The sequence below is a fragment of the Tyto alba genome, unplaced genomic scaffold (genome assembly GCF_018691265.1).
Source record: "Tyto alba isolate M040663 unplaced genomic scaffold, T.alba_DEE_v4.0 Super-Scaffold_30, whole genome shotgun sequence".
In the NCBI taxonomy this organism is placed as follows: domain Eukaryota; kingdom Metazoa; phylum Chordata; class Aves; order Strigiformes; family Tytonidae; genus Tyto; species Tyto alba.
Window position 1 is genome coordinate 981,843 of NW_024881305.1, and position 277,695 is coordinate 1,259,537.

Genomic DNA, 277,695 nt, shown 5'->3' on the forward strand with positions numbered 1-277,695 from the left:
CGGAGCATCCTTTTGAGACAGTGGGCTGGGGGGGGCCTTCATGGTTAGCAGCTTCCTGGGGTTGGTGTGGCCTTGGGGCAGTTTTGTCCTGGAATTTTGGGGAGTGCACTCACATTCCCGCATTTGGTAAGGAATAAATAACAGCATGGCTGTCTAGCTTTGTCTTATTCTTACAGTCTCTGCCATACATAAGCCAGGCTGGCTCTTCAAAGCCCTCCAGTCGTGCTTTACTTGCACCATCGTCCCCGCTCTGGGATTTATCCCAGCAAAGAGCAGGTCCCAGGAAGCGCACGGTACCGCGTTCGGGCTTGGGGTGTTTGCTGTCAGGGCCTGGCTGCCCGCCGGCATGGGGGGCGAGTCCCTGACTGAAGAGGCCCGGCTAAAAGCCCGTCAGGCTGCGCAGGGGGCAGAGGCCCCGCCATCCCTTACGGTGCTGTTCAGAAATCTGCTCTCGTCACCCCCTGGGTGTTAGGCCCGGGGTTTACAAGGTGGTCTCAGCCCATCTGAAGCCCAGAGGTCCCCGTTTTGCCACTCCCTGCCCAGAGCCTGCAGGGTCGGGTCCCCACTGTGCAGACATCACCAGCTCTCCCCTCCCCTCTGCCCCCCAGGACAGGACTCGACAGGAGCCCAGTAAGGACGGGTGCAGCTCAGGGGCACGGCTGCCCTCACCTGCTCCAGCCCTGAGGACGCTGACACCAGCCCCATCCCTGTGACCTTGCACATCCCGGACCAGAGCCGGTGGCTTTCCCTCCTGGGGCACCAGCCTGGATCCTGGGTGAGAGGAGCGGGGAGTCACGCTAAGGTTGCTCATGGGTCACTGGGACCAGGAAAGGCGTGAAAAAAAAATCCTCATTTTAATGAGGAAACGTGCAGTGAGGGGGAGAGCACTGAGGTCTTGCCAGAGAAAGAGACCATGGAGGGAGCAGAGCCCAGGCTGCATTAGTCCTCCACCACCTCCAAGCCCAGGATTTTCTTGACGTAGTTCTGGAGGCTGATGCGGAGCTGGGGGGCTGTAGCAGAGAAGGTCTCCATGGCCAGGGCCCGGGTTGTCTCCGACCCGCCCCACACGTCGCGGTAGAGGGGCAGGGTGTGCTTCTGCTTCCCCTGCAGGGACAGAGCTGGGGTTACACCCCGACCTCCTCCCCGGCTCCAGTGGGGTGAAGCCCCAGGAGCCCCATATCCCCCTGACTCCCACCCAGGGCACAACACCTACAGCATCGCCCTGCTCATGGCCAGGGAGAGAGCACAGAGCGATGTGACAGGGTCAGAAATGCTGCTGTGGGCAGCCCTTGGCCCTGTAGCACCTGGAGAGGGGAGAAGACCTTGACCTTGAAGAAGGAATGGAGCCATGAGAAACTCCTGAAATTCAACAAGGCCAAGTGCAAGGTCCTGCATCTGGGTCAGGGCAATCCCCACTGTCGGTACAGGCTGGGGTATGGGTGGATGGAGAGCAGCCCTGTGAAGGACTTGAGGGTGTTTGCGGGTGGAAAACTGCCCGTGAGGCAGCCCCGTACACTCGCAGCCCAGAACCCACCCGTGCCCTGGGCTGCACCCAGAGCAGGGTGGGCAGCAGGGCCAGGGAGGGGATTCTCCCCCTCTGCTCCGCTCTGGGGAGACCCCCCTGCAGTGCTGGGGCCAGCTCGGGGGCCCCCAACAGCAGAAGGACACGGAGCTGCTCGAGCGGGGCCAGAGGAGGCCACGAAGATGCTGGGGGGGCTGGAGCAGCTCCCCTGGGGGGCCGGGCTGAGAGAGTTGGGGGGGTTCAGCCTGGAGAAGAGAAGGCTCCGGGGAGCCCTTCGAGCGGCCTCCCAGGGCTTAAAGGGGGGGACAGGAGAGGTGGGGGGGGACTCTGGGTCAGGGGGTGGGGGTAGGACGAGGGGTGACAGTTTCAAACTGTCAGAGGGCAGATTTAGATGAGATGTAAGGCAGAAATTCTTCCCTGTTCAGGTGGTGAGACACTGGCCCAGGGTGCCCAGAGCAGCTGTGGCTGCCCCCTCCCTGGAAGGGTTCCAGGCCAAGTTGGACGGGGCTGGGAGCCCCCTGGGCTGGGGGAAGGGTTCCCTGCCCGGGCAGGGGGTGGAACTGGATGATCTTTAAGTCCTTTCCAACCCAAACCATTCTATCAAGTCCATCAAGTGCAAGAGCCAACCTCTGGCACAGAGGGTCCTGTGCCCCTGCTCATCTCTGCCCCGACGGCACGCCGCCGGGCACAGCCCCCGCTGCCCAGGGAGGAACCTGGCTGTGGAGGAGGTCCTTGCCCTTGCTGTACTCGGCCTCAAGGTTGTTCTTGAGGACGGTCTGGCACCAGTGCAGTAGCAGCTCAACATTCTGGGGCCTTGGAGATCTTCGGGTACGTCTTGCTCAGCCTTCCCACACCGCCTGTGAGCCCAGCCCAGCTGTGCTGCAAAGCCTCTGGGATCCTCCCCGCCTTGGGCCAGCCCTGGACCCTGCTGGCACCCCCAGCTCCGGGAGCACCCTAGGCACTGCCTGGCTCTGGGCAGGAGGGTGCCCATGTTGGGCCTCCTGGGGCCTGGCAGCCCTGCAGAGCCCTGTGCCCAGCGCCTTGGGACGCCAGCATGAAGGGTGGGGAGGTCCCTCAGCAAAGAGTGCAAGGAGAGGTGAGGCGGCATGGGGAGGCGACAGCCCAGCTGAGCCAGCCTGGGGATAGCAGGGCTCCTCCATGCCACTGCACGTGTCCCCGTATGTCTGGGGACACACTCGCCCTGGCCCTCCGCCCCCCACCAGCACTGAGGGCTCCCAGACACCAGGAACTGCAACGCTGGACTGCAGTGATGGGCTGGTGGCCGTGCACCCATGCGTCCCTGCTGATGTGTCCTCGCATCTCCGGCCAACTGGCTGGGCCGGGGCACGTCACTTTGTGTCTCCCCAGGGCACCAGAGCCCCGGGAGGTGACCTGGACCTCACCTTCTGGCAGAGGGGATTTCTGCAGGACCTGATCCAGCAAGTAGACCAGCTGGTACATCCTCCAGGCCATGATGTCCACGGCTTCAATCGCTTCCATGTTCAAGCTGTTGGCTACCCAGAGCTCTGCCAGCTCGTCGGCCAGCTTCATCAGCTGCTCCCCAGGTGAGGTAGGGCGGCCAGCCCGGTGTGTTCAGCCAGTGGTTGAACTCAAAGCCTGCAGCAAGGAAGGGAGGGACAGCCAAGACCAGTTTTCTGAATCCCACAGCGGGTGCTGCCACCCAGAGATCCCACTGCCATCTCTGAGAGTGTCCCCGGCACCAGGAAACCTGCCCAGGGATGGCAATGAGCAGAGACTAACGGGGTGAAGCTGTTAAGCCACCCCGGGCTTGGTGTGAGCTTGGGCAGTAACGGTCCCAGCGCCACCAGTGATGAGCCAGGTCGAGCACGGAGAGCTCCTGCCCAGCCTGGATCTCCACAGCAGGGCTGAGCTGAGCCTGAGCCCAGCACTTGCCAGCGGCTCCACCGGCAAACGCTCACATCCAGGTGCTACTCACCAGGCTCAGCTGTCTGTGGGGAAACCCCATGAAACAGCACCTGAGTGCAGAGCACGGACTGGAAAAACCAGGGAGGCTGAGCAGGCGCGTGCCCGAGCTCCGGTTAGAGCCTGATCCCAGGCCTGCCAGCGCTGTGCCTCCTCCGTCGGAGCCGAGGCCAGTAACAGGAGCAGCAGAGTCCCCAGTAAAACACACACAGCAGCGTGTGCAGGGTCTGCAGGGGACACGGGACGGCACCAATTTGCTGGTTTGCAAAGCAGCACCCCAGTCCCCTGCCCAGAAAGGCACCGTGCTGACCTGGGATGGAGTCCATGCCTTTTTCCTTCGGCTCCAGGAAGTAAGTACTCCACGTGCTCTGCCGTGATGCTCTGGAACTTGAACTGGTTCACATGGCCTGCCGTGACGGACGGGGTGTGATGCCACAGGCGCTCACTCCTAGCAGTGCTGCCCCAGCCCTTGCCGTGCTCCATCTCATGGGGACTCTGCATTGCTGAGCCCAGGGGCTGCCCACCCCCCCTGCACCCCTCGGGGACACCCCCGAGCATTGCCCCCACCTGCTGCCAGCATGGGGCCAAGCTCTGCCCACATCTCATTCCCCCAGGAACATCTCTATTTCCCACCTCCTCTTCCTCTCCCCAGCCCCCCTGTTCAGCCCATCCTTCCCAGGGTCCCAATCAGGCTCTGGCCTCCTGCCACAGGGTTTTGTATGACTTGGCACCTCTAGCTGGTACCTCCTCGTACCCTCGCGGAGGAAGGCATCGAATTTGTTCTGGTCCCCCACAAGATGGGCCAAGTAGCTCACGAAGCAGTACCCCTTCTCGTAGGGCGTTTCATTGTATGTGTCGTCAAGATTAACACCTAGAAAAATGGAAAACCCTCAGAAATCTGCCCATCTGCAAAACAAAACGGCCATCGCATGCACCAAGATTTCTGCTGTGCTGGGTGCAAGCCTGTCACATCCCTCCTGGAGCCATCACCTCACTCAGGTCCCACCACCAGCACTGGTTTTATTGCAAGCCATGAAAGACCCCAGCAGCAGAGCTTCCCCCCACGCCACTACACCTCACTTTCCCCCGCTCCCCACAGCTGGTTGTGGGAGGACGGGGGTTGCCCCACAGACCTGGCTCGATGACCACCCGCAGCTTGTTGAGCGGATGGTGCTCCCCATGCTGTCCATGTGCTGGCACAGGAGGGCCCTTCCTGTCGCAGGTGTACGCCAAACCTGGGCAGAGACAAGCAGCAGGCATTCTGAGACCCCAAACAGACCCCTGTGCACTTTCTGTGCTGCTACAGGTGGGAAAAGGTGTTAGCTTATGAGCTGGGAAAGGAGGAAACTGATAAACAAGGCATTGGGATGGCAGAGTTTCAGGGAGGTGCAGCATCCCAGCCCTCAGTTAGCAAGAGGCTTTTAGAACCATTTAAATTTGTCTGGATGCAGCAAATGGCACCAGGAGCCATGGCTGTGACCGTGTTTCCCGGGGGGGGAGCTCGGGGTGGCTGGTGTCAGCCCCCCAAGGAAGCTGCGGGAGCAAGAGAAGGTGAGGCTGGGCCAAGACGGCAGCACCCGCCTCCGTGCACAGGGCTGCAGGGGCTCCAGCCACCTCCAAGAGCGAGGGTGGTTCTGTTGCTAACACAAACCCCCCCAGGGAACTACAGGCTGCTGCTCTTCACCTCTTCCAAGATGCGGCGCAGGCTCCGGCCCCGCACGCAGCGCTCACGGGGATGTGCTGAGCCGCAGTGCACGGACCCCCGACCCACACGGGGACTCGGCGCTCCGCAGCCAGGCCCGGCCACGCACCACAGGCCTCGGTGGAAACGCGGCTCCGGGCGTACACGGTGAAGCCCTCGCTCAGCCGAAACTCGCCCCACGCGGCGTGGGTGACCAGGTTGCCAAACCAGCTGTGGGAGATCCCAATGACGTCCACGAGGGAACGGTCCCCGGCCAGCAGGCAGGGCGTCAGGAAGGCGAGGCGGGGGGTCTCCATCCCGCCGGAGGGGCAGGAGGGCGGCGTGAAGAGGATGTCGTGCCTGCCAGGGAAGAGCAGACGGCTGGGGTCAGACCCACCTCCTCCTGCAGATGTGGCTGGGGACAGAGGGATGCTCCCTCCCCAGCCCTGGGCAACAAGGTCCTTCAGAAACAGGGGGCCATTCCTGCCCCAGACATAAGGTCCAAAGAGCTTCTCTCCAACTGCCAGAACTCCTCAGTCACCCCGTCGTACTCCTTCTTTGCAGCCTCGATCAGGCAGGGCTCGGCCCAGACACGGCTCCTGGCCAGGTACACGGAAGAGGAGGTTTTAACCATTAGCAGACTTTTACCCTAATGCTTCATCAGACAAACACAGCAAGTGTTTATTCCACAGCAAAATAAAAGCCCGCTGATAAAGGAAGCTAATGAGACTGATAGTGCATATTGCTGTATTTCTTTCCTTGTCAGAATGTCAAAGGGCTTTTACGTGGCCACATGACAGCTGGGAACCCGAACAAAGCACCAGCCTTGGGAAGAGACGCGAGACCCTCGAGAACGGGGACCCACTGCTCCCATTCACATCCCAGGGACACTCTCGAAGGGGAGGGGACCCGGCACCGCAGCTCCTCCTCGCTCTTGAAGCACCCTCACCCGGCAGTCTGTGGGCTGATGACGCAGCACCACGTGCACAGCAGACGCAGGACGGTCCGGGTCCCGCTCACGGCTGGTGTCTCTGTGCCTGCCTGCTCCCCGGGGCCCAGTGGTGCAGGGACAGGCAGCTCCCACAGCCAGGGCTTAACCCTCGGCCTCCGCCAGAGCCACTTACCCTGGGCCAACATCAGCAGACACAGTGTCCCCGACAGCCAGAGCGATCAGGCAGGAGGGGATCAGATGGGACATCTCGAAGACAAAGGTGTTATCCCTCTGCTTCTCCCAGCTCGTGGCACTCATGACAGACGTGAAACCCTCGGGGACCTGGACACGTAGATGAAAATGTCTATTAGATGCGTTAACGTACAGAGTGGGCTAACCCAGCCGGGGACATCGTGGTGTCTGACAGCAAGCACGTCCCAGCACGCTGAAGGGGGCCAGGTCCGTGGGCTCTGCAGGTTTTGGGGCGCAGAGCAGAGCAGTGATGCCCTGAGCTCCAGCTCCAGCTCAGGATCACAGCTGCATCCCCACAGCAGCATCGCTCAGCACCTGGGCACAAACACTGGCTGGGTGCAACCCTGCGAGGTGCCAGTGAGATAAAGAAATGCTGGAGCTGCGAGTGCTGAAAAGGCAGAGGGTGCAACTCCTTCAGGCGCTGGCTCACTTCCCGTTTCTTACACAACTCCTCATTTTTCCCATTCTCAAGTGAAAGTAGAACCTGTGGCTCATGTGCTGGCCCGGACAGACCCCTGGGAGACTGATCTGGTCTCTCCTCTTCCGAATGTGGGGCAAGACCCCGCATTGCTGTGGGGTTTTCTTGGTACAGCCAAGCCTCACACTCACCTACTGGAGCTGAAGCTTTAAGGGCAGAAATTAGAGCAAAGGCGAAGAAACCTAAATTCCCACGTCATCAGCTGATGCCACCACATGCCACCAGCCTTGGTTTGGGGTCACAGCACTAAGTGGCAGCCCAGCACGCCGAAGCAGCCCGGTGCCACCGTGTCACCACCCACATGCAAGGAGGGAATTTGAACTGTTCACTCCTGGTTTTGTACTAAACGTGGGGAGCAGAGGGTAATCCTTGCAGCCCGGCAGCCCCGGCACTGCCACCCAGTGCCGCCCGGCACCACGCCTTCCTCGAGCTGCACCCCCCCAGACTCAGCTCCTCCCTGCTGCCCTCCCAAGAGCAAGCAGCCCACCACCCTCGGACCGCTCTGGGGCAAAAACAGGGTTTTCTGTGATAATTAGAGGAATTACTTAAGACAAATGCAGCAGCATGAGGAGAGCAGAGAGGTTCAAACACTGAGCTGACCCCAACGGTTAGCTGATGCTTTGTCATCAAGCACCGAGTACTTCAGCCAGGTCCCCCTGGGAGAGAAGAGCTTTCAGCAGCACAGCCGGCGCGTGCACCCGCTGGCAAACGGGCACCAAGCAGCGCCCAGCGCGCACGGCTGGGGACGAGCAAGACGACCACTGGTGTCTGCTTGCATTCGCCTAACGGGGAATGTAGGAGAAAAACAGGAGTGTAAATGAATGATTTCTCAGTGCCTTCCCCGCTGGAGGCCGGTGGCAGGGGATTCGAAGCGAGCGTGACAAGCATCGCCCCCGCAAGGCCCTGGGTGGTGTCGCTGATGGGACACCCCAACACTCCGGTGAACCCCACAGCGGGGCCGGCAACTCCCCCACGAGCCAACTGCGTGAGCTCGCAGGGCGCTTTGTGCTCCCAGTGTGAGGGGGACCCGCCGGGCCAGGCTGTCCCTGGGGGGCCCCGCTTACCTTCACGGTGCCTGGAGGGGTGAATTTCACCGGCGGGGTGTCCAAGCAGGGGAAGGACCCGCGGCGGGCGGCCCGGCCTCGCGTGTCCGTGCAGGGCTCCTGCCCCCGCGCCGCCCGCTCGGCAGCGAGCCGGCATGCCGGGGGGTCAGGCCGCGGGGTGCGGGGTGCCCGGCTGCTCACCCACGGGCGCTCCGTGGGCGGGGAGGGTCCGTGACCCCCACCCCGCAACCCCCGGCCCCGCTCGAGGGGCTGCGCTGGGGCGATGGGCGGGGCAGCTGCGGGGGGCGGGGCCGCTGCTGGGGGCGGGGCAGCTGCGGGGGGCGGGGCAGCTGCGGGGGGCGGGGCAGCTGCGGGGGGCGGGGCAGCTGCGGGGGGCGGGGCAGCTGCGGGGGGCGGGGCCGCGGCGGAAGGGGGCGGGGCGAGAGGGGCGGGATCCATGGGGGAAGGGATAATGGGGGGAACGCACGGCGGATGGGGGGCGATCCGTGGGTCAAGGGAATCTCTGGGGGAGTGTCCGTGGGTCAGGGGGAATCTATGGCCCCCCCCCCATAGATTCCGTGGTCAGGAATCCGTGGGCGAAGGGAATCTATGGGGGAGCGGTCCATGAGGCAGAGAGGCCCATGGGGAATCCGGGAGGGGCTCCACGGAGGGGTCTGTATCGGGATCCATGAGGAGGGGATCCGGGGGGGGAAAGGGGGGGAATCCGTGGGTCAAGGGAATCTTTGCCCCCCCCCCCCCCTAGATTCCGTGCGTCAAGGGAATCTATGGGGGGTTGTCCACGGGTCAGGGCAATCTAGGGGGGGGGGGCGTCCGTGGGTCAAGGGAATCTATGCCCCCCCCCATAGATTCCGTGGTCAAGAATCCGTGGGTGAAGGGAATCTATGGGGGGGAACCCGTGGGTCAAGGGAATCTTTGCTCCCCCCCATAGATTCCTTGGGTGAAGGGAATCTATGGGGGGCGTCCATGGGGCAGAAGGGCCCGTGGGGAATCCGGGAGGGGCTCCACGGGAGGGTCCGTGTGGGCATCTACGGGGAGAGGATCCGGGGAGGGGGAGTGGGGGGGCGGGTGAGGGTCCTTGGGGTGGGTCGGGGAGGGATATCGGGAGGCATCCGTGGGGGGATCCGTGGGGCTGGCGGGGTCCGCGGGGGATCCCTGGCTCTGGCTTCGCCACCGGCTCCAGGCGAGCCGAGCCCCGGAGGGACCGAGCGGGGCGGGGGCGGCCCCGCAGCCGCCTCTCCGGGCCGGGGGCGGGCACGGCCCTGCGCCACCCCTCCCCCGGCCCGGAGCCCGGTCCCGCGGCCGCTCCGCCGCTCCCAGCCCGGCGGCGGCACCGGGCGCTGCCCGCGGTGAGTGCCGAGCCGGCGGGGACACCGGGGAGCGGGGGCAGTGGGGGACAGCCCGGGGGGGGGGGGACACCCCGCCGGGGACCGCGAGTGATGGGGAGCAGCCTGCGGGGACCTGGAAGGCACAGGGTACACCTCGGTGAGAACAGCGAATGGCGGGGGACACCACGCCGGGGACCGCGGGTGGACATGGGGGACGCCCCGGTGGAGCCGGGGTGATGGGGGACAATCCTGCGGGGAGCGGTGGTGAGAAGGGGACATGCTGGTGGGGACTGGCAGTGGCGGGGGACACGCCGTCGGGATCGGAGAGACACGGGGGGGCACCCTGATGGAGACGGCAGATGATGGGGGGGGCACCCCGGTGGGGACTGAGGTGAGGGGGTCATGCTGCGGGGACCAGCAGTGACACGGGGGGACATCCTGGCAGGGACTGTGGGTGACAAGCAATGGCTGTGGGGGCTGGCACCCCTGACACTCAGGACAGCCCCCCCGTGTCCCCTCCCCTCTGCCCCAATGTCCCCACTTCTCCACGGGACCTTGTTTCAGCAGCGGCAGCCTCAGCATGAGTGGCCCCAGGAGTGGTGTGGCAAGTCCCTGTGTCCCAGTGCCCCCCCCGGGGTCCCCTGGACACCCCCCATCCCCGGCCGTGGCAGAGGAGGGGCTGCAGGAAGCTGCCGCGGTGCTGCCTGCTCCTGCCTTCCCTCCCCAAACCAGCCCCAGGGAGGACGTCAGTGCCAGCACAGGGCGAGAGGGGGAAACTGAGGCACGGGGGCTGCTGAAATGGGTGACGCTTCTCCAGAGAGCTGGCCTGGAGCGGGAAAACATGTGTCGTGCTGCCCCACATCTCCTCTCCGCAGGCAGAGCAGCTCGTGGTGTCTGCCCTCATTTTGGTCACAGGAAGGTGCTGCGGGGCCATGGGCACCCATGGGTGCTCCCTAGATGGGTGCCCAGGGCTGTGCGGCTCCGGATGCTCTGTGTCCCTGTACACAGCAGAGAGGGCAGTGGGGACTTTGACTTTTTTTATAGTGCTGTTTTCACCACCAGCAAAGTGGCCTGGGGCCCGATGGCTTCTCCCTGTTGGGTGTTTGGCCACCCCGGGGATGCTCCAGCACCTTGGGGATGCTCCAGCACCCCGGGGATGCTTGGCCACCTGGGCCACCCCACCCAGGGGCTCACTGGCCGGGCTGGTGGAGCACCCCAGGCCCTGTGTGGGATGGCTCCTGTGGAGATGGCAGTGTCGCAGCCAGGCTCTGCTCAGCGCGGCGGCCAGACCAGGATGGCAAGGCGCAGGGGGAAAGCAGAGGTGACTTCGGCATGGGCCAGGTCCCCCCTGGGACATTAACGTGCCATCACCCTCCGGGAGGGAAACGATGCAGACCTGCAGCGTACATGTGCTGGGACTCCTGTTTTCCTGGATTTCACCTAGGAAAAAAACAACTGGGAGGAAAGCCAGGGAGCCTGGGTGTGCCGGGCTGCTGGTCCCACAGCCGTCCCTGCCGGATGCCCCAGCCAGCCTGGAGCCGGCGGGTGTGTGCCCCCCACGCAGGCAGAGTTTGCCCACGGTTGCTGGGGTGCTGCCTGCACCCCCCCAGGGCTTTGCAGGAGCTGCTCATGCTGCCACCCCCGGTGCCAGAGAGCATCTGGGTGCTCCCAGAGCAGGTCACAGGGTTAGGGGGAGTGCCCTGCACCCCCTGGCACTCTGTGTCAGTGTCTGTGTTATTGAAAGGTGGGGTTGGACACTCCCCCCCCCCCCCCCCCCCCCTTAGATTTGCAGCTGGGGGAGCTGAGTCAGGAAATCCCAGCTGGCCTGGCCGGATCCTGGCTGAGTCATTTTGCAGGCGCTGAGTAACTGCCCATGCCGTGCCGTGGGGGTGCAGGGCTGCCCGCAGCCTCTGCGAGTGGGCAAGAGCTGCCTGCTCTGCCTGCTCTGCCTGCACATGCCCCCGTCAGCTCCCCACGGCCTTGGCCTCATCCAGTTCACAGCCTGCACACGCCCTGGTGCCCTCCTCGCCCTGCCAGCCCCATGCCTCAGTTTACCCCCAATGTTTTTCCCGGGATGGGATGGGGCAAAAGGCTCCTGGGACATGGACATGGGCTGGATCCGGCCCTGCCACGTGTCCCCAGCACAGGGAACCAGTTCCCAAGGGGCTGGGGGGGTCTGAATGGGGGGAGACAGGGTGAGATGGGGAGCGTGGTGCTAGGTGAGCTCTGGTGTTGGTTAGGAGGGGAATGATGTCCCCGAGGCAGGATTTGGGTCTCCTCCTTCTGCTAAGGGGGGTCTCCAGGCTGAATCTTGGTGTGCAGGGAGAGGGATGGGGTCAGGGAGAGGGATGGGGATGGGGGGGAGGATGGGAATGGAGACAGGGATGGGGATGTGTTCAGGGACAGAGACAGGGATGGGGTCAGGTATGGGTCTGGCAAGGCCTGGGGCAGGGGTGGGGTGCAAGTGGGGGTGCTGCAGGGTGATCCAGCCAGCCCCACCGGCAGCAGGTTATAAATAACCCACCGAGGAGGTTTTTTCCTGCCGACCCCCCACCCTCTACGCCGCAGCCCCACGGACAGGAAAAAGGTGTTTCCGGCTGCAGACGGCAGCAGGGCCCCGGCCGGGGGGGGGGGATGCAGGGCCTAAGCCACAGGCAGAGGGGCCAGGCGACCCCCACTGACCCTGGGGCTGGCTGCACCCCTGACCCCGGTGGGGCCACTGCAGCCCCCGGGGCCCCCCAGGCTGAGCCACCAACTGTTGCTGGGCCCAGCTGGGGCTGTCGTGGGGACGGGACGTGGTGCCACCGCGCTCAGGCACCCTGTCCTCTCCCCGGTGCCACCGGGTTCAGCACCCAGCAAGCAAACACCCTGGGGCCTTTCCTGGCTGGACCAGGATCCGTGTGGGGCTGCGAGGGCTGGAGTGGGTGCTGTGGGGAGGCTGTGATCCTCCCAGAGCCACTTTTGCTCACTGGCCTAGTGAGACATCCCCTCACCTGCACTCGCTCACTGGGGAGGTCTGACAAGCTCCAACACCAACAAAATGACAGGGGGACATCAGCCTGGGACGGAGACGTGGTCCTGGGATGGGGATGTCAGCCTGGGATGAGGACACCAGCATGGGATGGGGACACCAACATAAGATGGGGACATCAGCCTGAGATGGGAACACCAGCCTGGGATGGGAGTCCTCAGCATCTGTTCCCACCACCATGGTGACCCCTCTCCACCATGCTGCTGGCAGATGGGTGACAGTCCCCGGTCACCTGGCTGGAATGTCCTTTGGGTGACAGCTGGGGACAGCACCCTCTGTGCTGCATGCAGGGGGAACACCAGGCAGTGACAGGGCTGGGTCCCTAGGGATGAGGTAGCTGGGACCACTCTGGCTCTGCCTGCCATCCCGTGTGTCCCCAGGGAAGCCCCCCAGCTCATGTCACCAGCCTGTCCCCACTGTGCAGGGTTAGCCCCCAAGCCCTAACCAAGCCCAGAGGAGTGCCAGCCCCCAGAAACACACTCTGGGGAGCTGGGACTCGCTGGCTGCAGGTGGTGATGAGGCTGATGGCAGTCCATGGGGAAACTGAGGCACAGGATGCAGGCAGGTGGCAAATTGCCAACACACGTGGGTCCTCCTCAAATCCTTCCGGGTGACAGATCAGCCACCAACCTGTCCCAGTGGGCTCCAGTGACTTCCCCAGTGCCTTTGCTGGCACGGCCCGAGCCCTGCTCCTTAACAAGTGACCTCTAACGAGCTTTGTGCCGGCCATGCTGCAGGGTCTGGGCAGCATCATGGATATCAGGCACTGCTGCTGGGTTAACTGCCTGGATTAGGGGGATGCTTGGGGGAGGAGGGGCTGGAGGAGCCCCTGGCACTCAGCACCCACCGCCACCATCACAGGAAGTGATGATAATTGGAGAAAGCAGGGGTTTTGTTAACTGGGAGGAGAGGCCCCGGATGAGCAGCACAAGGGGCGGTTTAGAGCTTCGCTCTGTCCCAAGGGGTTGGTGGATATGTAGGGGCAGGAGCTGGGGTGAAGCTGCCTCTGGCTGTGGGACTTGGTCCCCCCCACAGTGCTCCGAGCTTGTGCGATCAATGCCCCATCCTAGCACAGCCCCTGAATCACCTGCAACATCATCGCTGTCCCCTGGCACAGTTTTGAGGGGGGCTCTGGGTCACCCCATCTCAGTGCGGGGGTCCTGTGAGCACCTGCAATGTCAGCATATTGCTCCATCGCAGGGTTGCATCCTGCAAACCCCCGTCCCTGAAAGGCTCAGCAGAATGTCCTGGTCCCACCCTGGCTCCTGCTCTTACCTGCAGTCACCGCCTCCCCGTGTAAACGTGGGAACATCCTCCAGCACCCACCGGAGCTTTGACCTGCTGTGATTTACGCTGTGGCTCCTGTGGTTGGGGCTGGACTCAGCCAGGCTCCTGCTGCGGGAGCTGCCTTTCACCCCAGCTGTGCACCGGGGCAGGATTTGGCCATGGAGGGGACGAAGCCAGGAGCCCTGGTGCTCTCCTGAGGGCACCAGGGGCTGGGGTGCCCCAAGGCATTGCATGGGGAGGGGACAGGTGGGGACAAGCCACCCAGGGCTGGCTGGGGTGGTGGGACTGGTGACCTGGCATCCTCTCACTGCTGGGACGTGGGAATTGGGCTCCAAAGGTCTTGACTGTGCTGCAGGGAGTGGGTTTGGGGTGGGAGCCAGGGCTCAAGTTAATGCCTCCGAGTATCTGCCTGGTTTCCCTGGGTTCTCCCACTCCCATGGAGGAGCAGAGGTGGGAGGTGGAGGAGCAGGGTTTGTGCTCATCCCCCATCCTCATCCTCAGCTCCCACCGGACATGACCGTGGGGCCTGAGCGGATGCGGCCAAGCAGCGTCACCTCCGGCAGCGGAAACTCCCCCTGCTCAGGGCTGGGTGATAAATCACGGTTTCTCCTCCACCTCTTCCCTCTCCCCCCCTGACCCTCGTCCTGCTGGCCTCTGTGCCCTCCCTCACTGCTGGCCCCTGGGGACTTGGCTCCTGCTGGGGTGTCTGTCCCAGGGCGTAAGGTGGGCGAGGGGGAAGGCAGGAGTGCTGCCATCCTGGCGTGGGCTGCTCGCTGTGGGCAGGTGGGATGCTCAAGTGATACTCGAGGGATGCTCGAGGCATGCTTGGGCTCCCCTCCAGGAAAGCCAGGCACCCTCCAGGTGTGATGGACCCACGGTGGCTCCATTAGCTATATCCCTTGGAGGCGGGAGGTTTAATTTCAGGTGTAAGAGGGTGGTGGGACCGGAGCTGCCACCCACTCTGGCGCTGATGGGAGGGTCCTGGGGTCATTGCCAGCCCCTGCCTGCCTCTTCCAGCCACACGTGTAAGTGGCAGTCCTCAGCTTTTTGGGGACATTGGCATCAGGGACACTGGTAGGGTTGTTCTGATAAGCCCCAGGGGATGTGGCTCCCTCCGGGCCGTGTGACACTTGAGTGTGGCAGTGGTGGTGGGCGGGAAGCTCACCGCCTCACACTTGGAGTGGGTACTGCTGCACCTCCGCAAGTCCTGAGCAGGGAAGTGTTTGCCAGCAGCCACAGCTCGCTGCAAAATCCACTCATCTCACTACGGGCTCCCCATGGCTTTTGCTTTCCATTGCAAATACCCAGTTGTCCCAAAGGAAACCCCCTTGGGGTGCAACTGGGCGTGCGGGGCTCTCGGGGTGAACGCTGCTGGGAAGGCTCCTGGCTGCAAGAGCAAAGGATTTATTTATTACATGAGGGATTATTGGGCTGAGGGAGATTTGTCCCACTTGCCCAGGTAAGACCAGACAGGGGAGTTTTGCTCATTAGTGGGTATGGTCCATACCAGGGGGGCCTGGGTGGGGGTTCACTTGAGATTGGAACCATGAGTTGACTTTCCCTCACCTGGTCCGTTGCCCAAAGCAGATTTGGCATCTAAAAATGCCCCAGTTTGGAGCTCAGCTGCTTTGCAGGGAGGGACACAGTGATGGCACATCCCCAACCCAGGTTCTGTGTCTCTGCTCTCGAGGTTAAAGCTCTGTCTTTGGACCAGGTTATAGCCAACCCTTCGCTGTGTCCCCTGTGTTACCCACCTCACGCTTCCTGCAGTGTTTTTTAAATCCTTATCCTGCTTTGAGGGGAAAAAAATGACTTTTTTGTGTAGCCTCAAGACCCCACTTTGCCCGCTGCAGTCTTGGAAAGCTGAACGTTGGAAGGAGTGGACAGGCAGTGAGGGTCTCATCAGTGAGCGCTGGGGATGCCGGGGTTGCACTGCCCATGCTGGGAGGGGAGAAGACAAGCTCAGCTGCCCCCCCCGACCATCACACCGCACACGTACGCGTGTGAACACGACAGTGTCTGCTGAGTTAATGCATTTTTCAGCCCCGCTGCGCAGCTGCCTCTCTTCACCACCCCCCTCAGCAAAGCCAAAATGCGTGGGGGCTTCCAAGTTTCAAGCATTGAGGACTGGGGAGGGGGCTGTTTCTGCATAGTGGAGGCAAACGCAGACACTGTGACATCTGCTCTTGCTCAAAAATCCCAGGAGCAAAGGGCCAGGTCCGTGATGCGGCAGGAACATGGGGCTAAATAAATGATGCGTTTGGCTTTGGAGAGTTTTGGCCCAGACAGAACTTAATCCGAATGTCACCCGTCTGAGCACCTGCACCTGGGCTGTGGGACGGCTCCTGGCCGAGGGCTTGACCCAGCCAGGGTGCTGTGCTGGGGGGTCCTTGACCCCACGGCAGCGCTGAGGGCCTGGGGAGGTTTGGGGGAGGTTTTGAAACCCTTGGGAGGTGCAGTGGGAGATGTTGCTTTTTGGCCACAGTGCTGGGTGCCAAAGCAACCCCGGGCTCTGTGGTACTCAGCAGCTCGTGTACCAGGAGGAGCCAACCCTGGGCGGCACGGGGGCAGCGGGGAGGCCAGGCAGAGCGTGAGACCCCTCCGAGCACAGCCCAAACCCCCCTCCCCAGGCAGATCTTTTCCTCGGGGACATCTGGAGGAGGTTCAGTGGGGGGGTCACCCCATGGCAGGGCAGCCTGATCTTGGTCCCCAAGGGTGCTGAGGACACAGAGATGCCAGGCAGCGCTGTGTGGGGGGGGGACAGATGGCACCAGGCTCTGGACAGATGGTCCCAGCCCCAGACAGGCCGCCGCAGGATGGGGGGGGCCGGTGTGACCCTGGGGACAAGCTGAACTGGTCCCTGGGGACTTGCTCTGCTGGCCCCGGGTGGGCAGCGGTGGCCCAAAAGGAACAGCCACCAGTGGCCATGGGCAGGGTGCGGGCAGTGCCGGCCCGGGGGGGTGACACCGGCTTGGGGGGGGGGGGGGGGAAGACGACGGACACCGGCTCCAGGAGGAGGGACCGGCCCAGTTTGGGGGGCAGTGGGTGGGGGAGGCGGTACCGGTCATACTGGCCCGGGAAGGCGGCAGCGGTCTCGGGAGGCGGCACCGGCCAGGGGAGGCGGTACCGGGGGGGGGGGGGGACACGGGGACACCGGCGGGGGGGGGGGAACAGGCCCGGGGGGGCGGGGCCGGGGCCGCGGGGCGGAGCTGTCCAGCACCGGCACCTCCTGAACGTCCCCGGCGCGGCGGGGCCGGGGCTGTCCCCCGAGCCCCCCCGAGCCCCCCCGAGCCCCCCCGAGCCCCCGCTGCCCCCCGCTGCCCGCCGCACCCCCAGCCCTGCCAGCTGCCCCAGCGGGTTGGGGCCGGGGGTCGGGGCTGGATCCCCCATCCCGAGCCGGCACCGGGCAGCCCCGATGTCCCCCGGCGGAGGGGACGTCCCTGCCCCGAGCCGCCTCCGCCGCTGGGTCCCCCGTTGCCCCGGCTCGGGGGATGTCACAGGCAGTAACAGCCTCGGGGAAAGACCCGCGAGGTGGGGACGGGATGGTGGGACATGAAAGGGCCATGGGAAAACCAGACAACATGTGGCCCCTGGCATCAGGAACAGGGATGTCCCCAGATGCTGTGGCTGGGGAGAGGCGTTCAGCATCAGGGCTTCTTGCACAAAGTCTTGCACAGACTCTTGCATGGCTCCCGGGGTCCGTCCCAGCCCCAGAGTGTCCATCCTCACAGCAGGATTAGTGCCAGGCAAAGCTCAGGCTGGGCAGAGCTCAATTTCGCTGCTGCATACGGGGCTTTTGGTGGCAGAGGCTGCTGTGGTTGGTCTAGCTGAGAGCTAAACTTTTCTCAGAGCGAGGTTTTATTAAAGTGGGCTAAATGCTTAATGGGATTACCATGGAGTGGCTAAAGCAGAGATTAGTGCTGTGGCTATGGGGCTGAGCATCTCTGCTCTGACAACAGGCGGTTTCTGTCCTTCTCTGCCTGCCCCAGCCCACAGCTCATCCCTCAGCAGCTCCCAGAGCCCCCGTCATTGTGCTGTGGGGAAACAGCCAGCCAGGGCAGGCAGCTCTGGGGCTGCCCCGGCCTCCTCTCCCACCCGCTTGATGATCTACTGCCTGTACCCAGGAGAACCACCTGCCTGCACCCAGCCGGGGCCGTCGAACCAGCCACCCCCGGAATTGCCTCTCTGGAGGGGCAGGGAGAGGGAAGCAGAGAGACCTCCCAGGGGAAGGACCCAGCCTGAGGCCCCGGCAATGAGGGTGGTGGCAATGTCCCAGGCGGTGACACCAGCTGGCAGGCAGGCCAGGTCCTGACCAGGGTGTGGGAGACTGAGGGACGGGGCTGGCGGCTGAATCGGCAGCTTGTTGTCCTCTGAAGGCTCCTTTCTGCCCCTGCTCCTTCTGTTTCTCTTAGGAAAGTTTTATGTCCCTTGTGCCACAAGGAGCCTTTTCTTTGTCATCCTTTCCGAGTGTGCCGAGGAGGAGGAGGCTGGAGCACAGCCATCCCTGAAGGCAGTTCGGGGCCGGATCCTGTGCAGGGCTGTGAGGTGCACATGGCAGCTTCGAGGGGCAGCCGGCACAGCACCAGGATCTGTCCCTTGACATGGTCTCTTTCTCAGGCCGTTCACACCCCGAGGTTCATGCCTGGGCTGCCCCCTTCTATCCTCACCCTTAAACACTGAGGATGCTTTGCAGCCCCCAAGCATTTTCCCAGGGACATCCGGCATGGCCAGCTCTGCCACAGCCCTCCCCATGCTGCTGAACCCTTGGGTGTCTCCAGGATGGCTCCCAATTTACAGAGCTGCTCTGCAGGCCCACACACCCAGGGAAGTGTCTGTCTTCCTTGATTCCTGTTTACCAGCCTGGTTTCAGCTCCCTCACCCCTAGCAGAGGCCATGTCAGGGTGGGGAAACCGAGGCATGGAGCTGCAGCAAGACGCCAACAGAGGCTGAAGGGTTTAATACCTTTTTGCATCACTAAGTGTTCATGCTCAGACTCCTGCCATAATTATCCTAGGGGTGCGGGGCAGACTTTCATCCCCAGCAGGGATCTGTCAGCTATGAGAGATAAGAGAAAAGCGAGTATTATCTGGTTTATAAAAGACACCCCAAAACATTTCAGGAGCAGAATGAAATGCTTGCAGAGGCATTAGCTGTTCTCTCGAAACCATGGGAGAGCCAGAGGCTGGATCCTTCCAAGGCATCGTGGAGGAGCTGGGAGGTTGTGTCGCTCAGTGTAGCCCCAGCGCGGGGTTGGGAGCGGCGCAGCCCTGTGGAGCCGGGAGGGCCCAAAGCCATGGGAGCGGCTGTTCCCTACTCTGCTCAGGTGATGGATGTCTCCAAAGTGGGTCTGATTTGATGCTCCAGTGACCCCTCACATGCAAAACAGGGGCATGAAATGAGGCTTGGGCCCCAGGTCCCTGTATTAATTTCTGACTGCCAAAATCGCACATGTGAGATGCATTTGGACACCAGGCTGAAGAAGTAGCTTGAGCTCTGAGCACAACAGATGCCACTTTGAAGGAGATGCCTTCAGGGATGTGTTGGGTTGTGTTTGTCCTGGGATGAAGGACATGCCTCGGCCAAGGCTGTTTCATTTTCCTTCGATGTGAACACTCATGTCTCTGTGTTTGGCATCACCCAAAGTGATCAGAAACCACCTCATCTCTGGGATTAAAGGTCTTTAAGTCAGGGAAAACTCAAGCTCAGCTCTGGAGTCAGTAGATACCGGCCCAGTGCTCCAGACCTGAGCTCTGGAGGTAGCTGGGATGAGCATCCTCCCTCCAGCCAGGAGATGAGCGTCTTCGGCTGCCCAGGGAGGCTCAGCCCCAGTGCCCAGGCAGGGCTCTGCTGCCTGCAGCACTGCTGTGACTTTTCCAAAATAGCCCCTCGTGCTAAAATACCTTGTGTGTATTTGCTGCTCTCCACCACCACGGGACCCACTGATCCCAGGCTGGTACGTGGGGAGGGCACAGGGCCAAAAACCCATCTGACAGCTGGAAGTCCCAAAATGAAAGCATCAGATGCAAATTTCTGGTACTCATGTTACCCAGAGGGTGAGCAGAAGCCTGTATCCGAGAGCTGTTCCGGGGACACAGAGGTCCTGTGGCTGGGTTGCATTAAGGGAGAAAGTCGTTTCCCTTTTGAGCTAATTGCAGAATTGCCACCTGTGTCTATCTAGGTCAAGCTGTAACCTGCTTTAGCCCAGCAAAGCGGCGGCAGGATGCCAGCGTGACACAGTGTGACATGGTGCTTGCCCACTCCCCTGTCACCGCAGCACGTGGGGCACACGCCGGGGGGACCTGATCCCTGGGGGCAGAGTTTGAATGGGGTAGAAATCAATCTGGAGGCAAATGAAGAATTTGTCTGGAAGAAGAATGGGCCAAATTTCTCCTGGGAATGGTTTTAGTTTGTGTGCATTAATGAAACGATGGGATGACTGGTGTTACAGCCTGGGCGAGCAGAGCTGCGTACGCATCTCCCTTTGCCCAGCCCTGGGGAAGCTCTGGTGCCTCTAAAGCAGAGTGAAGCCTGAGGAGGGGTCACCCATGCTTAGCTGGGTGCAGCGAAGTGATGGGTGTCCTCAGACACCCCTGAAGTGTGTGCTGCAGAGAGGGGATAGCTCTGGAGCCTTGGTCCCAGTAGGTGTTGGCATGTCCTGGAAAACCTCAACCCTGAAAGCACAAGAGGAGGATTGATTCTTTTGTGGTTAACATGGCAGCTTTGGCTTCTGCTGGAGCTGCAGCATTGCAGAAAAGTGGCTGCTGGTGGGATCAGAGAGGAGAAGTGGAAGTTGTGTCTGTGAGAGAGAAATCCAAAGTGAATAGACTGGGAAAAAAAAAAATGCCCCGTAATCAGGCAAGGCTGGAGGGGTGTTGCATGCTGATGATGCTCAGAGGGTACTGACTTTTTTTTTTTTTTTTTTTTTGGCCTCTGAGATGGTTGAAGAGGAGTTCAAGACTGCCTTTATGAATGCAGTGGCAGATGATCTCCCTCTGCATTAGGAGAAAGCCCACCAGCAGCAGCCCCTGGAGCTGGAGACGTTTGTGCAAGGGACCTCAAGGGTGAAGTAGGTGAGTAGTGGCCGGTGGTTTAACCACTCGTGTCTGCGAGGCTGGAGCTTCGCTGGCTCTCAGCCCCATCCTGGGCATCCTCCAGCTTATGGGGAGGAAGGGTGACCCCTTCAGCATTTGCACAAGGTTTTTTGCAGCTCAAGGCTGCGAACTGCTCTGCCCCCAGGCACAGCACTCCTGGCGCAAGAGGTTGGGTTAAAGAGGGTGAAAAAGGGTGCAGAATTAGGGTTTGTAAGTGTGGGTTGTGGGGCACAAACTGGGAAAGGAATGAAGGGTTGGGGGGAGCTGGTTGCTGCTGATATTTGCTGCAGGTTGGACTGCAAAGTGGGGTTGGGAGCACTGCACCCCCAGGGGTGTGCTGGTCTCCAGCTCCTGGCTGCTGCTGGGTGCTGAGCCCTGGCCACCGTGCTCCCAGGAGTGACACCTGTGGGTGCAAGGAAATCCCACGGGGGCAGGGAAAGCTTTACACGGGCCCTGCCTGGCGCCTGCCACTTGCCCCACAGCACCCTTGGGTGCAGGCTGGTGCCAGCACAGGGCCCCCCCACTGGGGCTGGGGTTGCCCCCTGGGCCCAGTTCCAGACCTGTTTGCCAGCACAGGGGTAGCAGATCCCCAGTGCCCGTCTCCATCTCGCCCCACACAGCAGCTCAGGGACAGGTGAATCCCAGACACCCCCAAGCACCTTGTCCCAGGGCTTTCTCCATCCACCAGTGCTGTGACTCGGGGCCATGACCATGGTGAGACATCTCACCTGGGATGTGGGGAGAGAGAAAACCTCCCTGGCCATTCCAAAGGCTTCAGCGAGACCAAGCCCAGAGCTGTGTGTCTCAATTCCCTTCTCTCCTTCATTAAAATTGCCTTGAAAAGACCTTTGTAGCTCCTGGCTGGCACTGGAGTCAGTGCTGTGATTCTTAGGTCTTGTCTGCTGCATCAGTCCTTCTCCCTGTGACCCACAGATCTGTTGATCAAATGATACAGCTCATGTGGGTCTGGCAAAAGGGAATTTGGTTCTGTTTATTCAAGCTCTACCCATGGCAGGGACACGGCCACCCTGGGGGACTCGCTGTGGGGGGATGTCAGGCAAAGCTTGGTCCTTGCAGCCCCTCGAAGGCCTGGGGGGAGCAGGACTCAGGGAAGCTGTAGGTTGGGGAAGAGGCAAAATGGGGCGGTTTGGGGCATTTTTGGACCTTGCTTATTCAACACCCTCCACCAGGAGATGCAACGGGTGATGGGAGCCGTCTGCCCTGCACCTCATGGCTTGCCAAAAAACCTTCTCCAGCTCTGGAGAAGTTCTGTCTCAGCTGGGTGGTTTGAAAGGCAGCCAGGCTGCTGGCCCCGGGCTGCAAACAGAGCGGCTTGTGTGTGGCCCCATACCTGGGCAGCAGCATCCCCCCAGCCCGCTGGGAATGGCTTCATTTGGCTCCGACACAGCCCCAAACTTGCTCGCTGGAGCGGCTGCACAAAGAACCCCTTGTGCTCGTGGCACCCACCCATCCTGAATCCAGCGCCAGGGGAAAAACCCCTCCGGGGGTGATGGGGACTGTGGGTGGCTGACCTGGAGCTGATGGTCCCCCATAGGATGTTCAGGGTCCCCAAAAAGCTTCTGCTCCACTCCCCAGAGGTTTTCCTTCAAGGCGACTGAGTGGAGCTGCGCTGGAGCGACCCGCAAAATGTGTATCTTGGGAGATTTGTGGCACCTGGTGTCTGTTTTTCTTTCAGTTTGCTGAGGCTGTAGCAGAGCAAGGGGGGCAGAGGTTGGCATAGGCAGCCATGGAGCTACATCTCCTCATCTTTCTAGAGACCACTCCACCCCCTGGAGAAAACCTTTTTTTTTGTGAGTTTTGAGGTTTTTTTCCCAGAGGGCTGCAGCCAGGAGGTGGTTAGAGATGGTGCTTTGCTCCATGGCTGATTTGCTGAGCTCTGCTCTGCCTGCCCAGGCAAAGCCTGTGGGAGAGATGAACTTCTCCACTCACTGCGACTGTGCTGATGTCCCTGTCACCGGGGTGGCAAAGATGGCCCTGCCTGCCTCTGAGTGCTTTGGGTGGCATGGGGTGGTGCGCTGAGCCCCCATCCTCATCTGCACAGAGCAAAATGCCACGGCAAGGGGATGCAGGGCACTATCTGGGTGGTGGGGCCAAGGAGAGTCACTGTGAGGCAAGATGAGAGCAGGAACGTGGAGAGATGGGGTTGTTGGCACCATGTAGGGCAATGCTGGGGACGAGGAGGGCAGAGATGGGACTCAGACATCAGTAATGGCCTGAAGAATGAGGTGACAGAGCTGGTCCTTCTGCCACCGGAAGGTGGTCCTAGGTGGCCAGGAGATGGCCTCGGGTATCTGAGAGATGGTCTTGGATGTCGAGAAGATGGTCTTGGTTGACCAGAAGGTGGTTTTGGGGACCACGATAAGCTTTTGGGTGGCCAAGAGGGGCTCATCCTGCTGGTGGTGCAGTCCTACCTGGTGAGGGTCTGTGCCCACGTAGCCTTGCTGCAGGAACCTGCCGTAGGGACTGGGGTGGGACGGGGCTGCACAGGGTCCCTGGGGGAGGATGTCACACGTGCCCTGGCCCTGTGGATCACTCAGGGGACATCACGTGCATCCTTACCCTGGGGCGTGGGTGCAGTGGCCTCCTCCTGGGATGGGGACACTGAGTACCTATGGTCAGTGGGGGCCAAGACCACAGTCCGGTGTGGCTGAGGGGATGTGGGTGCCCCCCATGCCCACCCCCTCACCGTGCCAGGCCCTGTCCAACCCTCCTCTCCCCCCACAGTCTTGCTGGCAGCTGCCTCATCAGGATGAACGGGACAGCCAACGTCAACCCCGCTGGCCGCAGCCACTACGCCTCTGCCATCCCGGTGCCCCGTGCTGTGGCCCACAGCAAGCTGCATGCCGTGGCCCCCCCGAGCACCCTGGGGCCCCCTGCCCCCCATGGAGCTACATCCCCCCGGCCAGGGAAAGCTCTGGCCCCCAGCCCCAAGACCCTCAAGCCCAAAGATGCTGGCAGAGCCACTGGCAACGAGCTGGCCAAGGGCAGGGAGGGCAGCCATGGCGTCCCCTTCCGTGGGGGGCAGAAAGCCCTGGCAAGACCCCTTGTGTCCCCTGGGAAGTGGCCAGAGGCAGCGGGCAGCAGGAGGATAGGGGCAGGCAGGGTGGGGGAGCCCAATGAGCTGCCCAAAGCCCCCCCCACGCGAAGCAGGGGTGGGGTACGACCAGGGGCATCCCTTGGGAAGGGCAGTGGGGTGGCCACAGCAGGGATGGGGGATGAGTCCCATGGTGGCTTGCAGGGCAGGGGGTCTCTGTTTGGGTCGGGGGCCATCACCTTCTCCTCAGGTCCCCCACACAGCCATCCCATCACTGCCACCGTGGCGCCCTTCCAGTACCGGTGAGTCCCTGGGGACATGGGGTTACCGGGAGGCATGGGGATAGGTAGACACGGTGACCAGGGGATGCAGGTGGGCATGGCGGGGGTGGCCATGGGGAATGGTGGGGTTCGGTCCGCATGCTCTGTCCCCAAAGGAAGGCTCCCACTCCACTGGGTTTGAGGTGCTGTGGGCTCCTGGGGTACCCATGGGAGACGGTATGGGGCAAGGGGTGGTCTCAGTGGGGAGTGGAGTGCCCTTAGACCTTCCTGCCATGGGAGCATTGTCCCCAAGCCCTGGCAGAGCCCAAGGCACCATGTCTCCATCTCCTGGGGGTCCTCAGTTGGCGATGCACCCCCTGTTCCCCCACCCTCACCCCGCTCTGCCCCCAGGCTGCAGGAGGACCAGGTGGAGGAGAAGGCCACATCTCCAGGTGACAAGTGCTCTGGTCCTGAGGAGGGACCTGAACCCGACCCCAAACCCAAAACTGGAGGCCTGAGTGAGTCTGGGGGCGTTTGCTGGGGGCGTCTGGCTGGAGGGCTGCTGGGATGGTGCTGGGGGGCAGAGGATCATGCTGGAGCTCAGACCCCCATGGCCCCGTGCCAGAATAGGAGCTCTGGCTGGGGGTCAGTGGGGTGGAGGTGGGGAACCCCCACGCAGGAGGTACCCCAGCTCCCCTGGGAATGGCATGGCTACAGCTGCCGCATCTGCTAACCCCCACGGCCAAAAAACTACCGGTGGCACAGCCTCACCTGGGCACAGAAGCCACATCGGCGTCCCCCCCAGTGGCTCCGTCCCCTCTGGGGACGCTGCCGGGACATCACCCGCTTGGCTCCTTCCCAGTTTCCCAGGGAGCTCCGGGAATGACCCACTTCCAAGAAGTCATCAGAGAGCCGGCATGGAGGTGCATGCCACGGCACCACTGTCTCCCCACACCCACTGCGGGGACACCCCCTTTCTTGGGGGGCCAAATGAGCCCAAATACAAGCTCTCTGCTGCGATGTTGGGGAGCCCCCAGTCCCCTCTGGAGCTTGCTTTGGGGGGGCAGCTGCTGGAGGGGATGCTGGGATGGCGGTTGCCAGGGCAGCAGCAGCAGAGGATGGCGGGATACTCCAGGGATGTGCAGGGAATGGGAAAAAAAAAAAAAAAAAAAAAAAGAGCCCGGAGCTTCATCGTGTGATTCAAAGGGACAGAAGTCGGTCAGAGCCGCGGTGGCTCACGGCACAGCCTGGCTTTGCAGTGGGGCTCCAGCACTGCCGCCATGCAGCTAGAGGGGTGACAGGGTTCAGCGCTGAGCCTCAGTTTGGGAAGCATCGAAACCAACAGTGAGCAGGAGGATTTTCTGGGAGACAGCAGGAGGGGAGCGAGCTGGGCTGGCGCGCTCCCAGTGCAGCTGCCCCGCTTGCCTCAGGGGAGGTTTTGGGATGAGGCTGAGCCGATTTGGTGCTGGGGAAAGGGCTGGACCCTCTCCCTTGCCCCACGCCTCCACCCCAGCCTGTGGCACCTTCCAGGGCTCTGTTGGGCCCAGCCAGAGAGGACAGGGGACATTGGGAGGCCCCAAGAGTCACCTTGCCAGCCCCAAAATGACATGACACCCCTAGATTTTCCCCCCACAGCAGGACCTACATCCAGGCAATAGCCTCATTGCTCAAGGAGGACTGTAACAGCCCCCCAAACCCAGAGCGGCTTCGGGTTGCAGTGGGGCAGCTTGTGCACCCATCCCACCCCAGCAGCACCTCTGGGTGGAAAACACTGCTTTTTTGGCCACCGTCTGCTGTCCCATCTAGGCTGAGTTATTCTGGGGCTTCTCAGCATCACCAGGGGATGAACCCTGAATCACCCAGGGCGGCCACACTGCTGTATGGGGGGGCTCACACCGTCCTCCCGGCTCCTTATCTAGGCAGCATAGTGATGGGCTCTAATGCAATATTTTCTGGCGGTTGCCATGGCAGCCCGCGTGAGGTCACCAAATAGACTTAATTCACCCCTCCCGAGGGACGAGTAATTAATGAAAAATGATGATAACCAGATCCCACTCCCCCTCTTCTTCCCCCTTCCCCCCCCCTTTATTTCCCCCGGACCCCTGGAGAGGCTCCGCTGGGTTTGGGGGCCGCAGTGTCCCTCGCGGGGGGGGGGGGGGGGGGGGGGGAGTTTCTTGCGGCCGCCCCTGCGCTCTTTGGGCTGAAACAAGGAAGTTTTGGACCGCGGGTGCGTGCGGCGCCGGGCTGGGCGCGGGGCCGGCGGCAGGCAGGACCCCGGGAAGGGGGGGGCTGCACACGCAGGGTGCCGTGGGGTGTGGGGGGGTGTGGGGGCTGTGTGTCGGGGGGGGGGGTCCCACGGGGGGCGACACTGCTCCCGCCCCGCCGCGCGCCCCCGCCGCTGCGCGTGCCCCCGCCCCGCCCCGCCCCGCCGTGCGCGCGAGCCGCGCCCCGCCCCCCTCTCTGCCCACGCCAGCCGGGCGCGGAGGAGGGCGGGCCCTTTTTGTTTGCCCCTGACATTCCGCTGGTTCGCAGTGTCCCGCCGGCGGCGGAGCAGCGAGGTGGGGCTGTGCCGTTCCTCTCCCCCCGTCCTCGTCCTCGTCGCGCTCCGCCCCGCGCCGGTGGGGCGGGCGCTGACGGCGCTTCTCTCTCTGTCTCGCTCGGTGTGTCCTCGGTGCCGCCGCAGCAGCAGCAGCAGCAGCAGCGCTCGGCGGGTTAAATGGTTGCAGCGCGGGGATGCTGGGGAGCAACCTCAAGAGCCTTCCCGACGTGGAGCTGGGCGAGGAGGAGCGCGGCTACCGGCGGGGCCCCGACGGCGGCGCGGTGATGCCGAAGCGGGCGAAGGCGGCGGCGGCGGCGGCGGGGCCGCGGGGCGCGGAGCTGCGCGTCTTCAAGGCGAGCAGCGCGGAGGGGCGGCTGCCGGCCGGCTCCAACCTGCGCAAGCAGAAGTCGCTCACCAACCTGGCCTTCCTCACCGACGCCGAGAAGAAGCGGCAGCTCTACGAGCCCCGCTGGAGCGACGACATGGCCAAGGCGGCGGCGGCGGGGGCGGCGGCGGGGGGGGGGGGGCGGCCGGGGCGGCGGCGGCCCCCGCGGCCGGGAGGCGCCCGCCATGTCGCGGAGCCTGTCCCGCTCCGAGCACTCGCTGCTGCCGCCGCGCCCCGCCGGCCCCGCCAAGCCGCCGCCCGCCGGCAAGCCCAGCCGCATCCCCCGCGGGCCCTACGCGGAGGTGAAGCCCCTCAGCAAGGGCCCCGAGGCAGGCGGGGGCGGCGGAGGCGGCAAGTGCGACGACGAGCTGCTGGGCGGGAAGGGGCCGGCGGTGGCGGCGGGCGCTGAGGAGAAGCCCTACCTGAAGGTGGACCCCGAGCTGGTGGTGACGGTGCTGGGCGACCTGGAGCAGCTCCTCTTCAGCCAGATGCTGGGTGAGTGCAGCCAGGGGACGGGGAAATGGCAGGCGCCGGGCCGCTGGAGGTGTCGGGGGGGGTCCCGCTGCCCCGGGAGGGGACCCGCTGGAGGCTGCAGCCGCGTCCCTGGTGCTGAGGAGAAGGAGGAGGGATGCTGAGGGCGAAGGCACCGTCAGCCCTGCTGAGGGGAGAGGTGCTGTGGGGCAGCCCAAGGGCCGGCCCACAGCCTCCTCGCGAGGAGGAATGGCAGGGGGTGGTCAAGCCCGACCTCCGCCATGTGTGTTTTCGGTCACCCCGTGTCTCTTCACCCCACCAAAGGCAACGGAGCTCACCCAGCTGCACGGTGCAGCCGCTCCCCGCCATTGGGGAGGCTCGCCCCGGGGGTTGACCTTGGCCGCTGCCTGGGTCTGCACTGCTGCCTGCACCGTGTGGCAGGAGCCTTCGGATCCAGAGCTCCTCTGAGCTCTTGGGCTCTGGCAGAGGAGGGTCCTCCAGCGATGATCCTCCAGGGTTCCTGCGAGCCAGTTTCTGCCTGTGGCTCCCTGCGCCTTGCTATCCCGATGGGTTTGATCCCCAAGCCGGCGCGGTCGACAGCTCGTTGTGTGCACGGTGGGTTTTCGTCAGAGCGATGGGCGCTGGCCCCCAGCACTGGCCGTGCCTCTGGTCTCAGGACCCACGTGCCCCATCATGGGCCATGGCACTGGGTCTCAGTACAGGCAGTCCCAGCCCTCGTGTTTCCCTCTTGGCCGCGTGCTGATCTCTAGGAAATTGCAGCAGCCTCGGGAGCCCTCTGCTTCCTGCTGAATCCCCCTCTCCCCTGCGTCCTGCCCTGCAGTGTCCATTGGCTCAGTGGGCTCGGCTGGGCAGTGACGGCGATGGGTTTGCTGCTCCAAAGAGTTCTGGTCTGGCAGACTGGCATGAGAAGGTGGCAATCGAGCTCTGCCCAGTGCTGGTGCTCCCAGTGCTTGAGCTAGCCAGGTTTATAGCTGTGGTGGTTGGTGGTGGGGGTGAGCAGTGGTACAGGCAGGGCTGGGAGCCCTGGTGTGTCCAGCCCCTGCAAGTTCCCTGCCTGGGACCCACTTTTAGGGGCCCAGGAGCTTCTCTGGTACATGGAGAGCAGGCTTGAGATGCATTCTCCTAGCTGCACTGCAAGCAGAACTCTGCCATGGGGAGAAAGTGGAGACATTTGCCCTGTCTGGGTGCTGGGGGTGGGGGTTTGCAGAGGTAGTGAGTTGGAGTACATGCCAAAGTCAGGCACCCATAAAGCTGTGCTTGCTGTGTCCCGTTCCTTGCTGCACACCCTGCTCCTCCAGGAGCCAGCGGGGTGTCACAGCCCCTGCTTCAGTGCAGGGCTCCGGCACAGCATGCGCTGGTATGAGCTGGCACACAGGCATGGAGCTTCCCAGGCCATTGCCGTCAGCTCCCTGGCTGTGCACGGCCACGGGAGCAGCAACGGGGGTGTGCGCCCTGCCCAATCCTCTCCTCACCATGGGTCTGCCCCAGCTGCTGGAGCATACTGGGGCTGCGCGAGCAGCTCGTGGAAAACCACAGAGTGAGCTCAAGGCGTGGGCAGGCAGACCGTGAGGATAAGCAGGCTGGACATGTGAGGCTGGCCTCGCAGCAGGGGCTGCGGGAGCTCAGCTGGCCTCGCTGGTCAGCAGCTGGTCTGATGGACATCCGTCCTCAGCCTTCACGCCGGGGTAATGCCACATGCCATGGGAGCAGGGCAGGAGTGCGGGAGGATTTGTCACTTATGGGACTAACAGATGTCCACGCACTGGTGTTGGCGTGCCTGGGGGGTTCTCAGTGCCCCTCTGTGACACTCTGCTCTTAAATAGGGGTTTCCTCAGCACCTCAAAGAGAAATTCTTGCAGCTTCCCCAAGGGTGCAGGACTGGCTCATGTGGGAGTGACTCCTGGTTACTGGAGTACCAGAGATCCTGCCTGCAGGACAGGGATTTTATGCACATGCTGAGGAAGACCATGGGTTACGAAGTGTCCCCAGCACATGCTTTGGTTTCTGGCATGGTTGCATAGCCCCAGCCTGTGTCAAGTCCTGCTTCAGGGCCACAGGGCTGACCTTGACCTTGGGAGCTGTTGAGCATCCCTTTGGACTGTGTGCAGCATCTGAAGGCTTGGTCAGCTGGCCCATGAGGGGCCAAACTGCTGAATCTGTCCTCTGAACCCCCTTGATCTGTGTATTTGATGAAATAGATACTTTTCCAAGATGTACAGACTGCTGGGCTTCCTGCGGTGGGGACTGAGGGCTGGTTGTCCAACGTCGGGTGGGGACAACACCTGGAGGGGACAAGGCAGGAGCTTAGCCCTGTTGAAACATTGCTTTTCTTCCATGGGTCTGTACTTCTCATGTTCATGGGAGTTGTGCTGTCGAGTCATACCTACTTAACCAAGCCAACCATGACCCGGCACGTCCTTGCCAGCCTGTGTGGTAGGGGTCCTGGCAGGAGCTTGGGGATGTGCAGAGGAGGGAGCAGCATGACAGTGGTGGTGGCTGCTCTGTCACTTCATATGTGACAGCGGCAGAACAGTGGCTAGGGGTGCACGAGCCTGGACACACTCTGAACTTCTGGTCCTGACCTCTTTGCTTGTCATCTGGTGTGATCCAGGCAGATGAAATTTTCTCCAGGGGTAGCAGTACCTTCCACAACCTGGATCCTCAAGGGAGAGGCTCTTGCAGTGGGGATGGACCCAGAAGGGACAGGGTCCTACTTGCTCAGGATAGTAGACTTCACACCCTGCTAGGGCTGGTGGGTAGGGCTGGGAGAGGGGCTTTTTTCTGGTTGTTACAGGAGGTGCTTGGGAGGGAAGAAAGGTTTCTCTGCTGTTTTCATGGATCCCTTTGGTGAGAGAAACATCAACCTGAGCTGTTTGGCCACCTCAGCTGGACACGGCCTATACAAAATGGCATGAGAAGATCCACAAGCTTGGTTTGTGCTGGGAAGAAAGATGCGGGAGTTGCAGGGACTTTCAGCCTCTGCAGATCTTGTTGTCTTTGAACTGCTGACCTGTGTGGAGAAGCCTGTGCCGTCTCTGCCTAACCCGAGCTCCCTGCTCCACCAGGCACGATGGCTTACAGAGACCTTGTGTGTCTTTGGTCTCCACACCTGAGTTCTCATCTCCACCTCGTGCTTCCTCTGCCATAGCACTCCCAAGCCTCTGCTGGACAAAACTACAGTTTATTTAGTAGTGGCCAAATGTTAGTTCTCATTTGGTTGCTGCTGCTGTGTCATCTGTTTGATGGCACCAAAGCCTTTGTAGAGCTGCTGGAGAAGTAACCGTGTTGAAAGCAGAGCAGCCTGTGCAAGACGGGAGGGGTCACTGGGACACAGCAACCACATGTGCTTTGTAGAGGCTATTTCCATCATCCAAATTATACATTTCACATCAACCAAAAACCGAGGCTTCTCATCAAAGCTGGCTGGCAGCTGGGGTTGCTAATTACACCAGCGCCCGGCCACAGGATGAAGGGTACGGAGGGCGCGTGGCCAGCATGGAGGAAGAGCTTGCTGTACAAACCTCGCCGTGCCCACCTCCACGTGCAGCGGACAAGAGCGTGCAGGTGCAGAGGTGCACAGTGTGTGTGAGTTTGGTAGCACTGGGCTGCGGTGCACAGCACGATTGCTGCACTAACCTAGAGCTCCCCAGAGCACCTCCAAGATACGGCAGCTACTTTCTGCAGCCATTTCCTTGGCCTTCTCTTGCTGTATAGGGTGCCTCTTAAGTGGCTGCTAATTCGCATAAGCGAATAAGTGGCGGCTGTTGCATGGGCCAGAGCCCAGGTGGATACATGTGTGATCCCAGGGGAGATGGTGTTCCCTGAAATGCTCGCTGCAGGAGTCTTTGCAGCCCTGCCAAACTCTGCAGGTGCAGTTATAACCCATCTCGGTCCTGCAGTCCTCGGCTGGCAGCGAGTGGGCAATGCCACCCTTCCCTGAGTGGCCCAGCAGGGATGTCCTCGCTGGGCAGCGTGTGCTCGCGGGGAGCTGGTACCTTTGTGGTGCCGACACGCAGGCAGGGCAGTCCCCAGCTGTGCTGGGGGTGGTGGCTGCAGAGCCCAGGGGCTGATACGGGCAGAGGGACTCCTTGAAGGGCAGGAGCTTCACGTTGCATCTGACTGTGGTCAGTTTAAAAAAGAAACCACAGTGCAGGAAAGACGCTTGGCTGGTGTCTGACACATGCTGTGTGAGCACATTCCTGGCTCTGGTGGAGATGGTCTCACCAAGGTATCCCTTCCCAAGGAGATCCCCTCCTGATGACTGTCCTTGCTGGCCAGGCACGTGATACGGGATTAAAAGGAGCACCTCAGACCCACGGTGTTCCTGACTGTTTAATTAAGTGCTAATGGGCCTGTGGCAGCACTGTGCAGCAATAGCCAGGCTCCCTGGCAGGAGACCATAAGGAGGTCAGAGACCAAGTAGCTCTTCACAGTGATGGGAGCGAGTTACTGCCTCGTAAAGCCGTGTGGCTGTCCTGATATCACTGTCACGCTAACATTATTCTTCTTTTAAGGCCCCTGTGTGACGAGGTTGTTGGGGTGGGGATTTATTTCCTTCTGGCTGCAGCACTCGACTTCTATGCTTGGGGTGGGGTTGGGAAAGGGGAGAGGTACATGGCCATGTTGCTGCTTCCAGCCTGCTCCGAGGAGCTGACAGCGAGTAGTAGATATCTCGTCTCAGGCTGAGACAGCTGCTGTGAGTGGGGGAAAAGGTCAGCAAACATGACCTGAGGGTCCCAGAACTTTCTGCTGAAGCTGTTTGGGATGTGCCACATTCACAGTGATAATGGCAGTGCTGAAAAAAAAAAATAAAATCCAGATGTGTCTTTCAAAATTACCCCTGGAAAAGTAGCAGAGCGAACAGTTGAAGACAAAAATATTTGGGGTTGCACTGCTGAAACAAATTCCTCCCCCAAAGAGCCTGAAAATCAGTGTTCAAATGGGGCTTTCCCAATGACTGCCTGTATCTTGTCCCCATATCCAGCATTTGTCCACTGAGAAAATATGTAAATCAATGCAAAATTGTATGCAATTCTGGAAGTGCTGTTTGGTATCTGGTGGTGGGATGTGACCACGGGAGCACCTGTGCAATGTCCCCTGAAGGCCTTGCTGTGCCCTGAGAGCAACTGCTGAGGGTTCCTGGGGTGGTTTGCTCTTGCCGAAGTGCACCCATGGGTCCTGCCTGGTCCACGTGCCTCGTGAGCAATGTGCTTCCAGCTTGGGTGGCACTTGGGGAACTGGTGGCAGTTCTGGGTCCTTCTGGAGAGTCCCTCCCTGATGACCCCCCCATCCCCAGATTTGCGTCTTTGGCTTCTCGTGCTGCAGCATGTGAATCTGCCCACAGCCCTTCCCCAGCACGAGTCCCCTCTGCCATTGCCCTCTTATGCCCGTTTAGGTTACCAGCTCATTGCCTTCCTATGCAGCTTCTCGTGGTGCCAGACAACAATCTCCCTGGTCCTGCCCGTGGTCTTCTCTGTCCACTCTCACTCAAGGATCTGAGGATAGCATTTGGCTGATGCTTGTGCCTGCTACACAGGGGAGGATTCATTCCAGCTCAGCAGGGAGCCAGAGCGTGCACCCTCTGACGTGACGCCAACCTCTCGTGCCAGCCCGTCTGCCGCGGCCAGCGTCTGCCTCCCAGTTTACCTGGCTGAGCCACAGTTCTGCCTGGGGGTGACCAGGTGGTTTTCTGTAGGGCTGTGGTCTCAGGGTCAGCCCATGCCTCTCTCCTGGCTCTGCGGTGTTGGGTGGACCTGCTGACACGTCTCCCAGATTGGTCACTTGTGCAGTCCGGAGCATCCTTTGTGCCACCACGCGTGTGGCATTTGGTGTCCCGGGGTCGTGCATGTGTGCAGCGTTTCTGGTACTGATGGCAGCTGCGGTTAGAGCCCAGCAGTGAGGCTGCTGGGTCTGGATCTGCTCGCTGGGTGGAGTGGGGATAGCTTAGTCCTTGTCCTCTCCAGGCTTCGCACTTTGAGGGTGTCTTGTATGGAGCTGTGGGGACGCAGGGTGTGGGAGATCAGATCCGGTGCGATTCAGCTGTATCCCCTACCCGGCAAAGTCATGTCCTCCTCTGGGCGTATGAAGCAGCTTTCCCGGGGCAGCCAGGGGAGGGGTTGCTGGTTCTCCAGCTGGGAAGCAGTGAGCTCGGGAGGGCAGTATGTGCGAGGTGAGGAGCCCAGCTGGGGAGGCTCGGAGCTGCCTTGTGGTGGCGTGGAGGGGCATGGGGTGAAGGGGGAGCAGGGCTTTCCCACGCTGCTGCATTGCAGCTCGGAGCTGGGGAGCCGAGCGCGGCGGGGAGCTGTGAAGGCAGGGGATGCTGCATTGCAGGGCTGAGATTAGAAGCTGTGCAAACGGAGATGTGCCTGTGTCAAGGCGGGTGTGACACTGAAGAGCAGTGCCCAGCACACCCATTGATCTGCTTGTCTTTCCTCTAATCCATCTCTGCTACGTTTTGTTTTGTTCGAGCATTTCTTTCATTCCTTACGCTGTTATTTGTCTTGTCCAATTGAGGCAGTAATGTATTTTTTATTAATTCAGAAGGGCTGAGATTCATCTCCTGCTGGAAGGAGCTGCTGGAATCTGTGTAGGGGAGCTCAGCACAAGCACAGCGCATCAGGGCAGGACGTTTTCCTCTCTCCTGGGAGCAGCCTTGCAGCAGGGAGGTGGCTCGAGAGCCTCGTGGCCCTGGCGCAGGGGCCAGTGTGGTGCCTGAGCTCCCTGGAGGTGTTGCATGGGCAGGCACACGCCCCTGTGCTGCTCAGCAAAATGCAGGCACGTCCTGCAGCAGGGACACAAGCCTCCACCTTCGTGAACATGTGAGTGCACCAGTGTTGTAGGGAGCACAGGGTTTTCCACGACTACCTGATGTAGGCATTGGTGATGCTTACTCACTCCACGCATGTCTTTGTTTTGTGCCAGCCTTGTTATTTCTATGTCCTAGAGCCCTCCTGCTCATTAGGAGGTGAGCGCTTTGCAGCTCTCGCCTGGCCAACATACCTGCAGAGGTCTGGCCTGAAGCATCCCCCTGAAATTACAGAACGAATTTATGGCAAATCCAGAAATTAGTTTCTGAAGATGTAAAGGCAGGCTTGCTTTGTCCTTATGTTTCCCCCAGGCTGGGTCTTGCCCAGTGGCAGCGCGGGTGAGAAGGGGATGGTGAGCTGGCCAGGAGGGACCTTCTAAAGGGGACCCAGGAGGTGACTTTCAGTCAGGAACTGCAATTGAGGGTTTTGTGCCATGGTCACGAAGCCGTGGTTCCCTTGGCAGGTTGGGGGCCAGACTCTCAGCCACAGGTGATGTGGCAGGAGGGCTGGGCTCCATACCACCTCCGTTGGTGGGATGGGAACCCCTCCTGCTCGGTGAGCAGGAAGGATGGCTTGTGTCTGAGGGTCTCTGCAGCTTCTTGAAGCTGCTGGAGGTTGCGGTCGTTCTCATGCAACCCAGGAAAATGGGAAGAGCTGTGCGGTGGGTACTGGAGCCTGCAGTGTGTGAGCTGGAGGGGGAAATGCCACAACTGCATCATGGCAGAGTGGCAGGACCACGCCTTTAGCACCAGGGAAGGGCTGAACTGCTTTTATTTCTAGTGCCAGCCCTGCTGGGTGCCAGTGTGGTTGGGATCTGCAATTGCTATATGTTCCACCTCTGCACATCTTGTGCAAGGTTGTGTCACCAAGTGTGACAAAGCTGGCAATGAGACCCTGCAACCAGACAAGCTTCTTCAGTAGTGCCCTTATGAAGTGTACAGTCTGGTCCTTACTGGCTCTACTGGGAGCCCAGACTGGCTAAAGCTGAGCTTTTGTGAAGCTTACACCTCTGTGCATTTTTGGTGGGACTGAAAGGTCTCCAATGCTGGCACTGCCCCAGTCCCTGCACTGAACAGCCTGGCTCTCCCGATTCGGCGAGCAGCCGTGAAGCACATTCAAAGCTGCGACTCAGGTACGGCTCTGTTGCTGGCTATTTATAGCCATGTGAGCTTTCAGCATATCTGTGGGCTGAGAATAACTCACTGATGAGACACTTCTCAAAATCATGCATCCATTGCCCATGCGCAGCATCATCGTCTCAGGCTTCCCACATGTCGACGTAGGGTATGTCTTAGTTCTGTGCCAGCCCAAATCAACATGAGGAGAGGAGTTTACCCCAGTGTTTTTTCTAGCCTGGGGGCTCAGCTGGTTTGTCGTGGCATGGCTGTGTGGCCCCATCCTCGGCAGGACACGATCAGCATTTTGCAGGGAGCATGGTGGGGAGCCCTTCATGTGTGGGCACAGTTTGCACTCCGTAAAACCCATCCCATGGAGAGCAGCCCTTCCCTTTCGTAGCCTGGTGTGTGGGGAGATATGGGCACTGGCAGGGAGGGATGCGCTTGGGGAGCAAGGCAAAGGAACCTGCTATTCGGGCTGGGATCTGTAATGTTGAAACTCATCTATTTAATGAACCCCTCGGGCTTGAAGCGTTAGATGCTGTCGGGGTGTTTCCAGTTCACTTTATCTCTGACTTGGCATTATATTTCCAAGCTGATGCAAACAAGTGGAAGAATAGATAGTGGCTAATTCACATCGATTGCTGTGGCTCCCTGAGGTAAATCAGCGTTGGCAGAAAACACGCCGCGGGCCATTCGACGGGGCGAGCACGTCCCTCCCCAGCCGGTTCCCAGTGTGGTGCTGCAGGGGGGACACCGTCAGCCTCGCAGGTGCCTGTGCCCACATCCCGAGGCTTCTGTCAGCCTTAGTGGCTCAGAAGCTGGAGGAGACTTTGCTGGGGCACGTACAGCGTCGTAAACAAACCTGGCAGCAGTGGAGCCAGGCAAAGCAGGGGCATTTCGACAGGCTCTGAGGTGAGAGCACTGCCTTGCAGGAGTGGGGACAGCTGAGTCACCCCTATGTTAAAGTCAGGAGGAAAGGCATTTGCCAGATTGTGGCTGGGACCTGGGACTGTCCAGCTCTGCCAGGGCAGGACCAACATGGGGCCGTGTGTGCTGCGGCCACCATGAGCACAGGGCCCCCAGCCAGGGCCTTTTGTAGCCACCTTGCCTTTAGCATCCTGACTTTCATTGCACCAAGGGAGTGATGAGGACCAGCTCCAAACTCCCAGTGTTCAGACTGAAAGCAGGGGAAATATGAAGTTGAACTTCATCCCCATCCCTGCAGGGAAGATGGGCAGACAGTGTCCTGGAAATGTCACTGCTGTGAGCCTGCAGAATTGTGTGCCGATTCCCAAAGAGTCGGCCTCAGGACGCAGCCAGGCTTAACTGGGCTTGCTGTGGCTGCAGACCGAAAGGTGGGAGTGAATTGAGTCTCGCTCTGTTGGGGCTTGGTGTGTTGCTTTCCTTTCTTACTGGGCTGAGGAAGAAGAAGAGGCTGCTGAAGGCAAGTAGCAGCAGGGAGTCAATAGGGACAGCCCATGGTGCTGTTCCAGCCACCAGCAGGCACCATAGAAGGTGGCTTTCCTGCACTCCTGTGCCTCTCACAGATTCATTTAAAAATGTAACAAAAACCCTTCCAGGGAATTGGAGTCACCCTGGACAGGCTGTGCGTGGCCCCTTTGGGTGGGCAACAGTGAGGGGACCTGGGAGCAGAGATGCCAGTGTGCAAGGGGCCTGTTGGCTCCTGGTAGTGGTGGTTTCTCTCTAAATAACATGCACGTAGACTTGGCATGGGGTTAAAATCCTACTCAGCCTGGAGAACACGTTATGTGATCACTGGCTGAGGGGAAGCGCCAACATTTGCCTGACTCCCAACAGCAGTCCTGAGTCTTTTGTGCCTCTGGCTGTACATAGCTGGGAGCTTACAGATCATCATCGTGTTGTCTTTTGGCAAATTCCATTTTGATGGCTCACCCCAGGTTGATTTGAGGCTGGATATATCACTGTCTGGGCCTCCTGTCTCCCACTGTTGAGTGGTTAAATGCACCCGAAAGCTGTCTCTGTCCTGACCCCATGGGGAGCAACAGCAGCCAGAACAAACCCCAGGCCTCCTGCTCCTCAGTCCTGCGCCAGCGGTGCTGCAGGCCTGGCTGTGATGGGGCAGCAAGGGTTCCTGCCCTACGTGATGTCTCAGCCTTTCTCCCCAGGACTTTGCCCTGTGTCAGAGGACAAGAGGCATGGCCTGTCGCACCGCTGTCCCCAGCCAGCACAGCCGCAAGGAAGCTGTTACAGCCTGACAGAGCTACAGCAGCCCTGCGACTGTTCAGTTCTACCTTGGAGACCAGAATGATCCCCCAGTGGTTCCAGGGACGTGGGAAGGACAGAGCTGATGTCCTTCAATACTCTAGGCTGAGCACAGCAACAGTTTGGGGACTGATTTACCAGCAACTGAGACCCTCCCTCCTTCCTTACAGGCAAGAACATCTGGAAGAGGGCAGACGCGCAGGCAGCAGCACCTTCAGCCATCTCATTTTCATTTCCCTGAACCCTTTTAGCTGTGCTTTTGCTGCACTGTGCCAAACAGCATCCCGGTGCTGCTGGAGCACTAATATCCATCATCCGGCCGCGGTCTGTAGAGCGCTCAGAAATACTGTGCTATTTTCAGTTAGTTTTCCAAGTTGAGCTTATTGGCTCATGGGCATCTGCTCCCAGATGGAGAACATGTGGCCGATTCCTGCAAGGGGAGGGGAACAGCCCCGCTCATAAAGCAGCATGGGGGATGAGCAAGGGAATCTCTTCCTGGAGCCTGCAAGATGCTTTTAGGGCTGTGCAGAGCGGGGCCTGAAGGTTGAGTTTTTAAAGCTGCTCTGGAAACCCTCTGCAAGCAGAATTTGCGTGGCAGCATTGCTTGCAGTGGGAGGTCGCATCTCGTCAGGTAGCTTATTAGTTGTGGGGAAAGTACAGTAACCTGGGGGCAGGACTAAATCTCAGCCCAGCTGCTGTTTGCACTGCTGTGCGCTTCCCAGCCCTGCTTACTTTTGAAAGCGAATAGCAAGTAATAAATTTTCCAGGGTGATTTCCTCAGCAAATAGTCATTGTGCTAAAACTGGTGAAACTCTTGGGGTTCCTGAAAATTTCCCTGCCTTGAACAGGCTGCATGAGCACTTGCAAAATGTAAGAGCACTCAAGGAGGAGAAAAACCCAGAGCTCAGAATCAAAAGTAAATTTGCAAAGCAGCTTTTCCAGCCTTGCATCCCCAAGTGGAGCATGTTAACGTGTACAATGCTGCCGTGCTGCTTTCCAAAACCAGCTGCTCCGTGCTGCAGCAGTGACCAGCGGGGCGAAGCCTTTGCTCTGCTCTCGGTTTGCTCATCGTTGCGTTCAGGGGGCAGAGGTGCTGATTTGTTTTGTTGCTAAGATTCTTGTTCCCTTTGTGGCAATAAAGCAAATTTTGTTTGGTTGAGATTCTCTATAGCTTCAAAGACAAATCAAATCTGGGTTGCCAGCTTCTTTTTGTATTGCAAGAGATGCCTGTTTTCCATCCCAAACCATCCATGTTTTGCAGCTCAATAGCACATCCTAGACAATGGCTTTAGAAATCAGACGCCTGCATTTTGGACCCACAGTGCTGAGGCAACGCCAAGAGATGCACAGGGTGCCAGAATTCGTGCACATGGGGAGAGAGAAGAAGGAGGGAGGAAAACTTGCTCTGATGGGATGTTTCCAAGGAGATCATGGTAATGATCTTCCATTTCCATATAGCTTTTCATCCCCTTGCGGAGCGTTCTTGCTCATAAGCAGACGTTACATGCGTCCTGCGTGGAGAGTGCAGCAGCTCTCCTTAAAATATCCTTAAAATTTTGTAGTGGGGAAGCTCTGGCTCTGTGGAGTGGGATCAGCCTGGGCTGGGAGTGACCCATGGAACTGTGGGGACGCTCAGGGACGCAGGATGCCCCTGCCCCTTCGGCAGCACCCCACGTTTCGTATCTGTGGCCGCTGGGTACGGCACACTGGTGTAAGTGCTGAGTAACAGCATCTGGATACGTCTCAATCCTTCCCCAAATCAGTGTCGTGTGTGGAACGTGATTCACATCAGCCAGTGTCCAGCTCAGAGCCGCACCATGGCCAGATACACTCTGGCACTTGACTTGTCAGAGTGAGAGCCCTGTTACGAGCTGTTCAGGTCTCTGCAAGCTCAGCTGGCAGCAGCAGCCAGGGTTTACAGTCAGTGCCGGAGCAGGCTGCATCCCACACTGATACGCAGGTTGGTTTTCCTGGCTCATCCATCCCTTTTTCCCTGGTTGAGGTTGGCTGCCTTGCTGGGGGAGCCGTGTTAGCCCAAGGAGGATTGCAGGGCTCTGCGGAGGGTCAGTGAGGCTGCATCTGCCGTGGGGGCTGTGCGGGAGGTTGATTAATATATGATATTCCCTCGTTCTTCTGAGCGCCTCTCGTCTTCCAAGAGGAGGAAGGCAAGTCTGGAGCACTGCTTCTCCCCTGTGTGGAGATGGGTTTGCAAAAGCCACAATTTCTTCCGCTTTTTTTTTTTTTTCTTTCTTCCCTCTTTTCCTGCCCCGGATTTTTTCCCTGGCTTGATGAATTTTTAAACAAAAACATGGTGAGGAGAGAACAGGATAGAGGGGGGAAAACCCAGGAGAGGACATGGGGAAAAGGTCTGTTTTCAAAACGAGAGTGATTTCAAGTGGAAGTGAAAGTTTAGGGTGTGTTTTTAATTTTAAAATTCCAACTAATTTTAAGTCACTTTATTGACAGGAGAAAATACATATCCTAATGCCTTTTTTAATAAACCCCAGTTTTACAAGTAGAAGCTGTTGGTTGAAAAATTCCATGGAGATATGGAAGTAAAAGGCAACTGCTGTGCCCTTTAATTCCTTCCTCACCATGATGGGTTTTGGTGCTCCCTGGAGGTGGGGGACTGGCTCACACAGCTGAGCGTCACCAGGGAGTCCAAAATCTCATCATCTGGAGGGCTTGTGGTGCTCCATAAGCCAGGTTTATGCTTGGCACTGCTGCCGACACTTCTATTTCTGACCTGCAAAAGTCATCCAGAGAGTTTGAATCAGTGATGTAGCCATGCAATACCGTGGGCACATTTCTGTGCCGTGCTTCTTCCCCTGCAGAAATCTTCCCCTGCCACGTCCCACCAATGCTGAGGCAAGAGCTGAGCACCCGCGTTGGAGATGGGCTGCTCTTGCTGCTCTCACGGGTTGGGCTGGTTTCTCACGGCTGTGAGCTTGGCAGGTAGATAGAGTGGTAGAAAAAAAGCTTAAATACATCGACTTTAAGTTTTGGAGAGCATAGAGATCTTCTAGCAGAGCTCATTGTATTTCATACTGGAGCAAAAAGAGAAACATTTTATGGTAATTTTTTCAATGACTTTCCAATTTTTTTTCTTCGTAAACTGTCTGCAATCACTTACAGTGTTCCTGAAGGGATTAATTACTCGCTGGAGCTCATTGTGTGTATTTCGTATTCAGAACTGTTGGATGCGGTGCCTGGCTTGGATCGAGCGAGGGGTCACATGGCGTTCCTTTTTTCATCCTTTTTCCCCTGTTCTGTTTTATCTGTCAGGCTCCTGGTGTGAGTGCTCCCAGTCACCGATTTGGTGGTCGCTTGGTCGCTATGCCACACGTGATCACGGCTGACTTCCCTGCTCTGCTCCTTTGTCAGGGGGAAGTGTAGCCAGAAGACAAATCACTTCCTTGTTTGAGTGACTTTTGGCTGATGCTTTCCCCCAAGCTGTAGTATTGGCTTGGCTTTTCCTGCAGCGGTCGTGGCTCTGGGCTGTGCATCGTCAGTGCTTGGACAGGCCCCCGGAGCAAATCTGGGGAGAAAAGCTCAAAGCATATTGTAACGCTGCTTCCCACAGCAGAGAGGGCTTGTCCAGTGCAGGCAGACGTTGTGTGGAGGTGGGACATCTTAGAGGGGGTAAATCCCAGTTGTGGTGCTGCTGGAGATCCCACTGCGCCATCCTCGGAGGGTCGTGTCCCCGGGAGGGCACTGCCCATGGGACAGCCGTGCGCTTGGCGCTTTGGCGGTGCGAGGAACTGCATTGTCTCCAGCTCAGCGGGGGGGATCCCAAACTGTCCAGGCCGGGACATGTAACTTGGCATGCTCTCGGCACGCTTAAATGGTTCCTGCAGCATGCAGGGGATGGAGGCTTGTCGCTGCGCGAGGCTCCGGAGGCGAGCAGCCACTCCCCTGTTTAACGTTGGAGCGAGCCGATGCGCCTGGGGGCCGGCGGCTGCTGTCACTGCATGTCACTCAGCCCTTGGTGTCGGCGGGTGCGTGGCAAGGGTGGCCACGGGAGCTGGCACACGGTGGAGAGTCCGGAGGCTCCCCTGAAATCCCTCCTGTTGGTGCCAATGCCTTTTTTGGAGCGTTTTCTGCCCTGCCCATCCCTGGCACTGCCAAACCCACAGTAAAATTTGGACTCACAGAGTGGAACAGTAGTTTCTCGCGTTGAATCCTAAAGTGTGTCAGAGTCCCTCCCCTCGCTCTAATGCAGGTGATGGATTTGAGGTGAAGAGCACTCTTCCTCCGTGCTGTCCCCCAGCCTCCCTGGGTGCCCAGGCAGGGGTGCTGTGGGCTTTGGGGTCCTGGGATGGAGAGCAGGGACCAAGTGGTGGCTCCCACAGTCGTGGCACAGAGCTTTCTGGTCCCAAGCATCCCCTTCCCCTCCTGCAGCACACACAGTTTTCCTGAAGGAGACAGGATCTTCTTTGCAAATCACCTTTAGTGGAAAAACCACAACTGCTGCTCAAGAAAACCTTTTTCCAATGGTGGGGTCCCGCGGAGGGCACTGTGAGAGGTGGAGCAGGTCTGGAAGCAGCTGGAGGATGGCGCAGGTCCTGCCGCTGAGCGCACCGAGCCCTCGCCCCTGCATTCCCCATGGGGAACCATCAGCACTAAGAATAGACAATTTATTCATATGCATCCCTCTCCTTGTGAAGGGTGCTTGAGGCGCTGAGCAGCAATTAAAACAAGTTTGTAATAATAGTGCTGGCAGATCAGCAGTGTGGATTCTTGAGCTGGTGGAGGATTTGGCGGTGCTGAGGATGGTTGGGGTGAGACCAGAGCTGCTGACCTCTCTGGTGGAGATGCAGTATCTCTGAAGCACAGGGATGCGGGGCAGCGCTGCAAGGGGACAGGATGAAACCCTGGTGTCATTGCAGCTGTTGTGCTGGGTCTGTGGCTGCAGGAGGAGCGGGGTGGGGAGAGGCACGTGGGGCTGGCACTGCTCCTGGTTCCAGTGGGGAGAAGGCCCCTTCCCATGCCAGGTTCAGAGGATCGGGCAACAAGGTTGACAGAGGTAATGGCAGTGTTCACGGGGTGGGGAGCATGCTGCTGGGTGAGGTAGGGGCATGATGCTCTGCCCTCCCTTACTGCAGCAGAGGTGGCCCTGGGGGAGCTGGCATAGTGGGCAGGGGAGTTCACCTACACTGATTTGGGTCATCCCAGGCTCTCGGCTGAGTTACCAGGACGCCTCATCCCACTTCTAGGCAGGGAACCCACAGCTGCTGGTTCCTGTTGGCTGCACAGGGGGCCCGGGGAATGAATGTAGGGTACCAGTGTGTCACTGTCAGAGCCACGGTGCCCTCTTCAAGCAAACCTCGTGGTGCTTGCTGCCCACCACTTTGTGTTTGGGAGAGCATAGAGGGTTTGCTTTGGGGGGAACATCACCCGAGCAGCTGATGGGATGGACTGAAGGGACCCCAAAATCTGTGACGTTCATGTAAGACCTCAGCCCTGCTTGGGTTGCTATTGCAGGTGCTGCCATGATTTTCAGGAGGTGAATCTTGCCCCGGTGCCTGGTAGGAGCCAGCACCCCCAGGCACCCCAACAGGGCTTGTCCACCCCACTGCTGGGGGACTGCAGGTGGAGGCAGACCCTAAACCTTGCAGGATTCCCGTGATCGTATGTGCAGTGGACTTGTTTCCGGCTCTCTGCAGGCTGCTGTGCCCCGTGCCAGAGTGAATTTGGCACCTGGCCCTCCTGCGAGGCTGGGGCGGTGGGGAGAAGAAAGGCTGAGCCTTCCCCGCTGCCCTTGCTGCAGGCAGGAGATTCAATTACCCCCGCACTTGCACAATGGCCATTTATCTCTGGGAGCAAAACCCTGGTAACCATCAGGGCAGAGCGTGAAGGGCTGATTAGAGGGTGTGTGGGGAAGGGCGCTGGGGTCACGTGCAGGCACTTCCCTTCCCATTTCCAGGGCTTTCCATGGTAATGGCTCCTATTTTCCTCCGTTGTTAGGACATCACTCACGTGCAGCTTGAATGACATCTGTCAAAACATGTCCCCCCCCTGTCCTTGGCGCTCCTGGGTAAGAGGGATCTGTTGGCCCCATAATGAGCCTGACATCAATTAATCATCAGCTTTAAAAATTAGCATTGTGGCAGTACACGTTGGAGGGAAACAATTCCCCAGATGGAAGCAAAAATAGCCTTAGTTATCTCCCTCTTCCCACAGGAGGTGGCAACAATAGATCCACTAACGAGTCTGGAACTCATTTAAGCTGGGTTTGCTCCCCGATGCTGGGGGAGCCCGAGGTGCTCTTAGGGGATCACCTTGTGCAACAGCTGATGACCTTCCTCGGGGTCTGATCCTGCCCACAGCTAGACCCTCATGGGCTGACATTCCCTGGGCTTTACAGAAAGCCCAGGGTGAGCTTGCAAGCGCCAAACCCATTCCCAAAGCTGAGGGTTTGGAGGGGAACAGCACTGCAGGGGGCTCATTCTTCCAGAGTGAAGGATGCTCATCCCTGGGTGGTGCTGCTGGGCCTGGATGGGGGTTCAGCCAGTGCTTCAAGGATATGTCCTGCTTTGGGCAGGCTGTCCCTTGCCCCTCTTCAGGGTGACAGCTCTCAGCACCGCCAGTGCTCACGGCAGCTTGCTGAGTGCCCTGCCAGCAGTGGTGTTCAGGAGCTTGGCAATGGACTGGAGGTCTCCAGAGACCCCACCCTGTCCGGGAGGTGACTTGGACACCTCCCCTGGAGGTTCGCCATGACCTGGTCTTTTTTGCCCATGCCATGCTGGGGTTTTCCATGCTCAGAGCTGCTCTCCCTTGCTCCCAGGCAAGCTGTAACCCAAGTGAGCAGATCTGCCTGTAGCCTCCTGCAACTTTGGTTTCCCACCCCCGTTACTCGGCAAGATGAAGAGCCGCCAGTGCCAGCTGCATTTTGGGTCCATCTTAGTGGTTCTGATAAACAACTCAGCACAGAGCAGCTCTGCAGGCTGTGGCTGGCAGGGGAGCCAGGGAGGACATTTTGCATTCTTGCTGGAGACGCACGAGGGCTCTTTGGCTGATCTGGTGATGGACAGACAGACCAAGTGTCTACTAGAGCCCAGCTGAGGCCGGGGAGAATTGTGTTTGCAACGCATTGCTCTGCACAAAGCTCGCAGTCACAAGGCGAGAGGGACAAAAGGCTCCCTGTTCGCTCCGTCCCAGTGGGTGCAATTCCAACAGTTAAAAAGCAAATGTGAGTTGTTTGTCTATGTGAATATAAAGCTTCCCCAAGCATGGCTGTATTCTGGCTGGGAATGGGGAGTTTGGCTCCGCTAATGACTCTGTTCTCCCTGCGAAATGGAGCCAACTCGAGCCAAGAGCTGCCCGGCTGGACCCTTCCCCGCCAGCCCCGCTACGGGGACGTGGGCTGGGGAGGGGACAGGCTCTTGGGTCTGATAAATGCCCTTTCAGCCAGGCCTGGGCACCGGGTGGAGAGCAGTGGGGAAGGATGAGCATGGGGACCTCTGCCTGTTGCACCCAGGGGTGATTGCCACCGTGAGCATCCTGCCAGCACCTGGGATCTTCTCCTGTGCCCAAGGGGTTCAGTGTCCTCAGCAAAAGGGAGCCCCAGGCAGGGTGGGCTGGCTCCCTTGAGTCATCAGATCTGCTGTTTTGGGGCATTTGACAGAGTCCAAGGGCTGCTGCCACAGACTGGGAAGCTCTTGAGTCATATCTCCTCCATACCTGAGTTTGGGTGGCTGCACTGCTTGTGGGAAGGCCTGCAAATCCCCACAGTGCTCAGTTTTCACCCAGGTTTTTATTCCCAGATCAAGTGGAGAAGGAAGGGAAGAGGTGTATGTGGCTGGAGGTGCAACTGTGCAGAGCAGTGTGCTGGTGATGTGCCCTGTCCTGGGCAGCCCGGTTGTGCTGGGGAGGTGGGCAAGCAGTTGTGAAGCTGCTGCAGGACCCCAGGGATGAGTGTAGGTCTGGGTGGAACGACTGTGAACCACTCGCTGCAGCCCGGCTCGGGGCATAGACACATCCACACCGTCTGCATGGGGGATCTGCAGCAGTAACAGGGCCGTTGGGACGGTTCCAGTGCCCGATGTGGAACAAGCGCTGGCTGTGACCAGCTGCGTGTGGCTTCCCTGGGGGGCATGTGGTGCTTACCCCTCCTTTTTTTTGGCAGCTAAGGCATGCTGAGCCCAGCCCACGGGCATCTCCACCCTTGCCCAAGGGCCTCCCTCCTCCTCTCTGGCTGCTTGCTCAGCCTCTGGACCGAGGGGGCTTTGGAGAAGGGTTGTGCACAGCGAGGGAGGGTAGTTACTGGAGGAAGGATGTGGCTGTGACCAGCCATCGTCCTTGTGCCCACTGTCATGCAATGGGATCCCTGCAGGGTATCCAGCTTGGTCCTCAAGATGCAGTCAGAAGTGGGTGCAGGATTCTCCCCGCACCCACATTCCCCTCCTCCACCAGGCAAAGCCTGGAGTGGGGGTTGGCAATGTCCCCAGATGTAGGGCACATCTGGAGGGCACTGAAGCAGTTAAGTGAAGGGATGATTTGTGCTATAGAAACCCGCAGTTCCTTCCTTTGATCCTCTGAATCAGCCCATTGCCTCGACGTATAAAGCCCCATTTATCTCTGCTCTTCCCAGTAAGTTTGAAGGCAGTCGTGGCTCGTAGCTCCTCGGCAGCAGTGAGCTCGCCCAGCTTTCTCTTCCGCTGAAGCAGAATCAGGTGAAATCTCTATGGCAACTAGCAGATGACAGCGAGTCTTGTTGCCTTGGAAATGAGGCAAGGAAAAAAAAAAAAAAAACACACCCAAAAAGAGCCATCTGGAATTTTGAATTTCCACAATGTCCGACCCGCATCTGGTGACGCATGGGGAGCATGAACCTGCTGCCGCCGGCTGCTCTGGGGCCTCCGAGCTGGGGCCCATCTGCACCTTCTGCTTTGCCATGGGTTGTTTTTTTTATTTGCTTTCTCCCTCTTTCTTGCCTTTTTTTTTTTTTTTTGTGAGGGGTCTGCAGCATTGCCTGCTGGTGGCTGCGTTAAAGGTGTTGTGTGTGGAGGATTTGGGGCACCTGAAATCTGCGAGCTGGGTGCAACTGTGCCACCTTGCTGGCCAGGACAGTGCTGGCACACCCCAATAACTCTAACCCGGGGGGGGGATAGAAAACTCCAGGGAGGGAAACTGAGGCACAGTGTGCTGTGTGACTGGCCTGACCCTCTGCAAGGGCCCCAGCTTAGGTCAGGCCTCAGGTGTGGTGACTGCTAGTGACACGTCTCCCTGTGCCTGAGGCCATGGGGCTCTTAACCGGGGAGTTTGTGTCGCTGTGTTTCTGCAGCTGTGTGCACCAGTCTCTGGAGGCTCAGTGCACCCCTTGGTGCACGGATCTGGCCCATTCGCCTGCTGTCTGCAACCCCCTCCTTTCCGAGCTGTGCAGGCGTTTCCTCTGGGTTATTCTGGACACCTGTGGTGCTGGAGATGTGGGTGTTGAGATGCTCCCAGCTCCTTGGACACTTTGCAGGCCCTTGTGTTGCAGGGGTCCGCAGTGCCTCATGCAGGAGCAGGATCTGCCCTGACACACGGGATTTTGGGCACTTCTGGCTCATCAGCACGGGGAAGCAGAGGGTGGCACAGAGGTGGGGTGCATGGGATGTTGAGCAGCTAGAGGCTCTTGCTGATGAAAACGAAGATGTAATTTGGATGTGCAGGTGGGGTGGTCTGGGGCCAAGCACAGCATCCATTGAAAGAATAACCCACAAATGGGCTGGAGGCCCGGTCTGGATCTCTCCAGCGGGTTCACTTGGAAACTTGTGTATGGGAGAGACCCAATTAATTAGATTTATGGCTGCTTTAGCCTGAGAAAGTCTGAATCCCTTTTAAAAGCTTGGCTTGCTGGAGCCAGACAGGGTCCAGGCTCCAGGTCTCTCAGCCCTGCCCTCATTACAAGCAGTGATTCGCAAGGCTTAGCAGCAGTGATCACCCCAGAAGTGCTGATTCGGCTGAAGTCCCAGCCTGTCACTGCTGCGTTGCTGCTAATTTTTTGCTCTTGCCTGCTAGTGGGGAGGTGACAGCCCCCATGCACGGTGCGGGGCTGCCCCAGCCTATGCTGGCTGCGGTGATGAGGACAGTGAGTGCAGGCAGGGGAAGGCGCTTCCTTCCCTGCTGCAGCTGCTTTTGGAGCCTCCTGCAGAGCTGTGTTGTTTTGCAGAAGGGTCCAGCAAGGTGTGAGACGGGGGGGGGGGCCATGCCAAATCGGGGTCCTGCCACCAGTTCTCCTCTTGCTGTGTCCCTGCAGGCACTGCCCACTGTAACCCCGTTGCCTGCCTTGCTTTTGCTGCTTGGGCTGTCCTTCCTCTGCGAAGGGTTGGGTGCTGGACACGCTGGGCTGTATCCAGTCTCCCTAGCAGCCTGCATCCCACTGGGGCTGCGTGCAGGGCGGCAGCAAGCAGGGAGCCCGGCCTGCCCTGACTGAAGGCGGGGATGGGGACCCATCCTCAGGTATCTGCACCATCCCCTGCACATCCCCCCTTCCCCGCTGACAAGAGGCTGTGCCTCCGCATCCCCAGGGAAGAGCACCTCCAGCTCTGTCAGACAAGGGGCTGCTGCCTTCATCCCCAGCACAGTGGCCATGCTTCTCCCTGTTGGGTCTGCTTGGAGTGTTTCAGAGGTGCTGGTCAGCTGTCCGGGTACCCAGGTACTGCATTACCAGGGTACTGGATGGCACAAGGGTCCCTGCCCCCCAGGGAGCAGAATCCACTCCTGACACTGCTTCAGGAGATAACAGGGTTTGGCAGACAATCCCCAGCTCACACCAAGAAGCCCCTGGCAATTAAATGATGGCGAGTGCTAACGAACTTTCAGCCTTCTGATGGGGTGGGGCAACAGGTTTGCAGGAAAGGGCAAGATGCCCTCCTGGGGTACTGGGTGGAGGGGACCTCCCAGAGAGAGAGGGGTGGTTTTGGGGGGTCCCAGTACATCAGTGGGCGGAGCACGCGGGGATTGCAGAGATGGGGCTGGGCTGGGAAATGAAGCTGATGGTGGAAGCAAGCACTGCAGACCTGGAAGTCACCCCACAGAGGCCCTGTTAACCATCTCTGCTGAACACTTAGCCTGTTTGGTAGCTGTTGCGGAGGGAGAAAGAGAATAAATTAAACCACAGGGAGAAGGATTGCAGATTGTGACCATCCCCCTGCCCAGTCATCCAGGAGTGTGAATCAGAGCTGGATGTAAGAAATGCAAGATAAAGCCATTTTACTCCATTTGGAAAGACTCCGCTGTCAGTGTGCCAAGACACCGATAACTGAATCGCATGCTGAGGGGTGTAAGCTGGGAACCCCCAGGGCTCGGGGAGGTTTGCACTGGACTCAGGGTCTTGGGTCTCCCTTTGGGCCAGCAGCCTGACTGCAGCAGGCTCTGGGTGCCGGAGTGGAGGGTTTGCAAGGAAAATATCAGCAAAATGATGCCTGGGCTGATTCATTCATAAACGCAGCTGGGAGCAGGGGCTGAGGCAGCGTGATGGGAGAAGCATGTATCTGTGTGAGGGTTTGTGGGGCTGGGGAGTTCGGCTGGGATGGAGGAGTCTCACGGCCCCGGGAGAATGGTTTTTTATTGCAGAGTTTATTAGTGTATTTTTCAATGCTCTGGAAGGAATTGAGCAACTGGTTAAAAATGTTTCATGGCCTGGGGAAATTCATTACAGCTACTGTGTAATAGGGACCCACCGTAATGACTCAGAAACACCACAGGGCCTTTTACAGTAAATTCCCGCTTGCCATTAAAATGTTTACTGAGTCGCCAGGAGTCCTTTCTGAGTCTGATCTTCTGAAATGAGACCAGTTGGGTCGGGGCGGGGGCAAGAAAACATATGTGTGTGTGCCATGCTCATGCTGAGCATATGAACACAGTCGCAGACGGTGCATCCGTGCAAGCTCAGCACACTCGTGCCAGCGTTGGCATCGGCTGCTGCTGTCCTCGTGCCTGCACACGTACACGAGGGCATGCGTGCAAGGCCACAGGCACAGGCGTGCACATACACACACGCACCTTTCTGCAGGCGGAGAGGGTTTTGCTACCATGTGGCCTGCACATGAACATATGCATGATGCAAACAAGCGCTTGGGCGGCACACACACACACACACACACATGCAGGTTTCTGTGCCAAGGCACATGGGGCACACGTGTCCCACGGACGCAGCTCTGCCTGGCCCCAGCGGGAGCTGTTGGCCACATGCTCCTTTGAAATGAGCTGTCATGAGCCATTTGGAGTTGATGATTTCCTCATTCCTTGACGTACTTGGCCACGTCGGCAGCGCCTGGCTGTGGGGATGCGGCTGCGCCCCGTCGTTCAGGCAGAGGAGCTGCCACCGCTCGCTCTTGGAGGTGATGGAAGGGCTGGACGTGGGCACAGCCTGGAGCTGCCCGGTCTCCTCTCGCCCTGGCTCTGCAGTGTCTGGCAGTCAGACCCACAGCGTGCAGCACCTTGCCCTGAGCCAGCCCTTTGCAGAACAGCTCTCTCCTTCCTCCTCCTTCCCTCCCTCCTCACATCCCATCTCGGCGACACTCCTTCTCTTGGCAGTAGAACCTGCTGCTTCACCAGTTGTGCAGGGTCGGAGACAGGGGTGATGGGCAGTGCGTGGGTTGGGGTATCAGGCAGCACTGCCCAGTGTTTAACACAGAGGCAGGCGTTGGAGGCTCTGCAGGAGAACGCTTGTAGACAATGGGGTGGTCAGGGGTGAGCTAGGAGTTCCTGTCTCAGTTTCCCTGTGTGCAAAGGGAAACCATATTGTGTTTGCTAACACTGGAGAGAGCACTAAGAGCACTCAGTTGAGAAAGGAGCAGCGATAGGGGCCGGGGAGAGCCAGGAGAGCTGCCCAAGCATGACTGCAGGCAAGGGCAGGTTATACCCAGCCTGGCACAGGGGAGAGTGACTTGGGCAGTGGGGCTTGGTGGCCTCCCTGCACAGGGCTTGGGGAGAGTGGCTGTGTCTCAGGGCTGCCCTCCTCTGCGTGGCTGGGCTGGGGGAGCACAGGGATGGAGACAGCACCCACTTCCCTCTGTGACAGCAGGATGGAGCCTGCAAGAGTGGTGGGGAGCTGTGAATGGGGCTGCAAGCCAGCCTGAAGCCGGGGTGGAGAGGACAGCTGGTGCCCAAGCCTGCAGCCCCGGCAGAGCGGGGGACACTGGGGGACACATCCTGGCTGTTGCTGCTGGGGAAATGAGCCTGGCCAAGGCAGCGTATCCGACTGACCCTGCCACAGCACAGGCTGAGCCATCCCTGCTGCTCCCTGCTCCAGCAGCTGGAAACATCTGGCTGTGGCAAGCTTGCAAAATCGATGCGGGGAGGAATCCAGCACACTCCTGCTGTTCCCACACTCCAGTCTCTCCCAGCGGCTCTGGTTTCGGCTCAGCTCCGGCATGCGGCGACTCAGCCAGCCCCGAGACAGCCCCTGGCCCCTTGCTGCACCTGGAAAACCGACTGTGGGAGGCCCAGTGTCACTGCCCCAGCCCAGGACAGTGGGAACAGGCAGTGGCACTTCAGCGCTGGCAGCAATTCAGCCAGCAGGACATGTGGCAGAGGTGAGCAAGCAGCTCCTTGAGTCCCAGTTTGGCCCTTTCCCAGTTGAGAGCTACTGCTTTTCCCGGGTGACTCTGGATGCTAGTGACGTGGACTGTCACCCCAAAACTGAGGGCTAGGCATGGATGGCTGACTGTGCTGCAGGTGAAGCTGGGGATGTGGGTTATTGCCACTGCCCTGAAACGGTGGGCCCTGAGCCCTTGGATGCTGCTTCTTACTTCGGGTGTCCTGGGGGTCCTCTCTGCGAGGGGTCCCCAGCAGCAGTGGGGGTGCAGGGGAGGTGACAGCTGCATGCCAGCCCCTTGCTCGGGGTGGCTGGGGATGCAGCGAGTGCTCAGCCCGGCCCCACTGCTCCTTGGGCTGGGGGTGGCTGTAGCAGTCCCGCTGGCAGCAGTGCCTGGGGAGGAGGCAGCACCAGTCCCAAGTGCTGGCTTTGTGCCCAGGGGAATGGCTGCGGGTGGCCATGGGGGAGGCAGCAGGGGTGTTTTGGGGAGGGAGCCGTGCCCAGGAGGAGCATACTGCTGAGCTGGCAGGGGCGTGGGAGCCGCTGGCGGTGCCAAGGGACAACAGTGGCTCTTCCACCCCATCCTGCTGCATCCCGTCCCATCTCGCAGGGACACAGCGCTGCCAGGGTGTGTGTGTGCTGCTGTCTCCAGCTGCAGGAGCTGGGCTCAGCATGGACTGCAACCACCAAATGTGGCCAGGGTAGAGGAGCTGAGGGTGCTGAGTCCCTCCCTGTGTGGATGTGCCTGGGAACACTGCTGGGTGTTTTATTGCACTTTCCTAAGGTTTGAATGTGCTTCCCTTCCAAAATCTTCCATTGCACTGCAGACTGAATGTGTGGCAGCAGTGGAGATTTCTGCCCTGCCTTTTCAAGCATGAAAATCTTTTGTCCCAGGGAACACAAGGGCAGGACCTGGAAGTTCTTAGATGCCCCTGATCTGCCAAGATGGCCCTTTCTGCCTGCCCCACCGGAGGGGCACAGAGTCCCTTTGTCCCCAGCTGCAGAGCAGGGTGGTTGCTGGCCTCCAGCAACAAGGGCCCCCTGAGCCTTCTCTGTGCTCTGGCTCCATGTGTGCAGCCCCCTCTGCTCAACCCCTCCGTCCCTCTGCCCTTGCTGCCTGCACACCCCTGTCCTCAGCCTCGCGCCCCAGCCCACTCATGATCCTGCTGCAGCTCTCGAGCACTGGTTGGAGGCTCTGGGGCAGACCCTCCTTCATGGCACTTTGATTAACTCTTCCGCTGTGTGTGGGCCATGACAAAAATTTAATAGTGAGTTCATGACTTGCCTCCTGCTAAGCCTTGTTCTGGGAACTGGACCAGCACAGTTGGACACATGGCGTGACTGGGTGTCCTCCTTACACAAGAGTGTGTGCCGGCCACGCTGGGTGCCCCGGGGGCTCACCAGCTCCGCTTACCCTCATCTACAACTGGCTTTAACCTGCTTGAGTTAACCTGTCTCATCAAGGCTCTTACCGCTCATCACCACCTTTCAGGGTCACGCATCAATCGGAGCCGCTTCGCTGGTTTGAGGTGCTCCTGCCCAGGCCAGTGAGTGAGCCCAGGGACAGGGCAGTGTCACCCATGGGTGCTGCCTGCGGTCTGTCAGCCAGCGCGGTTGGTGTGTGATGGGGACAAGGGGACACAAGCCCTGCTCGTGCACTGGGTGCGTGGCTGTGCTTTTGTGGGGAGCCTGCCAGGGTGTGTGCCGAGGGTGTCCCCCCCGGTCCCTGCGTCACTGCAGCTTATGCGGTGCCATTGCAAATCCCGAAGCGCTGGTTGCCACGTTACGTTAGGAGGAGCCACGTCCAGCGTCCCTGGCGCCTGCTGTCACTGCGGTTCAGTAGCAAGCTGTGGCTGAAAGGCTTGAAATCGGGGATCAAAGCCGCGGTGGCCTGGCTGTTAGCTGCCAGGGATGCACACACACGAGTGGGCCAGGGGTGCGAGGGCTGGAGCCGAGCTCAGCAACGCTGCCAGGGTGCCAGGAGCGACCCCCCTCCTCTGTGCTCGTGTGTGTGTGCGCACGTGTGTGTGCATGCATGTCTGTGTGTTTCTCTGGTGGTGTGTGTGCACACGGTTGTGTGTGCGTGTGTGTTTCTACAGGTGTGGATGCACGTGTGTCTGGATGTGTGTGTGTGCACAAGTGGCTGTGGTGCAGGTACGTGTGTGCATACCTCTGTGTGTGCGTGCACACCTGGAGAAGCCCCAGGGCAGCTGAAGCGTGGGGTTTTCCAGGCCCGGCCTGTGCCTGTGGGGGGCTCAGTTCTGCCGGCTGCTCCCGCCTGCAGCAGCAGCAGCCACCTCTCCCTGGGCACGAGGCAGGAGTGGGGCTCGGCTTGCACTGCTCCGCGACATCTCTGCTCCTGCTGGCTGTGCACTGGGTGCTGCTGCTGCAGTGACCGTGTCCCCAGGCTGGAGCACCCCCAGGGCCTGGGGGAATGCAGGGGCAGGTCTGGGGACATTCTTCCAGGGCAAGTGTTCCTGTGTGGCCCCACAGAGCAGAGTCACAGTGCTTTGGGGTCGCCAGACTGTAGCTGGCCTCCTGTGACCTGCGTGGGTCCTAGGGCTCCACTTGGGCCTCCCAGCCCTGCTGGCTACTGCCAAGCTCATCCTTCCTGCAGCAAACATCTCCGTCCTGGCTGTAGCACCCTTGTGGGTGGCATTTTGTGGTGGTGCAGCTCCAGCTCAGTGCCAGCCCTGCCCTGTCCCTTCCCAGAGGGCAGAGCAAGAGCTGGGGGGCACAGCCATGGGCAGAGAGGTGTGAGAAAGGGCTGGGGGACACAGCCATGGGCAGAGGGATGTGAGAAGGGGCTGTGGGGCACAGCCATGGGCAGAGGGGTGTGAGAAGGGGCTGGGGGGCACAGCTGTGGGCAGAGGGGCGCAGGAGCTGTTCATCCCTTTAAAGCTGCTGCCTTGTCTCTCTGCAGACCCCGAGTCCCAGAGGAAGAGGACAGTACAGAATGTGCTGGACCTTCGGCAGAACCTGGAGGAGACCATGTCCAGCCTGAGGGGCTCTCAGGTGTCTCACAGGTGAAGCCCCAACACCAGACCCCGACCACCCCTTCCCCACAACCAGCGTCCTTCTGGGGCAGTGAGGGAGGCTGGGGTGGCTGAGAAGCAGCGGCTCTGCTCTGAGTGGGGGTCATATGGGTGGGAGAAAGCCAGCTGTACCCCATGGCCTGGGGACCCTGCACATGGGGGCTTGGAGGGATGTCCCCAAATCCATGGGATGTTGTGCGTGGGGCTGTAGCAGAGCCCCATCCCTGGCAGTGCTCTGGGCCTAATGCTGCCTTGCGTGCTCTGGGGCAGTAGGGGTGGGTGGGGGTGGCACTGAGGGGAGCCAGTTGCCCCCAGACCCCAGGCAGGAGTTGAGCTCTGTTCCCTGCCCCCTTATGAACAACCGGAGGTGAAGGTATCCCCTGTGCCTGCCCAGGTTTGGACCACAGGCTCCATCCCCATCTGTGACTCAGTTTCTCTGTGTAGAGTTGGTGATGGAGAAACCCTCAAACAGAGCTGACTAAATGCCTGGCAACCCACAGGCAGAGTTGGGGTACCCTGCCCAGGCTGCGGCTGGTAGCACCCCAGGGTTGCTGGAGGGGGTGGTGGAGGTGAGGACAGGGTGAATTCTGGGTGGTGAACCAGAGCAGAATGTCTACCTGTGTTCAGGGGTGTCTCTTACACATGCCTGGGACTACCTGTGTCCCCGCTGCCCCTGCTCTCTCACTTGAGACCACTTCAGGGTTACTGCTCAGCTCTGGACCTAATGGGGCTCTGCACAGCAGCTCCAGCCTCCTGCCTGGCTCCCCCCTCGGGGCTGAAGGGCCCGGGCCCTGCCAGCGGTGGGACAGGGCAGTGGGTGAGGAGGGGGCATATCCCCAGGGCGCCCTCCCGGCCCCCACACTGCTGGTGCAGCCGCATTATGAAGCCTGGGATTTGCAGAGAGGCTGTGTCTGGTGTCAGCGAGTCGGGAAAGCCGAGGATGCAGCGAACATCCTTCTCCTGGCGTTTGTTGCCACCTTGTGGCCTCCCTCGATCCTCATTTTTGTGTTGGAAGGGGCAAAAAGCAGCAGCTTCCTCCCCTGCCTTCATCCACCGCTCATCATCACAGACCTTCCCAGTGTGGCCCCTCTGTCAGCTTCGTCCAGGATGAAGCAGCCCCCTTGGTTTAGCTCTTCTTAAACCAGAAGCTCGTCTAGACTTTGCTCATCCTTGCTGCACTTTCTGGATCTTTTTGAAGCCGGAGGCAGCAGAGTGAAGGGGCAGTGGGATTTGCACAGGGCCACAGCGATACTCCCCGAGCTGGCTATTTGCTGGAATTACCCATCACAGCTCTGCCATCCCTTTGCTCAGCGTAGGAGCTGGTTTTCTGCCTGGCGCTGCTCATGCCAAGTCAGGGCTGCTTTGTGTTCACTCTGCGTTTGCTTTGCATTTGCTCTGCATTCGCTTTGCATTCATCTGTGTCAGACTTAACCTGCTGCCTTCTCGCCCCAGTGCTCAGCTCCTTTGCAAATCCTCTGTCAGCCCCAGTCTTAGGAAAATAGGGTGAGGATAATAAGGGTGATTAAATTAGCATTGCTGGTGGGTTTTGACTCTTCGCGATCATTTACTTTTGTTGATGAGTTGAGTACATTGTGTGGCAGAGACCTCAGCTGTATCCTTACCACAGAGAAAAACAACTATCGATAGCTCAGGGATGCCTACCCCTGCGTTCCGTCCTGTAAGTGGTTCTTAAGTATGTGAGGATCTTCCCTCTTAGCCCATGGCAGCTGAATTTATTTGAAAACTTAGTCTGCCTTTGGTGAAGGTGCTTATCCACCACCTTCTGGTAGCCGGCAGCAGGCTCAGCAGCACACTTCCTGCATCCCTCCAGGATCTCCACCGCAGTTGCGAGCCGGATTTTCCTTTACCAAAGCTGTGTCAGCTCTTTCCCTGTATGCTGTAATTAGACACATGCCCACTAATTCTGCTCTCAGGAATGCTTCCTACGAGGGTGTCCGATATGGATGTCATCTGTGGTCTTCTGGATGTGTCCCACATCACCAGTGTCTCTGCAGCTGCTTTGGACTCTCTCTTTATTCCTTCCACAAACTATCAGTCAAATTTCTCTTGTTCCTCTTTCTGTATTCTTCCATCCAGTGGCTGGGGGCTCTCAGTCTTTGCTGTTTCCTCGCTAGGACACAACTTTGTTCCTGAGAGACGTCATCGTACTTCTGGCAGCCTTTGCACCCGGCTGCAGGGCTGTGTGAGTTTCCTCGGGGGCTTGATTTAGTCCTGTTTGGAGACGTGGTTTGCATCTGCTCCGAGCCGCTAGCAAAACATCCTTAAATAGCCTTTGTGCTGCCGACAAAAAACAAACCCTTTATAGCTGCCCCTTTTAGTTCTGCTTTAACAAACTTCCTAGTTTTTTATGTAGATCCCTGTTTTAAATTCAATACTGCAGCCGGGGTTTGGCTTTTGGTGCTCCCGCAGAAACGTTTAATCCAAGCTAGGGAATAGCTTGCTGATAGTAACGTTTGGAGCCAAGCTGAGGGCTGTGGGTTCCCAAGTAGCTGCTCCAAGACATAATCATTTTTGGTGTCTAAATTTAGTCTCAGCATCACTCCCGGACATGCTGTTTGCCCAAAATACACCCTGAGGGGTGCGGGGAGTAACTGAACTCCCTGTTTCTGATGTACTCGTGGGCTCTGGGATGGCTGGAGAGCAGCGGCTTGCAGGCAGCCCCTTGGGGCGGGCAACCCTGTCTCGGGGCATCCCCTCCTGCCCAGACATGGAGGTTCACTCTGCAGGGGTTTGGTGTGGGATGCTGATGCAGGGACCTGGTCATCCTTTCAGGGATCCCCTTGGCATCCTTTCACTCATAGCCTCTGCTCCCTGTCATGACCCACTGCCATGTCCCCTGGGATCAGTGTGCCACTACCCCAGTTTGTCCTATCCAGGGTCTGGGGTGATACTGGGATGCAGATGTTGAAATGCTGGGAGGAGTGAATGGCTGAGAGACAGCAGCCTGGGCATGGGGGAGTACATCTGGGCATTCCACTAAAGGCTCCCTGTTAGTGGGGTTCAGCACAACTCATGCTGGGGCTGGGGCTGGTCTCCAGCGTGGTGCTGGCCGTGCTGCCACTGGGTGTTTGCAGCCAGCCCTGGTGACACCTCCAGCCCCTGCACTGAGGTGGGTGGATGTGGCCCTGCAGGGAGTATTGCCTCTGTGGGGTGGTTGGGACTATAGGGAGGCACAGACCTCCCCATCATACCCCGTGTCCTGCTCCACAGACCCTGGGGAGAAAGAGGCACCACCAGACACTGGTGGGTGCTGGTGATGCGGGTGTCCCAGTGGGTCCTGGAGTGTGGGACGCTGTGCTGGTACCAGGAAGGGAAGGAAGGGACTGTCCCCTGACACCTGAAAGGGAAGGGGTCCAGGACAGACAGTGTCCCTGTGTCCACACTCCTGAGAGCCTCTGGCCTTGCCTGGCTACCTCAAAACGGGCAGTTTTATTTTCTGAGCGCTTGCAGCCCCGGTTCGGGGCAGGGGTGATGCAGGGCACAGATCTCTGCTGCCCACCCTGCCCTGCCCTAACCCCCCCCCTCACGCCATCCTCGCAGCTCTCTGGAGATGACCTGCTATGACAGCGATGAAGCCAACCCCCGGAGCGTCTCCAGCCTGTCCAACCGCTCCTCCCCGCTGTCCTGGCGCTACGGACAGTCCAGCCCACGCCTGCAGGCAGGGGATGCGCCGTCAGTCGGGGGGACCTGCCGCTCCGAGGGGACCCCCAGCTGGTACATGCACGGCGAGCGGGCGCACTACTCGCACACCATGCCCATGCGCAGCCCCAGCAAGCTGAGCCACATCTCCCGCCTGGAGCTGGTCGAGGCACTGGACACCGATGATGTGGAGCTGAAGTCAGGCTACATGAGTGACAGCGATCTGATGGGGAAGACGCTAACAGAGGATGACGACATCACCACGGGGTAAGTGCCCGCGCCGGGGCTCGTGCTCGGACCGGGGCTCTCCTGGAGGTTTCACCATCTCCTGTTCAGCTAGCGGTGGAGGGGCACCAGGCATGGCAGGGACAGATGGAGGAGCACATAGATCACCGCCAGGCTGGCTGGGTGGATCGCGTCCCCGCATCTCAGGAGTTGCTTTCCCACCACTGAGGCAGTGTAGCCCTTGCAGTGCTGGGCTGGGCCAGCCGGGACTTCTCAGGGCCAGCGCAAGCCCCTCAGCTGGGGCATGCTGCTCTCAGCGTGTGGGAAGTGTCCCGCTGGATCTGGGTGTTCCCAGAGCAGGTGGCTGAGAAAAGCGCGTGGTACCTGGCTGCGGGAGTCCCGAGCCAGAGCCCTGCTGGGGTAAATACTGCTGCTTTCAGAAGCACTCTCCCAGTTTACACCAGTGGGTCTGAGCTGCCGCCTCTGACCCTAGCTCTGCGGGAATGTCCTGTGTCCAGCCAGGAGTGCTGGTGGCCTGTGGTAGGACAGGATGGGTCAGGTCTCAACACCCCAGCGAGAACTGGGCACCAAGGTGTCGTTGCCGATGAGTGGCACTGTGGTGGAGCAGGGTGTGCTGCTGAGCGCGGTCCCCTCCTTCTGGGACACCCGTCAGCCTCTGTCCCTCCACCTGCAGGGCCAGGGGCATCTCCTGCCAGGTGGCCACAACCCAGCATGCCCAGGGCACACATATTCTTTCCAGATGCGTCCAGCTCCTGCTGCACTGTTGAGGTGCCCCTGGCTCTGGCAAGGCTCCAGGGTTTCAGCATGTTGGCGGTTTCCTGTTTCAGCACAGGAGAAAATAAATAACTCCAGCGTTTGAGTTGTCTCAGAGCACGAGGAGGTATTTGGCCTCCTGACAGTGCTGCTTCGGCCCTCCCAGGGTGGCCATAGGCACGTCAGCTGATTGCAGGATAGAGCACAGCCCGTGGTTTCACACTCATCCTGGGGGCCAGTGCTCCCCAGACGTGGCCCAGAGGCACGTGTTACAGTTGAAAGGGACACAGACCGAGGGGTGCCTGTTCTGGCCTCTGCCCCTGTGATGCTACAGCTCAGGGGCAAGAGTGTCTGCGGCACCACAGGCATCAGACCTGTCCTCCCCGTGGGCATGTGCAGTGACCTTGGGGGTTGCCCTGTTCGTGTGAATGGGGGTGCCTTGTGCTGGCTCAGCGTGGACCCCTCCTGGGGACCGTAACCCATCACTTGGCAGCCAGAGCTGGCAAGTCACCACCTTCTACCACTGGCCACTGGACTGTGGGGTGTGATGGGCAATGGGGTGGCTTTGGGCTGCCCTGGATGGCTGGGGCCACAGCGGGTCTGGCTGTGGGGACGAAGGGTTCCACTGCTCCCTGTCCCCCTCCTTGTTTCATCTCAGAGCTGCTCATGCAGGCGAATAACCTTGGGGTGCCCTTGAGTGTGGAGGCAGTGCCGGGAGGGGTGAGCCGGAGCATCGCTTCGTCTCCATCAGGCACTGAGCAGGCAGAGTGCGGGCAGGGGCAGCCCCGGCAGAACCCTCCCTGGGCTCAGCCCTGTGTACTGCCCTGGGCGAGGTCTGCTCCTCCTGGGAAGGGCCAAGCTTTGGGGATGGAGCCCTGTGCAGCTGAGCCTCCCACAAGGCCCTGGCAGCACCACAGTCCCCTGGTGTGGGTGAGGTTTTCAGCACCACGGTGAGCTGGGCCGTCACTGCCACAGCCGGGTGCCGCAGTCCCTGTTCCTGTGCGGGGTCCCCAGTGTGACACCCTGGATGTGCCCCGAGGGAAATCCCTAATGCCCTCCCGATGGGTTCAGAGACAGACTGGGTGCTCTGTGATGGGTACCCCTCCCCAGGATGGGTGCAGGAGGGCTGCCAGGGCAGCACAGGACCCTCTTATCTGCAGGGACGTGTCCTGGGGATCAGCCACATGGGGCTGTGTGGTGACCTAGTCACAGCTCCAGCTCCATCCCCCCATGGCCACACAGCAGGACTTGGCTGAGGCGGGGGGTCCCTCAGAGCGGGCAGCATGACAGGGCTTCTGTCCCCAGGGGACATCCCTGGCTGGGGGACACTAGGGTGACCTGTCCAGAAGCCTGAGCACTGGGTGCAGAGCCAGGACAGGGGAGCAGGGACATCCCCTCCACCCCAGAGCCGGCCAGGGCGAGGAGCTGCCTTGTTGGCCAGGAGCACTCATCCAGCACAGCCCCTCATCCACCCTCCTCGGCTGGCTCTGACCTAGAAAGCAAATACCACCCCAGGCCCCATCTCCCCATGCTGCTAATGCACCAGGCAGGAGGCGAGTGCTGCAGATGGGACCATCAGCCCCCGAGCTGGGGCCGCCGGGCCAGCGTCCCCCTGCACCACGCTGGCGCACACCCAGGTTTGTAGGGCAGTAGGTCAGAGCCAGCTCAGAGGACACAGGGGCACGTCCGCCTTTGGAGACGTGTGGGGCTGTGGGATGGGACCAAGCATCTCCATGGCTCACCGGGGAAGCAGCCTAGAAGGAGAGAGGGCTGAGGTAGGTGAGGCACGGCCGGGGCGTGGGGACTGTCAGTGCGGGTATCGGGGCAGAGTGGTGGTTGGGGTGAGCCCAGCTGAGAAGGCAGTGGGTGTCCCGGCGCCCAGCTCAGAGGTGGGGTGGGATGATGGTGAGAGCAGGGATCGGCTGGGGACACCCCAGCCCCAAGAAGTGTTTCTGTACCAGCCAAATGTGCCGGCATCCTGTCCCCTTGCTCATCCTGCCTGCGTCCGTTGGGCTGGCACTCATGGCTCCCCTCTACCAGCAATCAACTGCTGGTTTGGGGGGGTGAAAAGCTCTGGCTTTGCCCTCCCTGTTTGGCAGCGAGGCTTTTCTTTTGTTCCTGGTGTCACCGTATCCTCCTCATGCTCTGCAGCAGGGCAGCTCTCAGCTGGCGGGGACCCGGCACAGCCTGGGCTGGGAGCAGATCCACTGGGATGTGCCCACGCTGCCGCTGGCACTGAGGTGTCTGAAGGGCCTGGTGCAGGCAGCGAGCTCTGCTTAACGCAGCAGCGTTTGCTGGGATGGTGCTGCTCCCCTGTCCTGTCCTGCCTGTCCTTGGGGCCTGGGCAGAGCGCAGGCAGGGACAGCACCAACCTCTGGGCTGTTTCCCTGGCACTGAAAAATCTTTGCTCCCTTCCTTGGCTGCTGTCAACTCTGGTTTCCACCTGCCACTGCTCAATGTGCCGCTTGCAGTTCCCTCCCCCTGATGCCAGACACTGGAGGGGTGCGGTGCCACCGGTGACACTTTCCCACCCCAGCTAGGCTGGGGATGTTTCCCGGACCCTGGAGGTCACCCCACCGATGTCACCCCACCAAGGTCACCCCACTGGGAGGTCTGCCAACACGTGGCCACCCACTGCCGAGGGACCTGTGTGGCTGTACGGCCACAGCACAGCGCTGGGGCCGCGGTGCAGCAGCGTGGGCGCATTCGTGTGCAGACCTGTGTGTGAATCAGGCAGCAGCAGAGGAGGCAGAGAGCACCCGAGTGGGGATGTTCAAGCCAGGTTTTGCCTGGTTTTGTCCCAGCCGTGTGCCACACCTCCTCCACATGAAGCTGCCATTCCCCCAGCAGCGAAGTGCGGCTGCATGTTGGTGCAGCTCCCCCCTCCCCCCCGTGTTGTGTGTGCTCAGGGACCTGATGTGAGCAGCTCTGGCGGGTCCTGGGTGCTGGTGCAGGAGTGGGTGAGCGTGCATCACCCCCGGGTGTTCCCTGGGGCCACCTGGGACATGGTGAGGAGCAAGTGGAGTGCTGCAAAGCTTTGCTTCAATCAGGAGCTGGTGGGGCGCGCTGGCTCCCACACCCCAGCTCTGCCTGCCTGGGGCCATGGGGCTTCCCCCTTCCCATGCAGTGCAGGATCCCGGTCTGAGGGCATGACAACAGTGTCGGCTCGTCCCTGCTTTGCCCTGCTCCTCCACGTCTCCTGGGCTTGGAGAGCACCCTGTGTGATGTTGTCCTTTCTGCCACCCTCCTTTTGGCAGACCCTTCATCAGCCAGCCCATTCCCCAGCCGCTTCCCCACAAACGCTGATGCTGCCGCAAGGGTGCTGGGGTGCTCTGGGTGTCCCCGGAGGGGTCTGTCAGGCCACCCCACCCAGTGCCAAAGGCTCAGCAGGGTCCGAGCACCTCCCTGAGGTGCACCCCGTGCTTCAGGGCAGCACAGGGCACCAGGTGGGGGCTGAGAGGACCTGCTCTGTGGCCTTGGCCGTGCCTCAGTTTCCTTTGGCCCACCCTGCTGGCTGTGAGTGGGTCAAGGCAGGGCGAACCCAGGTTGTGGCAGGTCAGAGCTGCTCTCAGTGTGGTTTGCAGAGTGCAGAGAAGGAGGAGCACTTCTCCCTGGCTCTGGTACGCAAGGTGACCTGTGGGGACCTGAAACAGCTCAGTTGTGTGCCCCAAGACGGTGCTTGTGCGATGGGCAGTTCCCCAGGTGAGGTCCCCAGGGAAAAACTGGGACAAGCTGGCTCCATCCTTGGAGCTGATCAGATACCCGCGGTGGCAGAATCCCATGGGGATGCCCAGACCGGACTCATCTTGTCCCTCTGGCAGAGCATGGGTGCTGCTGGGCCCAATCCTGCCATCCCCGTGCACAGGGCCAGGAGAGCAGAGTGGGAGCAAAGCAGGAATGAATGGAGCTGGCTGCTGAGTCAGCTCCTTCTCCCTGCAGTGGCTGCAGGAGCACTGATAATCCATGTGTGCTGCAGGGCCTTGGGCGTGCAGCCATCGCTCTGGAGCCAATCCTGAGGCTGGGCATGTCCCCCGGGGCTTTCAACACCCTGAGGAAGTCCTTGGGCGACCCCAGGACCACTGTGGTTTGGGGATGTTCTTTTGGGCCTCGTTTTTTGTTGGGGGTGGAAAGGGAGACAGCACTGCATCCCATCACAATGGTGGCAGCATCTGCACCCCCGTGAGCCAGGTACTGCCCTGACTTGTTCATGGGCGTGAAAGGGAGCCGTGGCAGCAGCCTTTGGCATCGGGACCGTGGGGCGCCACGTGGCTCAGGGATGGGCACGTGTGTCCAGCACACGGTACGCCCCAGGCACCATTCCGTGCCACTGCGATGGTGCTGCTGGACCCGTGGTCCCCTTTGGCGGGGCTGGGGGCTGCCAGCAGCATGCCCCCAGGAGGGATGCTCTCAAGCTGGCACCCGCTGCACTCTGACTGGCCTGGCTCCGGCTTCCTCGCAGCTACCTGAGCTCGGCACAGGCCGGAGGCGGGAGCAGATGTTTGGCTCCGCTCCCCGAGAGCAACGGGGGAGCGGCCGCCCTCCTCTCGTGCTCTGAGCAGGATTGGTGCTGGCGCTCTGCTCCCTTCCCTCAAACACCCCTCGCTCAGCTTTGGCCGGTCCAGCCTGACCCCTCGCCACTGTCCCGGCGAGCCCGTGAAGTCATTTCTTGTTGGGGATGTCCCGTGGGGCATGGCCATGGCCCTGCACGTGGCCCGGCGTGTGTGTGGGGCCCCAGCCCAGCTGGCTGGGGGGGCGGCGAGGGAGCGGCCGGGGAAGTGGTGTTGGATAAATATTTGCTGCACTGTGCCGCGTGCCGGGGCTTGGTGGGGTTTCTCTCTCCAGCTGGGGACAGGGGATGGTCTCAGAAAGCGGCCCCAAAACACTGCTGGGCGCCGCCACCATCGAAGCGCCCTTCCGCTGCGCAGCGTTCCAGCTGGCTCCTTATTTTGGGGTTTGGCTCGAGGCGCCCGGTGCTGAGCCCTGACCTCTGGAGCTGCCCAGGCCAGGCTGCTGTGGCAGCGGCTGCACGGTCGTGTTTTGAGAAGTGAATCCCAAGGGTTGCAGAGCTTGGGGGCTGCAAGGCACCCAGGGGTCAGTGCACACCCAGGATTTGGGAAGCTGCTGGCCTCCACGGCTCATTGCTGGGGCTGGGCGCGGACATGGAGTAGAGCTGAGCCCAGGGCTGGACCTCGCACGCCCACGCTCCCCCGGGGAGAGCTGCTCAGGGGGATCTGCCCCCCAAACCCAGCTGCCCACCCGCTTGCCACCTGGGGAGCTCAAGACCTGGCTTTACCACCGGCCACATGCCACCCTGCTGCCTGCAAAGAGGCCCAGATGCTGTGGGTGAAGGTGTCCGAGCCCACCAGCTTGTCCAGAAAACGGGAAAAATAGGAATTTCGCAAGCAGGCTGAGTCACAACGCTCCCCCACCCTGGTGCTGCCCTGGGACTCTCTGACCGCCGCACACGGCCGCTGCAGCCCGCTGTGCTGCCGCGGTGGCCCTGAGCGCGGCTTCGTGTCACCCTTCTCAAAACAGCTGGAGATCCCCGCGTGGGGATGCACTTCCTCCGGGGTTTCCGCTGCTCAGGGAGGGTCAGAGGGGTGACCCCACGTTGTTGTCCCCCCCGGCAGTGGGGCCGGCTGAGCTCAGTATGACAGCCAGGCTTGCGGTTGGGGTTCGTGGCTGATCTCATTGCCGCAGGCAGGCGAGCACTGGTTGACACCCCCACAGCATTGGCCTCGCTGCCTCGGGGAAATCGGACCCTGCTATTACTGCAGTCAGCAGCACGGAGCTGGGGCGGAGGCGCAGCCTGGCCACGGTCCCCCCTCGCAGGGGCCACGCGTGCCCCAGGGACCCACATTGGGGGGAGTCCCCGGCACCCCTGGGGGGGACAGGGAACCAGGGGCAGTGCTGCCTGGAGGACAGGGAACTAAACCAGCTGTGATGCTCTTCTGCTGGGTGAGCTCAGGCGAGTCAGACCACCTTCCCTGCCTCAGTTTCCCCATCTGCAAGGTCTCTGCACCCTCCTGATTCTCTGAGCATGGCTTCAGTGAAGGGTGCCACATTCCAGTACCCAAAACACGAGTGGGAAGTGCCCAGGGTGAGTGGCAGGGGGTGATGCTATCTGGGGGAGTATGTGGGAGTTTGGGGGGGTAGGTCTTGGAGGGTACACAGGGGTTTAGGGGTATGGGAGAGAACTCAGAGCAAATTTGGGGGGTCCTAAGTGAATCTGTGGGGTTCTCAAGGAGTATTAGGAGGGCTTGGGGCTGTTAAAGGGGCATGGGGTGTGTGCATGGGGCCGTGGGGATCCTCAGGGAGTCTGGGCAGGGGTTATGGGTGTCATGATGCCCTGAGGCAGATGTGAGGGGGAAGTAGAGCCACCCCTGCCCACTCCCTGTGCCTGTGGGGAATCCCCAACACCCCCCCCTCCCCCATCATGATTTATGAAGCTAATTGATTTTTCTGCCCCATTAATTGGAGGAGAAGGAGAGGGAGGGAAGAGCCCAGGCTGTGCCTGTGTTTTCCTCACTGGTACTGCCAGAGCAGGACGAGGCTGTGACAAGAACAGGACAAGAACTGTCACTGGTGACACATCCACAGTGCCAGCGACCTACTGATGTGGGGTGCGGAGACCTCCGGGTGCAAGCCCCATGTTTCCTCCTCTGCAGTGATCATGGCAGAGCAGGAGGGAAGGGCCAAGGCACACCAAGAGGGGCTTGCTTTAACCCAGGGTGGACTTGGGGTGGGCAGTGGGGATTTGGCAGCACCCACCTGGTACGGACATGAGTGCCAGGGGCCCCAACCGGTGCCAGCGGGTCTCACTGGTGCACGGTCTGTGGGTGAGGCAGGGAGACATCAAACCCTCTGGCTCCAGCAGCACCAGCTGCGGAGAAATGGTCTGGGGATGCTCCTCTGCAAAGGGGTCTGCGCCAGTGCTTGGTGCCAGTACCAGTGTTGCTGGAGCTGCTGTGGCCAACTGTAAGTCCCTGCCATCATCTCACACCAGACTCCTGGTTCTGGTGGGGTCAAAGCTGCCTTTCCTGGTGGCTGTCGCGCTGGGCTGTGCCAGGCTGGGTTCCCCCCCATTACGGGTGTCCCAAGGCCAGATTTGGGCCCCGCGGAGTCCAGGGTTGCTACTCCAAGCGCTGCCGTGGTGAGGCCAAGGCAGCCGGCTGGGAGAAGGGGAGGAAAGGGAGAGCAGTCCAGCTGCGTCGGCGCACACCGACACGGGGTTGTCACCCCCCGGCAGGGCTGGCTGTGGCGGGGGGTACCACGCTGGGTGGTGTCACCACTGTGAGCTCCAGCCAAGGGCTGGCCGAGAGCCGCCGTGGGGGTGGTGGGTGCGGGACTGGGTCTGGTCTGGGGGTGGTTGGGCCCCCAAGTCGTGCATCCCTGGCCCTCCCCGGGGTGCCGCAGCACTTTGCCTCGCCGGGGCAAGCACCGTGCAGCCGAGCGCTGGGGCTGGGCGGCCAGGAGGGAGCCAAGAGGCGTTGCCGTTGCTTCGAGGAAGGCGAGAGGAAGGAATTACTTATTTCCCAGCCCGCAGGGACCGAATCTGTTTTGCCAAGGTTGCAGTTAACCCTCTCTGCCCGCCGCGGCCGGGCTGGCGAAGGTGTCCCCGCTGTCACCGTCCCAGCGAGGACCCAGCCCTGGCGTGCAGCTCCTGCTCTGCTGCAAGAGGGAGAGAGAAAAAAAAGCCCAGCAGTAGGCTTTTTGATCGACGAAGCACCGAACGGTGCAGGCGCGGGTGCCCTCGCAGGAGCTGCTGTCCCGACACCCGGGGCTAGGCAGGGACAGAGACCCCCGCGGGAGGTGCTGCCTTCGGGGAGGAGGGGCTTGGGGGGCACTGGTGCCATGCTGTGGATTGCACGGGGGGTCGCTGGTGGGGACGTGTGGGCTGGGGGGCCGCCGAGCTGAGACTGGGGAGGGATGTGGGGACGATTGGGGCGGGGGGGGGGGAACCGGAGCTGGCTGTGGGGACGCGTCCGCGGGGCTGTGGGAGGGGGCGGGGGGCGGGGGTGCTGGGCAGGGGCCGCTGCCGCTTTAAGGCGCGGGCAGCGCGGGGCGGTCCCGCCGCCGCCCCTCCCGCCCGCCCCGGCGGGGCCGCGCCGCCGCGGGCAGCACCATGCTGCGGGCGGGGGGGGCCGCGCCGCGCCCCGCGCTTGGCCGGCAGGTACCGGGCGGGGACGGGCGGGCACCGGCACCGGCACCGAGCGGGGGGGGGGTCGGGCGCGGCGCGGCCGGAGCGTGGCCCCGGTAGACAAAGCCCCGCGCCCCGGGGCCGTCACCACGGGCGGTGCTTTGTCTCGGCCGCGCTGCGGGGAGGGGGGGGGAGCGGAAAGGGGGACCCGGGTAGCGCGGCACCACCCGCGACCGCAGCATCGGGGCGGCTCCCCCCCGAGACCGGGAGCGGGATGAGCCCCCCCGCACCTGCGGGGTTCCGGTACCCCCGGCCGGCGGAGCTGACCCCGCCGGGGCGGCCGGGCTGCGCGTCCCGCCGCGGGGCTGCGGAGCGGGGTGCGGCTGCGCCAGGGAGGGAGCGGAGCATCCCCGCGCAGCGGGGCAGCGCCGGTCCCTGCTCCCGCCGAGGTGCAGCCACCTCCCGGGGTCGGGGTGTGCATCACCGGGGCCCTCACGCCCGGCCGGTGCCGAGGAGCCCGGCGGGACGGTCGCGCTGCCGCAGCCCCGGCCTGGCTGCCGCTGCTGTCCTGGAGCGCCCGGTCCCTGGGAGCTGTCACGGGCAGAGGGGTGCAGGCTCCTGCGTGTCCCGGCGCATCGCCGCCTTCGGGGTGGGTTTGGTGCGGCGCCGGCTGAAGGGCGGTGGGGAGTTGCTCTGTGTAAGATGGAGGGGCTGGAGCACAAAGCAGGAACGGAGTTTTGCCCCCACCAGCGTGGCTGCCCCCCGTTTGGGGTCTGCGGGGGGCACTCGGGTGGCCTCAGCGGACGAGGATTGGGGTGCCAGGGCTCGGCCACGCTCTGAGTTTGTGTTTGTTGAGGGGCTGTCGGTGCTGCAGTGCAGCCTGACTCAAGGCTTGCCTTGCTGTGCCCGCTACAGCATAGGCATGCCAGTTTTGGGGACCCCTCAGTGTGCCAGCCATGTGCCTCATAAGAGAGCCAGAGACAGCACACGGTGGGCAGCTGGCGCCCAAGCCTCACCCCGTGGCTCGAGTGCTTTTGGGATGTCACCTGTGACCTTCCATGTCACCATTCCTTGGCATGGGGTTGCTAAGGAGAATCGGGGGACACCTCCTGCCCCAGTTCAGCCCCTGTGCCTGTGTCACCAGGGCTCTCCAGCTGCCTGGGGCCAGAGCAGCAGGGGCTTCCCATGCAAGGCTGGGAGAGCATTTGGGGTTTGCCCTCCCAGGCCATGAAAGCCAAGCTGAAGGGACCCAGCACTGCATTTGGTCGCAGCCGTGTGCCCACAGGATGCAGCTCACCGAAGCCCTGCCTCGCTCCCAGCGCTGCCGGCTGCAGGGGTGATGCTAGCCTGGGGGAGGAGCTTTGCTTAGTTGCTGTGGGGTGGGGATTTCTGTCCCGGTGAGAAGTCACACGCAGCACAGGAGCTGGTGGTGGGAGATGATTGGAGCAGGGTAGCCCAGCAGTACGTCCTGGGCATGTGGTTGTAATTAAGTTCCTTCCTGGGCAGCGGTGCCTGTGGGGCTCTGTCCCAAAAGCTGGGATGGGGACGTAGGGGACTGTGTCCATCATGGCTCTGGCCAGTCCCCAGTGTCTGGGAAGAGCAGCATACGTGGGGCTGGTTGGAGAGTGCTGGAGCTGCCTGTGTTGCTCCATCCTGGCATTTGCCCATCCTGGAGGGGATGGTGGTGGCTGTTGCTTGTGCCCTGGCACCCTGGTTGATAGAGGCCCGGTTGGCCTGTCCTCTGCCAGGCCACACTGTTCAGTGTCACTTGGGTGATGCTAAGTGGCTTCACCTCCTGCACCTCTGTGGCCCCAGTGTCGGGGAACGGGCATCTCCAGCAAGGACTGGGGCTGGCCAGTGCTCCCCAGCTCCGTTCCCCTTCTAGGCTGCTGCTTGTTGCTCCCAGCCTCTTGTAGCCCCCTGAGAGCCTGCAGGGCCTCGCTGACCTCCTCAGCTGCTGACCTGAAAGGGGCCGTGCTCATCCTGCTGGAAAATGCTCCGTGTCCGTCTGTGCTGGATCGCTGCAGGCACAGCCTCCTGCTGCAGAGCCAGCCGGGCCCACGGGGTGCACAGGCAGCTGCTGCCCCAGCACCCTGGAGATGGGCTTGTGCACAGTCCGCTGAGCCACTGGCGTGGAGCAGCCGCCGTGGCGTGGCAGCAGTACCCGTACCCACTGCCTGTGCCCGCTGTGGGTGGTGGCTGCTGGAGATGGGGGAGCAGGGTGTGGCAAGGCGGTGGGTTGGGGGTGGATGCTGCGGGGTGTCTGGTTTGTTTACTCTGGCTGGTCCCTGCCCTTTCCGGCAATCCTCCCGACCCTCTCGGCGGGGCATGTCACAGGGGGTTGGTGCCAACTGTGGTGCTGCTGGCCCTGCCCGCGTGGGTGCTGGCCTCCCCGCGCTGTGCAGGTACCCTCCATCCCCAAAAAACCCCTAAAGAGGCCTTAATGGGGACATGCGGGGTCACTGTGCCAGGTGGGGTTGGAGCCAGCCCAGCTCCCTGCCATGGCCCTGCAGCGGGTGCTACCGGGAGCTGAGGTTTGTGCCCTGGCAGCCCCTGGAGCGGGGAAATCCCACAGGTTGCAGGACCCACCAGGCAGTGCTGGGGCTGGGCAGGGGGGTCTGATGTTGTCTCTGCCCTTGCAGCTGGGATGAGAGCAGCTCCATCAGCAGCGGCCTCAGTGATGCCTCTGACAACCTCAGCTCGGAGGAGTTCAACGCCAGCTCCTCGCTCAACTCCCTGCCCTCCACCCCCACTGCTTCGCGGAGGAACTCGGCCATAGCGGTAGGTGCCTGTGGCACCCAGACCCTTCCTAACACTGATTCTGGCTTGGTGCCACTGCCTCTGTGGGAAAGAGGGAATGGAGGATACTGGCTTGGGGAAACTGAGGCATGGCCCAGGGTGTCCACCCCTCTCCCGGCTGGCTGGTGCTCCCTGTGGATGGGTTTGGGGCGGGTGCCAGGAGCGCCCCTGACTCTGCTCCACCCACAGCTGCGCACGGACTCTGAGAAGCGCTCTCTAGCAGAGAGCGGGCTGAGCTGGTACTGTGAGGGCGAGGAGAAGGCGTCCAAGAAGCTGGACTACGACAGCAGCAGCCTCAAGATGGAGCATGGCTCCTCCAAGTGGCGGCGGGAGCCCTCGGAGGGCGGCGAGGAGGGGCCCAAGGGCGGTGAGCTGAAGAAGCCGGTCAGCCTGGGCACCCCGGGCTCCCTCAAGAAGGGCAAGACCCCTCCAGTGGCCGTGACCTCCCCCATCACTCACACGGCCCAGAGCACCCTCAAAGTGGCAGGTGAGACCCAGTTCAGGCAGGGTTACGCTCCTCTGGTGGGCAGAGGGTTGGGTAGTGTCTTTGTGGGCCTTCCCTGAGCACATCAGCCACGGGGTGTCCTGTGGCTGTGCTTGGACCTAGCAGCTGGCCGTGGGCAGGGCTGTGCATCCCTGCAGGCAGGCTGTGGGTCCAGCCCCACGCTGAGCCCTGCTTGCCCAGGGCTGTGCCTGCCCCACGGCCTCGTGGCCACGCGTCGGGCTGGAGGCTAACTGGATGCACCGGGGGCCTGGCCGTGGCTCTGCCCCAACTCCTGGGATGGTGGCACATCCCTTCTGCATCACATCCCTGCATCTCTGATGCCACTGTCCTGTCTGGGCTGTCCTGTCACACCCAAATGTCATACCCAAAGCCACCTGGGAGACTAACCCATCCTCCCCTGCCCACTAGGCAAGCCGGAGACCAAAGCCACCGACAAGAACAAGCTGTCTGTGAAGAGCACAGGCCTGCAGCGTTCCTCCTCCGATGCCAGCCGTGACCGCATTGCTGATGCCAAGAAGCCACCCTCAGGTCTCACACGCCCCTCGGCCTCCAGCTCCTTCGGCTATAAGAAACCAGCTCCTGCCACTGGCACGGCCACTGTCATGCAGGCTGGAGGCTCAGCCACGCTTGGCAAGATCCAGAAGAGCTCCGGCATCCCCGTCAAGCCAGTCAGTGGGAGGAAAACGAGCCTGGATGTCTCCAACGCAGCCGAGCCTGGCTTCCTGGCCCCAGGGGCTCGTTCCAATATCCAGTACCGCAGCCTGCCCCGGCCAGCCAAGTCCAGCTCCATGAGTGTGACCGGTGGCCGCGGTGCCAACCGGCCGGTCAGCAGCAGCATCGATCCCAGTCTGCTGAGCACCAAGCAGGGCAGCATCTCGGTGTCGCGGCTCAAGGAGCCGTCCAAGATTGGCGCCGGCCGTGGCACACCGGCACCTGTGAACCAGACGGACCGCGAGAAGGAGAAGGCCAAGGCCAAGGCGGTAGCACTTGACTCTGAGTGTGGGACGCTGAAGAGTGTCAGCTCGCCTGAGAGCACCCCAAAAGCCCAGGCCAACCTCCCGCCGGCGGCCAAGGTGGCCGAGCTGCCCCCCACACCTCTCAGGTACGATCCTTCCACCTCCAAGGGCAGCAGGTGCCTGGCATGGCTGTGCCCAGCACCCAAGTCTCACCTGCTTCCTAACCTGTTTTCCTCCTTCCAGAACGGCTCCCAAGAGCTATGTGAAGCCTCCCTCGCTGGCCAACTTGGATAAGGTCAACTCCAACAGCCTGGATTTGCCCTCCTGCAGCGAGCTGCACCCTCCACACGCTGCCAAGCTCCAGGACCTGCACTCGGCCGGCGGGCACCTCGCACCCTGCTTCAGCCCCAGTCCTGCCCCAATCCTCAACATCAACTCGGCCAGCTTCTCCCAGGGTCTGGAGCTCATGGGCAGCTTCAGTGTCCCCAAAGAGGGCAGGATGTACCCCAAGCTCTCAGGCCTGCACCGCAGCATGGAGTCCCTGCAGATGCCCATGAGCCTGCCCAGTGCCTTTTCGGGGGGCAGCACCACCACCCCCACCCCTGCTGCTGCACCCCCCGCCAGCACGGAGGAGGAGGAGGAGGAAGAGGCAGGGGAGCTGGGCTGGAGCGGGAGCCCCCGGCTCGCGCATTTGGACAGGTATGGCTAGAGGGAGGGATGGGGCTGCCAGGGCACCTCTGTGGGCTCAGACCCCTCCCTGCCATGACCTTTGCCTGCTTCAGAGGCTCCTCCTGCTATATTTCTCAGGAAAAGCTCCCTGTCCCCGCAGCTCAACCCCCATGGTACCTTCCCTTGTCTGTGCAGGGATGTCACTGATCTTTCCTTCTCTTCCAGTGCCAACCGTGACAGGAACACACTGCCCAAGAAAGGGTTGAGGTAAAAGAGCCCAAATCACTTTTGGACGGCGCTGGGGAGGGAGGGTGGGCACGTGGAGTTTTCCACCGGGGGCTGGTGGTGCCCTCCTTGCTGGGGCAGCTGGGCCACAGTGCAGTGGGCAGGAGCCAGGACGGTGCTGGTCCACCTCACCGTGCCTGACTCTGCTCCGCTCCCCAGGTACCAGCTCCACTCCCAGGAGGAGGCCAAGGAGCGGCGCCATTCGCATGCTGTCAGCAGCGGGCTCCCCGAGCCGGACGACCAGCAGGAGCTGCCCTCACCCCCCACCCTCCCCATGGCACTGGTTGGGAAGGGTCCACTCACCAGCATCGGTCAGTGCCCTCCGCTGCCAGCCCCCTTCTGCTTGTGGCAAGCCCTGTCCCTCCTGCTCCCCATCACCCCGTGCTCCCTGTGTGACTTGCTGATGCTGCCCTGGGTGCTGCTTTTCTCCTCGACACCCCCAGCAGCCCTAACACCCAGCCCCTGGTGCTTTTGGTCCGCTGAGGTAGATGCTGGGTTGTGTCCAGGGATGTTCCTCATCTCCACTTCAGGGTATCTCAGCCGCCTTCAGGGCTCTGCCCACAGCTCCCTGCTTCTCTGGGTGTGCCCAGCAGGACAAGGGGTGAGCCTTGCCCTGCTCTTTCCAGGACCTGTGTGTTCTGGGAGAGTTTTGGGGGGTCCAGGCAGATGGGTTGAGGCCGCTGGTGGAGGCAGCGGGTGATGAGGTGCTCCCTTCCTGCACCCACAGGTGACAGGCTCTGGCATGGTGATGCCCATTTTGCCCTGGGGCAATGAATTTGTTTCTCAGCCCTGTGGTTACCTTGGTGCTGGTGTCCAGGTCTTCCCAGCATAAATCTGTGTTTTAGCTTTTCCCCAGCCACCCTCTGCTTTGGGGCCACATTTCTTGCTTCCTCTCTGCATCCTCATCCTGATCCCAGGTCCCCGGCGTGATTCTGACCCTACCCCTCCCCTGCCTTTTCCTTGCAGTGAGCCCCACTGCCACCGCAACCCCGCGGATCACCCGCTCCAACAGCATCCCCACCCACGACTCCACCTTCGAGCTGTACAGCACGTCCCAGATGGGCAGCACCCTCTCCCTGGCTGACAAGCCCAAGGGCATGATCCGCTCAGGCTCCTTCCGGGACCCTGTGGATGATGGTGAGAGTATGCTGCGCTCCTGCCCAGGTGGAGGGGGCTCCTGGGGGGGCGGCGGGGCTCCCTGCACACTTGTCCCATTCTTCTGGGGCTGCTGCAGCGCTGTTGGATGGTTTGGTGCATCCTGTTGTTGGCATCAGAGCAGGGGACAGCAGCCCCAAGGGGTCTGGTGGACCCCTCTGTGCTGGCATCTGCCCTGGGCCACAGCCCGCCCTGATCCCCATGGGTGCCTGGTGTCCCTGGGTTGGCCCCAGGGTGTTGTGACACTGGGGAGGTGAGGACCCAAGCAGCCAGGGAGGGTGGCAGAGCCCCCCAGGCTCACCCAGAGAGGAAGGTGCAGGTGGAGGGTGCTCCCCACACCCTGCTGCACACCACATGCCTGGGGAGGTCACCAGCCACATGCTGAGAAGCTGGCAGTGCTGAGCAGCTGCCGTCCTACCCTCTGCCTCCCCCAGCCCCCCACAGAGCCCCCCTCCCCCGTGAGCTCTGTCCCCCACACCCTGCTATGCCCTGCACCTGCAGCCCCTGGGGATGCCGCTGGCCAGGGGCACCCTGACATGACAGGTTTTATTCTGTTGCAGTTCATGGATCGGTGCTGTCCCTGGCCTCAAGCGCGTCCTCCACCTACTCCTCCGTAAGAGCCACCTCTGTGCTGCGCTGCTTTGTGCATGGCTGGGGGGGCCCGGGTGGGAACGGGGGGAGCTCTGTGCATGCCTCTGCCTCGTGCTGAGCCTGTCCATGCCTCGCTGCCCTCCTGACTGCCTGCCTCTGTCTGTCTGTCTCTCTCCGCTCTTGCGCTGCCAGGCTGAGGAGAAGATGCAGTCCGAGGTGAGCCTGCACCCTCTGCTCATTGCCTGCCCCTGCCACTGTGGCGAGGGTGAGTGCCTCTCTCACCTCCTCTCACTCCCTCCACTCTCTCCCCACAGCAAATCCGCAAGCTGCGCCGTGAGCTGGAGTCCTCGCAGGAGAAGGTGGCCACCCTGACATCCCAGCTGTCTGCTAATGTGAGTCACTGTGTCCTTGCGATGTGCCGAGGCTGGTGCTGCCTTGATTCCCTCTCTCCAGCCTCTTGCCTCCCACACCTGGCAGGGGGTGCTCGCCCAGCTGAGGGTGCTCACCCATTTCTCCACTTCTCCCAGGCTAACCTGGTAGCAGCTTTTGAGCAGAGCCTGGTGAGCATGACATCCCGCCTGCGGCACTTGGCCGAGACCGCTGAGGAGAAGGTGGGTGCTGTCGGGGTGCTGACTGGGCACTGGAAGGCACTGGCAGTGCAGAAGGGTGCTCATGGGGCTGGGGGATGCTGGACTGCGGCACTGCCCACCCCAAGGGTGCTCTCGGGGTGGGCCCTGCACTATTGGGATGTGCTCCACGGTTCCCATCTCTGCTCCCCCAGGACACAGAGCTGCTGGACCTGCGAGAGACCATCGACTTCCTGAAGAAGAAGAACTCAGAGGCCCAAGCTGTGATCCAGGGTGCCCTGAACGGCACCGATGTCACCCCCAAAGGTAGGGCGTGGTGCTGCAGCCCCCCCACCACAGGCATGCAGCCCTTCTTGAGGTATTTGCCCAAACCCAGCTGGGCTGCTCCTGCCCGGGGCTGGCACAGGGCACCAGGCCACACCTCACTCGCATAAGGCATTCATGTGGGATTCAGGGTCCCCTGGGCAGCAGCTCTTCCCCACCTGGGACTCCTGAGCATCTGAAGCCAGGGTGGAACAGCTATAGCTGTCACTGCAGGAGGTCTCAGCACTGGTGTAGGAGGTGAAGGGGATGGTATTCCCCCCCGCCCCAGGACACCTCCTCACTGGACCCTTTGCAAGCACAGTTTTGGCTGCTGATCTTGGCTTTGTCCCCATGAGTGCTGTTTCTAGCCCCGAAACCCCAATGTGAGTGGAAGGTGCTAGCAGGGCAGTGGCTGGGGATAGGGGCAGAATGGTGTGTGCTCTTTGGCATCTCCCTAGAGCTTGAGGTCACTTTTCTGAATGACAGTGAGCATGTGGTATCTGAGACCCATGTCATCTTACGAGGTGGCTCCAAGAGCTTGGAAGGTGTTTGGGTGAGAGAAGGGAAGTGGCACAGGGAGGAGAGTGCAGGTGGCTCTGGCGTTGGGGCAGACACAGTTTGCTGATGCCTCTTTTCCGAATCTCTCCCGCTTCTCTTGCTGGCCCCAGAGCTGCGCATCAAGCGGCAGAACTCCTCTGACAGCATCTCAAGCCTCAACAGCATCACCAGCCACTCCAGCATCGGCAGCAGCAAGGACGCCGATGCCAAGAAGAAGAAGAAGAAGAGCTGGGTGGGTTGGACAGGGCACTGGCAGGAGGAGTGGGGCTTGGGAAGCCTCTGGCAGGGTCTGGCCGGGATCAGCCCCATGGGCCAGCTGCTCTCCATCTACCTCGGCATTGTGGTGTTGGTCCCCTCTGTCCCCTGGGAACAGTGCTGGTGAGGAACGTGTAGCCACCATGGATTCATGTCTTGACGTGTTGGTCAGGACTTCTCCAGCCCCCCCTGGGAGTTTTCCAGCCCTAGTCCTGCGCACCTGTTCCCTTGTTTTTTCCCACACATCTCCCTTCTGCCCACACAGGCTGTGGCAGTGTGGGGGCTGGACACCTTGGCCAGGCAGCCCCTTCCCCGCACCAGGCAGCTCTGAGCTGGACGCGCGATTAAGTCTTGCTTTGTTTTGTTTCTCTCCCCTTATGCTGACCTCAACCCTTTTTTTCCAGGTGTATGAGGTAAGTCCTATGCCATCTCCTCCACCCCATGCCGTGCCCAGCCAGGGCCCTCACTCCATTCTGTGGGACGGTGCTCATAACACTACCCATCCCATCCATCCCACTGGCACTAACCCTCAGCACGGGCCATCCCAGAGCCCCCAGCCAGGCTGCGTGTACCTTGGCTGCTTCCTTTGACATGAAGGCCAAAATATGCATCCGTGTGGAGGGGCTGAACTGCCCTGGGTTGCCCTGAGGCAGCAGGAAGGGCTTGGATGGGGACCTATTGCATGGATGGGCACAGGAAGGCAGGCACTCTTCTGACTCCCTGTAGCCACATCTTTTGGGACGGGGACCTCACTGCAGCCCTGCCTGTGGCCCCGGGGTGTGGTGCTGCCCATCTCTGCATTGCCAGGGCTGGCCTGATGTGGCCCCAGGTGGCTTTGTCCTTGTGGGGACCCATGTGTGTCCCAGTGCTCTCCTGCTCTCCCGCCAACAGCAGAGCCTCACACCCATCTGTTTTTTTTACACTGAAATGCAATGCTTTTGCTTTTGGGGACACACCAGACCAGCCTGCCTGGTGCCTGTGGGAGCTGGGCCGCATCCTGCTTGTTCTCCATCCTTTCTGCCTCCCACCTCCCCTCAGAGCAGGCCCTGGCCCTCCAAGGGACACGGTGTGAGCCCAGGGTGCCTGTCTTGCTGCTCTCCCTCAGGCTGGTGTGGTGCATAAGCTGGACCCAGGCCTGGTTTGGCCCCTGTGCAGTGTCCATCCACCCTCCCTGGCCTCGGCACGCTGCTTACCCACCCACTGCTCTGTGTGTGCTGTGTGCATGCTGCATGCCTGGCCGGGACCCCCGGTGACATCTCGCAGAGGGCTGGCTGGCCCTTTGCACTTCCAGGAGAGCCCCACAGGGCAGAGGGAGGTGTGGGGCTGAAATTGTCCCCTTGTACCAGGAGGCTGGCTCTGCAATGGCTGTGGTGGGGTGCCACTTGCTGGAATGGCTGTGATGGGGTGAATGTGAGGATGGAGTCAGCCCTTCCTGATGGACCAGGGTGCTGGTGCAGTTCCTGATGTGGAGCTGGTGTGGGTGCTGATGGGGAGCAGGGCTGGGGGAAGCCTGGCCAGGACATGGGTCCCACTCTGTGGGGCTGTTCGGTGCTGTGCCCGCTGGGGCTGGAGTGCTGCATGAAGGGCCATGCACCCCAATCTGTGAGCTCTGCCAGCAGAGTGGGGTCAGGCTGGTGCCTTCCCTGGGGCAGTGGTAGGGCACAGTACTGCCTCCGTGATGGATGTCGTGTTACTGGTCCCAGCTCAGACTGCCTGTGAGTCCTGGGCAGACAGGAGCCCTGGGACAGGACCGGGACAGGTCTCTGCTTGCAAGGCTGTACTGTTGGGCTGTCCCTAACAAGAGCATTTCCATCTCCTATAGCTACGCAGCTCCTTCAACAAGGCCTTCAGCATCAAGAAGGGACCCAAATCAGCCTCATCCTACTCGGACATTGAGGAGATCGCCACACCAGACTCATCGGCCCCGTCTTCCCCCAAGCTGCAGCATGGTTCCACGGAGACTGCCTCGCCCTCGATCAAATCCTCCACGTCCTCCTCCGTGGGCATCGACACAGCTGAGTACGTGGGGCCAGGGTGGGTGACACGGGGTGGGGAGAGCTGGTTGTGGGGGCTGCAGGCTTCTGCCCTAGACATGTGTAAGCTTGGCCTCTCCCTTCGCCCAGGCTCTTCCCAGCCCACAGTGAGGGGGAGCCAGAGAAGAAGGAGGTGTCAGAGCTGCGGTCAGAGCTGTGGGAGAAGGAGATGAAGCTGACAGACATCCGCCTGGAGGCCCTCAACTCGGCCCACCAGCTGGAGCAGCTGCGGGAGACCATGCACAACATGCAGGTGAGGACCACTGCCAGAAGCCCAGCTGGTTCTGAGCGTCTGGGTGGCCACAGTCCCTGTACCCCCACAGCCGTGCTGCAGCCCCAGGATGCTGCTGGTGTGCAGCTCCTCACTTTTTGCCGTAACTGGTTCTCCCCCAGCTGGAGGTGGATCTCCTGAAGGCCGAGAACGACCGGCTCAAAGTAGCTCCAGGGCCCTCGGTGGTGCCAGGCTCCGTTCCTGGTCATGTCACAAGCACATCAGCCTCCTCTTCACCACGACGCTCCCTCGGCCTCACCCTTGGCCATGCCCTCAGCCCCAGCCCGGGGGACACAGGTAGGGGTGACAGAGCTGCTGGCAGATGGGGAAGGGCTGGGGCAGAGATGTGTGCATGGTGGGAACTCACTGCTGCTCGCCTGGAGGCAGCTGTGCATGGGGTTCTGTCGTGCTGCTGGTGCCACAATCGGCTGCTGCAGGGTTTGGTTCAGGCTGGGCACGGTCAGGCTGACCCAGCCTCACTGCTCTGTCCCCAGATGTGTCCCCCATGGATGCTGTCAGCGCTGGCACCCAGAAGGACGAGCTAACGCTGCGGATTGTGGTGCGCATGCCACCCCAGCACATCATCAAGGGGGTAGGTGTGGGCTGTATGGGGAGCCTGGCCCTGGTCGTGGCCCTGGACAAGGGGCAGAGGATGCCTCTTCGGGGCTGGATGCAGTGCTCCAACTCTGCACACCTCTGCCTTGGCTCCTAGGACCTCAAGCAGCAGGAGTTTTTCCTGGGCTGGACCAAGGTGAGCGGGAAGGTGGATTGGAAGATGCTGGACGAGGCTGTCTGCCAGGTCTTCAAGGTAGGAGCATGAAGACCCCTCTTATGAGAGCCACCCTTTTGCACTGCTCCACCATGCCCGATGTTCCCTGGCCCAGGTCCTTACCAGGGTCTCCTGGAGGCTGCTGAGCACCGCTTGCTCCCTGACAGCCCTCTCCTTGTCCCGTAGGATTACATCACCAAGATGGATCCTGCTTCCACGCTGGGGCTCAGCACCGAGTCTGTCTATGGCTACAGCATCAGCCACATCAAGCGGATCCTGGACACAGAGCCACCAGAGCTGCCGCTGTGCCGCCGGGGCCTGACCAGCATCGTCGTGACGCTCAAAGGTCAGTGTGGCAGAGACGCTCCGTCACTGTCCCACCTTCCCTCTGTCTCATGGTGCCGTGGGGGGTGAGCAGAACCCTCAGCCCTCCCCTGCCTGCAGGCTTGAAGGAGAAGTGCGTGGACAGCCTGGTGTTCGAGACACTCATCCCCAAGCCCATGATGCAGCATTACATCAGCCTCCTGCTGAAGCACCGGCGGCTCATCCTCTCAGGACCCAGCGGTACTGGCAAGACCTACCTGACCAACCGCCTGGCTGAGTACCTGGTAGAGCGCTCGGGTCGGGACGTCACCGAGGGCATCGTCAGCACCTTCAACATGCACCAGCAGTCCTGCAAGGTGAGGGTGTGCAGCAGCCAGAGCCGTCCCTGTTGGCACTGGTGCTGCGTTCCCCGTTGGCAGCCATACCGTGGTCCCACATGTGACACCCGGCCCGTTTATTGCAGGACCTGCAGCTGTACCTCTCCAACCTGGCCAACCAGATCGACAGGGAGACGGGCATGGCAGATGTGCCACTGGTGATCCTCCTGGACGACCTCAGCGAGGCAGGCTCCATCAGCGAGCTCGTCAACGGTGCACTCACCTGCAAGTACCACAAATGGTGAGAGCCCCACTGCACCCTCTTCCAGCGCAGGCTCCTGCGCACACGCATGCTCCCCTCTGCTCTCTGGGCTCGTGGAGATGAGGATGCACGGCTGCGTATGTCTGCTGTGCTCAGAGCAGCTCTGCCATGGGTGGGGAATGATGCAGGGTGCTTTTTCTCATGAATCCTCTCTCTCTCTCTCACTTCCTCAGCCCCTACATCATTGGGACCACCAACCAGCCTGTGAAGATGACCCCAAACCATGGCCTCCATCTCAGCTTCAGGTGGGGATCATGCATCCCTGGGGACCATCCTCGTGGGGTTGGAGGGGGCAGGGGCCATCACTCCTGCCCCTGGGGAGTCTTGGGGGAAAACATCCTGTGATTTGAGACCGTGGTGAGGACCAAGCCCCAGGCCTGTCTCTGACATCCCAGAAGGACCTGAAGCCCCAACCTCGGGCACATGCGATGTGGTCATGCTAGGAGGTCCCCTGAGGGTGCTGGGGAGCAGGGCAGCTTGTGTGGGGACCCAGCCCTGAACACCTGAGCCTTCCCCCTAGGATGCTGACCTTCTCAAACAACGTGGAGCCAGCCAACGGCTTCCTGGTGCGCTACCTGCGGCGGAAGCTGCTGGAGTCGGACACAGATGTCAACGCCAACAAGGAAGAGCTGCTGCGTGTGCTGGACTGGGTGCCCAAACTCTGGTACCACTTGCACACCTTCCTGGAGAAACACAGCACCTCCGACTTCCTCATCGGTACGGCCTTGCCACACACCTCCCTCCTCTACCTCTTGCTGCTGTGGGCCCCCGGGGACTGGGGCAGAACCATCCCAAAGGAGTTTTGGGGGGCTGGGCTGCTGCCTCACATCCCCCAGTCCCACACAGCCAAAAGCTGCTGGGTGATGCACACAAGTGTTGCTCTTTCCTGAGTGGCATTTGTTCCTGTGCCCTGCGGGAGCTGTCACGGTGGTGCCAGCCAAGGCTGCCTGTCTTACTGGGACCCTTCCTTGGGCACAGAGGAGCTGTGCAGGTCTCCTTTTGCCCCACCATGCTTTTTTTGGGGGGTAGATTGAATTGAGCAGCCCCACTGCTTGCCTGGGAGCTTGCTTTCTGCCTATCTGTCAGGCAGACACTGCCTGGACACTGATCCCAGGAGGTGGTTGAGCCCAGGGCCCCTGCACAGCCAGGCTTGCCCGCCCTGGTGCTGTGCTGCCACAGGGCCAGTGACTGGAGCAGAGGGACCCAGCTCCCATTTTTGCTCTCTGCCTTCCCCCGCAGGTCCCTGCTTCTTCCTGTCCTGCCCCATTGGAATTGAGGATTTCCGGACCTGGTTCATCGACCTGTGGAACAACTCCATCATCCCTTACCTGCAGGAGGGGGCAAAAGATGGGCTCAAGGTACCCAGAGCTGCCTGGCACCTGGGAATGCAAACCAGCAGTGGTTGGGGACATGCTGATGCAGCAATCTGATGGGATGGGGAGAAGGGAGGCGCTGGGATTTTGGGCACAGGTGGCATTGCTGTCAGTCGCTGCCCTGTGGCCACAGTGGGACGCAGCACTGTGCTGGGGGGCTCTGGCACATGCTGAACAGATTGCTGCTGCTTGTTCCCTGCCTGCAGGTCCACGGGCAGAAAGCAGCCTGGGAGGACCCTGTGGAGTGGGTGCGGGACACCCTGCCCTGGCCGTCAGCACAGCAGGACCAGTCCAAGCTGTACCACCTGCCCCCACCCACCATCGGGCCCCACAGCACTGTTTCCCCTCCCGAGGAGCGCACCGTCAAAGACACGACGCCCAGCTCCCTGGACGCAGACCCTCTGGTACGGCCCTGCCGCGCCGGGCACTGGGAGGCGGGCTGGGTGGTGCTAGTGGAGAGCAAGGTGGAGCTTTGCTTTCTTAGTTTTTTTTTTTTTTTGGTGTAAAAAGCCCGATTTGGGGATGCAGAAACATTCTGTGCCCCTGGGAGGAGCGGTGGGTGTGGGGTGATGGCACCAGCAGGCAGGCTGCATGCCGAGGCACATTGTGATGTGCCAGTGATCGGGTGCTCCACGAGGCATCGTGCCCACACGCGCAGGCACACACAGGCTGGGGCTTACACGTGTGTGTCCCCCGGGAGGCTGTGAGCAGGCACAGGCTCCATGTGATGATGCCAGACGATGGGCCAGGGCCTGTCCCGCTGCACTGCCTTGGCATGCTCAGCCTTGAGCATCCCAGCTGTGTCCAAAGCCAGATCCCAGTGATGGGGATTTGCAGCATCTCTGGGCTTTGCTTTACCTTCTAAGGAGCTTCTTGGGGTGGCTGGTTTGTACAAGAGGGCAAGGAGGGCCTGGTGGCCTTGGCTTCCCCAGGGCACCCACGGACCTCTCGGGCTTGGTGCCATGCTCCTCTCCCCGCAGATGGCCATGCTGCTGAAGCTTCAGGAAGCCGCCAACTACATTGAGTCTCCAGACCGTGAGACCATGGTGGATCCAGACCTGCAGTCGACTCTGTGAGGCCCGGACATGCCGGCCCAGGCGGAGGGAGCCACGGCCAGCCACTGCTCCCACCGGGCTGCTCTCCTTTCCCTTTGGTATCCTGGAGCGCAGGGCTGGCGAGTGAGCAGAGAGGACTGGGGCTCCAGCGTGTCCTGGCAGAGCATGGGGAAGCTCAGCTCATCCATGGGAGAGCACGAGGTGCCATCTCCCCTCCCAACCCTGGGGGTAGGAGAATCCTGGTTTCTCTTGGGTTTTTTTTGGGTTTTTTTTTTTTTTTATTTTTTTTCTGTCTCTATTTCAAACTCTTGGGCTTTGGGGCCAGGGCGACCAATGTGGCTGAGCCCCCGCTCCCAGGAGCCGCAGGAAGGCCCCTGCCTGGGGCAGGGACCCCGTGGGAGCCACCTGGGCCAAAGCTGGGGGGTGCAGAGGTGTGTGGCCACAGGACAAGAGCGCAGGCGTAGGGTCTCCAGCCCCCTCTCCACCCAGCCAGGCGTAGCCGAGGGCAGGCGCTGAGGGAGCCGCTGCTGCAGGAAGCACTGGCTGAGGAGGAGCTCTTGCTGCTGTCTTAGTACGTTCCCTGTTTCACCTGCATGGCAGTCGCTGTGACCAGGACAGCCCAATAAACCCTGCTTTGGTTATTTTATTTTGTTCCCCCCTCCCATTTTCCTTTGGCCAAATCCAGACTTCACTTTGGTCCCTTTTTTTTTTTGTTCTGGTTCTTTGCTCTCCTGCCCTGGAGCCCACGGCCCAGTGCTCACTGCTTCCCTCTAAGCAGCTCCCTTTCCCTTTGGTTTCTTTTGCAGCTGTTAGTTCCACCACTCAAACAACCTCTGTCATGAAACTGGTGCTCACTGGACGATCTCCAGTCCCTGAACCCATCCCCTGGGGCCTCACAGCTTGACTGAGATGGGACTTGGCAGCTCGTGGCAGCGGGATGCTCCTGGAGCAGCCCCTTGCCTGGCGGCTCCCCTCTCCCCAAAAGCACAAGGCAGAGCCTGGCCCTGGGGCCGGGGTCTCTCACCAGGTCAGGCTGCCACGGGGCATCCCCTCCCCAAGGCCTGGGCAGGGAGAGGGTGCTGCTGCCCCATCCCCGTCCCCTCAGCACTGCCCCATGTGTCTTGGGGGTGCTGGTTGGGGAGCCATGCCCCTGGCTCCCCAAGGCCCTGTGCCTTCCTGCACCCTCTGGCCTGGCAGGGTGTCGCTGTGCCCCATGTCAGTGCTCGGGGGACGCCGAGGGCTGCCTCGTGTCCCCTTGGCCCTACCGTGGCAATGTCACAGGTGAGGCACCTGGCACGTGTGAAAATCACTTACATCACACGGAGGGGATGAGCTCCGGTGCTGCCACGCTGCCTTAATCCCCGGCTGTGCGGGAAGGGGGCATGGGGAGCTCGGGCTGGTGCTGTCACAGCCCGCTCTGGCTGCGGTGTCCTATGACTGTCCCCAAAGCCAGCTTGTCTGGGATGGGACAGGGGTGCTGGCGCTGGCCTGGGGCTGCTGCCTTCAGCGCTCTGCACCTGCCTGCCCCCGGGCATGGCTGCAGGGTGCTCTGCCAGGCCAGCACCTCCCTCCTTGAGCCCAGCCGGGCTCTGCACCCCCTGCTCCTCTCCCCGGCAGTCCGGCTCAGCTCCCGCGCTCAGCTGGGGCCCTGGAAAGCCTTTTGGGGAGAGGTGACCCCAGGACCAGGTCTGCCAAGCCCATCCTGTCCCCGAGCCCTGCTAGGCTGGGGCCGGGGCAGCCTCAGCCCCTTGCCGTGCCACGGCTGGCGTGGCTTTCAGGGACCCCTCACAACCCCGCAGAACAGGCACCTCCGGGGCCCGGCCCTGCTGCCGGCGCTGCTTGGAGGCAGCCGCCACCTCTGCCCTTGGTGCTCTCTTGCCTTGCTGCCCGGCACGTCCCGGCCGCGGCACCTGCGCCCCATGGTGCTCACTTCTCCGTCTGTCCGACAGCCTCCCTGCCGCCTCCCCACTGCCACCCGGGGCCGGCCAGCCCGGACCCTTTGCACAGGGATCTTCCTCCCCACGCTGGCTTGGACGCTAGGGCTTTCTCTTCGCCTTCTCTTGTGTTGCCACCATCGGCTAAGGACTCGCTGTAAATAGATCTGTAGTCAAACGCCCTGCGTGAGTTGGTGGGGCCTGGCCCTGCGCCTCTTTCCTCCTGTTTTTATTTCTTTTTTTGTTTTGTTTTGTTTTGTTTTGTTTTTTTTTTTTGTACTCTGTGATAACTGTGCTGTGCTGACTTCTTTTCTGATTGTACGAGACACTGGCTCAGCAGCCGCTCGAGGCCAGCGGTGGGGACCCGGCTCTCCCCTCCAGCCCCTCTCACCCTCCTCGGGGCTCCCGTGCCCAGGGCAGGAAAGGGCACGATGGCACCTTTGGGGGCTGCCCCGTGCCTGGGAAATGCTGTGCCCCGGTGCCTTGAGGAGTCTCAGGGGTAGAGGGGGCTTGTGCACCCTCTCGCTTTGCACAGCCTCCAGGGGCAGCCTTGGCAGGCCTGGCTTGCTTTTCTGACACTCCCAGGGAGCCACTAAAACGTCAACCAAACCATCCCCGGCACCAGCTTGCCCGGGGCTGGGCTGCTGGGTGTCCCCCCACCCTCTATCCTGCAGGTTTGCTCCATCCTTCCCCAGTGTGGGGCTGCCTGCTGCCCAGTAACCTCAGCTGGGGTGTGCTGGAGGCGAATGGCACACTGTGGTGTAAATCAGGAGGAATCCCTGTGGGGAATGGGGAGGGCGAGGGCGATGCTAGCAGGTGTGCCCTGGGGCAGTGGGGACTTTTGCTGGGCTTACTGGGCTGGAGGGGTTGGGCCCTGAGGGATTCCTCCTGGCTTACACTGGGCACCCCGTGTCCCCAAGCGTGGCAGCTCTCTGGGGCGGCCAGGGACTGAGCATCCCCCAGGGCTGCCCGTGGCTGTGGGCTGAGCCCCTCTGTCCCCAGGGGGACGGGTCCAAGGATTGCACTAACTCATCCCTTTGCCATCCCCGAAGGTGCCTGTCCCCCCCCCACGGGAGCGGGTCACCTCCAAGGGTGCCCATCACACCCAAAGGTGCCTGCTGCCCCCACGGGTGCCTGGGATCCCCAAAGAAGCCCGTCACTCCCCAGGGGTGCCTGTCACTCCCCAGGGGTGCTGGTGGCCCCCAAAGGTGCCGGCGGCCCCAGGGAGCGCCAGGAGCCCTCCCGAGGGGCTGGAGCTGGGTGACGCCAGCACCTCACCCTCCTGCCCCCTCGAGCTGCTGCTGCCCAGTGGCCTGAACCTTACAATTTTAGCTTTTTTCTATTAAAAACAAACAACCTTTTTTTAATTAAATAAAATATGAAATGGACAAATTCCTGTTTTAGATGATCTGTGTAATTGACTGGGTTTTTTGTGTTTCTTAACTGCATGGTATTCCTGCCGAGGGGTTTTATAGCACTTTTTAAATTTCTCTTTAAGATTTTGGTCCAGATTTCTACTGCTCTCGCCTGTCTGTCTTTGCTTTTTCCTTGCATCCTCCAAGTTTGTAAACTCGTTCCATTTTATACCTGATGTTGAGACCCAACCCCATGTTGTACATAGCTGCGGGAACAATCATAGGGAACAAACACCATCTGGACTTTCCACGATTAGTTGTTTTTACTTAAAAGAAATTTTAAAAGAAGTATAAAAGGAAGCCAGGAAGAGGCTTGAGGATATTATGAAAGACAGAAACAAATCCAGCCCTGCACCAAGTCAGCTCCTGCTGCCCACGCTGCCCGCACCAACCGGCATGTCTCTTCTTAGTCGTCTGTCTAACACCGTTGGATTCAATAAAGTTATGTCCTGTACCGCCTGGCTGCTGGTCCTGTGTCTGGGAGACCGCGGGCCTGTCTCTGCGTGGGAGAGGGGTAGGATGGTCGTGCTTGTACCGCCATTAATATCCCTCTAACCTTGGTGGTCACCCTCCTGCAAAATCCGGGGAGGGTGGCATTGTAGAAACACTCCTGGTTTGAAATGTTGGCTGTTTTGCAAGATGCTGGGAGCGGTTTTAGCGCTTGGGGACCCCTCTCCAAAAGTAGTGCTCCTGTTAAGTCTGGAGCAAGCGTGCAGAAATGCTCCTGGTGTGAAATCCTGGCAGTTCTGCAAGATGCTGGGAGTGGGGGACCCCTCTCCTGAGGCAGGAGGAGCAGATCGTACCCGGAGTGTGCAGGGGGAGCAGTGGGGGGCTCAGGGTGGGTGGGCATCCCCCTGGGCCCCTTTCGCTTTGCCGGGGCTGGTCCTCATCTCCCCTTGGAAAGGGACGTGGTGGTGACAGATGCCACCCCACATCTCCAGCACAGGGGCCCAGACGTGGGACAGCGTCCCTCGAGCAGTGACGGGTGCTCTGCCCTGCGGCAGGGCGTGGGAGTGAGGACAGGGCTGCAGATACCAGCTGAGGGAAGGGAAATCCCAGTCCTCGGGGTGGCTTGAAGCTATTTTTCAGTCCAGAGAGCGATGCTGGAGCGGGGACAGATGCTCCAGGAACCATTAATTAATCACAGGATGGTGATGAGTTGTAGCAGGCTGCAGTGGCGAATGCAAGGCCAGGAGAGGGCACTTCCCATCGTCTCCCTGCTCCCGTCCAGAGGGTGAGTCCAAATACATTGATTACTTGCGGGTAACAATCCTGAACCTAAAGAGTGGGACTGGTTCTGGGGGGCCGGGGCCCCTCATCTGCAGAGGTGTGCCGTGTACATGATCCCCAGTCTGTGCTCGCTCTCTGCAGGCGGGAGCAGCAGAAGGGGGCCGTGCTGGGCGATTTCCAGCCCGACAGCCACGGCGCAGGGCTGGTGGGCCAGGGGCATCGGTCCCCAGGCACAGGGGGGGACGCAGAAGGACCAGCGAATGCTGACGCTTCAATTTCAGCTGGGCACCCGCGTTCGGGAAAACTCAGCTGTATGTTTCAAGGGTGGCAGGCGGGGGGGGGGGGGGGCATCAGTTTGGGAAAGAGCACCCATGGGCTCAGCGCTGTAGTGGGCATGTGGCCCCCCCCCATGCAGGGTCCCTTCCCCTGCCTTCAGCAGCTGGTGGGAGCTCATGGGTGTCTCGGTGGTGCAGGGTGGCTGGTGCAGGGCTGAGAAAGGGAGATGCAGGGCACCCGGGCCTCGTGCAGGGCACGGCGCCTGGCACGTGCAGCAGCACCCTGGGCTACAGCACCCAGCCGAGGCACAGGAGCACCCAGCAGCTTCCCCAGGGTGACCCACAGTCTTTGTGTCAACAGCACCTTTGGCCCCAGGGAAGTGCAGCCCTTTGTCATAGACCCACAGAATGGTTTGGGTTAGAAGGAACCTTCAAAGACCACCCAGTCCCACCCCCCTGCCCCGGGCAGGGCCCCCTTCCCCCAGCCCAGGGGGCTCCCAGCCCCGTCCAACCTGGCCTTGAACCCTTCCAGGGAGGGGGCAGCCACAGCTGCTCTGGGCACCCTGGGACAGTGTCTCACCGCCCTCATTGTGCAACATTTCTTCTTGTCCAATCCAAACCCACTTTAAAACTGGTGCCCCTTGTCCTGTCAAAGTAAAAAGTCTCACTTTGTCTTTCCTATAAGCGCTCTTTATATATGGAAAGGCTACAATAAGGTCTCCCCGGAGCCTTCTCTTCTCCAGGCTGAACCCCCACAACTCTCTCAGCCCGGCCTCCCAGGGGAGCTGCTCCAGCCCCCCCAGCATCTTCGGGGCCTCCTCTGGCCCCACTCGAGCAGCTCCGTGTCCTTCTGCTGTTGGGGGCCCCCGAGCTGGCCCCAGCACTGCAGGGGGGTCTCCCCAGAGCGGAGCAGAGGGGGAGAATCCCCTCCCTGGCCCTGCTGCCCCCCCTGCTCTGGCTGCAGCCCAGGGCACGGGTGGGTTCTGGGCTGTGAGCGCACGGGGCTGGCTCCTGTCCAAATTGTCACCCACCAGTAGCCCCAAGTCCTTCTCCACAGGGCTGCTCTCCATCCACCCATCCATCCATCCATCCATCCATCCATCCATCCATCCATCCATCCATCCATCCATCCATCCATCCATCCCCCAGTTTATTCTGACAGCGGGGATTGCCCCAATCCATGTGCAGGACCTTGCACTTGGCCTTGCTGAACTTCATGAACTTTGCATGAGCCCACTGCTCCAGCCTGTCATGGTCCCTCCGGATGGCATCCCTTCCCTCAAGCATATTGGCTGCACCACTCAGCTCGGTGTCATCCACAGACTTGCTGAGGGTGCACTTGATTGCATTATGTCATTGATGAGAACATTAAATAATATTCGTCCCTGAAGGACACCACTCGTTACTGGTTTCCATTTGGACATTGAGACAGTGACTGTAACAATTTGGACATGGCCATCCAGTCAGGTCCTTAGCCACTGAACGATCCACCCGTCAAACCCTTATCTCCAATTTAGAGGCAATCCCATTTTTGGGGTTATGGGTGAGGTGTCACAGCCAGATTGCACCCAGGGGTGCTCCCAGGGTATGCAGTGGCTTCAGGTAATGCAGCTCCCAGCTGGGCCGGGACCCCGGGACCCCCCTCCCTGATCCGGGCACTATGTCTGGTGTGTGTGAACCCCCCCCCGGCCCCACCTCCCCATCCCTCCAGCGCCATGGGGCTGGCCCACGCCCACCACCTCCTCCAGCTGGAACAGCCTCTGCTTGTCTTGCCAAGCACAGAAGCTGACGAATCTCTGTTTTAATTGACCTGCTCGTTAACGCCAGGGCACTGCGGTGACCTCAGTGCCATCGTGCATGGCTCTGGCTGGAGCAGCCCCTCACCTCCCAGTGTGGCCTGGGCGTCCCGGCTGCAGCGCTGGGACGCGGGCGCCAGCGGAGTGGAAGCGGCAGACCTCCAGCTGGATTTGGGGTGAGCTTCACGGTCCCTGTCCGCGGGTCATCTGCGGGGAGCATGGGGTGCCCCAGGGTCCCCCTCCCCATTTAAGACCCTGCTGATGGGGATGGGGAACCCCCCCAGCCCCTACCGCTGCCCTGAGCTCCCCGCCTGGGCTCCTCACTTGAATCCCATCAGCTTTTTCTTGCTGTTTTGGCCCCAAAGCCAAAGCCGGGGTCCCCCTGGATCCGGGGGTGTCTGGGTGGGGGTCCCGCTGTCCTGTGGCTGCAGCCAGGACCCTGCTGGGGTGGGTGTCTCGGTGGCCGGTGCGGGAGGCTCCAGTCAAGGTCATCGGTGCGGGAGGGGGTCCCGGGGCGAGGTGACCCCCGATGTTGGGGGGGGGGGGGGGGGATGGGGGAGGCGAGGAGACCCCCCCCCCATGGGGGCGGGGCCGCGCCCGCATGAGCCGCGGGGGGCGGGGCCGGGGCCAGGTCTGTGGGCGGGGCCTCGCGGCGGTGGGCGGAGCTGCGCGGAGCCGCCGCACGCGAGCCCGGAGGGGCCGGGGCTGCCGCAGCGCCGCGCCGGTCCCGCCGCCCGCCCGCCCGGTGAGGAGGGTCCGTCCGGTGAGGAGGGTCCGCCCGGTGAGGAGGGTCCGCCCGCCCGGTGAGTGTCCGCCCGCCCGGCGAGCGTCCCCGCGCACTCCCGCCGAAGTTTCCCGCCGCTGCCGCAGCGGTGCGGGCTCTGCGGGACGGGGGTCGCCCGCGCTCCCGCCCAGCCCGTCCCGGGGGCCGCTGCCCGCGCTGCGATCGTGTCCTGGCCGGGGTGGACGCGGCGGTTGCCCCGGGCTGACCCGCTCTCTGGCGACCTCCCCGCCGTGTCCCGGGGCCGGGGCCGGTGCTTTCCGCGGGGTCCCCTCCCGGACCACGGTTCCCGGCGCCCCGGGGCTGCCCCGTGGGGTGGTGCGCCCCGAAGGCAACTGGGGACAGAGCCCGGGGGGATGGAGGTGGGTGCAGCCACTGGTGCAGGAGGCTGCGGAGCTGGCGGGGGGCACTCAGGGGCGTGGGACACCCCTACCCCCCCACCCCGGAGGTGCGGGGACACCCCGGGGTGCAGAGCCGAGCCGCCGGGTCAGAGGTGTCCTCTGGGCGCCGGGGAATGCTCCAGCTCCGCATCCGACCGCGGGTGCCCTTGGGGTTCTAGCTGTGGGGGGGTGGGGGGGGTGGCGTGGGGCGCAGGGCTGTCCCCGGTGCAGTGCGGGGGACGTGCCCCGCTGCTGGAAACCAGTGGAAGCGGCGTGGCCGTGGTCGTGGGCGGCCGCAGGCCCCGCTGCACCGGTGGCTTCTCCGTAGTGGCCTGGCCAGGAGCCAGCTCCAGCCAGTCCCTTCCCCGCTCTGAATTTCCCCGCCGTGGTTGTAGCAAGCTCTGGGACCCTCCTTCACTTCTTGCGCGCTCGCTGCATGCTGTCGGGGTGCAGCGGTGAGGAGGGGCTCACCCCAGAGCTGGGGGCGTCAGCGTCGGGGTGCTGCAGCCTTTGCACCCACGGCTGCGTCGGAGCAGCACCTCGCTGCTCCCCTGCAGCCTACTTTTAAAGAGGGGTGGGAGTGATCCTGAAAGAGCTGTGCAGGGGACAGGCAGTATGGCAAGGTGGCTGTGGCACGGGGAAGGGGACACACGCGCCGGTGTCACACGTCATTTCGTGGTCCCCAACTATGCCAGGTGCCTTCTGTGTGTCCCTCTGCACTGAGCGCTCCTCGGTGCAGTGCTCTCCTGCCTTCCAGGTGAGAGTGGCTGGGGCAGCGGGTGCTGCGGGGTGTCACCCACTGCAGGATGTCACCTGCTGCAAGGTGTCCAGCAGCAAAGTCCGTCCCCCCCCCCCCCCGTGCTGTGGCAGCCGCAGGGCGCTGAAGGACTCCCCGCCTGCTCTGCAGCAGTGAAAACTTCAGTCCTGGAGCGGAGGCTCTCATTTATTGTGCGCCGAGGTGCTGCTGCAGCTATGTCACTCCTGTGCACGCTGTACGAAAGCGCAGCCACCGGCAGGAGTCGTCTCCTGCCTGCTGCATTATCCCTCGCTAGCGCAGCGCCTTGGCTGCGCGCTGCCGGGGGCTGCCGGAGCCCCGGGGCACCCTCGGGGCAGCCGGTGCTCTGCGCCTTTGCTGCGCTCGGGTGCTTTTGGCCGTAGTGTCTTGGTAGGAAGAAGCGTGGCTTGTCTGTGTGCCACGGAAGCGGCGGGGTGCCGGGAAGGTGATGCACCCAAGGTCATTAAGGCCAGCAGTGGCAGCAGGACATCACCTGTGCTGCTTGGGAAGAGCACAAATCCAGCAAAACACCCCACTGCCCCCTCAAACCCCCAAACCCTCTCGGAACGATGCTCTGTCCCCTTCTTGCATCTAGGTGAAGCGCAGAAAACGGGTCTGACCTTGCCCAATTACCCAGCAAAAGCCCACCTCTCCCTCCCAGTGCCTCACGGCCGGCGCTAGTGCCCCGTTTGCTGGGAGCCGGCCCAAAGCCCCAGTGCCCCCATTTCGGCAGGGCAAGGACACGTCCCTCGCCGCCTGTTAGCCCGGCGGTAGCAGCAGCAGAGAGCCAGCATCGGCTGCACTGCATTGCTGCCGGCAGCCCTGGCTCTGCACCCCTCTGCCACGCGGCGCCCGGCGCAGCCTGGGGTCACGGGAGCAGGGAGGACACACGAGTATATCCTTAGATATACGTGTGTATATCCATATATCTGTGGTTGGGGAAGGGGGTTGCCTTTCTGCCGGCGCGTCGCCCGCGCAAAGCCGTGCCCGCCGGGCGCGTGGGGGTGGCGCAGCGGGAGCGTTTGCTGCCGGCTGCTCCCGGGGGAGCTGCCTCCTGCCCAGTGAGCCCTGGGCACGGCCACTGGGCTTGAGCTACCGGCCACCGAAGTGAAGCCGGGACTCCTGCTCACCCCCTGAGGAGGAGCAGGCCCTTCCTCCAGCTCAGGGTGGTTCTGGCAAAGTCCCAGCTCCGGGAGCCGGATGACTGCAGCTCCTAATTACGACTGGAGTTTCTTCTGCTCCGGGCTGCGCAGGAGAGCTGCGAGCCAGCAGCCACAATGTCCTCCAGCAGGATGGATGCCTGAAGCAAATAGGTGGGACCCAGTGCCTGCTGGTTTTCAAACCTTCTATTTTTTTCCTCCCTACCCCCGGCAGTGGAGCTCGGCGCTGTGCCTGGCTGTGCTTCTCCTCAGCCCGGCGACTGCCGGCGCTTTGCCTGTGCCAATATCCGGAGACGCCAGTAAGTGCAGTCTGGCAAAATGCTTTTGCCCTTGGCTGCAGTCGGCCTTTCTCTCCCGGGTGAGAGCCTGGCTGCTTCCTGGCTCGTTCCTGTGCCGGGCTGTGGCTGCCCTCAGCTCAGCTCCCGCCAGAGCCCGCGTTCCCCAAAGTGCTGTTTGATTATTAGCCCTAATAATTGTGTTATCGCATCGACTGAAGTGTTTCAGATGCCAAAGCTAATTTTGCTCCTCATGCCTTCCTTCATCAGTAATGGGATTTTGATAACATCACGCGTCTAAAAGTATTGGATAAACTCGGCATAATTCCCCATTTATTAATTAAACCGTAAATTAGGCAGCATGCGGCTGGAATCCGAGATGCCCCATACTGGTGTAATCCTACAGCCGGGCACAGTGCTGGCCCCGGCCCATCCCTGCCAGCCCTGGGGTGTGGGATCCCAGTGTCCCCCCCCGCGCTTGGGGGCTGCCACATCGCAGCAGGGACACCTGCCCCATTGCTCCCCGTGTGCTGGAAGTCAAGTGATGTTTAATCTGCTCCAGTGCCTGGAGGAGGACTCGTGGTGCCACTGGATTTTGCTGCTGGTCAGGGGCTGGCAGAGCTCCCTGTCACCCCGCTGTGGCTCTGCTGGTGCCACAGCCCCTGTGCCGGGGCTCTGGGAGGGAGGAACCACAGCTGGCTCTGGCAGCATGTGCAGCAGTGCTGGGCTGTGCCAAATTCCTGCTGTCTGGCCCCGCACCCCACTCCCCCAGCACAGTCAGTTGTCTGACTGCACTGGATCCATCACTGCTGACCACCAGCAGCTGGACATCTGCAGCCCCATCTGCCTGGAAGGGGCTCCTGGTGCTGTTGGGGCATCCTTCATGTCGTGCATCTTAAGGAAATCTGGCGTGTTTTATTTAATCTGGGGTGGCTTTTGCTCTCCGGCTCTTCCCAGCCCCGCAAGGGCACAGCAGATGCAGGCTTTGGGCTGGTGCATCCCCAGGGGCTGTGGGGAAGCTGGGAGCAAAGCAGGTACTTGTGGCATGAGGTGCAGGTGGGTGCTGGCGGCAGATGTGGTGCTGTGCTCGGGCATGTCCAACCCCTGAGGCCGTCTGAGCCTGCGCCGAGCTGGGGGTGGTCTGGGGGATTGTTCCCACTGCTGGGGGGCCTGGGGAGCTGCTCCAGGGCTGGGCTGAAGCCACGAGGATGGGCAGAGGGGATGCCCAAGATGTGCTGGGCTGGTTTGGGGTCATCAGAGCTGATCTGGCAGCCGATGCTATGGCAGCGCTGGCGTGGGTCAAGGTGTTCCCCACTGCCCATCGACCTGCTGTGGTGCCTCACACCGAAGTGAATCTGCCAACCCCCCCCCCCGGAGCTGGGACCAGCCTTCAAACTGCTCAGCGAGGTCGCGGCAGGCCGGGGGAGACGCTTCCTGCCCTCTCCTGCAGGACACGGGATGTCCCCAGGGCCGTGCTGTGACCCGGCTGCTGGGACTGGGGATCCCGGAGGTGGCACTGCTGCTCCTGTGGGCCTCGAGCAGAGGAAAACAACCCCGAATTTCAGAACCGTGCACGCATTTAGAAGCACGTGGATGCCCTGCAGGGCTCTGATGCTGTCTCACTCTGCTCCCAGGGGAGTTACGGGGTTTTCTGCTGGGACTGAAGCCTGGGGAGAGCGGGGTTAGTGCCTGGGGCGAAGGTGCCGGCGTGTGCCCGCTGCTGCCCGCGCGCGAGCCCTGCGTTGCTGCCAGCAGCCTGGCGCAGCCGCTGCCTTGTGCCGCAGTGAGCTGCGGTGTGGCCGTGCCAGGCTCAGCCGCCGGTTTGTGCTGCGGGAGAGCTGGATGGAGACTCTCCCGGTCTGGTGGCCCTGGCTGCGGGGACCCCTGGAAAGGATGGTGGCTGCCAGCGCCAGCCCAGCCGGACACCGGGAGCTGGGATGCTTTGCAGCTCCCCAGGCAGCTGGGCCCTCTGCATTATTCCAAGGGGGGAATAACCTTCCCCGGGGTGCGCCGGCAGTGCAGTTCCTCTGTGCGGCCCCAAAAGCGTGTGCCGTTCCGCTCGTGACCCCAAAACACCTGGAGCAACGTAGGGATGCAGCTTGGAGGGGCCAGGGAGGAGCAGAGGGACCCCCCTGTGATGTATGGGGGGGCCTTGCCCACCACCCACGCTGGGCTCCCGGCTCTCATGGTGGCTTTTCTCCATCTGCAGAAGGTTTATTTGTGGGAGTCAGTTCCTGGTGTCCTGTCCTTGGTGGTACTTCATGCCACAATTAAATCCCCCTGGGCTGGCATGGTGCCGCGTCCCCACTGATGCCATCATCGTCGTGCCTCCGCCGTCCCCTTTCTCACCCCAAATGCCACCAGGGCAGGTGGCCCCGGGATGCAGGGCCATACTCTGCCTCCAGGGCTCTCTGTGCCTTGGATCTGGGCAAGGAGCCACCAGCATCACCCCCGGAGGCAGCTGGTGTCCAGGGACTGAGCCCTGGCTGGCAGGGAGGCGGGAGCTGCTGAAGGTTGAGCATCGCTGGGGGCTCCCTGGGGGCAGGAGCCAGTTTTCTGGATTTCTAACACCATCCCATCACCACCCCGTGCTTGGCTGGGTGCTTTGGAGATCTCACTGGGCACATGGGGCCTCAACCCTGGAAATGGAACCTCGTGGCTGGCATCTGCTTGTTTAGCCTGTTGTTTGTTTATCTTGGGAGCAGCACAGGACGTGCACTCCCCTGTCTCCCATCTCCAATTGATCTGCCTCATTTCAGCCCTCTCCTGGAGCAGGTTCTGGCTCTTCCCCAGAAGCTTATCTGGCTTCTTTTTTCTCCCCCCACACTGATCAGGAGCCATTGCTGTTGCACGGGGCCATCGCCGGGGAGTGCCGGCAGCAGGGCAGTGTTGCAGGCAGAGCAGTGCTGACCCAGGTGGGCAGGATTCGGGCGCTCTCAGCCATGTGGTGCCTTCGAAGTGCCAGAATAATTCAGCCCATCACCTTCTGTTGCCCTATTTAGTTGCTCTGGTCTCACTGGCAGAGCAAGGCACAGCCCCCACAGCATCACTGGTGCAAGGGAGCAGGCTGGGCACTGGCAGCACCCGTCTCCTTTTTTTTTTGGGAGGCTTTTTTGGCCATTTGCAACTCTGTGTGCCGAGGGCGGGCTGCCTGCGCTGGCTGTGGTTGAGGTGAGCCTGGCGGTGTGCTGGGGCTCAGCTGCGGTGGCCAGTGCCGTATGGGATGCTCTGGTGTCCTCAGAGATGGCTGTGTCCCCTCGGCTCTGGGGACTCCAGATGCCTTTTCCACGGGGGTTGGGGCAGCACGTGGCACGTGCCAAAACCCTCGGGACGAAGTGCTGATGGTGAGCGGTGCCTGCAGCCCCTGCAGCCTCCCCGGGGTAGGAGGGATGCGGGTGGCCCGTCCCCTCGTCGGCACAGGATCACGCTTGTGCCACCACACCAGGGGTTGGAGGGGCCGGGGGCTGCTCCTGCTGTACTCGGTGTGAGAGGGACCTTGACCTTTGCCGGTGCTGAGTTCCACGGCTGTATAAGCAGGTACCTTGGCGCGATCTGTCGTTTGCTTCCCAGCTAATTAGCAAGGTGGCTGCCTTCTGTGGGGTCTCCAAAGCATTGCAGCAAGTGCTGCATGGAAGTGGAAAGCCGAGAGCCGTAGCTGGGAGAGGGGAGAAGGTGCTCGCCGGCCCCTTCGCTGTGGGCACCGAAACCCTGGCTGCCTCGGTGGGGAGCAGCTGCTCCTGCGGGAGCCCTGGCACCAGCCCCAGTTTCAGCTTCCTCTTGTCCTTCCTTTGCTGCCGGGGCAGCAGTGACGCTGGTGGCAAGGGGTATTTGGGGTCTGACCCCTCTGGGAAAGGTGGGCTTGGGGAGAGCAGCACCCATGGGTGCCAGGCAAGGCGCTCGATCACCCGGCTGCAGGCCCCCCCTTTCTGCTGAGGCAGGCACAGGCATCGCGTGCTGTCACTCGCCTCTCCCCCCGTTTCACCTCGGTGCTGTCCTGATTTTAGAGGCGAAGGCACAGAAGAATCCCTGAGCTGCCTGGCCTGGCACCCTGACGCTGGTGGGTGCCAGCGGCGGTCCCTGTGCAGGGAGGTGTCCCCAGGGGGGGACAAACCCGGCAGCTCCGTGAGCAGCCCCAGGTGGGTGCAGTGCTTTGGGCGGGGGGGCACCAAGGGGAACCCCGGTACCTGGCGGGGTGCCTGGCTGCCAGGCAGGCGCCGGGCTGGGGTGATGCTGCTGCAGGGGGAGATGCTGGGAAGCGCAGCGGGGAGGGCAGGGTGGGATCGCCCCCTCCCCAGCTCGTTGCACGCCCAGCCCTGTGGGTGCATTGACTTCTAGCTGTCCAGCCGGGTTGGTGGGAGCTGCAGCAGTGCTTGGCACAGCCTTCTGACAGCAGGAGCCGGTGGTTTTGCCTGGGGAGGATCAGAAGCCATTTATCTGGTACCTGAATGATGAATGAAAGCTACCTTTAAGACTGCATTTAACTGTTAGACATCTCTTGGGTTTGCTGTAAATAACACAGCCGCTGTGACATGGGAGCAGGTCCTCTATCAAAGGCAAGTGCCAGCCTCTAAAATAGCCCATCATTTGATTTATTTTTTAATTTTTTATTTTGTAAGATCACCCCCATGAGCCTGGGGCTTCGTCCTCGAGGCCGGGGGCTCCACAGTGAGGAGCCCGGATCCCAGCATGTGGGGCAGTGAGGCAGGAGCTCGTTACGGAGTCCCTGGCCCTGTTCCATATTTGCAGTGTCTATCCCCCGTGCCTCCAGCTCAGGGCGAGGGTGGGCACCCTGAGCGTGACCCTGTGGCGGAGCAGGGCTGTGAGGATGTGCAGGAGACACGCTCGCCACTGACCGGGAAGCTCATCAAATTTTTACAGGCACCAGTGTAGTGCCTCCCCCCCCCCCGAATTACTCATCTCCTGGGGGAAGGGCTTGCGGTTGGGGCTGCCATGCTCCAGCACATCATTATTTTTAATTAGACGAGCTGGGTGCTGGCTGGTGATGAGAAGCAGTGCGCGGAGCGTGGCTGGGTGGGGAGGGCGGATGCAGGCCAGCTCTGGTCCCCCCAGAGGTGCTGCCGGAGCCCAGCCGGCAGGACGGTGGGCAGCACCGTGGGGCCGGGTGGCCACTGGTGACTGTCACTAGCCCAGGCAGTGGCAGAGCAGCAGGGTCCCAGCATGGCTCTGAGCGAGGAGGAATGATGTGGCTCAGCCCTGCTTGTGGAGCTCCTCTTCGAAGGCGCTGCTGCTCTGGGCTGTGCCTTAGTTTCCCTCGGCGGGCAGGCAGCGATGCGCTGTTGGGGGCTGTGGGGGCCAGAGAGCTTGGGGGGGGTCTGTCCGATGGCTCCTGCTCGTACTCGGGCAGGGGGGCTTGTCTCTGAGTGGGCAATGTCTTGGCAGCTCATGTCCCGTGATACCACTTGCTGCTACCAGAGCATCCTCGTGCCATCACACCCCCTTCACCTTGCTGCTCTGGCTCCTGTTTCCCAGCCCAGTATAAATATCCTTCCCTGAAATGCACGGGGCTGGAGGAGCAGAAACTCCCCTTGGCCTCAGCAGTGTAAATCAGGAAGGAGGTGTGGGCTGTGGGGGTGTCCCCGGGGAAAAGCGCTCCCTGAGCCGTTTGGAGCTGCCGTGCCAGCCTGGGCTGCCGCTGAGGGAGGGTCTGATCCAGCACTGCTAATGCAGCAATTGTAGATTTGTGCTGGGGCTGAGGAAGGGGAACGGGGCCAGGGTTTGCTGCGCTGGGTTGTTGCAGAGCCCCTTCACACCGGGGTCGTGCAGTGCCCCCTCCCCAGCTCCCACTCCCCTCCCTCCTCCCTGATCCCTCTGTCTCCCCATGCCTCCCTACATCCCTTGCCAGAAATTCTCTGTTAATTAAATGACCATTAGAAGCCAAGTCATGTTTTTGCCTTAATTAGACTCTCCTATCTCACTGCTGTGAGCTGAAACTCTGGCCCAGCATGTCCCCTTTATGTCTGACTCTTAATGCGCCAGTCCCCAAATGATAGGAGTGTTGGGGGGTTTTGAGTGAAAGGCTGAAGGGTTGCAGAGGCATTGTGCCAGCGGGTCCGGCAGAGGTGGGATCTCCCCTGCCAGCCCTTGTGCTTCTGTCCCTGGGAGCAAAACAGCTGCTGGCATCAGGATCTGGCTGGGACACTGCCAGATATCTCAGCTCTGCCCCAAAATCCTGGGATGCATCACAGGAGCGTGCTGGCTCTGTGGTGCCCAGCCTTCCTGCCAACACTGTGCTGGGAGGGGGCTCCCCCTTGAAAATCCCAGTTTGGGATTCTCATTACCGGTCATCCAAGCACTGGCACGGGGTGGCGCAGGTTTTGGGGTCAGCTCCCAAAGCTGGCATTTGTGGAGGCCTGGGGGGGTCCCCACGTCTCCATCCCAGCAGGATGGCTTACAGCCCACTGGCTTAACGGGCGCCACACCCCCAGCTTTGCCAGCCCATAAAGGAGCAATAATTCATTGTTCTGGGCCCACGATGGCAGCCGCTCTTCGTTAACTAACGAGCCCCCCCACACACATTGGGGTCTTCCCAGGACAAACCAGCACCCAGCGTCCTGGGATGGGAGATCTGGGGGTTGGGCCCCCCCTTACCCACCAGCCCACAGCCCAGTCCGGCGCTCTGCCAGTGGCTGCCAGCGCTAATTGCTGCCTCAGCCTCATTAATCTTGATTTGTTGCTGCTTTCTGCCCTCCATCATCGCAGCGGGCTTCGCCTCCCCGGAGGGGTGAGGTTTCGGCTGCCAAAGCCGCCCCCGCAGAGGAGCGGGGAGGTTTCCAGCCCCTGGATCCCCCCAAATCCCCCACCCCGCCGGGGAGTGCTGAGCTTGCCTGGGTGCTGCTGTGGCCAGTGGCATCCCGGTCCTTCCGTGCATCCCCACGTTCCCTTCCAGGTCTGGTTCTTCATGCAACATCTTGGCTGAGGAGGGCAGGAGCGCGGTGGCGGAGGAGAGGGGTCCTGAGGACCCCGGATGGGCAATCATGGTGGTCAAATGCTTTTTTTTTTTTTTTTCTTTAAGATAGTGCAAACCTTGCTGTTTTCCCCATTTTTAGCAGCTTGCTTTCATAACCCAGCAGGGATGATTTGCTAGAACAAGTAATGGGTACCCCTTGTTACTTGTTCACAGACCCCACTTCTCCCTGCGTGGTCTCCCAAAGCCCCCACCCCCACGGATGAATTCTCCCCTATAATCTCCCCTCTCCATCCGTCCTGTCCTGTTGGTGGGTGTGGAGGCAGAGGAGCCTCTGCCGGGGTAGGGGGTACCTGCATTGCTCTGCCGAAGGGCCCATCACTGGGAAAACCCCAAATCCCCCTTTTTTTGGCTTGCAGATTGAGCAGCCCGGGGTGGGGGGGTATCTCTGGGATGGAGCCTTTTTCAGGAGGAAGAGGGGTGAAGGGCTTGTGCAAAGGATTTTCCAGGGTCAAAACTGCTTTTCCTGATACGGGAAATGTCCCGGGGATTGATGGAGATGGGATCACTGGCTCCAGCCTGGGATTTCCATCCTGCCAGACCTTGGGTGCTGCCAGCAAATAAAATCCAGCCCGTTTTTTAATTACTTCTAGGCCAGATGTTTGCAGCTGGAGGGCCACCACCTGGGGGGCAATGCATCGGGAGGTACAGGGTAACACACCATGGGGTGCAGGGGGGATGTGTTAGGGGGTCTGGGGGTGATGCGTTGTGCAAGAGCGTACATTGGGGGGGGTCAGGGTGGTGTGTTAGGGGGTCTGGGAAGCTGCAGAACCGGGCACAGGATAATGTCATGGGATGTGGGGGTGCTGCAGTGGTGGCTTTGGGGTACTGCACTGCAGGGTGCAGGATGAGGCAACCAGGAGTGCAGGGGGGGATGCGTTAGGAGGGGCTCTGGGGGGGAAATGCACTGTGTGGGTGATGGGTTGCGGGGGTTCAGCATCATGCACCGTGGGGTTCAGGAGGGTACAGAGCGAGGTGGTGTGGGGTGCAGGATAATGCACAGGGGTCCTGGGGGCGGCGCTCGGGGGGGCTGCAGGGACAACGTGCCTCAGGGGCAGTGTAATTTGGGTGCATGGGTGATGCGCTGTGGGGGGTCCTGCCCCCCAGCTGGCACGTGTGGTCTCCACAGCAGCTGCTTGGGGGAAGCCCACCCTGACCTGCTCTGTGGGGAGCGCCCGGCTGGTTTGGAGCATGTGGGGTTGGTCCTGCCATATCCACGAGCATCTCCTGATGGGTGCTGTTCCCTGGGAAGGGGCTGGGGGGGTCCCCAGGAGTTAGCAGGGCAGGAGGGGGCCCCAGGCAGCACACTCCTCAGCTGGTATTTATTACTGATGCCTTAACCCACACTTGTTCTTGGGCCAAGGAGTGATAGAAATGGTTATTTATAAGCCTTTTTATTTATTTATGTCCTTAAGACACTGGGGTCTTGGCAGAGGGATGGCAGAGGGCAGCAGGGGGGACAGCTCCAAACCAGTGGAGGATTAAAGAGGAAGCTTCAAGCACTGGAGGGAATCCCAGTGAATGCCCTCGGCATGGGGGGCTGAGCTGTGTTTGAGGGTGCAGTGGGGGTAGCGGGGGGCTGAGCTCCCTTTCCACTTCCACCCCGGGGGGCTCTGGCTGCCCAGCCCCTCACCAGCGGCTGCCGCAACTTGCAAAAGGGAGAGAAGGAAAAAAAAAAAAAATTGCAAAAGAAGGGAAAAAAAAAAAGCAAGCTGAGCCCGAGCAGGACTGCATTGCAGTGCTGCCAGCCGAGGCCCCCCGCACCGCACGGCCGCCCCAACGCTCTCCCAGCAGCACCAGGATGGCCCGGCCCGGCATCGGGCAGGGGCAGGGTACTGAGACGGGGACAGGGTGCTGGGACAGGCCCTTCTGCCCGGGCACCTGCCCTGGGCTGGGCTCTGCACCTGCAGCCAAGGCGTTGGGCTGCCCCACTCGTAGCTGTACCGTGTGGCTGTGGACAGGGGATGTGACCAAGGACACCCAGTGAGGCAGTGGCAGAGTGGGGACGGGGACCTGCCAGCAAGGGGACATGCCCAAGGATGCTCTGCCCCACACGCTGCACCCTGGCTGTCCCCAACCCGCCCAGGCTGCCCCCCCATGGCATTGCCCCACGGCACCTCACACACTGCCCCACACCGCCCAGTCCAACCCCCACGCAGGAGGGGGAAAAAGGTTCAAAGCTTGGCCCCCTCACTCTGGAGGCAGGATCAGGCCCCATGGCAGGGGCAGGCAGCAACAAGCAGCTCCATGAGCCTGCCTCCCCGAGCCTCTCCCGTGCCTCAGTTTCCCCCAGTCCTCAGCTCTGCCAGCACCTGCTGAGCACTGCAAGGAGGGAGAGCACAGGCTGCTGGGGTAGCTGACGGAGCAATTAGTGATGCTAATTAGCTCACCCTGTTAAAAAATAGCCACGACAGCGAGGCCTGACGCTGCCTGCAGCCCCCCCAGCCCCGCGCCCCCCCCCCCCGCCGCTGCCCGCGACTCCCACGCCTGCTGGGAGGGTTTTTCCTTGTTGCCAGAATTCAATCAGCAGCTGCTTGTGGCAGCACTGCGAGGGGGACACCCACCGCCTCGGTGCCCCCCACAGCGTGCGGGGCTCTGCACAGTAAGTGCATGTTACATGTGCTCGTGCCCGCACACAAATGCACGGGTGCGCCGCACGTTAAGCACCCGTCTCTTCCAGCAGCATGCACGCGTGTGCACACTCATGCACACACGTGCAAACGTGACCCACGAGCAGCTGTGCACAGCTGGCACGCAGAGGCTGTGCGTGCAAGCTCTTGCACAGACTGCAGGCAGTGGCAAGCACACGCGCATGTGAGTGCAAGCGCACCCATGTGCAAAGGTGCTTCCAGAGCCACAGAAGTGCTGCACGCGTGCACGAGTGCTTGCACCCCAACACAGCCGTAAGCAGATGTGCTCATACATGTGTATGGCCACGTGCACGCACGTCAGCACGTGCACACACGTGCATGCACTGCCTGTGCACAAGCACTTACACACACATTCACATCCTGCACACGACCACTTGCACACACCGGCTTGCACACTGCACCAGCACTTGCCAAAGTGGGCATACCCTCACCCATGCGTGCATATCCCACGCACAAACACTTGCACATGCGCACAGACGGGCGCACACACGCTGTGCACAAGCACATCTGCAGCCATGCACGCACACCCCGGGCACTCCTGCACACGTGCACAGGCTCATGCCCACTGCACCAGCGTTCGCCTCCCTCCCCATGCCCAAGCCCTTGCACACGCGTGTGTACCCCCACCCCCGCCGGGCCCGGCGGGGGGTGTGCAGTGGGGTGTGAGCGGCGTCGCGACCGCAGCAGCTCAGTCGCAGCGTCGCGACCGCAGGCTGTGCCTTGCCGTGCTGCAGAGCGCTGCAGCGGGGCTGCCGCAGCCCCCGGCCCGCGGCGCGGGGAGCCCCAGCACCCCGGCGGGCAGCGGGGCGCTGGGTGCCCCGGGACGGGGGGTGCTGGTGGTGGTGGTGGTGGGGGGGCTCGTCCCGGTGCTCCCCGCTGGGTGCTGGCCGCCCTGTGCCGCGTTTGGTTGCAGAGCTGGTGCCACGGGCTGTGTTGCGGCAGGGCGCTCCCTTGGGGTCCCCCCGCCCCGCTGGCACCCTTGCTTTGCACCCTCAGCCCCTGCTGCGCACCCATGGGTGCTTTCAGGGCGTCGGTGGCCAGGACACCCCCCAATTCCCCCGCCCTGTGTCTGAGCCAGGGCTCAACCTGCCCCAAACCTGGGGGGGGCCGAGCCCGGCTGCTGTAGGGCAGGAGAGGGGCACAGCCCCGCGGCTCTGGGTGCTGGGGGCGGGGGGCAGCAGCCCCCACCGTGGGTGCTCAGCCCTGCCCGGCCTCCTCCTCCTTCTTCCCCCAGCCTGCTGCCTGCAGAGCTCGCCCCGGCCCGCTCCGGCCGAGATTGCCGTTTGCACAAAAATACAGGTCAGGCCGGGGAGCCAGTGTTGCAAAAACGCTGCCTCCCCTGCAGCGAGCTGGAAAGCCTCCAGGCTGCTCCAGGCAGCAGCTGCTCGCCGGCCTGCAGCTCCTCCGCCAGCTTTGCTTTCCTCCTAGCAAACCCCAGTTTGCAGGAGGTGTGATGGGGAAAACAAAAAAAACAAACAAACCAACCCTCAATGTTGTTTTTCCTTGCAGGAAAAGCCCTGCTTGGAAATGGTCCGGCCACTGCGAGTGGGCTAAAAACCCCGTCCAAGGGGGTGGGTTTATGGGATGAAAAGCAGCTGTGAGATCGTAGCAGGGCTGTGGGCAGCTGCTGGCTGTGGCGCAGCATCCTGTCCCCATCTCCATCACCCCATAAAAAGGGGCTCCACTCCAACCTCTTCTTCCCAGCTGGCCTGCTTGCAAGGATACCTGCAGCTCCCAGTGCTGCCCAGTGCCCTCTGGCCCCTGGGGTGTCGAGCTTTTGGCACCCACGGTGACTCCAGCAAACAAAAAATGAAAGAAGGCCGGGTGTCCTCAGCCACTGGAAAGTTTTATTACATTAAATAACCCTCAGCGAAGTGGGGGGGTTAAATACAGCAGCTCCCAGTTCACCCTGGAGCAGGACGTGGTGGCTGTGGGGCACTCTCAGCATCTTGCCCCAGTCCCCCCAGTGTGATCTGCTGCCAAGTTGTGGGGAGTTGGCTGCCATGTCATGGCTGTGTGATGCTGATTCTGGTGTTTGTGGTGGTTGCAGCCACTCCATGGGGCATGAAGGTGTCTGTGTCCGAGGTCCAAGGGCAGGAGAAGGAGCTGGTAGAGCATGAAGAGCCTTTTAGATGCTCAGCATGTTTGGCAGGCTTCAATGCGGAACAGGTCCAAGCAGGCTGACCTCCACAGACATCCACAGGAGAAGCCGGTAACTGTGCTGGTCTCAGAGCTGCAGGCTGGGGAGGTGGGATGCTCCTGAAGTCCAGGACCTCAGTGGTTGTGTCTTCTGCATTATGTCTTGCACATGAGGCTTGAGGTCAGGCAGGGATCTGATGTTGCCTTGGGTGGAGGGACCCTGCAGTGGCGTCTGGGGACCTGGCGCCCACCACAGAGACAGCCATGAGCATCCCCCTTGGCTGCGCTGCAGAATGCACCCAGCCAAGGTGAGTCACCCCCGCACGAATCCCTTCTGATGCCGTCAAAGTCCTTCATCCACCATGGGCCCAGAGCAGGACTAGATCCCACCATCCGCCCAAGACCTTTGGGGCTGGGACATGGAGGTGACTGCAAGAAAAAACTGAGAGGCTTGCAAGAGCCTCTGGGAAGGTGCTGAGATGTTGGTGTCTTGGCTGGTCTCATCCAACCATCTTCATGCCCTGTGTGACAAGGACGTGTCTCCATCTGTCCCTGCTGTGCTGTGTGTGTGTGAGCACTGATCCCAGCACGGGGGGACAGGGGCTGTGGGACTCACCTGGGGGTGGCATTTTCTGGACCATTAGCACTAATGTGTCCTGACCAAGTTTCAGGTTGATACCTTCAAGCAGCAAGATTCCTGGTCCAGGTCCTCTAAAGTGCAAGCTCAACCAAAACCGTGTCTTTGGGGTTTACTTGTCTTGCCTCCTGCCTTTCATGAGACTTTTGTGGCATCAGGAAGATACCGAGCTCATTAAAAACATGGGAAAAAGGAGTCATTGGTGCATCCCGTAGCTGTTTGACTGCAGGGTCTGGCTATTTGAGCAGCTCTCGGGGATGCTCAAGGGTGGCATGGGCTCACAAGAAAACATCTGCAATGGGCACCCGGAATGTTTTCCAGCTGAGTGTTGCCTTTGCTGTTGCTATTTGGCCTCCGATTTATGGTAATTGGTGCATTTACAATAAATAGGTGTTTTGTGCCCACTGCAGGCAAACTGCACCACTGAGAGTCACTCCTTGCACTTTTAAAGTGAGTTTCTGCTATGTGTGGCTGTGGAAAAGACATGCAGGATTTCAAAATCCAGGAAAGACTGAAAAAAACCACCCAAACCAGATAAAAAATATCCCCCCAAGCTCCCAACCTGCAGAAATGTTATTTACTGCAGCTCTTTCCTCTGCTTGGCTGGGGTGGATCCCAGCAGCTCTGCCTCCAAGATGCTGATCGTAAAGGAGAACATGCTAGGTTTTGCTCCTGGTTTGGGATGTCACCCAGCTTGCTGCACACAGGGATGGGTGTGGGGAGAGGGTGAACCCACCCGTGAGCTGGAAAAGGGATTCCCCCAGCCACCCTGTCCCCTACGCAGCTGCCTGGAGGGTCCTGCTGCTCCCAGCAGCACTAGTGACGGATGCTTTTCTGTTTCCCTTGCTTATTTGCATTCCCACTGCAAATGCTGCTGTTGGAAGGGATGAAGGATGAAACGAGAGGTGATGCTCCCAGCTAGCCCATGGCACCGGGATGCTGCGGGGAGGGGTGATGCTGCAGCCCAGCGCAACTCCCAGTGCCAGAGCACTGGGGAGTCTGGTGGGAGGCTGGGGACCTTCCCCCAAGGATCAAGACCTGCCACCAGCCTGGTTTTAAGTCAACCAGATGCTGTTGGCAGCCTGGGAAACCTCAACCCTGCTGGTGGTGTCTGTAGCTTTTTCTAAGCACAGATGTTGGGTTGGCAAAGCCTGGGCTTGTGGCAGGGACCTGGTTAGGCTGGGAGTTTTAATTAGCCCATTTCATTTTGTGAAGGCTTGCCCCCCAGCCCCCACCGCTGCCGTCCCCCCCTGCACCCCCAGGAGCTGGGGCGCAGGAGGAAGGTGTCTGGGTGCAGAGCTGGGTGCTGGGTAACTCGGTGCATGAGTCACCCAGGAGGCAGCTGGAGGCAGCGTGGCAGCGCCGTTTCAGGGCAGGAACATGCCCCAGGTTTTTCTGGCTGACTTTTTGAGGTGAGAATGCTCCTTTTCTGCTGCTGTGGGAAGGACGGAGGAGCAACTGGCCCTGGGGGATGGTGCTCCGCATGAGGAGGCTTCACCGAGCTGGGAGAAGAGATGCAGGAAAGGGGGTTTCCCCCATGACAGAGATTACATGTCCCCAGAAACTCCTTTATCTGCAATCCTGCTTGACTGTTTGCATCCCCCACTGGATAGCCTTTTATTCTCCTTAAACCCACTGGCACTGTTAATTCCCTTGGCTCTTCCCTGCTCTGATCTTCCCTCTGCAAGCTTGCCTTCTGCTGGGGTCAGAGAGGCACTTGGGGTCCAGAGCTGGGTTGAGAAGGCACATTGTACCATATTTGCAGGAGTAAATGTCACATTTGCAAGACCGTGGGTTGGGTATCCCCATCTTTGGGGGGTGCTTCAGACCTTGCAGGACTGGGGCGGGGGGTGTGAGCACCCCAGGCTGTGCTGCAGCCCTGGCAGTGACCCAAGCACCTTCCCTGGGTCCTGTCAGGGAGCAGGGCTGGGCGAGGGAGCTGGGCTCTGCGGGGCTGGGAGGTGGACAGGAGCCTCGAGCCACCCAGGACACGGTACCTGTGACATGGTGAAAGGGTCGCCGAGCCCTCCACGGCTGTGCAGAGCCAGCTTTTCCCTGCTTTCCTCCGGCCTCAGAATCTGTCCTGCAAAAGCTCTCTGGGGCTGGAATAAGAGCAACATGCTACTGTTCTCCTGTTCCCACCCTTGGAAGTTCTCCCAGGGCTGGGAGCAAGTCCTGAGGGTCCCACGCCAGCACCGGGTCCCTGCATAACACGAGGTCTGGCTGCTGCCATGTGTTGGGTCTGCGGGTGCCAGATGCCTGGGTCCCTGCCTGAGAAAAGAATGAGGTGGGGGGGGGGCTGGCTTTGTCCAAACTAACCTCTCCTGTCACTCCGGGGGATGCGAACACCCCTTCCCTCACCCCATGGGGCCTCGCCAGGTGAACCATCCACCCTAAGGAGTGTCCCTGATGTAGCTGGGAGATGCTGAGCTGGCACCAGCGTTGTTGCAGTCCTGGGTGATGCTCCCGGTGGATTTGGAGATGTCAAGGGCCAGGAAAACTGGGGGTCAATGGGCTTCCCACTGCTTGTGAGGGAATCCAGGTGTTTGGCCTCTCGTAACCACTGAGTCTGTGCCTCTCTAGCAGAAGATCACGCGCCCTGTTGCAGTCCTGCTGTCAGTGCAGATGTTGGCTTCGGTGCAGGTGGCTGCTTGAGGACAGAGCTTGGGCATGGGGAGGAGTGGGGGACAGCAGGCACCTGTGTGACTACCAAGTCAACGTGTTTTAGGGAGCTCCTGACTCACCATGACGTTCAAGCAAGCGTCCATGATGGCCCCGGAGGCCACGGCTACCACGATATCCATGACCACGATGGAGAACTCCACCGAGGCCACGGGGCCAGGAGAGAGCAAGGAGGACATGTTCACCAAGCTGAGGGACAAGTTCATGAATGAGCTCAACAAGATTCCCTGTGAGTAGCTGCCTCCATTTCCAGATATTACCCTCCTCACGACCCCACCACCGCTCTGGTCCCAGTGCAGCGTGTGGCCCCAGGTGGTGGGGTGGCTGAGGGGGGAGCTGTGGGGCTGACCATGACACTGGCTTTTGCCCTCAGTGCCGCCCTGGGCCCTCATCGCCATCGCGGTGGTAGCTGGGCTCCTCATCCTCACCTGCTGCTTCTGCATCTGCAAGAAGTGCTGCTGCAAGAAGAAGAAGAACAAGAAGGAGAAGGGCAAAGGCATGAAGAACGCCATGAACATGAAGGACATGAAGTCGGGCAACCAGGTGATGTCCTTCTGGAATGCTTGGCCTTGTCCTCGGTGGGAAAAGGCGATCCCTCCGGTTGAGTTACAGACTGTGTCGGGGCACTCAGCGCGGGCAGCAGGGAGGGATGGAGCCTCCAGGACCCTGGGGTGGGACAGTGCAGGCATGAGCCTGGAGCTGAGACAGCAGCACCCGTGCCCGGTGGCCCAGATGGGACCAGGCTCAAGCTGGCCTGAACCTGCCAATGCTCCACCTGTCCCAGCAAATATTACTTCAATCCATCGTGTCTCTTCCTCCGAGTTGCCCTCGTTTCACTGAGCTGTGCCTTTAGCCCAGAGGAGCAGGCCACTAGGCCAAAATGCCCATCACTTTGGGGTCCCCAGAAAGCCCGTGCTCAAGAGGCAGGTGCGTGGAGCAGAGCTGGGGCCATCCCCCCCGTCCTGGGGGGCAGCAGGAGGGAGGTTTGGTACCAGCTGGCTTGGGGCGACCCCAGCCATTTTCAGTGGCCCTGACCCAGGGCCGTTCGGAGGAGGTGGGAGGTTTTGGGGGTCCATTCCTGCTCTTCAGAGCCACATGGGCACCAGGGGCGTGCAGGCAGGGCTGGAGAGGTGAGCGCTGGGTGGAGATGCTCCATCATACCTGCCTGCCTGCACGTCCCCGTGGTGGTGGGAGATGGGGGGTGGGATTCCCCAGTGGAGGGCGAGGGCTGCCCTTCCCTGGGGCTTGGCAGGGCTGTACAACCCCTGATTCCCCACCTTGCTGTGGGTCCCCTGTCGATGCTCTCTGTAACATGGCTCTCTTCCCTCCCGGTGCTCTCGCTGTCCTCCCTCCCTGCTGCCCTGTCTGTGTCACCTCTCCATCCTGGGATGCCCTTCACGGTAGGTGCCACCAGGAGCCTCCTTCTCCACTGTCTGCTTCCAGGGTGGGATGGGGGATGTGGGGACACAGCAGAGAGGTGAGAAGGAGCTGGGGCTACCATCCCATGGACCAGGGAGGGGGGTGGCTTTGCCTTAGAATTAGGTTATATCTCTATTACTAAGCTAATAAAACCTGGAAATGGCCCTGTTAAGCCCATAGCACTGGCTGTCGTGCTCTCCCAAACAGGGGTTGGGGGGGGGTGTGGAGTATCCCTGCACCATTTGCAGTAGTTTGCTTGCATGCAGCCGCTGCCTGCGAGATCCAAACTTCTCTCCACCGGAGCTGAGCCTGTGTCCCAGCACCCCGAGGCAGCCCACCCTGTGCCATCTCAGCTGCACCAGCACCGGGGGCTCCCAGGCAGCTGCATGGTTGTGGGAAGAGCCGGTGCTACCCCAGGGCTGCTCTATCGGTGCTTTTTGTCCCCAGCATGGGATCTCCTTTCCCCTGATGGGGAGAACCCGGGCGTTGAGATGCCTGTGGGGTTGGGCTGCCAGAGGTCCTCAGTGGGGATGGGGGATGTGGGGCTGGGACCCTGCTGCTGAGCCAAGCACCTCGGCTGCCACTGTAGGACCAACAGGACGACGATGACGCAGAGATGGGGCTGACGGAGGGGGAAGGTGAGGAGGAGGAGAAGGAGCCGGAGAACCTGGGCAAGTTGCAGTTCTCGCTGGACTATGATTTCCAGGCAAACCAGGTGATGGAGGGGCTGGGGCTCAGCTGAGGAGTTGGGGGAGTGGGGCTTGCCCCGGGTGGGTATTTGAGAGGAGAAGTCTCCCTGTTGGACCTGGGTGGTGCAGGAGGGAAGGGGCGGCTGGGTGCTGTGCCATGGGGAGTCCTGCCCCACGCTGGACTGGAGATGAGCCCTGGGCATCTTCAGCGTGGAGCTGGGCCGTCTCGCTGAAGACACACCTCTCCCCGCTCCAGCTGACAGTGGGGATCCTCCAAGCCGCCGAACTGCCGGCTTTGGACATGGGTGGCACCTCGGACCCATACGTCAAAGTGTTCCTGCTCCCTGACAAGAAGAAAAAGTACGAGACCAAAGTGCAGAAGAAGACACTTAACCCTGCCTTCAATGAGACCTTCACCTTTAAGGTGGGCCCCTTCCTACCCACAACGTAGGACCTCATCTCCCACTCCCATCTTTCCCCTTGACCTTGTGCTGGTTCCGTATGCTGACTCTCACTGCTGGGAGCAGGCGGTCCTGGCCTGGGCTCCTCTGAGCCCATGACCAGCCTGGTTGGTGGCCCTCTTTGTGCAGGTCCCATACCAGGAACTGGGTGGGAAGACGCTGGTGATGGCCATCTATGACTTTGATCGCTTCTCCAAGCACGACATCATCGGCGAGGTGAAGGTGCCCATGAACACGGTGGACCTGGGCCAGCCCATTGAGGAGTGGCGAGACCTGCAGAGTGGCGAGAAGGAGGAGGTGAGAGCAGGACTGGTGTGAGCTCCTCAGCCCGCTGAGACCCTGGGCCAATGGGGTTGAGATGTGGGGTGTCCATGGGGCAAGCTCTGCCTTCTGGGCCAGCTCACAGTGCACAGGATGGCGATTGCTGTGCGGTCCCACCTGAACATCATGCATGTCTTGGCCATGAGAGCTGGGCAGGATCTGCCCCCATTGTTCCCCCATGCAAAAGCTTTTCTATAACAAAAGTAAAGAGCATAAGCTTGAGTGCTGTGCTGGTGCACAGGGTGCCAGCACTGAAGGTTGAGCAGGATTGGGGGTGGGGGCTGCATGCAGGACCGTGTCCCAACACTGAGGGATGATGCACTGGCACGACTGTGATATCTGCTCCCTGCTCCACTCGGCAGCCAGAGAAGCTAGGAGATATCTGCATCTCCCTCCGGTACGTGCCCACAGCTGGGAAACTCACTGTCTGCATCCTGGAGGCGAAGAACCTAAAGAAGATGGATGTTGGGGGTCTCTCAGGTGGGTGTCAGCTTGTGGGCATCCTCCTCCCATTCTGCTGTGGGGCTCTCAGCATCCTTTGCTGGGGAAGGACACTGGGGCCATCAGTCTGGCAGGGCTCGGGGAAGCCCTGTCTAGTGCCTGGCACGTCCTGCATCAGAGGGAGCCCAAGGTCTGGCTCTGGGGTGAGGGGAGATGGGGTGGGATGAGACCCCTGACTGTTAGGAAAGACATAGTGAATTTGGTCTGCCACTCTGTCCAGGGTCAGGATGCTGTAGGACATGGGTATTGAAAATGCTCCTCTGCCATCGGCTCCTGGTCCTTCTCCTCCTTGACTTGGGACCAAGAACCTCAGTCAACAGCATGGTTTATGCTAGAAGAGTTTTCCCAACTTCATCCGACGGCTGAGCTCTCTGCCCAGGAGTCCTCATTTCTCTCTAGACTTGCCTTAACCAGGAGAAGAGCAGTACCTACATGGCCGGAAGGGTTCAGCTTTATTGCTGGGCTGTCCTGCTCCAGAAATGGGGGTGACAGGCCAGCACCCACCAGTGTCACTCCACCGTCCCCAGCCCTCCTACAAGGGGACCTACAGGATGCAGAAGAGCTCCATCCCTTAGCCAGTTGCTCCCATGAATCCTCTCCAGCCCAAATATTTTGGCTTTGGCTTCCACCCACAAACATCAGAGCACCTTCACTTGTGGAGGTCTTTTTACCCAATGGTGTACCTCATCCTGGGCTGAGACTTCTCCTGAGGCCAGGCTGATGGTGTCCACTGGGCATCTCAGCCTTGACTGATGCACCCTCCTGTCCCCACAGATCCCTACGTGAAGATCCACCTGCTGCAGAATGGCAAGAGGTTGAAGAAGAAGAAGACCACAGTCAAGAAGAAGACCTTGAACCCCTACTTCAATGAGTCTTTCAGCTTTGAGATCCCCTTTGAGCAGATACAGGTTTGTCCGATGACTTCTCTGGGAGGGAGGCAGGGTGGGGCCAATGGGAGAAGTCCCGCAGCTGCCTGAGCCAACATCCCAGCCTTCTCAGCAGCCTGAGCAGCTCCTGCCAAGCTCCTGGTCTGGTTACCCCTGGAATACATCCAGTCCCAACCTGGGTCTGGCCTGATGCTGAAGGCAGCTGGTGCAGGGGCAGGGGTGGGAGGCTGAGCAGCACCCACGGGAGATGCAACCCCAACCCAGATCACAGCTGGAATAGGGATTTCCTCTGCACCTGGTCCTATAGTGCTCACGGCAGGCATAGCAGGGACCCCTCAGTGGTCCTAGGGGCATTTTAGACCATTGGTAGGTGCCCTCTGCTCGTCCATGCCCTGCCCTAGCCCCTGCACGTGCCCATCGCCCCAGCCCAGCCCCGTCCAAGCCCTGTAGCCCACAGCTCCTGCCCAGCCCCACACCACCCCTTGGTGACCTTTCTCAGGTGGTCACGTCAGGATGAGCTGGGCCCCCACTGTGGCTCTTCAGCCCTGGGATCCTTGGGGAAGGAAGCGGAGGAGGCAATGGGCACAGAGGGCACGCTGCTCCAAAACGGGCCCCAGCAGGGCTCAGCAGGGCTGGGGGCAGCACGTAGGCTGTGGAGCAGTCACGGCTGCTGTGCCTTTCTGCCCCTCTGAAGAAGGTATCTCCCCATAGAAAGTGCAGGTGGTGATCACAGTGCTGGACTACGACAAGCTGGGGAAGAACGAAGCCATCGGCAAGATCTTCACGGGCTGCAACGCCACTGGCACAGAGCTGCGGCACTGGTCTGACATGCTGGCCAACCCCCGGCGGCCCATCGCCCAGTGGCACTCGCTGAAGCCAGAGGAAGAAGTAGATGCAGCTCTCGGGAAAAACAAATAGGAAGATCTGCCGGCCAGCGCGGCATGGCACTGCGGACAGTTGAAGCGACCCAGAGCTACTGATACCTCAGTTACGCAACCTTTGGTTTTGTTTTTTTTTTTTTTTTTTGTTCTGTTTTAAGCTGAAATACCCTTTGGTGGCTGTGGAAGGGTTTCCAGACAGTCCCAATAGCTTCCAGGGGAAGAGGTTAAAAACACGGATGGTTCTTTTCGTTCTTCAGCATTGCTCCCTTCTGCTGCATGTCCCATCGCCTCCGCCCACCATCCCTTCCAGGTGCAAAGCCACCGTCACGCCCGGGACCTTCCCCGGTGGCCGTGTCACCAACCCGCAGCATCACTGCTGCCGTCCTTCCCTCGGGCTCACGTGGGGAACCACTGAACGTTGCACAGAGGTGATACTGGAGCTTGAGAGCGCGAGGTGACCAGACCCACTGTGCTTGCTTGGGGCATGAACAGCTGCGTGGACATCAACGTGGTGGAGAAGACCCTGTGCAGGAGAACCCAGGTGCCTCCCCCTCCTGCTCTGCCTCCCTCTGTCTGGGAAGGGTGAAAGCTGTGGTTTCGGGCCAAGGATGGCCAAGTGTCCCCAACCAGCTCCAGGTTTGGTTTCTTCTGGGCAAAGGTTTGCAGGGACCACAGTCCCCGCTGCGGCCGGCGTGGTGGTGGGGTGCTGAGCCTTCGGCGTTGCAGCTGGAGCCGCGGGGGCCGGTCTGAGCACGGGGAGTACTGGGGGGGGGTCTGCTCTGAGGAGACACATGGTGGGATGTGCATGGAACGGCAGCGCAGCACAGCCCACCACCACCTCAGGGGCCAAGCTGAGTGATCTGCGTGTGTGTCCCTCCATGCTTGGCTGACACCTGTGTATCAGGATGCTTTCACAAGGCAGGCTTACGCTGAGACGTCTCCAAATAGGGGGCGGGGGGGGGCAGCCCCTCGAGCGGTACCAGGTGCTTCCCCAAAGGCCATTGCGTGTCCCCGGGGCTCGGCTCCGCCGTGGGCACCCCAGCACCACCTTGGTGCAGCTGGGGGGCTACGGGCAGCTCTGGCCCCCCCCCACCACATCCCCCCACCACGATGCAGGTGGGGAGGGTGAGTGTGAGCCCATGGGCAGCAAGGGACCAAAGCCCCTGACCCCCGTGAGCTGCTGCTCCCCACTGGGCTGCCGGCTGCTGAACCCACCCTGTCCCGCTCGCCTCGGGGCTATAAGCCATATCCATGTTCCTGACAGTGGGCAAGAGCTTCTCCGGGCCACCTCTCCTACCATGGGACAAGCCAGGACCAAGTCCCTGAGCTGGAAAGCCAGTGTTGTTCCCTGCATCTGGGAGAGGGTCCAGCAGCCCTGCCCAGTTCAGCCCAGTCTGTAATGGAGCACTGATGTGAGCTGCTGTCCCTGTCCCAGCTCCGACTCGCCAGCAGCCTCGTGCTCCTTGCTGCATTTTGCTTTCCTGGACTCGGTTTTGTGGTGTTTTGGCACAGTTAAGCAGTGAGCGGTGTTGCATCTTCAGCGAGGGGGGCTTGCAGTGGAGAAGCAGAGCTCCAGCGTGCAGCCGGGGATGTCCCAGGCATCGGGGACACTGTTCTGGGGTCCAACACCTGGGCTGGGACCTCAATGCAGGGCGCCCCAAGGCCGGGGACAAAGTGCCAAAACTGAGCTTGCTCCAGTGCTGTCGGATGCTTCGACAGCATCCTGCAGCCCCCGCTGCCCAAAGGGCATCTCGGCCCCAGCTGGAGGTGGGGAGGTGATGGAAAACTTGGTGGCAGCCACAGCTCAAGGGATTCAGGTTGGACACGGGGACAAACCCCTTCCCCCGGCAGGATGTGCAGCGCTGGGACAGGTCCCCAGGGAGGGATGTCTCTGTCCCTGGGGGAGGTTCAGGGCTCGGTTAGCCAGGCTGCGGTGTGTGTGTGTGTGTGGGGGGGTTGGACTGGAGACCCCCAAAGGCCACTTCCACCGCCACCTTGGCTGCTTCGTGGGCCACAGAGCGAGTGATCCCACGGGCCCATCTCCAGCTTTAATTAGTCCCTTTTCCTAACGGACGTGCCAGTGTCAGCAAACAAGGTCCTGCCCTGCTCATGTAGCCAAAGGGAGAAGAAATCTTGGGGTGCTTTTAATTAACGGGGAGTTGGGAGTGGCTGATGTTCCTCGGCTGGGGCACTGGCAGGATTTGGGCTCTTGAAACAGTCTCATTTTGGGGTCCATCTGGTCACTGGGGTGGGGGGTGGGGGGGGGCGTTTGCCGTATGTGGAAATGGGTTAAAAAGAAGGAATTGGAAAGAGCACTAAACCCCCCCTGTTGGCAGTCAGTGAGTGTGCACGGCCCCGCAGCTTTCCTCAGAAAGCAGGCAGAGGGGGTGCACGCATGCTTGTGCACACACAGATGTGCACGCCCTCGTGTGTACACCCCCATGGGTGCCCCCCACGCCCCCCAGATCCACCACATCAGCTGGGGCCTCACCAGGGGCAGAGGTCCCACCTGGCTGGTTTCCACTCGGACTCTTTAAGCCTTGGGGTGGGGGGGGGAGACTGTGACTTTAATACATATATATCTTTTTTTTTTAAATAAAAACGGGAAAAATAGCCCACATATTAAAGCCATCTGCGCTGCCTCTGACCCCCCGCTCCCCCCCCCCCCCCCACTTAGTTGTGTGTAGTTAAAAATATATGGAGACATAGCTGTATATACCATGAACAGTGCATGAGATGCAGCCACACAGCAGTAGCAGCATGGTTACCGCCGAGCGCGGCGCTGCACGCTCTGCCCCACCGCTCGCCGCCGCCGGCACCTCCGTCCCCACCGCCTTCCTCCAGCGAGGCAGAGATGGCAACGAACAAAACTCATTGCTCGAGTGCCCTCCACTGCCCTGATTATTTTCCCCCACAAATAAAAAAAATAAAAAAAATTTTAAAAAATCATGTAAAAGAAGAAAATAATGCCAAGAAGCAAAGCATGCCAAGCCAGGCCCGCCAGCGGAGGGTGAGCCGTCACTGACGCAGCCGTGACTTCCATCTGTGTCTCGTTCCTGTATCTTGTCGTCGCATTTATACCGTGGCCGGGTAGCGGCAACATCGTGGCTTCGGTGTCCTGTGTCGTGTTGGTGTGTTCCACTGTCAGAGCAACTTTAGAAGCCATATTAGACCACGGTGTGCCGGGACCCCGCCGGGGGTGGGCCCACAGGTGAGCCGGGACCCCCTTCCCCCATGTGTCCACCGTCGTTCGTTCCCCCCCTCCCCGTCCCCCACTCCCCCCCCCTTCCCCCCCGGTTTCGCGGGGCTCAGCGCTGGAGCCGGGCTGCCAGGCTGAACTGCACCAGCCGCCGCGCTGGTGCCCACGGATGCCACCGTCGCGCCAGGTGAGGGGACGGGGCGGCGCTGGGCACAGATGCTGGGCCCGACCTGCTGGTGGCATTTCTACAGTGGAAAAGCTGGGATGCGGCAAAGGTCTGGTGGTGAAAAGGCTTTTTGGGGCGATTTGGGTTATTTCTGCTGTGTCTGGGTTGGGTCGTTCCGGTTTTGCAGACAAGAGCTGGCGTTCCCCTCTCCCGGCTGCGCCGCGGTGCAAACCCAGTTGTGCCACGGAGATGCTCAGCTTTGGTCTCGTGGGGTTAAAAGGAAGCGAATCCACGAGGCTTGGCAACAAGCTCGGCTTTCTTTTCCTTTTTTCCCCCAAAACCTGGGAGGGAGGAGCCAGCTCCTTTGGGAGTCCCAGGCTCCGGCCGATCCTGGAGTGAAGGGCCCCGCTCTGCCCCGTCCCGGCCCCCGCAGCACTCGGCTCCGGCGGGAAGCTGCTTTTAAAGCCCCTTCCTCTCGTGTGGACTCTGTTGTTTCCGTCTCTTATCGTTAAATGGTTATTTTGTAATGATATCTGTCTCCTTATTAAAGAAACGAGCTGAAAGGAGCCCCGGTTCCCTTCTGGTCTTGCTGCGGGGGCTGTGTGGGGTGTCTGTGGTGGGGGGCAGGTCCCAGGGCTGTGAGCCCAGGGCTGATGGAGGCGTGGGGGTGCGAGGGGAATCCCATGAGGGCCCAGGTCCCCCCCAAACACGAGCATCCTCACACCCATGGTGTGGATGTCTCCAGGCAGCCTGGAGCTCTGGTGCCCCAGCAGAGCACGGTTGGCCCAGACGTGGGGTGCAGGTGGGAAGACTTCGAAGGTCCCCACTAAATTCTTCTCCCCCAACACATACAGCTTGGTCCATATATTCACGTTCGGGTCCTGCCCTGCTTTGCAGAGGCACTGGATGCCCCAAACCCCAAGGGGAAGAGCTCGAGTTGCAGTAATCGCCTCTGAAGACCGGAACAGGCAGAGGTTTCTAGCAACCCCACTTGGGACAAAGGCTCCAAGATGTGGCACCAGCGCCCGGGGCTTTGCTCCAGGTTTGTCCTGACCAAGCTCCTGAGCAAATACAGGGCTTGACACCACGGGGGGAGATGGGCCTGAACCCCGCTGGGGTTCAGAGGTGTCAGACGGGACCCTCTCCCGTCGTCCTCCCCCACGGGCGGGGGGTTTTAGGGACAGGCATCCACAGCTCCTGCGTCTGAGCTCTCCCTGAGCGGGGCAGCGCTGTGCTCCGCGCGGCCGCAGGTATGTCCCTGTAGGGCATTTCTGCTTCTATAGACCACTGATACTGCCGTGCTATGGAAGTTTTGGGAGAAGCGGGGCAGTCTAGGCTAAACAACTTGCAGCAGCTTCCTAGAGTCCAGAAAGATGGAAGCAAAGCCAAAGCTTCTATTTTATCAACTCTTATTTTTATTCATTTATAAATACTGTTGTGTTTACAAGCATCATAGATGTGAATATTATTCCCAAACTTTCAAACACATAATAGTTATAATACTATATAACAACAACCAGTAAAACAAATCATTCATCTCAGGGTTTGAAAGGCCACTCAAAAGTTGCATAAAAATACATTCTCTCCCCATCTCGTAAGCTAGTCCTGCTTCTCCAAGGAGTTTATTTACAAAGAGCCATCATCAAACTCGCAGCCACAACAGGCGGGTTCACCCCAAGCAATAAAAATGAATTCACCCCAAGCAACTGCTTAGAAAAAAAGCTTGTGTTCTCCAATGGAGATCACGTCTGGCAAATGCTCTGGTTCAAATAGGGATCAGTTTTAAAAACTGCTTGCTCTGCACTCTGTCCCAAGCGCAGAGTGCAAGGTGTCCTATTCGTTACCTCCTCAGTGCACTGGTTATGTCAGGCATTAAGTGAGACCAAAAAAATTCATTCTCAAGAATTCGTTTTGCAATTGCATCATCATCATGAATTACTCACAGCTTTGGCTAGTCAGTGAGACTAAACTGTTGGTGGGTCCTCTACCCTAGTCAGAGTTCAGGGGGATAATCCAGTGCTAAGCAGACACTTTATCTAAAGTGGTTTGGCTTAAGGTGCCACGCAGAGGAATTAAGCCTTCCGCACCCTTTGCATACTGTTCCTTAGGATAAAATGCAACGAGTGTCCTGGTAGGAAGGGGCAAAACGTCAGTGCAGGATGGATTTGTCAGATTGGGTTGAACCCTCTCCCTAAAACAGATACCAGGCTTCTTCACACTGCCAGGAACCTGCCTCGTGAGAAGAACAGGATCTTCGTCTGAAATCTCGTCCCTCGTCCTGCTGGGATGCACAACCTGAGACGCTGCGCCAACCACCAGCAGCCTCAGCAGGTATCTTCTTCTCCGCGTGGCACAGAAGGGACTGGACTCCTGTTCAGAGCTGAGAGAGCCCAAGTCTGAAGCGAGGAGTGGGTCACCAAGAGAAAAAACATCAAGAACTGCAGAAGTACTCACATAAAGAGTGCACCAAGTGGGAACGGCGTGCAGAAAAAGCATTGACCGGATCTCAAGACTTAAAGCTGTTAAATATAGCAGGGTTAAAATAAAGTAATATAAAAAGGATGCCCGGCTTAGGCAGTGCTCTGCAGAAACCCTGATGCCATTACCAGCTTTGGTCTCTTCCTCCCCAAAGCACAGCAGCAGAGGAAGGGTCTCAGTGTACCAGGAGAAACGGCATCTCATGCCGCGCACAAACAGCTCCACTGGCTGAAGAGCAGTGGAAGAGGAACCTCCATCTAGAGCTGCCTGGGGAAAAACCAGCAGCTCTGAGAAGAGCTAGAGAGGTGGAAACAGGCGGGGGTGGGGGTGGCGGTGGGGCAGGGAAATGGAGAGTTAGGGGGAAAAAAAAAAAAAAAAACAGAAAAAACCCACGCTTTCTGAAGCAATAACCAGTAAAATGTTCCAAAAAGCCCAGGATTGACTGATAAATTTTACCCTGTTGAGCAAGCTCAAGAATTATGCTCATCTTCAAGTATCTCATCTATCTCTCACGTAGTGGAAAGTGTCCCACCAGCCTGGCAGGAGCCATGAGCCAGTCAGCAGAGGTGCCCGGGAACGCAGGTAGAACCTCTTCATGGCAACCTCCAAAGTCAACGACCGAGACTGCAACTCTCAGCCAGAAAGAGCAGGGAAATCAAAGGACAAAGGAAATGAAAGGACAAATATGGAAGGATGTAGATGGGAAAGAGGTTTGGATACAGCAGGAAGTCTCTGAGAGGGAAGGTATCATTCGAGATGAGTCTATTAAGGGGAAGCTCAACAGATCTGATGACAGGTTACTGCTGCTATCATCAGAATCACACAGCACATAGAGGAGCCACAGTCTAAATGCCCATAGAGAGAACAATTTCAAACTGTTCCGAGTACGTATAACATTAAAGAGGGGTTTTTTTGAGGTTTCCTTCAAGGTCAAGGCTTATTGCAAGCTTTTGACGGATTAAAAACTGTACCCTAGTGATACAGTTACCTGCATGCCCAAGGGTAGCTCCTTGTCCCTCTGACACCAGTGCACACACACCTCCCCAAGGCACGTGGGAGGACAAGTGATCACCGCTTCGTGCTCCTCTGCCTTGAAACCCAGCTGCATCAAGCCTCCTCGCCACCAGATGGGTGGGTGGGACTGGACTCTGGCATTCCCTCCCTCTACCAACCAACCAGTGCTACCTTTCCTGTGCTCAGCCTCTTGCTGCAAATCAAAGCAAGGTACCCAAGATACCAGACCAGACTCCTCTACAGGGCTCTGCCTTCCCGGAGATAGCAGGAAAACGTCCCAGGCGGCTGTTGGGACAGGGAGACTGGTTTCTGGTGTGGGTACAGCTCCCTGCAAGGTGATTCACGCTCATATGCACGTGAAAGCAGCAGAGGATCTCTAGGGGTTCAAGCTCGTCCTTCAGAAAGCTTGGAGAGTATCTGTGATACATCCTATCCAGAGGAGAATGAGTCCAGATGCAATTAGCAGATGCTACTAACGGAGACAGGAGCCCTGGAAGGATGTGGTGTGATACCAAACTACCCAGGCTGCAGAGGAAAGGCAGGGTGAGGGATAAGGGGTCTGATGCTGAGCATCAGTGCTGATGTTACTGAACAGGTTTGAAATCTTGTATTAAATAAAAGACTCAGTCTACTGGGGTGAAAGGATTAAGAAGGTCTCTGTGCAAAGCAGCTGTCATCAGCCTGTGGCAGAAATCAGCCCTGGTAGCTTTCACAGCATCACATTTTAACCAGAGTCCCACATCTCGGGTGGGTTGATGTGCATCCTCAGAGTCCCAGCCCATGTTCACATTTCCCATCTGGAAAGGGCTCGGATGTGCTGGGTTAGTTCTTTAGGTGTCACTTTTTAAAGTAGGAGCTACCTATTCCAGATCGGAGTCCACCACCAAATGCTGGGCTTCTGGAAGAAGTAGTTTTGGCAGCTCAAACCCAGTCCTCAGGTTTCTCTTCTCCCTTGAATAAAATGTCCGAGATACCACAACATGCTTAAATTAAAAACAATAAAATGGCAGGGGTGTGTGTTGTGGGGGAAATAAGGGCAGAAAGGGAATGTACAGCAAAGGACAGGGCAAGACAGGTGTGACAGATTGATCCCATGGCTGAAACGCTTGCTGTACTTGACAGGAGGAAAAGAGCAGGGTAGGGCTTGGTGGCGGGGTTGGCAGCTTGTGTAGGGCACCCCTCTTCGTCCTGCCTTTGTTCAGGCTTCCTATTTGGAGAGCTTGCTGATGACACGAATCAGGGCTCCATTCTCATCCTTGAGCCTTTGGTTGTCCGACTTCAGCTCTGTCAAAACCTGCAGAGACAAAGACAAAGTGGGGTTACAGCTCAGCGCTGCTGGCCGGACAAACCCTACGGCTCAGAGGGAACAGCAGGGATGTCCCTGCCACCCAACACACTTTTAGTGTTGATAATTTCTCTGTAATGTCTCCAGGATTTTTACAAACTGGCTGTCAGGTGTGGAGGGGTTGAGAGGGGGCCTGAGCACAGCAAAGATCCAGGGTGGCCCTGGAGCCATGAAAGCCCATGGTGAGAAGCAATGCCACAGCCCCAGCACTAGGTCAGGATCAGGCCGGGAGGGCAGGAACCATTTCTGGGCTGTTTCATCCCAAACTTGTTTCCAGAGGCTACGTAGGGCTCAGCAGGAAACTATACAGCTGTTTTTTTTCTGATTTGTTTGTTCCATTTTGTCAGAACTAGAGGGGAAAACAAAGGTTTGAAATTCTAACTCAGGACTGGATCAAGCCTGACTTGCAAAATCTCTTTAGAATAAAATCAAATCACTTTGGGATCTCACAGATGTTTAATGCAAACGTGCATGCCAGGGCCAGAGGGCTGGTAGAACATACTGACACTGGAGATACCTCCTCGGTGCTCCACTTTGAATGCTGAAGCTCAACCAAGGGTTGCAACACAGAAAAAAGCTAGAGCGCTTTTAGTTGGAAAAAGAGGAAGAAATAGCTTTGACAAGACCTTTGCAGCATTTCTCACTGGCAAAACCCCCCTCCCGACTCCCCGTGCTCCCCAGCCGGCGGGCGGGTGACCTTCAGTGTCCCCAGCTGTCTGGGGGCTGGACGGAGACCCCACGCTCCTGTCTCGGGTCGTGACCCCAGAAGGGGTAACGCGCACGGCGGGTGCCAGCGGCCCGGGGGGGCGCCCAGCCCCAGCGCCTGCGGGACCAGGCCAGGGTGGAACCAGCATGAGCTCAGCGGTGACTTCCCTCTGCCGAGGTGGATCCTACGGGAATTCCCTCCAAATTCAAAATCCCCACTAAGCCTTCTCCTTCCTCCTATGCCGGAGTTTCAGCTCTGACCCGCGGCCCCCCACTGCCCACCGCCGCCGAGCGCTGGCGGCTCCCGGGGCAGGCACCGGCTCCCGCCGCTCCTCCCGCAGCGATTCCTGCCCTTCACAGCCCGGCCAGGCCCTGCTGGCCCCCACGCACCCAGCCTCGTCCCCACCGGCGCCGGGAGCCCCACATGGGAGGGTTTGCAAGAGAGAGAGGAGGGGGAAAGCAGAGCGTGGCAGGATATTGAGGAGAGGGTGAAACTGTGCGATGGGCCGGCTGGAGCTTCTGCTAGCGATGCTTAAAAGCGTCTCACCGGACCCAGCGGTGGTGCGACAGGCACATCTCCATGACAGGGCTGTCACCAGAACAGCAGTCGTGACTCCTTATGCAATTTCTCACAGCCCGGTGAGAGGCATCACCCATCACCAAAGTGCTCAGGAGCCCAGAGAAACGGGGAGAGCACTTGCTGCCTCACTCTGCACCCCTCCGTTTCCTCCCAAGCTTCATCCAACACCCACAGCCCAGCCCGGTGCCTTCAGCCCGGTGCATCGGACAGTGCAACCACCCACTGGGGTCTGCAGATGGACAGTCCCTGTCCTCTCTATGTCACTGCCCGGGGCGGCCTGGCAGTCCTGAATGGGTCCATCACTGCAGCAAGGTAGTGATACGAAGCTCTGCCACTTGCTTTGGTAGAGATAATCTGTCAGAGGTTCCCAGAACCAACATCAGAAAGCAACCGTCCCAGTTCTACAGCTTACTGGAAGCTCTGATGGTGGCTATGCCCGACACACATGCTTCAGCACAACTCTGGTGATTTATTTGAAAAGGAAGGAGCATATAAGTACGCGTAAGGCAAGTGTTCTTGAAAAGTTTCCCAGCTGTAATCCCACTCCATCAGTTTCCATTGATGCCTTCTGAAAACTAAAAATCAACCATACAAAATTTCATTCCTCCTAGGCCAATGACATTCCTCCCTTTGAAGCAAAGCATCCTCAAGTCAGGTAAAATAAACTGCACGTCAAGCAGGCTGGTAATGCAGGGGCCTGAAAATGGAGAAGGTGGCACTTCAGAAATCACGTGGATTTTGGGAAATGAGATTCTTGGAAAAGCACCACTGCTGCAAGAGCATGGTAAATCTGTCAGAGTTTAAAACAGTGACATCACTGTATAGCTGTGATGTCTACAGGCACCGGTGAGACAGGTTTACGGGTACCAGCATCATCCTGTGTCAGACCTACTAAGAGTTGAAAAAAAGTCAGTAGAGCTTGCAGACACACGGCTCTTCTCCAGCTCAGACACCAGCTGTGAATTAATTGCAAACCTATAAGCAAGCTGGGAAGGATCAGTGCACCCATGTCTCAGCCAGCCTGCACGAGAGACAAGGCGCGTCACAGCAGATGGATGTTAGCAGGGGGAAAGCGATAACACGAATATTTCCTAGGAGAAGAAGAGAGACCGATGACTTACAGTTTGTGAAACGTTATTTCTCTGAATCTGGAAATAGTTTTGCTCAATTCTCCCTCTTAGATCTCGAAGCACACCGGGAAGGAGAATGACTTAAACTCACCGCTTGTGAGGAGGAATGAGTCGGTGACACGTTCCAGAATACTTTTGCAGATTTAAACCAGAAAGGTGGTGAGATCATTTCATCTGACCATCTGCACAATTCAGGCCACATAACACAAAACACCCCCCCCTCTCAGCCCCTGTGATACACGCGTGGTCTTGAACTGAAACTCCTGGAAAGGGGAAGCCACAATTCCCCTGGTTAGTTTGTTTCTACGGTTAATCATCCTTGATATAATTTGTGTGCTAAGAATAGATTTTTTTATACCTTAGTGCCACTTCCAGCCCACGAGAGCATACTGCTTCTTCCTTTTTTTAAAAAAATAGCTATGTCTGAAGGGATCTGAATATCCCTACTAACCTGCAAAAGACAGGTAGGGCCCTAAGAAAGAACCATTTACAGCTTTATTTTAGCACTGAACCAATGAAGTAGCAAGAAAGGATATAATTTAACTGTATGCTGTGTGAGGGCAAAGCTTACGGAAGGCTTGTCCTTGGATTTCAAACACTAATTGCTCTGCACTGAATTTAAAACAGAAGATGAAAAAAGAAAGCGCACCTGGTCCAGCTTCTATTGCTTCCCCCGCCTTGGTGCCAGACTGCAGGAGGCAGAGGGGATGCTGCAGCCTGGGAACTCAGGACTCAAAAATCTCTGTTTAAAATGAGGGAAGGAGCTTGTCCTCTTTGCTCAGGTGACCAAGAAAGCGTGTTGAGGACCGCCCGCTTTTAGGTTTTCTAAAAATCACCTTCCTGTCTAAAATGTGCGCTTTTCCTAACAACCCTAGAAATTTATTGCTTTGTTCATTCAGACTTCGGATAACCTTATTTGCTGGGTGCCAGCTTATCACTGAACTAAGTCCAATTAAAAAAAGAACTGTATTATGAGCAGACACGTAGCATAAAACACCTATTTTGAGGTAAGGTAACGGGGAAGAGGCTGCTGGCTAACCCACTGGCTCTGACAAGCCACCCCAAAGCCACTTGCCGGTGGTGAGCCAGAGGGAAGCAGCTGATCCATCACTCCTCAGTAGCCATCTCAGTGCCAGCCACCCAGCTCTACGCCTTCACATCAAGGCAGGGAGCCCATCCTCCTGTTTCCCTCCTGGATGAGGGGAGACATGGATCCCATCCACGGGGACAAGGCAAGGCCCCGGTGCGCTCGGTTAGTAAAATGGCGAGGTCAGCATCATCCGCCAAGCACAGCAAAAGTCAGCAGGACTGCAGAGAGCCTCCAGCGAAACCCGGCTTCAGCTGGGCACCAACACCATGCTTTTGGAGGATCCTTTGCCGCATGCTGCTTTTGAGCCACAAGCTTCATCAGGTGCCCTTGAGAGCAATGAGGCGAGGGGGAAAAGCCCAGCCAAGGGAGCGGAGACCTGCCTGGAAGAGTGGAAGAGGGAGGCGAGATGAGCCGGAGGGAAAGCAGCTACAGCTCCTCTGATTCGGAGGGCTTGGCAGGCAGAGAAAGTCTGGCTACGACCCGGGTCAGAGCCCTGTTTTCAGCCAGCAGTTGCTCATTCATCTGCCTCAGAGTGTGAATCTGTTTGAGCTGGTGGAGATTCTGCAGAGTGAGAGGAGTGGACAGAAAAATACAGAAAAAACACCACGAAGACAAAAGGGCACAGAAATGTGAATTTAGTCCACAAGCAGTAAAAGAACAAAAGAGAATAAAAGAAAAATTAGTAGCAGTGAGTTCTGGATGGGCAGCAGCTCAGATGTAGGTGGAGAAAGCCTTACAACACACTGAAGATGTTTTGGGAACCGTCCCTTGCTCCAGGGGCCCCCAAAGCCTTTAAAAAGGTGAAATAAAGGGAATTCCTAACACAAAAAAGCAGGACAGTCTCCTGCAGGTTATATTCTAGTTTACCCAGACAGTGAGCTCCAGCAGGACACAGGCCCTGGACTTAGGAACCACTGTGAAAATTATCACCACTGACTTACCACCTACGCAGGCTTTGAAAATACTGCTGGCAACTGAGAATTTCTTTAAAACTCCTTTTCTTCATCTGTCTCTAAAAGCTAAAGCAGTCTTGTGTAGCAAAGAGTGATCAGAGCTTCATGGGAGATTTTAAAGGCACAGACTGAAGCACCTGAAAGCGTCACTGTCCCGCAGCAGACACGCACTGCCTGTGCTCACAGTCCTCGGCCCTGCGGCCCTGCAGTGACGGCTCTTGGGTCTGCTCAGGCTTCAGCCCTGCCAAAAGGTCTGGGCCGTGTGTGGGTTTGTCATCCCTGCCTGGATTCAGCTTTTCTCTGTTATGGGGCTCAATTTATCTCTGATCTCCAGAGGTGAAACGTCAGAACCTTAAACTGCTCATTTTAACTAAAGGAGCTTGAATGACAGCAACTTACACAGGAGGCACAGGAAAACATGGCATTCCTGGTTACAAAAGAAACAAGTGGGCAAATGACAGTGTAGAAATTGAGCCCCAAATCTGGGGCTAGCACAGGTATAGTGGGAGCAGGGAGATACAGAACATAAAAGCGATGAGGAAGGCAAAATGGGAAAATGGTAGAAGCCATGCAGACATCACCATTTCTACAAGGATGACATTCTTCCCAGTGATGCTAAAGCAAAACCATGTGCTGGACATTTACACTAAGCACGTGTGCTAGGACATGCTGAGGGCTGCAGAGCTGCTTTCTGAGCAGCATCCCGTCCCTCCTTCCTCCCAACAGCTCGTCGGGCAGTGGGGCCACATGAACGAGAAACCTTCCTCCACGGTGGAGGGAGAACAGACACTGGGCAGGGGAAAAGCAGGAAGGGAAACATCTGCAAGAAAAGGAGTTTTAAGTTCAAGTGAACAAATCCCAGCACAGAACCAAAGGAGCCCCACAAACCAATGCGCACCTCCCTGAGTCCTCTTACTTGTGAGCTTGCAGTGGCAGGCAGAAGATGGAGGGAAGGGGATTCCTTTCTGCCATTTAATTAGCAGAAAGTGCTCAACGGGAGGTCACTGTCTCCTTAACCAGAAACAGCACGGGGAAACCTACTGTGATGCAAAGAACTTGCATGAACTTCTAGCCAACTTGCATGACATGGCGCTGGCTGCAGTTGGCAAGGAACCTGCTGCCTCCCAGGACATTCTGTCCAAGGGCTCATTCCTGTATAAAAGAGAGGTACTTTGTGTAGCCCCCGTCCATCAGCTCAGTTCTTAGCTTCCCAAAAGCACTACCGCTGCTCTCCATTACGGAATCAAGATGCCTTGTCCAAAAGCCTTGCAAAACCAACGGAAGCAAGGCAGGTGAGCGCAGGGAGCCAGCAAAGGATGGGGTTTGAGCCCCCCAAGGGCATCAAACTGCCAAAGCAGCTCCTGCTGCTTGGACTATGCCAACTCAATGCTGCCACTGGATAAATCAACAGGTCCTGAGACAGAGCCGTGGCCGATCAACTGCAGGACAGTTTATTTATTTGGTGAGAGGGCATTTCAGCAGTGAGATCCCCTCTCACCAAATCTCAGCCATCTATCCATCACTTAATCTGCCCGAGCTGTGCCTGCTCCCCCTGTGCTCAGTGAGGACACAGACAGACATCACACATGTGACCTGGGATACCTCACATCCAGGAGCCACCGAAAGATGGATTGTACTGGAAGAGTCACTTCTTTTAGTGGTACCATGGATAATAAACGTCCTCTGATTTATCACAGGGAGCACAGCTGAGCAGCTGACTGGCAGAAAACGTCAAACACATGTAAAACAGGGTGACATGCTATGCAAGATGGAAAGGATTGTGATTGTTTTAGAGACCACCTTTATTTTTCCATACCAATATAGCACGAAACCTCAGCATGGAACAATCGGATGCAGCTCAGCCTCAGCACGCTGCCACAGACAATAAAAAGGATCACTTATGTAAAAATATGTGTAGGACAGCCTTCTATTTATCCAAGAAACCTAGCAAAGGCTGCAAAGCTGGGACTGAAGCCAAGGGTGAAGACCAGAATCTGGATGATACCGCTGTGATTGCTTATCACTCTGCTTGATACTGGCTTACTGAAAGCAGGTTTCTCAGTTCAACTGTACCTGCTTTCAATTAAGGGATTTTGTGCCTGCAACACTAGGGGAAATAAAATTGCCCAAAGCATGCACAAGGTACAAAGCCAGGAGGTGCAGCGCTGCTATGGAAAAATGAAGCTTCTGTGACCTTCAAGAAAAATTGTTGTGTTAAGTTGGGACCTCGGGCACTTGGCATTGAATTCAGTTCAATGCAAATGCTAATTTTCTTTCTCCTTCTTCAGCCAAGTTGCTGTATCTCCAGTCAAATTCTGCAGTCACTTAGGAAAATACTGCACTGCTCTGTCACCTTCACAAGAGCAGGTCTGCAGGAGCAGCTCTGGCATCAAGGAGTTCTTGAGGTTATTGAGTTTGTCCTGCTCTTCTCCATTTCTTGATTGCTTCATTAGCAGGGGTTAAACTCATGAAAGGAACAACGCTCATTACCTCAAGCATAGCCTGAAGTACAAAGCGTTCCTGTGCCAGAAACCCAGGACTGTCCTGTGACCACTCCTGTGCCTCCTCCTCCTCCGAAGAAGAAGTCAGCTGCAAGAAGAGGAAAGCCCTGGCCAGATTTGATGCACAGGACTGGACACAGACACCCCAGGATCAAAAGGTTGGACGTGAGTCATGCTGGACTGCTCCAGTTCAAAGACAAGTGGGAAGAATCCCCAAACCCACAGTATTACCCGAGACCTAATAACCTGGCATGCTTGGTTGTTTCCCCTTGCTGCTCTCCACATTAAATGAAACTGGTGGAAACTGGTGCATTTGCTTAAGTCACTTTTGATTCTGCTTGACACCTATTCAGCTGGTGCAAGAAGCAGGGATGAAAGTCTAACCAGAATTAATAGATTTGTTTTCCTGGCTCAACTTCCACACTAGGGATTAACACAGATGCTTTGCGGAGGTTATCTCATTCTAGGCAAACCCAACGGGGCTGACTCTCCTGCTTTAAGGCACAATGAAAGTGGACACGGAAGTCTGCTTCCTTTATGGACATGTCCTGTTCAACATTTTTATCTTCAGAGATTTTATACTCCTTTTTATGGAGTGGCTGTCAAAAATCACATCACAGTGCACTCAGATACTCACCACATGCTTGAGATTTTGCAAAAACTAGTGGAAATGCAGTAGCAGCTTAGAAGAGGTATTTTTAAATTTCATGCCTATTTATTCTACTAACAAAAGGCCACTTTGGTTGCTCGATGTAGCAAGGACACAGCAGAGAGCAAAGAGTAAGTACCACTCTCGAGGACCTGACAGCTCATTTTCAGTTACAGCACAGGCTCTTTTAGCGCGTGTCTCCAGCACGTCTCTCAGGGCAATATAACAACACGTCAAACTTCTAGCAGTGCTTCTCCTTTTGCACCATCTTGGCTTCCATCAATCTGCAGCTCCAGACTACCTGAACCAGAGGTGCTTTTGGCTGCATCCAACAGTTCCTACAGGCACCTTCTTTCATTAATTGCTTTCTGAACTAATATAAATGTTTCAAAACCAACAGGCCACTAGAGGACACCAATTTGTCTTTATACTCGATGGCTTGAGCTGGTTTGCAGAGTGATCTGCATAGCTGAAGAAACAACACAAACTGCTACTGTCTGCATTTTCTCTTGAAGGTCATATTTCTGTAATTACAGGAAGGTCTCTCTGGAGTTAAAGGTTGCTATCTGTTCAGTGAATAAAGAATTTGGAATTTAGGCATATTCAGTCCTTTCTGCTTCCACATCCACATTTATTTTCTCCTCTGTGAGAGAACAAGCCTTTACAGTAAGACTCCACCAATTTGTTCATCTACTTATTGCAGTAGAAGATGCAGCACAAGCCAACGGCTCCTTTCAAAGTCGTATGCTCGGAAAATATACGAAGCTTCAAATAGAAATATAAAGTCGGAACAGGGTGGCAGGAAATCGCTTCCATCCATGCACCGTGCTGGGAGAGCTCACAGCTCTCAGATGGGCTCCTTCCTTCTTCAGGTAGCTCGGTCCCACCTGGGTTATGCTCAAAGGGAATGAAAGTGCAGGGCACAGAGCAAAGGGCGGCATTCTGTGAATACGAGCATTAAAATAGAGCATAAAATGATGTAACCCTGCAAAATCAGTGTGAAGTTTTAGGTGTACTCAGGCAGCAAAACACACTGCTTCCCGCCCTGCAGTGCTCCTGCTAGCCCCGTGCTCGCAGGGCATCCGAGCCACGGCAGGAGAACCGCCCTTCGAAGCACTGCCACGCCAGAGAGAACGTGAAGGGGCGGTCGGTGGCGGATGTCTCGTGACAGAAAGCCATGCTGCACATTTCATCAGGAAGCAAATTCCCCTTTGACTGAAATCTATTCCAGGCTGACTTACTGGCACAGCCTTCCAGTAACATGCTTTAGGAAGGGAGTACAGAACTACAATCACTCTGTGTTTTTTGCTGGCCAGTGTGCGTGATCTCAGAAGCCAGCTTTGTCTTCTTACCCATCGGGAGAGAACCACCGCGGCTTAACTTGGGCTGCAGACTATGCAGAGCACAGAGGATCAGCACACTGAAACTCATCGATGCCACAAAAGGTTAGTTTGGGGAAGCATTCAAGGAGAACAGCTTTCACAGTTCTCGGATCAAACAGCATAACAAATTAAACATATGGTGCAATCAGATGAATGATAATAGCACAGTTTTATTAGTATTTCATGTTTGGAAAACATGGCCATTAAAGTAAGCTCTGACTGCATAAAGGGAACACGCTCAGAAGTAACGTGAGTCCCTTCCCATGTACAACTTTAATAGCCTACTCCTGGGTGACAATTCCAAAAGACGTTAATACAAGCATAAAAACCAGAATAGACAGAGTGAACAGATTATTTCCTACCTTCATCTCCTCTTCCATTTCAGAGAGTTTCCGCTCCAGGGCTCGCTTCTCCTGTTTACAAGGATTCATAACAAAGATGGTCACAAGGACGTAGAAGAAAAATTTATAGTACGTTTAAAGAAAAATAAAAGTCTTGTACTTCCGTAGGAGCATTCACTGAAAAGCATTTCAAAGCAACACACAGGTTACAACCAGGAGCTGATCAGATGGGACAGGGCAGCTGGTAAACCAGCAGGCAGTATGTGCTGGGCCCATTTCAGCAGATCCCGAGCTCTCTTCACACCCCTTCAATGCAACTATCCCCCCACTTTTAGTGACTCCAGTTTTCAGGACTTTCTGATGTAATGTGATTTTGAGCTCTGTGGGTAAAGAGATGGATTTAACCACACCCCACATAAAGAAGGCAATGAAAAAACTCACTGAGCCCATCAAATAAGAAACAGTGAACAGGGAAAGATGCCTGGAAATCCTGCTTCTCCCAGATTTATTTAGGGCTTCAAAGCTGCCTGACTGCTTTCAGTGTATTTTCGAAATACTAATTCAACAGAAGTGATGCAGGACATTGCCCTGACTTGGAAGCACGGGTGGGAGACGGGACGCGTGGTGTGAGCCCCCTCTGCCCGGGGATGTCTGCTCAGGGCAAGTGTTCCGACCACCACGCGCTTCTCCAGAAGAAACGCTCCACCCCTGACATGACTTCCCCCAGCAGCCATGCTTTCAGATGACATGTTTGATAAGCCCACTCAGCCCGCTTTAAGCACACCTCAGAATCAGGCCCACACAGCTCACTGCTTTGAGAATCTCAGTCTTGGGGTTCAGGGATGCTCAGCGGAGCTCATACGGCAGTGCCACGGCCTGAGCATGTACGAGCTGTAACTTCAACAGGCAAAGCCTGGCACATGCATCGGTACATTGTCACACACTTGTACTGAGGGCTGACGTGCTCTGCCTAACTCTGTCCAAAACGTGGATCCTGAACATCAACATCAACTCCTCTTGATTCTATCTGGCAAATCCCAGGAAGTGTTTACACATAAATAATTAAGGTCTTTCATGGCAGGAACTGAATTTAAACACACTGTTTGACCATCCAGCAAAGGTCCTAAAAGTGCAAGAGATGAAACACTTTAGGAGAAACCTCCACTTCAGGTGACCCTCCGATACGTAAGCGGGTGTTACTGAGAAACTGGAGCCAGGCTCCAGCTTTAATTATTCACTGAGGTACGTGGTGGGAGAATGAGTGGTAATGGCCATCAGATGAAGCAGAAGAGGTTCTGATTAGAAAAAAAAAAAAATCACTATGAGGACAGTTAAGAACTGGAAGAAGAGGCTGCAGCTGTGGAAACTCAACACTCAGAAGTCTTCATGAAATGATGGGACAAAGCCCTGACTAACCTGGTTGACTCTGCTGGGATGCGCTACAGATCTCCTCAGGTCCCTTCCAATCTGACTGAAGCTACTGGTCACTTAAGGCAGAGATTTAGTCAGACACTGCCCATTCACCTTAGCTTACTGCAATGAATCTGACTGTTCAATTAAGAGGAAGGAGCATTCAAACATTCAGATTTCAAGTATAATTGCAAGGTAGACAACCAGTTAGTGTTTTGCCTTGTTCCCCCCACCACCCCAAAACACACTTTAAGCTTTAAAATATTCTTGATCATTATAAATAATGGACCAACAGTCTCTTAGCATGATACAATACAATTCATTGGTCTGCAGCTTCCTATAACAAAAGAAAGAAATCAGAACTAAGCTGATTTGCAGAGAGAGTAGAGAAGTCTTCAGACACTGAAAAGGTCAGAACACGATTATCAATGTGCACTGCTCCACAAGGCAAAAATATAACTTATCTTTTAATTAACACTTTCCTTCAAGAAATGACTATGCCCTGCAGAGCAACACAAGGCAAAAATTGCAAGTCAGAAGAAAGCAGAGACACATACCCTTTTCTCCATCTCCAGCATGCTGGACCGGTCAGAAGTTTTCTCCTGTTTCTGCTATGTAAATTAAAAATAGAAAGCTATTAAAACTGAGAAGCATTCACAGGATGCTGTACAAGGGCCCAGATAGCCTACAGATGCACTTGCCTTGAGAAGAAGCAGTCTTTACAGAATCACCCACACTTATTTTTGTGAAAAATAGCAGTGTCCTCTGTAGCACCTTCCCTCCCAAGAACTAAATCCTTTCCCATGCTGGAACATGCACTGGCTTGTCATGGGCCAGTGCACAGTTCCTCCAGTCTAGGAGCCAGTTTTTGCCCTACCTGGGCTGCTTTTTCCAACTTTGATTTGATGTCGGCCAACTCAAGCTGGGCTTCTTGCAGTTTTGACTTCAGCTTTTGATTTTCAGACAGGGCGCTTTCATATAACTGAAATATAAAACAAAATATTTCAATTAACCAGGCTGCTCTTTTGCTGCCACACAGACCCAGTTCTGCCACACTACTCCGAACAGACACGTCCTCAGCACTGAGCAGAGGCAGCTGCCAGGTTTTCTTTGCTCTATGTCAGCGTATTAGAAGGGCAAACAGAACTAGTTTGGATGCTTTACTTGCATTTTCATAATTCATATAAAATAAGAAAACAGCTGCTTAATTTTGTAGGGTGTTTAAACACTGACAAAAGGCAAAGAAAAGGGATGTTTTTAATTCAGGTAAGCCACCAAGCATAATAAAGTATCAAGTTATGTATGCTGGATGTATCCGAACCTGTGATTCTGTTGTGCTCCCCAACACAACATACCCTAGTTGCTCTTGTGTGCTTTTGGTTTGAAGAGGAGAAAGAAGAACAATTTTAGGTCACCCCAAAATGGATTTTTTCCATTCAGTTCCTTAAAACAAGCAGAATTTCCATCCCTCTAGGAGGACAAGGTGGGCATACTGCTTGCCTCTTCTGGCCAGACATGTTCATGAAGAAGAGTGGGGTGCTGCTTATGGTGTGAGGCTTTTCAGCAACATAGTAATATCAGAATTAAGGTCATCTTAATCTGTTCACTTTTCATATGGTCCTTGCGCTGATACTAGATGTGCATGGTGGTCTATATTACTGCCTTTCAAGGATTATGTTGAAAGTTTCATAGATTATAGAAAAAATAATTCTGGAATGTTGTAGCAGCAAAAATAATTCTGTGGAAATACGCATGCTTGAGCCATGCTGGCATGCTCAACAAGATCTCTTCTCGCTCCTTTCAAATCCCTCCCAGCACTTCTCTTCAATCCCCTTTCACCAGATATCTGACTTTGCACAGTGTCTTTTAAACCCTTCTCCTTTTTCGACCCTCTGAAGGGCTGATGCATTTGAAAAAGGCTGGTGTGACTTCTGAAAACAATGGAAACAGAGAAAATGAAAATAAACTTTTTCTTTCCAAAGACTCGCAGTACAGGTTTCTGCAACAATAGGCAGCTTCTAAGGTGCATGCAGTGACAATAATACATTTTAAAAATCCTACTTTTTTATAGTCCCTGTTACTCTCCTCTTCTGCTCTGCTGCTGAGGGCGGCTAACCGGTTCTCCCTCCGGGCGTAGGCACTGGAGCGGCTGGAGGCACGATCACTGTAGGAGGAGTCACTGGTGGTAGGGTTCGTAGCTGCTTCCAACCTACAATGGGATGAAGACCCAGCACTGTGGAGCTGCTGTTAGTCTGGGACAGCCCGGATGAGCCCAACTGGTTGGGACTCGAGGCCACGGCAGAGCCAGGTGAACTGCCGAGGGCCAGGCAGCCGCCACCCGCCTCCAACACGGGGCAAAATCCACCGGGTATCAGCCCGAAGCTCAAATGGGCAGTGACTTCCCAGGGGCCTCTCACCTTCATGCTGGGAATGGGCTCCGTTTCTAATAGGGCACAGAGGGGTTTTTTCCTCCGCAGAGTAGCTGTTAAATCATTTGGGGAGCAAAGGATGAAAGCAAACCGGCCCAAAAATTGAGCCAGGTAAAAACCAAATGGTCAGTACCAGCTTCAGCTTATGCTGTTGATTTGAAGCACAGGGAATCCCCAAAGCCATACAAAAATATGCTGTCGGTAAATACTGATTAGAAAAAAATTTAAAAATTAAAATTCTTACCTGGAAAGTCTTTCATGCTGAAAGAAAAAAAAAAAAAAAAGGAAATTAATGATGATGAGAATTAAAGGTTCAATTCAAGAACCGCAGAGCTACCACACAGCAGCAATTTCCCACCTCTGATACTAGCACCTAGCTCACAAGCTAAACAGCATTATTTCCCATGCCCAAACTGGGGATCACCAATCCCCACCTGAATCTTTTCAACTGCTTCAGCTTCTCTGAAGCGTTTCAGATTTAATTTATTTTGCTAACATTAAAACTACTGAACCTTGTTCTTCAAATCCTAGATTCCAGAATTGAAATCTATTTCTTCGAACCAAAACTAGCCGATTGTTTCCCTTTTAAAATCAAGCTATTCTTCCTGACTTTGATCATTATTCTGTGCGTGATGTGAGTGAGAGGGATTAATGGACCATGATACGCAGAGCTTGCTGCGTATTTATGTTGAACTCCAGGAAATCACAACGGGTACTTTTGTCCATAGGCAAGTATCTCCCCCATGAAGAAAAGCTTCACTGTGGCAAGATGATACCGAGCAGGAGCTGCACGAGGAGAGGAGCCCTGCACCAGCCTAAAGGATGGCTACGTTGCCTGAAGCGTGGGTCAGGGCCTTCCTTCCTCATCATCATCCGAATCACTCCCGTGGCATCCTCAGCACCGCCTCTGACCCACCACCTCCTCCTCTGCAAGGTTGCTCTCTGTCTGGCAGGTGTTAGCTCAAATTCAAGGTGCAATCAAACTCTTTTTTAGTCCCTTGAACTGGAAATTGAGCCCGATATTCCCTTGCTAGTTTTATTAGCAGCATCATTTCTCTGATAGAGCACAAACTACCTGCAGGCACTACCAGTTATTTCCCTAGATCCTTTTTAATAAGTGCGAGAGTCAAGACAAGTAGGAAGACATTACATGGAAGACAAGGGGTCAGGGTTTTACTGCCCAGACATGCTTGTGCTGGAGTTTGCACTGCCCAGGTACATCAGTAAATCTAGTGCTAAATGCCTTGCTGGCTGGCAAGTTTGCTGCCCGTCTGGCACCCCAGTGTCTGAAGACTTTAGATCTCCAGCCTGGCACCCAGATGACACCTCTGATTGCTGGGCAGGTATCTGGGAGGACACACACCATGGGCAGTTGAATGAAGCCACCTCATTATCTGGAGAGGGAGGGTAGACAAGCGACCCTGCAATCTCTGCTCAAAGCCAGAGAACCACAGGGCAAGTCCCAGAGCAGCCCGGACTGTGCCCAGCCCCCCAGGACACAGGGACCTGGCTATGTGTTATGTATACCTCGTTATTAAATTCTTTATTCATCCTGCCCTCATGTAACTCTCATCTTGAATCCTGATTCCAGACAGGAGCTTCCCCAAGGAATCTGTAATCCCTGCTCACCCTGCAACGCAGCTCTCTGAAGCGAGATGCAGCAATTTGGTCAGAAACACGGCATGTTTGAGGCCTTGAGGATGGTCAACACATTCAGCTGAAGCTGCTAAATGCAAAGATCAAAAGGACAAATAAACCCTGCTATTAACTAGCACATTCTCCCTTGAACTGTGCCTACAGGGCCCCCTTCATCCAGCGTCCTGAGCAGGCCTGGGTGCCAGCTCCATGCTGTAGAGATGGTCACCTGAGCTCCAAAGGCCTGTCCCGGAGCTGGCACGGGTCCTAAGCCACGGCAGTGGGTCCAGCCCTCTATTATTTTATTTGCTCTAACCCTCTCTCCGTGTACCAAGAGCCTTCTTCATGCCATACAGGTGAGAAACCATCCAAGGGAGACAGCAGACGGCTTTCCACCGTGGCTAAGCCCCGCTACACTTTCACAAGTGATGTTGGATGCTGACTGGGAAGCCTCCCGTGGGGCCAAATGCCCGGCAGCTGCCTCCTGTTGCCACAGGGACATCTGCCTGCTTGGCCAAACAGCCACAGCCTGGGCCACTCTCTGCACGAAGCTCAAAGCCAGTAAATTGGGAAGCAGTTTTCTTACGGCTGGCCTCTGGCGCAGGTCTATCGTTAGAAAGATTTCACGTTTTCAGCTGCAAACACACTGGCCGATGTCTCTGCTGTCTTTTTTCAGCAGAGCTTCTGACGTTTGCCTCTTAAAACCCTTGCAGCTGCCTGACAGCTCCCTTTTAATTTTGGTCCAATGACCCAACCTCTCCTGTTGAGCAGGAGACGGGAATTAGGAAGTGATTAACAAGCCTCTTGTTGAAAGTTATTTGTGCACTTTATGCTAATCCCCTTCAGTGATGACTTTTCTTACAACGACAAACGGCTAGGCAAGTAATCCACTTAATATCAGGCTTGCATTTATTTCAACAAACACACCTGCTAATATATTTGAACAGTGCTGAGAAAGTCTACACATGGCTGGGCAAGGCAACGTGGAAACCAAGCAGTAAAACCTAGGCAGGTCCCCAAGCCAGCCTGTGCACTTGAAGCAGGAAGGAAAAATAATTTTTGTCTTTTTTTTTTTTTTTTTTTCCATACCAAACCCCTAATAATTTCCATAGGCTGAGAAAGCAGGGTTGTGTTTCTGCAAAGGAAGGTGGGATAAAAACGGAATCATTTTAAACATAGCTGCTGGAAACAGCAAAGGGGAGAAAAGCCCACCAGGTTTATTGTATTTAAAATCTTCCCGTGACGGATACTGAGATGAATTGTTTCAGACTGCAATTGTCTCTCTGTCTCGAAAGAGAAGCAAAGTACTACATGAGATAGGAGGACCTGCCTCATTCCTGCCACTGCCCCCAGCATTAGAGCAGACAATTCTGCAGCGACCTGTGGCCACCCCCCGCATGCAGCAGCTCTGGGACTTCTCCAGCCAAAATCTGGGTATTTCTTAGTGCTCAGTGATTTCTCCTCCTGTGACTTTATCTCCCTTTAGACTCATTTAAAGCACATCTCTGCCATAAAACCACTCATGTCATGTAGAAACAGCATGAAACTACAGGAAATCTTTGTGTTTGCAGCTGTTGGGAAAGCTGGCACCTTCCCCTCACCCTTCATTTGGCGGGTGCCATGCTCCATCTTGTTTCAGTTAAAAGTGGTATTTTTGAGACAAATATGATTAAGTTTGAGAGGAACTGGATAAAGGCTGAGGTCTGGAAAGCAGAGCCTGAACGAAATGTTAGAGGAGCTGTTGGAAGTGTCCCTGCCATAATGAAAATTGCAGAACAGTTTTCATCAGCGGATACTTCTTCCACTTGCTACTACCTTCAAGGAAGGAGGGAAGCTTTATTTTGTTTTAAATCAGTTTCTGGCTCAGTATGTTCCTGGATTTTGCACAAAGGCCAGTGTTAGTGCTGACAGTTCAAGGAAAAGCTTATTCAGATGGCTTTTTTTTTTTTTTTTAAATAATGATGGAGGAGGAAAAAAAAAATCCTCAATGAAAAAAAAAAATGTTCTACTCTGCACCTTCAAAAAAAGGCTTCAACTAAAAGAGGTGACATGGAAAGCAGCAGTTCTTAGTACAAAGAGAGTCTCTGAAGCCCAAGGAAGTGAGTTAAACAAAACAACTAAAATCTCATCCCACGGGGAGGTGGCTGTGCTGAGCAGGAGCTATCCGAAAGGGGAAGTGGGAGCCCTACATGCAACCACTGGAGTAGGCGCTTAACAAACATCCCTGCTATTTGCTCACAGACAAACATTTTCAGAGGCCACTGGGACATCACATTACAGACAAATTTTCAGTAGAAAACAGCTTCTTTCCAGCTCAGTCTTGCCCGGCCTTTGGCCACAGCAGCCTTGGAAACCCTTGCCACACGCTCCCAGCTGCACCTGCATCGTCAGCTCAGCAACTGCCTCTCCTCCACTCACTGCCCCTTCTTTTAGAACAACTACTAAATATTAATTTAAACTTCTGCAGCATTAGCTGGCTCACTGTGCTGCGTATGTAAGTAATGAAGAAGGTCGTATCTGCTGAGATGCCATCCCAAAGCTGAAAGCTCTGAGGTCAGAATCAGAAGGTGAAGGACAAAATTCTCCCTCCTTCATTTCTGGAAAGAGAAACTGGGGGTAAACAGAGGGAAACAAGAGCCAAGGTACCAAATGTACACTTTAGTAAGCTGGTGCAAGAAAGGGCTTTACCTTCCTGATTTTTTGGTGAATGAATACTGTGCAATCTGCTATGGTTAAAAAGATGATGCTGAGAAACTGCTGTATCAACTGCACAAATGCATTGGGTTTTTTTTCTTCCCTTGGCAAATTTGGAACAGCACTGTCAGTTTTGCCCAGACTCCTTCATTTCCCTTGGGATGAGAAGTTTGACTAGAAACATTAACAGCCAGGGAAGCATCGGGTTGTGAAATTATCCTTCCTGCAATCTAAACAGGGTCATATTGCTGCAGGGTTTGGGGCGGGCGGAGGAGGACCCCAGGGAAAAGCGAGGCGCTGGAAGCGGCTGTCCTGATTCAGAAACCAGCACGGCAGTCAGCACGGAGCAGAGACCCTGGCACTCCTGCTGAAGAGCATCAAGACACCCAGGGGGATGACTTTTAAGGAAAACCTGAAAGTAGGGAGCACTTGCAGGCATCCTTAGCTCTCAGACCTCTCACCTGAGAGGTCGCACCATCTCTCCTCCCGTCTGTCTCACGGTGGGCCGTACGTTCAGGTAGTGCTGGGGGTGGGGGAGGGCAGCAAAGGGGTTCCGCTAGTTTTGCCAGCCCTCCCAGACAGGGTCAGAGATGATTCAACCCAGGGGGGCTGGCAAAGCACAGGACATCTGAGAAAAAGAACAAAGAGCATCATACCGGACTGATCATCCCTGCTTAAGCTGGTTGGTTCAGGGCCCCCCAGTTCTCCCTGTGCAAACCCACAGGAACAGGCAGAGCCAGGTACTGGCCGTGGCCTCACTCGCCCAGACTGCCAGGGTGCTGCACAGTGCCAGCAACCCCAAACAATTCGGATTTTAGGAGTGCGCTCGGACTGTGGAGGGCAGGAGCCTTCCCTTAAAAACTCAGAAACTTTTACAGCTGTTAGGAGCTCAGTAAAGTATAATTAAAACCAAATTCCTCCTGGAAGGTTTAGATAAAGTGCAGCCCTGAAACGCAATGCCAAAAGGGGGATTGGTCACTGCTCTTGCCAAGTCAGAAATTGGCCTAATTGCTTCCAATTGCGTTCTTCTGCGGCTGGGATCTGACCCAGGAAAGGCAGAAAAAGTCTACTATTTACATTTATTAAAAAAAAAAAAAAAGAGAGAGAAGAAAAAAAATAGATGCTTTGGGAACATTTTATGCTTCTTTATCTCCAACTGGCCAACCTCAGGAAAATGTGCACTATTTTAAGATAGTTCTCAAGGATTTTATTTTGGTGTGTTTGTCTCAGAGATCCCGATCAACAATTACAATTAAATAACCACCATTTAATAAGATCCTGGAGCACAGCTCCAGCCCTGCTGTCCTTTCTACTGATCAAGAGGGGAAGTTTTAGGAACCTCTTGTGTTGGCAAATATCCTCCTGGTGAGTCCTGTTTGTTTTAGAAATTCAATGTAAAATAAAGCCAGCTGCTTTTGGGCCCAATTCCTTCCCCCTTTTATGCAAAAGCCACCGCATTCCTGCAGTTATGTAGCTCTGCTACTCCTACACCTTCAGTGGTTTATGTGCTTGGCTGTGCTGATGCAGGGCAGCTGTGAAAAGCACAACCTCTCCGGTGTGCTGTGTTGCTCCAGGCAGAAGTCTTCCCGAAGCCAGCACAGCAAGAGCTGAGCTGGGAAGAAAAGCGATGAGGAAAGCTGCCTGGTACACCTCGGACCCATCCCCACTGGGTACAACTCGGATCGGCGTTCCCCTCAAGCCACATTTGTCTTTCAAGTCAGGTATGGTTGGGGTCAAGTTTAGTTTTCCAGTGGGTGCAGAATAATTAGAAGGTCTGGTTGAACTCTGCTTTTGATACAGGTTTTTGAGGTCACTGCCTCCCTCGGAAAGCTGCTCCCGCTGACCTGAGAGCTGCGGTTTGCTACAGCGTCTTGTTAGCTACAGCTGACATGATGAATAGTGCTGCCTTCCAACTCAAGTTTGCATTTGTGCAAATGCAAGGATTACAAAATCCCACTGATATGATTAATAATCCAGTGTAGCCAAACCACCTCCATATAACCTCCAACTCCCACAAGCCTGATGCAAAATATGTTTTCACAAACTATAAATCAATAAACTTTGCTTAATAAAAACTGCTGTTACTGAAGCATAATATTAAAAGGTTCTCCAAGATGAAATAGTGGCTTTGGCAGCTGGCTGCAACAGATCACATCATTTTCAGTACAGCCAGCACGTATTTAATCAGAAACAAATACATATGGCTGTAATGGACTGACGACCGCATCTCCTGCCTTCCCAAACACAGCTCTGCAGTTGTACACTGGTTTGTGTGATTGCTCGCCTGTGCCTCAGTTCCCTGCGCCTCTCACATGGCCCGTTGGCTTTGCGGCAGCTGCAGTTTATTATTTCTGTCTCTTGGGGATAAAACTCAGCATGTAAAACGTCAAGCTGGATTGTATTTTAATTTAGTAAAGGCCACAATTCAGAAATCCGGGTTTGTTGCTCTTATTTTTTTCATTCTTTTCTAAGCGATCAAATTTTATTGGTGGAGAATTTAATTTTGCAAAGCAATCTGATCTTAGATAAAACTCTCCAAACAAGAGGAAATAAAAGCCGAATGGCCAAGTGACATAAGAGAAGATTTCTCCTCCTAAAAGCTACAGGTCTGCAGAACATCATCTTCCTTGCCCCTGCAAACACTCTAGCAGGACAGTTTCAGGTGTTATCATTGGGTATTTCAATACCTGTTTGGCCACTAGCCAGGATTCAAGCTGCCTAAAGCCAACCTACCAACCTTTCAGTGGGAAGCGTGCTCCAAAATCTGGCCAACACCTCCTCTGGCCTGCAGCTGCCTGGCATCCCTGTGACAGCCACTGTGCCACCAGCAGTGCTGGCATGGCAGAGCGATTAGGGCTGGGTTAGGTATGCTGACCCATCTGCATCATGCAAAAAACATCTTGTGCTTTTAGAATTAAAACAGTTTATACTTTCTCTCTCTGCAACCCCCCAGTCATTTGTTTCAATCTAGACTAGCTCCGGCCCAGTTCAGTGATCTGAACCTGAAGCTACTCTTATCTATCTGAAGACCTCTGCTCCACAGATCTTACTTCTACTTAACTGCAACAGTAACCTCAGCAATTTGGGATCACTGAAAAGAATTTACAATTCCTTGTAAAAAAAACCAGCCCAAACCATCAATCTAACAATTCCCCAAGGTCCATATGTTTTCCTTTGACAAACAGTTGCAGCTCCAGTGCATGAGGCACCATCTCCACTGGTGGAAGTCTGCAAGCACAGGACATGTGTGAGGAACAGCACACATACAGCTGCTGGGAAAATGGATGGATTGAGCTCCGAGTCTCTTCTAGCCCCGTTTTCTATGACTTTGTGTTCATTTTACGAAAAACAAAACTATAATGGGCTCCTGCAACTGAAGTAAACATTGGTCTCCAGTTCAGCAGTTTGAAGTGGTTTGCTGCCTACAGAGTTTCCATCCGCTCTCTCCATTGCTTCCTGTGGCCACTGGTTCCCATCCCACAGCACCTCCCCATCTCGGTTGTGTCAACATGCTTGGTTTTGTGGCTGTACCATGAGCTGACCCAAATTAAAGACATCCTCTTTCTCCTTCTCCCTTCACCCCTTTTACAGTCCAGGCTGATGCCCTGGTCTAGCGCAACCTCAAGTCGTCCTCTGACCTTCTGGCCTCCTTGCCCCACAAAGCAAAAGCTGAGCTAGCACAAGTGATTACTCTCTGGCTGCTTAACCAGCTTCTTCAAAGACACCCATCACTGACCAGGCAGCAGAGTCAAAACGGGAGTTTTAACTGAGGTTGTAGTGTTGCATTGTGTGCTTCTTTCTGAATTGTCCATGACCATTCAGACCCTTTAATAGTTAACAGAATCCCTGCTATGGCTTTGGCTTGGATCAATTTTCTCTGTTCCTCCGAAGGGAGGAGAGCTGAAGAAGAAAGTTTAGCTGCAGGGACACAAGCACATGCCCTGATCCATTCTATTTACGCCCCCTCATGTAGCCAGTGACAGGAGAGGAGCCTGGCTACTGAGGCACAGCAGGGAACATCTAGCAGGGGGTGCCCTAAGAATGACTAGAAGTTCCCAATACACTCCCAGATACAGACATTTACAGACGAATCTTCAAACAAACAAAACTCAGAAGGATTTATTCTGATACCCATCTAAGGAACATGATGTTTGAGAACTAACTAGTGATAAACAAATCAAGGTGCTGAAGACCACAGACTAAGGTTAACAGCCTTAAAGTTTCGGTATCCCACATCTGTTGTTGGCTATTGGGAAAGGAGGTAAAAATTTCTGCAAATACTGCTTAACTAGTCAGCAAACCAGAAATGAGATAGAAAATGTCATGAGACAACTTATTTGACCCCATTTCAATTTATGCAGCATCATTTTATCACAACTAGAACGAGTCCAAGCCACTAAATAGAAACCCAGGAAGATAAAGTTTTCTGGAGAAATGTTTTCATAACAGTCTTTATTCTCTAATGCATTTGCAGTGGCAGCACAGCAAGCCAAATGATTCATACAGGTCTACATAACGTGAGAATAAACCTGTTACCATGAATATCCAAAACAGGATAAAACTTGTAAAAGCACTCACGGAGTGAAAACTGTCAGACACATTTATATTCAAAACCCTACGAAGGCTGCAATCTGACTAGGCATTTCTACCAATCTCTCAGCACTCCTGGACGTCTCTGATTAAAAGAACTCTGGTTTGGTTGCATTACCAGAACTCTAAGATTTTATACCATTATTTATGTATTAATATCCAAGCCATGCTGGTTTTATTTGCATGCCAAGCATCTGCAGCTCAAACAGTTAACATTTTTGTGCATTAGTTTTTTTTTTTTTTCCTTTAAGATTTGCTTTGGATTCTACGCGTAGATGTCCACATCAAAATCACACTCAGATTAGAAGCATTTGCTGCCATGGTAATCACTGCTTAGAGCAACCATGGGCTTGATTTGGAGGCTGGCTAAAAGAGATGGCAATTTGGAAACCGTTGCTTTTTATGCTCGAGTATTACTATGAAGTGTGGGCCATAAGTTTTCACTGAGTCACAAGGTGATGCTCTTGCATCCTTCAAACCACTTAGCGCAGCTCCTTCAGACACTCCAATGAAAGGCAGAATGAAATCAATCAGTAGAGACCACTGAATATACTTTAAAATTTATTGCTGAGCCCTTATTGACAAAAGTTTAGCTGGAAAGCTCAAGTGGTAAAGGTGCCTTAATGAGGGAGTGATCCAACATCAGAGGGAAAAAGCTTTGTAGTGAAACTGTGAAGATGGCCAGAACGACAACTATGTAGAGCCTCTCAAGGAGCAAGTAACAACCATCAAGTGATGGCAGCCAGAGGGGTGTAGCCACTACTGAACGAACAGCACACATCCGTGCTGACAATGGTTTTAAGTTTTGATGGTCTTCTTCAGAGCAAAAAATAATCAGATGACAAGACAAGGAGCAGTATGTAAAAGAAAAGAAGGTTGGTTGACAAAGAGGTGGGAAACAACTGAAGAGCTGCAATTACAATCTGCAGAGTGAGCTGGGAGTGTGCGTTCTCCTTAGCTTTCAGTTTGCTAACTGATAGCCCATGGAGAAATGCAAGGGTTATGAAGTACCACAATGAACATATGGATGAGTCTAAACACATACTACAGGGTATTTCCTACGGGAAAAAAAAAAAACAAAAAACAAAAAACAAAAACCCACCCCACAAACAACTGACACAGCATAAATAGGATTAAAAAGAATAGAAAAAGAAAATTAAATTCTCACACTCACCCTCATCCTTCCAATCCTGCCATTTATTTGCTTACTTATGCAGGATAGGTTTCATCCCAAGGGTTGCCTATTACACCCTTGGAACTGACTATGTTAATAAAACTTTTCTGAGGAAGAGAAACCTCAAGCTAAAACAGTAAGGTGCGACACTTGTGATGAAAAGGTACTCATTGCTACAAAACTAGAAGATTTTGCCAAACAACTGGATGATCCGAATTGGTTTCAAAGAGACTTGAGTTTCCACTTTCTAGCAAAATCCTCATTAAAGCATCTGAAAAGGTGGAGTTAGCAACATTTACCATGGGTGATTTAACAGGACTTACTTGGCTATTTCTGTATTGGTGACTATAATTCTGGGCTGTTCTGTTGTGACACAAGAAATTAAGTATTTTAGCTTGCAGACGTTCAGGGGCAACAGGACAATGCTGACCTTGCACATGGAGGTGGTTGCACACCAGCACCCTGCTCTCACCAGAACTGCCTCTGCCTGCCTTTTGCTCCCGCGCCCTATTCAAGGACATTGCCTTTCTTAGGACTCATCTGAGTTCACTGCAAAGCTCTCCCCCTTCTCAGCTGTGCATTTGGGGAGATCCTTTCAATTAAAGGTGGAAAAAAACCACATTCAATATTATCATAACACCTAAGGAGGAGCATTACAAGCAGAAGGGCAAGTGCAGCAGGGAATGCCATAGGAAACTGCTCTGCAAATGACATCTGAAGGCAGCTGTTTGTCACCGACACCTTAATAAGTAAAACCTTCTTTGCTTTGTCTGGTTCTCCTTGAGGATTTTTCCATGTCTGTACCATGTGGGAGGCTCCCTGCCTGCTCATATGTTTCCGCACCCCTGCTCATCTGCGAACGTTTAGAGTCCACAGGTCTGCTGGTATCAATCTAGACTGGATGGAAAGATAAAAGACTCAAAGATATCACATTCCTACCTGTTTTATTAAGGGCTGGTGGCACCCTGCGGCAAGAGCTGCTGTTACTGTGGGCACGGGGAATACACACATGGGACAAATCCCTAGGAAACCGCACTCCATTATTTCTCTTGCTCATGGCAGAACTACATTGTCTGGGAGAAAGAGTTAACTCAGATACTTTGTTTTAGCCTGAAGTAAATCCTTCCCTAATTAGCCTTTTAAGGCAAGGGCTATTTTCCACAACCCAGACAGTACCAAGACTGTTTCCCATACTGACTCCTAAGTCCTTGCCGTTGCACTCCTGCTCTGGCTTCTCCCACATCCCTGCTCTGGAGCCACTGCAGGCGTTACCATTACTATCGCAAGAACCACCAACATTTCTGTCCTTGCGTGTTTGATTTCACCAAAATCCCACTGCCACGAGAAGCTGAGGGAAGCTCTTGCCCAGGCCCTCCCGTTCCCACCCGGCACCTTTCTGTACCCACCCGAGAGCTCCCACTACCTCCTCCAACATCTGCGGGGCCCCCCAAAAAGCCTGCGATCTCATCATGGCTATCGGCAGAGAAAACCAGCACCTCCTGTTGGTTTGCATCAAAGCAGACAGGCATGAACCCTGAACACAGCAGCCACGGCTCCTGCGAGATGTTTGTCACTTGTTGATATGCCTAGAGGCATACGGGGTGGAAAATGAGTCAGTCTGTGTATGCCAAGCATGACTGATCTTAAAAAAACTTGGGTTTTGAAAGAAATTAAAACATTTTCAGCTTTACTCTATGAGTAACAGCACATCCGAAAGGTTCCCCACCTGCTATTAAGCTGGTTATTGATACTGTGGCAATTTACTGAGGAATGGTAAGCACAGCTGTAAGAACTGATGAGAGGAAAAAACATGTAAGCACACAGGGGATAGATTATCTAAAAAACTCCTCTGAGACACCACGACGGCAGACAGGAAGAAAGCACAGCCCCCTGCTCCTGGGTTAAACAGTTAACAGCCTGGGGGCAACCAGCAGCCAGGACAGCCAGGGAGTTCCGAAGGTCAGGGACTGCTTCCATTAACACCGCGGCAGTGGGTTAAAAACCTTTTTACATATTTCAGGCAATGCTCTTTCCGGACCGAGATCTTTCACTTCAAAAGGAGCAGACAACGCGCATCTGATTTGAGCAAACACCAGTGCTCAGATTAATTTAATGCTTACATCTAAAATTAGCCTGCCTTTTTAAAACTAATTCCTCCAGGCTTTGACTCTGGCATGATAATGTTTCTTGACGGCGAAGAGACTGTCCGTATAACAATATGGACCCAGAGAGTTTAGTGATAGCCTTTCACACGACTCGGGAACTACCAGCAATACTGTTATGAAATGTTCCCAACTTTCAAACACCTTGGTAGATGGGTACACCAGTTCTGGTTTGGGGGAGGACTAGTTAACTACCTTGACTTGCTTCCTACTACAGGTTGTTTTATTTCTGTTGTTGAAATTACTAAATCGTACCACAGGTCAGCACAGCCCCCAGGATGAAAGCTGGATAGCAAACCTTGTTTCACCAGCAATATCAAAGCATTTCTGGAAGGAGCACAGTTTAACAAGCTGGTCAGGTTTTGCCTCATTTCATCGATGAGGTTTTTATCCAGCAGTAGCCTACCAGGAGAGCGATGTTCCTGCGAAAAGCAGGATAGGGGGACAACTACCATCACAGCAACTCCCTGCAGCCATTAATGCAAATAATCCCAGTGCAAGAGCTCTGGCAGCTTGCTTAAAACCTGTTGCTGCAGAGGCACCTTCCCATGTTTTATTTAAACCATCCTCTTTCCAAAGCAATCCACAGACACAGATCTCCAAGGGTAAGACAACAAACCACCACCACTGGTCTCTGCTCAGAGCATGTGCCCAGCAGGTCTCCGTGAAATACAGAAAGGAAAAAGCTGCTTACTCTGAGTGTCTTTGCGATCGGGGAAGGAGAGGACGGGGGAGAATCTGACTGAGCCTTCCTGCTGCGAGTATATTCTTTACTCCTGGTGTACAAGGACGACATGGCCTCGTGGGCTGGGTGTCTTTGAGAAGCAATACAAGTCTCGCTCTCCTGTCGCTCTACGGTGCTGGGCAGGTCCTTCTTCCAAGGTCAGAACAAACTAATTAAACTATTCACAGCTCTGGTAATTAAACCCTGCTGTTTAGGGTGTATAATTTTAGGCATTAATCTGCTGCAGGGAGAGCTGAGGCTCCACAATGTTTCTTGTCCGAGAAGAAGAGAAAGTGTCAAGGACTCGCTGCGCTCCAGCGCCGGGCGTTGCTCTGTGCCAGCCTCACCAGCCGGGCCCTGTCCCGACTTCTCCACAAAAGGACATTTCTCCTCATCGAGAGCGTATGCCACAGGACCAGAGCGATCTCCCCCCAAAACGGCAGGAGGCAAAAACTCCCGGCTCAGGAAGGAGAGCTGGAAAACCAGCTCAGTTTATCTAGACACGAAGTTTTTGCCAAAAAAAAAAAAAAAAAGAAAACCTAAACCTGTTTTACTCCAGAGCACTGTTGCGAGCTCTCTGCCGTCACTGTGCAGAGCTGCATGCTTTAAGCAAAACGCAGAAGCATAAATCAGGAACAAATGCTGGTTTGGAAAGGGGCAGTCCAGATGAAGTTGTGTTTTGTTCCATCCTCCTCCTCCTCCTCCTCCTGGGCGCCGTTACCCACGCGCAGGCTTCTCCCGTCCCTCCCGCCGCTGCCTGCTGACATTCCAGATCCTGACTCGCTCCGCGAGGAATGCTGGAGGGCAGCCAGCAGCAGCGATTCACTTTCAGCTTGGGATTTGGGCTGCCACTTGTAGGAAAAAAAAAGGGGAAAAAAAGAAAAAAAAAAGAAGGGGGGGGGGGGGGATGGAGGGAAGAAAAGAAAATAACTTACAAGCTCCCAAGGCCTGGCGGGCTGTGAGCGGGAGGTCAGAGGCAAATCAACGGCACTCTGTAAGGCTTAAATTCCAGCACGCGTTTTGCGGCTGCGACAAAGGGAGTTATTTTAAAGGACACAGAGCAGTTCATACCATTAAAGGGAGGACACACTCATGCAGCACAACAGGATTTTTGTTCTTTGCTCATAAGCCTGTTTTGAGCTGCAAGAAGGTGACGTGGAGCTTGTGTAATGCACACTCATTCAAATGAGTGTTTGGGATTGTGGAAGAGGGGAGAGGAGCTTGGAGGAAAAAAAGAAAGAGTGAGGAGAGCATGTACCTCTCAAACTTCCAGCTAGCTCTCTGCTGAGCTGTGCTGCTGCTGCACAAGCTAGCTCACTGGAAAGATGCTCTCTGCAGTGTCTCAGAGATGGCAAGACTGTTCACTGCAAAGGCAAGTGGATGTCCCTCATGTCCCATATAAATAAGCACACGGGATGTTCACTTGAAAAATGCTCACGAACACACAGTGGTGTGCTGATTTAATAGCTCTCACACATTAAATACAGTCTTGCAACTGAAAGGTTGCAAATCTATGTTTTTGTTTGCTGGAAAGGCATCAGCCCAGGTATCTGCACTGAACCAGTTCCAGTAAGGCAGTGTTAATAAACCAGTACCACACCAAAGGATGTGTCTTCATCTGGACTCAGCCACATCCACCTGAACCACCTACTGACCAAGTCGCTGGGTGCCTGGAGATAAACTATCTGCAGTGCACGTTCTGCTCCGGCTCCACAGGCTGCTTTGTCATCGATTTCCTAGCAAGTGCAGAAGAGTATCTATATAAAAATATTTTAAGAGTATTACCACACTTATGCATCTCTGTTGATCTGAAATATTGACCCTTTTTTGCACCATTGACCCTTTCTTGCACACTGCTTGGCAACCATTTAATTTTACTGTCACATTGCTGGAGAAGGGTGCTTGGAATAGAAGCTGCATGAATTTCTGCCATCCAGGATCTTGCGGGGCAATGCAGCATTGCTGTGCGACCATGGAGAGAGAGAAACAGGGCTGCCAGATTGTCCTTCTCTAAGTCATTTCCAGATCAGGTTTCTACTTGATACCTCATGATGAGGAAGGAGGGGACTCATTATTCACTGACTACAGGAGGGGGAAAAAAAAAAAAAAAGAAGTTTGGAGAGGTCTAATTCTGCCTGGCAATATTTCTGCATTCCCTTTTAAAGGTATGGAAATTAAGTCCAGACACACAAGAAGGCAGTGACAGGCACCCCGCAGCTCAAGGAGACTGTGGCAGGACCTTGATCTTTCCAGCCTCCATCTGTTGCACTCATCACCCCCACCCTCCACCTCTCCCAGGCTGCCTGGAGTCCGACTGCCGCACAGTGCCAACGAAGGTAATCTGGATATTTTAAACGCATATTTGTAGAACTTGCACACATGGGCGATCCTTTTGCACTAGTTTCAGCTTCTGGGGTTTCAAAACAGTGAGTGAAAGCGGGCTAACCCGTGTGGCCACCAGCAGACTGGAGTGTCTCAATCACAATTACAAGGCTGACAAAGCCCAGCTTAGTCACCAAGGTGGAGTTAAACAGCTCTAAATTGCAGGGTTTTGCTTCCCCTCCCATACAGTCCTAAATGCTAAATGAACCCTTGCTGCATCCCTCCATGGTCACGTTTCTGCCGGGGAGGGGTGGGAAAGCTCTAAAATCAACATTTCAGTACAGAACTCACAGCCCAAGCCTCAAACCAAAACAAAAACTGAGCTTTCTATTCCCTACTAATTAAAAGTTAATTAGTCATCCGATGCAGATGCCTCACAGATTGACAAAATGCATCTTGGTGGACAATAACGCATTTAAAGAGAAGGGGTGGCATGAGAATTAGTATCCTTATTAGCCAGGAGAAAGACAGCAGAATGAGATACAGTATGGCAAAACATGCTGGGTTTCATCTTTACTTCAACAAAGGTACCTAATTTATGGGTTTCTTCCTGACATTTTCTACAGTTTACTTTCAAGTTTTCCCCTGCATAAGAATGAAACCTGACTCTTCCTTTGCAGCACTGTTGTCCTCACATCCTGATGTTTGTAATATTCAAGGTCATGGTTTAGATCTGACTGTTTCTGTCTGTTAAAGATATTCCTCAGTAAGAACCAGCAGACTGGTCTGTACTGTAGCTGTGGTGCTGCTTACTTTGCTAAGGAATATTTATACAGCTACCAGAAAGACATACAAGAAAATCATCTTCCATGAGTATTTCCACAACACTGGACACAACCCCTGAGACTGCCCAGATGTTAACTTCATGCTGCAGTGTACTGCTGGGCAAAATCACCTTAAAGTTTCTTCTCATCTTTGAGTACAGCAGCACAACTGTACTATAGTATATTTCCTATATTTATATGAAATAATATATTTCCTGTACTTAGAGCTATGGTCTTGACTACAGTCACTTTTTTCAGACATCTTTCCTTTTCCATTCAGATGGCTGTCCTCTCCCTTCCTTTGGTAATGACACCTGTGTTTGTACCCATGTTAGTTAGTTAGAGAGGAGGACCCATATCCAAGAAAATGGTATACCAGAAAGAAGATGAAGACCTGAGTTAAATACCTGAAGTGAAAAATACAAGCACCCCTTCTATCTGTGTTGAAAATATTCACCTACAGAATGTGACACCAATGAAATAAATTTAAGCAGCCCTGTAGCTTTCTAACCTGCAGTAGACAAAAATGGAAAACAAACTAGGAGTTAAAGCCAGAGGTGCAGAGTGATGCTTTCAGGTGATGTGAGCCCACAGCATGTTCTACTGGAGTGCAGAGGAGAAGGAAAGGAGAAGCCCTCTTGGGAGACCAGAATTCTAATAAAACTTGAAGGATGAGGGAGAGTAGTTGATATTTTTGGAACAAATTATCCCAAAACTATGTCCTCAAAGTCCTAGCTGTCATTTTGCACATCAGCTTTACCACACACTCGTGTACATCACTGAATTCCTTCTCATTCAGCTGACTTCTTTCATTCGTAGCCAAACCTTCCTAGTTCCCCCAGCAGGCACGTATTAGAGAGCATACTGGTGACTGGTGTCTCCAGCTGCACAAGGCTCAGCTGATGGAGGGGCCGAGCTGAAGACACTGCTCTCCACACCACATACCTTCCCACAGGGCCTCCTTTGCCACATTTGTGAAATTAAAACATAGCCGGGGCCCATCCCTGCCCACCAGCACACAACCCTGCACACCACCGAGCTGTCGGAAGGTCTCTGGCATCATCTGGTCCTTGGCCAACCAACACTCCCATGCACAACCTGGGGGTGCTTGTGTGGACCATTCCCAACAGGCACGGTGGGCGCAGCCACGCCGGGCTGGAGGGGAAGCAGGTTCAGTAGCACAGATGAGCCTTCCTTGCCAGCCAGCCTCAGCGATGGAGAACAGTTCAGGGTAGGTACGCTGGGACTAACACACTCAGCCTCTGAGGATGGGTCTCACCGGTGGCACAGCCCTCACTGCAAGCCTCTCCTATGCTGGGCCGAGCAATGCAAGAGCTGTGCTGCAGGGACACAAGGTGTGAACTGTAACCAAATGGCAGAAGCAGCACAAAGGGGGAGAAGCAGGCAACATGCTTCATGTTTTCCATTGAAACTGTCACTGAGACCATTTTGCTCTCTTTTCTTTGAGAAGCCCCTCTAAATGCTTAATGCAACCCCAGATACCGCCGCTACCCCCCCTCCATGGAGTTCAGCTGTTTGCTATTCAATTAAAAAAATCTTCACAACCCTCACTTCTGGATTTCCCACCTGCTGGAAGAGAGTGTGCTGTTTGTGTGTTGAGTCATGTTCCAGTCCAGGGAAACACTGAAATCTGTAATTCATATTTTATGCAATACATAAATAAATTCTCAAGATGCATTTATTCTCATGATATTTCTCTGGAAAACAGAGATAAATAAACCACCCCGGGAGTTGTTTCCAAAAGCCAGGCTACAAAGCCAAAGCCACTACATGCCCATAAAATAATTGTTCTGGGTCTAAAGTTGTTCTGTAAAAAAAATCTAGAGAAACTCAGTTTAAACAGGAAAACCGCATTAACTACTGAACTATTGATGTGGGCTACAGAGAACAGAGTCAAGATTAGATTTCCTATTGCTTTTATGTTACTGGATTGGCATACAAAACTGAAATCCATAGTGTAAGAGTACTGTATCTCCCCTTCGTAATAACATTTATACTGTGGGCAAAGTTTAATAAATCCTGTGATTCCCTTCACCTCGGGATGTCTCATATTTATGGTTACTGAAGCCCTAAATAACGCGCAGTCTTTGCACACAGTAAATGGTACCATCACTTTGTCCCTGGAAGAGTTTCTTGATTGCCTTGCACTTGTCTTGCACCATCTCCAAATCAGAAAAGAGCATTGTTATTTGCAAAGAAAAAGCCTGTGATCAATCTGAGATTGGGTCTGACAAACCAGAAACATCATTTTATTTTAACACACGGGGCTCCCCAGTCAGATGGAAAGGTTACAGTATTGCTGATTGCTGCACCTCAGGTACCTGCACACCAGATCTTACTTCCTCTGTGTGGGATCTTGCAGTAAAAAGTCTCTAGAGAATAACCAAAAAGTGTGGAAAGGAATTCACCTGCAAAGAAAAGGCTGAGTCTTGTTAACCTTCCTGCTCTCACATCTTCATTCACCATACTCATTGCTTTTTGTGCAAAGAAATTCTGCTGATTCTGTAGAGAAACTTCATTTCAGTGCATAATTAATTGATTTGGAATTAGCAGCACTGTTACTTAATGCAGGAGATGCAATGAAAAGCCAGTCTGTAAAAGCTGTTATAATAAACCTTCTTTTTTGTACAGCTCACCCTCTATTATCCATGAACTGTAATCCAGTTTGCAAATACACTGTAAGAATCCAAAGGGCTGCCGCTATGTGGGACAATTCAGGGTCAAAACTGCAGCACTATTCACTGTAACATCCAACCCACTATTATTTTGGATAAAGAAAAGTTGATTGAAAATACATGCTATATAAAAACCACTTTAAAACACTGTAAATAAATAACTTTGAAATTATATGCAGGCTTTAACAGGTTCAATTATAGCTTCACAGGGTTTATTTAGAACTGAAAAAGGCAGTAATGGTTATGTTCGGCAAGAGAAGGCTGAAGGGCTGTAGCGAAGAAATTACTGGTCAGGCAATAAGCTGTGTTGTAAACGTGATGTGAAGGCACTGCAGCAGTTTGCCATAAATGGAATACAAACCGTAGAATTGAACAGGCTTTCATCTGCAGTGCACTGACTAGGATTCCCATGAGCAGATCTGGCATTATGTCTCACAGATAAGAAGCAGAAGGAAAGGATCCTCCTTTCCTCCTAAACACACACACAGCAGCTGACAGTCTATAGTTGCACATGTAGCATCATACTTCCCCCACTTTTTATTCCCATCACTATATTTATCATAAAAAGGCTGGAGCTATACCCATTAGGCATACCTGGATTCACATGAAGCAGTAGAAGCAGTTAATTTTAGTGTGGGCTGAGAATAGCACATTTTAAATATAAAACTTCAGAATTTTTTTCTTTTTTGCTTTCTTACAAGTATAGAAAATAAAAAGCAGTAGTGAAGAGAGTTAAAAAAGCACCATGCTGAGCAGAGGAACATCATTGTAGTACTCTTAAGTGTCAAACTACGTATGCCAGAGAAGTCTTCCAGCAGTTCTGTGCAACAGAATCGAGTTTTTGGAAGAACGGACAAAGTGCCACTCAAATCCAGCATTTCTAACAGGATGAGAAGCAGGGGTGTTCACCAACACCTCTGGGGACCTCCCTAACTTCAGAAATCAAGAACTGAATTTAAAAGGAAGAAGAAGGAGAAGGATTTCATTATCTTGGGTTCATCATCTCCAGAAGGGATGATGGTAAAATGTTACAGAACTGGATGGCAATCATAGCAATAATCATCAACAATAAAACAACACTGCAGCAACAGACTCCCGCTACAGGGAGACAGATGTGGCAGTCACTACTCTGCCAAAAATAAATGTCTCCAAGACCACAGATTTTATTCCATTCAAGGCTGTAAATGCAACCACGGTTTCAAACCCAGTGGCCTGGGGCAACCCCAGAACTGTGTATTTTCATGCCATAATCCTCACGATGTCTACACAGCAGCAGGAAGACTGATGTCTACAGATAATTTGCTTCATGTCCACCCAAAACCTGGCTCTGTCTTTTCACAGTCAGGCTTCTTTCCCAAACTAAATACCATGTTTTGTTCAAAAAAAGCAGCATGATAAAAATCTGGAGATGCTTTCCACCGTCCACTTTAGAGCATTGCTTATGCCAAAAATCAAGTGATTTCATCCAGTTACTACCAATCAGAATAAAGCAGTGTTAGAACATAACATTTTGCAGTCAAAGTTGTTCAGCAGTTGCACTCTGCAGGTGTTTAGTGACAGGTTCCCTCTTCCCTAATCCAGCTTTCTTGCAAAGGGTGAAGCAGCACAAACATGCCGAGTTACAAAGGAGGAATGTAGCAGAAATTTGCAAACGGGCCATGTCAGGGAAACCAAGGAAGCAAACACTAATATAAGAACCAGATGTAAACATAGCTATTTCAAGCTAAGGGACTTTCCAAAATATGACACAGAGAAATAGAAATCTCGAGGCACTCACAACAGAGTCATGATCCATTTTGCTCTTTATCTAAATTCATGAGACTCTGCATGCCTCTCACCCACCCCAGCCACTCCACGGATATAAAACCTTTCTGTTAGCTCATCTGTGGAAGCAACTGGCTGACACAAACCAATATTCTAATGCCACTGGCCAAACAGATGTATAACTTCAACACATTGCTATCTAACTATGTTTCAAGCCTATTTCTGGCCTTCCTTCAACAGCAGCAGATTGTGGTGCAGAAGGTTACGTTCACTCCCAAGGATGAAATCTGGGAGCAATGAAAAAAAGCCTCTCTCTATATATATATCTATCTATATCCATCTATCTAATCTATCTTTATATAAACAACTGGCAACGGAGCCCAGCATTAGCTGTGTGCAAAGCACCTACTCTAATGAGCAACAAAACTGTGCCAAAGCGTGAATTAAACCAAATCTGGTGGGAAATTCTTGCCAGGAAGGACATCTGCAGTTTAAGGATTCTCCATCTTGACCTACCAAATAATGAAGTAGTTTCTGCCAAATAATGTTACTTCTAGCAGAGAAACTCCATGTCCAAAAGCAAAAAACTAACAATGACTTTCCAAATATGAGTCTCTTTCTGAAAAGAGGCATGTGGGAGGATACAAACTCAGAACAAGAAGTGACCTTTTAAAGACAAGGGGGACAAACAGCATCACCACACTTGAATCAGTGGAACACACAGTTTTTCCAACAGTGGTAGTTTCCAAAGGATATTTTATGGCCAGAGAATTTGACTTCAGTTTTCCAAGCAAATTTAGATTACTCTTGAATTCCTTGTCAGCCATCTGGCAATACAATTTCTGCTCTTTGCTCCTTTTGGACATATCTGGGAGATAAATCATTTACTACCTAACCATGGGACTGCACCATTCTGCCAGAGACTGCTGGCCTCACAGGGGCTTTGCCATGGCCTTTGCCAGCAGACAGGTGAGCAGGGCTGGAAAGGAAGCACCGAGTCTGACAGACTCGTGCTGCACCCGCTGAAGCCATCTCCTGTCGCCCACGCACAATTCACCTCTTCCTAAGGAGGCTGACAGCGATGTCAACATGACACAGCCATTAAGGGCTACCCAGACATCTACTGCTGTATGCAGTAATGCTAATCCAGCAGATCAAATTTTTTTAGAGGATGTCTTCACCTACATCAGGAGAGACATCCTCCCCGCGGCCTGCTGGATGGCTGACAACAAAGTACAATCAGCAGCTCCCAGAGGGGCAGAAAACCTGCTGTAAGTAGTTAAAGTTAGAGAAATTTTTCCTTTCCGCAATTTTGAGCATGATGAGACAGAGTTTGACAGTTTCAGACAAAAATTAATATGATGCTGTTACATGTATAAGTACAGACATACACTGTTAACCTTTAAAAAGTTAAAAATTACAAACAAACACAGTTAGACATAAAACGATAGTTAGATTTATTCTCTCTTTGGGATATATTCCAGGGAGCAATGCTGTTCCTCAGGCCAACAGGTCTAGGCTAGCAGCCACACTGAACTTGACAGGTCCTGTCTCCTGGAGTGGCCATTCTGAATCCACACTGCACTGAAGGTGGAGAGATGCACACGCACAGCACTGATCCTGCTGCCACCCTATCCATCACGCTGCTTCTGGGAAGAAAGCAAAAGGATCCCGGGACACCTGTGAGATAGCTGCCATGTAGGCAAAGGGACAGGACCCTGGGGTGAAATGGGATAATTTGAACTGACTGCACAGGCCTTCCAGCAATGCCAGCAAAAGCCAAGGTATCTGGTGGGTATTCGATGCATTGCTAACCTCAGCTCCATTGCTTCAGGAGAAATTACTTGCTGACAACTGAGGAAGATTAGTTACCTCAGACTGCACTGAAATTCCGAGAGTAATTTACTAAACAAGAAGTTAAAGCATAAAGTTACCTTAAATAGTTATGAGTCTATGACCTTGTAAATCATTCCTGGAGGACTCACTATTTTGCTTCATCTTCCTGGGACTTGCAGATCAGATATTGGCTGGTTTTGTGTTACTCATCTCCATCATGGATACCGCTTCACATTACACTGTCCTAATTCAGCAACTCGGTGAATTAGAGGAATTAACCTGAACACATTTAGCTGTAACCCTGCAGTCTATGTAGCAGATTTGGATTGCTTGGCTTTAAGCTCAAACAATATGTTTCTCCAGAGCTGTAAATAGGAACCGAGCAGCCATGCTGATGATTTAAATGCTGTATCAACAGGGACAGTGGACAGCAAGTCTGAGGCCTTTCTCAAAACATTAAGGTTAAGAAAAACCAACACAAGTGCATTAGGCTGGAGAATTCATGAGGCAAATCATCTGTGCAGATGGGAATTTTTTGTAGAAATATTTGCAGAATTAATTTAAATTTCTAGTGGCTTCCAACCCCCACCTCCCCAAGAACCCTGAGCACTCTAAACACAATAAAACTGTTCTTCACCATATTTAAAGCACTATGGTAAAACTCTAGTGCATGCTCTTGCAGCAATTTTCTGCTATTTTAGACTCAACTTTATATTGCTACACATTCTGAAGATCTCTCCTCACAGCATATACAACCCATTATAGCATTTTGTTTATAAACAAGACTAAACAGAGCCAATCTCTCACAGCCTTACTTTACACATAATTAAATGCTCTATAATTTAACTATAGTCATGCAAGTGACGCACAGTACCATCTACGTTACCTTGGACATGGGCCAGATGGCTTCCCTCCCACGTCACACTGCATCTATGCTAGAAGTAAATATTCAAGGGTAAAACCAGGGAAAAATACTTGCATCCTTAGTTCCCAAAAGGGACCCTGGGCTAGTAGCAATAAGGCATAGGATGAACAGCACCACATACCGCTATCTAGATTAAAAGATTTTACTTTCTTATCAGCTAGCAAGAAGTTCACCTATTTTGTTTCCTTTTACTATATCACTTTCTCTTGTATCTCAGCAAAACAACCCAGCCTGAAGACATACCTTACCATATTAGGCAATCTGAGTCCAGAAAGTGGAGGACTCGGAGCCTTCCTTAGCTTAAAAAGACAGTCCACAGGCACAGTAACAGCCTGCACAGTGCCACACTTCACTGCGCTGCACTGGGGAAAGAGGGAATAGAACACTGGGATCCAGGGCAGTTGCTGGAACTCCTGGGGCTCCAAATACATGCAGTCTGGCTATGACGGGCAAGTCACAAAACATTAACTAAAGCTATTTCTGATCTTTTAGTTGTTTATCAAATCCATCTTTTAAGAAAGGCAAACAGCATGAGTACAAAAGTTAAATTGGAAGGTTCTGTGGAAGATAAAATGCCACTAAAACCAAAAATATAGGTGAGAAATAGAATATACCAAAATCAGGACTCCCAAATTGTAACTCTGAAACAGCTACAACATTACGACATTTAGTTCGAATAAGGAATTTTGCAGTTCATTGATCTTCCCTTAGAATTCATGGAATTAAGAAGTTCAGTCCTTCTAAGACAAGAGATTTAGTTTTTGTTAGTACCCAGTTGCTTCTGGTGATTTCATGTTAATAGTACAATTAGGCAGAACACGTACTATTTACAAAACAGAGTGGGTTTGAATGGTGTTTTGCAGAATTTAACTCATGTTTTGTAAATCCAAGTAGAAGGAGACCAGAATGGAGCCTATTTATTGTGATCATAATCCATAGTCATACATTTCAGTGTTATTCCTACATAAAAGTTAATGTCATTAATGTGTCTGGGTTTTATATTGTGCTGTACAGACTGTCCTAAAAGAAGTTTATGAGAACAGATGTTTTCTTTGACATTTTTACTGCCCAGAAATTGTTACTTTCCCAACATGACACTTGGTGCATTCCCCTGTATTTAAAGCTTTCCCTTGATGAACTATCTAACACATGGGTGAGGCACATTTGTAATACCACTAAAGAGAAATGGAAGGAGATAAAATTCTTTAAATGATTACAAAAATTTTTCTACTTCTGTTACATATGGTGCGTCATTTAAAATACACATTTCTTCCAAATTTATTCCCAATTTCTCCTGCTGTGTAACAGCAATGGCAGAAGTCAGGTATAAGTCAAAGACAGAAGTGCCTGGGATAAGGAAAACGCTCTCCTAAATGTAGCATCGGACCATTCTCTTTAGTCACATAATTATCCTTCAAATGCTGCATCCCAAACTAGAGCCACTGATTTGCATCTGCACTGACTGTAGCGTATTTGTACTCGCTGCCCACCCCCCGACTGAATCCTTGCTGACACTTCACAGTCACTGTCTCGCAGGGAGGAGAGGTTTCCTAATGCCAGCTGACACACACTGCTCAGCCTGGCACTGCTAACAGGATCTTTCAGACTCTTGCAAATTTTTACTTTCTGAGAAACGGAGACTAGACTGTGGCCAAACTTTTTTCTCCATCTCTGGTTTGAGCTCAGGTCTCCCCAGACTGAACAAATCCTTCCCAGTAGAACTACACAAAAAACCTCTCCTAAAGCTGCTTCCCCAGAGGCTTTTTCCAGCTTTAGTCCTTGTGCCCTTGAACATTTATTCCACAATAAAACTTTGTCTGCTCTTCCAACTTTCCACAACGCATCCAAGCAGTCTGCATCGCAAGGAAAAAGGCGGGGTTGGTAGCAAAACATATGAAGGTTGCCTGACACATCCCATTACAAGACTGCTCGCAGTTGCCTAAAACTCAGCCAAAGTGTCTGGGCTGGTTTCCCATGCTGGTGCTCATAAGTTTCAGCCAAAATAATGAATCCACTTCTGAGAATTAGAACAACATGTATTTGCTCCTTCTTCAAAAATTGCATCTACCTTTCCTTTGCTGAACTCCAGTATTGCGTAGTTTGGAGGAGGGAATTCAAGTAGGGCCTTTTTTGGCTCCCATAAAAATTTTCCTAATATCAGCCAAGATATAAAAACCGGAGGAAAAAAATAACTGCTCACATAAAATCAGGAGAGTCTTTGGGGGTCTGCAACTAAAATGGGACACTTCAGTGTATTCAAGTTCACAACTCTGATGCTGGCACCTGCCATTCTAGAATGATTACTACTATTGATGAATTAATGATTATTAATTGTACTTCATGCTTGGTACTACAATGTGATTCTTGCCAAAATGATGGCCAGTTAGCAGGACAGAAATCTCTCTGATTTGGTTGTAAAATAAACCAGGGAAGACTGACCAAGTGACATGATGCTGAAGGCATGCAGTAAAGAAAATGAACTGCTGATTGGATAAAAACAAGGACTGGGAGAATGAGAAAAGCAACACCAGCAGAGTGGAAGGAGAGTCTAAACCAGGGTCTAATCTACGTGAGGTGTGTAAGAAAACAGGGGCCAACTGCCACAAAGCATGTGTGAAAAGGGGCCAAGGGAACAGAAGGAAAGTTGCTCTGCTATTAGATGGGAACCCACAAGAAAATCATGGGAAGTATAAGACTTCCTTGCTATTAATTTGGGGAAAACCAGCATCATTAATTATAAGTGACTGAGTGACCCTGAATTTTTGGGCAGGAACATATGGTGGGTTCTTACGAAGAAGGTTTACCCATTTACAAAAGCAGTGAAGACTGTGCTCAATAAGAGTTTTCATCAATTTTTAGGACTACGCTCTAGGAAGCCTCCAAACCTTCAGCCTCAGATACTCTTTTGTCTTAATTTAACTAATCTGGGACCATTTCCCAGAAGAACAAGACATTCCCAGCAAGTCCAAAACACAACTGCTGGAAACAAGGTGTCCCTATTATTATTGTTTTTTACATATTACAAATACTCCTCCTTCAGTCTTACTGTGAGACAGCAGAAACGTCAAAACAATTTTAAGAATGATAAATGGCTGAAGCTTTCATGCAGGGTGAAGCGGAAGGTTTAAGCTGTGTACCATTATGAACAGAAATTCCTGGGGGAAGACCCAGGCTACTCGAAGCAGGTGGTGCTTCTGTGGGAAGGAATATCCCACATTTCACATTGCAAAGTAAGCACTGGGAAAGCAAAGGCTGGCACTGAAAGATGAGCACATGCCAAGAACCATCCCAGCACTGCATGAGCCTCTGACTCCCACAAGGCTCACCGTGACTTTGCCCCATTTTGACTGACTATTGCAAAAAGAAAAATAAAAACATACTCTGAAGAACGTTACTGAAAATTTTCAGCAAAGAATCAGTTAATTTTAACAAAATGATGCTTCAATCACTCTACTGAATTGCAAAGCATGTGGAAAGGCTACCCCAAGTTCAACGCTTTCTGGCAAAGATTAAACATCACACAGGCAGGCTGACCCCTATGTAACCTTGAATTTGCTGGTTTTCCTAGGTTTCGCACATCATGCTTTAATAGTTTGGAAACATATTTAGCTTTAACATTGTCAGAGTAAGTCATGTTGTCAGGCTCAAATGTGTTTTAGACAGACATAACCAAAAGAAACCAAGGCAATTTGGAAGGGCTCAATAATTATTGTAAAAGGAAAGAAAGGGCCTTGAAGGATAATGAGGCTATTGCAAGAACAGGGGAACATCGAACAATCTCTGATGTGTTGCTTGCCAAGCCAATTTCCCGCAAGAAAACAAATCCACAAGGAGACAAGAGCACACTTTTTAGAAATATAAAGCATACTGTCCAAAATAACAGCGTCAGGGTGACTGAGATACAAGGTCAGGCGCCTTGCTCGGGACCCCTGACAGCCATGCTCCCCAGCCCTCGCAGCTTCTGACAGCGCTCTCAGTAAGGCGCTCACCCCTGCTTCTGCGGCAGTCCCTCCAGGTTTCAGAGCTGCCTATATATACAGCTTCTGAAGAGCCAGCTTTTGATCTTAGTCCAATCTGAAGATACTCTTTATCTTTCAGATGAGAAATCAGTAAGCAATTTCCTACTTGGAACTACCTCCCAGTTTATACTCAACTCCTGAACAGAGCCTGAACCTCTCATATAAACAAAAGTAAAGCCACAGAAGACTTCTTGCCACCAGCACTCACGAGTGAAACATCAACTATTCAGACATACGTTTTCACTTACCCGAGTTTCCTTCACTTCCTCATTTCCATCAACTTCATCATCATCCTAGGATGGAAAACAATATAAGTAGGCAGCCTTGGAGACAACAAAATTTTAACACAAGAAGATAACTTGTTGATTATGATTTGATGCTAAAGCTAAATACACTTCTGTTGAAAGAAATGCCTGTTGAGATGCTTTTGGCTGATTATCAGATCAGGTTTGGTAACCTAACTGCCATTTAGATGGGGGACAGAATTACTCTCTTGAGATGGCTACTGCAATTTGAACGCTCCTGAAGAGTCAGAAGGAGAAGGGGTAACATGCCTTAATATACTTACATATTATAACATATAATATGCTGTGACACTTGGGAAGACTGCACATCTGAAATGCTGACGTAATATTGACTCTCAAAGAATATCCACCACTTCAGTTAGACTCCAGGAGGAAACACTAGTCATCCCAGATTGTGCTTATGCAGCCTCTCTGTTACCCACTGCCCCTTTGTAACAGCTCCAGGATTTCATGGAGCAATGATAAACTACCATGGCATCACATCTGATTCCATATTGAATTCAAGGTATTTCAAAAGCTGTAGCTGCAGTTTCATATAGACACAACAGGAAAATGAACTAAAACTCTGAAAAGCAATTTGCCTTCTGCTCCTGAAGCTAGTAATACTGCTACAATGATCCAGTAGACAACTGGGCAAACTGTAAAGTGTTTAACTAAAAAAAATGGTAAGAAAAAAATAAATCACATTCGGCATGCAAGTGAAAAAAAAATGTAAGAATCGTTGGCAAATAATAAAAAGGGGGTGTTTGCAGCAAGTCTTTCAATAGAAATTCTGAGGTTTCCAGCAGGACCATTCAATTTGTCTGTAACTCCAAATATTCAACATATATACTGTTGCCACAGGGAAGACCACTGAGGTTTTTTTCATTGTATTGTGCAGGAAGCCTCTACCCCTGAGGTATATGAGGAAAGCTGTATGTCCATAGCTAGACTAGAATTGTTGTAGGCTTCTTAACCACAATTTCATAATTCGCATTCTCTCCTGAAAAAGGTGATCTATTTTCCTACCTGAGTCTCTAACCAAGGTTTTGAGGGCTGGATTTCTTCCCTCAGACTGAAGAAATCCTTTTGAAACCAGGATTAAGAGAAATGACCACAACACAAACAACTCTTCTGCATTTATGCTGTGTGCTCTCTGGTGTTGGGTAGGGGATCCAGACACAGGTTTTATTCCTCACTGTCTTCCTTTTAGGTGGCCTAAAGTGTAGCCAAATTTGGGCTCAGAGGAATTTGAAAATACTTCCAGTGGCTCATGATCTCCTTCTTCCAAAGAAACTAGATTTCTAATCTCTCTTCTCCCTTGTGGGCTCTCTTTTCACAATTCTGCAACAATCTCACTGATTTATGGCTCAAGAACAGGCTTCCCACAGGCTGCCTGCTTGCGTTTTACAGAGGTCAAACAGGGATGCCATTCCTTTGGAAGTACCAGTCTGAAATAGAGTTGGAGAGGGAAGGACTAATGGGAAATGGACTGATTTGTAAAAAAAATATAAAGCTTGGAACTGGAAGGAAATTCACCCTGAGTATTACAGCATGAGTTTCTCTTCTCTGAGGAGCTCAAACTTACATCATTCGTTGAGAAAATGATGCCAGTGCCTCTTCGCCTCTCCTTTGGCCGCCGCCTCTCTCGGATTGACTGTTTGTTTGGAGATCTGTCATCTAAATCCTGATCTTCACATTCTGGCCAAGCAAAGAAAGACTGCTTTGGTTTCAGTGATTTACATCTGCGCTTTTGCTAAGGTACTGCGGTTCTTTTCAAGCTGATCAAGGTCATCTTGGCTTGTGTTCTATTACAAAGGAGTTATTAAACCAAACGAAATGGAATCTCAGTGCCCTACTACACCTGGTTACTCACACTCCTTCCTTTATCAGACCCCAGAGAGGTTACCCTAGCTGTCAGCTCTCCCCAAATCATCCTGATTTACACCTATTCTGAGCACAAACTGTTCTAGTGGAATCGCTCCTCCCAGCTCTAAGATCTAAACGTTTCATGGATTACTATCTCATTTATTTATTCAAAATGGAAAACATAATTTTACCCCTCTCTTTTACATGCATTAGGCTGTGTATCCTACATTAGGATTTCCATTCAAACAAATAACATCTGTTTGGTGAGACAGCAGCTCTCCATACTGCTCTCCTCAGATCAACAAGTAAACTTTCAGAACTTTGTACAGACAGAGAGAATAATTAATGAAATTCCCTGCGTTTTGACTGTTCTTCATTCTCCTGAGTACATACCATTTTTTTCCATTTCTGTGGTTGCACCTCTGAAATCTGCTGGATTCACAGAGTCAAGACCTAGATACTTATTTGTTCGAGTCAGGTATGAACTTGTGTAAAGGAGAGGTGCTGATGTTGAAGGAGATACAGGTGTTGTAGGTTTGTCTGGCTGTACTGGGCACCTTAATCGCCGATAGACAGTCTACAAACAAAGAACGATGACAAAAAGTTAGCGGAATGAAGAGGAACTAACAGACTCGGGATTTCAGCGAACTGAGTAATCTTTTAGAGTGTAACGTTTTCTTCCCTGCTGCTGGAAGTGATGCCCTTCATTTGCCAGATCAGGTTCATTCCATCAGATGTGGATGAATGTTAAAAGCGTTGTACAGCTACAATGTGAGAGCACCTTCCCATTGGTGGGAAGTCTGGGATCAATCTCTTTGTCCCTACAGCCAATGGCAGAACGAACAAGTTATCTAGCAGGACTGAATGATCTAGAGTGAAAAACCAGAAGTGATGGCAGGGGGAGAAACCTGGTCTCTAGCTTTCCATTACACACAGAACATCTGTGGAAAAATGTGAACACAAAGCCTCAGTCCAGTCTGTGCAGTAAGGATGGATCCAGGCCACATTTCCATCATTAGCCTTCTCATTTCACTTTCTGTGATTTACAGAGTTTTATTTTCTGGCAAGAGACAGAAAATGAAATTCCCAGCGGAGAGCAAAGGAACAGCTAACCTTTAACACCTATGTGTCCACATCCCTTGTGCAGATCGCTGAGGTGAGGTACTACTCACCAGTATGACTTCTTTCCAGTAAGACTTCCCCCCTTAAAATAAACATATGTCCCCCAAAGAATTTCTCCTGATCTCAGCTATCCTAAATGGTTTCATTAACTCTGAAACAATGGGAAGTGAGGCTGGGAGGATCACCTCCTCATCTGCATTTCTGCTCCACCGTGACCGGGTCTCCTGCCTCTCACTGCTGTCCTCAGCAGGCTCAGTGCTCTCAGCTTTCTCGCTTTGTTGTTCCTGCGCTTGCCGCTCTGCCCGAGACCGGCTGAAGGTTCGCTCTGCCTCCTGAAGGTCTGTCAGTGTCACACCCTGGAGAGAAAGTAAGAGTGGGAATTTTAAAATTTATGCAATTAGGTTTCAAGTGTTTCGGGTCAGTTTAAAATGCCCAGCAGGCTTATATCTGGCCAGGCTAATGGTTCACCTTTATGCTAACAGAAAAAAAAAAAAATTCTGTTACCTTTAACACCTTTCTCAGTGTACCGACAACACCACTGACTCAAAGCAACCCAAATATATGTGACCAAGGTACAAACTAAAAGGCAGGTATACTGCAGAAATGAGAGCTTTGATATTTAACTCGTGTAGGCTTGGGGGAGTATTTTGTAATAACTGTTTGCAGGAACTTTTGCCAGAACCTCTCCAACAGTGTGAAGGTAGAAAACCCCCTCATCCTAAGTAATAATATACAATAAAATCCTGCCTCTCTATTCATCAGCTCTCTTCATCCTACACATGGAGTATTTCCACTCTTTACCTGTGTAGACCTGCGAGTCTGCCGGGCCTGCCTGGATCGTGCCTTCCTCAGTGATTCTGCTTCCTCATCCCGCACTGGAGTCAGATATGACCTGAAAAAAAAGGGCAGAAGAGGTTAAAATAAAAACAGATGCTCTGCCTTTCTGTCTCTGCAAGCTCTAGAGCTGAGATATTATTCTCTTTCATATGAGCAAAGATAATTTTAGCTCCATCTACCAACACTACTGTTGATGTCTGCTTTGGGACAACTTTCTTATGAACGCGGGACACACAAATGCTCTCATCACGTTCTCCCTAGAGTCTCTAAATAAACTCTTTAGTGTTGGACATGTTCTTTTAAAAAAGGTGCAACTATTCAGTGTATTATCTATTCCATTCCATGTCTTATTGCATCTTTAGGAAAAAAAATCCAAAACAACAAACCACCTCATTCAGATAAAGATCTCAAGAACTAAAAGCCTGCACCAGCACATTCCTCAGACCCTCCTTCCTGTCATATTCATGATCATATTCCTGCAATCTGATGTCCTCATCAATATGAAACCCATCATGCTAGAAACCAGCTGAACTGCAGGCATCTTATAAAGACAAAATATCTTAAAAAAAGCTATGAAATGAAAGAAACGACCTTCACACACTGGAGTAAGCCAAGTCCCTTAATACTGAAAACCACACAGTTATAATACAGAGCTGGTCACAACTACATTTCATTAAACTGGGGAGATTTATTCACATGAAAATACAGAAACTTAACTCTCTGCCCTGGGATTCACTATGGAGGAACTGAAGAGGATACCGGCAGTGTTTCTGCAAAGTTGGGGATAGTGCAGCAGTAAGTCTGATTTCCATATTGGTGGAGTGGCTTCCATCTTAGGAAAGATTAATTAGACTGGACTCTTCAGCCTGGTTAATAGGGAATTATCATTAACACTGTCTCACCATACAAGGATGAGGGTGCCTGAAATTAGATGTTCTTTTGTAGGTCTATCACTGCCACAGGTTGCCAAAGATCTAGGTACAGTCAAAGAATAATTAGTCAAGTGATGGATGAAGATCTAACAAGGAATACGCTTGTCTTTAGACTCTTTTCCTGGTTCTCCACTACAGACCACTTTCACACAAAAGGTAATGGCTTGAACAGATTTTGCACCTGATCCAGTTAAGTTATTTATTAGAAAGATTACTAACTTTGCTGCACTATGACAAAACCTCAAATAATCACAAAATCAGGATAATTCTAAAATTATCTACCATGATGGCTTTTATCCACCTTCATGATCTTGTGTTCAGCGGCTTGTGACGGGCAGGCAAATGCAGACTGACCTCCAGCACTCAGCAGAAACACATCACTTAATGGGGGGTTACTCAAACTATTTGGAGGTACATCCATGGGAGCCAGTCACCCGGCACTTCTTCAAGTGTTAGTAGGGCACATGTGAGAGTCTTCTCACCTAAAACTTGACCCAATAAATCATGCCCTGAACTCCCCTGATCTCCACAGAGTACAAGGGGAGTGCAAAGGATTGATCGTTGGTGCTGGAGACGCCTGCAGCGCAGGCTTCTGGAGGAGATGAATCATGCTCCGGGAGCTGGCTACAATGGAGATGTCTACACTGGAGCTGGCCAGGCTCGCTGAACTGCACTGCCAGGGTGCAATTTATCACCTTCAGAAAGAGCCTCCAGCACACATCATGTGAATGCATTACACAGGAGCTCATTTCTTCCCATTGATTATCCAGACAGACACACTAGCTGTGATGGATACGCCGGCACAGGAAGCGCCTAAAATTTAGAGGCATGATTGCCTCCCAAGAATTCACTGTTTCATGAACAAAAAACCTGCTGTTTGATGAGTGAAAGCTGTGTAACTCCTAATTTTGCAGACAAGCAGCTCTCTTCTGCTCTCCTTTATGCAGTGCATATGTGCCACCCAGGTAATGGCACACTAAGGAAACAATAAGCATTTTCTGCAGCTTTTGACACAAGTAGAATAGCTGCTATTTGCACAGCATCCAGAAGTAATAAGCCACCTACAGGAAGAACGCATTTGCAAAACAAACTGCAAATTAAGTTCAGAGCAGTAGTTAAAAAAAAAAAAAAAAAAAAAATAGTTCCCAAAACATATAAACCAAGTAAATCTGTAGCTAAGGTGGGCAGTTTACTGCAACAGTTTTGAATCAGTAGAATTTACATCTCATTCTGTAAGGAGGACGCAGGCCTGTAGGAGTTACATACAGACGATGGTAATAAGAGGAGGAAAGACGAGACCTGCCTTTTCCTGAGGAGGAATTCGGCTCATAGGACAGCACGTATGGAGTGGGCCACATTGTGCTTGTTCAGGAACACTGCTGGTTTGTGCGAGCAACAGAAGGTCACGCGTACAGCAGCTCAAGTACTTTTGCACACAACAGAAAATAATACTGCACTCCCCACCACTGGATGTGAGAGAGCACAAACAGATTTTTCAAAGTAGTTTCAGAAAAGGTTAGGTGAATCCGTGGAGAACAGGTCAGCATCAGCTACTAATCAAGGCTGGGCATGCTGCAGCTGAGCCGTGAGGGGGCTTTGCGGCAGGGTCAGGAGAGGTGGGTTTGCAGGAACACTGCAAGGCTGCAGGATTTCCCTCCTTGCAGTGTGTAGCTACAGCTTTGTGTACAGCAAGAGAAAAAACATTTTGTGTCTATTACCCCAACATGCTCCCAGGCTTTTTTCCTCTGCTCTCCCAGAATTTATGTAAAAATAGGACTATGTTAAAACATCATTAGCAATTTTGGGTGTCCAACCTGTAACAGTGACTTAATCTTCAGACAAGCACATTTTGCAAGTCAGAATGGCTCAGTTTGGGCTGCAGCCTTTATTGATTGCTAACTTTTGGTTTCTTTCCATTTACGCAATTCCCCACTTCTTGGAGCTCACCCAAAGCCATTTTACAAGCATGAGATAACTGAGTTTTCTGAAACAAGTCGGCAGAGCCACTGCACAGTGACATAGCTGGTTTCTCTGAGTAAGCAGCTACAGCCTTTTCCTAGTGATGAAAGAAGGCAGCTGTGCTGTAAATATTTCAAACGCAAACAGCAGACACCATACCTGCTGGCAATTCAATCATATTTTTGCTTTACTTGGGGTTTTTTTGTGTTTTGGTTTTATCTTTGGAGCTGGGGGACGGAGGGAAAAGACAGATTTTACAATTTTAGGTGATGCTTCACTTTGCTTACAAGCTGAATTTTAAGAGACCTGAATGTTCTAAATGGGATAGAAAAAAGAAAGAACAAATTCACTGAAAGGAGATGGCAAGTCTGATGCAGCCACAAAGCAAGGCTGGGTGGGATGACAGAGGGAGAGCAATACACTGCTCTCCAAAGCAGAAAAATTGCCGATCACAGCAAGCTGCAGGGGACAGACAGCAAATGGGGTATGAGGCAGTCTGTAAACAATCCACTGAGTTTTTAATTATGTTTTCAAGAAACACACTGCTTACTAAAGTGCAGTATCTATGTCATCCTATTAATTCAAGTAAATAACACATGATCCAAGCAAATCTTCAAAGAAACGGTCCTATGCGTTGTATTTTCTTGCAATAAGCTTTCTCTGAGAAATAGATGAAATAAGAGCAGCCATCATGCCAAGTTTAAGGCATGCATAAAGTAGAACAGTTTTTTCCCACTTTTGGTTGCAAGTACAAGCAGCAGAATATAAATTGTTAGAGATGCGTACGTGAGAGTCAGCAAAAACACTGCCGAAGTTTACAGTTCCCAGAGACAGAGACAAGTGTGGCCTGCTGCCACAAGAGTGCTACAAGCTTTTGATTTGTGCATTAGCTAGAAAAAAGCTGGGAACTGAATGATGAATCTGGCTCCCCGTTAATTGTTCCTGTTTTCAAGAAAACACCAATTTTCTCTGTTAGCGCTTTTAATCAGGACAGTGCAACACAAAGACGGATCCCAACTACTCATCACCATCTCAAGGCCAAAGGAGCTGCAATAACATACTAATAGACAGGGAGATTCAAAACAGGGAAATAGTGACCCTGAATATACAAACTGGTAAACCAAGAATACACAAGCAAATCTGTCTTAGCCAGAGGCAAAAAAAGAACATATTGTGGAGAGAAAACCCTCCCAAGTAAAGGGTGAACGATGCATAAAAAAGAAATTACAAACCCCTGTTAAGTGGTGCACAGATAACAAGAACAGACCATGAATTTCTTCAAGCAACACAGAAGCTTCTGATAATCTTTTTACAATGCTGGGCTCCTTTCCTGCCTTACTTGAACTCCTTCAAGCACTCAGAGATTGAAGTGTTTGTGGCAAACACCATCTACCACCACGCAGTCTTTTGGCACAACATCATCACCCAGTCCCCGAGGGACACCCAGAATGTGTAGAACTTGAAAGTTTTACATTTTCACAGTTCAGTGACGTAGCGCTGGAAAAGCACTCACCTACACGCGTCAAAACTCGGCAACAAATTTGGAAGCTAAACATTCATTAAATGCTACAGTTGCCCTCTTGTCAAAGTGGATTCGAGGCATTTCCTCTTGCTGTCAGCACACCAAAAACTGCGATACACACCCCCCCCCCATGAGCTCTAGTGGGCCATGACGGGTTCCTTCCATCCAACAAGCTCACGTTCCCGTGGGAAGCGCGGTAAGAATAGGGGTTGGCAGACAGTAACTACAGGGTGCCTGGTTTCTGCAGCCGCAGCACCGTTGGTCGTGAACTGGGGCTGTGCTTGATGCGGCTCTTCCCGAGGAAAGCTTGCCATGGGCACGAGCCGCTCCGCTGGCCCTCTCTGACTCATCTCAGCCCAAATTCTCTTTCTAGTTTAGGAGTGACTCTGCACTACACTCACTAGACTAGAAACTACAGTGAGAGTTTTCTTGGAAGTCGGGACAGATTTTGGGTTCTTCCAGATCTGGATAATACGGGTAAGGGGAGCCAGGGACAGGTTTGGCTTCCTGCACAGAAGGCACATTCAGCTTATGGAAAACCATACAGATATTCAGACTCTAAAATGTTTGAAATAGCTGTTAAGAGCACAATATCACTATTCAAAACTGCAGTATTTTTAAAAATATTTATCATGCATATATCTATATCTCTCATACATACACACACACACACAAACACACTGAAGAAAGGAAGACAGGAAAAAAAAAAACAACCCAGCAAAGGCCTCAAGTACTGATGCTGCTCCGCTGGAAACAGTAAAGTACAGCATCCCAGGAATGCATTTCTACAAACTTGAAATTTGCCATTAGCTAAGGAACAATCTATAAGCTGGGGGAAGGAAGAGAAGCGAGCACAAGCTTTTTGCAGGCAGCAATGCTGACAGCAGTTCCCAAAATCGCTCAAGTTAGATAATAAAGTATGTACCCAGCAACAAGTCAGTCATTGACAATTACATGGAAACAGTCAGAAAAAGAAACTCCTTCACTCTCATCCAAGCAAGCAGTTGGTTTCAGTTCTTCACTGTATTTATCCCTGTGCTAACATGTACTGCGCATCAGCCCACTGCAACTGAAAATATGCATTAGAGAAATTGCCTTGAAAAGTTGGCCGACTATAATTTGAGAAGACCATTCAACAGGCAGGAGAGAAGGATAACACGTCAGACTCTGCAAGTGTTGGAGCTGGGAATGAGGCGAGAGACTGCCTGACAATCCTGAGTTATTAAATAAGCTGAGGACAGAGGGATAATAGGATCATGCTCTTAAAGCGTTTCACAGCTGGCTCGAAAAGGCTCAGCTGAGTATTCACCATTTTCAGGCCTTCGCTCTTCTCTCTCAAGTCACTCCTGGCTGTTGTGAGCTGTCATTGTGTTTCAATCTGGACTGTGAATTCTCAACTCATGAAAGCTTAAATGTCTGAATTTCAATCATCTATTTACAGTATGATTAGCAGGTTAACAAGCAGAAGATGAAATTCTCTATTTGCAACAGCTTTGCTTTGCATGTTGTCTCAACACGTTCAGGTGCTGATCCGAGAGATTATGAAACTTGTGATCTCTGTCACTTGTTAATCAAAACAAGTACCCTTTATCCCTCCTCAAAACTCACGCTTTGATGTGATGTTTACAATGGGTTGAGGTTACACGTATGGCAGCTGATGCTCTAGGAATACTTCCCATCGTACACTTCTTGATGACTTTGTGTGTGCTTTCCCATCTGCCCATGTTCATCCCTTTCAGGAAACAGAGCTGCTCCTTTTGTGCTGTATTCCTACGGCAGCTAGCTCAATGCACCTCCTCTGCGGGCTGGACTACTGCAATACAAAGAAGTGAGTAGTGCTCTAATTGCAGACCTAGGTGGGAACACAGCCTTGCTCGCTCTCAGCCCCACGTGCTCCGTATTTTCTCTGCCAGAAGAATAAAATACAACATTGGTACCTACTGAGAACTCAAAGTTTGGGTATGGGGGAGAGAGCACATAGATTAGGAGCTTTTAGATGATCAGTGTTACCCCTTTGCATTAATTAATGCCACTCAGCATCATGGTAAAAAGTGAAAAGGCAACAAACATCACAGTGATCACATTCCTTAAACTGGCTACCTTGTCTGGAGAAGGCTTGCTGCTGCTGTGAAACTAGACATTTACAAGTTCTTCCAGAAAAAGGGAAACTGTACTGTTTAAAAACAAACCAAAAAAAACAATCCAGGAAATTTTTCTGCAAGAGAAAAGCAAAGAGTGCTGCAAACACAAAATAAAGCAAGCCAGCAACACCTTTTCCCTACCTACTTCCCCTTTGTTATGGAATGCATTAGTTGTGACCATCACAAGTGCAAAGCTTTCCAGGCTGGAATATTTTGAAATCAGTTTGTGTTCAGCATAGGACATTAGGTGTCAATATACAACACTAAGCAGTTTGTCACTGTGTCACAGAACAATGTGCACTACCGTCTGCAGTCCTCAGAGGCTGAATCTTTGCATTGGAAAAATTGCTGCATGAAATGGAGTGGGATGAAACTCCATCTCCAGACAGCTGATGAACAATATAAAGGCAAAGATGCAAGTGTCCTGCCTCTATCAGTATTTCTCTTTCTCATTTCAAGTGAGCCAATATAATTTGACATTTTAAACAACCTCAAGCAGACCTATCACAGCTTTTCCAAAAGCTAGTTTACACAGTCTGAAACAGGACAGAAGATCCCTGGAGGGGAGGAAAAAAAAAAAAAAAAAAAAAAAAAATCACCCAGCCAAAATCTTAATATTTGGGAAATATCCTTTTGCAACTAAAAAATAAAATAAAATTAAAGCTTGATGGTGATAAATAAGGTTCAGCTATTGAACTAGATAAACTGTAAGAGAAATGGTCCCTTGGTAAGTGCATCTAAGCAGCCTTTGACTGCCATCTCGTGGAAGCAGCCACTGAACTGATGCCTGAGCAGCTTCAAGGAAGATGCTCATGAATCAGCCCCAGCTGAATTACAGGAAACATCACCAAACATTAAGAATGTAAAATATATTTCCATTTCATATTGAGCTAAGATTGAGATTTCTTAGCACGTGGCAGTGGCTTTGGTTCAATTTTGTGTGTCCACTATTCTCAGGGACAGAAAATTAATTAAGTTTGCTCAAAAACTTTTCCTATAGAAATCCCAGGGTGACTACCTGGATTCATTGGCTTCTCCACCTGTAACATCCACGGGTTGGTGCTGTGGAGCAAAGAATTTAGCAGAATAGCTAATTTTGTGCTAAATTAGCTCTCAGCTGTTCCATCACACAGTATCTCCACAAATATTTTGGGTACATTCTTTAGTTTAATGGCTGTTTTTGGACACAGAAAAGTATTTGAACATGCCAAAGTTAGTAAATGCCCATACCCTGACCATCCAGGTAATGGTATCCAGATGGAACTGGTGCCTGGGCTGCAGAACTTGCCATTAGACAAATTTGCTGTTAGACACAAGGATTAAATATGTGAAACATGTCAGTGGTTACGATTAGTAAGTAAAGAGGAACTGCACACAAATTTTGCATCTAGGCAGGGATGGGGAAAGGCAGTTTTACCTTCTGCTTGCTCCATGCTGTCTAGCTGCAGTTCTTTTACATTGGTTAGCTCAAGTGGTCCCTGCTTCGTTTCCTTGACCATTCCGGGAGGATCCCACATATATTCCTGCTTTGAGTTAGCAGGCCAACCTACAGCCTGGACTCCTCCGCCCAAAGCAAATGCCAAAATATCTCTCCCCTCTTCCTCTGAGCACTGGATAAAGTCAGTTGGCAGCTGAGCATGCAGCAGCACACCTGCTCGCCTTCTTTACAGGAAACCAGGCTCAGCAGCACTGACCCCCATCCCACACCTCGACCTTTTTCCAAATAAAAATGCAGCCTGATTTCTGATACAGCAGGAGCAATCTCGCCTCTTCCCAACATGGACAATCTGATGGCCAGCAGAATTCCTGTCCTCCCACGTCATCTGCACCAGCAGCCTTTTAAAAAAAGGACAACTTTATCTGAAAGAGATTAACTGCAGAAGCATGGCCGATAAATGCTCTCAACAGCAGGTGCCAGATGATTGTTCAGTTCTTCACAAGAGAGTGACCTCTTAACTTTTTGTTGTCTGCTGTGTAGTGTGAATGGAAATCTGTCCCTCGCCATGCAGCAGCATCCTGCCCGAGTCTCCCTACCGCCCTGCTTTCCCAGGGACCCTTCCCAGGAGAATTAAGACCGCTCAGCTTTACGTCAGTCAGTGATGAGGGTTAGAGAATCAAATATTACTGAAAAAAACCCCCGAAGTGGTAGAGAGATAACACTTACAGCTTTTTCTACCAGTTCCTCTCAAGTGACATTTCAATACCCCTTGAATGCAAATCCTATAGTTTAACTTTTACAGAGATCAGCGTTTCTTATTTTTTTTGTCAGATAATAAGGGTTAACAGACATATCAGGCATCCACGCTCACCCTAGAGGAATCATGCTCTGAATCTGGACAGGACAAGAATCACGAGGTAAAAGGACTTGCCAAAAATTGTTCATCTAACAGTACTGGTGGAAGAGGATTCAGTTATTAATATATTATTAATATATGCTACTATAATTAGCAGCTAGATCCTTAGAATGAAGGAATGAAAAATGAAAAATAAATTCCTCTTGGGAATGAAGCAGAAAAATGTTTGCTAGACACATTTACCTTGCACGTAAGTGAACTTTTTTTCATCTGAAAAAAATTTCTAGGGGAAACTTTAGAGGGCAAGAAGCCAGGCTGAGCAAAGCCGTCAGCCTCGAAGCTGCTAAGAAAACAAGCCCACCTCACCCCTATTCTTGATTTATCTGAGAAACTGGTCAGAATACATTCAAAAATAAGGAAGAGAAAGATGTGTTTCCTGTTTCTAACAACTTGCCTGATGGCAAGTGCTACCACCTTGCAGGAACCTTCCCAAGGAACAGGAAGAACAAAGGTGCTGGGGGGAAAAAAAAAAAATAAACCACCACCAAAGAAAGGACAAATTAAAATCCTAATTCTTACAAAACCAGGCCAGATTTCAAATTCAGGAGTGTCCTTTTAAACTGGTCACACAACTGAGAACACAGACTTGCCCTACAGAAGTTCTCAGGCAAAGCCCGTCTCACTCCACGCGACAGCTACCCACGGGCTGAGGGCTGCATTGTAGCCTTTCAAATTGTTCTGAGAACCAAATCTGCATATAATATGAAAGGCTTCAGAGACACCTGGATGTCTCATGGCACGAGTCACATTCCAGCTTGACAAGATCTGCAGCCCCCTCTTCGTGCACCAGGGACACAGCAACAAGGAGCTTTCAGCATGCAGAGAGCCTGCAACTTGAGGAAACCTCTCGAGAGGAGGACTCCCGGGGAAGATGAGACCACAGAGCCCTGCACTGAAACTGCATGGACAAGGTCGCAGATGAACTTTGCAAAGGAGCTTTCAGTGGCACTAGAGGCCGCTGTGACCCTGGCTGAAGGCGGATAAATCCAGCAGTGGGCCGTGACCAACAGCACCCCGAGTCCCCACCACCTGCTTGCACCAACCCGAAACCAAAAGGATGTTAGCTTTGCACCAGGAAGAACAGGGTCTGCCTGTGATACTGCAGGCACAGCACCCACACACTTGTAATTCACCCTCAGCAGAGCCAGTGATGTTTTGAGTTCAGATGGGCAAACGCATCTGCAACGTGAGGCAATCTGACACTGGCAGGCAATCATCAAAACAGCCAAACAACAGTGTCCATCAGTGCCTCCAAAATTCCCATGAAAAAGAAGCAGAAATTGCTTGGTAAAAATATTGACTCTGGAAGGTGGCATGTTTCCAGCCTCTCATCATCAGCACACCGCAGTGCTGCAGTGGAACTAAGGGAGGCTGATCGTGCAGCCGGGTACATGTAAATACGCACGGCGGGAGCTTGGCTGAACGTCCAAGACATATGGCTCTAACACCAGGCTGTGATTCGCTACGGTCTGTCCAGGTAGACAGACTGCATTGCATTCCTTTAAGCTGAGTTCTCCTGTGCTGCTGTCTTGTTTGTTTTTTCTTTCCTCCAATTTGTCATGATGTGAGGCATGATTCACATTATTTTCCAGCTATTGGAGCCTTTGCTGACCAGTTTAGCTAGCAAACAAGCAGCAGGCAAAACACCATGGATGGAACACTACGGAGGGCCAGGGTAAGGCCTGCTGGCCCCCAAAGGATGCAAAACAGCACTCTAGAGCACTTTACTAGTTCCTCCCCAGACCTAGCAGTCTCTTCTGCTTTAACCTTTTGGCTCCACGCAGCTAATTTAAGGCCACAAGTTAGGAGACATCCCTGTGATCTAATATTAGATGATAAGCTTGTTTATGTTTTTGTTGCTAAGAGAAAGCTGGAGCTTTGGAAACACTGAAGCAGACCAAATGCTACTGCAACAGCTGCCGGTGGGAACTGAAATCCATATAGTGCTTCCCTGACAACTGTTTGCCATTTTCCTTTTTTATCTTATTTTACTGGAATTGGTCTCCTTCCAAAATAAACTTTTCCCATTTAGGTGACCTCTCCTGCTTCTCTAGGTCTAGGTTTCCAAGTTCAAAATGTGCAGGCAGTTCCCCACTTAGTATATCCTGTTGTTAGAACACACATACATAAATAAGGTTTCCTCCACCCACAAGCACAATGCATCATTGCTGTGCCTTTTTTCCTCTCAGTAGTTTCAAAGTATCAATTAAAGGTGGGAGGAATTTTCTGGTGTTTCTTTTTATATTGCCATAATTCACAGGAGATGGTTCTCTATTAAAAATTCAGAAGACTTAAACAGATCTTCCATATTATTTATAGAAACTCATTCGGCAATAAATGCCAATGCAGTAATATTAATAGATGCTCTTTGGGGCATCTACAAGTACTATCACAGTCAAGTTCCCTGTCTGCAGACAGTGCCAGAAGTCTGGTGGGTTTTGTGGAGCCCACTTCTCCAGGGAAAAATCTAAAGCTTCTGCAACTTGATTCTGGGCTTGCCAAAATGGAGATACTGTTGTGAAACTGAAGTGTGAACTGAAAGCACAATACTCACTCTGTCCTCTTTTGCACAATCTCATTTTGCACCGGGAGTATCTTTTGGCAGCTCATCTCAATTCAATTGCAAATGACACCAAGCCAACTGACCCCTAGCAAAATGACAAGGAGCATACAGAGGCACTCCTAATATTAAATGTAAGTGTTCTTATAGACAAAGATACTCTGAAGTAGCTATTTCAAATTATGTCCCTGCATACAGAATTGATGAACGTAGCTCATCCAGAATGCTTGCAATACCTCCAAAGCACTCCCTGTGCTAGCTCTGGAAAAAAAGAAAAAAGCCCAAACAGCATTAAAAGTTTCAGAATTTTTCCAAATAGCACAGACCACCTTCCTTCTTGGACCATCTGCAGCTGAATCAAAGAGAAGCCCACAGCAAGCATGCCCTCCCTCCACGGGAGAGGTTGTGCGGCTGATGGCAGATTACGTGGCACTGCTGAGCTCTACCATCTTTACCTTTGCAAGCTGATGATTTCCATTACTGTCTTTCACATCCTTCGGTTTCAGGCCATTTAAAATATGTTGAAGTACTGCCTTCCCTCAGGAAGGTCTGTATTTTAAGAAGTTATTACTTTAGTTTGGAAGAATCTATTTACTGAAAACACTCCATGAACAGGTTGCTAGTTAGAAATACATGGTTTATTGCTGCATTTTATTTACTACCATTTACTTTGATTGATGTCATGAGGAGATTTTGCAAAAGTTAACCTGTTTGTAGAAATAAATACTGAACATTTGATGTTCTGTACTTAAATGCACACTGTAAATTTCCTTTGAAAATAGCACCAGCTACCCGAGGTTTATATTTCCCCAGTCTTAAAATAACATCATATGATAAGAAAGAGATACCACCAGCTAGATTCAGACATTCAAATGCTGCTATTTGCTGGAATAGCCTCAGTTGCACGTGGCAGACTTCTACCTCTGTGCTAAGTCTTCCTTTATAGTCAAAAGAAAGGCATGCTGCTAGAGTGCAGTCCATCTCCTCCCATACCACACATCTGTATGCTCCAGGAATGTTTGCTTTCCCCCATTAACTGCAGAAGGAATCTAGGGGACCTGTACAGCAAAGATGTCTCCAAGAGGCACATGTAAAATTAGCTGAGCAGAATTAGAGACTTGGATTTTATCTGAATGCGTCTCAGTCCAACGCTCTTTTTAGGATGGGATTCATGTTACAGAACCTACGGCAAGCAGCTACTGGGCTGTCTGTCCCTCTATACATAGAGACTTTAGGGATTGAGATTAGTAGCTGAGATAACTACTGAAGAAAAAAGTTGAGATGCTGAAAAGACAAGTAGAGAGTTATGAAACTAAATTAAACCTACAACCCGATGATGACCCAGTTCAAAACCTTAAGATGGAGCAGGGGCAGCAGCCTGTAACTCCATGTAGCACCTAAGAAACAGTTCTTACACCCCCACCATCACCACCACGTGAGGCCTGACCACAGAGGGGGACCGACACACACCGGCACTCTGCTCACTAACCTTCTGCGCTCCCTGGCTTCCTCAGCTGAGAAGTCCTTTCCTGTAGTTGAGGCAGCACCAGCATTCGCAATGCCATTAGCAGAGCCGAGTATAGCACGATTTGTGATTACACCTAGGGGGGTGCTAGCAGAGATGCTCTCTGTATTTTTCTCTACAGCAGAATCAGTTTGTTGCCTGAAAGGGGCTCTGAAATAGAGAAGACATAATGGAAAGCAAAGCAAGTGAACTCAACTGCTGACTGAGACCGGTCACCTCAAGGAAGCATTGACAGTTCATCCTCCTCATTCTAGACTTGTGTTTTTGTAGAGAACAGCACACATTAAAATGAGTTTTTAAAAATTGGTAGACGAATAAGCAGGAGGAATTCATAGTCTTCATATCCCTGTTTGTAGCAAAAATGATTAGAAAATGTACCTGGTGAAAAAGCAGAAGGAATGAACTCCAAGAGCTTGTATACTGAACACTCAAGAACAGCCTGAACAACACATTGTGTCTCTAACAGGGTAGCAAGAGGGCACAACTGACCACTCCTGTGAGTGAAGAAGCTAGAGTCACACACGGGCTGCTAACTGCCTGCTGGTGCATACGCACTACTGAAGCTGTCCAACATGACCATTCTGGGATTTCTTATCAGCACTTCCTGCATAGAAGCGCACTTCCAATCCATTATCCACTCCAGAATTCAGAACTTCCAACCCAAATGCTGATTTTCTGCAGTGTTATCTCAGCTGTGAGCCGTTACCTGGTATACTGGCGGGCTGATGCAGTAGTGTTCACACCGAGAGATGTGGGACAGGAAGAGACAGGTTGCCACGGGGTGCCCAATGAGGTAGATGAACCAATGGTAGTGGGTGAGGTAGCTAGAGATGTATTGCGACTGGCTGAAATGTAGGGACTGCTGAGGTCACTACTTCTACCAAATGAAGCACTGTAAAACATCACAAAATCACGTCCTTCAGAGCACAGTAAATATTCAACAGAACATCACCACAGCTGGGATCTCAGCTGGAAAGGGAGCAAGTATTACATCTTAGCAAAACATACGCAAGGAGGTTAGAGCACACCAGGGTTGCTGCAGGTTGCTCGTGCTAGCAGCACCCCTCTTAGCTAAGCCCAGCTGAGTTTCAGTGAGAGAATAACGGCGTGGAAGTGAATCAGTGAAGTTCAGGGAAAGGAAAAACTCTACCGCAGTGAAGGCGGTACACACAAAGCACCCCTGTGTACTGGGGAAAGGTAGAAACAATGAGCAAGGATGAGGTTGCTTAAAGCAGGGAAGGAGAGAGTGACATAAGCAGGTCTGGCTGCATCACCTCCTAAGGATGCCCAGGACTTCCAGTCTTAAGAACTTGTTTTCAGTGGCTTAAAGCTTTGGCAGAGATGATCAGTTCAGGCTTTAATTTTCTTTAAGGCATGTTTGGCACAAACTCTGTATTTCTGGAAAATAGCTAGCAAAACTGTCCAAAAAATATTCAAGAACAAGCAGGGGAAATACATATTTTGCCAGTTTAAAACCAAACCCTTAAAAGCATTATTACTGAAAAGCTGTAGGTGTTTAAATGCTCATACTTTGGAGAAGAGATGGGAGAAAAGGAGAAGGGTGCTCATACAAGGATGTACTCTTTTGCTTTTTCAGAGAAAATCCACCCTAAGCAGAAGTTGCACACCTCTAAAAACAGATGTGATGAATTCTGGCAAAATCTCCTTCCTGTATTTGCCAGAGCCCCATATACAGGCTGCTCATTGCACAAAGCAAACAAGCATGCATGTATGATCTAGGGCCCTGCCACGCCTTTCCCAGCAACTGGTATTCCTGGTTGCTACTGGTCAGACTGGGCCGTCTGGAGGATCAAAGTCTAGGAAGGCTGCCTCTCACCTCCTGCATCCTAATGATTCCCATGTCATTGCACATGGAGGAAAGTGGTTGCACCAGGAATAAAAACTGACCTAGAGGAGAAACAGACCAGGATGAAGAGCTGCAGGTTTATGGGAAATCCAGGGACAACGGGCTGGAACTGAAAGTCAACACTAGAGCAAGAGCCAGAGAGAGCAGCCCGAGGCTGAAATAAAACTTGAAAAGGGAAGGACAACAGCCAAGGACAGGAGGTCGGAAGAAGGATCCAGTCCAATTCACTTAGGCACCCAATTTACAAATCAGCTTTTTGTGCCAAGACCCCAGCCAGCCCAGGACAAGCAGCTGGTCCCTGGACAGCCAAGGAGAGAATGGGGCGTCCTGGAAGGCCTCCATGGGGAGGAACCTTACATTTGGGCTCTTCAGTTGATGGCTGCTTGCCATATCCAGGTCACAAAGGCACAAGCAAGTTATTGTCACCAGGTAGCAACCTCCACCCTAAACAAAGCTTCCTCTGCAAAGCCGATCCCTGCCCAGAGCACAGGGGAGCAGGAAGTCCTGTTGGAAGCAAGTGCCTCCCTTCTTGGCTCTCTGCACCAGAGGAAAAGGCCAAGCCCTGGAGATGGGCTGGGAGGAGGGTGAGAGCAGGGAGCTAAGCCTGGATGGTGTGGGTGTGCAGAGCAAGCAGCCGTGAAGTTGCAGAAATGAGTGTACCAAGGAGACGATGGTATTGGAGCGTGCACCAGGGGAAGAAACAAGAGGAGTGGCAGGGAAAAAGGTGGTGGCAACCCTGGGGGAGCAGGGTTAATGTGGCACCATCCTAGGAGAGCCCGAGGCGGAAAGGGTGGGGCACGACGGGTGGCTGAAAAGAAGAGAAGGAGCTTGGTCAAGAAGGAAGGACACGGGAGGGTTATTAAATAAGACCTGACAAGGACTGTCCTTCAGAAGGGAAAGGTAATGGGTGAAAAGGGGATACAAGAGCATGGAAGCAGCACCAAGTACTTGTGAGAGCAGAGATGTGGGGGAGCCAAGAGGGGAAGAAGGAGGAGGAATGGAGGAAGAGAGCATGGTGATGGTATTGTGCCAGCTCCTACACACACACGCCCCAGGCTGGAGAAATGTGGTGCTGGGGCATCACGCACACACTCCTGCTCACAAGAAGGGAGCCAAGGCATTGCAGCTTTACAGGAATTCACCTCCCCACACGGTCACCTTCCACCGTTGGCATTGCACACTTTGAGGAGGACCCTACGACATTTATTCAATAGTTCACATTTGATCTGAACAGGATCAGAAATTGCAAGAAAACGGTTAGCTGGAAAATCTTGTTAATTAACAGCTGTGTTCATATGAATCTGTAAAAGGGAGGATTATGAATTTATGCTAAAGATTTCAACATTAGAAATAAAAAAAAGGCATTGACATAGTGCTACTTGTTCTATAAGATAATACCATAACATAACCATCAGGGAACGAGCAATGAAATGGAAAGCAACATTTCAAATCAATAAAAACAAATGCCTCTGAAAATAGCTAAGGCATGTAGAATTAAAAATCTTAAAAACCTTCAAAACCTTAAAAAGCTTCCACATATGCTAATAAAAAAAGTTTGCACAAAACACGTAACTTTTTTTTTTTTAACACACTGCCATAGGGTACTGCAGAGATCAAAATAGGATTTGCTTATGGAAGCTGGCCACAGTGGTGGCTATTAAGAACAATTGTTAAGTATAACCCCTGGCTCCTAAATTCATGATTGCTGGAAGCAAGGAGAGTGTGGGAGGTGGAAGACTGCTCTTAAGTTATCCTAGCTGTTGCAACTTGTCTTTCAAAACCAGTTGCTGTCAGAAACAGGTCTGGACTGCATGGACTGTTGGCCTGACTCACTGAGACGGTTTTTAAGTGAACAAAAACAGTAAGAAGGCATATATGCAAATATGTAAAATGAAGGAAGAACCAACTGTGTGAAAAAGTGATTCCATTCTGGTGTGTGTGATCCCCTTCTGTGAGGCATCGCTTATGGCTGATGTCAAAGGAAGGATGCTGAATTAATTCAATCTGCTATGCCAGTTTTCCTCCAGATCCTTTAATATACAGGCGAAGTGAGCTGGCTGTTTGAAGGCCAATATGCACATTTTAAAATGGAGAACAGGCGGTCAGAACAGGGTTCAGTGAATTCTTGGGCTAGTGGTACACCCACAGAGAAAGTAGAATGAATGACAGTCACTACTATTACAGAGAGAGTTTTAACATTTGCTTCAACTAAAGCTGAAGAACATTTGCAACATTGCTGCAAGTTATTTAGTTCCTTTTTAGAAGAAAAGCCATTTTCAACATCTTAAGAAGATCTGTTGCTGTTGTTTACTCTTTGTTTGGGGGGTCATATAAAGCACTTCTAGAACATAACTAGGTACCTTGACAGAGATTAGTTAAATGCTAAGGTAAAGGGGAAATGCAGATGTACAGAAGTCATCATCTCAGTAACATTCAAGTACATCATGTTCACTTTAATTCTTCCTCTCTCAGAATGAGCTTTTGTCTTTCAGAGTTATGTTCAGAGTTTTGTAAATACTTGGAAATGACAGAGCTTAGCCTTAAGAGGCAACCAGGTTCCTCTCCTCATCTCAGAGACTGATGCACAAGGCTGGAGAAATCAGAGGTTCAATACAACTGTAATTTCTCTCTGGTCTCCTATAGAAAGCCATATGAGATAAAGGTCAAACTGATCATGATTTTACTGTTTGTACATAAAATGCAAAAACACTGATTTCTTTAAAAAAAGTACACTGTATTCCTATCTGGCAAAGCTATTCTCTGTAATTGCTCGTAAATCAACACTCTCCTATGAAAGGCCAGAATTCAGCCTTTGTGACAAGAAATCGGTATTAGCGAAATACCGCTGCCAGCCAAAACCTTCACTCATCTCTGCATAGTTTAGCCAAGGAAATACTGTACAACTATGTGAATGTAATTCTAAATCTGGCTCTGGATTAGTTGAGATAAACAGAAAATGTTTGTAAAAATTTCAATGGACAGCCATGTGAGCGACTGGACTGTCTCTCAGACTAGAGAACAGTAAGGCATGCCAGCTGCAAGAGGCAAAATTTTTCCAATGTAATCAGCTGCGGCTTGTTGGACTGCCTTGAGAGAGACAAGCTAGGGAGGCTGGCCTGTCATCATGTCCCAGGATAGATGTGAAGTCACTGGAATGGATCAGCAGATCAGGAGAAGTCTACTGCTTGAAGTAGCTATCTGTTTCACCTTTTGTGGAAACGGGTCTGTATGTGCTCAGCAATTGGACAGACACATCCTCGAGCACAACTTACCTCTACCAGCGTAAGTACGAGAACACAGAAAATCCGCTTCTTCCCAAATATCTCAAGCAATTGTTCCATCTTCTGGACAGTTATTAAGTTCAGAGTCTAGAATTTGGTGAAACACTATCTAAAACCTTGAAATATTTCTGCCCTTTTCCTTGAGCACAGATCAAATGGCTTTGCAGCGTGACATGTTTAGACATGCTGTTCTGATGGTTTCCACTATTAGCTAAAACAAGGGTGAGATGATGGCACTGTACTTGCACAAAGGGCTAATCCTCCTTCTCACAACTGAGATGAAAACTCAGTGATGTATCATTTGCCTTAACAGAGAAGGGCATTCATTCACCTCTTTCAGAGACAGCTATTATCTGGTACTTCAAGGAAACTGAGCCTCTGCCCTCCGAAGGGGTAAAAGGTACTGTCAATTAAAGAAGTTCTGCGCAGGATTGCTTTCCTGATTCTGCTTGGATAGTTTGCCAACAATCATCATCTATAATTTCACACATATGCTGTACAGAAACTGCTTCCTTACTACCACAAGGAAATGGTTGGAAACATCAGTCTTACTCCTTAACAAGTGCTGTAAGCCATGCACAAGAACACTGTCACTTTTCTGATAATGATGTCATAAACATGGACTAATATAAAACAAAATCAGAGATAAGCTATAACTTACCTGTCAATAGCTATCTGAACAATGCTTTCAGACTGTAATTACTTTATTCTCTTTTTATGATCAATTTTGTTTTTATAATCTAGTCATAATACTAGCATAAAATCGAGAAAACACTTAGCATTTGAATTATGTGAACATGAGTATTTAAATTTAGTTCAGCAATTTACAAACCAACAAAAATGATGGCCTTTAAAAATATTATTTAGCACAACAAACATCAGCAAATCTTAATTTTTATTTCCTCCTCTCAGCAGATGAGGGTCCCATGACCAGTTACACTGATGCAGCAAGCAGGAGGTTGAAGTTTGGGAGGCCTGTTAAGAGTAGAACTGACTGCCTGGGAACCCACGTAAGACAGAACTGGACATACCTTTTCAAGTAGGTAGATACATAGGTAGTAGGTGCACCAGAATGGGGAGCTTCGTTTCCCTTTGATTCATCCCTCCACAGCTGCCTGGTGTAAGAGCCACTCCGCACCAGGTTAACAGCTGATTCTCTAAATTCAGGAGAGAGCAGAAGGTTTGTTTAGAAAAACTTCTGGAGTCTGCTTTTGGCTCCTTTACAGTTCCACAACAAAAATCCTTCCCTTACACCCACGTGCACAGTTGTTCATATGTGACACAACTCACAGAAACACTTCTTCTGGCCTTAATATCAGTATGCTATTGCCAGCTGTATTACTTAAGATGATGTAATGCTTTGCGCAAAGAGGAACAAGGTCCTTTTTAGTAAGAAAACCCAAAATTTAGATTGTCCATAGAAGTAATTTAACATATTAAATAACATCATTTGATATTCTTTCTGCCATCTTGTATCAAACAACATTGCATAAGTGGACAAACATTGCAACTGCAGGGGAAGTTTTTAATCCTTCGAGGTACCCAGTCAATGACAGTAAAGCAATTCAGTATGACAAATCCTTTGCTATATTTAGCAGCACAGAACAACAAACAAATATTTGACAATATCTGAAACTACTTGACAAGTTATCAATAAATTACTAATAGTCTTATTTATCATCATTATCTGAAATCAGGGCTCCTTTTCCTAATACACACTTTGGCAGTACATCCTATTCTTTTCTGGTCTTGGACAGGACCTTGAGCTTGTAATGTAACACAAATCCATTCACTCATCAGCCTGCAATTATTTTTCATTTTTCAATTGCCGTGTCCATGCTGATGCCCTTTCAGACACCTGTGGGTTCCATGATGTGAAACTCAGCTGTTTTGAAAGGAAAGAATATTGGGAAAAATCTGTACTACACAGTACGTCTGGGCACCATCTGTTCATGCAGGCCAATTCTCCTCATTCCCTAGTTTACCAAGCAAAGGACACTTATCAGCAGTCAGCTGGATATGCCACTCAATATGAGCCACTGCCAAAACTGCTCAAGCTTATCAGCAGACACAAATTGTCTGCTAAACTCCAAATCACAGTGACTGGCTGAGATTAAGCAAGAACACAGCAGGGAGGTTCCGGCAGAAGAGCGGCAAAGAGTCTCAAACTGTGCTGAAATTCTCACAGGGTGGTCATCTGCCATGACTTCTTCACAACAATTACAGTTCACAATGACTTCTCTATATGTGCCTTCCTACCAGGGTTGTGAAAGTGGCTGGAAATGACCCTAAGCTCAAGTTTTACTCCTTCTAGCACAAACTGTGAAGAATACATTTATAGAGATTAGTTCCTCAAATATAACTTGAGAGACTAGACACTTATCCCATTTATACTGTGGTTCTCTGTCCAGGGGCAACTACACACATTCACTGTAAAATAACCCCGGCAATGGAAACAGTTCCATACACAAGAGTTCACAAACTCAAGTGAATCAAAAAATGACAGATGCATGAACAAAGGGACTGAAGGCGACTATTGACCAACTGACAGAAGCACAAGTGTAGGTGTCAGCAACAAAATGAGCTACTTGCATATAAAAGGAAAAAGTATGCATAAATCTAGCTTCCTGGATGGACACCATATATGAATGAATATGGGGTGGAGAAATCAGCCTGTTGCCCTGCTCACCTAACAATGGACCAGAACTTTTATGGATCAGAGATAGCTCTCAATATTGTGAATTCCTGTATACTTGGAACTGCTGAGAAAATAGATGAATCATGAATATAGAAAAAAGGTATTCTGGAGGAACTATCGACAGGACAGAAGCTGAGCATTACATTCAGTCAGTCTCACCTGTTTTCTTTTTCTTCTATATCACTCGTACTGCTTAGTCTTCTGGGGGCTATTGTGGCAAGATAGCTTTTGTTGTCTTTATCCTGGTGAAGCAAAAGAAGTACTTAAATTGCACATCTGTTAGACTTCCAGCATGTTCAGTGACAACTAAATTCATGTTCAAATTTCTTCAACTAAGAAAGCATTCTCCTGTCTAAGGACAACTGGTTTAAGGCATTTTCTTGGGCAACACAACCACAGCATAAAAGTATCAGTTCTGAAAATGATTTCCTGAAAAGCATGCTAGTGAATAAAAGCAGCTTCTAACTAGAACTACTTATAAATCAGAGAATCATTGAATGGTTTGGGTTGGAAGGGACTTTTAAAGGTCACCTTGTCTAACCCCTGTGCAACAAGCAGGGACATCTTCAACTAGATCAGGTTGCTCAGAGCCCCATCCAACCTGACTGCGAGTGTTTCCAGGGATGGGGCATCTACTCATGAGCAGCAAAATTACAGCTAGTGAATACATGGGACAAGATTCGCAAATACAGCTGGTAGATAGAGGAGGAATCCATATTGATGACAGTGAAGGGGAATTTCCACTGCAGGTATGTGCTACTGTCTGGATTAGATATTTTCTGGTAAACAGTGGGTCATGCCAGACCGACAGCCCTTGTTCACTGGCAGCCTGTTGCAAACTGAGCAGGAATTAGGTCAAAGGGGCACTGAACTCCCATTCTCCAAGAACAACTGATAGGACAGGAGTAATTTTCAAAAGAAAAAAAGAATGAAAGAGGCCTAAGTTTGTTATAGATACAAAACCCAGTAATGAATGGAAAAGGGTCTTAAACCTCTGCGGTAAAGTCTGCTCAACTGGGATGCACTAAAACATCTTCGCTGAAGGCCAAACCTTTTCTTTGTTGTCTAATAACGCAGATATCCGAGGACTTGACGAAGAACGATAGATAGAAGTCTTATCTCTCTGTGCATCACGAGTAGCAGCAACCTCACTCAACATGTTGTGACTGCCAGTCTTCCGTAGTCCCAGCCGCCACGACGAAGGTGATTCATCCTTCTGCTCATCTGATTTGCTGAGCCAACTGAACTGCAGAGGAGAAAAAGGGACATTTGGAAGAAGTAAGAGCACTGCAAGGCACAGTCTGGGTTCTGAAAGCATTTCAATAAGCCCCAGGTTTTGCTGGCCTACACTTGTAAACATAAGATGGAGTGACTTTGATATCCTGCTTAGCTTTAAGTAGAGGACACAGCTCAAGGTGAACTCACAGGGGTGCAAACTGCTGTAGTGCCCTCATCCTCAAGGATGAAAGAAACCTTCTGTCACTGTGCAGCTCCCTTTGCCTACACAATGTCCTCCTCCAGCTTTGCAGGAAGAATATAAGGAACAATCAAGCTTTTATTAGCACCTGTTTAGGAAGGGGGAATTATTCAGTAAAGGCAGAAGACCAAAAAGAGTAATCAACTCTCTTGGGACGAGCTGCAAATAAAACCCTTACACAAATCAAACTGGAGAGAGTCCAGGAGAAGCCATTAAGATCAGGGAGCTGGAACCCACAACACATAAAGGGAGAGGCTGAGGAAACTTGGCTTGTTTAGCATGGAAGAAAGAAGGCAAAGAAAGGATTGAATTGCTGCACTACCTGGGGGGTGGGGCTTACAGAGGATATGGAACCACACTTCTCAACAGTCTACAGTGAAAGGAGGAAGAGGAACAGACAAGTTCCTACATGGGAAATCCTAATTGACATGAAGGAAGACATACCTTCTGGTAGGAGTGATGCTGCATTGGGACAGGGAGCAAGGGAGTGGGGCATCTCTATCCTCAGAGACTTTTTAATACTCAGCTGAGCTCAGGTAGTTCAACGTAACATGACATAGGCTTGAAGTTTGCCCTGCTTCAAGCAAGAGGTTGGACTACAAGTGTGTAGAGGCCTGTTCTAGTTTAAACTTTTCTGTGGTCAAATAACTGCATATTCTATGCATACTACAGAATGGACCTTCATGCTTTTTGTTACACGAGGCACTTCTGACAAGCATATATATTATTCCTCAAATATACAACTGCTTAAATGTATGGCTTTAGTTATAGTTATCAAGTCTTACAAAATGATGCCTACTGCCATTTAAGAATAGAGTCTGGGTACCACAAGGGATACTTCTACAAAGACAGGGGCTTAACACCAAGTTGTATAGGAAATAAAGCAAACAAAACATTAAGAATTATTGGAAAAGAACAGAATACAAAACACAACAGCCTTATGCCTCTCTTACTGCAGAGTAAAATCACAACTTCGGTATTACACCCAGCTCGGCTCCACAGCTCAAAAGCAGTAAGAAGGGGAAGAGGTTCGGAGAAAGGCAACGAGAACGAGTAGAGCAGAAGAGCTTTTGTATGAGGAATTACTCAGTATATCAGAAGTCTCCAGGCTGAGATATGAACAAGGTACACAAAAGCCTTGGTGGCACATAGAAGAGTGAATAAGGGTCAATTATTCCTTGTTCCTTCCCATAAAGGAAGTAGGGGCAGCAAACAAAATCAGCGCATGGCAACTTAACAAAACAGGTGCAGGAAGCTCTGTATACCATGTAACTAAGTTGAAGAATCCTTTGCCACTGGGCATTATAGGATCCCAAACATTATGGGCACTCAAAAAGTGACTGCATAAATTCATAGAGGAAAAGTCCAACAGGAGCTACTGAATACAAAAAAATACCACAGGTTCAGCAAGTCCCTGAAATGAAAATTACTAGAAGGTGGGCGAGAAGTACAGCTAGATTCTGGCTTCGCTAGTATCTGTTGACAGTCAGTGTCAAAGGCAGGATACTGGGAGAGAAAAGGTTTTCTGCCAAAGCTGATATAAGCATTATTATACCATATTCTACATAACACAAAATATCTGACATTATCCAGAATAAATGAAGCTACTGAGGAGCTCTGACCTCAAATTCATTGCCTCAAGACTGCAAAGATAAAATTATCACTGCAGTATTTTAGCAATGTTTCTTAGCTAATGTTATTTTAATGCAGATGCACAGAGTTAATCTGTACTCCACTAATTCTAGCACTTCCAGTCTACTGAGCTACACAGCTCTAACACTTTAATGTAGGTTTGACACTTTCCTTAGAGAAAGATCAAAACCACAGTAAAAGCTGCCTTCTGTAATTTCTGAACAACATAGGAACAGCACATATTAACTCCACAAACGGAGGGCAACACAAGCACTCTTACTTTCCCATATAAATCCAATCTGACAGAGAGAGTTAGAGAAGAATCAAACATGTAACAGAAGGTAAAGTAGCTGATCTTAAGTCACTGAGGTCTAATAACTGCTTTGCACACGGGTCCACTTCTATAACTTAACAGCCTTATTCTGGTTTAAACAGCTCAAATAAGTGAGAACTATACTCTACAGCTCCGAGAAGGTTAACTGAAGTGCTCACACTTCCCAATATCCTTCTACCTTTAATACTTCCCCTGCTAAGTCAGTCTGAGTTGAACAATTTCCAGAGGAGCTCTGTTTCATTTGATCTGAACAAGAAGTTAGACTTAGTAACATGTCAAAAATAAAAAAATTGCAACTCAGAAAGAAACATTTTCTCTCTAACATGTACCTAGTGCTTCAGACTTTGGCAAGGTGCCTTCATTGTCTAGCTGTTCTCCATATTCTGGTACAAAAAGAAACCAGAAGCATAAGTCCTCAGCAGAACACAGGGTCTCCTGATGCCATCTAGCTGAGTGACGCAAGAGCTGGAGAATTCAGATAAGATTTCAGTAACTCTACTTCACCTTTAAAAAGCTTTCATAGCCTAGCTATGAAAGCCAGTCAGATCAAACTTTATCCTCTCTGCTTACTGGGCTGTAACATCATGCCGCTGAATTAACTGAGTTTGGTAAGTTGGAGGCACTTTAGCTGATGGTGCCAAATTCACTGCTGATACATCAGCAGGAACCAGCTTTGGTGAAAGATCTCCTGCTGGTAAGAGATTGGCATCAGCTACCCCAGAACTGACAGCGACACAAAGCACTTGCAGTAAGCAGGTTTTCTCTTGTGAACAGTGTGATTTGCTTTGGAGGGTAAGAGATTCAAGAGGAACCTTATCGTACAAATGTCTTCCCCTGTGCCAGTCCTATACTGTTGTTAACACGGCATTTTTATCAAAATGTTATACTACCAAGCTTTCCTAAATTCAAGTCTTACAACTCTGCTGAAAATCAGTTTCAGAGCACCCGTTCCCCAACAAAACCTATTGCTTTCAAGCACTGCTGGAGTCCCCGTTGATTCCAAATCCACTTACTCTTCTGGCAGATGCAGTGAAGGAGTTGGGCTCGGGTGGCGGTATTTGCTCAGTGGTGCTAGGCCTGGTTTCATGGCTGGAGTGGTTGGCAAAGGGCTCTTCCTTCCTTTCTATAATTTTAAACAAGAGAAACCAAATGTTTCAGTATTGCACTTCTAAGGCCCCTCTTTACATGCACAGTGTGCACTAAAATCAAGTTCAGCATTGCTGTGACCTCAGTATGCATTAGATCATAAAGATGATGTCACTGTCAAGGTTAACCAGTGCTTTCTGCAAGGCTATATTTGCCAGGCAAAGCTTTTGAACTTTATCCCCATAGACAGGCAAAATCTTTGCAGAAAGCACCTTAAGGAAGACAAACAGATTTGTTTGTTTATTCACAATTTTGTTTCCTCTCAGGGATTGTTCTTCCCTTGTAAAACTTCAGAAGAAAAGCAGAACATGCCATTCCTATTGTAGTACATGAGTATGCATTATAGCACATGCCCCTGAGTGGGCCTGGTGGTGGATTTCACTGCACAGTTCTGCTGCAGTTGCTTATGCTGGTGGTCTGGTCTTCTACAGCAAAATCCATTTTTTTACATGAAGCTAGGACTGATTCCCAACAAAAATCTTTAACAGGGCTCAAAGCAAGCTAAGTAAACCCTATCAAAGCTCACAGCTAGCTCCCTGCTTGTTAGACAAGTGCAATTGTCCAGCATTACATTTTTTTTTTTTGTATCTATGCACCATGATGGACATAAGAACATCCACCAGACCATGGAGATGGTAAGCAGAAACTGTATCTCAGGCAACAGGTTCATTTGATAGGAGTGCACCCGGCTCTAAGACAGACTATTTACCAAACACAGCCACATGCAACCTGTCTGAAAAATGATGTACCTACACCAACAAAACAGTATTTTCCTCTTGCAGCTATGAGTGCCTCACAGAGTCATGGTTTTGAAAAAAACAAACTAATTTTAAGTGTAAGCACCCAAACAGTAGTAACAAATGAGGCATGTACAGTGAATAAGGATATTCTATCACATATAAAAAACAGTTTGGTATGGAGCATCTGTGAGTATGGCACCTTGGAGCGTGAAGATCAAACTTTCTGAAACAAATGTTCTCACTCCTAGAAAACAGGATTCAAAGGACACAGAAAACAGAAAAGAGCAAGTCAAGAGAAACACTTAAAAATAACAAGCAGTTAGCAGGACTGACAGATCCAGAATTAAAGAGACAATGATCTTCCCTAAGAAGGTCTGCATGATATTGAAGTCTCAGCCATCTTTCACTCTCTTTGTGTTACCTCAAATTCCATCAAAGTCATTTAAATCAAGCATTTAATTTCTTGAGCCTAAAACTGAGATGCATTGCACCTTCAAACCGCCCTTTCAGGAAGGGGCAGTAGGCTACCCATTTCTCCTTGCAGGCCTGACTTAACATACAGCAGTCCACAGAAATGCATACAGACAAAAAAATTACATGCTTGCCATTTGCTGATTTCTTGAGACTGAAGCCTGCAAAACACAGGAGAATCCTCAACATGGCAGGAAGGGGAAAAAAGACCTGACCTGACAGCCAGCAGGCTTTACAGGCTGGGCTAGATGGTCACTGGTAGCCTGTTCTGGAAGTTTATAGTACAGAGGTCAGCTTTTAAGGTCAAGCCTAATTACAAGGGCGCAAGCTTAAGTGGTAATGACAGGTTGGAAGGAACTCTAACTGTGAGCAACGTGACCGAAAGGAGTCAACTGCAGAAGGACAGGCAAAAGTACCTTGTGCCGGCAGCATGAGAGACTGCATGACCACAGACATGTCTTTAGGGGATGATCCCATACTTTATTTTACTAAAATTTCAGCCATAAACATTATGAATTCCAATCAAGGGAAACTGGTGAGGATTAGTTCAATCTCCCCAAAACAAATCTGGTGAGACTAAAAATTCAGCTCTCCAATTTGACATAAATATAGTTTTTCTTAAGGGTTTTTGGTTGTTTTGTTGTCTAAAAAAAACCCAACACTGAAAGCTTCCCTGGACTGCTTTAATTCACAATAATTATGTATTGTAATAGTTACCAGCACAGATAACTTTATACTGATCTTTCTCTTGTTTATATAGAGCCCAATGCCAAATTGTTAATTGTCCTTAAAATGAATAAAATGGCATTAATGTACTTGGCTTCCTGTTGGAAGAACAGAAATTTCTTACAGATTGTAAGAAACATGGTACTCTCTGAAGCACTCCAGGAATTTCACTGCTCACCTCTTCAAATTTCTTCTCCTCCCACAGTGTCTGCAAATTCAACAAATTTATCGCAACCTGAGACCCTTCAAAATATACATCAAAATAAACTTCTGTATTATACTGCCAGCTTCTACTTTGTCCTGCCTTATGCTCAGTTACCAAAGGGGTTAAAATTTCTTGGTCTGAAAAGATCACTCATAACAACATTTTGGATTCCCACCCCCCCAGTCCCCCCACCCCTTCATTTGGACTTTGAATGCTTTAGAACAACAGTCATCATTTACCAGTCCAGCACTGCTCAGAATTACAAAGCTATGTGAATATTAAATCTCTGAGGAAAATGAAGAGGAATAAGGAAATAATTTCCATGTTTTCAAAACCATACCTCCTGTATCTGTCCAAGCATTTAAAATGTCTAGCAGATAATAAAGCATAATTGTTCTTAAGACCATTTTTGAAACTAGTAATACTGTGACATTTATAATTTTCTATGAAAAGCTATTTTTATCCATTTTGAGTCCTCCTATAACATGTGGGCTGATATTATCTCATAAATCTTGTTTTAAAGAGAGTACCAAAAATGTGCACCCCATTCACATATGCAACAACTGACAACTAGGTCCACATCCTGCTGGACAAGTCCATGTTCATTTTATTAGAGATTTGAGAGGTTTACCAGGTAGGGTTTCAATTTTGATTGAAATTTCTCAAAGGAGCCAATAATCTCTCTGGGAAAGGAGAGCACAGGTAACAAAGCCTGAAGCCTGATGCTTAATTGTTACTTGAATGCTTTTTGTCTTTGATTTGTTTTAGCTTTAGTGGTTTGAAATAAATTAGTATAATGTGCTTTGCTCAGTGAATTAACTCAATAAAAAGACCTGCTCTGGCTTTACACAAAATTTAATGCCAAGTGCTGTAGCACCTTCCTTGCTGAAGGAGCTTATGCTGCTCCTGAATCAGTTAAACACCCTATAGCTCCACTTCTTATAGCTATACATATGTTAGAGATATTTTGGTCAAGTTGCTACCATGTTTACAAGTATTGGTACATAGCTATACAGGGCTGCTCTATAGTAAAACCCTGATTTATGGATCAAATAAATGTGACTTCTCCACTACATTTGCTTGATTTAAAAGCCAAAAGATTATTTTACCCTCTTACTGTCATACCCAAATAGCTTTTGTAACTACCAGCTCTGCAAAGACCAGCCAGGATTCTCAACACCTCTCATACAGTGATAAACATTGTAATTTCTACAATTAGAACCCAGGTGACAATTTTACTAGAACAAGAAGCAGGACAGAACTTTAAATTACACTTCTCTGCAAGGACTTATTTATTCGTTTATTGGGATATAGGCCAAGTAAGCTGATATTAAAAGTAGCTTAACCATTAAACACATCACAGTCCAAGATCCATCTGTTTGCAGAAAAAAGTACAAGCCTTGGCTTACTGTAAAATTAAGTATCTTTACTTAAATTTTCTGTGCTGCACACATACACTGTTTAAATTAATTAAGGAAGCTGCAGAAATTATGGAAAAAGAATGGGAGTAGGATGTCAGCAATATGATATAATGTAAAGGCTAATGTGACACAATATACTTAATCCTTATTTTCCACTATGTTTTGCAATTATTATACATCAGTCAGAAAAAAGTTCCTCATCTCTACAATTACACAGAGCAGCTTCAGTCCTTCATTTTATTTCTCTGATCCAAATACTACAGGCTATTACCTTCCTTCATGTTCAATTGCTTTTCTACCATCTTGCAGTAACTGAAGCATTCATCCTAAAATTGGCCAACAAGAAAGACTACTGTTTAAGAACAACCAATGAACAATGCGTTATCTTAAATTCAAGTGAGCTGGAAGTAAAAATTAAAATACTATCCATAGCTTCTTTTTTTTTTTTTTTTTTAAAAAAAAAAAAAAAAAATTATGCTGACCTGGGAGTCAGTATTTAGATAAGCTTTTCCAGTACATTAGCTAGAGTTCTCCATATTCTATACATATACACTGGAAGTATGACTTTCAGGTTGTCTTTAACAACTAAGCCAAGAAAAAAAAAAAAAGCAGTTCTCAAACTGATCCCCTAATACTGTTCTAGGCTAATTATTAAATCCAAGACTACTAAGTCTTACCTGAGTCCTTTTCAGCATCTGATTCTGAAACTTCATCTTCTTCAGCTTCTTCCTCTTCTTCAGAACTAGAACTGCTAGAGTCCTTGTTTTCTTCCTCCATTTCCATGGACTTCAGTGTGTCTTCCTCATAAAGAATCTTCTCTTTGCTGCAAGATACGGAAATTTTACCAGGCGAGTTATTTCTGAGATCTACTTCTCAGGAACACATAGACATGATTTGCTACATATAGAACAAGCAAAAGGACAAAATCTATCTACAGACTCAACATCCCAGCACTTGCAGCACTGCCCATTTGCCATGGATTCCAATGCCAGTTTCACATTTCCTAAATTTGCAAGCATTTCTCAATCAAAGAAAAGCTGTGGTCTCTCTTTTCCTAGTGCAACACAACCCATCAGCTGGACCGTACAGCTCTGTGCAACTGCAGCAGTGCAGTTCTCAGAGCAAAGGTCAAATTGATACTCGGCAAGAGTAGAAGCTGGGGGACCAAGGGCCAGCCCAACTCCCTGTTCTACCACTCATTAAGAAATAGCTAAAACTGTATTTGAGAGCACTCAAATTTAACAGAAACCATTAAATGAACATGAACAGCAGTGAACTTTTTTTAAAACAGCTGAGGCCAGCTGACTATTAACAGATGAAGCTGGTCTTCCATTATTCTCCTTGCAGCTTCTTTTCAACAAAGAGGAAAGAGACATACTTGGTGAAGAGTCTGCTCTGAGGCTTGCCATTCATGTCAGCTTCAATTAGCTTATTCCTCGTCTCCTTCTCACTTCGCAACTGTCAAAAAGTCCAAGAAGATTGGAGAAAGAATGAAAAGAGACATCTTAACAAGCCACCTCGGCACAATTCAATAATTACCACAGCATAAGGTCATCCCAACCTCGCTAGACGAAAAATACTGTGGATTTGTTCAACAAGCCAATTCGACAGAGGCGCATCTGCAAGGGCGCTGAATGTCTTGGAGTACAGCTCCATCAGGGCACAGCTACAGACCCAGCATGTCCTTAGACTCAAGCTGGAATTTAAGAAAACTTTCAGAGAAGTCTGCAGCAGTCCCTGCTGAGACCCAGAGTCAAATCCCAACTACGCCAGTACTGCCCTGCATCTGCCCATGCGGACACAGTGCTGGAGGTCTGTCCAGATGTGTTTGTATGACATGAAATAGATTCACTTAAAAATCTGCTGCCTTTGTAGCTATTATATACTTGCTCTGAGAGAAAAAGTATTCGAGTATGCTGTGCACAGGCAGCCAATGGATCTCCCACAAGGATGGGTCACTTCTTAAATGTCTCAAATGCCAGCATTAAATCATCACACAAGAATACCCGTGATCACCACAGCAACTGATACATTTGCCCAGAGAACAGCAATATGAATTTTGTCACCACTGATGGACAAAACAGTAGACAAATAATTGTTTCAGTACCTTCTAGAAGCACAGACACAGTTGAGGTAGAAAAAGGGATGGCAATTAGAGGCTCACTTTTAAGGCTGTCTCTTTTGTGTCATGTCTAGCCTAGTTATTCTTTCTCTTTTGATAGGAGCTGACACCAGGCACGAGAAGCAAAAGCCCCACAAATTCTGAGTGTGGGAAAAGCTACATGGAGTCCAGTGAAGAGCCAAAATTTGGGCTACAGCATGTTGTTAAATAGAACAAAGTGCTGGAGCACAGCAAAGGGAAGTGCTGGAAACAGCCTGCTCCATTCACATGTAATTCAGAGATTGGGGAAAAAAAAAATCCAAACCCAAATCAAATTGCTTCCAGCAAACAAAATTCCCTATTCTCTCCAGTAACAGCAGCAAATCTTTTAGCAAGGATAGCACATTGTTCCACTACAAGCTTTAGATCTGAAAGACATTTTGAAAGTGAAATAACGTACTTAGAGGAATGTCATGGAACTGCCTAATTCATCCTTAACAAATGTAAGTTTTCTATTTTAAGTGATAAAATTGGCACACAATAAACACACATGATAAAATGGCATTTCTATTAAAAAATCATATATACTAAAAAAAAACCTTGATAAAATCTGGATTCTGCTTTTCTTCCCAGTTCCGCTATAGCTTTCTACACATTTAATAAATGGAGAAGGCCTTTATATAGTGCTACTATATAGAGAAAAAGGGGGTTGCTAGCCCCTGCGAAGCAGGCCTAAAAATGGGCTAGCAGCCATCCAAAAAGTTCTTGTCGTTGTTTTGCTTTTTCTTTTCTTCTGAGGAGTGCATTTATCTGCAGAATCCTGGTGTAGTGAGATAGGAGGAAAACCAAAATACAACACTGATAGTATTTATTAACACCTCATTTAGGGAGAAGCTGATTAATTTTTAAAAAGTTTCTGTGAATGTTAAGGATGCTATTTAAGGATGACAGCAGCTGTGTTATGATCAGAGCTTGAGTTTTACCACCCACATTGTCAGTTCCTCAAAATACTTTAATGGGTTTTATCAGCAGTGTTCTTTATTATGCCTGTTTCTGAATCCAACATTTTAAATGATACTTACCGCTTTTATTTTTTTTTAAAGAAGATTGGTTTGTTTTTTGGAAAGACCCAAATGAGATACTTGAGTAGATCAGATGAAATAGAAAAAAATGCAATCCAAAACCAACTTTCTGGCTTGATGACTGGCTTTACTTTGATTAAGATATATTTTTGCTATCATTTTTTATGCCAACTTTTTGCTTATAACCCCTTCCAATATCTCCACTATATTATGAAATAGTAATTTAATATGGTTTTGAAATCACCAGTTTTTTAGTGCAGAATTCCCTGAAGCTTATAATTTCTTCTCACTCAAAGGTCTCCCTACTGTAAGAAAGGCAGACATAGTAACAGATCTCTTTCTCAACACTGACAGCATATTTTAGATGCAAACACAAAGTTGACTTGGGTAATCACTCATGAAGAAAAGACCAGTTTGATGCTAGAGTTTGCCAGTTAACAAAAGCAACTGCAGAACAGTAACAATTCCAAAGATGAACTATACATTCCTTACCAGTTTACGTAATTCTGCACATCAGCACACTACTGACTTCTTGATGCAGTCGTCCAGTTTTCTAATTTCTAGCTATTAGTAATATTGGTGTAATTAAAAATTCCAAATGACTAACATAAAAAAAATAGCATGGCCTCAGCTTCCTGTGCCTGCTGATGCCGTACGTCTTAGAGAACACCTGTGCATGAAAAGGTAATTGGAGAGGTGGAAAATGATCTGCCAGAAACTCACCACAGTCTGTTTCTTCTGCAGCATTTCTAAATGCTCAACTAGTCCCTCATCAGCCACGTCGAATGGCGTCTGGCCCTGATGCAATAAGAGAGGACAAGAGGATATCTAATATGGCATAGCATTAATACACAGAAAAAGCACTATTCACCAGTGAAGAACAAAAGTGAACATGTTCCACATCCTCCCTCCCCAAATGCTGAGTAACATACTGTTTCACTCCACAGTAGGGAAAGCCAGGCAACAGTGATGGTAGTTTTATGACTCAATCTGTGATCAGAGCAACCTTAATCATGGAACTGCAGTTCCCTGATTGCTGCTGCTCAAATCTAACAGCCAGAACTAATACATTTGAGTTTCCAGGTTTCTAAAAAGGACACTCTTGTACTGAGAGGGAATGTGATCAACCTGTTCTACTGTACCATCATGTATTTGAACCTCCTGAAAGGCTGCCAATCATCAGCAAGCCAACAAATTTGGAAGGCATTTTCACTTCCATGGCTATTTACAAAATAAAACAAACTAGAAAAATTAATTTGGGGCACAAAACAAGAAATCATTTACATTTTCACCATAACTAAAGCTGTAATAATAATTTAATTAACAACACATAATGAAACCTGATGGCTATGGATCACATAAATACAGGCTGCCTTGGCCATCTGACCTAGCAAGGCAACAATCCTTGACTGGAAAGAGCAGGTAATGCAGCAAATACAACTGTGTGTGTTCCTTTTCAAGTCTAGCACAATACAAACCCCAAATGCATTCCAAACACTTTGAAAAAGCACCTGATGGCTCTTAAACCAAAACAGATTCCCCATACTTGGGATGCCAAAAATGCTCACCATCCTAAAATGGCTCCCGCTCATAGAGCCATTTCTTTTACACCAGTTTCCAGTACAGACAGATGCACTCAAACCATACTGTGCCACATTTCTCTTAGCAAATTATGTTGCCTGCTGTCATTCCCGGTGCTGTTCCAAGCACATACAACCTCATTTCCTCCCCCAGAAGTAGCTGCGGCACAACTGAATCTGCTCCAGCAGGAAGAGGTTCACAGCCACTGCCTGGGCATCGCAGCGGGGAGGGGAACAAAGCACAGTCCTGGACAACACACGTCAGCTCTTGAAAATCCACAGGCTCCTCAGTGGAAAACTTCTAACTACTAGGATGGAAGAGGAATTTTTTTTTTTCTCCATTTTTTTTTCCCTTCCATTCTATTTTTCTTTACTCATTTCTCATTAATCTGAGTCAATTTTTCAATTTCCCCTTTTATGATCAATGTAGTAGAACAGGAAAGATTTAAAGCTGCCAGTTTCTCAAGGGTTCAATAGTTTTCAATGCTTTACATCTTAATACTACCGTATCATTTTGTACTCCAAGGCTCTGTTGTTGTTTAATTTGTCAGGATTATACTACAACAGGAAGACACAGATTGGCTCCTATCCTTTCTTACAGCCTTCATCCTAAAGTTTAATCTCTGATCTTTTCCAGTGATACATGAAATCTCTTCTGCCTTCCTCCAGTCAAAACTTTTTCTGATACTTTTAAATGTCCCAGTGCACACACAAGGAGAACTGCTCACCACGTAACTTTTGTCACGGCGTTGGATCAAGTGTTAGGCAATAAAGATGATATTCACCTGGCTATAAAATACATTGCACAAGTGATACCAACATCTGTGCATACTAACCAGCTTGTTCCTGATGTCCATATCGCACAGTGCCTCAGCCAGGATGGAACAGGCTTCCTTCACTCCCCAGTGTGCAGCAGCATGGAGTGGAGTCCAGCCATCGTTGTCCTGGACATTCAAATTAAACCCAGCCTGGATCAAAAGCCTGAGGAAAGAAGCACTATTGATTTCTGCCCACCCGAGAATGACTTCTCGACAAGGAAGAGTTCACACCATGAGCCATGAAGTAGTTAACGTAAGCCAGTAGTTTCTTGTTTAGAAGCAACATCCCACTTAATGTGCAGAATTCTGGTTAACTGTAACAGAAAATTACAGTAAATGAAACATGATTTTGCTGTAAAACCTGCTGGAATGGGTCCAATTGATCAGGTTCCCTTTCAGCAGGTTCTAAACCGGGAGGACACCTTACTTTCTAATCTGGCATTGCTGACCCACTCTGAACTCCTGCTCCAATGGATGAGACACACCAGACTCACTCAGGCACTAAGCAAACAAACAACATCTCTGCAGACTGCCATCTCCATAACAAGGAGCCAAGCACAGCACCTGGCATGAAAGGACATTTGATAACTAGAGCTCAGTCTTGGTTCTCCCAGAGAACAAGGTCACACTGTAGGAATGGTCCATACGGAGACCTTGCCCGCCTGACTGCCAGCCAAGAAGCAGTGACATTACTGTGACTGACAGGTGTGAAATTTGTAAGTTAAATAACCCACATTTGGGTTAAACAACCCAAAAGGCATTTTTGCAGACTTGTCCTTGCACAGTTAAAGCAAATCTTACCCAAGTGAACCTGCCCGGGAACACCCTTGTATCACATTTACTGCTGTGCACCTTCCACCCACTCCTTTCTATCAGACCAGAGCGCTAGTGTTGCATAGCATCTGGAGCTTGAATATTTAAAAACAAAACAAAACAGAATAGAGTCAGATGTAGTCTGAAGCTTCAGAGACATATGCACACTGGTATACCAGTGATCTGATGAAAGTACTGAGCAGCTCATGTACCAAAACTGACTATTATTGTAGTTGCTTAAATATTGAAGAACATCTCAGGGGAATTCTGCAAGTCTGATAAAACTGCTACTGAAAATTTTCATCTTGGGAAATTCTACCATCCAGAGTCACCTTTCTGCAGCACATGGGAATTCCAGCACAACCCCAGAATGGCACCAGCAGTTTTGAAACTCCTGCAGCTTTACAATGATGCATTACTGTGCTAAATAAAACACAGTCATACTATAGCAGCAGTGTGTTTCTCTGCGAAAGAAATTTTAAATTAGGTGCTGACTTTATGTTGATTTTCCAGCTGGCAAAAGGGAGGAACATAGCTGCTAAGAGACTCAAGGTCACAGACAAATTCCACATCTCATTTGAGAGTTAGCTAGCTCCTGCCTTCCAGCCCCTTTGGTTTAAGTCACTGAAGCTTTGTATTTGAACTTACAGGGTGGCCATAAAATACACAAGAGTGAAACAATGTCAGCTTTCCATGAGATCTGTTTATCATTATAACAATTAACACCAAGGAGTAGCTGTCCAGAAAGAAGTCACCCTGCAAACAGTGAATGCAGCCTTCATTGAGGAGTGCTGGATATAAAACCCTTCACTGAAAGTCCATGGGACCAACACCTCAAATTCAGGAGATATTACATTTCCGTTCCACATAAGCTGTGTTAGATTACTGTTCTTGGGCACAGTACAGGCACAGACAGTTTATAACTCAATTACAAGCTCTAATGAATGAATACAAATAGGAAACGTGGAGAACAAAAAAAAAAAAATACTAGAGCTTGATAAGAAACAGCTCTCACACATCAATTCATGCCACTTAAAACTAAGAAATTAAGGATCAAAATGGATCATAGAGTCACAGACTGGTTTGGGTTGGAAAGGACCTTAAAGCCCCCCCAGTTCCACCCCCTGCCCGGGCAGGGCCCCCTTCCCCCAGCCCAGGGGGCTCCCAGCCCCGTCCAACCTGGCCTTGAACCCTTCCAGGGAGGGGGCAGCCACAGCTGCTCTGGGCACCCTGGGCCAGCGCCTCACCACCCTCTTAGGGAAGCATTTCTTCCTTATATCTAAGGATGAACACTTCCAGAAGTCATTTTAATGTGGGCCATAAAGTAACCTTGCTAATGTTTATGAGCAGCTCCACCCACACATAAGAAGAAAGCTTTATTGTTGGAAACCTTAATTTGGCCTTACCTGTAAAAAGATTAATGCTTTATTGCCAGGAAACACTATATCAGGCAAGTTTCTGTTCATAATAAGCTTGCTAGTGCCAGAGTGGTAGAATCAGAACTGCTATTTGTTGAAATCCCTCTGTCACTGCAGATGGCTGCAGCAGCAGTAGCATTAAGGGGAAGGGGACAGTGAGATAGGGGTGGGCACTGCATTCTTCCACTAGATTGGTCATGTATACTGTTGGGGTGTTCATGACTGTCATACAGCATGTATCATCACTTTCTAGGCTGAAACTGTACTTTTATCCCCTAATATTGTTTTACTTGCTAGTCCTAAAACTATAATAGTGAAAATTAAACCTTCTAATTTACGTCTCTGTCTCTGAAAAGCTTTCATCACTTTAAAGGCCTAGAAGTATGAAAAGGAATCTTCCAGTCCCTGTGTATTTCTAGGTGAACCACTATGGTTGCGGGGACATAAATCTGCAGAGCCTTTTGAGAAACAGCAGCCTGAAAATCTCAGTATGAAACAAATTTCTTTCAACCATAAAGCTAGATGAGTTCCTTATGAAAACCAGCCTTAATTCAATGCATCAGACCTGGGAAGGAGCTCCTACCTCATGACTTCAGAATAGCCCTTTGCTGCAGCAACATGAAGAGCCGTGGCACCTGTTCGAGGCTGCGTTATATCTTCAATTCTCCCACTGTTCAGCCACTGTCGGGCATCCTGTAGCATTTGCTGCTCCTCTTCTTTTCTCGCCAGGTCTAGGTCTACACCTAAAAAGGTAAAGCACAGAAGAAGAGATTATCAAATGAAAGCTCTCATGAATGGGTTAAATTTATCTTATGTTTCCTTTGCTATACAATATTAATAAGCTCTTAGCAATCTTCCACAAAAATTAGCAAAAGCATTTTCCAGGAGTTGGGAGAACTACTGCATCACTGACAAGCACTTCAAAGCTGTCTGACTTAAAAAAAAAAAAAAAAATTCTGAATATTGAGCCACTGGCTGGAAACCAGCCTAACTAACTACCAGCTCAACTGTGAACCAACTATGGGTGGAAGAATTATGTTCTAAATATGCGGTGTCCTAGATTGAAATAACCAAGTCATGAACATCAGCCTAACAAACTGAATTAAACAGTGTGAGTGTTAAGCTACAGTGAAGATCTGAAGAGATGATCCTAAGATGTCTCCTGCAAGAACATCACAAACCCAACTGTACAGTCACTTAAAATTCAGTACGATTTGCAAGCTGCATGTACAGAGATCTCTATACTGCATCAGAGCCATTTATGTCAGGCACATGGAAAGAAATATTTAATTAATTCCACTGAGCAGCAAACCCTTAGACTTTGACAAAACAAAATTCTAAATAATTCTGAGGCTAGAAAGCAAAAAAAAAAAAAAAAAAAATCAAATCTGATGATTTAAGAGATCTGCTTTAGATGAAGTCAGGTCAAGTAAATCCATCAATACACACATCTGGTATAACAGATGTGGTCTATGGGGATTTCTGATAACAAGAGGGACAAGGTTCTCACCCTAGGAATCAACTGCTACTACGTGGAGAGGCCAGGTGGGTCTGGCTGATGGGCTGTGTCAACTGCCACTAAACCAAAAAGAAGCAAAACTATCTCAGACTTGTATTTGTAAGTGGAGTTTTCATGATAATGAGGTCATGCAAGGACGACACATTAATCAGCAGTACACTACAGCTGCATACAAGACTAATCAAACTAGAGCTTGGTGACTCAGGAAAAAATATGAAGGAGATGATGACAAATCTCAAAAACCAAGAAGGGTGTTGAAAAGCAACTGTCCCTGTGGATTAGTTCTTTCAGCATAAGAACAACATGATTCCAAATTAAATTATGGGGCATTAGATTTAAAACAGAATAAAAGAAGACACTTATCAACTCAGAGTCTGAACTGTGAAACCCACTACTGGCTTCAAATCAAGGATTAGACAAATTTGTAGTTATTAAACATAGTGCTATGCATGCCAGGAGTTCCCAAGAAGGACTACACAAGTTCATGAAACAAAGCCACAGGGGATTCACGACTACACAGAAACTCCATCTGGCTCAGGAATTCCTTGCGGCACAGTGGCTGAAGGCTGGGAAAATGTCTGGGAGGGGAATGATACACGCTTGTCCTGTTGTTATATTTTGCAGCTGGCATCTGCTTTTAGCTATGACTGAAGACAGGCTACAGAGCTGAATGGACGCTTATTTAAAGTTTATAACACATTTACTCCAGCAGTTATGACCGTTTTAAACTGTGTCAATGGGAAGCTTCTCAGTGGAGACAGATGGTTGTTTCAGGGCATCTTAGCAGGATGCCGCTAATGTGGTGAAGCAATGAAAGAGCCAAGCAGAATCCCAAGAAGTGTCAGGCAAAATATCTGCAGCCGAGGCAGAATTACATGAAGAACTACCTACAGTCAGCGCTTGTTTTACTGGGCTGTCCAAACCATGGCTGTCTCCTCTCTGCAGTCAGGCTTCCTTGATGTCCAGAAGGATACAGACCCTATCTTTACATCAGTGTAACTGGTCTCTCTTTAAAGTGGGTATCAAGAACTGTACATGGTAATAACATGGTCGAAACCTTACAGGTCATGGTTTGGACAGCCCAGTAGAACAAACATCGACTGCAGACACAATTCCTCTTTTTAAATATGTGAGCAGAGTAAATATAAGGGCGAAAGGCTATTTAAGCTTATTTCAAAAGTAGAGGGGAAAAGGGAACAAAATAAGAATAACCTTGTTACAAATACTAGAGTAAAAAGTGAAAAGTTTCTGTTTACCTGAAGGCAGATGACCAGCATCAATTTTCCAAGAGGAATAGTAAAACAAATAACAACTAGCTCTCAGATGGACAGCTACAAACTCACCAGTGGGACAGTAACACAGCTGACAAAGTAGCAAGGGACTGATCTCTTCCTAACTATACCTGAAAGCAGCTTCAGAAATAAAGTAACCATCGTGTAACAAGCAGAATATACCTCTTAGTGAGGACTGGATTCAATCCAGCATACAAACAACCCTACCACCAACCTGCAGTCATAAAATAATCTAGACTGAAAAGAATCTTCGGGAGGTCTCTAGCCCAAATCCCTGCTCAAAGGAGGGTAACTTCAAACCCAGACCAGGCTGTTCAGAGCTGAATGCAGCTGAGTTTTGACTGCCTCCAGTGATGGAGATTCCACAAGTTACTTAGGTCCCTGTTCTAGCACCTTCCTTGGAAATATTTTTCCATATATATATATATATATATGGAAAAATGTTACCTATATATATATATATATATATATATATATATATAGGTATGTATGTATATGCAGTCAGAATGTCCCTTGTTCAGACCTATGACTTTTTCTTCTCATCCTGTTACTGCACAGCTCTGAGAAGATTCTGGCTCCATTGCCTCTGCAGCCTCCCTCAAGGCAGTGTAGGACAGCAATCAGATCCCCCTGTCAACCTTCTCTTCTCAAGGCTACATACACAGCCCGTATGTGGACAGTTTGGTCTGTATCAGCCCAATTTACCTCGGTCCGTGACTTCGCACATAGTTGAGATAAATGCATCCTTCAAAAACATTCCCCATGAACTTCATAAACAGGGTTTCAACTTCTTATGTGCATGCGCACAGACACCTAACCACTCACAGATTAATTTCATCAGTATGAAGAAAATTTTACCTGATGAAGCATTTCTTAATTATAACACAAATTACACTATCCAATACGTTTCTTCTACCAGTGCTGTTTCTGCAGGGACAGTGCAGAGAGCAGCCCCTCAGACAGGCATACCTGATGAAAAGGGGGAAATAGCAGAGCAGATGGGCAGCAGGAGTCATCTAGGGAAGGATCAGGATAAAGCAGGTCACTCCAGGCCAGGCATAATTGCTTCCCGGTCTCTACTACTGGCAGAGCTGTAAATCTCACCTCTGTATTGTCAAGTTTTAGTAAAATAAGACCTTTCATTGATACAAGGGGTCCGAATTAAATCTCACTTTAAAAGCAAACAGATCTAATGAATCAGCTTTCAGTACTGCGGTGTCTTGCTTTGAAGACTCCTACTAAGGACAGAGCCTGCACACCACAAACCTTCTGCATCTGTTCCGCTGTTCTGCTACCACAGCAAAATTTGTCTGCTGCCTCTTGGGCCAGATTTCAGATTTCTTCACCTACACACAGTAAGCTAACAGAATTCTCTTACAGAAACTCTTAGAAGTCTAACTCTCACATATTCAATCCCACTACTGATTTACCTTGTTTCTTTACTTGTTCCAGAAGCAGGTCCTTCATGGCTGCTTCCTCTGCGATGTCAGACGGGACTTCACCTTCACTGTTCACAGCAGCCACATTGGCTCCATGACTAATTAAGTACCTGTGTGAGTAAGACCCATACCAACGTATTAGACCCTGTGTGCAGGCTTCAGTGCAACTTACCCAGTAAATAAAGTAGCAGAACAAGATATTCTCATTCAAGTTCAATACCAAATGAGTATCTTACTCTTATCAAATTTTAGACTAAAAAAGTTCATTGTTAAATGTAAGGTCCCTGGTCAGTGGCTCATAGTTTTTGTTTCTCTATAGTTATTCAAATACCCCTAGTTCTTGCACTAACCTGATAGATTATGCTTTTTTTTATTATTTTTATTTAAAAAAAAAAAAGAAAAATAAAAAATGGAAGCATAAAAAAAAGATAAGCTAAGCCATCACCAGTTTTTTTAATTTGTCTTTGTATAAATACACCAAAAGTTCATTCAAGAACAATTAATATCATCTTTGGACTGTGTATCTTGTAACCAGTAAAATTCTGGGAAGTAAAAAAAAAAAGTATCATTTTAAACACACAAACCTAGGAGGGTGAGGTAGGAGAAGATATTTTTGCTTGGGTTTATTTTAAAATTTATTTTCAATGCCTTTGAAAAGTAGTTACCACTATTCAGGTTTTGGAAATTTTTTCATAGCTGTGGTGGACTGAAATAAGCATGGCATGACTTGTAAAGAATAACAACAACAACTTTCATTTGAAGAACTAGTATTTGGGAAGAATCAAAACCAAACTGATAAAGGAACATTTAAAGAGCTAAGAATTGTTCCCGAAGGAGTACAATATACAGAAATAAGTGAGCCACAAAAGATATTTTTTGGTTACAATATACTGCAGAGGACTATCTTGAGAAATACTAATGTTTTCCCTTATTCTTCTGAACTACAATGCAGCCTTTATCCCAGAAAAATTATTTCACTTGGGAAACTACCATTTATATTTGCCTATTCTTCAGTTCCAGTTATTCTAGCACTCCAGATCATGTATTTGAGCAACTCTCCAAGTCTCAGAGCAACTTGTTGGTGCACAACAAGTAGTCTAGTATCAGTATCTTCTCTAGAACAAACAGACTATTAGTCCTTTGTGAGCATAATGAACGCTCAGATCAGATGCAGAATGCAATTTCAAACCTGAAATCAGAAACTGTGCCAAGAAGAGTCAAATCTTTGTTGGGAGTCACTTATAGCAGGTAACTGCTTTGCTTTAAACACCTACAGGACAAAGCTCTGTTATACTTACTGTCTATTCTTTCGTATGTATTTTATGTTTGTACTCACTAGATTATCTAATCTCTCTAAGGCAGGCCAGAGAATTTCACTCAGGTCCAAACTGAGCCCAATATCTTGTGTTGTAAACAAAACAAAAAAATACAACAAAACAATGCTCTAATTGTGAGTTAAGTAACAAGCGTTTACTTTTATCTACTTCTCCATCTTTTGTCAGACAGTATGCAAGAACAGAAACGTAAGATCTGAAATTGAAGAAAAAGAAATGATTCTGTCAGTATACTGGTGACTCCAGAGCCCAGAACATTGCATTTCTCTCTTAAGAATCTCCACAAAACTGCAGTACTGCTCACATAGGCCTGTCTATGGTTAGAAAATGTAGTTGCTTTGTAAAGCCTCAGAACAAGGGTAATCATTACGACAGTTCCTCTGAATTGTTTTATAGTACACTGTCTATTATTTGGGGTTTATAATGGAATAGCTATATGCATGCAATTACAATAACACACTTTTTGTACAGAGACAAAATTATTTCTAATTAGAGGAATAAAATCCCGAATTGCTCTTAGGTAACATTTAAAATTCTACATGGGCTCCCTCCACTGATGGAAGTGCACAGCAAAGACAGCAGCAGCAGAGCTGTGCCTCACTACATGTCTCTGTAGTAGTGTGCCTGCCTGCCAGCCAGCCATCATGTTTCCCTTTTGCTTGGCACTTTAGCTGAAGTATCTAATGAATCATAAGTCACTGTAATGGGATCAGCAAAAGGCAACCAATTGCAGACTCTACTTTAATCCTTACAAATTAAGAACTCAAGAACAGGAAAAATGCATCTATTTACAGCATTGCTTCCCAAGACATTGTACAAGTCTCAGAGCAGCAACTGCCTGTGTACCTACTCTGAAGATGATGTGGAAAGTGTTATAAATACCCAGAATAGCCTGAAACTCACTCACTCTGCTATGTTCAGATAGCCACATGATGCCACTGCATGAAGAGGGGTCCAGCCCTCGTTATCTTGTTGGTTGACATTGGCTCCATTTTCTACAAGGAACTTCACCATGTCGAGGTTCTCATCTATACAGGCCTGAGGGAGAAGGGGAAGGGGGACATCCAGGGGAGGAAAGGATTGAAGAGAAAAAGGAGGCGGGGGTGGGGTGGGGGGGGAGGGAAAAAGAAGGTGTCAGTGTTAAATCAAGTGTACAACCTCCATTTGCAGTTTATTGGCAGCAGGTAATTTCTGGGCTGAGTTTCCCACACTGTGATCTAGTACACCTTAAAATTTAGGGTAGCATAAAGTTGGGAACTAAAATAAAGTCATTTCAGAACTTTCAAAAATTAATTGTAGCTCAGAGTGTCCCCAGGTGGACAACCTCTAAATGTGCTCAAGCTTTACCTCTCATCAATTGATCTGTTTCCTTCCTCTCTCCCACACTTACCTCCCTGGAGCAGGGACACACTTTAAAATGATGTATCTGCATTAGTTTTAGGTATGGCATCAAATTCCTCTAAGCAAGGCAAGCTATGTACTTATTTAGATTACGTTCTTCCCTCAAAATGTCAATGAAATAACATCATAACAATGAACAAAATGAGATATCACTTGTGGTAGGGATGAGCAGGGAAAGCATGAGCTCAAGAAGCCTGACTAAAGCATACCATCTGTATACTGTATGTTGCCCTTTACAGACATAATCATAGCAAAAGCAGAATTTTAGAGAAGTGAATAACTTCTTTATTTAGCAGTATTTATTAATTTTCCTGAGTATAGCAAAGCACAGCTTTCCCTGTTAGCTACTGAAGAGAACAACAACCCTTTATTAGCCACGGGATTAATTCCAGAGCCTACATTTAGAGACCTTGTAGCTTTGAAGTTGCCAAAAGAAAACCTAGCTACATTTTCAAGTCTCAGCACTTCTGTTGGGTAGAATTCCTCCTTCCTCAAATTCCTGGCTACAGCACGTTCTGCATTGCATTTACAGTTCACTGGAGGCTGCTATTTAAGGATGAGCTGGCAATTTAATACATACATCCAAATGCATGTGCCTCAGCTGAGAAGCACCAAGCATGACTAGGAGGCAAAAGGACTGGCTTTTACTGTGTCTCTGTCCATCTGCAGGCAGAAACCTAGGTTCTCATTACTAGACAGGAAAACAGTTTGGTCGAAATTCTTCCAAGCCCACAGTACTTGATTATTTTATATAGCTAGATGTGGGCACATCTATCAGTTATGGCAGTCAGATGACTTTCAGATGATCATTCTACTAAAATGAGCAACACTGACTATCCATTCCTATCCTAGCAAGTAATGAAAACGAGGAAATTGTCTTTAACCACCCCCACCACCCCTACTCCCAAACGAGACAATCTTATATTATCCAACCCATTCATCTATGCTGCATTGCTTATTTCGAAGGAGAGGAACGTCCTATACCAGGACATCCAACTCCTGTTATTTCTACTGCAAGTGTAAATCCCAAACTAGCCTTTTACCCCACAAACACTAGTTACTCTCATAGTTGCCTGGTTCACATGTAGCCATGCAGAAGGCTACTTGTGAACTTTAAAAAGCAAAAGCTTTTAAATCTCTTGCCTCTAAGGAAGCACGCTCCAGAAAACTAACTCCTAGTATAGTTACTTGGCAAATGCTGGGAAATGCAGGGCACATCTATGGTGGTAGGAAAGCATGCCCTGGGAGCAGACTCAAACACCCAAATCTAAACTATGACTATGCTGAACTGTTAGCATGTTCTCTTGCCCTGGTTTAGACTGATTTGATCTTAATCTTTGCCAGAAAAGCACAAGCATAATTCTAGAAATAGTTTACTTCAGGGACTGCTCCAGACCCAGAACAGAGGAGACTGCTCCTGGGTTGGCTCTGTCCACCCTGCCCAGTCCTTTGACACTCTCCCACCCTCAGGCACAAAACAGCTTCATCCTGCAAACCCAGTTCCTGGGGACTTTCCTTACATTATTTCAAACACTAGAATTGGCAAAAACCCCAAAAACCCAAACCAAAAATATCCGGGGCTGAAGATCTGAGGTTGGAGGAGTCCCAGGTCCAAGCATGATAGAGTAAGAGGTGGTTAGGTCTGAGCAAAGTGGATGCAAAGCAAGTTCTACCAGCAGCCTCAGGAGTAAGGTTTGTTTCTTGTCCACCTTTCCACAGATCATCCGGTCCAACCCCCTGCACAAAGCAGAGCTAAAGCTGATCAGGTTCCTCAGGGCCTGCTCCAGCCAGTTTTTATTGTTTGTAGTGGATGATGGAGACTCCAGGGCCAGTCTGGGCCCCTGACCCAGTGCCTCACCATTCTCTTGGTGGGTAATTTTTTTTACTATCTAATCAGGATTTTTCTTGCTGCAATCTATGTCTCCTGCTACAGTAATACAGATGTAGCCTCTAAGTCTCAGCATGTGATGAAAGCAGGAAACACAAGTCAAATATTCCTACTGTACAGGGGAATGAAAGTGTGCCCAATATGCACGTGATTAATTTTAAGACATATCTGAGAAGGGCCATACTCCTGATTTCCATAATCCTGTAAACTATGCAGACAAATCTGTTAGTGGCTTACGTCCATAACAATGCATTCAAATGCAGTAGGAAGGTAAATTATGCAATGCAGAAAGAGATGGACATTGACACACAAGAGGAACATACTACTCCCTTTTCAGTTCAAAGAGTAATTTTGGGGGAATTTGAGTCTGAGCCTGCAAAATTCAGAGCCAATCTCTATTTTATTGCCACCCACATTTATTGTGATATACTTCAAGTTCTTCCCCAACACGCCTCAAATAAATTACACTTCCAGTCTTGATGAGTTATTCACATTTTGACCTGGGAACACAACCATTACATATCACTTTTTAAATAAAACTGATTTCATCTAAAAGCGTATTGCTCTAAGAATAGCGAAGACAAGTTCACCCACGCAGTGGTTTCTTTTGAGCACAATCACTTCTGGCTGACTGAAGAATTATAGCTTCAAAGAATTTTATCAGCATGGCTCTGACAATGCAGTGAGGTAGATGTTTCATGCCTGTGTGTACCTACTGCTCCGCTGTATTTGTTTATTACCTGCAGTTTGAGTGTAAATCTAAATTTAGACTCAAGAATGCCTCTATGTTGTGAGCTTTGCATGTATTTGAGAGAGAATTATATTTACATTGTTTATCATTTAAACCACCCAAATACACCCACTACATCTGCACATACTAGAAATCAGCCAAGAGAAAAGACCAGTTCTTGCTCAAGCCACTGGATATACTGGACTCTAAAATTAAATCTCTGTTTAGATGCATAGAAGATCCGCCCCCCCAACCCTTCTAAATTTCTGCCTGTTATTGGCCACGTTGTTCTGCTGGTCCTCATCTCCCATGGTTCCTATGGAATGCATGCTAGGAACAGAAGGGATAATGGGATCAAACCCCACCTGTTCCTACACAGAAATCTGCAGTAATTTGACTCGCCTGGCTTCTGAAGAGGTAAAATGATGACAAAGTGACAAAGCTACATGGGTGCTGACGACAGCAGGCATTCGTTCACTTCCCCATGGGAACCATAACACATTTCATGATTTCTGTTTGCATTTACCATGAAGATAAGTCAAGCACAAAGGTGTATTAAGTCCTTAATGGATGTATTCTTTAATATTTAAGAAAAATAACCTTCACTCTACCCTTCTGCATCTATGTATCATGAAAAGCTACTGTTCAAGTTATGTGATCAAACAATGTGACACTGCTTGACAAATATTTATTTAAGTACGTTAGTAACATAAGAATAGAAATGAACACACAGTTGAGTAACACAAACAGTTTTTTAAATTACTTGAGGCTGTGTTAACATTAGCAGGTGTGACTTCTTGCCTGCTTCAAATATCAAAATGCAAGAATTTTTTGCATTTCCATAATATTATATAATACTGGCCAAGATTTTAAAAAATGAGGTGGGGAAGGAGTTTCAGAAAATGGCATTCAACAAACAGAGGTAGTGAATAACCCCTGTTCAGGTCTGAAAATCTCACTGTCTCATTAAGAAACTATCAGACACAGGATTATTTGCATAATTTTTTAGTCAGATACCCTGCTTGTATCTTAATATGCCATGACATATTTAACACAACTTAGAGCAACAATGAGGTCAACGATTGGGATGAGTAAAATCAATAATTTCTAAAGATCTTCTAAACATTAAGAACTTAAGAAAATACGTATAGAAGTTATGACAGATTAAACAGCAGCTTTTATATGCTGTAATGTGTTTCTGTGTATACTTTTAAAGTGTCAACTGATTAACACTTATATGTTATCACAGAACTCATATGTGCACACACTAATGGTATTGTTTCATACATGACATCATTTTACCAAGCTATAAACTAAAGAATGGAAATTCTCACTGTTTAGAAGCAGTAAGGGCACGCACTTGCCCACCTACAATTTCTGAGAGGCCTGACTGCTGACACCTTCCCAGAAAATCTGTTTTATTGTACATATCTGCCAAAAGTAAGCACTGCAAAACATCACATAAGAAAGACGCATTCACTGAGATTCAGAGAGTAAAGATCATCATCTGGTATAGCAAAATAGGTTACCTGAGGTTACTGGACGAAGGAGAGGACAAAGAGGAAGTAAAAGGGGTGGATGTGTCCACCTTTAAGTACTATTAATCCTCTAACCTTAAATTTAGGAGAGTGGATAGATTTAGTAACCTGAGAGGATCTATCGCTATGCGAAGTTCTCCTCCTCTATTTGATACAGCATTCCTTGGGAACACTGTAAGAATAACTACATTGGACAGCAATATTACAAAGCAGACACCTGCCTCTTTCCTCCCTTTGACAGTTGAAGGAAGTCAAAAGAAGTAACACTGCTTTTTTGGTGGGTAGTTATTTAATGTGAGGAAACACTTCCTCTCCTAAATTGCCTTTGAAATTTGCTTTGCATACAGAAAAGTACATACACAGATAGGCTTCATTCTTTCAATTGTAGGCACTGCTAACCCTCAGCTACTTGCTTTCACACAGAGAAGAGGCTAAAAGCAAGGTTAACTACAGAGCACAGCATTTTTGCCTTTAAATTTTTAATTCCTTCTCTATCTTCTTTCTATGCAGAAGATATAATACAACCTTCAAGGCAATGCAATTGGGTGGGAGTACGCAGTGACTATCTTTTCCTCTAAACAGAGATCTTCAGCAGGCTAATCTCTTGCCATCCTTGTATTTTTCTTGTCAATTGGTTAGCTTCAAGTTCTTCTGGAATGGCACTAATGTATTACAGTCTTTGATGCAAACTTCATCCAGTGCCCAGATTTACCCACTAACTGCTCAAAGAAAGTTGGCTCATACGATTTAAATCCCAGGCATTGCTGGGCAAATCTCCATCCACAGCTCATGGTGTTCTTTCAGCTCCTGGCGGGGGACCAGCATTTAGCAGTTTTTCCATAGGGAGGAAGTGCTCAGTTTCTAAAATTTGCAGATACGGCATATTAGCTTCCCCCTCTTCGATAACAGGTGTAGCTCTTTACAGCCAGGGACACTCACTGCATTATTTTTTTTTTTTTTTTGCCAGTAGCTATTGCCAAGGCATTCTTCTTTCAAGCATGAAGTTTACATTACAATAATGAAATGGGGGACACCAGGAAGTATTACAGAATAACTCTGCAAAACTCTGCTCATCTGGCAAGGCTTGTTCAACAACCAGACAAAATCTGATCTTTATCTTGAATGAAACCTCATTATTATAATTGTATTGTTAGTGTTTGCTCCTTCCTCAGAGCATAGAGAACACAAGTGTCTTCAAACTTCTGATGAGTATCAGCAATGCAACAGCTCCAACTGTTTTTGCCAAGGTTTTCAGTTTGCATATCTCCTGGGCATCCCCCACTGGGCAGAGACAGGAAGATCGAGGAGTAAAAGGAGCCAGATGGGATGAGACTGAAGGGTCCAGAGGACCGAGGTTCAACAAGGTGTAAACAGTACAATACTGCTTGCTTTCTAAGGGGTGCATCACATTTAGCAAAATCCCAGCCTATGACCACTGTTGCATTCCCACTATATAATAAATACGTACAGAATAGCAGTGAGGAGAACAACTAAACCACCTGACAAATTAATAAGAAATTGCTTAGGATCATCTGAGTGAGAAAAAAAATACCTTTTCACCTCCAGAAGGAGAAAGGGGGATGGTTACAAACCCAGAACATCACAGAAGACAAGGCAATAATTGCACATCAGCAGTGCTGTCACAGGCACCCACATTAAGGCAATTGTTTTCTCCACAACTTACCCAGTATTATGGTAGTTTAACATAAATACATGAGCAACATTCAGTGCAACTGTTTGCTGGCAGAACAGTTTTCATCAGCATTTCAGCTTAACAGCTCCTTAGTGGCACAGACACTTCAGCTGCCATCTACCTGCACAACTTACATGCACTACTGTATGTGGTGCTACCAGCAAGGTTGAACTTGGCTGAGAGCATACTGCATTTCTAAATGCAGCCCCACTGAGTAAATATTTAGTTTACAAACAGTATGTCACATCACCCAGTTATCATATGATCATGGAATAAAACAGCAGCAGTGTGCATACAAGGGCTTGGAATCAAAGTCAGCCAAGAAATGTGTAATAACTGCTGTGGTTTTATTGGCTATATTTAATTCTCTGGTGCTCTCTCCTTGGTTGGTCAAGATTTGAGGAAGAGAAACTATGCATTTTGTCAAGGCAGAAGAAAAGATGCAAGGGAAAGGAAGAAAGGGCTACATGCTTGGCTTCTGCATTACGTTTCTACCATGAATACATCAGTCTTGTGACAGAACCCTATCTCGGTGACTTCTCTGTGCAGAAGAGTGAAAAACTCATAATCCTACCGTGTCGGATTCTTGGGTAGCAATCCTCATGGTTCCCACATAGAAATCATACTTGGCAGCTCCACTTGTCACATGTAAATACAATATGTAAACTAGCTAGTTGAGACACATGCCTACTTTTTTAATCGAACATTGGAGACGTCACACCAGTAGAGGCCATGCTTCATCTCTCTCTTGAGCCTCCCAGGAGTATGGTACCTCCTGACCTGTGCAAAACGCTGCTGTTAAATCAGATTGCTCATGAAACCCCCCATTATTAATTCTTTTACCAGATTTTCCTTCAATCCAGAAATCAAGTGTTGATACCATCTTTAAAGCTCCTTATAGCTCCAGCCCTCCCCCGACATGGTTTGTCTCCCTCTATTCCATCACTGATCCTTATTTCTCTATCTCTTAAGTCAAAGTAGTAACAAACACCTCAGATTCTTTCATGAAACCCTGCATCCATGATATGGCACTCTTGTCCTAATCTTCAGGACTCTTCTCCGTATGTCAACTTGTCCACAAAGCCACTCCATTCTTCCATCTGGTGAAACAGTTTATATTTCAGACAAGATCCTCAGAGTAGGGATCACCTGCAATTGTCTAAAGAGCACCCAGCTCTCAACACACAACAGTGTCAGTCAGAAAAAGAACAGCAACAAATATACCACTGAGTCACTGCAGTTGGAAAGGACAACAAGATACTTCTAACGTCTCTTGCTCAAGGCAGGGTCTACTGTGAACTCTCATCAGCTTTCTAGGCTGTGGATATATATGTGTATGATATGTATGAGTGTGCATATATACCAACACAGACACTCATATTTCTCCTTTGTAAATCCAGGGAACTTTACGATGGTGGGGAAGGACTAGTACACACAGATTTGTGTCATGTGTCTGCAGCCACTGTGATCCAGAAATGACTCACCTCCATTATTTAGATGCTTTATCTGCCCAAGCCTCCAGCTTTCTCCTCCTGAATTACGTTCTCATGCTGGAAACCTGACCTAGACTCATTTGGGTGGAAGAGTCTGTACCATCCATGAGCTCTACATTAGATATGGGGTGACAAATGTGTGTTTTGTTCATACAAACCAAGCATGCCCCTTCCTAATGCTACTGGTGGGACCATTTTTGACAAGATCAGACAGATCCACATCACACTCAAATGGAATAAAAGATTTTCTTCAGACTAAATTAAGAGCCAGAGAGTTACTGCAGTGAATACAGGCCATAAAAAGCACTAAACTAAAAGCAGAACATTCTTTGTGTGCATGAAAATGCAGTCTTGAATTCAACCTGAGAGCTACACAACAGCACATGCAGGTTTAAGTCCAGGTTGCCAGGGTCCCTCCTGCCCCCACATCTTGCCTTGCACAAGATTTATTTCATCCACATTTTCGAAGTGTAAAGAAACAGATGCACCCAGAAGATGCTGCCTGTCTAAGCCAGGTAGGATGTATTACCCCCGCAGTACCTGTCCTTTCCCACTGCCTGCAGACCATCATAAACCCATTTACAGCAGGATGAGATGAATCTCACCCCCAATGACTTACCAGCAGTCACATGAGAAACCTCCAAGAGCCAAGATTTACCAGGTTACTCCTTAACCTGAGGCTTGAGATGGTTTTCTTTACCACAACGTTATGCTACATGATTAGTGCAACTAGAGCTTCTTGAGGGGTTTTAGAAATGGTTAAAGAGTTACTGCAAACCAGAGGATGACACTGATACCAGCAGCAACATTAACCGTTAATACAGTGGGCTGAAAGAATTAGCAGGCCAGTTAAGTCATGTTGTCACAACACATAGGTCACAGTCAAAGGGATTAAATGACAAGACTTACTTCTCTACTGTTCTCCTGTCATAAGTCTAAAATATATGGAACAGGTTAGCTGGGAGATGGAGTCAGTCTTCCACTGAATGCAAAGTAAGAGTAAATATAGGATGTCAACATATACTGCAAACCAGCCAGCACTCCACAAACGAAGGCAAGCCTGATGACAGCTGAACAGCACCAGGGTTAAATCTGGGAACACAGAGGAGTTCACAGAAAACAAAGAGAAAAGCACTCCCAAAATAGCCTTGCAACTGTCACCACTAGCAATTGTCGGCACTGGAAGGTATGACCTTGCCATTGTGTCTCATGATCACAGCTCTACTCTTAAGGGTGCATTTGTCAGAACTGGCACTACCAAAAATTCCACTTCCAAGTGATCCTGTATCTCCAGCAGCACCGCTTACACTCACCAGTGATTTGGGGAACAACAGACAGGTCTTACTGTTGCTCCTGCCAAAACACAGAGCTTCGGTACCTTCCATTTTCTCTTCTCAGCCCTGGCTTCAGGGTGTCCTTATGGCTATGATATCCTGCACAGACACCTCTGTACCATGAACCCTGTTTTAAAATCCTTATGCTTTAATATCCTTATGCAAATCTAATTCTGACACAATTGTATTAGAACCAGCAGAAAGAGATAAATTCTGTTTTACAGAGAGCAGTGGAAAAGGGAGGGAAATGAGATAAAAAGGGTATTATTAATTTTCTCTTCTGATTAATTAGCTATGTTGCTTCAGCTTTTAACAGTAGTTGAATCATACTTCTCATGTAAGCGGGAAGAGATATGGATTATGTCAGATTTTTCCATTGGAAAAAAACCCACAACAACTAGAAGTATTCAGCAGTATCCATGCCAGTCATCAAAAGAAACCAACAACAAATCTCTTAGAACAATTAGCACAACAAAAAACCCAGTAGAGCACAAAGAAAGAGAAGAATATGTGCAAAGGCATAATTATTTCACGAACGTAGCATTTTCAAGATGAAGAAGCAGCATGAAATGTCAGGTGGAAAACTACTTTGAATAGAAGCCACATTTTGAAACTTCACGCCTTCACATATGCGCTGGGGACATCAATTTATTTAAAAGGAGGTAGATGTAAGTATCTATTGCACTAGACTATAGATGGCTTAGCTAGATGTCTGTGAAATTCTTTATAATTATCAGGATTTCTGCTTTAGCTGTGCAGCCATGGTATTGGCAGTGAATGCTGAAGCACCACGCTTCGCTTCACCACTGGCTGGTACATTATCTGCGTTCACTGAGGTAGCCCTCTGCACGCCAAAGCTTCCAACTCTGCTTCTTTAGGATGAACAGAAACCACCGCTGTAAAGAAAGAGAAGGTCAGTAGAACACACACACACTCTGTGTTACTGAAATGGGAAGAAAGCTGAATTGCTCTGCTTTTAATTCTGCTATGATGATAGGCATAGGCATGCTGGATTACTGCCTTTTTGCCTCTCATTTAACATTTCTAATTGAATAGCACTTCGGCAAATCCAGGAAAATGAGCAAGGACCACATATATGTAAGTATTTTGCTATGCAAGAACACACAGGGATCAACCCCTTATGCCAACCCCTCCAGCCTCATATTGTTTGTGCTCCCATATGTCCAGCAACTACACTTAATTCACCTCTCACTCAAACAGGAGCCAATACAGGGATTTTTTCCACTTTCACAGTGCTTTTCCTCTGCAGTCTATCAGACTGGTTTGCCATTTCCACTCACAGATCAGAACACATAGCTTTAAACCAGAGACAGGCCATGTGGGACTGACTTTAAAATCCAATCTAGATTATCATTTTACTCCTTCCCATTTCATCATCTTCATCCCCCTAATTCCAACATGATTTTTAATACCCATTATTTCAACAGCATTTGGAGGCTAATACTTTGTACCATCTGAGAAGAGCTTGAAATGAGTCCAGTACTTGATAAACTGCCAACACTAAAAATAAAGTCTTTCTGTCACTACAGAGCAGGGACTGCCAGTTTTCTAATGGTGTAGAGCAGCATTAGCTTTTCAAGTCTCACCAGTTTAGTCATTCTGACCACTAACTATGTAATTTCTCTCCCACTCAGCTAGTGCTCTCTGGCACAGGATCAAGACAGTACATATAAAATCCTGCCCTTAAATTACTGAAATTTCAGTTCCTGCCTGAAATAACTCTACATTTCATAATTAGAAAGCTCACAAGCATTTCACTCCTGGGTGGAAGATGGAAATTTAGCTACTGCATGTTTGCTTAGCAAAGAAATGTTCTGCTAACAACCCCCTTAATTCTGCAGCTCTACAGGTGCTACACCAGTGGTAATACTGTACCTATTTAACACAGTTCCAAAAGGCACTTTTACAATGCGGTTTCTGCCATCAGCTGTATTACATAAACATATTCTAAATTTCCAAGATGCAACTTCAGATCAGCTTCAGTCAAACTAACATAGCCTCCTGCAGCCCAGGGCTGACACTTGCCCAGTTGTCTTGAACAGCCACCGGAGACTGCAGAGCAGTGTGGTAAGGCAAATGCCAAATGAAGACTAACCTTGTCATTAACAAGGGGAAAAAGAGGAAACAAAACACTTTTCAGCCCATTTACTCCTGCTAGAAGGATGAGATGGGGTAGGAAGGCAAGGCAGGGCCACTCCGTGCTCCAACAAACAATCCTCTACAGGAAGAGTCTCTCTAGGTCTTCTCTTTACTGGTCAGAGACACGGAAAAACAGCTGCAAATGATTTTAGCTCCAACTTGGCAAACTCAAGGTGAGGTTCCTGTTATCTAACTATAGACCTCAAAGACAGACAGAGAAATCTCCGCTGGTCACTTCAGGCTTTCTTTAGTCTCTTCCATGGCAGGAATTTGCAGCAGGCTCTGCTGGCTGAAGCCAGGACTGCTTTCTTCCTGCCCTGTCTTACACCTGGCCAGTAGCCTCTCTCACCTGGCAAGGGGCATTGATACTCATTTGATACCCCACTAAAAAGATCCAGGAGCTAAACCGGCTCACAGTGGGACGAGACAAGCACTTATACTGGTATGGAAAGCATATGACAAGAGCAGCAGGAAGGGCAGGTCTGAGACTCCTAAGCTGCTGCATAACCATTCACTTGGACATCTTATCTCAAGACAGACAGCTCATGCTGCGTATGGCTTAGGGAAAAACTGTTTTTTCAACAGAGAAAGCAACAAAGTCACTCCAGGGCTAGTACTGCTTTCACAGAAACCAGCTCTTCCTTACAGACACCTAAGCTTGTGTACAGGAATACCATGAGCTCCCGCAAATGCCAAGAAGTGACCAATTAGCACCAGTAAGGGCAAATATGATGACAACAGTGGCTACATGCAGAAACACTTCAACACGATTGCAAAGGAAAGGATTCTTGTGGTGCGTTCATAGACAATTTATTCAGAACCAGAGTATTTGGCCCTTGGTTCTTGTGCACATCATTGTCTTGCAGCCACATCAGGTTTTGTTTCAAGATCTGAATCTCACCTTTGTGGCCAAAAGAAAAAAAAAAAAAGTTGTTTTATAGAAAGAAAAACATATGCTCAATAATTCTGCTTATTCATTCTCATTGCCAACCCTGCAGTGCCTGGGAAAATTTAAATTTTCTTCTTCGCACTTATAGATTTAGGTGGCTCAACACTCTCCAAATATCAGTCCCGTATACTCCCAGGGGCTGAGCAAAAATCATCACTAGATAGACATATAACATCTTGCTCAATCATTTTCCAGTCCTGTGCAACTCTGAACCTTCACATTCAAGTAAACAGGTGTTTTTTTTCCAAGTTTTGCCATTTTTTTCCTGGCCGCTACCTGAGCAAGAGACTGTTATACACCATGGCTCAACTGCCATTAAGTATCACCATTCCCAGCAAGAAAAGACTACACGACAATCACAGGAGACAGAATGTTCTTTGAAGTGTAACAAGCAATGGAGCAGACCAAGAAGGTGCTGGATAAAGAAATCTTTCTAAAACTAAAGTGATTCCACATTTCTTCCTGACAGGATCACAGCTAAGATTTTTGCAAGCATTTCTGCTCCCAGTGTGTCCTGGTTGGGGCTGGACTAGAGTTCCTGTTGGTTTGGCAGCGGTAGGAGTGCTGCAGCACACGGAGACCCCAGGGGCTCTCCAGGCCCCAGAGCCCTTGCCTATCTGAACACAGCAATTTAAGGTCTGGACCATGGCTGGCATTTTTAGAGTGGTACGTGAAAGAGAATATAGAAGGTCACAGTCCTACAACATGGTCTGCACATGTCTTTGTTAACAAACTTTTCAAGAACTCCAAAACTGGAAAAAGACATGTGCTCAATATATGTTTGAGAATCTGATTCATGTGACTTCAAATGTCAACTACAATTTCAAGCGGAGTTCATTTGAACTTGTCTTTACTCACAGGAGAAGAAAAAAAAAAAAAAAAAATCAACACTATTAGGGCTGCTAAATCCATGTAGGAAAGTCTCTGTGGCTTTATTTCATTTTATTTATTTATTTATTTTTATTTTATTTTATTTTTTAATCCTGTGGGAAACAAATTAAAGCAAATCTCAGCATGGTCTCCAGTAACAAAATCATTCACTGATGGCTTCTGAGCATGTCACACTCATGCTGTCATCAAGCAGTCCAAAGAGAGGTCATGGACTCTGTTCTAGTGATGCCCATGGAAAAAGAGATGTGGTGGCAAATATGGTACCAAGAACAAGTGAGCTATTAAAGAAAATGACCTGTAGAATAAGGTCACTGAAGAGGGACAAGTGCTGCTTGAATGATAGTCCTCTGCTAGACCCTTGCACAGATGCTTTCACAGAGTAACTGAGCGCTGTAAGTGTACCAAGGATAGTGCCATGCACTGAACTCCTGTTAAGTCGTGACACCAGATATGTTGCTAGTTTGAAAGATGGACACAACTAAAGTGTCAACCTCCTCCAGTGACATTAATGATGTTTTGACTCTAATCGAGAACGTTGGTCTCTGTGATCAAAGAAATACAGACCTGATACAAACTTATACGTTTTCATGAGAGTAATGTAAACCCAGTTACTTGCTCCAATGCCATGCACATGGCCTGCATGGTTTAGATACTGGCAGCCTGGTGTAAACTCCCAATTGAGTGCTCTGTCAGGGCTTTTAAAGTGTCACACAGCCCTGGCTAGCAGAGGCTGAGAAAAGGACACAGCCAGAAATGGGTAGAGCAATGAACATACACTGCACAGGGAGGAGTGGTGAGGGACGAGCAAGTTCTCCATCTCTGTAACTACCACTTACAGAAGCAGCAGCCAGGCAGACTGACTTACAGGTGAACTACAGCAATTACTCATCCTTAAAGTAAAACAAAACCCGGTGGATGTCCAGCTAGAGGATGGTGATCTCTATGTTCATTGCACTGTGCCACCTGAGCATTAGTGTGCCTTGCAGGTGGGTGCAGGCAACTTTCAGAAACAAAGTACCATAACCTGGATGGTGAACAGGAGAAATTTAGGAGGTGGCAAGGTTTGTTGACAAAGCCCAGCTGCCAGTCATGAAACAGTCTTCTTTCTGAGTGGATCAACCCATTTCTGCTGAAGAGGGAAGAGCAGTGAAGAACATCATGCAGAAGAGCTTTCAGAGGTATCACAATGCAGCCCCATCTCTGTGCCAGCTGTGAAGGAAGAGCTCACAGGAGGAAGCACTGAGCTGATGGCTGGGAGAACAATCCTGCAGATGGGTCTGTCTCGTTGGGAACATGACTGCATGTCCCCAAGACCATAGATGCACCCCTGGTTGGGAGCTGGGTTCCCAGCCTGAAGCAAGAGCTAGGCCGTGAGCAAGTGATTTCATGATCAGGCATACAGACAGATGGGTGGTGGTAACCATGGACTGGGTGGCAATTTGCCTGCTGGAGGCATGACAGACACAGCCAGGAGAGGCTCTAGAAACAAAATGGCTTGTGTTAGAAAATTAGACAGTAGTACCTTGGGTATCACTCTTGGAAATCATGTCACAGCTAGGTGTAGGATCAGACAAACGGACAAGCGGCAAGTCTCTCAATGTATGGCTGAGAAGATGGAAAGGAGGAGTCATTGGGCAGTGAGGAAACTCCTGGAATGGAGAATGGGAAAGATCTTATCAAACCTAAAAAGAACCAAGCTGCTGGTGCTTACATTAGCAGACAGTATACACAATAGCCGATGCATGGGAAATTGGGATATTTTGGAAAAGAGACACTAAGGCTTTTACAGAAGGAAGTCATATGACAGAAAGCTACTGGAGTCCTTCAAAGGGTAAATAAGCATCAGGCAAGGGAGATCCAGGTGATGCAATCCACAAAGACTTCCTAAAGGCTTCTCACCAGACCCCTCACCAGAGCTCCTAAAGACACTGAATTACGGGGGTATGAGCAAAGATCCTTGTACAATTAAACATATTTTCATGATGGGGGGACAAGAATATGTGATAGATTTTCTTCCTGGAGATCTCTGTAGAAATCTTTCCTGAGGTTTGTGCCACCAAATGTATTAAATAAAGGATCTGGAGGATGGAATGATTAGGCAGGTGATAAAGTTTGCTGACGAAACTATTCAGGTGGTAAAGAAAAGGACAAACTTGAAGAATCTTACAATACTGAGCAACTGGTGATAAAATGGCAGATGAAATCCAATGCAGATAACTGTAGAGTGAATCACAGGCAAAAAATACACCTAATGTCATATAACAAAATGAAAGGCTCTGAGCTTATTACTGCCATTCAGGAAAAACTCTTAGGATTATACCAAATAGCTGTAGGAAAATCTCAGCTACAAGCTCAGAAATTAAAGAAAATTCTAGAAATTACTTGGCATGGAACAAAACAGAACAGAATATATCACTAGGCTCCTATGTAATGGTACACTAAATTTTCAGTATCATAAGAAATTTTAGTCTCCACAACTAAAAAAGATGTGGCAGACATGAATCAGAAAAAGGTTGACTTAAAAAAAAAAAAAAAAAAGGAAAAAAAAAAAAACAAAACCCAAACAACTTTCCCCATTTTCCAAAAACATTTCTAATGGATTTTTGTGGCATCGCAAATATGGTTTATGCTATTCGTAGGGCACCACAGAAATAAACAATACTTTGGGAAAAAAAATGGCTAAAGAAGAATTCAGAAAGATAAGAAGAGAACAAGTTGTAAAAGGTTTGGGGAAAACAGGACTCTGGCTCTACATCGGCTCTACATTCTGCTGTAACCTCGACTCACTGCAGCTGTACCAGCAGCGACTCGCTCTACGTAGGAAAGCACAGGATTCACACAAACTGCAGAACCTTGAGCCTGTGTAAACACTCATCTGAAAGTCTCATCAGCACTGACTAACAAGGCCCAGCTCTGTTCCTCATGTTCAACAAAAATGTAGAAACAGAGATCACATTTTACCAACGCGAGATGAAACCAAAGCGGAGAAGGTGGAGAGCTTCAGGGAACAGAACCCAGATTCAGTGTTCCTAAAAAACTTCCCATTTTGCTTTGTTGTAGGGACAAGTCCTACACTTAAGTGGGAGGCATCTAAAGGCAAAACAAGGACAAAAGGGACACAGCATCAGAGTGGATCACTGACTGGATACCCATTCAAGGCAAGCTGGGCTGAAAGCAGCCCAACCACCACAGCGCTGCGTGCCAGGTCTCACTCATGCGAGGGCAACTCACTCCTGTCAGGTCTCAACCACTACGGCCAAAAACATCACACTGGCTCCCTCGCTGCAGGGAGCGTGCTGCTTGCTTAGGGTCTTAGCCTTTCAAAGCAACATTTACTAGATATATTGTTATGGCATTAATGATTTATACCATTACTTCTAATTTTGCTTTACCATCCCCTCATCTCCATCCCCACTGGGTGATTAAGGCTTGGCTGAATAACATAGTGGGGTGCTGCTGAAGAAGAAAGCAAATCTCATTCTGGAATACATTACAGACAACTGCTGAAGAAAATTATTCCTGGCCTAGAGAGATCTCCACTTAAGTAACACATTCAATTTGAAAGCAACATACACCTAAGAAGCCCAGAGGAGAACAACAAGGCTCACTGCAAGTTTAGAAGACATCAACTAGTTGGAAAGGTTAACTGAAACTAGCTTTACTGTATCTAGGAAAAAGAAAAAAAAAAGTTTGAGAACAGTCTTCCAGTAGTGGGAAGGCTGTTATGAAAGAGAAAGCAATTGCAACCAGAGGAAAACAAAGAATTCCATTTCATTTAGAAGGAAGCAGATTTGGTCCAAACACTGAGAAATGATACCTAACTGCTCAGCTTGCCAGCAGCTGGAGTAGGCTTCAGGGGTGGCACAGACGAGCTCATTGTGAAGATGTTTAGGAACTGATTAGTTAACTGTCTTTTGGAAAAAGCTCTGATAAACCTGGTCATGCCTTAGAGCAGAGGGCTGGACCAGGTCGTCTGTCACCTCTCTAAGCCACACATGTGTAACTACAACTCCAGACTGCCCTCACCCCTGAGACAGCACAGCGCGGGCCTACTCAGACAGACTTGTGAACGAGCAAATGGCAAAAAGCCGAACAAATGGTCGAGTAAGAGATGCAGCTTTCAGCATCATACAACAGAAGAACTATCAAAGCACTGCTCAAAGAAGCCAAAGGATCAGGAAAGCAACTTAGACAGACTGGAGAAGGGGTGAGTGGTTAGAGTAACTGAGACCAGGCCACAGCAACAAATAAATTAAAAAAAAAAAAAAAAAAAAAAAAAAAGCTGGTAGCTTTGTCAACAACAGGTATGCCAAAATCTCCAAGATTCTGAGGGTTTTATCATCATAACACTGTACTTTAGAAGGTAACCCTGGAATCTGATTACATTAAAATGTCTTATTTTCCCCTAATGCAGCAGTTTTTGGATAGGGCTTGAATTTTTAATTCACTAGCACAATTTGCAGGAAGCTGGGCATAATGTCAGCACATGGATTCCCTCTCAATGACTACAATCAATTCTTTGTTCCTTGTTCACTTTCTGCAATGTTAAACAATTTTCTTAAAGATTAACAGCACCTAAACTAAATGGAAAATAATGGATTTTGTGGACTGAGTCGTAGACTGAAAACAAGCCAATACTTGAAATAGCTATAAGACAATATTTGGCCATAAGCATAGGGCTCCTTCTATAGCAGCTATTAATAAGGGATCAAAAATAACTCCTGCAATATGCTCTGAAGTTTAAACCTTGGCTCTGCGGGCATACAGGTTGGCACAGTCCTGAAGTCTCTCATCAAGAAACAGACAAATTTACCACTTATCTTTTTCAGTGTGAGGGAGTGCTTGTTCAGAATAACTCAAATGATATCAATTTAAAAGACAAACCATTTAGGGCTGCAAAGGTCAAATTCTAATTGTCAGTTATCCAAGAAAAAAAGAAAAACTAGTGCAAACTGTGAAGTAAAGATGAAATCCATCCTTTGCAAGAATACCTAGACACTGTATTCAATCAGATGTATTAGTTTAGGCTATTACAATCCAAGAATAGAAAAAGGCTCAAAACATCATGGATTAGCAAGGTGATATCCTATATATATATATAGTCTTCCTTCTAGTTTAGAGGACACTATGAAATATAATCTTTATGCCACTGCAGCAAGGTACCCAAAAATTCAAAAAACCTTCCTATTAAATATAAAGCATAATTGCTCACCATTTATGCAACATAATATTACTTAGTCTTCTAAAAATTGCTGGATTTTAATTTTAAAATTATTGCTTTAACATTTGAGAAGGTATTTGGTCTTATTAATTCTTCCCTATTTTCTCTTCTTGACTCTAATCTGTAATAAATAACGCCACCTTAATTATATCAGAGGGAATCTTCCTGTCACACCATCCTAGAGCCTGACAATCTGTAGCTTAATTTACAGAGTTAGAATGTATACCCATCAGCAGTTTCTGAACATATCTAAGCTTTTGGCATAAACTATGTCCTAAAGCAATTAGTTCCACAGCCAAATTTTATACTGGATAACAAAATGTTTTAAAATTTTAGTGTCCTTTAATTCTTCCTTGTGGGAAAAAGCAAACAATCCAAATCACATCTTACATATCATTTTGGATACCTCTAGCATATCTGTGCTTGTGCTTTTCTACCAGTCAGAAAGAATTGTAGACAGTTTTGATCTTTCCTTGTGTAGAAACCACTCCCCGACTTTGATCATCTTGCTGTTATTTTCCATATCTTTCTATTGACTACATTTTTTATTTTTGAGATGGTAGAAAGAGGACAGCACATACTAATCTACAAATGGACACAGCATGAACTTATACTGGCTTTATGACTTCTGCTTTATTTTTTAATTTCTTAATAATTCCTAATGTTTGATTAACTTTTTCACCTACTGTAGTACTTCCATGCTATCATATTAACCCAAAGAAAACCGTTTCCAGCCTATAACAGCTGGATTGAAATTCACTGTTTCCCCATTACTTCCTCCTTACTGACCAAATTTTGCCAGCCATTTTATCAGCAAATTACCCAGTATTGTGAAACCTTTCACTGTCAGCTTTCATTTTATTATCCTGAATATGAAGCACATCAGCAAACCATTACCTCATTCTTTATTCCCTTCTGCATGTTGCATATGGGTGTGCAGAGCAGCACAGACTCCAGGGGAGATACACAGGAAAACTCCTCTTCCTCCTGTTTCTTAGGACTTCCATAGAGAGACCTTGTCAAAAGTGTTTTGAAAACCCAAATGTACCACCTCAACCAGATTCCTGCTCTCCACATGCCTGTCAACTCCTTTGGGTTTATCATTTCCCAGGTACTTCTCAGAGTCCTTTTTTCAAACTAGCACCATATAGAGAACTGTCACTTCCTTGGGCAAGGACATGGTCTTGCTGCAGGGATGGATGGTCCTCTAATAGTTTGTTTTAAGTGATATGTAATACACAACAGATAATAGCTTAGTGACTTCATATGCCAGTTCCTCCTGAACAAATACCAGCTGGTGCTAAGGACCTGGCACTTTTCATTTGTCTGAACAGCTCTGGAACCTCTTCTGTCAATACTGCTGCTAGGTAAAGCTCCAAAAGCTGAATTTTAAGAGATCTTTGTACAGGAAAGACCGAAGGCATGCAGACACGGTATTGCTGAGAAGTAATACAAAACTGTTGAACACACAATGGCAAAACTGGGACAGATTTGTCATTTGAAACTATTTAGTTGAGCTGTATCCAAGACTCAGACTCTCCCAATACTCCTCAGAAAAAAAAAAAAAAAAAAAAAAACACAACACAAACACAACAGTACTGTGTGCTTCCTGAATACAGCATATATCTATTACAGTGATTTATGATTGAGAGGAGAAAGCACACAGACCACCCCCATATAAAAGATATGTTCACAAGGAACAATGTATCATTCTTTCAATTTTGAAATAATTAGGATTTAAATTCCACCAAATCATCACTTTTCAATTTTCTTTATTGAAAGTCCCTCTGTTCCATAGATACAATATGCAGAAGTTTGTATAAGTTCTATTTGTCTGCAGCAAATACACTCACTCTCATGCACCCACCTCTCTAAGTATATTCCACCTTCCAGTTTCATGTGTATGAGACTGAGAAACACATGTGTGAATGGGGAAGGGATGAAAACTCTTGGAGAAGAGGTGTGGATAATCCTACCTGAAAGTTGGAAGGCTCATGTATTGAGCCTTTGCACAGAGTTCTAACACACCCAGTATCCAAGATGCAGCTCACCTCACACTGGGGATGGCACTTGGATGAAAAACTACAGCTCCTGAGGAGCAGGGGACTCATTGCCTTTCAGTTTTCCCCCAAAATTAATTAGACTGAGAGAACCTGAGTGACAGAGGGTCAGGGAAACAAATGGCAGTGAGTCAGTAAGTGACATTGGGACAAGCTCAATAGCTCCAGGGCAGTCCAAACCCTTGGAGCAGCACTTTGGTCCAGAAAGTGTCCGGGCCACCCTGGAGCAGCACACTCACCTGGGGCATGCAGGAGCAGCCAGCACATGGTGGAACTGCTCAGGAACAGCAAACAGACAGGAGTCAGATCCCATCCAGGACTACTGAAAGGAATACAGAGCAAGAAGTTGTTGAAAAGTGCTATTTGCCTCACGGGTTCCTTCTCCTCCTAGCCTGAGGCTATTCAGCTTGGTCCAAGAGAGGGACTTAAGCTGCCAAAACTCGCCCTCCCCTCACTGCCCTGCTTGCAGAAAGGCTGGTCTATAAATCACAGGAGCTTAGTCCTACCTACCAGCCAGGTTTCCTCACCTGCTGGCAGCAGTGCTTTGCCTGCACACAGGTTTGGCACTCGAAGCTACTTCTTAAACCCAGCTCCCCAGAACAGCATCCGTCTGCTGGGCATACAGGGCCAAAAAGCCCTGTCTGACTCTTCACAAATTTGTGTGGGTGCTAAGGTTAAGCAAAGCTGGACCCTAAGCCATGCTTTTTGCACGGACACAAGCTAAGCCCTGCTGGTTTATGGCTCCTCACTCGTAGTTGATCCACAGTGACCGAGCAGCTATCACTCACTGGCTGCTTACTACAGCTACTCACCCCCCTCCACAGAGCCCAACCCGTATCCAGGTGCCTCCTGCACCCCCTTCCCATACTCAGATGGCAGTGAGTGACAGTTAATATTTGAGGTGCAGCAGTGGTTAAACTGGTAGCTGGACTGAAAGTGAAAAGGGCTCCACCAAAGTGGACTCAAGCCAAAAATGACAGTTCAGCTTGTTTTATAGCATTTCTCACAGTGTCAGCCATCCTGTGCAAGAAGCATTCTTCAGCAACTAGAAGACAATTGCTAAGCCCATTAATAAAATTAAGGCAGCCAAGAAAGATAAGAGAATTTCCCTAGCCTTAAGAGCCACTGATGTCTGCACTGCAAGGTGGTCAAGAAGCATTTACCAAAGTAGTAGTAAGAAACAGAAATCCACAATCATGATCTTCCTTGGCAGGTATTACCTGGCATTACTTCTTATTGCGTGTCTACTCCTGAAGAAAAGAGGTCACGACATGCCTTAAACCTGAACTGGTGCTGACAGATAAGCAGCTTTGAATCATTGGTTAAGTCATTGTACAAGTTTGCACCAAAAAGTAGGGAAGGCATTGCAGGTATGAAATGACACCAATTGCTTACTAGCCGTGTTCCTGCAAGACTGAACTCTGAAGCAGTTAAGAGACAACTCAACTAGAAAGAACACCTCCTATTTCCCTCCTGACAGGAACCTCACCTTAAAACTTAAATTTTTTAGAAAGGAAAAAAAACGATTAAAAAAAAAAGAACAGGGAGATAAGGAAATCAGCAAAACACCTAAGAAATGTTTAGTTTGCTGTACACAGGAGCGTCTGACAGTCGCTACAAAGAGCCAAAAGCAAATAAAACTGAAGTTTCATGTGGTGCCCACAACTACAGAAGCGCTGCAGTTGAGGAGTCTGGTACAACAAGGCAGGCACACGTGTGACAAAGAATGGCCTAAGGATGGTTCCCAGGAAAAGCAGACTAGTCCTGCTAGCTACACTGTGCAGCACCAGAGCCCCAAACCAGGGAGTAAAGGGGAAGGAATGGCCACGGGTCACTTTAGGGACCAGGCAGGATGCAGACACTGCTGAGGACAGAGCCGGTTGATGTCACTGCAAAATCACTGCCATCTTTCAAAGGTCATGGTGACAAAGGGAGGATCCTGAGAACATGCAAGCACCACCCATCACGTAAGAAGCATCCAGGGAACTACAGGCCTGTCAGTCCCACCTTAATCTCTGGGAAGGCTATGTAGTAAGTCTTCCTGAAAGCTATTTCCAGCCATCTGTCAGAGCTGGTGGTGACCAGGAACAGCCAGCATGGATTCACCAGTGGTAAATCATGCCTAACTTGATTGCCCTCCATAATGACAAGCTGGCTGGGTGGATGATGGAAGAACAAGTGTGGTATACCTTTGACAGCGTCTCTGATCGTATTCTTAACGGGCAGATTGGCAAGAGCTGGACTACAGAAACAGATAAGGCGATGGAAAATTGTCTAGAATATCAGGCTCAAAAGGTGATCAGCCATACAAAGTCCAGCTGACAGCTGATTACCAGTGGCATCCCTCAAGGTTGATACAGGGACCAGTACAATTCAATGTCTTTATTAGCAAACTGATTACCACCAGTTATGGGACAGAGGGCACTCTCAACAAGTTTGCAGATGATATCAAAACGGTTGGCCTGGCTGAGGCGGGAGATCCTTCTCAGCGGGAGCGACACAGGCTGGACAAGTGGCCTGACAGAGATCTTGCGAAGGTCAGCCAAGGCAAAGGGAAAGTCCTGCCCCTGGGACAGAGTAACTCCTTGCAACAACACAGACTGGGGTAACTGGCTGTAAAGAAACTCTACAGAAAAAGACCTGCCAAATTCTCAAGGAGGCAGAGCAGACAGATGACAGGCAGTCAAGATAACTGCTTTTATGGACTATCAATATAACTGTCTGGAAGAGGCTCTGACACACAACATTGACTTTATGCTTCTCACAAGTCTTTGAAACAGTAATTTTGAACACAACTCCTACCTTTCAAAGCTTGTGCATGGTACACAGATTCCCCTAAAAGCTAACAAGACTGATGGGAATATCAGCATGCAGTAAGTTGAGCTGGCTGGAGTACAGCACGGTTCAGTCAGCTCCCTAAGAACAGAGTGAAGAAGCACAAAGCAAGACAAGAATTTAAAGCCAGCATCAAGTGATGAAACCAGCTTTCAAGGTTTAACCTAGATGCTACCTCCTCTGGAAACAAGTCAACAGCACTTTCTAACCTTCTCTAGAGAGAGCTATTTCAGCTCAGTATTCTTCATAATTCTGCTTGGAATACTTGCTGTAGACTGCTTAAAAACCACCTCTTGCATCCAAAAAAGGAAAATGTTGTGGTAATAGGCTAGAACGTAGCATTTTGCAGGTACCATCAAGCTGCTTGGAAAGCATCTTTGCCACTGTAATCATTTTTGGTAACTGAAATGGTTACATTAATGCAACGTGTAGATCATACCAACAGTATGAACATCACTTGTGATGTTCATTAAAAGACTCAAGCAAGGGCATGTGGTTTGCTAGCACAGGAACTTTTTCTGCCATGATCACATCACTTTAAAAAAAAAAAAAAAAAAAAAAAAAAATCGGACATTTGGCAAGTCTGTAGTGTTTGTATGACTGTCACAGGTGCAGTTAAACTCCTGCCCAGGCTCAGGATATGCACCTCTTCCTGGACAGATACAGGCTGTGCTAATACAACCAGTTAGCTCAGATGTGGTTGTTATCCACAAAAACACCAAATCTGTCTGCACCGGAGAGCACGTCGTCTCGCTTACAGAAACCAGAGAGCAAATGGGGTAGAAAAGTGGCTTGTTAGATAAAAATTTAGGATGTTTCATCCTCCAAAACCACAACAGTATTTAAGGTAAATATTCTGATGATTTCTGTTGGCCGAGGCAGGGTCTCTGTTGACGATGTAACTCAGAGTAGTGTCCTGGCTACACCAAAACAATTAAAGCAAGTTCACCTGCCCCAGCAATCTTCCAAGGGAGAAATTCCTATTAATATGCCTCACACAAAGTATCAAGTTGTCACTCAAGACCAATCCATAATTAACAGTTGGTTTGGGTAAGGCTGACAATTCATATAAATTCAAATCCTGGAAGAGGAAGAGAAACTCTGCTTCATACTTAACTTCAGAATGAAACCATTGCAGCAGTACTTCAGGATGCATCAATTCACGCACAAAACCCAATATGGTTAATTCAGTGCAGCTCTATGTGCAGGCTCTACCAGCTTCAAGCTGGCTTACATCCATTTGGGTTATGGTATTACATTTACAGGTCCAAACTAAACTGATGTAAGCCAGGTTAGGCCAGCAGAGCCCACACACAAAGTTTCATCAGTTCGCTAAATCACTATTAGAGTCACCTCTTGCTAAACCATCAGTTGTGTTTAGGCAAGGCCTAATACTATGAGTTGTTGCTATCGCATGATTTCAGATGTAAAAAAGCATAAAGCTTTGTAACAAAACCTCATTAAGTGTCTAAGACAGTGAGGAATGACAAATTATAAATAGGAGGTGGCTTCAGACAGATTCCAGAAATGGATGGTGAGCAATCACTGTGGCAAATCAATGCTCCGGCTCAGAGTATCAGAGAGGAGCCAGGTTTAGTTTTACCCCGAAAAGGCAGTGACACATAAAAGGCTAATGGCAGGTGGTCATTCTGCATTCTGTACATTTCACAAAGATTTATGAGCAAGGCTGAATGCTGGAAAAGCAATGCTGAAACTGCTTGTGTCCCTCTGCAAGGTCAACTTATTGTATTATGGAAACATTTCTAGTGAGACTTACAAGTTAAGACTCTTCTGGTTTTTTAGCTACAGGAAACAAGCTACTAAGAAAAAACAGCATTAAAAAAAATCCACACCATTTACTCTTCAAGAGTGAATTTCCAGTTATTTTCAGATGAGCAAAGACTATATTTCAGCTGAGAGCTTAAAGCTGGAGACTGATCTTTCAAAAATTTAACATGAAAATACTTAACAACAGTGCACACAGATTTATTTCATAAAATATTCACCATTTGTAAGTACTGTACATTGTAATTATTACAAATGAGCGCTGTCATGAGAAACTGCATAGGTGTCTCAATCAAGAATTTGGATGTTCACGATTGTCAACAGCTTGATGAGGAAAGAGAGGCCTGGCTCTCGGGATTCGGCTGTCAGCAGCGTGGGATATCATTCTCACTAGCCTGGGAATCTAGAAAAGCAAATTTCCACTGAAAATCATGGTTTAAGTATTTAAGAATGGTCCCGTTCCACCATAGTAAGAGATGCATGTCTAGAGCGAAGTGAGGAAATAAAATTTGGCACCTAAAAGCTGTGCAGGTTGGAGCTCCCTCGCAGAGTCATGCTTTGAAGAGCTCCAACAGCGCAGGCAGATCACATCACCCTCCGTTTTCAAGAATCTGACAGTAGCTTGAGAGGTTTCTCTGCACAGCCCTGTATGGACTACACTCACCATGAAGTTGTTCTTAAATCCATTCATGTTGGAGTGAGCCCCGTAAAAATAAGCACCTAAAGCCTCACCAAAGCGTTCCCTCAAAATTCTTATAAACGGAAACTTTCCTGCTAAGGCATACCAAACACCTCCTCCTGCGAGCTGCACCTTTCATCCCTGTGCAGATCAGTTTGCTGCAGCCCAATAAAGGAGATTGCAGGGACAGCTGTTGCACCTCCCTTCAGAAGGACAGCTGAAAATAAACTGCAGACTCAGATCCCAGGATTTATACTGGGCACCTTCACCATGCTGGGGCCATACCATTATCACTAGGTCAAACAGTTCACTCATTTGGAGAGCTTGCAACTGGAAGGTGGGGGCTGCTATTCCCCTGAAAGGGTCTGGGTTTCTCTTTTGTTAATTTTTTCTATCCCAGCTCTGTGCATAAATACAATTTTTTAGAACTCAGAGCAGACATTTCAGAGTATTTTAATGCTCCCCCTGCCCTCATTTGTATTCAAAAGTTAGAAAGAAAAAAAAAAAAAAAAAATCTCAATTTCTACAACCACTTACATAATATTCCCCTCTCCCAACCTTCTTAAAAAGATTGCTCGAATATGCACAGTCTGACAGGCCTTTTTGACTTACGGTATATAATAATCCTCAACTGAGAGCTAGCATACCAATTCAAAAGTCTTATATTTTAATATTAGTCAGTTATTATCTCAGTATATTACAACACATAGCACTTAAGATGTCTCACAAACCCCACAGTACCTAATCTGAATTCTAAGTCTCTAAACCTGTTTATAATAGTAAAAGCTCCCAGTCCCTAACACAGACCATTAAAATAAGCAAGAGGCATTATAAAGTGCAAAAATAATACCAGAACGATGGTAGTTTCATCTAGGTTACAGCTGAGAGAGTTCTGCACACAAACGTTGCCTTTAATGCTTCAGCAAGTTTCAGCCATGCCAACAGGAGCTGCAAGACACTGCTCTGGAACAGCGATCGTTCCAGGCACTGCATTCATTGCTCATTCCTGCATCTTTTGCTGAGCTTGCTTTCAATCTTATCAAACAATGTTGATGCAGACAAGTATGCAGCATTAAAGACTTGCCTCCATCCCTAATGCAGTCCCATGAATTTTATTTGCAAAACTCAGAGAGCTTTCAGCATATATTAAGTATAAGTTTCCCTAAAATACGTTTGCTTCCCAAAGGAGATTTCCACATGGGGCCAGAGTTCTGGACTGCACAGCAGCACTGCTGTAGAGATGAGAATTTTTCCAGACAGCACTAAGGGACCAGGGTCATCACTTCTAGCTGCTGCCATAAAGGAAGTTGTAGCTGAAAATCCTACCAGTTCACTTGCTCACTGTTTATGGGGGAGCAACAGAGCTTGACTCATCTAATCACCAGATAGGATAAACAGAGGCTGAGGAAGGAAACGATGAAGATGCACATTTCCCATCACAAATATCCATCTACTTACTAAAACACAGTAGGTTTCCTCCCAGCATCCAGTAGCTGAGTGAATGCTGTGGTTGCCTTTGGTTTCCAGAAGCCCAACGAACCAGTGGAGAAACTGCCCCTAACCAGAATAAAGGAACACTTCCTCCAACTGCTGCAAGGAGCAGCAATTCTCCGAGGCTCTAACTCGTTTCAGTTCAAGGTTAGTTTGTTTAGTCTACAGTTAATTCTGCCCGCTTAGGAGATTGTTTTGTAATAGAGATGCAGGGGACAGACAATTGAACTAACCCACAGGGACGAAACATCATGCCAAGAAAATAAAAGCAATAGATTGGTAAAAGAGCACTTCTGATTTTTGGTAGCTTCCAAGATTTCTCACTTTATTCAGAGCACATACTATTGTATTCCCACGTATAAGTGAAATCCCCCCAAAATATTTCACTTACCCTAGTGATAAACCCTATTTTTGACAGTGTCATATTTCAGTTTGATGAGCAGCATTAAATACAGTACAACTTCTGCTTTCATTGGCAGAAGCATACCTTTGGAAAGAAACTTTGCAGTGTGGTGAAAAAGGTATGACTCTCCCTAGATAACCCTCTCTTCCTAGGATTAATGTATTTTTAGGCAATGCAGATACCCAATCTTTAAAAAAAAAAAAAACAAACACATCCTGATGTATGACACTGTCATCACTGATTAAAAGATCAGGAACCAAACTACCTTAAAGTACAGCTGTGATGTCCCAAACATATGTGCATATACTACCTGCATACTTAATTCCAGACTTTTCATGCCACTGTATGTTGTTGTATCCTCACATCTCAAGGCACAAGCTAGCTTTTACCTTTTGGTGGTTAAGAAGCTTCTCCTAGAAGCTGTTGCCGTATCAGCACTCTGTGTGGGTAATGACTGTCAGATCTGTCCCAGTCGTTCTGTAAAACAAACCCAGGCTGCTTCAGCCACTACTGCAGTTTTGCTCCATGCTCTCTAGCATTGATGTCCTAGCTAGAAAATACACCAGTCCACACAGGAGTCCTCTCTTCCTTCCCCTCAGTCTCACAGATTTTGTTCTGGTGTTAGCACCTCGATGATTCTTCCAACAGCCTCCAGAGTGCTGTGGTTAGGGAGGGTGGTCTGTAACGCAATAGCCCTAGCTGTGTTTTTTGGATTTTCAAAAAACTGCTGCCTTCTGCTTTGCTAGGACTGCACACAATGCTTGGAATTGAGTAAAGGGCCAAATTTGCTGAGCAGCAACCAAAAATTGAACAGCCTTAGTTTGACATGGATGCTGCTTTATAAAGCTCTGAAGAGGAACTTAGACGTGCCTGCAGTTTTACAGCTCTGGCTCAGAGGCAGGAATAACTTAAACTGGAACTGCCAGAGAGGTTACAGCCTCCACTGTGCAAAGTATCTGACTTTCATTAAGCAGGTTCTGAATTACCACAGGTGCTCAGCACCTGAAAATAAGCCAAAAGCAAGTGCCAAGCTACTTTAAAAGTATTGTAAATGACAGGAACTGGGGAGTTATTTCATGAGCAACTCACTTCTCCACAGAATAGGCAAAAGGGAAACAGCAGGTAAATCATCAAAGGGAAGACAGAGGATAAACAATCTTTTCAGTTGTCATGTTTGTGAACCAGTCCTTAAAGACAAACAAGCATTGCCTATTACACTTGGAAATGCCTTCCCAACTAGAAGCATCAGAACTTTCTTCTCTTAAGAATCAATTTTCGTAAAAGTTCACTCTTCAGTTCCATCTGTCACTCAGGAGGAAGAGGGAGCATTTCATGCCCACTTCCCACCATCTGCAAACACAAAAGAAGTTCAGCTGCGACCAACAGTTTGTTTCACCTACTGGTAGTGGTCCTCCTGATGATTTTTAAGTGTTCACGCGCATTTAGCTAATATCTCCCTTTCCGTTCTGCATTAAACACAACACCATTGCCAAAAATACACTATATTCAATGAATTTAATCACTGAAAATACAGGATTGATGTTCATCCAGAAACATTTTGCAGGCACTGAGGTAAAGATACACATATAACCGAAACCACAATACAGGTAACAGACACCGGCCTGGGGTGTAGCTTTATGCTGCACCTGATGCCTCCAAAGAGGAGGACGACACAAGCTGGAGGCTCAGAAACACCACTTGTCATTTAAAAGGTTATTTTCAAAATACAGCTTCATAGCTATAAATAGCAAAGACAGCTTCTCACCCAGCAAGTACACAATGGTTCTTAGTCATAGTGGCCCAGATACTAAAGAAAGTATAATTTTACCTTTGTTGAATGCCACACAACATTTGGGGCCACTTTGTACTTCAAACAAACTAACCCAATTTGTAAGATTGGTCCTAGGTTTTTAGAAGCAGATGCCAACTCTGACAAATTAAGTCAAATGACTTTGTTAAGCCTTCCATTAACTAAAAAGACATTTTCTTGTACAGAGCAAGTCTCACTTAAGTTATTTAGCCAAAGAAAAAAAAAAATCTTTCCTTCAGCAAAGCAAGCTCTTTTCAGTGTGTATGATTTCCTTCCTCACTGCATGGCTGTTGAGTTTTACAAGTATTAAATGAGAGTACACAGTGACTACCATCTGCCCTATACATTATAATGTTATGTTTCTACCTTAAGAATTTAAGAAGATAAGAATTTCTTATCTAAAATAAATTATTTTAAAAATCCTTACATGTACTACATTCATTTCATTTGTCAACCAGCACTCCTCAACCTAACTGGACCTCAGCTGACACTTTACCATAGTCAGCATCATTCCCCAAATAATATGAAAACAAATATATTTTGTACATGTTCAATGATAAGGAACTCAGAACAACCTCTTCAACCATGATAATAAACATTTTCATCTGATACAGATTTTTAGATGTAAAGATACACATGTACAACAAAACCTCTGACAAATCACTGTTTGTTCCACTTGGGTGTGCAAGAACATGTCACCACTCCTCAGTGTTGTCCGAGATATGCAGATGAGAACATGTTAATAAATTAATGGGACGCTGGAACAAAGGTTTCATTAAATTCAAAGTAAGGTCAACCTCCCTTCCTGTAAAGTTTCTGAAGAAACACTTCATGTAAGAGACTTGCTTGTATAGCTAGCATCTGCTTGACTACTCACTCATCTAAAAGCTCTTCCAAGTATCAAGTCGTACGTGCTACTGTTTAATACGTTACCCAATAGTTAGCTCCTGAGACACAATTCTTTACATATACAGAATTATATTTGCAGCCTTCTTGTCAATATATGGCTTGTCATATATTCAAGAAGTTTGACTTTGCAGAGATAGTCGCCCATTGTTTGATGAGTCTAATGCATTTCACGTTATGCTTTTGGCCAAGCATCACATTATGTACATCAGCAAGATCTCTGAATACTTCTGAAGAGATCATATCAATGCTGGGTGGAAAGCCCTCATGAAGTCATCCCAATTCTACCATACTTCTATCCACCTTAGATTCAGCCTTCTTGCTTGTCAAATGCTTTCAATAACCAGCTTTTTAGTAACTGGCTTGTACTAGTGTCCATACAATTACTTATTTATCTGATAATAAACGTATACATGCTGTATTGGAGATTATTTAAGCAGCGTAACTTATTTGCTATTCCTATGCAAAAAAAAAAAAAAAAAAAAAGCTGAGCCATTATAAAGTTCACTGCTCTGCCAACTGAATTCTTATTCAACCTGATGGTCCATAAGAGCCCATCCTCTTTGCTTCTTATTTTTGGAACTCCAGAGCAAAATGAGTAAGTATCACTGCCCCTTGTTCACTGACAGCCATGAACAAGCAAGCTTGTGAACCGAGCTTTTAAGCGTCCCAAATGCTACAGTTCAATAATACCAGCACAGTAAAGAAGAAAGCCTAATCAACTCAATTACTGTCCTGCTATTTGTGCTATTAAAGCATTATTCTTTACAAACACATTATTTCCAGATGTTATTCCTGGACTGTGCTTCTTTTCCCAGTCCCGTCGCTACACTACATGCTCAATCTACAAGATCTTGAGCTAAGAAAATTTTCTTCCTGAGGCTGGCCCGTATTCAAATCAGATTCATTTCACTGACCAGATGCAACAATCTGGGACACTTTCACATGCCCTGCTAAATTCTCAATCAGTCTTAGATAGCAACAGGTTTCCCAATATTGAAGGGTAGCAATTTCACATGCTCCCTTACATTCCTGTTCATTTACACAACGACAGCAAAAGCTACAGATGAAACACAGCACATGTTTCCAGGCAGGCAAGGCTTTACTACTCTGCAGCTAACTTCTGCGACCACTTTTGTATGATCTTTAGCACGTTTGGATGAATATTAATAGAATCTACATCGCTTATCTGAGATGCGGGCACTCTCTGGTCTCTGCAAAGGCTGCCAAAAAGCAGTCTGGGGAGTTTCAAGGCAGCTCCAATATAACACAAACACAGAAACTGATGAGACAATTCTGACCTTGCAAAAACCACACACCCCTACGGGAATTTTTCCTAGAACTGCTGCTATTTCAGCAGACCCCAAAGCACAAAGTCAGAAGTTTTCCAAAAACTAGTAAATTGGCCACCTAGCCAGGCTCGAAGCTCTGCCAACCCAACGCTTTATTTTGCTAATTAAGCTACTTAATATCCCTGTGAGAACTCGGTACATCAAGCTGCTCGACTGGAATCTGCTACCACGCTTCCCTCCGAAGTAGGTCTCTGCTTCAGACACACGCTAAATATGCAGGACGAGGCTCAGATCAAAGCTTTCTGTCATCGCTTTGTTTATAAACAACCCACTCCCGGTGCTGCAGGTACCGCTCTGCCCTCCCTCTCAGCCAGCAGCAGGGGAAGCGTCCGAAATCCTCGTGTGTGTGTCCCCCCCCCCGCTCCGGGGCTGAGGAGGCGAGGGCAGAGCGAGCCACGGCCCGTGTCCGTGTCCGTGTCCCCCCCGAGCTGAGGGTGCCTCTGTGGGGGCGCGGGGAAGCCTCGCCCGGCGGCAGGCGAAGCGAAGGCAGCGCCGGGCCGCCCCCCCCCCCCCGGGCCCAGCTCCCCGCCGCCCCCCAGCCCAGGCTCCCGGTACCTGGTGCAGGGCTGTCAGCCCGTCCACGTTGGTGGTGTTGATGCGGGCGCCGCGGCCCAGCAGGCGCTTCACCTCCTCCGTGTCCCCGCTGGAGCAGGCGGCCAGGAAGACGGCGCCTTCCTCGAACCGAACGCGGGACCCCCCGGCGCCGCCGTGCCGGCCGCGGCCGCCCCCCGCCGCCACCGGCTCCTGCTCCGTCAGAGAGCCCTTCCAGCGCCGCAGCTGCTCGGCCCGCCGCAGCCGCGCCGACTCGGCCCGCTTCCCGCCCAGGTGCTCCGGCTCCGACATCGCCGCCGCCGCACTGAGGCGCAAGGAGCGCGCCGCGCCTCAGCCGGGAGCGGGGCGCAGCGCCCCCGCCGCCATCTTCGCTACGCCCCCGCCGCCGCCGCCGCCGCCGCCGCCGCGCCCGCGCCGCCCGCGCCCCGCGGCATCCCGGGACATGTAGTTCCCGCGGGCTGTGCCGCACCTGCCCGCCGGGCGGACACAGCTCCCGGCGGCCCCCGCGGCCGCCGCACCTGGGCGCGACCCGGACTACAGCTCCCAGCGGCCCCCGCGCGCGGAGCCACCGCCCCTTCCCTCCCCCCCCCCCCCCCGCCTTCCCGCCCGGCCGCCATGGCAGCGCCCTGCCCGGGGGTGGCCCGCGGTGCCTGTGTGGGGACGAAATGGCTGTCAGGGAAGAGCCCCGTCTGTCAGGGAGAGCAGGCCGGAGCTGGCGGGTCTTGCCGGCCCCTCCTGCCCACGCAGTCGCCGGTGGGGCAGCCAGGAGGATGCTGAGCTTTCCCCGTAGTTAAACCCGGAGCCCGGCCGTCCCCAGGCGGCAGCACCTGAGGGGGCTGCGCGGCCCAGCGGGGCACCGGACTGCTCGCCTTCCACCTCTACCTGTCATAGCCAAACCCAACGTGAACGTTTTCGGATGGGATGTTGAGGTTGGCTTCGCTGCGCCTTCCCCGAGCCCCCTCTCGTGGCGGGAGTGCCCGGCCCGGCGCCTTCCCCCGCCCGCGGCTGAGCGCGGTGCTCACTCTGGGCGGAGGGGCTGCCCTTCTGCAGGTTACCGCGTCGTATCAAGCTGCCAAACAGAGCATTTGGCTCAAATTGTTCGTTAGAGGGATCGCAGAACGAGCACACTGCTAAATGATCAGTGACAAATCCCCCAGACCAGATGGCATTTGCTCATTAGCCTCAAAAAAACTCCAGCAGTTTTCGACAGAGTTCCAAGGAAAACCCCAGGAACTACAGTGCAGTGTATCTATCCGATAGCCCCAGCATGCAGGTTATTAGGAACCATTCTAATGAACAGAGTTAGGGGCTACATTAAGGGCTATTAAATATTCATAGAAATGCCAGATCATGGTTCATTAACAGTCTAAAATCACAAAATGAGTTAGGAATTACTGGTATAGAAATGGTTCAGAGAAGAGCAACAAGGGAAAGGGCTTCACACAACATGCGGTTTAGTATGGAGCTCCTGACAGCAGGGCAGTAAGGATGCTAGCTGTTGAGGTGGGTTTAAAAACAATGGGACAAATTAAGGGCAGTAAATTAATCAAGTCATAAATAGAAACTGATGTCCTTTGTTGGGAAGGGCCTTTGGCTGCAGGTTGCTGGAGGCTGGGACCTCTCAGCACATGCTCCTGGTGCCTGCAAGAGATGGGGTGTGAGCTGGGTCACGTCCAGTGTGTCCAGCTATCGCCTTCCCGTGCTTTATATTGTATTCTTCCCGGCGGGATCGGTTATTCATGATGACAATCATGCTGGGTCCATGCTGGACCAGGCCTGGAGTTCCTTAACTGTGCATCTACTGCTTCAAGAATTTAATTACTTCTGGCTGCACGCCAGGCTGACATGAGCCTTAGCTCTTGCACAGAGTGATGGGCACTGCCACGTTAGCAGTTCAGCTTACGGTTTTGTGAGCGTCTTCCCTATCTGCAAGGTGATAACAGGGCAGGAGGCCATGCTGTTTTCCCCCACAGCTGATAAGACCACCCCATGCTCCTGTGAAAACTGCCTGATAGAGGCTATCAGACATTTATGTTTTTAAAACATTCCTTTTATTTTCCTGACAGGAATTTTAACCAGGCATATTTGGAGAGTTTTCTGCATTTGTCTAGAATTCCTGGACATCTGACTAAGCTTCTGGATGCCAAGAAGTCCTGCACAGCCACAGCTCATGAGAACTGGCTGTAAATCACACAAGCAGCGATCCCAAAACTTCTGGCATACGTACTGTTGCTTCTGGGATGCAGAGCTGCTTTGCTCTGCAAAGGTTTGTATGTGTCCCCAACCTGTGGGATTCCCTCTGCACGCCTCTGGGTCAGTCTAGTGCCTTCCTGGAAATGTCAGCTGTCATGTGTGCTTTCTGCAAACAGCCTCCGCTCTGTAGCAATCGCAGCCAGAAGGGTGGCAGCCCTATTCCAGGTTTGACTTCTCTTGAAAATGGAATACATCTCCAGACAAAAAAAAAAAGAGTTGGCTGGAAGAGGAGACTGTTGTCTGTGACTACGAGCCTCTTGCCATCCTTCTGTTGTCTCAGATACCCCGGCTCCCTGACACGTGTCACTACAGTCCCATCTCTGCTTTCGTATGATCTATCAAATTCAGCCCAGCTCTGGCCTTCCTCCTATTTTAACAGTGAGTTTCTGAATAAAAATTAATTATTCCCAGGATGATCAACATGCTAATGGATGGCTCAGCAATGCATCTCCCGGATCCTGGGCAAAAACCATGTCTGTGTGCTCCCAGCAGTTAATATCTTAAAGTACCAGTTTCCTTCTTTTTAGTCTTTCTCTGAATTTCCTTTAACTGCTCCTTTACAAATAGCTGCTTTAATTATAAAACAAAATCACTTTCTGGAATAGTCTAGATTTGTTCTTATTACCTCTGCCAGCAGCCTGTTTGTCTGAAGTTAAAAAAATAAAAAAATACCTTCATCTCTTTATGTTTACTGAAAAATAATTCTACACGACCAGCCGTGAGAGCTGTGGTTGGTCCAGGCAGGAATTGGACAGCTTGTGAACCTCGCTCTCTTTGAAGCTTTTGATCGCCCTGACATTATCCTGTGAATACTACTGGTTTTGTTCCAAGCTCTTAACAGCATTTTTGATGCCTTGATTGGTTTTGGTCACTCTTTTTGGCACCTTTGCTCCCAACCCACTGACACAGGATACTGGTTGACTTAATCCTCTGGTGTGACCATTCCCACGTGCCCACTCACGTGAGACCCTGTCATGTTTAAATCTCACCCTCATGTGCAGAGTACCCCATGTGAAGCCAAGCAGGCGCTGAAGTCTTTTTGGAAATAAAACCAGAGCGGGTAAAATTCCCAGTTAGAGATTGCCCCCTGACCTGGCTTGGGAAGCTGGGAGAGCTGCGGAGGGGGGAGTCTCGCAGCCTTTCCCACTCCCACGTCCCGCTGCTGGTTAACACTAGATGGCGTGGGGACCCACGGCACTGCCAGCGCCGGGCACCGCTCAGCCTCCGGCCCTGCGTCGAGTCCCGCGGGTGAAAACTCTTGGCCTCCTGCATCCCCTGGGTGCTGCTGGGGGTAGCTGGGTGCTGCTGGGTGCTGCTGGGTGCTGCTGGGGGCAGCTGGGTGCTGCTGGGTGCTGCTGGGTGCTGCTGGGTGCTGCTGGGGGCAGCTGGGGGCAGCTGGGTGCTGCTGGGTGCTGCTGGGTGCTTCTGGGGGCAGCTGGGTGCTGCTGGGGGCAGCTGGGGGTAGCTGGAGAGGCTGCAGCAAGCGAAGGGGAAAGGACAGCCAAAGCCTGCCTCGTGGTGCACAGCCCAAGAGATGCACATCTGCTGGCTGGGGAAGACACCGGGAGGTGAGATGTGATGGATTTTGGACTCTCGACCCCCCCATAAAGGGTAGAGAGGGTCCCTCTGTCAGATGGGAAGTCATCTCGCCATCCGTGCTGGGGAGGGGACAGGCCTGGACCGCGCTCACGCTCTGCGGATGGCGTTATGTACTTCACAAGCCTGGTCTCCTCCTCCAGCCCCCTCGAGAGCAAAGCCTCAGAGCAAAGGCCCGAGCCAGGGTTTGCAGCCGTGGACCCTGAGCTGGTACCTGCTCTACACAAAAACTGTGGCCAGGCTGCAGAGCGCCCAGAGAAGGGCCACAAAGATGATCAAGCAACTGGGCAGCCATGTGAGGAAAGGCTGAGAGAACTGGGTTTGTTCAGCCTTGAGCAGAGAAGGCTTAGGGGAGACCTTATCACTGTGTTCCAGTATTTAAAGGGTGGCTGCAAAGAAGACGGAGACTCCCTTTTTACAAGGAGTCCCATGGACAAGATGAGGGGTGATGTGTACAAGTTATTCTTGGGGACGTTCTGATAGGACACAAGAGGAAAATGTTTCACCATGAGAACAATCAGCCTCTGGAATAATCTCCCCAGGGAATTGGTGAATTCCCCAACATTGGACACTTTTAAGATTCAGCTGAACATGGTGCTGGGCCGTCTTGTCTAGACCAGGCCTTTGCCAGAAAGGCTGGAATAGATGATCCTTGAGGTCGCTTCCAACGTGATGTTCTATGATTCTATGATTTTATGAATTTTGGGATGCAAGGACCCTTTCTGAAGCTTTTAATACACCTACTCCGCCTCCTCTGGAGAAAAGAAATAGGGGTATGGGAACCTCCGAAACCTGATAGCCCTGCCTCACACCTGTGGGAAGCCAGCTGGAGGGGACAGGTCTATCCAAGTCTGCTGGACCCTGGCATCTGCAGCACCATCTCAAGCACCCCGTATTAGACACAGCCTCTGAGTCACCCGGCAGAGGTTTCCCACCCTCCAGGGGAAGGGTGTTCATCCCTGCACGCTGTGGCGATGGCAGCTCTGGGTATGTCTCTAACTCTCTACAAGGCCTTGGGGAACCCTGTGGAAGGTCCGTGGCCATCATGAGCAACTGCAGTGGATGATGTCAAGGTGCTCGTGTCACCGTCCTCTTCACAGCGTGCCAGTGTGCATTGTGGCAACTGGTAATGCCCCACTCAGTAATACGGCTGTGCCTGTTAACTGAGGCCCACACACTCCCCTTGGCGGGGCCCTGAACACCCAGTTAATATGTTCCTAATGCCACCCGTTCCTGGTGTCCCCAGATGACGAGGTGATCTGCTGTGCTCCGAGCTGTCGGATGGGCCATGCCCAGCAAGACTGAGTCCTTCAGGTCACCCCTGCTCTGCTTGTCTGTGTGTGCTGGGTTTGTGTGTGAGGTTTTTGGTAGCAAGGGAGGTGGCTACAGCCTGTGAGTAGCTTCTCAAAGCTGCCCCGGCTCCAAGTCAGACCCACCTCTGGCCAGGGCTGAGCCAATCAACAATGGTGGTTGTGCCTCTGCGAGAATGTATTTAAGAAGGGGAACCTGGGAGGGGGTTTGGGCTTGTGAGGAGGAGTTACAAGAAGGACACGGGTATGAACGCCGAGGTCAAGGAGGAGGAAGGGGGGCAGGCACAGCAGAGCAGAGCAGAGCCCCCCCTGTATCCCACGGGGAGATGACAGGGCCGCCCCCATTGTCACCCATGGAGGTCACTGGTGGAGCAGAGGCCGACCTGCAGCCTGTGGAGGAGCCCACGCCAGGACAGGCATCTGTGCTTAAAGGGGGCCGGGACTCTGAGGGGAGAAGCGGCTCCCGCTGTTGTAGTTCGGTGCTGGGAGGACGGCAACACGTGGGGGTGAGCCACGCTGGGGCAGCGTGGGAATGGCTGCAGCCCTTGGGAAGGACCATCACACCAGAGAAGGTTCATGGAGGGCTGTCTCGTGTGAGAGGGGAGGCATGCTGAAGCAGAGGAATGAATGAGCGGTGTTTCCCTCCCCTCCCAAGGAGGAAGAAACAGCAAACTGACTGTAAGCCCCATCCCTTGCCCCCTGTGCCACTGGAGGGGGGAGGAGGTAGAGAGATGGGGAGCAGAGCTGATCCCAGAAAGAAGGGAGGGGTGGAAGGAGGTGTTTTTGGATGTGGTAATGCCTGGGCTCCTCAGCCATCCTCCAAACAGGCTGCTTGTGCTCGGTGAGCTGCTGCGGCTCAGGAGAGGAGAATGAGTGGGACGGGTCCCATGAGCCCCAGAGTGGGTGGTCTCTGTCTGTTAAGTGATGTTGTTGTTAGTGCTTGAATTCAAGTGATGCTCTTTTTTTTTTTTTCCCCTAACAAGTCTGTCCATTGCCCGTGACTATAATGAGTGAGCCACCCTCCCTGTCCTTATCTCAATTCTCAAGCTTTTGCTTCACTTTCTCCTTCCCAGGTCTGGGGTGGAAGAGGGGAGTGCGCGGCTGCGTGGTGCTCAGTTGCCCTCTGGGCTCAAACCGTGACACCATGCTTGGTCAGGGGCTGGGTTCCCCCAGCAAGCGATGGCCATTCATGCATGTTGTGCCCGCCCGGCACAGCAGCGTGGCTTCTTTCCCACTTGCAAGACAAAAGACATCCTGGTCCTCTGTGACAAAAGCCTGCCCTGCACACAGGATGGGAGCAGCACGTTCCCCTCATGATCCTCATCCCCTTCCTATGTTCCAGGCCTTGGTTCAGGACCAGGAATTTCTTATCCAGAGTTCAGGGCAAAATTACTGTAGAATCTAATGCCAGTTTTCCAGGTCCAAAGGAAGCACCTCCCTGCTGCTGCCCTCCCAGTCCTCCTCCCTTCCTCCCAGTTTCAGTAATGCACTCCCAGCAGCTGGGGCAGCCTGGGCTCCTCAGCCATGCTCCAAAAAGGCTGCCTGCCCTAGGTAAGCCACTGTGTCTCAGGAGAGGAGAATGAATGGGAAGGGTCCCATGAGTCCCAGAGAGCAGTAGACAGCTTCTTTGTGCCAGCTGTCTTTTTTCTTTAATGCCTACTTACATTTTTCAAGTAAAAAAAGGCCAGACTAGGCAAGAGAAATTAAATAGGAGCTTTTGCTAACTGCATCCCAGCTTGGCCTGACAATCCTGTCCATGACCACAGCATTTAGGAGCAGGGGAGCATCCAGCTTCTCTCCATTCTCACCTACTACAGGGGCTGGAAGATCCTCGTGGAGCACAGATGCTTAGGGGACTCCTGGGGCAGAGGATCAGGGTGGAAAGCAGCTGGAGACACCAGAAAAACTGTTCTTTTTTCCTGGATTCCCCTCCCAGAGCTCCCTGTGGAGCTGCTTCTGGAAGGGGCTGCCGTTTGCTGGCCTCCAAGTCCAGGTGATGGAGCATTGATGGACTGATGCTTCTTTGAATCTTCCAGGACACCAAAAATGCCTAAGAAAGGGAAGATCCTTTCTCTGTCTAATGCCACCTGGTTCCTGTTCACTGTGTGGGATTTGATGGGGATTAGGGAGGGTGTCTCTCTCCCCTCCATGCTCTCGGGTTGCAGCCAGCTTCTACGGGCAGAGGGGCAGTGCTGGCAGATCCAGGTGGATGTTTCCCAGGGGGGATGGATAATGGGAGTTTGCACCCCAGCAAGCTGAGAATCAATCAGGAATGAGCACACAAGGAAACGTCCAAACGTGAGGTGGGACTGCAGAGTCCTGCCTGGGGGCCTGAGCATGCAGCAGCAACCACTGTCTGAAAGACAATTCTGTGCTAGGTCACACTGCAGGGATTGCACGTGGACTGCCCTTGGCTTTTCACAGTGGAAACAGCGTTACCTGGAGCCTTAGCGTGTTTTTTGCAAGGCCCTGGGCCTTCTCAGGCTCCTGTGTTGCCCTGGCATAGAAAGACACGGGGAAAAAAAAAAATAAAATTTGAAATAGCAGCTTTGTAGCCCAGCAGCCACACTCTGTAGCCCTGCACCACACTTTCTGCAGGCTGCTGCTGGATCGGTTGGGCACGGAAGGCACTAACGTGTGGTGTGAGGGTACGGTCTGCGGGACATCGGGGAGGTGGAGGCAGTACCTCTGCTCCTGCAGACACGGAGCTCGCACAGTGCCTGTAGTGTTTTACCTTTTCATTGCTCAGAGCCGTTCCTTTGCCGCTCTGTGACTGCCATTCAGCTGGGCTGGAAGTGTTTTCCCACCGCCCCTGCAGCAGCCTTTCCCTCGCAGTTCCGTGCTGTGCTTATTTCGTATCCCCGTGTCCCTGCACCCACATCGCGGTGGTGGGATCCCACGCGAAGCCGTTGCTGAAGAGCGGCTCCTCAACCGCCCCGTTCTCCCTCCACCTCCGCTTCCAACTTTTATTTCAGAGGAAAACTTTGAGCCTAACGAAACACTGCCCTAAACATTTGATGGCGCAGCCGCTTGGCAGCCAGCCTGCGGGTTTGGGGGAGTCGCCGCGGCTGAGCGGTTCGTCCCCCCGCCGTGGGAGCGGGGATGGGGCGGAACTCGCGGCGGCGCGGGGCAGCGCCAGCGCTTTGGGGGTGTCGGGCCCCACGGGTGGGGGGTCCCCGGGGCCGGTGGCGCGGCCTGCCCGCCCGGTGCCCTCCTCCTCCGCTGTGACATCAGGCCGGGCTGGCGCCGAGCTCACAGCGCCGCCGCCCCGGGACCCGCCTTCTCCCGCCGCCCACAAAACCCCCCCCGAGCAGCCGCCGGCCTCAGCCCCGCTCCCGACACCGGCACAGCCCAGCCTGCAGGTAGGTGCGGGGCTTGGGGGGGTGTGGGGGTGTGGGGTGGGGGGCACCCCGTCCACCCTCCCGCGGGCGGCCCCGGGCTCCGCCGCGGAACCTCCCCGGCGCTCCGAGCTGCTGCATCCCCGCTGCCCGCCCCGACCCCGGCCCCCCCCCCCCGCCCCGGGGTGAGGTGCGGGGCTGGGGGCTGGAGCAGGGGCAACCCTCGGGGGGTGGGCGCGGGGGCGGTGGGGCCCGCGGAGGCACGGAACGGCGTGAGCATCTCCGCACATGACAGCAGATGCGGAAGCCAAACCTCTTGCATCAGATGGGGTGAACTTTCCTAACCCCGCGGAGAGCGGGCACCAGCGCGGCACCGTCACTTCCCACCGGGACGCCAGACTTTCCGCTGGCGTTAATCTCTAACCATCCGCCAAAGCGTTCCTGCTCCCCTTCTGCAAAGGGAAATCTCAGGGTTGTGGTCTTGGGCTGGGCTGGGAGCAGAGTCGTGCCCCGGCCCCTCACCGAAAGGTGAGCTCTGCTGTCGCTTCGCTTTGCAGCCTGAGCGGAGTTTACACCCCGGGGAGACTGAACCAGCTCCATCCTTCCTGCTGCTGTGGACCGATGTCGCTTTCCAAAGCCTTGTATCGCTGAGGACCTGGCCGGGCACACGCTTGAGTGCAGCTTCGGGTGCCACTTTCCAAACCTCAGAGCTGGCAGCAGGGCCAGCGCGTAGGAAGGGGGTGATAATTAGCACTTGACAGAAATTCCGGGTGCTGCCAAGTTGCAGTGTTAGGTACAGGGAGGGATGGACTGGGTGAGAAGGTGCAAGTGCTAAAACAGTATTAGGTGTGAGATTGGCTTCGGTCACTGCACCTCCTGGCTCATTGGTGGTGTGGCTGGAAAAGTGTGGTAATGTCTGTGACCACTCGTAGCCCTGGGAAGGACTTGCGGCTCAACAGGTAGCTCAGTGCTTGCTGCTGCTGCTCGACAGGCAGCGTGGTGCCTCCCCTGCTCCCGAGTCCAGCCTTGCGCTCACAGACAGCATCTCCTGTCTCCTGGATCAGGGCCTCTCCATCTGGGATGTCGGTGCCCGAGCCCTGCCTCTGGAGCAGTTGAGCTCAGCTCCCTGCTCCTGGGAGGCAGCACAAAAAGACAAAGATGTGACCACTCCAGGAAAAGAAGGGCTTTGAAAAAGCTAAAGTTAGCTTGGTCAGGTTATGGATTTTAATTCCTGCGGGAGTCAGTAGCTTTTCTTAGCATGCCTGAAAATGCTTTTGGATAAAATTGGGACTTTCTTTGAGGAACCGAGTTGTGATAGGAAACTTTCAAGTTGCCTTTGTAACCAAGGCTTGGGAGCAGCGTGGTCAGCAGGCAATGGTGTGTTGGTCTGTAGGCACATTGCGGCAGGTGAGTGCTCACCGATAGCCGTGTCTGGCAGGCGGCTCGGCGCAGTGCTGGCCCCTTCCCTCACAGCAAACCTGAAGGCTCACTTAGCGGTGGCAGCAGAAGCAATGCCTGACTGTTCTTTTGGGAACTGTAGAGTGGAAAAGCTGTGTGTGAAGATCACTCGGGACCTCAGACCCTCCTGACTTTCGCCCCTCCTCTCATGGCAAAGCCCTCAGAGATGTGTGGTCTGATACAGCTGCATCTCCTGGGGCAGTTCTTTGATTTCTCCATGGTGATGCCTCGTCCCCGTGCTCACCAGACTCAGGACCCTCTTCTCCTGTTGCTCATCAGCTCAACACCAGTATCACAAATGACCTTTATTTATCCTCACTTACACTGTTGGCAGCCCAGAGTCTCCTCACATCACTGCTCCACCCAGCTGATACATGGCAGGGGGACAGTTCTAACTTCCTTCTTGTAGGGTTATTTCCACCTGTGCCCAGGTGATGTGAAAGCTGCTCCATGGCAGATGCTGTTTGTTTCGGGCAGAGAGTCCCCCATGGACCTGACTGCAGTTATCGGTGCTGAACCCCTGCTGTTCTGTCCTGGTGATTTCCCGCGTGGGGTTACGTGTATCCCTGTGAGCTGGTTCCTTTCTGCTCTGCCCACATGCCTCATCTGTTTAGGAGCCTCCTTCAAATTCCTGCTCATTTCATGGCTATGCCAGCTGCTCTCTAAACTGGAAGGTGGTAACCAGATCCCAGGGCTTGGGGCTCCTACTATGATTTCCTCCTCTTTTACTTGTCCCTTTGCCAGGACATGTAATAATCCTGTGTGAATGGCTGTGGACATTGTTAAGAGTGAATTTTGTGCAGCACTGATGGTGCTTTTCTGCCATCCACTTGTATTAATGCTCTAATTGAAAAAAAAAAAAAAAACAAAAAAACAACAAAACCTTTTACGTGGACCAGCATGAGTCTCCTGTTCCTCAGTAGTCTCCTCCAAGCACAAAGTGATTTCTCTGCAAGTAATAACCATAGGATTTTAGTAGAACATCTGGACATATAATGTGGGAAAGGTTTTCCAGCTATTGCAGAAGCTTGAATGGTTGAGCTGACATCCCAGTGGCTGCAGGTAAAGTTCACTGGAAGGTGCAAGGGAGAACCTGCATTCTTGAGTGCTCCCGTAGTAGGGAAGCTGTGATCACACGGCGGTGGGTGCTGCATCAGCTCTACCAGTTAAAAACCAGCTGCTCTCAGGGAGGTAAAGTGGTGGTCAGCTTTGGTGTGACATGAGCACACTGATTTTTCAGTCCATTCTAAGGAGGGGGTGATGGTGTGTTCCTGCTGCATGATGGCTTGGCTTCGTCTGCTCACTGCTTCCCCTTACAGCCCAGGTTTAGCTGACATCCCAAAGCACCAGGACATACTGGCTCCATACTGGCTTATGCCTGGCTGTTTAGTGTAGCTTAGCCTGTCTCCCAACTAGTGCAACACAAGCCCATCTGAAACGTGGGTGAGTCTGTAGCTAACATTTGGCCCGGTGACCTGTACTGCTGCAAAGTCAGACATCAGACACTGAAATTAGAGTTAATCTCCAAAAGTGTCAGACTTGTGTGGTTCTGCACAAGCCCCACTTGTGTCTGTGCTTTCCAGCAATACAGCTGGTGATAAAAGGATGGTATATTGGGTTTTGAGGCCCCTTACCTTATCCAGAGGGGATGATAGACCAGCTCTGGGGCTGAGCCACGCTTGGCACAGAGGATGCTGTCTCTACGACTCTGGTTGTGTTTGCTGCAAAGTTGTGGTACATGGGATGTGGAGCTGCAGGAGTGAGGAAAATAATCTTGTTTTCTGGCAGCCCTGGGCGTCTCTCTTGCCTATGCTCAGTGAGGTTTTTGGCTGCAGGACAGCCAACTCCTGTTCCTCATTCTGCATGGGTCTAATAGCGATTTAGAGAAGTGCGACTGCGGTCACTGAGTATTGCAATTGGACAGAATATGGTGCTCAGCTCCATGGTGAAACATACTCTGAAAAAAAAAGGGTTGCAAACTCTTTGACATATCTTAAAGTAGTCCTTAATTAGGGAATTGGAACAGTGGGTCTGTCTACAGGGCTATTGTAAGGATTTTTCTTCTGAGACGGCTGGTGTAGGTCCCAGGCTCTGTGAACAGGGTGCTCCTGTTCTTTTTTTCCCTGTTGATACTGACCCGTAACATAACTTGCTTTTTGGTCTCTCATGTGACCTGCTGGGCTCTCAACACGTGCCTGTGTATGCTGTAGACCAAGAGGGAATTCCCAGCAACTTAGACGTTATCTCAGGCTTTCTCTGTGCCCAGCTGTGAGCTATCACAAGCCCATGTATCCCCAGGACAAACTCATTTTCATGGTCTTTCCCCACAGAGAATCCATCCTGGCTTGTGCCAGGAGGTCTTTCTGGGATGTGGCTTTGCTGGGGCTGCATCTGTGCTTCTGGGTGCTTCATGATGAGTTACCTGCCAAAATCAATGACATGGATGCACCTGCAACCTTCCCATGGTGGAAGGAGGAAAATAATCAGCAAAAGGGCATGAACTCCTCTTGTGGCAAACATCAGATGAGCTTCACCCAGAAATACCTTTTCTCCTTCCATAAACTTACAGACAGCTCAGAGGAAGGTCTCCTCACTGCTAATGTCTTGGTTTGAGCAGATGAACTCTGCTGTTTGGGACAATCAGAGGCTCTTCCTTTGCTGCTGTTGTAAAGGAATAAAAAAAATGTGCTGTGGAGGCAAAGGGGAGCAGCTGGCTCCAAACTTTGCCAGGCAGTTTGTCCCCGAGCGTGCTTGCAGATGCCCTGGCTGTGGAGCAGGGACCGATGGTGGGGCTGCCCACCAAAATCAGGGCTGGGGAGTCCCAGAGATGGGGTCTGCTGGCTGTCATGTTTGGAAAGGGATGGGGGACCCAGAGAAAGTGTAGCCAGTGTCATGTTATTCCTGACAAGGGGTCTGACACAGGTGGACACGGGGGCAAAAGGGCATCTCTGGGCTGGCAGAGGGGTGCCGCTGGATATTTCTGCCCTCCAAGGAAACTCCTGAACCAGGTCAGGCGCTCCTCCTGGTGCAGGGGGAAAAAACAAGCTCTGGAGAGAAACAGTTTGTGTCCTTTTAAGGCAATCCAAAGGCTGGGACTGGAACTGTCAGGCTGGAAGGGAGGGATTTGGCATGGGCTGTGCAGTGGTGGGAAGCCCAGCCCGCAGGGCATTCAGAAAAGAGACTTCCCAGCTGCGCTGCTGCAATCACACCCCAAACACAGCTCCTTGGATCCCTGGAGCCAGCACAGCCTCTCCAGCCCCTGCCCCCGGCACCCTCCACAGCTCCGTCTGTCTCACACTGAGACCCTCTGTGCATCCCGGAGCTGGGAGCTGGAGCTGGACTAGAGCGGGGCTTCTGCTCAGCCCTGCCCCGCACCCTGCCTGCTGTTATCACCACGCTGAGATCAATTTCCCTTCTCTATTGCCTGACAAAATACTCTTACCCAGGGAAAAGCCTGACTTTCCCATGTACTGGAAGGTACAGACATCTCGCTGTGCCTGTGAGCAGTTTGTCCTCTCTCTGATGTTTATACAGCCCCCAGTCCTGTTGTGTTTAGCATCCATCTCCCCGACTGCCTGCCAGGCAGGGGCCAGCTCAGCTGTTGGGGGAGGATTGGAGACCCAGAGATGGGGTTTCAGCTGCCAAAGATGACCCAGGGATTTGGAGCTGCTGCCAGGAGCAGGCTCAAAGTCAGTGCCCTCAGTGTGCCCTGGCAGACCCAGATCCTCTTCCTCATCGCCGTGCAGCCAAGCTGAGGGAGGTGAGGAGATCCTGCACATGCTGTGGGGTGGCACACAGCATAGTGTGAAAATGGGGTTTGGTTTTGGGGACCCCGTCCTGCTGCTTTAGCTGTTCAGGAGTTGGGAAGCACGTGGCTGTGCCGGCAATGGGGAGGGTGACTTCTGCTTCTTGTCCCCATGTGGGAACAGAATTGAGAATTAGAGAAGTTTTGATGGAGAGATGCTTCTGGAGACCTCCCAAGCTGCAGCTGGTGCCCATTGACCTTTCTTATATCACTGGACACCACCAAGAAGTGTTTTGTTTTGTTGTATTTGTAGCAACCCTAGGTTGCTGTTAGATCTTCCTTAGCCTCCTCTTGGCTACACTCAACCAGCCTGCCTCCTTCGGAATCTCCTTGTAGGACTTTGTTGCTTGAATGTCTTGAGGTTTGTATTGGCCTGATCTTCAAAAGTATCAAGGCCCCTCTGGGTTGGAGCTCTGCTCCTTGTGTTAGCTGCTCACAGTATTTTGGGGTTATCTGCAAATTTGCAGATCAAGGGGCCTCTTGATCATGTCTCATCATGTATGTTTCAGGAAAGAGGAGAAAGGAATAGAAGCATTTATATCCTGCCAAGGAGCTGCATGGTAGCTTTGGTTGGTTCTCGGGTGTTTGCCCTACATGTGAGCCTGTGTCCCTGGGGCTGCTGATTCCCCAGCCCCTGTGACTGTACCTGCAGCCCTGGAGGAGACTGAGGAGCCTGAGTACAGGGGGAACCTGTGTGCAGCTGGCCAGGCAAGGCACAAGCTGATGATGCTATGGGGGACACAGTTCCAGAGCCTGTTGTTTGGTGGTGTCAGGGGTCAGCTCCTGCCCTTTGGGCAACTCGGGCTATACTCCTGCCCTGTGGTGGCAGAAATGGAAGAGATGTTCAGGGAGGAGAAGCTGGAACGGTTTCCAGCCAGGGTAACAACCTGTACCCTCTCCAGCACCAAGGATCAGTCACCCTGGCCATCATTGCATTGTCCTGTTGAGGGGTGATAGCTGGGCTGTGATCTAACGAGGTGCCGGTGCTGTGGGTACCTCTGTAAGGGCTGTCTCCCATCATTGTCCCACTTCCTCCCTTTTTCTGGCACAAAAAGGAGCTGTGAGGTCCCACAGTTTCCAGAGCAGGAGAATTTCTGCTGCTCCTGGCTGGCAGGACCAGTGGTCCCTGGGAGGCAGCTGATACTGCTGGGTGCTGTGACGATGGGTCCCGTGGGCATCCCGAGTTCTGCTAATTCTGCTAATTGCCAGCCCCATGAAGCTCTGCAAACAGCAAACGTGCGTGGGTGGTCTCTGTGTGTGCAGGTGTGGAACGGCTGCCGGAGCACTGCTGGCGGGTGCCCGCTCCGGCTGCCTCTCATCCCCATCCCTGCCTCCTGCCCGTCTCTACCCTGCCTGACCTCCCGTCCTGACGCTCATCCTGCCTCTGCTTTTTCTGCAGGATGCCAAACTGGGGAGGAGGAAAGAAGTGTGGTGTCTGCCAGAAGGCAGTGTACTTCGCTGAGGAGGTGCAATGTGAGGGCAGCAGCTTCCACAAGTCCTGCTTCTTGTGCAGTGAGTACCAGCCCTTCCCTCACCCCTCCCGCCCCGCTTCCTGGCTCTCCGCCGGCTGGGCGCCCCGTCATGTCCTGTTTATGGCCGTGTAAACGCTCATTAGGCTTTCTCTGCAAACAGCCCGGCTGTGGGAACTGCGTGGCAGGCTTTCTGCTTTTCTCCAGATGTGGAAGTTAGTTCTGCTGAAGGAACACAAATCATCCCAGGACAGCAGGGGCTGTCCAAGCTGTCAGGGCTGATCTCAGCCAGCACCCACACAAAGCCTTGGTCTATCCCTACACCCGGGAAAGGCTAGGCTGAGTCCTCTAGTCTATCTCCAGATGTTCAAGATTGGGGCATGAGACAGGGACTATACAAATGGTGGTGGCAGGAGGTGGCACATCCCATGCAGTGCTCTGAGGTGATGCTAACTTTAGTCTTCTAAGTGGCTTTGCCACACTAAAATGGTGGTTGGGCCTTGGGAACTGGCATGGGATCTGCCCCTGTGTTCCAGGAGATGATGGCAAGAAGATGTGGTCCTGTCCTGGCCCTTCTGGTGATGGAAGGCCTACTGTGAGGTGCTAAAGCATCACCTCCAGCCTGCCTGCAAATCTGTTATTGCGGAGCGTGTCTCTGTTGCATGTTTGAACCCAAGTGTGGCCTCCAGGGAAGGGCAGCAGAACAGGATCTGAGTGTGGGTTAACTCAGTGCAGAGATCCCTTACTCTGCCTGCTCTGCAGGATTCTACAAGTACTCTTGGGTTCATGCTGCAGGTGCCCAGACACCCTTCCCCTCCCTTTGGGGATACCAGGGCAGCAGTGCAGGGACAGGCGAGTAGTGTTACAGTGCTGAGAGCAGCTCCTTAAACCTGGGGCATCCACATCCAAAGGGACTGCAGGACCTTTGAATAACAGGATGACCACTGTCCTTAGCCTGTGTTTTACCAGATTTGTCCCCTGCCCTTGAAGATTGACACACAATAGAACTAGTGATTCTCATGTGCTAACAGGAGCATGCACGTTGCCTGTGTCTGCTGATGGCTCATCAGCACATTGCATCTGACACAGAGCAGCAGGAGGAGAAGTGCATCTTCAGAGCAGGGCCCCGCCGAGGTTTAACGTTTTCTCAGCTAGTCCCTGTAGCCTGTTCCCAATCTCACCATCCCATTGCAGCAGGAAGCACAGACATGATCTTTTCCATGCGGGCCACAAGCAGAGCTAGGATCTCTAAACAGGCACACAATCTCAGCAGACCTATTCCAGCAGGGAAATACCAGTGTCCTCACGCGGCTGATCCCTGCTGTGCTCCCGTGTCCACCTGGCATGGATACTGGGTACTTCTCGGCCAGCCTGCCTGGGATGTGGCATGCATGGGTGGATGCAGATCTGAGGGAGAGGGGCTGTTGCTACATCTCTGCTCCCTGCTCAGCGCGAAGAGGGGCTGGTAGTGCTTGTGTGTGGGAGTTGCCAGGCTGGAAACCTTGCTTTGGCTTGAGATGACGAAGAATGGGAGTTGTGGAGAGGCTGTCCCCGGGCGGCAGGGCAGTGCTGGGCTGTGTCCTTACTGCGGCCGCTCTCTGCAGCAGGAAGTCGTGTTTCCTCTGCAGCCTCAGATAAGGAGGGTGGGGATGTTACCCTCCTCTCCCCCCCACCAGTGACTTCTACCATCTGAGTCCGTATCAGGGAAAGACCTCAGTATGGGGATGAAGATCTCATTGCACTGCATCTGCCCTTTCCTGCGCCCCCTGTGCACGCAGCTGGATTGCTAGGGAAAGCTTCTGCCGTGGGATGCTGGCAGCCAGAGCGCAGGGCAGGCCTACAGGGGCCATGAAACCAGGCCAAAGGCATTGCTTCGAGAAGGGAATACACAGCCGAAGTGGGGAAGAAGGTCATCCCATGTCTGCTCATGGAAACAAGTCACCAGGGAGTGGTCCAGAGCAGACTACAGCCAGGGCTCCTGTCCCTGTGCTTTGCAGATGTACATAACCACACTCCACACGTACCCCAGCAGTTCTGCCCATCCTGACTGTGGGATCCCCAGCTCAGGCCATGGCTTGCATGCCAGCCCACCGTACGGCCTGCTGCTCCTGGGCTGGTGCCACAGACTGCCGGTGATGTTGAGCAGCACCGAACTCCTGCGTTCCCAGCCTGTTCCCCGGTGCTGCATTTGAGCCTCATCGGGGAACTTGAATTCATTATCTTTAGGGGAGAAAAATACCTTGACCTGATCTGCCAAAAAAATAGTCAAAAAGGAGCCAAACCTACCACAGTGCATTAGAACTGGAGATCGGCACAGGGAGTGACTTGGTGATTGACTCGGTGGCATCAATCCAACTGAGTCAATAGTACATGGCAGAAACGTACTGTAATAAGACCGTTTGGCCTCTGGAAGTAGCAGCAGCTCTTGCCTAATTGTTTTGTGGAGCAGCTCTGCCGCTTTTAGAAAAACAAAGGGTCCTTAACTCGATGAGTGCGGCAGGATGGAATTTCTGCAATGCAGAAACCCGGGAACTGGGGGCTGATTTCTAGGAAGCAGACCAGGAAAGAATTTTTCTACTGCCTGTCAAAGCGATCTGTGGCTAGTACAGATGAGGGACTGTGAAAACTTAGGTTAGAGCTCTAAATCCACCCAGCATGGTGGGAGAGAAAGACAGATGCCATTGAGATCATTCACTCCCACCCCTAGGACAAAGCTCTTTAAATGTCCTCAAATTCCCCTCCTGGCAGAGGGTCTGTCTGAACGCAGTGTTGCTCCTGATGAGCCCAGGGTAATACAGAGACAACCCCAACACCAGCCCGTCAGCCTGGAAAGCTACTGGGCCACTTAACCAGAGTTGATTGTTCTCGACAGGCATGTGTGCTCCATGCCCAGCTCCTGCCGTGGTGGGACAGGGGAGCCCGGAGCCAGGAGTGGACCCTGCCAGATCCTCCTTAGATGGCAGGAGACGTTTCCCTTTCCACCTCCTTCTCTCAGCAGCAGCACACAGGGTTCTCCACAGCCCCGGAGGAGAAGCACCATATTTAGTAATTGGGCTGAGGAAGGCTGCTTCCCACCCCCGTGTTTAGTGCTGTGGTTTGGGGAGGAGAGCTCTGTTCATTTGTATTCATTCCTGTGACACTGGTAAAGGCCAAGAAACTTTTCAGCTGGTGAAGAGGCCATTGGGCTGCTGGGAGCCTCAACATTTACGGCACGTAAGCGGGATGGGGAAAGGCTGTGTCACAGCTATAACAGGATCTGTTTCAGGGCTGGCTGCCAGCGCTGTGGACTCTGCCCCAGGCATACAGATCCTGCGCTGGGGCAGGTAAACACTGGAGATCACCGTGAGCCCATTTGGGTGCTGCTTGCCTCCTGCTCCGGCTTGCTGGGCGGTGTGTTCCAGGAAGGGTTTGGAAACTGATGTGGAGGCTGAGATCAGAGCTGGGACAGGAGTCAGGAAAGCCTAAAAACTGGGAGAAGAGTTGGTGTGGCTTGAGCCCAGCACCAAGCTCAAACTCTAAATGGGCTCAGCTGAGAGCTCAAGCCTGGCTGCTGTCTCCTCCTGTCCCATCTTACATCCCATATTGATCTGGCCCCAAGGCTTAAACACCCAGCTGAGTAACTGTTCCTCACCTGTGACCACCCTATGTACTCACCCTAATCATGGCACGGACCGGTGGTGACGTGTTAGCCTGAACTCTCCTGTCATGGTCTCAGGGTCTGGAGAGGCAACTGTGCACAGCAGTGCAATGTGTCAAAAAACTTACAGTGAATCAACTGTGGAATGGCTGCAGGTCTGCTTTTAGTCTAAACACAATGAAAAATCTGTGTGCTTACTTTGCTTTCCCGTGAGTGCCTGTTGCTACATATTTGCAATGGACTAGGAAGGTGGCAGAGGTGCAGCTGCGGCGGGGCAGGGATGTCCATCCCTGTGCTTGTGAATCCTGCAGTGATTTGTAGGGAAGTTTCAACCCCCCTTCGTTTAAGTGCATCTCCAGGCTACCAGCATCAAGAGAGTTAACAGAGCTTTTTCTTAGAAGCGAAAGTGTAGCTTTGGTGGTTGCTTCCTTTTAAAGCCAGACAATGTTCTTGTTGTGATCCTTATCTCTGGCTGTTTTGCATTCACTCCCTTTAACAAGGATCTTGTCTAGGGTTTCCTTACTCCTTGAAAGCTGAGCTGTACTATCCTTTGTGAGGACTTGTTTTCTCCAGCTAATTAGTGAGCTGTGGATGAGCAGGCTAACAGCACAGCCCTCCCCTCTTTTCTAGTGGTCTGTAAGAAGAATTTGGACAGCACCACCGTTGCTGTGCATGGAGAGGAGATCTACTGCAAGTCCTGCTATGGCAAGAAGTACGGCCCCAAGGGCTATGGATATGGGCAGGGAGCAGGGACCCTGAGCACTGACAAGGGCGAGTCTCTGGGAATCAAATATGAAGAGTGAGTTTAAGTCTTGTTTTTGAAAATGGGGCGGTTGTGGGCACCTTCTCCCCCACATCTGTCCGCTTGTGATGCTTGGCTGTGCAGCCCTTGTTGCATTTCCAGCGGTATCTAATCTGGAGAGTGCCGTGGGCTGCCCTGCCTTTCTGCTCCTCAGGGGAAACCCACTGAACCATATTTGCAGGGTGGGATGGGGCTTGACGGGACATGTCACCATTGCCTGAGCATGCTGCCCATCCCCTCTGAGCATGCAGCCGTGAGACTGAATTTCCATGGGGCTCAACACATTGTGCCTAGAGCTATAGGTCCTTCAAAACTGGGTTGGAATTTGTGATCCCATAGATCTTTCCTCCTCTGTCTTGGTTGTGCAGCCCTGTTCATGAACTCCCTCCCACCCACAGGGGCCAGCCCCACCGACCCACCAACCCTAACGCGTCCAGAATGGCCCAGAAGGTCGGAGGTGCTGATGGGTGCCCTCGCTGTGGTCAAGCCGTGTATGCAGCCGAGAAGGTGATTGGAGCTGGAAAGGTAAGAAGGGGGATGGAGTGGATGGGACACGCACGTGCCACAAGTTTCTCTGTGGTAGGGAGACCTTCAGAGAGGGTCTTGAACTGTCCTACAGGCTGCTGCAGGCTGGGCTGCCAGCACCTCCATCCAGGCCTGAGCTTGGGGTCCGGTGGCCATGTTCACCTGGAAGCCTGGCACCAAAAGGAGATCTTGTCACGTCTGGAAACCAGATTCTCCAGGCTACGTCGCTCTTACAGACTTGTAGATGGGAGAGAAATACATTTAATACTAAATATTTGGAGCACTGTTCAGCAGAGGTCACAGTGGCTGTCCCTGCTGCTAGATGTATTGGGAGGAAGAGCAGTGATGTGGGCTATGGCCACTGCCACCACTAACTGAGCAAGTACAACATCCAGCGAGCCTTCTCCACCCTCTGCTGCAGGCTGGGGTGCCGCAGCCCAAATTTCAGGGCAGGGAACGAATTCCAGTGGTCAGCTCTGCCCACAGGCAGGGCAAGGTGGTTGGAGGCGGGCATGGTTTCGGTGCCCGTCCCTGAGGTTGTTCTGCTGGCGGACCGGGTCTGCCCGGGGTCAGATGTAAAGGACACTCTGCAGCAGCCCTGGCACTTCCCGTGTCAAGTTCATCACTTCACCAGGGTCCTTTGCATCCCAAGCTGCGGATTTGTTCTAGCCCAGCTCTGGGAAGCATGGGGACTCTGTAAGGCATGGGGGACACCTTCTGCCCTGTCAGCCTTGGAACCCCAGGTTGAGGTCCCTGCCCAGAAGCAACCTTCCCTCTGAGATCAGGTACACGCGCAGAGCTTGCCAAAGCAGCTGGGGTTGTGCTGCTTGGCTTCGTGCCGCAGAGGACAGGGTGGCCGTGCTGGGAAAGCGTCACGGCCTCCCTGGTGACGCTGGGTCACTCACTGACCCCTGCTGTGCTCCGTCCTCCTTCGGGTTTCTGTGTTTGTTCTCCGTCCCCAGACCAAGGAAAGGAGGCATCTAAACAACAGAAAGGGCCTCCCAGCATCATCATACCCCAGCTGGCAGTGCAGGTATTTGTGATGGACACAGTGAGGGTCAGAAGCCAAACTTACCCTTAAAATCATGATCTGGGCTGCCCGGTGGGCTCCTGGTCTCAGTGTTTAAGAGGAACCAAAGCTGGCAAAGCAGTTATGCTCAAGAAAACACGGAGAGGATTCCAGAGCATGTATTTCATGTGCTAATGTTTGCTGGATGACTCCATCTGCTACCTCCTCCTCCAGCCCCCTAATTTCACATTTTCTTCCAAAAAAGGTTTCATGTTTTCCAAAATGTTTATTTAAATTCCTCCGTGAGCAGCTCTGGCTACTCTAGGTCTGCTCAAAGGCTGTGAGCTCATTTATCCCCAGAGGACTGGTTGAGCCGTGGGGGGGTGTTATTTTTAAACACTGGCTGATTTCTGCATTCTTAATATCTGTTTGCTGCCTTCCTTGGAGCTGTAGTCATGTAGGGGCAGGTATCCCAACCCTGCTGCCACCCCCCAAGCTACCATACAGCAGCAGTGGATCTCAGCTGGATAACTCGGGGGATTTATCCTGCTGCTTAGGAGAGGACAATCTCCAAAGAAGGGGGTGATTACTCCTTAAAAATTATTGTACACAGTATTGTACAGATGACTTCTGTGAGTGGGAATGAAGGCTCTCTGAAACCAGATCAACATGGGAGCAGGGACCACAGCTGATGTTTCCCCTCTGTATCTTCTCCCCGGGGCTGGGAAGACTACTCTTTACAGAGAAAAGATTTTGTCCTGTTCACACCTCTTTGCCAACCACTTTGGGTCAGAAACAGAAAAGTGACCCCATTTGGTAGTCAAAGCATTGCTGCCCTTTCCTGAATGGGCTCTGCTCCTGTCCTGCAGTCCTGGCACAAGTCCTGCTTCCGCTGTGCCAAGTGTGGCAAAAGCCTGGAGTCCACCACCCTGGCAGACAAAGATGGGGAAATCTACTGCAAAGGTGAGTGCCACCTTCCCCCTGGCCGGTCCTGGAGTCTGAAGGGTGGAGACAGGCGCTGAAAACCCCTGTGCAGGGAACCAGGATGGCGCTGAGGTTTGGGGAGGTGGTGGCCCCAGCAGCTCTGTATGGGGACTGGATGCGCCAGCTGGCCGTGGAGCTGGGGGATTTCCCGCTGTGCCTGGGGCCTCTCTCTTTGCCCAACAAATATGGCAAACCCTGACCTGTTTAGGTAGTGCCTGCTTCAAGAGGAGGACCGGCTCATCTTCAGCTGCTGGCCTTACCTGTCTCTCCCTTCCTGTCCTCTGCAGGTTGCTACGCCAAGAACTTTGGTCCCAAGGGCTTTGGCTTCGGGCAAGGTGCCGGGGCGCTCGTCCACTCGCAGTGAGGCACCAGGAGCCGGGCTCTCCGCTCGCTCGGGGCTTGTCCATAGCAGCCTGTGCTGCCCGACCCTTCCCGCACCCGCAGTGAGCATCCTCACCGCCATCAGTAACCACCCGCTGCTTCACAGCATGAGCCTTTTCCTCCTCGCCCTGACCCAGCGCACCCCGAAGCCAGGGGAGTCCCAGCATCATCCCCATCGGGTCCTGCTGGTGTGGGTGCTGGCGGGGAGACAGCTCACACCCACCCGCAGCGAGGCCCGTGTGCCTGAAATGTTCTGCTCCACCTTGCCCGGCCCGTCGGGATGCATGCTCAGCCGTGCCGTGCCGTGTCACTGAGTAAGCAATAAACATCAAAGCTGACCCACGCCTGGCCTTGCTGGAGAGTTTATTCCCCATCTGGGGCTGAGGAGGGGCGCTGGGTGGCCAGAGCTGGAGGTCGGGAGGTAGAGGGAGGCCAGGAAATGTTTGCAATTAAAGCAGGAAGGCAGGAACTGCTCTGTACAATTTGACACGGCCCAGCTGTGGCCAGCTGAGCTCTATGGGTCGGCTGGGCCGGGCTCTCCCCCTGCTCCCGTGGTGGATGACCAATTCAAAAGCCACGGTTGATGCTGGGAGGCCCCGGACAGACCTTCTTGGGTGTGTTGGTAGCACAACACGTGTGTACACCCTATCGAAACCCTTATCAGTGCTTTACATGGCACCTCTCCAAACAGGCGTGCCCAGCAGTACTGAATAATTAACAGCTTTTCACCTACTCCCTGGATTTTTAGCAGCACTGGGGAACATTAAGTTGTCAGTTTGGCAGCTTCCCAGATTTAATTAGTTTTCACCTAAACTCTTTACTTTCTTTCTGTGAATCTCTGGTTTGACCGGTGTGACACGCCCACAAGATCAGCCTTACTGCAGTTCAGAGCTACCAACTCCACAGGGAATTTAGTTTTGTTTTGTTTTTTTAAAGTTATAAACATTGTGGTTGAGTAAATGAGATGGGTAGTGTTTTGAGAAGCACAACAGAGGCAGAAATCCTTTCATGGGGGAGGACTTGGGCTCCTTTATCAACTTAAGCACTTTCTGCGGTTCATCAGACCCTTGGGTTTTACACGATGTCTTGGAAGCTGAGATGAGGAGTAAATTCTTTAAAAATCTCCCCAAATCCCCCCTGCCCAGGTTTCCCAGCCTGGGACCCAAATTCTAGCCGGTCCCATTGCTCTGGGGTGTGCGGTTGGGGTTCGGCGAGGCGACAGCAGATGGCACTTGGCGTGTGGAGCAGACAGCCCAGGCTCGGGGATGTGGCAGTGGGTCGGGAGCTGTAGCACAGCGGGTTCACGTGCCACCCTCGGTGCGGAGGCTGAAACCTGGCTCCCTGCTTTGGCAGAGGCCCTGCTCCCCGGCAGAGGCATGGGGGGGGGTCAGGCAGCTGCCTGCTTTCTCCGTGAGCGTGCGGGGGATGCTGTGCTGCTGCGGCATTTCGGCTGGGTGTACCCCAGGCAGGGATTGCGCCCAAGCAACGCTGTTTAGTCAATCAAGCTCCAACAGTCTTTAGTCTCCCCGTGGTTGTAGAGGTTGTGTCAGAGAGAGGGGAGGTACTGACATACCACAAGTGTGGTGGACCCCGTAGAGGCCATTTACTCCTGGCAGCCTGGTCAAAGCCAGGAGGAAATGCTGGATTTGGGTTTCATGGGGTCATGGAAAGCTGTAGGGTGGAAGGGCCCTGCAGAGGTCTCGAGTCCAACCTCCTGCTTAAGGCAGGGCTAGCTCCTACAGGTCTGGTTATCAGAGCCTCTGGTGTCCAGTCAGGTTTGGAAACACTCCAAGGATGGAGGTCCCACCACTGTGGGTCTTACCACAGCGTTGCACCAAACACCCAGAGAAGGTTATTTATTTTCCTTGTGTGCCTCAGAGTTTCCCTTGTGCACCTGTGCCCATTGTCTCTTGTCCTTTTGCCATGCACTGCTGTGTCTCCCTTCTCCACAACCCTTCTCTAGGTAGTGGAAAACTGAAGTTTGGTCTCCCCAAGATCTCTCTTCTCCAGGCTGCCTGCTGAGCTTTCAGCCCCAACAGTCCCAGGTGACAGCACGGGCGGTGTCCTGGGACAGGGACCTTGCCCTGAGGGTTTGCCATCCGTGCTGCATGACTGCTGAAGTTGCACTGTTCCCCTGAGAATGGCCGAGGAAGTGATAGAGACCAACATCCACAGCGTGAGCACGTGGGGAGACCAGGACGGGCATCGCTGGGGCTGCGCATCCAGCCAGCGGGCATGAGGTGGGCTGGAGGAGGCCGTGGGGCAAGGCCCAGGAGAAGCAGGGTGGGATTAGAGGTGTTTTTTGGGCACCCCTGTCCAAACTGCAGCGGGATGGCGGTGACCATCTGCTACCCTCTGCTGGTTACTCCTCCCCGTGCATGGGCACGGCCTGACGCCGGTCAGCGGGACGTGTCTGGACACCTGCACCCAAGCGTTGCCCGACTCCCTTTAGGGGCATCAGAGCCGCATCGCACCCAGCAGCACCCATCCCTCCCTGCTGCTGCACGGGGGACTGCCAGCCCCTGGAAAGGAGGCCATGGGACCCAAACCTGCCTCCGAAGAGATGAACCAGAGCTTCGGCTTGTGGCCAAACACCCTGCAGCCTGGAGGCTGGTGGTGATGATGCCCCTCTGAGGGGTTGGACTGGAGCCCTCTGAGCCCCACGGGCAGTGGTGCCGGGGGATCTCGTGGCAGGGGATGCCATGTTGCCACCTCCCCGTCCTGGCCGTGAGTGTTCTGTGGGGATGTCACCCCAGCGGCTGCTGAGCCAGCCCGGGGCAGGGCTTCCCCCCAGCTGAGCTCTGGCAGCCCCCGTTACCTGCCCGTAATGGCTCTGTGTGGACGGGGTGTTTGTGGGGACTGCAGGCAGCATGTGGAGCAAAGCCTTTTGCTTGCTGGCAGCCTGGCGCAGGGAGTCCTGTCGGGTTTGCTGGAGGGCAGGAGCTGCAGCATCAGCCTCCTGGGCAGCCTGACTGGACGAGCCTCCTGCCCTGCGGGTCTGGGAACGGGCAGCCAGGGAGAGAAAGACTTTGTCAAAGCTCCTTTACATCCACAGCTACAGGAAAACGTCCTTCCCTTAGTGCCTGGAGCCTGGAGAGGCAGGGAGCAGCGGAGCTGGGGCCTCAGTGCGGGGGTGGTTTGGCAGCCCTTGGCTCTCCCCAGGGTGGTGAGGAAGGAGATTGGGCTGGTTGGTGAACCAAAAGTGCCCACAGACATCCCAGCTTGCCAGAGCAGAGCTGGGGGTGCCAGTCCCAAAACTAATCCCCCCCCCCGAATGTCCAGGGCTCAGCATCCCCGGAGCTGAGCTTTACCTGTGCATGAGAAACCAGCCTTGGATGCTCTTTTAGGGGGGGACCCCCCTGCATCTGCTCTGCCCCTCCTGAAAGTGCTAGGGTGCTCGGGGTGATCTCCAGAGCTGTGCTGGCCCCCCCGGCTGGGCAGGGCCCCGCGCTGCCTTTGGCTGCGGGGGTGGTGAGGGCTGCAGGGGAGCTGGGGCCACCTGACGTCATGAAACCGGGTCTGCTGGGACACCCGGGACCGCTGCCAGCGTGGCAAGGTTGGCCCCGGGGAGCACGAACCAGTTCCTGGCTCCGCAGCCGCGGCCCTGCCCTCTTAATGAGGGATAATTAGGTGCATCTCATCTGCCTCTGCAGACTTGCCCCCCGGCCACGCCGGCTGCAGGCAATGCCCCTGGCATGGACCGGGATGATGGAGGGGCTGGGGCAAGAGGGGCTTCAACTGGGGGTACGGGGGGGGGGTGTGGTGTGGTGTGGTGTGTGGGGGATCTGTGGGGCGGCACGAGCAGGGTGATTTGGGAGGTGAGCACCGGGGCAGCGGCTGCGTGCCAGGGAGCCGTGCGCCGACCTGTGGGCTGCCAACCCCAGACCATGACCCCGGTGTGTCTCTGGGGGGGGGATTTTTTCCCCTTCTGGACCTCCCCTGGGCAAAGGGACCCGCACCCTCGGAGTTTCTGGGGTCACACCGAGCTGCCCAGCAGGTTGTGAGTATCACCCCCTTTGGCAGCCCACAGCCAGCACGAAGGCCCCAGATGTCCCCACTGGCAGCCTGGCACGGCACGGTGAACCCCTCCGTGCCAGGCGCTGGCACAGGAACAGACGAAGCTGCAGTGGCAGGGAACAAGCTGGGCTGGAAAGGGGATGGGTGTTTTGCTGCAGGGGAGGGTGGACTCAGGCGAGATGGGGCTGTGCTGTGCTGCCCCAGCACCACACTGGGGATGTGTCCCCCCCTACCCCTGTACAGGTCCCATGAGGCTGGGGGATGCTGGTCCTCAGTGGGACAGGCTGGGGGCTTCAAATCCCTGTCCAAGGGGATCTGGAAAATGAGCTCTGTGTGCTGAGGGCTGGGCCACCACCCTTGGGTGCAGGGCCAGGTGGGTGGTGGGTGTTAAGGGCTGTCCCTATTGAAGGGCAGCCCTGCACAGCCAGCTCAGAGTGGTGACACAAGACATCTCCTGGCTGCATGTGTCCCCTCTCCTGGGGGTCACCCAGGGGTCCCCACAGCCCCTGCCTGGCAAGTGCTGCACCCACAGTCCCCTGCCCCTGGTGGCACTGCACCCCGTAACCCTTTGCCCTGGCTGACACTGAACCCCCATAGCCCCCTGCCCCAGCTGGCATTGGACACCATAATCCTCTGCCCTGGCTGCAACTGCACCCCCCAGCCCCCCAACCCAGCCAGCACTGCAGCCTATACCCCCTTCCTGGCCGGCATTGCACCCACAGCCCCCTGCCCCAGCTGGTGCTGCACCATCTGATACTGTGCCCCATAACCCTGTGCCTGGCTGGGGCTGCACCCCACAGCCCCCTGTCCCCACCGACACTGCACCCTATAGCCCTGTGCCAGCTGGCACTGCACCCCCCAGCAGCCAGCACTGCACCCCATGCCCAGGCTGCCGTGCAGAAGTCTCCAAGCCCTGCCCTGGCACCGCTGCCGTGCAGACCCATACCCACACCCTGCCTGTTCACATGAGGACTCCAGGGCCAGCGCCTGCCCGCGGGCACCCCAAAAGCAGCTCCTGGGTGAAGTGGGGCTGCGCCGGGCCTGGCTGGGCTTCGCCTGGGCGTGAAGGGTGCCTGCGCGGCAGGAGGGGCCAGGCGAGGCGGGGAGGAATGCGAGTGGGAGAGCAGCCGGGCATGTAGCGACAGCTCCTGGGGCGCGCAGCGCCGGGGATCCCACACGCTGCACGGGGCAGGGAGCAGAGCCCCGGCAACAGGGCTGGCAGCCGGCATGGGGCACCCCGTCGTTCACCCCCTCTGAAGGCCAGGGAGCAGAGGGCAGCGAGTGCCCCAGGGGCAGCACGGCTGCCGTGGGGGTCCTGGCCCCGAGGAGCTCGGCTCCGACGTGGAGGGGCTGGAAATCCCCCAGCGGGTGATGCCCGGCTGCGTCCACACGAGGTGCTGAGGGTCCCAGGGGGGCTGAGGAGCCGCTATGACCCCTGAGAAGGTGCTGAGAGAGGGGGTGCTGGAGAAACGGAGCGGGGGGCTGCTGCAGCTCTGGAAGAAGAAGCGGTGCCTGCTGACAGAGAAGGGGCTGCAGCTCTTCGAGCCCAAGGGCTCGCGGCGCAAGGAGCTGAGCTTCGCCCGCATGAAGGCAGTGGAGTGCGTGGAGTGGAAGGAGCGGCACATCTACTTCACGGTGGTGATGGACGACAGCCACGAGATCGATTTCCGCTGTGCCCAGGAGGACCCGGGCTGGAACGCCGAGATCACCATGGGCCTCGTCCGCTTCAAGAACCAGCAGGCGATCCAGGTTGTTCGCGCCCGGCACAGCTGCCGAGCAGGTACCGGACCCCCCGCCGTGCCGCGGGTTGGGGTGCAGGACCCACTAGAGGATGAGGTCCCCAGCTGCCGGGTCCCATCTCCAAGTGGTTCGGCTTCCCCATGGGAATCACAGAGGGGGTCCCATGGATGGAGATGGGTTTGCAGGGTGGTGGTCCCATGACCCCCCTGCACTGGCTGGGGTCTGCCCTTCACACCCCCCCACCGGGTTTCACCTCCCCCCATCCCTGGAGAGGAACTTTCTAACACTGTCCTTCTGGCTGGGGTGGCCCCGAGGGATGTGGGGCTCTTTGCCATCCTGCACGTGGGATGATGGTGAGGACTGTGGCTGGCCCCACTCCCCAGCTCCCCCCGGGGCTGGATCCTCCCCGCATCCCAGCGCTGGCCGGGTGGGTAACAAGCGCCTTCTCTCCGCAGTGGTGCAGTTCGACACAGCCCCGGTGGGACAGCCCGCGGACACGCAGCATCCAACGAGCAGGATGGAGATGGCCCTTGGCTCAGCACGCGGTGGGGAGAACGGGATCCCGGTGGGCAAATGAGGCCACTGCTGTCTGCGGCCCGGGGACAGGGACAGTGGCCCCGGGGGAGGCCAGTGCAGGCGCTGGCCCCCCCATCCTGCGGCAGGACTGAGGCACCGCAGAGGCTGGGCTGGCACAGCTACGGGGCTCAAGCCACATCCCCTTGGCATGATGGGGCAAAGGACACAGACAGAGCCACCACCTGTGGCTCCGGACGTGGCAGGAGGTGACATCCCTTCCTGGGGTCCCACCATCCTTCAGCTGACACCGCCAGGACCTTGGTGGGCTGGTGGGGACCCCAGACCTCTCCTGTAGGACAGGAGAAGGGAGGGGTGAGGTTGAGCCTGAAGGAAGCAGTGCGACGGTGAGCTCTGCCCACATGCCGGTGACACTGGGACAGATGGATATAGGCGGGGACATGGCTCCCCTGAGCCCCCCATGTTGAGAAGGGGCTGGAGAGCTGCTGCTGCAGCAGGGACCCCTCTGGGCACCGTACCTGGATGGCGCAGTGATGTGGCCGTGTTGCTGGACACTGTCCTGCTCTGGGCTGTTCTTGGGCTAATGGGAGACGCTGGGGAAGGCAGTGGGGACCCCGACTCCATGTACCAAGTGTCTCCAAACAGGACCTTCTGCTGCTTATCTTGGTGTTGCTTTGATTTGTGGGACCCTGCAGAGTATGTCAGAGCACAAATCCTGCACAGAGCTTCGCTGGTTGCTGGCATCCCCCTAAATCTGTCAGCATCCCGCAGTCGGGCTCCAAACCCTGCTGCTGCCACCCCGAGCCTCTCCCGTCGCTCATGTCCCCGGGGATTCCCACGGCGGTTTGTGGGCAGGCGACCCAGGAGCAGTGCTGCCTGGTTTTGCAGGCAGGGATGGCGGGCAGGGGAAGGGATGGCTCTGCCTTGACAGGCAACGCAGACGCAAGAGCCTCGAGCCACCGAGCTCCGCAAGCCGGAGCCTGAGCCCCAGCCCGGCGGCCGGAGGCGCTGCAGATCCTTCCGGAGATTGCCCGGCTGCGTGGGAATCGGGGAGCGCGGCGCCCCGTCCCCCCGGGGGCCGTGGCAGCCAGCCCCAGCCTGCGGGCCGGCCGCCTCCGCCAGACCCCGACCCGCCAGGGCACACAAAGTCTTGTCCCCATGCCAGGACAACTCCGGGGTGGCTTTGGGGAGAGACGGTGGCGTGGCTGGAGCCAGCTCACTGTGCAGGGCCGGGCTCGTGCTGGGTCTTTCTGAGTGGCTTGAGGAATAAGTATTTTGGTGGTTTTTCACCCAAGGAAGCCTGCTTGGCCATCCCTGGACCTCAGAGCTTCATTTGCCGAGAAACCCCCTGCTTGTGAGTGGAGACAAGTGTGGGGGGTCAAGCTGGGAGACGCGTAAGGGGGGGTCCAAGCTGGGGGTGGGGGCAGATGAAGCCAGATCCAAACCCTGCACAGAGAGATCTCTGTATTGTCCCTGTGCTGTGGCAGGGACGGAGGGACCAAAACACGTTGGGTTCCAGGGATGGTGTGACCTGATCCCCTGCCCACCGGGAGCTGCTCTGGGCATGGACCCCTGCATGGACCAGCCCCCCAAACCAGGTCCCCCCACACATTTTAGGAGGGAACGGGGTTGTTATTGGTTGAAGGAAGGTGCTGGTGCTCACACAGCATTTCCATGGCAAGGATCTCTATCCTGAAGTTTCTTGTAAATCCCCAGATTCTGGAGTCAGGGGATTCAGCGAGGCTCATTCAAAGTCCTGCAAGCGTCCTGAGCCTGTGCCATGGTGGGGCAGCACCCAGGGGAGGGGAGAACCCAGTGTGAGTGATTTTCCAAAGTCTTCTGAATTTTGAGCCAGTTTTATGCAGTTTGACTCCTAGTTTTCAGCTCTTCTGCTCTCTCACGCACTATAAATAGTTTCTGTTTCCCAAGTGCCAGCAAAGAACTGGGGAAGAAAATGGTCAAGATGGGTGTGTGTAAGCACTAGCCCTGGCTGTTGGACATGTTCACTATGCACTGACAGGCAAGGAAGCAGAGAGGCCACGGTGCCCATGAGCTGAGGAGAAATTTAGGCATTTAATAGAGGGAGAGGGACAGAAAGAGCAAGGCAAATTGCTATGTTGTCATTTCAGGTCCAGGCATGGGGAAAGCCAAGGTTTTCCATCCCCATCCTGAGCTCCTCATCACACTGCAGGCCAGCACTCAGCCACAGCCCCTGTCTGTACTGCGTACCCCCTCAGATTTGGGAGTTTCTTCTGTGTAGACACCCAAATCTGCCAGGTCCTCCCTCACAGGTGGATTCACGGCCTGACCCTGGGAGCAGGGGCTGAGGGGTGAGAGCGGAGCCAGCGGTGGGTGGGTGGGAGGCAGGATGGATTCACTCGCTGCCTGTGAGGGCTGAATTTTTCATGCAGAGGAAAAGGTCACCCAGAGACTGAAAAGCAAATAAACAGCCAAGAGATTCAGCCAGACAGTGGAGCAGAGCCGGGGCCGGCGACTGGCGCATCCCCCATCACCAGTAGCATGGTGCCAGCACGCTGCTGGCCTGGAAGGGGCTCAGTATTGGTGGGTGAATTTGGGTAAATGGGGTGATTTTACCTCAGGGAAAATATCCTGCAGGCATGGACTCAGAAAGTAGCCGGGCTTGCAGCAGAAAGCAAGTGTTGGGGGAGAAGGGCTATAGGAGCATTGCAGGAGGACGAGCACTGTGGAAGTATTTTTAGTTGACTATTTGCACAGAGTTAGGGATACAAAGGAGCTCACAGGGCATTTCCAGCCAGCCCCAAAAGCAGGGAGAGGACACATGGGAAGCATTTCTAATGTTCCTAGAGGTGGGGAAACTGAGGCACGGCAGAGGGTTGGTAGGCATGTGGCCTCGCAGCCCCAGCCAGCACACCAGCTCGTGCTGTGAGGAGGGGCTGGCTCCTGGGGACCCAGCTGCTGGGGTCACCAAGCAGAGCCGGGGCTGAGTGCCGAGCCCCAAAATGGAGCGAGGTGCCCTGGAGCTGCCTCAGTTCAAAGGCAGGAGCCTGAAAATCCAGCTCGGCTGCTCCCAGCCCCGAGGTGCCCCCGCTGCATCGACCCTCCCTGCACCCCTCGGAGGATGCCCCGGTGCTGGGGCTCCTCTGCGTGGGCTGGGGGCTGCCCTGTGCCTCCACCCCCGGGGCCAGGGGCTCTGCCAGCACCCACGGGTGCTGGGGCTGGCACCCTTCATGCAGCACTGTGAGGGTGAGGTCGGGTGCAGGGGAGCTTCAGGACCCTTTTTTTCCACCTGACAAAATCTCAGCACCCAGTCCTGGCTTTGGGGTCACTCTGGGGCTGGCTGGACCCCCCCAACAGCCAGCAAAGGCGGTGGGGGTCATGCTGCTGAGATGGGGTTTTCAGCATGATGGTGCCAATGCTTTTTGGCAGATGAGACTGTGTGTACCTCCTCCACCATTGCCTGCCCTGTGGAGAGGCTGGCTTTGCTTCTTCTGCAAACATCGGTGTAGTCTGTAGGTGGTTTTTCCTCAGATAAAAATGAAATGAAAAAAAAAAAAAAATCACAGTTGTAGCAAGCAGTATTTTTTTTTAACTTTGGGTCAAGTGTCTGGCTTCCTTCAGATGCTCCTAAAATTATTTCATTGTTGACCATCCTCAATTATAATTCCTAAATCGCTGGATTTTGTTTTGGAATCCAGAACCTGCCTCAGGCAGTGTCAAGCTGGAGACCTGCCCTGTGCCCTGCTACATCTGCATCCCCACGCTCCAGGGGGGCAGATGGCTGGGACATCCACACCACCGAGGTGGTGGGTTTGGCCATCTCCAATAAAGTTGTCTTGTGCTTGAGTGCGGGACAAAATGCTGTCATCCGTAGCATAGAGTCTGGGATGCTGAGGGGGGTCCCGGCATGGACTGCAGTGATTACACGTGTGTTAATACCCCATCCCCAACGTCTTGATGTTGCGTCTTGGAGAGAGTGTCCCAGAGAGGTGGAGGAGGCAGTGGGCGATGAATGCGGTTGTAAGCATCCCACATCAGTGGAGTTGGGGCTGTGGGAGCCAGTGAGGGGGAAGGGGCTCCCCACCCCATCTGGCACTGCAAGAAGAAGCAGAAATAGAGGCCAGGCGTTGCTGGAGCTGCAGAGGGCAGCAACGGAGCTGAATACACGCCAGCGCCCGTCTGACACCCACTGTGAATACGGTCAGTCCATCACCCACTGTCCCTGAGCTGGAGTCACCAGGCTGGTGATGGGGGTGGCTCGGCCCAGCCTTGCAGCAAAAGGGGGTGCTGAGGTGTGTCAAGTTTCTCAGAGACAGGTGGGAGGGCCTGGAAATACCTTGGAAATGTGTAGAAAGTGTGTTAGGGTCCCTGCCTGGGCCTAAAATTTTGGATTATTTGGAATAGCCTTTTTTTTCCCTGTGAAATATTTTGTCTGAGGCTGAAAACCAGGCTGTTTTTTAGGATATTTAAACTGACATCACTGTTGAACCATGTCAACCCATTAACACGGACAGAACAGCTAATCTCTTGTTTGCAAGAGTTGACAAGATCAACATTAGGAAGGTTTTATGTGTCACTTGGCAAAACCATGGAAAGCTTAAAGTCTTCAGCGGGTGGCTCAGCTCCATTTTAATAATGTCTTTCCACTATCCCGAAGTAGATAATTCCTCCTTATTTAATAAAGACTTTTCTACGTGTCAGTGGCACAAGGCAGGGAGCATGTGCTGTTTGTAAAGAACCCGTTAGCTTTGAGAGACCTTTTCCTCAGCTTTGGCACCTTCTGCAATCATTTCAAGTCTCCCCAGAGCATTCAAGCTGAGAAAAACAACTTGTCCCACAATATTCCTAGAAGTGGAAGGTATTTCTCCCGCGTTGTGAAAATTGCCTTGATTTTGGATCCAGCCCCACTGCTGCTTCCACGCAGATTTACTGCCTGCAGCCATGCACAGGGGGAAGAACAAGTCTCATGCCCATGGATGAAGAGGCTGAACTCAGGCACCATCCCCGGCTGCATCACGTGCAGGTTGGTGTCCAGCCAGGTCGGGGTTGCCAGAGCAGGAGGCCGTGGCTAGAGAAGACAGGGCTCTCCAGCTGCAGGAGCTGCTGTGCTCGCCCTGGGAGCCCAGGACATGGAGCAGCAGATCCCAAAAGCACGAGGAGCCTCTGTCCTGCTGGGCGGCGGGAGATGAGGGTGTCCTGGTGAGGCTGATGCAATGGGATGAAGAGCAGCAGGGCAGAGACCTGAGCTGGGAAAGGTCTCTCAGTCCCCTGGGGCACGTTTGGGCTCTGGCCTGGGGCCTCAGGCTGTGATGATGATCCAAATTCTAGTCCACCTTCCATCTCCACAACTGATCCCGCTGCCAGCTCTGCTTTGATGCCTCGGGGCATCACCCAAGTTTGGTAAGATGCAACAGGCTGAGGAAATCCTTTACCGGGCTACAAAATGTACGGATTGTTGGAGAGCATCCCTGGGAGGCTGTCACCCTCTGCTGTCACAAATCAATGGAGCAGTTGGGACTAGCTGAATCCCTTCTGGCAACTCATGAGGGGTGAGAGCTGCCGGTTGATCTGCAGGAGGAACACCCAGGCTGGGACTGTTTCACCAGGGCAAGTCACATGGACCCTCACAGCTTCATTGCAGCGTGACATCGCAACCTGGCATTCACCTTGCTTGTAGGAGGTGACCTCAACGTCCCCGTGTCTCTGAGCTGTTCCACAGAGGGAAAATCTTCTCCCACCCCACAGTGAGTCTGTGGGACATCCTCTGTCCCAGCCTGGTGAGAAACCCAAGGCAGGTGGTGGGATCCCACCATCCACCCTGGCATTTGGGGCTGGCTCTGAGCATGGCAGCTAAGGGGTGGGATGGACGTGTTTGGAGGGTGAGGGCCCAAAGGACAACAGAGGCTCAGCTGTTGTTTCTAAGTCTGTCCCGGATGCCCTGGGAAGCCCGTTGTCTTTGTGAATGTCATTGGGGTTGGTTAAATGAGGACGGTGCTTGGACAGTCAAGGGCAGGATGGGTGAGATGGCTCCAGGGCCTTGAGGAGGGAAAGGGATCCCTCCTGCACCACTGCAAGTCTGCTGCTTAAAGGAAATAGGCTTCATGTGGGGAAACTAAACTGCTCACAGGGGTCAGATATCTTTGAATTTGGAGGCCCAAGATCTTAAGGAGTCAGGGACCGTTGCGGTCCCAGTGCAGTTCTCCCGAAGAAGGAGGGCAGCCGTGGTAGCCCCTGCCATGCGTGTGGGGCTGATGACCAGCAATGAGGAAGCACCAACACCCTCCAGGGACTCAGCATGTCCAGGGGGAGAGAGAAGCTGCTCACATCCATCTAAACACATGTCAGGTTGTCCATTTGTAAGAGACCAAACACAAATGACCTGTAGGACCACTGGGACATTTAAGGACAAGCGGGCTGTCCCTGGGGACTTGGTCCTGAGTTGGTCTGGCCTTCCCATACAGCTCTCCAGGAATTTTCTGTTGGCATCCATCAGCAGCAGCCCATGGGGAACCCTCCAATTGAATCACTGACTCCCAGGAATTGGGGGACATTATTTCGCTTTGAATTTGCTCTCAGTACTGGTCTGCCTCATAGATTTTCAGCCTGTCCCCTTCCTACCTGCCAGCAGCTCAGAAGGGTGCCCACAACCTCAGGTGATACTCAGTGAAACAACCCCTCATCTTGAGGCAGATCACTGCAGTTTTTGAGCCAGGGTGAAGACCCAAAATGTCCTCATCCTGTCATCTGGAGAGGAGGGATGGGGGGATCCTGGGCTCCTGCCAGTCTTTCTGCTGCTGGCCCCCCATGGCAGTGCTGGGGCTTTGAAGCTGATGTGAAGCCCTGACTCGAGGACCCCATCCCTTGCCTGCTCTTTCCTTACTCGAGGTCCCAGCAGAGGATGAAACCTGAGACTGGAGCAAATGGCATCTGAAGCAGCCCCCATCCCCCGGGCAGCGGGAGCTGGTCGAGTCCCCGGGGCATGGCTGTGGGGAATGCAGTGCCTTTGTCACGAGCTAATTTTGTCTCCTCTGTGCTCTGAAAACAATCCCAAAGCAGCCGGAGGAAAGGTGCTGGAGGCTTGGCCCCGCGGGGGCTTTTGCCTTATAAAGGTCTAACGGGGCTGGTATAAAGCCTCCTCCTCAAGAGGCTGGGAGCAGACCCACTGTGCTGGCATTTGGAGTCAGGGAAGGGGAAACGTCCCTGGAGGGGCCCCCAAGGAGGGTGGGCACGGCGGGGGTGCGGGGGGGTTTCTCCTGTGCTTGCTGGGACTTGACTAGTGCAGGTCAAACAAGGATGGGACTGCCACTGCCATCGCCCCTGTCACTGTCACCGACTTCACACCAGCTTGGGGGGGCTGCTGCATCGCCCCTCACAGCTCCCTCCTCGGTGTCCCGGCGGGGGGGAAGGTGGCTGTGCATCCCCTGCTCTGCAGGACAGGGGGTCTGTTGTTGCTCCCCACCATGGGAGCTACCCCGCGCATGCAGCTGTGTGTCCCTCTGCAACCATAATAGCCTCCGGATTAAAATACCGGGCATTGTCCCTGCTGGGCTGCACGCTGGGAATTGTTTGCTCCTAAATTTGCCCCTAAAAATATCCCAAGGAACAGGTGTCGCCTGCCCCTGCGGGCCTCCCGCTGCAGGGACACTGAGCAGGGGGCTTTGCGGGGTGCAGGGGGGCAAGACAGCAGCTTTTTTTGCTGCTTTTCAGAAATTTCATGGGGAAAACATCAGGGCTTGTGAGGGACTGAAACTTGCTTGGGCATCCCAACCTCCTGCGCTGTGCTGGGCAAGCCTGGACAGTTCTGCTCCCCAGAGAAGGGACTGCTTCATCCTTGGTCCCAACAGATCGTCCGACCCGATGCTGTAACCCCACCTTTGCTGTTTTACACGATCACCCCTCGGCAATGTGCCCTGGCCTGGCCTGGGGTGGTTTTGCTGTGGTGGCTCCAGGGAGGCCCCTCGACCGGTGCTCCCGTGGGGCTGCAGCATCGCAGCGCGTGTGTGTACCACCGTGCATGGGGGTCAGCACCACACCAGCTCTCCAGGCTGCTCACACCCCCCAACTTCCCTTCCGAGACTTTCTGAAAGAAAAAAAGAAAAGAAATAAAAAAAAAAAAAAAAAAAACAAACACAGGAGATTGTCTGCAAGGAAAAAGCACTGCAAGTGTTTCAGCTCATGGTTTC

At 52.4% G+C, this 277,695-nt stretch overlaps 7 protein-coding genes across 14 annotated transcripts; 5 read left to right on the top strand and 2 right to left on the bottom strand.

Annotated features, from left to right (window-relative positions):
* Positions 1-939: 939 nt before the first annotated feature.
* On the bottom strand, positions 940-16,583 carry LOC116963905 (arginyl aminopeptidase). The gene is given in 16 exon segments (XM_042799931.1): positions 940-1,104; positions 2,236-2,331; positions 2,333-2,379; positions 2,926-3,092; positions 3,094-3,139; positions 3,777-3,829; positions 3,831-3,873; positions 4,221-4,337; positions 4,600-4,647; positions 4,650-4,684; positions 4,686-4,701; positions 5,278-5,673; positions 5,676-5,746; positions 6,272-6,420; positions 7,873-8,183; positions 16,577-16,583. Coding segments are annotated over 16 exon segments (1,767 nt in total).
* On the top strand, positions 9,191-24,654 carry LOC116963906 (uncharacterized protein ENSP00000471857-like). The gene is made up of 4 exons (XM_042799932.1): positions 9,191-9,218; positions 20,451-20,585; positions 23,352-23,963; positions 24,333-24,654. The coding sequence occupies exons 3-4, from the start codon at positions 23,377-23,379 to the stop codon at positions 24,652-24,654; spliced, it is 909 nt and encodes a 302-aa protein (XP_042655866.1). The 5' UTR covers positions 9,191-9,218; positions 20,451-20,585; positions 23,352-23,376.
* A 1,783-nt stretch (positions 24,655-26,437) lies between these two features.
* On the top strand, positions 26,438-85,798 carry NAV1 (neuron navigator 1). The gene is given in 31 exon segments (XM_033001966.2): positions 26,438-26,960; positions 26,962-27,340; positions 53,957-54,059; positions 57,630-57,995; positions 69,510-69,648; positions 69,856-70,153; positions 70,580-71,273; positions 71,371-71,826; positions 72,022-72,063; positions 72,241-72,392; positions 73,048-73,218; positions 73,797-73,849; positions 74,020-74,043; positions 74,142-74,219; positions 74,355-74,438; positions 74,609-74,720; positions 75,386-75,507; positions 75,935-75,943; positions 77,353-77,549; positions 77,654-77,816; positions 77,957-78,131; positions 78,329-78,426; positions 78,547-78,642; positions 78,790-78,949; positions 79,048-79,283; positions 79,391-79,545; positions 79,740-79,811; positions 80,087-80,283; positions 80,806-80,924; positions 81,146-81,343; positions 81,920-85,798. Coding segments are annotated over 31 exon segments (5,550 nt in total). The 5' UTR covers positions 26,438-26,654; the 3' UTR covers positions 82,016-85,798.
* Positions 85,799-89,290: 3,492 nt separating this feature from the next.
* Positions 89,291-116,199, top strand: SYT2 (synaptotagmin 2). 4 transcript variants are annotated; one of them, XM_042800140.1, is made up of 10 exons: positions 89,291-89,398; positions 89,435-89,447; positions 107,156-107,338; positions 107,483-107,652; positions 109,127-109,243; positions 109,474-109,641; positions 109,808-109,975; positions 110,362-110,479; positions 111,275-111,408; positions 112,099-116,199. In XM_042800140.1, the coding sequence occupies exons 3-10, from the start codon at positions 107,173-107,175 to the stop codon at positions 112,303-112,305; spliced, it is 1,248 nt and encodes a 415-aa protein (XP_042656074.1). In that variant the 5' UTR covers positions 89,291-89,398; positions 89,435-89,447; positions 107,156-107,172; the 3' UTR covers positions 112,306-116,199. The 4 variants fall into 4 exon arrangements, with proteins under 4 accessions (XP_042656074.1, XP_042656072.1, XP_042656073.1 ...); XM_042800138.1 differs by having other exon boundaries at positions 89,291-89,447; XM_042800139.1 differs by lacking the exon at positions 89,291-89,398 and having other exon boundaries at positions 89,420-89,466.
* An 808-nt stretch (positions 116,200-117,007) lies between these two features.
* Positions 117,008-241,146, bottom strand: PPP1R12B (protein phosphatase 1 regulatory subunit 12B). 5 transcript variants are annotated; one of them, XM_042800017.1, is made up of 25 exons: positions 240,679-241,146; positions 208,412-208,542; positions 206,162-206,280; positions 202,504-202,663; positions 199,708-199,852; positions 198,015-198,089; positions 195,487-195,566; positions 194,786-194,931; positions 190,413-190,522; positions 187,008-187,202; positions 186,116-186,198; positions 184,290-184,415; positions 178,817-179,002; positions 178,075-178,260; positions 165,082-165,172; positions 164,466-164,636; positions 163,552-163,735; positions 162,878-162,990; positions 161,254-161,298; positions 133,885-133,901; positions 133,273-133,420; positions 132,089-132,193; positions 131,769-131,822; positions 129,823-129,873; positions 117,008-120,419 (listed from the first exon to the last, which is right to left on the bottom strand). In XM_042800017.1, exons 1-25 carry the CDS (start codon positions 240,964-240,966, stop codon positions 120,333-120,335), a joined length of 3,096 nt encoding a protein of 1,031 aa, XP_042655951.1. In that variant the 5' UTR covers positions 240,967-241,146; the 3' UTR covers positions 117,008-120,332. The 5 variants fall into 5 exon arrangements, with proteins under 5 accessions (XP_042655951.1, XP_042655953.1, XP_042655952.1 ...); XM_042800019.1 differs by lacking the exon at positions 178,075-178,260 and having other exon boundaries at positions 240,679-241,144; XM_042800018.1 differs by lacking the exon at positions 178,817-179,002 and having other exon boundaries at positions 240,679-241,134.
* A 7,771-nt stretch (positions 241,147-248,917) lies between these two features.
* On the top strand, positions 248,918-263,584 carry CSRP1 (cysteine and glycine rich protein 1). Its single transcript, XM_042800236.1, has 6 exons — positions 248,918-249,196; positions 255,835-255,947; positions 260,172-260,340; positions 260,742-260,868; positions 262,747-262,840; positions 263,149-263,584. The coding sequence occupies exons 2-6, from the start codon at positions 255,836-255,838 to the stop codon at positions 263,223-263,225; spliced, it is 579 nt and encodes a 192-aa protein (XP_042656170.1). The 5' UTR covers positions 248,918-249,196; position 255,835; the 3' UTR covers positions 263,226-263,584.
* Positions 263,585-268,389: 4,805 nt separating this feature from the next.
* PHLDA3 (pleckstrin homology like domain family A member 3) lies at positions 268,390-270,194 on the top strand. The gene is made up of 2 exons (XM_033001970.2): positions 268,390-269,039; positions 269,455-270,194. Exons 1-2 carry the CDS (start codon positions 268,688-268,690, stop codon positions 269,574-269,576), a joined length of 474 nt encoding a protein of 157 aa, XP_032857861.1. The 5' UTR covers positions 268,390-268,687; the 3' UTR covers positions 269,577-270,194.
* Positions 270,195-277,695: the final 7,501 nt, after the last annotated feature.

Coding starts and splice junctions, on each gene's coding strand:
- CSRP1 (XM_042800236.1), top strand. CDS start 255,836: ATGCCAAACTGGGGAGGAGGAAAGAAGTGTGGTGTCTGCCAGAAGGCA. Junction 260,341..260,741: donor CTGGGAATCAAATATGAAGA/GTGAGTTTAAGT, acceptor TCCCACCCACAG/GGGCCAGCCCCACCGACCCA. Junction 262,841..263,148: donor TGGGGAAATCTACTGCAAAG/GTGAGTGCCACC, acceptor TGTCCTCTGCAG/GTTGCTACGCCAAGAACTTT.
- PPP1R12B (XM_042800017.1), bottom strand. CDS start 240,966: ATGTCGGAGCCGGAGCACCTGGGCGGGAAGCGGGCCGAGTCGGCGCGG. Junction 194,932..195,486: donor CAGAGCAGACTCTTCACCAA/GTATGTCTCTTT, acceptor CGTATCTTGCAG/CAAAGAGAAGATTCTTTATG. Junction 178,261..178,816: donor TCAGCCCGCCAGTATACCAG/GTAACGGCTCAC, acceptor TCTCTATTTCAG/AGCCCCTTTCAGGCAACAAA.
- LOC116963906 (XM_042799932.1), top strand. CDS start 23,377: ATGAACGGGACAGCCAACGTCAACCCCGCTGGCCGCAGCCACTACGCC. Junction 23,964..24,332: donor GTGGCGCCCTTCCAGTACCG/GTGAGTCCCTGG, acceptor CTCTGCCCCCAG/GCTGCAGGAGGACCAGGTGG.
- PHLDA3 (XM_033001970.2), top strand. CDS start 268,688: ATGACCCCTGAGAAGGTGCTGAGAGAGGGGGTGCTGGAGAAACGGAGC. Junction 269,040..269,454: donor CCGGCACAGCTGCCGAGCAG/GTACCGGACCCC, acceptor TTCTCTCCGCAG/TGGTGCAGTTCGACACAGCC.
- SYT2 (XM_042800138.1), top strand. CDS start 107,173: ATGACGTTCAAGCAAGCGTCCATGATGGCCCCGGAGGCCACGGCTACC. Junction 109,244..109,473: donor ATGATTTCCAGGCAAACCAG/GTGATGGAGGGG, acceptor TCCCCGCTCCAG/CTGACAGTGGGGATCCTCCA. Junction 109,642..109,807: donor ATGAGACCTTCACCTTTAAG/GTGGGCCCCTTC, acceptor CTCTTTGTGCAG/GTCCCATACCAGGAACTGGG.